The 288,358-nt window shown below is 38.2% G+C and overlaps 9 protein-coding genes, 5 long non-coding RNA genes and 3 pseudogenes across 69 annotated transcripts in view, besides 4 other annotated features; 8 read left to right on the top strand and 9 right to left on the bottom strand.

Moving 5' to 3' along the window:
- Positions 14,175-14,995: an enhancer, noted in NCBI's record as "NANOG-H3K4me1 hESC enhancer chr12:10286337-10287157 (GRCh37/hg19 assembly coordinates)". NCBI's record gives its function as "activates a minimal SCP1, AML or CMV promoter by ChIP-STARR-seq in primed H9 embryonic stem cells {active_cell/tissue: H9 hESC(primed)}" and the evidence as "EXISTENCE:reporter gene assay evidence [ECO:0000049][PMID:30033119]".
- LOC105369655 (uncharacterized) lies at positions 15,119-33,370 on the bottom strand. Of its 2 annotated transcripts, XR_007063208.1 has the most exons (4): positions 33,190-33,370; positions 17,493-17,652; positions 16,941-17,048; positions 15,119-15,447 (listed from the first exon to the last, which is right to left on the bottom strand). It is a non-coding gene; the product is annotated as an uncharacterized LOC105369655 (long non-coding RNA). The 2 variants fall into 2 exon arrangements; XR_931352.3 differs by lacking the exon at positions 16,941-17,048 and having other exon boundaries at positions 33,190-33,338.
- Positions 18,429-31,956, top strand: CLEC7A (C-type lectin domain containing 7A). 12 transcript variants are annotated; one of them, XM_047429359.1, is made up of 7 exons: positions 18,429-18,530; positions 18,636-18,753; positions 20,888-20,986; positions 22,025-22,162; positions 23,285-23,436; positions 25,370-25,488; positions 30,143-31,956. In XM_047429359.1, the coding sequence occupies exons 2-7, from the start codon at positions 18,651-18,653 to the stop codon at positions 30,273-30,275; spliced, it is 744 nt and encodes a 247-aa protein (XP_047285315.1). In that variant the 5' UTR covers positions 18,429-18,530; positions 18,636-18,650; the 3' UTR covers positions 30,276-31,956. The 12 variants fall into 12 exon arrangements, 11 of the variants coding, with proteins under 11 accessions (XP_047285315.1, NP_922938.1, XP_006719198.1 ...); NR_125336.2 differs by lacking the exon at positions 18,429-18,530 and adding an exon at positions 23,560-23,646 and having other exon boundaries at positions 18,534-18,753; NM_197947.3 differs by lacking the exon at positions 18,429-18,530 and having other exon boundaries at positions 18,534-18,753.
- HNRNPABP1 (heterogeneous nuclear ribonucleoprotein A/B pseudogene 1) lies at positions 36,062-36,992 on the bottom strand (annotated as a pseudogene).
- Positions 49,748-79,179, top strand: CLEC1A (C-type lectin domain family 1 member A). 6 transcript variants are annotated; one of them, XM_011520687.3, is made up of 7 exons: positions 49,748-49,925; positions 59,511-59,609; positions 67,320-67,496; positions 69,724-69,804; positions 73,078-73,229; positions 75,322-75,440; positions 77,220-79,179. In XM_011520687.3, the coding sequence occupies exons 1-7, from the start codon at positions 49,811-49,813 to the stop codon at positions 77,398-77,400; spliced, it is 924 nt and encodes a 307-aa protein (XP_011518989.1). In that variant the 5' UTR covers positions 49,748-49,810; the 3' UTR covers positions 77,401-79,179. The 6 variants fall into 6 exon arrangements, with proteins under 6 accessions (XP_011518989.1, NP_001284679.1, NP_057595.2 ...); NM_001297750.2 differs by lacking the exon at positions 69,724-69,804 and adding an exon at positions 56,214-56,311; NM_016511.4 differs by lacking the exon at positions 69,724-69,804.
- On the bottom strand, positions 64,243-64,547 carry RN7SKP161 (RN7SK pseudogene 161; annotated as a pseudogene).
- Positions 79,180-82,701: 3,522 nt separating the features above from the next.
- Positions 82,702-118,051, bottom strand: CLEC9A (C-type lectin domain containing 9A). The gene is made up of 9 exons (NM_207345.4): positions 117,761-118,051; positions 107,113-107,267; positions 96,639-96,742; positions 95,955-96,103; positions 94,382-94,462; positions 87,460-87,606; positions 85,527-85,678; positions 83,880-84,001; positions 82,702-83,233 (listed from the first exon to the last, which is right to left on the bottom strand). Exons 4-9 carry the CDS (start codon positions 96,043-96,045, stop codon positions 83,101-83,103), a joined length of 726 nt encoding a protein of 241 aa, NP_997228.1. The 5' UTR covers positions 96,046-96,103; positions 96,639-96,742; positions 107,113-107,267; positions 117,761-118,051; the 3' UTR covers positions 82,702-83,100.
- On the bottom strand, positions 103,028-107,892 carry LOC100421202 (C-type lectin domain family 1 member B pseudogene; annotated as a pseudogene).
- A 58-nt stretch (positions 118,052-118,109) lies between the features above and the next one.
- Positions 118,110-133,847, top strand: LOC102724020 (uncharacterized). Of its 2 annotated transcripts, NR_169587.1 has the most exons (4): positions 118,110-118,190; positions 120,759-120,934; positions 132,585-132,660; positions 132,960-133,847. It is a non-coding gene; the product is annotated as an uncharacterized LOC102724020 (long non-coding RNA). The 2 variants fall into 2 exon arrangements; NR_120484.1 differs by lacking the exon at positions 132,585-132,660 and having other exon boundaries at positions 118,127-118,190; positions 120,635-120,818; positions 132,960-133,381.
- CLEC12B (C-type lectin domain family 12 member B) lies at positions 129,933-142,524 on the bottom strand. Of its 11 annotated transcripts, none has more exons than XM_047428832.1 (7): positions 142,506-142,524; positions 137,883-137,934; positions 135,850-135,948; positions 133,992-134,210; positions 133,327-133,481; positions 133,006-133,121; positions 129,933-130,402 (listed from the first exon to the last, which is right to left on the bottom strand). In XM_047428832.1, exons 3-7 carry the CDS (start codon positions 135,884-135,886, stop codon positions 130,252-130,254), a joined length of 678 nt encoding a protein of 225 aa, XP_047284788.1. In that variant the 5' UTR covers positions 135,887-135,948; positions 137,883-137,934; positions 142,506-142,524; the 3' UTR covers positions 129,933-130,251. The 11 variants fall into 11 exon arrangements, 10 of the variants coding, with proteins under 10 accessions (XP_047284788.1, XP_011518960.1, NP_001306170.1 ...); XM_011520658.3 differs by lacking the exon at positions 142,506-142,524 and adding an exon at positions 139,547-139,711; NR_135049.1 differs by lacking the exon at positions 142,506-142,524 and having other exon boundaries at positions 132,859-133,121; positions 137,883-138,106.
- Positions 142,583-197,465, bottom strand: CLEC12A (C-type lectin domain family 12 member A). 16 transcript variants are annotated; one of them, XM_011520570.1, is made up of 8 exons: positions 183,354-183,395; positions 179,463-179,503; positions 177,046-177,156; positions 169,669-169,767; positions 169,209-169,397; positions 168,000-168,151; positions 166,604-166,713; positions 163,138-163,863 (listed from the first exon to the last, which is right to left on the bottom strand). In XM_011520570.1, the coding sequence occupies exons 3-8, from the start codon at positions 177,134-177,136 to the stop codon at positions 163,707-163,709; spliced, it is 798 nt and encodes a 265-aa protein (XP_011518872.1). In that variant the 5' UTR covers positions 177,137-177,156; positions 179,463-179,503; positions 183,354-183,395; the 3' UTR covers positions 163,138-163,706. The 16 variants fall into 16 exon arrangements, with proteins under 16 accessions (XP_047284358.1, XP_047284355.1, XP_047284356.1 ...); XM_047428399.1 differs by lacking the exons at positions 163,138-163,863; positions 179,463-179,503; positions 183,354-183,395 and adding exons at positions 153,443-153,715; positions 197,377-197,465; XM_047428400.1 differs by lacking the exons at positions 163,138-163,863; positions 179,463-179,503; positions 183,354-183,395 and adding exons at positions 153,443-153,712; positions 197,377-197,465.
- CLEC1B (C-type lectin domain family 1 member B) lies at positions 146,834-155,658 on the top strand. 5 transcript variants are annotated; one of them, XM_047428938.1, is made up of 8 exons: positions 146,834-146,980; positions 147,987-148,074; positions 149,433-149,696; positions 150,353-150,451; positions 151,454-151,573; positions 151,733-151,887; positions 153,487-153,593; positions 155,446-155,658. In XM_047428938.1, the coding sequence occupies exons 3-8, from the start codon at positions 149,633-149,635 to the stop codon at positions 155,588-155,590; spliced, it is 690 nt and encodes a 229-aa protein (XP_047284894.1). In that variant the 5' UTR covers positions 146,834-146,980; positions 147,987-148,074; positions 149,433-149,632; the 3' UTR covers positions 155,591-155,658. The 5 variants fall into 5 exon arrangements, with proteins under 5 accessions (XP_047284894.1, NP_001380271.1, XP_011518987.1 ...); NM_001393342.1 differs by having other exon boundaries at positions 147,837-148,074; XM_011520685.3 differs by lacking the exon at positions 150,353-150,451 and having other exon boundaries at positions 147,837-148,074.
- Positions 191,736-197,076, bottom strand: LOC124902874 (uncharacterized). Its single transcript, XR_007063207.1, has 2 exons — positions 195,696-197,076; positions 191,736-192,979 (listed from the first exon to the last, which is right to left on the bottom strand). It is a non-coding gene; the product is annotated as an uncharacterized LOC124902874 (long non-coding RNA).
- Positions 195,396-200,596, top strand: CLEC12A-AS1 (CLEC12A antisense RNA 1). The gene is made up of 3 exons (NR_135047.1): positions 195,396-196,183; positions 196,654-197,831; positions 198,606-200,596. It is a non-coding gene; the product is annotated as a CLEC12A antisense RNA 1 (long non-coding RNA).
- LINC02470 (long intergenic non-protein coding RNA 2470) lies at positions 205,238-212,154 on the top strand. The gene is made up of 5 exons (NR_104634.2): positions 205,238-205,603; positions 206,161-206,244; positions 208,640-208,824; positions 209,563-209,670; positions 211,919-212,154. It is a non-coding gene; the product is annotated as a long intergenic non-protein coding RNA 2470 (long non-coding RNA).
- Positions 212,155-216,362: 4,208 nt separating this feature from the next.
- On the top strand, positions 216,363-270,991 carry CLEC2A (C-type lectin domain family 2 member A). 9 transcript variants are annotated; one of them, XR_007063076.1, is made up of 7 exons: positions 216,363-216,458; positions 222,390-222,473; positions 226,501-226,667; positions 231,930-232,033; positions 265,048-267,228; positions 267,746-268,362; positions 270,936-270,991. XR_007063076.1 is itself a non-coding variant. In XM_011520657.3 (5 exons), coding segments are annotated over exons 1-5 (411 nt in total). In that variant the 5' UTR covers positions 216,363-216,403; the 3' UTR covers positions 265,049-270,991. The 9 variants fall into 9 exon arrangements, 6 of the variants coding, with proteins under 6 accessions (XP_011518959.1, XP_011518956.1, NP_997258.1 ...); XR_007063074.1 differs by having other exon boundaries at positions 267,746-270,991; XR_007063075.1 differs by having other exon boundaries at positions 265,048-268,362.
- Positions 237,364-238,563: an enhancer, noted in NCBI's record as "MED14-independent group 3 enhancer chr12:10062769-10063968 (GRCh37/hg19 assembly coordinates)". NCBI's record gives its function as "activates an origin of replication core promoter dependent on BRD2, BRD4, P300/CBP and CDK7 cofactors, and independent of MED14, by STARR-seq in HCT116 cells {active_cell/tissue: HCT116}" and the evidence as "EXISTENCE:reporter gene assay evidence [ECO:0000049][PMID:35650434]".
- Positions 248,036-248,236: a silencer, noted in NCBI's record as "peak1567 fragment used in MPRA reporter construct". NCBI's record gives its function as "represses an SCP1 promoter by STARR-seq MPRAs in K562 erythroleukemia cells {active_cell/tissue: K562}" and the evidence as "EXISTENCE:reporter gene assay evidence [ECO:0000049][PMID:32103011]".
- Positions 249,059-249,613: an enhancer, noted in NCBI's record as "OCT4-NANOG hESC enhancer chr12:10051719-10052273 (GRCh37/hg19 assembly coordinates)". NCBI's record gives its function as "activates a minimal SCP1, AML or CMV promoter by ChIP-STARR-seq in primed H9 embryonic stem cells {active_cell/tissue: H9 hESC(primed)}" and the evidence as "EXISTENCE:reporter gene assay evidence [ECO:0000049][PMID:30033119]".
- Positions 252,900-267,244, bottom strand: KLRF2 (killer cell lectin like receptor F2). Its single transcript, NM_001190765.1, has 6 exons — positions 267,068-267,244; positions 263,701-263,799; positions 259,953-260,000; positions 255,565-255,713; positions 255,192-255,304; positions 252,900-253,044 (listed from the first exon to the last, which is right to left on the bottom strand). Exons 1-6 carry the CDS (start codon positions 267,135-267,137, stop codon positions 252,900-252,902), a joined length of 624 nt encoding a protein of 207 aa, NP_001177694.1. The 5' UTR covers positions 267,138-267,244.
- Positions 270,992-279,378: 8,387 nt separating the features above from the next.
- Positions 279,379-288,358, top strand: part of CLEC2B (C-type lectin domain family 2 member B) — a 16,986-nt gene continuing 8,006 nt past the window's right edge. The window contains exons 1-2 of the mRNA NM_005127.3: positions 279,379-279,528; positions 286,160-286,234. Of these exons, the coding sequence (NP_005118.2) occupies positions 286,162-286,234 (73 nt within the window). The 5' untranslated portion in view covers positions 279,379-279,528; positions 286,160-286,161. The remainder of the gene's footprint in view (positions 279,529-286,159; positions 286,235-288,358) is intronic.

The following is a 288,358-nucleotide window of genomic DNA, read 5'->3' as shown; positions in this document are numbered from 1 at the left end:
CCAGCAATTTGGGAGGCCAAGGTGGGTGGATCACCTGAGGTCAGAAGTTCGAGACCAACCTGGCCAACATGGTGAAACCCCATCTCTACTAAAAATACAAAAGTTAGCCAGGTGTGGTAGCACGCACCTGTAGTCCCAGCTACTCAGGAGGCTGAGGCAGGAGAATCACTTGAACCTGGGAGGTAGAGACTGCAGTGAGCTGAGATTGCACCATTGCACTCCAGCCTGGGCAACAAAAGCGAAACCCCATCTCAAAAAAAAAAAAAAAAAAAAAAAGAAGCAGCAGCAGCAGCTTAAACAAATCAGCAAGCAATAAACAAATAACCCCATTAAAAAGAGGCAAAGGACATGAACAGACACTTCACAGAAGAGGACATACAAGCGGCCTACAAACATATGAAAAAATGATCATCATCACTAATCATTAGAGAAATGCAAATTAAAACCACAATGAGACACCATCTCTCACCAGTCAGAATGGCTATTATTAGTCATAAAACAACAGATGGTGGCAAGGCTGCAGAGAAAAGAGAATGCTTATACCCTGTTGGTGGGAATGTAAATTAGTTCAGCCACTATAAAAAGCAGTTTGGAGATTTCTGAAAGAACTTAAAACAGAACTATGATTCAATCTGAAAATCTCATTTCTGGATATATATCTGAAGGAAAATAAATCACTCTACCAAAAAGCACGTGCACTCGTATGCTCATCACAGCACTATTCACAATAGCAAAGACATGGAATCAACCTAGGTGTCCATTGACAGTGGATTGTATAAGGAAAATGTGGTACATATACACCATGGAATACTACACAGCCATAAAAAAGAATGAAATCATGTTGTTTGCAACAACATGGAGGCAGCTGGTGGCCATTATCCTAAGTGAATTAACATAGGAACAGTGAACCAAATACTGCATGTACTCACTTACAAGTGGGAGCTAAGCATTGAGTACGCATGGACGTAATAATGAGAACAATAGATACTGGGAACTACTAGAAGGGGGAGGGAGGGAGGAAGGGAAATGTCAGCTGAAAAACTACCTATTGGGTACTATGCTCTCTTCCTAGGTGACAGAATGATCTGCACTACAAACCTCAGCATCATGAAATTTACCCATGTAACAAACCTGCATATGTACCCACTGAATCTAGAATAAAAGTTGAAATTGCTGTCTAAAAAAGCTCTTTGTTTCATTGACTTTGTCTATATATTTTTGTTTCCTATTTCATTAATTTCTACTTTGATTGCTATTGTTTCTTTTTTCTACTTAGTTGGGTTTTAATTTCTTCTTTTTCTTGTTTCTTAATATGGAAGCTGAGTTCATTAATTTGAGGCATTTCTTCTTTTTTATATAGTCATGCAGTGCTTTAAACTTTCCTTTAAATATTGCTTTAGTGGTATACAACAGATTCTGGTATGGTAATTTTTCACATTTATTCAGTTCAAAACACTTTCTAATTTCCCTTCAAATTTCCTCTTTGATTCATTGATTATTTAGAATGTGTTAATTTCCAAATACTTGGGAATTTTCCAGAAATCATTATACTATTAGTTTCCATGTGAGAAGAAACATTTTTAATGACTTAAACCCTTAAATTTATTGAGACATTTTATGGCCAAAAATATGATCTATCTTGGCAAATTTTCCATGTACACTTAAAAAGAATATGTAATCTGTTGTCGTTGGATGGAATGTTGTTAAAATGTACATCAAATAAATGCGGACAATAATTTGATTCAAGTCTTTATTTATTTATTTAGTTTTGAGAAGGTGTCTCGGTCTCTGTCGGCCAGGCTGGAGTGCAGTGGCGCGGGTGCAACCTCCGCCTCCCGGGTTCAAGCGATTCTCCTCTCTCAGCCTCCTGCGAAGCTGGGATTACAGTCATGTGCCACCATGCCCGGCTATATATATATATAGTTTTTTGAGACAGAGTTTCGCTTTTGTCCCCCAGGCTGGAGTGCAGTGGCGCGATCTTGGCTCACTGCAACCTCCGCCTCCTGGGTTCAAGAGATTCTCCTGCCTCAGCCTCCCGAGTAGCTGGGATTACAGGCATACACCACCATGCCCCTCTAATTTTTGTATTCTTAGTTTCGTCAAGTTGGCCAGACTGGTCTTGAACTCCAGACCTCAGGTGATCCACCTGACTCGCCTCGCAAAGTGCTGGGATTACAGGCATGAGTCACCATCCCCAGTCTGGTTGAAGTCTGTTATATGCTTGCTGATATTTTTTGTCTATTATCATATCAATTATTGAAAAAGGAGTATCTAACCTTTGATGATAATTATGATTTTGTCTACTTCTCCTGTAGTTCTATCAGGTTTGCTTTGTATATTTTAAAGCTCTGATAATCAAGGCATAAATATTATGGATTTTCATTCTCTCTTGATGAACTGACCTCTAACCAAGTAAACTTTTTTATTCCTGTTAGTAATGTTTGTTCTGAAATCTATTAGTCTGAAATTAGTACAGCCACTCCTGCTTTTCTTTGATTAATATTGGCATGATATATCTTTTTTTATCCTTTTACTTTTAACCTATTTTTTTGTCTTTAAACCGAGTATATTCCTTTTAGCTGACATAACATTTGGGCTCGCTATTTTACATCATTTAACAATTTCTTTTGGGTGTTTAAAACATTTACATTTAATGAAATTCTGATTAATTATACTTAAGTCTGTCATCTTGATATTTGTTTTCAATTTGTCTCCTTTGATCTATTTCCTATTTCTTTTTCCTCCTTTTTTTTTTTTTTTTTTAGACGGAGTCTCGCTCTGTCGCCCAGGCTGGAGTGCAGTGGCCGATCTCTGCTCACTGCAAGCTCCGCCTCCCAGGTTGATGCCATTCTCCTGCCTCAGCCTCCCAAGTAGCTGGGACTACAGGCACCTGCCACCATGCCTGGCTAATTTTTTGTATTTTTTAGTAGAGACAGGGTTTCACCATGTTAGCCAGGATGGTCTCGATCTCTTGACCTTGTGATCTGCCTGCCTTGGCCTCCCAAAGTGCTGGGATTACAGGTGTGAGCCACCGTGCCCGGCCTCCTGAAGAATTTTTTAAATGTTTTCTCTACTGAAATTCTGTTTGTGATTAATTCTGATTTAAGATGTCTGAAAACATTATTATTTCATCTGTACTTTTAAATGATATTTTCACTGGGTGTAGAATGCTAGGCTGACAGATTTTTTTGTATACTTCAAAAATGTTACTCCACAGTCTTCTTACTTGTATTATTTCTTATGACAAATATTCTATCATTCTTTGTTTCTCTGTACATAATTATCTATGCTTTTGTTAGATATTTTATTTTCGTTTTGTCACAGGGTTTATGCATTTTTTATTATGATGTGCCTTGGTGAAGTTTTTTTGTTTGTTTCTTGTATTCAGAGTTCTTTAGCTTTTGGATCTATTGTTTTACATTTTTCATTAGCTTTGAAAATGTTAAGCATTATTTTTTCAAATATGTTTTCTGCTCCAACCTCTACCCCACTCCCACACACTGTTAAGGGATTTAATACACGCGTATTAGGCGCTAGAAATTATCTCCCAGCAACCTAATGCTCTGCTCTGCCCTTTCCCTCCCGTCCCCTCCCCTCTCTTACTTTCCGCTTCTCTTCCCCCTGCCTTCTTTCCTTTCTATTACTTTCTGTTCTTTCTCCTTCTCTTTTCCTTCTTTTTTTTTTTTTTGAGACAGAGTCTCACTCTGTCGCCCAGGCTGGAGTGCAGTGGCACGATCTCGGCTCACTGCAAGCTCCACCTCCCGGGTTCATGCCATTCTCCTGCCTCAGCCTCCCAAGTACTACAGGTGCCCGCCACCACGCCCGGCTAATTTTTTGTATTTATTAGTAGAGATGGGATTTCACCTAGATAGCCAGGATGGTCTCGATCTCCTGACTTCGTGATCCACCCGCCTCGGCCTCCCAAAGTGCTGGGATTACAGGCGTGGGCCACCGCGCCTGGCCTCTTTTCCTTCTTTCTTGCTTGCCTTCCTTCTTTTATTTTACTTTTCTTTCTTCTTCCCTTTCTTTCTTTTCCTTTTAAAATTATATTCTCTCGGGGCTTCATTTTTAATAGTGACTCTTGTTATATCTCCAGGTTCACTAGTCTTTCCTTCTGGGTGTCCAATCTGCCATTAATACCTTACAGTGTATTTTTAATTTTATCTTTTGTCATTTACATTTCTAAAAGTGTACTTTGGTGTTTTTTTTTTGTCTTCTACATCTCTATGTAACTTTTAAAATATATAAATGTGTTTTGAACACATTAATTATCTTAATGTCTACATCTTCTAATTCTAACCTCTGAGTTGGTTTTGATTATTATTCTCCCCATTATGGGTCATATTTTTGTAACTCTTTGCATGCCTGCTGATCTTTGATTGAAAGCCAGACATTGTTCATTTTACCTTGGTCGATACTAAATAGGTTTGTGCTCCTATGAGTTTTATTATGAGATATGTTTAAGTTTCATAGAAACAGTGTGACGTTTCTGTTATTGTTTTTATGATAGGCAATATTAAAGAATTTCTCATTCTGGGGCTTAATTATTTCCCACTATGAAGGCAAGAGTTTCTGAATATCCTACTGAAAGCCTCACTGAACTATGATCTTTTCCAGCCTTGATGTTGGGAAAGGGCACTGTTCCTTGCTGTGTGTGAGCACTGGGAAGTGTTTTCTCTAATCAGTTTGGATGTTTCTTTCCTTGGACCCTCTGGTAGCTCCTCACACTTGTGCTTTGATCTGAACTCTGCTGAGTCCTCAAGCAAGATCCTCTGTAGATCTCTGAGTTCTTTCTTGATGCAGCCTACTCTTCTCTTGTACTCTCCTCTGAACTCTGTTTGCCTTTTTCTTCTCTGGCTTTCAGCTTTATATATCTTTAATCCATGGAGTTTACTAGCCTCATCCTCAGTTCCCCTTCCCTGTGTGTGGCCTGGAAACATTCTAAACTTGGTAAGCTAGGGCGATTATAGAGCTCACCTTGCTTGTTTTCCATCTCTCAGGAATCACTGTCCTTGATTACTTGATAGCCAGTGTTTTAAAAACTATTGCTTTATATATGTATATCCTTTTGTTTGTTTTAATTTGGAAGGTGAATTGAGTCCTTGTTACTCTATTGTGGCTATAAGAAAAAGTTCAAGATAACTATTTTGTAATTAGGTATTTAAGCTTCTCTTTCTGTTAGGGCTACTGATATCATTGAACAAAGATAAGTTGAACTGAGAGTATCCCTGGGGAAAAAAATTGTACTTCAATACTGAAAGATGGATTCTTGACTTTGTGTCTGGTAGTTTCTATTTCAAAGTTGATGACAGAGCTATCTTCTTTAGCCAAGCTGATAGTGCCTGTGAGTCATTGCCCATTCGCCCTTACTATTTCTGTCTTCAATCCTTATAGACACTGGTGCATTATTTTCTTAAACCTTAGATTCAGAGGCAATTGCCATGATCTGATCTATCCTGGGGATAACTCTTTCTATTAGTTCATATACTGCTTTTTGATCCCAACTATATCATTTAAATCAGGGCTACAACTTCAGCTCTTGGCCTGAGGGCTGTTATGTGCATGCTGTGATCTAAGACTAATTTTTACATTTTAAAAGGGTTATTAAAAATATGTGCAGCAAAGACTGAAAGTGGACTGCAAAATCTAAAATGGTTACCCTCTCTCCCTTTTCAGAAGATATTTACTGACTCCTGATGTAAATAAACTATTGTTCATGCATGCATTTCTGTAATGAGAAATAAATATGATAGTTAAGCACAAGGGCTCTGAAGTTGAACTGAGTTCAAATCCCAGTTAATTACTGAACATTTCTGTTGTCTAAGGCAAGCTATGTACCCTCTTAATGCCTTGAAGTTCTCAACTGAAAGAGGAATACCACTAATAGCTACCTCAGAGATATTTGAGGATTTAATGGAATGATGTTTATAAAGTCCTTCACAATGTGCCTAGAATTTGGTAAGAGTTCAAGAAATGTTAGCTACTCATATATTTGTTTAATTTTTTTTATCTTCTTAAGGCCCTATAAATATTCTGGTTTTGATTGTCGATTCTTAAGTTCTTAGAACATATTGGTCAAATAATCTAAAGGACCTGTTAATTAGGTTTAATTGCACTGGTAAACATTGCTTTGGATTCTTTGTTGTTGTTGTTGTTAAAATAGCATGCTGTGGAACATATCCTGACTTGGCCCTTCTTTTACTAACCATAAAAAGTAACATCCAGCATTTCTGCAGTTTTTTTTTTTTTAATTGTGGAGATTTGTCTGAGGTTTATTGGGGCTCTGAAAGAAAACTTGAGTTGGTATGGGAACAGATGGTATATAAGTGAATGTAATTTCAAATATCCAATTACCTTAGAGTATTTCATACAGTAAACTTTGGGCTGTGCTGGCTTAGCAGAATGTGTATACTTTCCTGAATTTATTGTTTAAGGTTTTTTTGTTTGTTTTGTTTTTGGTTTTTTGCTTGTTTATTTATTTATTTATTTTTTTGAGACAGAGTCTCACTTAGCCATCCAGGCTGGAGTGCAGTGGCGTGATCTTGGTTCAATGCAACCACTATCTCCTGGGTTCAAGCGATTCTCCCATCTCAGCCTCCCGAGTAGCTGGGATTACAAGCACCCGCCATCATGCATGGCTAATTTTTGTATTTTAGTAGAGACAGGGTTTCACCATGTTGACCAGGCTGGTCTTGAACTCCTGACCTCAGGTGATCCGTCCGCCTTGGCCTCCCAAAGTGCTAGGATTACAGGCGTGAGTCACCACGCCAGGCCTGTTCAAGTTTTTAAAATGTAACAAGTAAAATGAGCAAATTTAAGACATTCCATCTTTATATTAATATCTTCAAATGTACTTCCTTTGCATCTGTGTTTATCTCCCAGATCCTCTTAATCTCCACTTTTCCATGATCCCCCTCATCCCATGATGGATAACACCTGTAAAAATGTGCCATTTTTACTGATGGAGTACTCGTTTCCTGGAAGTAAATTAAAAATATATGGGTATATTTTTAATATTATTCTTTACATATGCATATATTTTAATTGTTATTCATATATATATAAAAGAATTGAGGAGTTCTAAGCATTGACAGAGTTGGGAAGCACAGAATTAAGTAGGAGTATCATCCATCTGACTTGTATGTGGACCATAAGGAAATCTGAGGGCTTTGATAATTATTAAACTGAACTTTGGTGACAACACAGTTAAATTTAATGGTCCATGTTATATTCCAACAAACAGTCAAATGTCTCAGATCTTCCCTAGTTCTTTTACTCCTTTAACAGCACAGCTGATAGATAATTTGTATCTCAACTCTCAGATAACATACAATCCAATAGCAATATTATAAATAATTCAAATTCAGTAAAGCATCCTATAATACTGATAGCAGAAATCTATCTCAGTATATTCATAAATATCAAATTGTCTGCCTTCGGTAAGCTTATACAACACTGTCTTATTTATTTACAATAAATACCAAACCTTTTACAAATTAAAATAATTACTTATGCCTGTCTTATTACTTTGTTATATTTTGAAAATGCTACAGGATATCTACTATGTACTTTTTTTTTTTTTTGAGACAAGGTCTTGCTCTGTTGCCCAGGCTGGAATGCAGTGGCACGATCTTGGTTCACTGAAACCTCCGCCTCCTGGGTTCCAGCTATTCTTGTGCCTCAGCTTCCCGAGTAGCTGGGACTACAGGCATGTACCACCATGTCAGCTAATTTCTGTATTTTTAGTAGAGATAGGGTTTCACCATGTTGGCCAGGCTGGTCTCGAACTCCTGGCCTCAAGCAATCAACCCACATGGGCCACCCAAAGTGCTGGGATTACAGGTGTTAGGCACTGCACCTGACCAGCTGTGTAATTTTTAAAAGGCTGAATATATACTTCAGTAAGTTAGATAAAAAATAACAACTTCAGATATTTTGATTTCCCCTTCACTCTTATTTTTACAAAGATATATGGATTAGAATTGTTTTTTTCTCATTTTTGGTTTATTCATTAATTAATTCATTTATTTATCAACGCTCTAGTGAATACCTTCTTTCTTTAGTGCTAACAGGGTTGACAGTAATGAATATACTTAGAACCTGTTCTCATGGTGCCTACAGTGTGGTATGGAGGAAGAAAATAAACAAATTAAAAATAGCTAGCTATATGATCTTATTCATCCATTTAATGTAGTCAGTGCATCACTCTAGGCACTGGGAGTTGGTACTGAGCAAGATATGTTCCCTTCTTTCTAGGAACTGATGGTGGCAGAAATTTAAAATTAAAAATAAATGTACATGGTAATTATTGAACTCTAACAGGTGATCTTAATAGAAGCTAACTCCTAATGATGATAATTCCTTAGGAATGAAGAACCATAGATGCCTTTTAGCAGAATGAAAGTGCCATTTTTATTATGAGACAGGTCTAGCCTGCAGAAATTTTTCAGTTTTACTTGCAAATGAATAAAATAGATTAAATTCCTCTAACTTACCTTGAAATTCCTAAAACGAAGCAGCAGATGGCACCGTCACCTCATTCATGCCTGCTGATTTTGCCACATCATTTTGGTTAACTCATGCTGGCTTAGCTGAGCTCAAACACCACAAGGAATCTATTTTTATCAGTTTTTCTGTACTTACCTTATTTGCCATACAAGGATCCCAACAGAGATTTAAGACCCATTATCATTTTACTGGTGAAGAAGCAAGCATAGAAAATTAAACAATATATCTAAAGTCATACAGTCCATCAGTGACAGAGTCAGAAGCAGCAATGCCACATGCTGCATTTACTGGGTAGAACGTAGACTCTGAAATTCCAAGCTCTACAAGTAACTTGAAGTTTTTTCCTTCTTATGTAATTTAATTCACCTATATTGAGCTGTTTCTTTTATTTATTTATTTATTTATTTTGTTTCGAGGTGAGGTCTCGCTCTGTTGCCCAGGCTGGAGTGCAATTGTGCAATCTCTGCCTCCCGTGTTCAAGCAATTCTCTCACCTCAGCCTCCCGAGTAGCTGGGATTACAGGGGCGTGCCACCATTCCTGGCTAATTTTTGTATTTTCAGTAGAGATGGGGTTTTACCATGTTGGCCAGGCTGGTCTCGAACTCCTGACCTCAGGTTATCCACCCACCTAGACTTCCCAAAGTGCTTAGATTATAGGTGTGAGCCACTGTGTCCACCTTTTTTTTTTGTTGTTTGCTTTTTTAGACAGAGTCTTACTCTGTTGCCCAGGCTGGAGTGTAGTGTCAGGATCTCAGCTCACTGCAGCCTCCTCTGCCTCCCGGATTCAAAGGATTCATGCTTCAACCTCCCGAGCAGCTGGGATTACGGGCCTGTACCACCATGCCCTGCTAATTTTTGTATTTTTAGTAGAGATGGGGTTTTGCCATGTTGGCCAGGCTGGTCTTGAACACCTGGCCTCAAGTGATCTGCCCGCCTCGGCCTCCGAAAGTGCTGGGATTACAGGTGTGAGCCACTGTGCCCGGCCTGTTACCCCTCTTTTAAAAAGTGAATGGAATTTGTCAGGTGACTAGCTTCCAAATATTTTCATTGCTCAATTGCTTTTTTTCTAAATGAAATTGTATATAAAATTTCCACCTATCAAAAAAGCAACATCAGAGATGCTCTGGTTGAATCAATATTGGGACAGTCCAGAGACCTTCCTGTTTGGCCTGTCCTGCATCACATTCTGCTGTATTTTTCTACTAAAGATGATGCTGAGTTATAGGATACAGAACTGAAACATGGATGTCCAATAAAGTAACAAAAGTGAATGCAATGGAACACAGAGCCGCTATGGGTAAAATAAAGAGGGATGACCCACAGGTAACCTAAAGCAAACAAATAAACATACACAGCTGAATTTTGCTTCCTATGCCATTTTTTTTCTTGACTCCCACATTTGGAGATGCTTTTTCTTCTCTTCCAAGGTTTCTCCATTTGTACCCACGACAGGAACTGTCTATTTCGAGGGTAGATTTTACCTCCATGCCATTGCTCAAGAGTCTCCTGAAACTATCTCCTGCAGTCAAGATGAAAATGGCCAATTTGGGACTCAGTGTCCTTGGTCAACTGCCTTGTTCTTGCTTCTTCCATTTTATCTCACTGAACCCCAGGACTCCTTTTCCCAGCTACTAGGGAGGCTGACGAAGGAGAATCGCTTGAACCCGGGAGGCAGAGTTTGTGGTGAGCCAAGATGGCGCCACTGCACTCCAGCCTGGGCAGAAGAGTGAGATTCCATCCCTCCGAAAAAAGACAATTCAAAATTCAAGTAAATGATAAGTTTAAAAATACCAAAACTTGGTTTCAGGATTAATTCTAAAATTCATTTAATTGAATTTTTCTCTGATTGTACTCTTGAAAAAGAAGTAAGTGTAATATCGTATTGAAATGGTCAGAAGAAAAGGAGGGAGGAGAAGAAATAACACTTTTTTAAAAAAAGAGGACATAGAAAACTTATAAATAGGCTGTTTATTTATTGTATATGAAATTTACTTATAAACTCATAAATAGCCTATTTATAAGTTTTCTATGTCCACCTTTTCAAGGAAAAGGAGTCCTGGGGTTCAGTGAGTTAAACTGGAAGAAGCAGGAACAAGGCAGTTGACCAAGGACATTGAGTCCCAAACTGACCATTTTCATTTTGACTGCCCGAGATAGTTTCAGGAGACCCTTGAGCAATGGGCATGGGGGTAAAATCCACCCTTGAAATAGACTGTCCCTGTTGTGGGTACAAACGGGATTACAGGCACCTGCCACCACACCCAGCTAATTTTTGTATTTTTAGTAGAGACAGGGTTTCACCATGTTGGCCAGGCTGGTCTCGAACTCCTGACCTCAAGAGATCTGCCTACCTCAGCCTCTCAAACTGCTGAGATTACAGGCGTGAGCCACCACCCCCAGCCTGAATTGCCTTTTTTTCTTCCTATTTCCTTCTCAACATTATTTCTAGGTTCCTTACCTTATCACAAAACCTCCATGTGTATCTTCTACACTGTTCTTTCCATTTTCTCACTACTTAACATACCTGGTTGTACTTCTTTATTTTTTCCTCCTCTCATTGCCATGACTACAATCCCTTCTCCTGAATCTTTTGAATTTTTTGGCTCTGTCAATTTAGATTTTCATTATAATCTGACTTCCTAAGAAAAAAGAAATGTCAAGTTATTTTGTCCTCTACTTAAAACTAATTGCCAGGATGCTCTGCAGCTTGAAGTTAAACTACCAGGGAAGTCTTTTAGGACAATGCCTCATACTCTTCTGTTTGATTTGTCTTGCTCTTTTTTCTTGTTTGTTTGAGACAGCCTGTAGCTCAGGCTGGAGTGCAGTGGTAGGATCTCGGCTCACTGCAGCCTTAATCTCCTGAGCTCAAGCGATCCTCCTGCCTCAACCTCCTGAGTAGCTGGGACTACAGGCACATGCCACCATGCCCGACTAATTTTTTGTTGTGGTGATCGGACCCAACACCAGGTCGTGGGGGTGACGAAGTCCAACAGAGTCAAAGGAATGAGAAAAGACAGTTTGAGAGAGAAAGTGGGTCCAGGGGGCCAACACTAGTTATGGAGGCTGCGAAGGCCCCGAGCTCCGGAAGCCCAGACTGTTTATTGGTGATCAAACAAAGAAACAGGTGGTGAGAACGTGGGGGTCGAAAGGGAGCGTTGCATTAAGCACATGAGTTACAGCTGTGATGGTTTAGCATTTATATGGCCAATTCTGAGACACAATCGATCTAGGAGCCTGGTAGGGCGAGAAGCAAGGAGCCAGCAAGTCTAGACACATTCGAGAGCCATGAGCCCTGGATTCTATCCAAGCCACGAGGGGTTTTATGCCCTGAGCTTAGATTATGGCGCATCAGGGTAGCCTTCCACCCTTAGCACAGAGTTTGGTGTTCCAAAGGCCATGAGAGGTTTCAGACTCTGGACCTGGACATGTTCCAACACTCTTTTATGTTATGTCAGACATGCAAGCCCTGCTTCAGCTTCTCCCAGCACTCATCTTTTCCCAACAATTTTTGTATTTTTTGCGGAGACAGGGTTTTGCCATGTTGCCCAGGCTGGTCATGAACTCCCGAGCTCTAGCTATCCTCCCACCCTGGCTTCCCAAAGTGTTGGGATTAAGGTGTGAACCACCATGTCTGGTTTTTTTTTTTTTTTTGGCTTTTTTAATCAAAATGTCATTAAAGGCCAGGTGAGGTGGCTCATGCCTGTAATCCTAGCACTTTGGGAGGTTGAGGCAGGTGGAGTACCTGAGGTCAGCAGTTCGAGACCAGCCTAACCAACATGGAGAAACCCCGTCTCTACTAAAAATACAAAAAATTAGCTGGGTATGGTGGCACATGCCTGTAATCCCAGCTACTTGGGAGGCTGAGGCAGGAGAATCACTTGAACCCGGGAGGCGGAGGTTGCAGCGAGCTGAGATCGCGCCATTGCACTCCAGCCTGGGAAACAAGAGCGAAACTCCATCTCAAAAATAAATAAATAAATAAAATAAAAAGTTATTAAAGATTAATTTATATGGAATAGTTTACAGTACCCATTCTCAATTTTGCATTTCAGGGACTATTAAAGGGAAGAACAAAGGCCTCTGGAGGGGGGTGCTGGGAAGAGCAGATGCTCTGTGCCCTGGCAGTGAGTCCGGCTCCTTTAAGGAAGTACTAGAGACCTGCCAGGTGTCAGTTTATTTGATGGCAACTAAATGTTAAAAGCAAAGTCACAAAGAAGAAAGGAGGAGCATGGGCTTGGCAATTGGGAGCTGGGGATCCCTGGCAGGGAAGGTGGGAGAGCTATGAATGACTACACCATCTAAAATGAAGCATTTGTAAGTGTTGTGAGTAAAGCTAAGTAAATTTGGTGCTTCAGTCAATCCAAGGGATACCGAAGTAATTTTTTTTACATGTCTTTCTTCCTCAAATATAATGAGAAATCAATTAGGATTGGGATTGAGCCTCAGGTTTGTGAATATAGTAAATATTCAGTAGATATTTAATTGTTAATGGATGAATAGAGAAAACAAGGAAAGGAAGGAGGCAGAGAGTCAGAGAAGAGGAAGAGAGGAAAGAGGCCCAATTTAGCATTCAAATTGGAAGAGAAATTTGATTTTTTTTTAATTGGGAAGGTACTTTGAAATGTTGCTATCTTCTGAGGACTGAACATGTTTTTCTGCAGTGGTTCTTAAGTTTAATGCTTAGTTTGGTTTTAATAATCTTGTTTTCTTTGTTATTTTTATTATTTTTTTGAGACAGAGTCTTGCTCTGTTACCCAGGCTGGAGTGCAGTGGCGCCAGCTTGGCTCACTGCAACCTCTGCCTCCGGGGCTCAAAGAAACCCTCTCACCTCAGCCTCCCAAGTACTTTGAACCACAGGCATGTACCACCATAGCTGGCTAATTTTTTGTATTTTTTTTTTTGTAGAGATGGAGTTTTGCCATGTTGCCAGGCTAGTCTCGAACTCCTGGACTCAAGCCAACCACCTGCCTTGACCTCCCAAAGTTCTGAGATTACAGGCATGAGCCACCGTGCCCAGCCATAATCTTTTCTATTTAATTCATGTATCCATTTATTTCTATATATTCACATGTTTACTTATTTCTCTTCATTTATTTGTATGAATTTTCCAGAAAGTCACATTAGACATATACAAAATAGATATTTGTTTGAAAAGAATGCTATTTTTTGAGGTTTAATTCTGAGAGTAAACACTACTACTTAATGTATATAGCAGTGAGTGAGCAGACTGACTCAGCTATTCTTTTATTTTTTATTTTAACAGGTTTTGGGGAGCAGGTGGTGTTTGGTTACATGGATAAGTTTTTTAGTGGTGATTTCTTATATTTTTGTTGCACCCATCACCTGAGCAGTGTACACTGTACCCAATGTGTAATCTTTTATCTCTCACCCACCTCCCGCCCTTCCCTCCAAGTCCCCAAAATCCATTGTATCATTCCTATGTCTTTGTATTTTCATAGCTTAGCTCTCACTTATAAGTGAGAACATACAATGTTTTGTTTTCCATTCCTGAGACTCAGCTATTATGAATTCGGTTCTTTCAGCTATTTTATTGATGTAATATTCAATCTACCTCTGGGTTTCATTAATTACAATTTTAGTTTATAAAATGTGTTTTCCACTTCTAAGAACTCTTCTCAGATTGCTCATTTTTCTTTTTTCTCTTTCTTTCTTTTCTTTTTTTTTTTTTTTGACAGAGTTTTTGCTCTTGTTGCCCAGGCTGGAGTGCAGTGGCACGATCTTGGCTTACTCTTGGCTCACTGAAGCCTCTGCCTCCTGGGTTCAAGCAATTCTCCTGCCTCAGCCTCCCAAGTGGCTGAGATTACAGGCATGCGCCTCCACGCCTGGCTAATTTTGTATTTTTAGTAGAGACGAGGTTTCTCCATGTTTGTCAGGCTGGTCTCGAACTCCTGACCTCAGGTGATCTGCCTGTCTCTGCCTCCCAAAGTGCTGGGATTACAGGCATGAGCCATTGCACCCGGCCAGATTGCTCATTTTTCTTGGATGACCCACTTGTTTTATAGATGAAAGTTTTCAACAAACTTCACTGAAAATGTAAGTTAGATAACTGGTTTGTTTTTTGTCTTTTCTTTTGTTAGGTTGGTTTGTTTCCACCTGTTTCTTTCCTTTTTTTTTTTTTTTTTTTTTAGATGGAGTTTCACTGTTGTTGCCCAGGTTGGGGTGCAGTGGCACGATCTTGGCTCACTACAACTTCCACCTCCTGGGTTCAAGTGATTCTCCTGTCTCAGCCTCCTAAATAGCTGGGATTAAAGGCACCTGCCACCCCACCCAGCTAATTTTTTATATTTTTAGTAGAGATGGGGTTCCATCATGTTTGCCAGACTGATCTCAAACTGCTGACCTCAGGTGATCCACCTGCCTCAGCCTCCCAAAGTGTAGGAATTACAGGCCTGAGCCACCATGCTCGGCCTTCCACCTGTTTCTTGCATTAACATTTAATGAGGGGTATTTTTCTCTGAATACCCAGCCTATCTCTCCCACTGTCTTGAAATACGAAGGGTATTGTTTTTCTAGTTTGTCAATGATTTGCATAATTAATGTTTAATTGCTTTATTTTAGACAAAGAGACAAAAAAGGAGAATAATGAGAATTAGACTAAAGTTTATGTTTATTGAAAAATTTCTTTGACCACTTAGAGAGTTAACTGTTTTCATAGGATTGTGATTAAACACAGGGTGACAGTCAAAGTCACTATAGGGAAAAACTCTCCCACTGGAGGTCTGATTTGATAGTAAAGACAGCTTCTTATTACTGACTGCAAGGTACTCCCCTCATTATTGTTCTCTAGTTCTCTATTTCTATTTAAGAGGTCGACCCTTTTTCCTGGAGCCAATGTATTCACTGTTTGAGAAATTCCATGGTATCCCTTTGTAGGGGTGAAAGATTCCTTTTCCTCACTCATTGCTAGGTTCACGGCATCTACAATAAAACATAGATCAACAAGAGAATAGCATCCAAATTTATTTAATAGAAGTTACCTGAACAAACAGGCCTTGTTAAGTTCTACTCAGCTTATTACCATTAGATTATACCCTTTTGTTCTCCAGTCATACTTCTGCATAACTGTCCGTAGAAATACTCAGTTTTCCCTGCGTCTTCATTTCAGAAGGCTCTCTTGTCGTATAACATTTACATGCTTTTGTTTTGTTAATCTGTCTTTTGTTATAGGGGTCTCAGTCACGAACCTGGTGATGGGCAAGGAAAAGATACTACTTTTTCTCCCCTACGTTGGACAAGGAGGGTATGATCTAATGCTAATAAACTGGAGGGAGCTTAGCAAGACTAATTTGTTCAGATTCTTCTTGGCATCTCTGTATCTTCAAAGATAAGGAAGTTTCTTTCCTCTAGGAAACAATACTTCTAAAATAAGGGTCTTATGATCTGCTTCAGGGCAGAAAGACGGGGAAAGGTGTGAGAGTGAATTTCCTGATTCTGCTGTTTTCTCAAATGCCAAGAATCCATATTTTGGGGTTGCATGTCCTGAACCTCATACGCTGCTTTCCAAGCACTGCATTATAGGACTGAAACACTGATGAATGTTGAGATTAAGATCCACATTACCACTTTGCAACATGTCTACAAAAACTTAGTAAAACTTTTGTGGCAGCTTAAGTAAGGCGGGAAGCTCATTTATGTACTCTCTTGAGCTCTCTTCCATTTTGATAGGTGTTAGACTGTCAGAACTGCAGAGCCCTCATCATATAACAACTCCTCCCAAATCTCTGCACTAGAGACTTGGCAAACTCTAGCACGCCTTCTAGTAGCCTAAGGCAAGGTCCATAGGATGATTCAGCACTACTTAAAAGGCCAGCCTGAGGAAGCCCAATGCTGCTAGGAGAATTTACTTTTTGTTCCAGTTAAAACTTGTTAACAGGCCAGGTGTGGTGGCTCATGCGTGTAATCCCAGCACCTTGGGAGGCCGAGGCGGGCGGATCACGAGGTCAGGAGATCGAGACCATTCTGGTTAACACGATGAAACCCTGTCTCTACTAAAAATACAAAAAATTAGCCAGGCATGGTGGCGGGCGCCTGTAGTCCCAGCTACTTGGGAGGCTGAGGCAGGAGAATGGCGTGAACCCAGGAGGCAGAGCTTGCAGTGAGCCGAAATCGCGCCACTGCACTCCAGCGTGGGCAACAGAGCGAGACTCTGTCTCAAAACAACAACAACAACAAAAAACTTGGTAACAGATAGGCTCCTGAATTCCTTTTAGAGCAGTTACTTTAGAAATCTTACAGTTAGGCCAGGTGCAGTGGCTCACGCCTGTAATCCCAGCACTTTGGGAGGCCGAGGCAGGCGGATCACCAGAGGTCAGGGGTTCAAGACCAGCCTGACCAACATGGAGAAATGCTGTCTCTACTAAAAATACAAAATTAGCCTGGCGTGGTGGCACATGCCTGTAATCCCAGCTTACTCAGGAGGCTGAGGCAGGAGAATCGCTTGAACCCGGGAGGCGGAGGTTGTGGTGAGCCGAGATCGTGCCATTTGCACACCAGCCTGGGCAACAAGAGCGAAATTTCGTCTAAAAAAAAAAAAAGAAAGAAAAGAAAAATAAATCTTACAGTTAAATTCTTTCTCTGCCCTTTGAGAAGCAAATCTACCACACAGAACTGTTTCTTCAAGGACTTGGGAGCTGTTTCTTTGAAATGCAAACATTCAGGGAGATAAATCTTGCTCTTTCTTTCAGATGCAGCATAAGGACCAACTTAGCTGGGTGCTTCACTTCAACTATCACCATGTCCTTCTGTCATATAGATAGGCAAAGTTTCTCTGTCCTCTGGATAAGGGCCAATTAACAAATCCAGAGAGTCTAGTCACATTAACTTTCCTTAACACCACTCAGTATCTTTTCCTTAGCAAACTCCACTTTAAAATGTCATCAGCTTTACTTTTGGGGAAGTTGAGTTCAGTTAATGCTGCACTGGTTCCTGTTGCAATAGTATTACTGAATAAAACCTGTCCTCACCACATTAACTAGTATCCAGATTTGTTGATCCTTGACAACACTCAGATGTCTCCTGCACTCTACTGGCTTCAAGGTCGGATAAATGAGTTGAACACCTCTTCAGTTTCCAGCAATGTTAGGTGTTTTCTATATTTCTTTGATTTGATCATTACTATGGAAACTGGAAGAGAGGGAAAAAAAATCAAACATCTAACATAATATTTCAGTCCCAACACCTTCCATAAGCTGTTCCTTGCAATATAAGTGTATGGAATGATGAAAGAGGCAGTGTAGCGTAACAGAAAAGACCACGAGTTTTGCAGCAAGAGTCAGCTTTGATTTGATTCCTTGCTCTAAATTTTTAAAATTAGCTTCTTAAACCTGAGAAAGAGGCTAAATTTTCTGTCTCATTTTTTCATTTGAAAATAGAAATAATAATGCCTACTATATAGACTTGGAAAAGTGAGATTGAACAAGAAAATATGTACAACATGTGGTACTTAGCTCATAGTAATTGTTCAATAAATGTTATTTTGTGTTAATATCTGATAATTCCCAAAGAGATTTGTTTTCTCTGTCTGTTGTTACAACAATGCATCTCCTCATGCCATCCCTCATTTACCTATCTATATATTTCCTTTATTAAGCAATGAGTTTCTTCATAGGTATCATTTTTCCTTGTATTGTAAGCTCCTACCAATTGAAAAGGTGGGCATCCAGTACCTGTTTATGTAATTTAAAAAATACATGAATAAATACATGAACAAAGTTATGGTAAACTTGGAGCACCAAAACTGAAATAGTTTGCATCGGTTAAATTAATTAATGTCAGACTTAGTTGTGAGAGTAATGAAGGCAGCATAAGACATTAATGTATGCATTTTTCTTACATTTGGTCTGAAACAAAGACTCATCTGCTATGCTGCCTTTTAGTTTTCCTGAGTCAGCAGTCTCAGAAACAGGATCTAAAGGTACAAATGGAAAATTACCACAGCATAGTTTCATTTCCTGCTCTTGAATATCTGGTTGAACTACTTAAGCTTAATTTGTTAAACTCCGGTAAGTACCTAGCCCACATGATTTGACTCAGAGATTCTCTTTTGTCCACAGACAGTCATCTCAGGAGCAGAAAGAAAAGAGCTCCCAAATGCTATATCTATTCAGGGGCTCTCAAGAACAATGGAATATCATCCTGATTTAGAAAATTTGGATGAAGATGGATATACTCAATTACACTTCGACTCTCAAAGCAATACCAGGATAGCTGTTGTTTCAGAGAAAGGTATATATATGTTTTTTCTAATGTGTGCCTTTAGCTCTCCCGTTTGAAAAGATATAAGGGGAGGCTAGGCATGGTGGCTCACACCTGTAATCCCAGCACTTTGGGAGGCCGAGGCGGGTGGATTGACTGAGGTCAGGAGTTCGAGGCCAGCTTGGCTAACGTGGTGAAACTCTGTCTCTACTAAAAATACAAAAATTAGCCGGGCATGGTGGTGCACGCCTGTAGTTCCAGGTACTTGGGAGGCTGAGGCAGGAGAATCACTTGAACCTGGGAGGTGGAGGTTGCAGTGAGCCAAGATCATGCCAATGCACTCCAGCCTGGGTGGCAGAGCAAGACTCCATCTCTGAAAAAAAATAAAAATAAAAACAAAACAAAAAGATATAAGGGGAGAAAATTTGAGAGCCTCGTGATGTGTATATTTTTATGGATATACTTTTAAAGGCTTCAGATGTCACTGAAGATAAATTGAATGCACCCTAAACCTTTTTTCATGAAAATTATTCAGTGACCAATTATTAGTGTTTAAATTAATTATGTCTGATGGCAGAAAATAGAATTTCTCTTTTCTATAGATATAGACATTTCATCAGTGAGGAATTGGTAATAAGTGGGATAATACACAAAGATAAAGGATTTCTGTATGAGTGACTTGTTGCTTGTTTGATAGAAAGGCTAGATTATCGAATGGAGGCCAGGAAACTTAAAGAAGTATATATATGAACAACATTTTTTTTTTGTGGTAAGAGATTAATTTAAATTGTTTTTAAACAAAAAACAATTATTGGTATACCAGTGATGGAAAATATATGAACATATGGTAGATAAAAACATCCCACCAGCAGGACATGAGTCTTAAACAAAGTGTAAATGAAATGAAATAGAAAGAAGGGCATTGGAGGATCTCTGTATTCATAGAATGGGTGATTTAGCCTACTCTACGATTCTCCTATGTGACAATTCTATGAAATGTCCTGACAGCTTAGTCACAGTGGAAAGCAGAAATACATTCTGGTTATGGCAATGTTCATACAAAATTAGTTCCCTATTATCTTTGAGAGAGAGAGATCATTTGTCGGTTTTGACACCAGAGTTTGCTTTCTTCTGCTTTCTGGTTATTCACACTGCACAAATATTTTCCTCTCAGCACTGATGTAATTCTTTTCTTGGGCAACCTATTGAGGAAGCGTGGAAAAAGTGGATGAGGCAAGAGGTAGGGAGACATGCGCATGTTTATGCATATGTGTAGGCAAACGGTATCCTGCAACAACACACCTATCATGTGCTAGCAGTCTCTAAACAAGGTGCTTTTATATGTGTTAGCTCGTTTAATTCCCGCAATAATCCTTTGAGATATTATTACCCCAGTTTCACAAAGAGGAATAAAAAACAACAAAGGGAGTAATTTGCCCAGGGTCATGCAACAAACATATGAAAAGGGAAAATTACCCTTAGTAATCAGTGCTATCTCCCCAACATTAAGCTATTTCCTCTAAGAATCAGTGGGATTTCAGGGATCCTACTAATGTCAAGACCTGTAGATGTCAATGTGGAACTGAAATTAGGAGCATACAGTTATCAAGCCAATGTGCCGAAATTACAATTCCAGCAATTGAAGAAGAAGGTATCCTTACTGGTGGAGAAGCACAGCAAATCCTAGGTGACCAGGTAACCTAGGCAGTGATTAATAATTCACTTAAAAATTTGCCAGTATTTTTTGTTGTTGTTGTTGGTGGTGTGTGTGTGTGTGTGTGTGTGTGTGTGTGTGTGTGTGTTTTAACAGGGTATCACTTTTTTGCCTATGCTGCTCTGGAATTCCTAGGCTCAAGTGATCCTCCTGCCACAGCCTCCAGAGTAGCTGGGACTACGGGAGCTCACCACAATGCCCAGCTAATTAAATTTTTTTTCTTTCTTTGTTTTTCTTTTTTTTTTTTGGTAGGGACAGGGTCTCCCTGTGTTGCCCAGGCTGGTCTTGAGCTTCTGGCCTCAAGCAATCCTCCTACCTCAGTCTCCCTTCTGGGATTACAGGTGTGAGCCACCGTGCAAGGCCAGATTTTTGATGAACTGTAGAATTAAACTGCCCCACCATCCGTCATTCTCTTTCTTTATTCCATTTCTGCCCCCTCTGGCTCCTCAGGATCGTGTGCTGCATCTCCTCCTTGGCGCCTCATTGCTGTAATTTTGGGAATCCTATGCTTGGTAATACTGGTGATAGCTGTGGTCCTGGGTACCATGGGTGAGTATTTGGTGGAGGAGATTAACAACAGACAATTTAGTAAGCAATTATTATGTGCCAGGCACTCTTTTAAGGGCTTGACATGCATAATCTACTTTAATTTGTATATAATCTGGTTTTATCTGTATTGGGTTGGTGCTGTTAATGCCCATTTCACTTATAAAGGGTGTGAGAGACTGAGAGGTTATTTTACCTTTCCAGGGTTATAAGCTAGTTAGTGGTGGGACCATGATTAGAAATTTGGGTGATCTGTCTAAAAAACTCATACTCTTAACTACATTGCTCTCCTACCTCCCTTACATAGCTGGTTTCAAAGCTGTGGAATTCAAAGGATAAATTAATGAAGAAAACAAGCGGAGCTGAAGAAGAAAGTACAATATGGTGCTGTCTTCCTAATGAAATAAATTCACTAAATGGACATTAAGCTATTTTTATGATTCACATTATTTAAGGAAATTATTTCCGATCTTTAATATAAACACCTTTGAATACACCAGAAATTTCCTGAGGCACTTGGTCTTAAGTCGATATTTTGTAATGGATTAATATTTTTTTTACATTTTATATCACATGCAATCTGTTGTCAGTCACCTTCAGAGAGTCTTCATGACATTCCTTAATTAGTCAAATGTTTATTGAGTGCGTTCTATGTTATAGGTACTGGGCAGTTTCTCAAGGATCTCTCATTTTTAAATAACAGAAGAAAGGTGAAAGATGTTGCTATTTCAAATCTGTCATGGGTCCAATTGACTCTATGACATTTGCCTCTTGCTGCCTCCCTCATTCTATTTCTTCTTCTCCACCTTCTTTTTTCTTTTCTTTTTTTTTTTTTACTATACCTCCTTTATAAAAGTTATGTATTTCTTTTCATCTATTCTATCAATCGTCTTTATCTCTCCACAGCAATATATCATCTATTTATCATTAATCAATAATGTATTCTTTTATTCCAATAACATTTGGGTTTTGGGATTTTAATTTTCAAACACAGCAGAATGACATTTTTTCTGTCACTATTATTATTGTTGGTATGTGAAGCTATTTGGAGATCCAATTCAGGAAGCAACACATTGGAGAATGGCTACTTTCTATCAAGAAATAAAGAGAACCACAGTCAACCCACACAATCATCTTTAGAAGACAGTGTGACTCCTACCAAAGCTGTCAAAACCACAGGCAAGGGCATAGTTAAAGGACGGAATCTTGACTCAAGAGGGTTAATTCTTGGTGCTGAAGCCTGGGGCAGGGGTGTAAAGAAAAACACTTAGATTCAATGATTGTAAATTTAAGGCAAATACACATATTAGTATTACCTTAGTGTAATGTATCCCTGTCATATATACAATAAGGTGAAATTATAAGTACCCTATGCAGTTGGCTGGACAGTTCTAAATTGGACTTTATTAATTTTTAAAATCAGTAACTGATTTATCACTGGCTATGTGCTTAGATCTACAGGAGATCATATAATTTGATACAAATAAAAGAAAAGTGTTCTCTCCCCTTACAGAATTGACATTTTAAATGCGATACAGTTAGAATAGGAAATATGACATTAGAAAGGAAGAATGACAGGGAGAAAGGAAAGAAGGGAAAATGTTGCCAAGAATAAGGAAGCTATATTAAAAATATACAAAAGAGGTAGACCTAATACACATGTCCCTGAAAACTCATCAAATTTGTTTAATCATACAATTTCATTTACTTAATTACAATTCTATACACACTTGACTTTTACTTCTAATTGCATCATAATTGACTATGACTTAATGTTTTCAGTTCAATTTTTCATCTCTGGACCCATACCTTCTCACTATTTTTATTAAGTAGCTAATAATATATAACAGAGATAGTGTATAATATGAATAATTGGCCTATACTTTTCTCACTTGGAAAGTCACATTATGAAGTAGATCTTACATCATAAAATAAGTAGCAATATGAAATTGCTGTGTACCTCAATGACTGATTGTGAGTGGACTTATTTTAAGGAGTTATTAAGGAGAAAGGTAGTTTTGAGCTGAATTAGAAGGAATAGAAGACAAGTGAAGAAAAAAAGGATGGTTGGCTGCCTAAAATACTATTTATAGCTAGTTTGTTTTTAAATTTTAAATGAATAGGAAGATTTTAATGTATTCTCATCTGTAAAATCATATCCCTGTAGTTCGAATTGACAATGAAATATAAAAATGGCAACTAATTGGTTATTTCATAAGTGTCCTTAAGATGAATGGTGTTCACACTAAAAGAGTGAATTGGTATGCTATGAACCTCATGGTACTAATCTTTTATTTCCAGGGGTTCTTTCCAGCCCTTGTCCTCCTAATTGGATTATATATGAGAAGAGCTGTTATCTATTCAGCATGTCACTAAATTCCTGGGATGGAAGTAAAAGACAATGCTGGCAACTGGGCTCTAATCTCCTAAAGATAGACAGCTCAAATGAATTGGTAAGTGTAGACTTCTGTTATGATTATCTGTGGTGTGTATCCTGAAGGAAGATAGAGGGAGATTCCAGGTAATGACAATTTTTCCTAAAATGAAGTCTTTTTTTTTTTTTTTTTTTGAGGCAGAGTCTCACTCTGTTGCCCAAGCTAGAGTGCAGTGAAGCCGCGACATCCCAGGCTCAAGTGATCCTCCCACCTCAGCTTCCTGAGTAGGTAGGACTACAGGGTGCACCACCACACTCGTCTAATGTTTTTTTGTATTTTTCATAGAGACGAGGTTTCTCCATATCATCTGGGCTGGTCTCAAAATCCTGGGCACAAGCGATCTGCCTACCTCGATCTCCCAGTGTTGGGATTACAGGTGTAAGCCACCATACTTGGCCAAAATTCATTTTTAATATCTCTATAATTATAATCATAGCATGCCTTAAGCACATAAAGTGCATAGTATATGCTTTTATTTTTAACTAATTTAAAAAACTGTGTTTCGCCTTAAAACAAATCCTTTCAAACATACTCCATGTATGCATGACTACAATAATCAGGACACTACCCATTTTTGTGAGTTTGTATTTCAATTTTTAAATATGGTGGAAGTAAAGTAGAAAATTCTTCTCCTTGTCATCATAATTATCAAGAAAAATGGCAACAATGATAATATATGTTTAGAAATTATTTACTCTTTGCAAGATACTGGGAAAGGCAAAGAGGGTTAAAACATAACCCTGCTATCACAGGACACATATAATCTTTTAAGTAAAAAAAAAGCAACTCAGCAGCTATTAAAAGTTAAATATCTGGCATTAGCAATAAATTCTATAGGAGTTTAAAGAGATCCCCGTGTTCCTAAGAAGTTTTCAGAAAAAGTGGCACTTATAACACATCATGAATGAAGGGTAGAGCTTCAATGAGGTAAGATAAGGGGTTAATAGGAAAAATTCTATGTTATAAATCTAAACCAGTCTATAACTTCTACACCTACTTTCACTATTCTTATTTTGTTTTTGTTTCTGTAATGTCTTACCCAGTAGTAATAATTTATATTAAAGTTAATGGAACTAGATATATGGCAAAGAAAGAGTACTGGATTACAAGTCTATCTGACTTTTAGGCCAGCCTATAATTGAAAATAAATTGTTATAGATTTGTAAACAATTCAGATATCTTCACTGAACCTCAGATTACATATTCATAAAATATACAGTTGGACTAAATTATTTTTAAGTTGTTACCTAACTCTGAGAAGTACTTCTTAACGAAAGTAGCGTCAATTTATTTCTTCAATTGGAGGAGAAGACAATGGCTAATCATCCATGAAAACTGCCTAGGGGGACTGTCATCTGGGATTTTGTCAGATAGGTTGAATGGAGGCAGTACAGTCCTCACATTACAAATCTATTCTTTTGGAAAATTAAATGATAATTACTTTAAATAAATAAGATAGGCCTTTTGAGACATTCAATGACATTCAAAAATTGGCACTTCTCTCTAGGTTGATGTCAGGTTAGGCATGCATTCTTTTTTTTTTTTTTGAGACGGAGTCTCGCTCTGTCGCCCAGGCCGGACTGCGGACTGCAGTGGCGCAATCTCGGCTCACTGCAAGCTCCGCTTCCCGGGTTCATGCCATTCTCCTGCCTCAGCCTCCCGAGTAGCTGGGACCACAGGCGCCCGCCACCGCGCCCGGCTAATTTTTTGTATTTTTAGTAGAGACGGGGTTTCACCTTGTTAGCCAGGATGGTCTCGATCTCCTGACCTCATGATCTACCCGCCTCGGCCTCCCAAAGTGCTGGGATTACAGGCGTGAGCCACCGCGCCCGGCCTTGCATTCTTTACCAAAGTGATTCAATCAGTTGTCTTTTTCTCAGCGTCCATGATAATAGTTTCTTTCTCTCTCTCTCTCTCTCTTTATTATATATTTGTATATGTTTCATTACAGGGATTTATAGTAAAACAAGTGTCTTCCCAACCTGATAATTCATTTTGGATAGGCCTTTCTCGGCCCCAGACTGAGGTACCATGGCTCTGGGAGGATGGATCAACATTCTCTTCTAACTTGTAAGTGTTTGGAGAGACAATGCTTCATCCTTTTTCTCAGAGAGGTTTCCATCTCATCTATGAAAACCTCTGTCGAGCAGCTAAGAACCTGATTTGCTCACCATATATGAGAAAGAGAGGGAGAAAGATATAGAAGAAGAGAAAGAGTGAACTAGGACAAGAGGAGAAAGATGAGGAGGACCTTAGAGTGAAAAAGAGTGAGGCCATCTAGTAGCATCAACACAGATATTCTTCTGGTTTTCTTACTAGGGAGGCATCGACATGTTTGAAGTTGTCCAGGCAAGGAGCAGTCACTGTCAGTCAGTGTAACTCCCCGGTTAAGAGCATGGGTTTTGAAGCCAGGCCTCAGTTTGGGTTAATGATTACCCCACTCACTGATTGTGTGACACTGGGGATAAGTCACTTTTCCTCTCTGAGTCCCATTTTCCATAAACAAGAATAGAAAGGTGCTCTTGGCCAGGTGTGGTGGCTCACACCCGTAATCCCAGCACTTTGGGAGGCCCAGGTGGGCGGATCACTTGAGGTCAGGAGTTTGAGACCAGCCTGACCAACATGGTGAAACCCCACCTCCACTAAAAATTTAGCCGGGTGTGGTGGCATTGCCTGAAATCCCAGCTACTCAGGAGGCTGAGGCAGGAGAATTGCTTGGACCTGGGAGACAGAGGTTGCAGTGAGCTGAGATTGCACCATTGCACTCCAGCCTGGATGACAGAGTGAGACTCCAGTGAGACTCCAACTCAAAAAAAAAAAAAAAAAAAAAGAAAAAAAGAAAGAGTGCTTTCCTCTTAGAATTGTGAGATGGGTATAAAAGTAAAATAATTTAGCACAGTGTCTTGTACATAGTTAATGTGTGAGACTTATTATTAAGTTAAAAAGCAACCACATTTTCACATTTTGCATTTTAGAAAGATATTTTAAACGTATTTCACATTTGCCTGATGATACATTATTCCTTATTATGTGGTTTCTGTCACTGCTGTTGTCATTCATTTGCTTTTTAATATCTGCAGAATATGAAATATGTCTCTTTTAAGTTCTTATTATTAGTGTGTGTGTGCACACCTGTGTGTGTTTTTTCATCTGTCTCAGTAGGAGTACCGTTCAATTTGGTTTTTCAAAGAAAGTAACTTTTGACTTTGTTGACTCTGTCTTTTTATTATTTCTTTCATTAACTTTTATTCTAATCTGTATTACTTCCTTCCATCTAATTTATTTTTATTTTATTTTGTTTTATTTTTTGAGACAGAGTCTCACTCTGTCACCCAGGCTGGAGTGCAATGGCGATCTCGGCTCACTGCCAGCTCCGCCTCCCGGGTTCACGCCATTCTCCTGCCTCAGCCTCCTGAGTAGCTGGGACTACAGGCGCTCACCACCATGCCCGGCTAATTTTTTGTATATTTAGTAGAGACGGGGTTTCACCGTGTTAGCCAGGATGGTCTCGATCTCCTGACCTAATTTATTTGTTTTAAATTTGCTATTCCATCTCAAACTTCTCGTATTGGGTGCTTGCCTCATGAATTTAAGCCTTCCTTTATCTCAAGTATGTAGACTTAAGGCTATAATTTTAATGTATTTTCATTGTCTTTCAGTTCAAAATACTTTCTGATTTCCACTGTGAGCTGCTCTTTGACCCAGGAGTTATTTAGAAATGCATTTCTTAATTTACAAACATATGTGTTTCTGGTTATCTCTTTGTTTTAGGTTTCAGGCTTAGTTCCACTGTGATCAGAGAACATGCTCCACGTGCTTGTAGTTCTGTGATTTTTACGTGCTTCTTCCTCTTTCCATATGAAAAGAATTGTGTTGAAATCTTCCGCTGCGATTCTACTTACAGTTCTGTAAACATTTTATTCGATGTGTTGAAGCCGTGTTATCAGGCACATAAAGATTTAGAATTGTTACTTTTTTTCCCCTTTCTTTCCTCCTTTTTGGACGATTTAACACTTTTTCTTATTCTGTTTTTTTTTTCTGTTCATTTGGAATGTGCTCTTTCATGTCTTTTACATCTCTTTTACTAATCTTTTAGTAGTTGTTCTAGGAATTACACATGTATACTTCACTCATCAAAGACTAACATTAACTGACATTTTTATGTTCTTCCTGACCAATATAAAAATCATAGAGCATTCCTTTACTCTGTTGACTCTCTCCTCAATTTATATGCTATTATATTAATGTATTTATTTTTATTTATTTATTTTTATTTTATCGCCCAGGCTGGAGTGCAGTGGGGCAATCTTGGCCTACTGCAACCTCTGCCTCCTGGGTTCAAGCGATTCTCCCACCTCAGCCTCCTGAGTAGCTGGGACTACAGCTATGCGTCACCAGCTGGGTGTGGTGGTGGACGCCTGTAATCCCAGCTACTCAGAGGTTGAGGCACCAGAATTGCTTCAACCCGGGAGACGGAGGTTGCAGTGAGCCGAGATCGCACCACTGCACTCCAGCCTGGGTGACTGAGCCAGACTCAGTATTAAAAAAAAAAAAAAAGAAAAAGAAAAAAGAAAAAACTAGCCCTTGGGCCGGGCGCGGGGACTCACGCCTATAATCCCAGCACTTTGGGAGGCCGAGGCAGGCGGATCACTTGATCTCTGGAGTTCGATACCAGCCTGGCCAAAATGGTGAAACCCCATCTCTACAAAAAAAAAAAAAAGATATAAAAATTAGACAGACAAGGTGGCGCACAGATTTATGCAGTTAGTATTCATTTCAATTTGCCCACATATTTATGATTTTAGTTGTTTATTTCTTTCTTCCTTTCCAACTGTACATTACAGGTATTTTTTCTTAAGACTGATATTTCCAGTAAGTATAGAATTAGAGGTTTGTTGTTTTTCCTCTCAGCCACTCAAATATATTATTCCACTGTTTTCTATTTTTTACTGTTGTTTTTGAGAGGTCATCTGTTTGAAGGTAATATATGTTTTAAAACTAATGTGTTTACTCAGCACTGAAAAATTCTCAGCCATACTTGCTTCATATTTTGCTTTTCCCCATCTTTTTTCCCTTCTCCTGGAATCCCAGTTACATTCATTACAGACCCATTGACACCATCCTATATGTTTCTTTTGCTTTTTCCTGTGTTTTCATTCTTTTTTAGCTTTTTGCTCCAATCTATGTAATAACCTTTCACATATCTTCCGGTCATCTATTTTTTCTCATCTGTGGCTAATCTACCATTAAAAGCCTCTATTAAGTCTTTTATTTTGTTTGGTGACATTTTCAGTTTTATAATTTTAGTTTAGTTCTTTCTCAAATCTATTATTTCAACACGTATACTTCTACTTTTTCTTCCAACATTCTTAGTATTGTCTTCTAACTTTCAGAATACACTAACCATAGTTGTTTTAGCTTGTGTCTGATAATTCCAATTTTCTATATGTATCTGTTTCTGTTTGTTTTTTTTTTTACTATTTTTCTTTTGTGTTGATTAGTTTTCTCTTATGTCAGATTGCTTTTTATAGTGTTGTTAACATTTTATCTTAAAATCTTTGTAGAATTAATTTGAAGTGTTTTTTCATTTGCCTCTGTTCTCACCACCAGGTCTGTTCACCCAATAGTGTGAACAGTACAAACTGCTGAGCATAATCACTTAACTGTTTTACTTCTACTAGGCTAAGTACAGTGAATTTATTATCAGCCAAATGTATTTTCTACTTTCTTATAGTACTTGTTTGTCTTGAGTTTTCTCTTGCTATTTTAAATGTATGACTAGAGGACTCTTTCTATAATCACAAGTGGGCCCAAGTTAACATTTTGATATGTTACTACTTTTTTGTTTTCCGGGTGGCATTTATTTAATCTAGCTGTGTCTATGCCCCCAAAACACTTATAGGTCAAGGAAAATTTTTAAGGAATAATGCTGGTCAGAGTTCTCCCTGAGGTCTGAATCTAAGTAGTTAATCTTAGCCTTAGTCATCGCTAAAGCAAAGTTTTCTCAATCTTCCAACCTCAGGGTCAAGAGGGAGAGATACATAACCAGGACAAAGAGTGCCAAGTCATAGCTTTTGCACTGACGGTCAGTGATGCTCTTTGAGCTTGACTCATTAACACTGCTACTTAAGGAGATTGAAGACCAAACTGAACAGGACCATGCCTGCATTTAGCAGTGTTGATTTCCATAACTGTCAAGCATTGTATTGTAATATAATTCTGCTTCCAGGATACATTAAAATATACAGAGTTGTTTGCCCTGCCTTTAAATGGCCTGGGCATCTCTGATTCTCTTTTTAGTTCTAGATCTGTTTTAGCATTAATGCTTCTGCTTGGTCTACTCATTAAGTATATCCAGTAATAATTTAATTAAACTGTTACTTGATTTGATAAAGAAACATTTAAGTAATAGGCTGAAAGATATATAAAGAACTTTTTATAGAATATTAAATGATTTTTCTTCTTTGTCAGGAACTTTTTTTTTAGTTTATGCAGCTAGTAGCAGTTCTTGAAAAAAAATTAAGTCGTTTTTCTGCCTTAATAATGGAGACTATTCATTTAACCACTTGAGATTCACAACAATTTAGATTTAAGCCTCCTTTTCCAATAATAGAAACACTTCAGAACTCTTTTCACCAATATCCTTACTAATTTATTTGTGCGCCATGTAGACAGTATTCCTTAACATTTGTTCTAATTACCTCACTGTATTCTATTTTAACAGATTTCAGATCAGAACCACAGCTACCCAAGAAAACCCATCTCCAAATTGTGTATGGATTCACGTGTCAGTCATTTATGACCAACTGTGTAGTGTGCCCTCATATAGTATTTGTGAGAAGAAGTTTTCAATGTAAGAGGAAGGGTGGAGAAGGAGAGAGAAATATGTGAGGTAGTAAGGAGGACAGAAAACAGAACAGAAAAGAGTAACAGCTGAGGTCAAGATAAATGCAGAAAATGTTTAGAGAGCTTGGCCAACTGTAATCTTAACCAAGAAATTGAAGGGAGAGGCTGTGATTTCTGTATTTGTCGACCTACAGGTAGGCTAGTATTATTTTTCTAGTTAGTAGATCCCTAGACATGGAATCAGGGCAGCCAAGCTTGAGTTTTTATTTTTTATTTATTTATTTTTTTGAGATAGGGTCTCACTTTGTTACCCAGGCTGGAGTGCAGTGGCACAATCTCGACTCACTGCAGCTATCTCTCGCCTCAGCCCCTCAAGTAGCTGGGACTACAGGTGCATGCCACCATGCCAGGCTAATTTTTGGTGTTTTTTGTAGAGACTGGGTTTTGCCATGTTGACCAAGCTGGTCTCTAACTCCTGGGCTTAAGTGATCTGCCCGCCTTGGCCTCCCAAAGTGCTGGGATTACAGATGTGAGCCACCACACCTGGCCCCAAGCTTGAATTTTCATTCTGCCATTGACTTGGCATTTACCTTGGGTAAGCCATAAGCGAATCTTAATTTCTGGCTCTATCAGAGTTGTTTCATGCTCAACAATGCCATTGAAGTGCACGGTGTGTTGCCACGATTTGACCCTCAACTTCTAGCAGTATATCAGTTATGAACTGAGGGTGAAATATATTTCTGAATAGCTAAATGAAGAAATGGGAAAAAATCTTCACCACAGTCAGAGCAATTTTATTATTTTCATCAGTATGATCATAATTATGATTATCATCTTAGTAAAAAGCAGGAACTCCTACTTTTTCTTTATCAATTAAATAGCTCAGAGAGTACATCTGCCATATCTCTAATAGAATCTTTTTTTTTTTTTTTTTTTTTGAGACAGAGTTTCGCTCTTGTTGCCCAGGCTGGAGTGCAACGGCACGATCTCGGCTCACCGCAACCTCCGCCCCCTGGGTTCAAGCAATTCTCCTGCCTCAGCCTCCCAAGTAGCTGGGATTACAGTCAGGCACCACCACACCCGGCTAATTTTGTATTTTTTTAGTAGAGACAGGGTTTCTCCATGTCGGTCAGGGTAGTCCCGAACTCCTGACCTCAAGTGATCTGCCTGCCTCGGCCTCCCAAGTGCTGGGATTACAGGCGTGAGCCACTGCACCCAGCCTAGAATCTTGTATAATATGTAATTGTAGGGAAACTGCTCTCATAGGAAAGTTTTCTGCTTTTTAAATACAAAAATACATAAAAATACATAAAATCTGATGATGAATATAAAAAAGTAACCAACCTCATTGGAACAAGTATTAACATTTTGGAATATGTTTTATTAGTTTTGTGATGTACTGTTTTACAATTTTTACCATTTTTTTCAGTAATTACTGTAAAATGGTATTATTGGAATGAAACTATATTTCCTCATGTGCTGATTTGTCTTATTTTTTTCATACTTTCCCACTGGTGCTATTTTTATTTCCAATGGATATTTCTGTATTACTAGGGAGGCATTTACAGTCCTCTAATGTTGATTAATATGTGAAAAGAAATTGTACCAATTTTACTAAATTATGCAGTTTAAAATGGATGATTTTATGTTATGTGGATTTCATTTCAATAAAAAAAAACTCTTATCAAAAAACCCATGGCCTCTAAATTATGTGCCTGTGTGTCACAATCACTATTACAATTTGCCCTCTCCCCAAAAATGATGATGAATTTGGTATGGGTGGAGTGGATATTTATAGTAGATATTTTGATATTAAAGCATTAATTCGCGATCTTAAAAATTTTAAAAACCTAAGAGAAGATAAAGATCTTTGTGAGGTTTACTATTGTTGTTTAATATGCAAATTTGTTTTCATTACTTAAAAACATGTAGAAAGGGAAGAGATAGATAGGTGCAGCAAACCACCATGGCACATATATACCTATGTAACAAATCTGCACGTTCTGCACGTGTATCCCAGAACTTAAAGTACAATTAAAAATACATACATAAATAAATAAATGATGTAATGTATAATAAACATAAAAAAAGAAAGGGAAGAGATAGATCAGGCTGAGAACATGAGGAGTATGGTTAACTGTTTTAAGTAGTTAAAGCATAGGATGGAGTTTGGAAGAGATATCTAGTATTTTAATTTTGGTTTTGTTTTGATTCATTCCTCCTGGGTCCCCAGGATATAGTGGATGACTCCAAGAAATTATGGTAATCAAGGTAAATAACTGGATGCTGAAGATCCAGCTGTACTAATCTAGTGAACAGACAGGCCAGGCAACCTAACCCATGACGTGGGTATCACGAAAGTGACGGTGTAAAGTAAGATTGCTCTACGTTGTGCAAGACATACAGTACCTGACCTGTTGAGACACGTTTATATCACAGCTTATATGGAAATATACGTTAATAAACAGAAAACATCCACCCTTTTCCAAGAGACAGAAAACATCCACACTTTTCCAAGAGACAGAAAACATCCACACTTTTCCAAGAGACAGAAAAGGTGAAATAGCTGCTAGCCGAACCTCAGTCTGAAAGTTAAATTCGAGATGAGTAATGGTCACACCAGAGGACATGCTCAGGGGCCACCATGTTCACTTGTTTGGCTTATAGCAATAATTTTTGAAGTCGTCTCTGAGCCTTCACCCTCACCCTCTACAGTCTATTTTCAAACAAATCAGAGTGAGACCATTAAATTTAAATAAAATCATGTCGGTTCTCCACTTAAAATTCTCATCAACTTCTCATGTATCTCAGAGTAAAAACAAAGCAACATAAAAAAGAAATACCTTTGTAATTATCTATAAGACGCTACATATTCTGGCCCTCTTAACTTTGAGCTAATCTCCTACTTCCTTCATCTTTACTCACCGCACTCAGGACGCCGGCTTCTCTGTTGTTTCTCAACCATGTCAGGCGTGCTTCCACCTCAAGGTATTGGTGATTCTTATCTGCTTTACCTGAATGATCCTTTTATTTTTTTGAGACGGAGTCTCGCTCTGTGGCCTAGGCTGGAGTGCAGTGGCGCGATCTCTGCTCACCGCAAGCTCCGCCTCCCGGGTTCCCGCCATTCTCCTACCTCAGCCTCCCGAGTAGCTGGGATTACAGGCGCCCGCCATCACGCTTGGCTAATTTTTTTTTGTATTTTTTAGTAGAGACGGAGTTTCACTGTGTTAGCCAGGATGTTCTGGATCTCCTGACCTCATGATCCGCCCGCCTCGGCCTCCCAAAGTGCTGGGATTACAGGCGTGAGCCACCGCGCCCGGCCTGAATGATTCTTACCCGACAAAGCTGCAGGGCCTGGCCTCTCACCTCGTTTCCATCTCTGCACAAACATGACCTTCTTAATGATGCTTACTCACATAACTATTTAAAGTTACCAACCCTTTTTCCCTACATTCTTCATCTCCCTTACCTCTGTTTATTTACCATAGCATTTATTATAGTCTAATATACTCTACTATTTACTTATTAGGTTGGTGCAAAATTGCGGTTTTTGCCATTGAAAGTATATAGGATAAAAGTAATGGCAAAAACCGCAATTACTTTTGCACCAGCATGATACTTATTCTCTTTCTTGTATATTGTCTTCCTCTTTCTTATCTATCTGTTTCTTATATATCGTCTGCCTTTCTCCGTAGAATATAGTCTCTAAAAGGACAGACAGCTTTGCTGTACATGGATGTATCCAACAGTCTGAGAATAGTACTTGCCATACAGTCGATAGTCAAAAATATTTTTTGAAAAAAAAATAAGCTTTTAAGGAAAAGTAGTATAAATGTTAATGTAGGTTTTTTATCAAAAATTATTAGGAATATACTTGAATAACTGAAGCTTGGGAAATAGTTCTAATTGCTATTTTATGAGAATCATAATTACAGGCACCTTCTAAGTGCCTTTTTTTCTGATCCTAGCTGTTGTAATTTTTAACACTGTATCTCTGTTTTATTCAATTATGGGCTTTACATAACTTCATCTTCACAATTTTGACTACCTTCTCTTTTATATGGCTCTCTGATATCCAACCCAATGCAAACAAACAATTTTTGATTTCCTACTTCTTACAAGGCACTGTGCAAGAGGAAGATATTTTTATTTTTATTTATGTATTTTTTATTTCAATAGATTTTGGGGTACAAGACGTTTTTGGTTACATGGATGAATTATATAGTTGTGAATTCTGATTGTAATGCACCTGTCACTCACCTGAGTAGTGTACATTGTACCCAATATGTAGTTTTTTTTATCCCTCCCCCTCCCTTTTCACCTCCTGCTTCTGAGTCATTATATCACTCTGTATGGATTTGCCTACTTACAGCTTAGCTTCCACTTGTAAGTCAGAGCATACAGTTTTGGTTTTCCATTCCTGAGTTACTTAGAATAATAGTCTCCAGCTCTAACCAAGGTGCTGCAAAAGACATTATTTCATTACTTTTTATGGCTGAGTGGTATTCCATGGTGTACATATACCACATTTTCTTTATCCACTCATTGGTTAATGGGCACTTAGGTTGGTCCCATATCTTTGCAATTGTGAATTCTGCTATTATAATCATACACGTGCAAGTGTCTTTTTCATATATAATGACTTATTTTGGGGTAGATACCCAGCAGCAGGATTGCTGGATTGAATGGTAGATCTATTTTTAGTTCTTTAAGGAATCTTCATACTGTTTTTCATAGAGGTTGTACTAATTTACAGTGTATAAGCATTTCCTTTTTACCATATCCATGCCAACATCTGTTGTTTTTTTGACTTTTTAATAATGGCCATTATTGTAGGAGTAAGGTGGTATCTCATTGTGTGGTTTTAATTTGCATTTCCCTGATAATTAGTAATGTTGAGCATTGTTTCATATGTTTGTTGGCTGTTTGTATATCTTCTTTTGAGAAATGTCTATGTATGTCCCTTGCTCACTTTTTCATGGGATTATTATTTTTTTCTTGCTGATTTGTTTGAGATCCTAGTAGATTCTGGATATTAGTCCTTTATTGGATGCATATATGTTTGCAAATATTTTGTCTCATTCTGTGGGTTGTCTATTTACTCTGCTGATTATTTCTTTTGCTGTGCAGAAGCTTTTTAGTTTCATGAAGTTCCATTTATTTATTTTCATTTTTGTTGTATTTGCTTTTGGAGTATTAGTCATAAATTCTTTGCATAGGCTAATGTCCAGAAGAGTTTTTCTGATGTAATCTTCTGTGATTTTTATGGTTTCAGTTCTTAGATTTAAGTCTTTGATCCATCTTGAGTTGATTTTTGTATAAGGTAAGAGATTGGGATCCAGTTTCATTCTTCTGCATGCGGATTGCCAGTCTTTTCAGCACCATTTATTAAATAGGTTTATGTTTTTGTATGCTTCATCAAAGATCAGTTGGATGTTAAGTATTTGGCTTTATTTCTTTTTTGTGGCGGGGGGGGGTTAAATTTTTATTTTAAATGCTTGGATAGCTTCAATATCCAGGTTGTGGCAAAATCAGGACACATGTAAAATACCTTACATTAGATTCCCCAAAGGTACCAAAAAGTACAGTAAAATTAACACTTCCATTACAGGAAATGTATGACATAAATAATATAAAATGAAAAGCTGACACTGGTTTCCTGAGATACAATTTACTCTTTACAACCAGGGTCCACAGGACCAGGCTGCAGAGTGCGGCAGCAGGAAGCAGAGACTGCCATTTTGTTCTGGGGGACCTGGTACTAAAAGTCAGCCCATAATGCCCCTCTGGCCTCTCAGACACCACACGCTGCCTAAATAACTAGAGTTCTGGAAATAGTAAACAAGAGAGTGATTTCCATGGGGGAAATTTTAAGTAAGATGCACATGGGGCAAGCCATAGAAAGTTTGTCAGGTTAAATTTGGTACATAATTGTGTTCACTCCATATCCAAACACAACATGTGTGCGGTCGGTTGGTCTCTCCTGCTGCTGCTTCAGTATGGCTTGTAGGTATTCTGATGGCCACCATGTCACTGGCTCTTGCTGTAGTTTGTACTGCCCTGACCTCCACCTCCACCACCACCTCCGCTGCCTCGGTTCCCTCGGTTGTGGTTTCCACGGTCCCCAGAACCATACCGCTGCTGCCAATAAACTTCTTTGGGCTAGGCCACCGTGATCTCACGCTTACTTCCACTGATAGTATGGAACTTTTTCTCCAGAACTTTCTTCACAGGTTCTTTTTTAAAGGTGATAAACACAAAACCTTGTCTTTTGTTCAACTTTGGATCCACTGGAATTTCAATGGCCTCGATCTCCCCAAACTCGCCAAAGTACTCCCTGATCTTTTCCTCAGTGGCTTCAGGATTCAGACCCTCGGCGAAGATTTTCTTCACCGGGTCCTTCTTCATAGCCATGGCCTTTTTAGGGTCAATGACACGGACATCCAGCCTGTACTCCTTCTGGTCTAGGACCTTCTCCACATTGGTTGCATCTTTGAACAGGATAAACCCAAACCCTCTTGCCCGTCCAATGTTGGGATCCATTTTTATTGTACAGTCAATGACCTCTCCAAATTTAGGGAAATAGTCTTTTAAATCTTTTTTGCTGGTATCCCAGCTCAGGCCACCAACGAGCATTTTTGCTGCGTCCTCCTCGTTCTTGCTGGCGTTGATCTGTTCGTCCTCGGCGATTTTTGATTTTGATTCCCGCTCGAGGGCGCTGCGGTCGCTCCGACGACTCGCCCTCGGGGCGGCCTGGGTTCTCGTTGGCGCCAGGCGTCTGCAAGGACATGATAGGCCGAGTCGCGGCGGCTACTCGCCCACTTGTCCCCACCCACCGGGGAAAGCGCCTTGGGCTCGGCTGTGCTCCAGCTCGCGCTGCTGAGGTCTGGCCTCCGCCAGCTGACTTCAACTGCAACTGCAACTCCTCCTCCTCAGCCGCCGCCTCAGGGAACCCACCGACCCACAAACCAGCTCCCGCAGGGGCGGTGCCGCTGCCTCCTTTTCGTTTTCTGTTTTTGTTTTTGTTGTGTTTTTTGTTTTTGTTTTGTTTTGTTTTTGGAGATGGGATCTCGCTCTGTTGTCCAGGCTGGAGTGCAGTGACACAATCTCAGCTCACTGCTGCCTCCGCCTCCCAGGTTCAAGCGATTCTCCTGCCTCAGCCTCCTGAGTAGCTGGGATTACAGGTGTGCACCACCACATCCAGCTAATTTTTGTATTTTTAGTAGAGAAGGGGTTTTGCCATCTTGGCCCTGCTGGTCTCGAACTCCTGGTTTCAAGCGATCTGCCTGCTTCGGCCTCCCAAAGTGTTGGGATTACAAGTGTGAGCCACCTTGCCTGGACATTCGGCTTCATTTCTGAGTTCTCTTTTCCTATTCCATTGGTTCATGTGTCTACTTTTATAGCAGTACCACGCTGTTTTGGTAACTATAGACTTATAGTAAAATTTGAAGTCTAATTATGTGATGCCTCCAGATTTGTGCTTTGTGCTTAGGATTGCGTTGGCTATCCAAGCTCTTTTTTGGTTCCATATGAATTTTAGGATTGTTTTTTCTAGTTCTGTGAAAAAATGATGATGGTATTTTGATGGAAATTGCAATGAAGCTGCAGATCACTTTGGGCAGTATGGTCATTTTCACAATATTGTTTATTCCAATCCATGAGCATTGGATGTGTTTCAATTTGTGTCATCTATGATTTCTTTCAGCAGTGTTTTGTAGTTCTCCTTGTGGAGCTCTTTCACCTCCTTGGTTAAGTATATTCCTAGGTATTTATTTTTGCAGCTGTTGTGAAAGAGTTGAGTTATTGATTTGACTCTCAGCTTGGTTGTTATTGGTGTATAGCAGTGCTACTGAATTGTGTACATTGATTTTGTAACCTAAGAGTTTACTGAATTTGTTTATCAAGTCTAGGAGTCTTTCAGAGGGGTCTTCAGAGTTTTCTAAGTATACAGTCATATTGTTGGCAAAGAGTGACAGTTTGACGTCCTCTTTACCAATTTGAAGGCCTTTTATTTCTTTCTCAAGCCTGATTGCTCTGGCTAAGACTTCTAGTACCATGCTGAATAGAAATAATGAAAGTGGGTATCCTTGTCTTGTTATAGTTCTCAGGAGGAATGCTTTCAACTTTTCCCCTTCCGTATGATGTTGGCTGTGGCTTTGTCCTATGTGGCTTTTATTATTTTGAGGTAAGTCTTTTCTATGCTTAGTTTGTTGAGGGTTTTTATCATAAAGGAATGCAGGATTTTATTCAATGCTTTTTCTGCATCTATTGAGATGATTGTATGGTTTTTGTTTTTAATTCTAATTATGTGATGTATCACATTTACTGGCTTGCTTATGTTAAACCATCCCTGCATCCCTGGGATGAAACACACTTGATCATGATGTATTATCTTTTCATATATTTCTTTTTTTTTCTTTTTGAGACAGAGTCTCATTCTGTCATCCAGGCTGGAGTGCAGTGACATGATCTCAGCTCACTACAACCTCCACCTCCCGGGTTTGAGTGATTCTCCTGCCTCAGCCTCCCAAGTAGCTGGGACTACAGGCATGTGCCACCACACCTGGCTAATTACTGTATTTTTAGTAGAGATGGGGTTTTGCCGTGTTGGCTGGGCTGGTCTCAAACTCTTGACCTCAAATGATCTGCCTGTCTTGGCCTCACAAAGTGCTGGGATTACAGGCATGAGCCACTGTGCCCAGCATTGTACTATCTTTTTGATTGGCTGTTGGATTCAGTTAGCTAGTATTTTGTTAAGGATTTTTACATCTATGTTCATCAGGAATATTGGTCTGTAGTACTGGTCTTTTTAAAATTATATTCTTTCCTGGTTTGGGTATCAGGGTGATATTGGCTTCATAGAATCATTTAGGGAGGATTCCCTGTTTTTCAGTTTCTGAATAGTTTCAGTAGGATTAGCATCAATTCTTTGAATTAATGATAGAATTCAGCTGTAAATTCATCAGGTCCTAGGCTTTATTTTGTTGGCTTTTTTTTTTTTTTTAAATTACAGATTCAGTTTTGCTGCTTGTTATTGGTCTGTTTAGGGTTTCTATTTCTTCTTGATTTAATCTAGGAGGGTTGTATTTTCTAGGAATTTATCCATTTCCTCTAGGTTTTCTAGTTTGTGTACTTAAAAGTGTTCATAGTAGTCTCAAATGATTTTATGTATTTCTGTGGTATCTATTGTAATGTTTCCAGTCTCATTTCTTTTTTTCCCTGGAGGATAAACTATTTATATTTTGTTTGTTACTATATAACATATTGACTGCTTCAAAAAGCAATCAAACCAAAACCAAACAAAAACCTAGAAATCCAGAATTTGACAGATACAAATGTGTGATGGTTGCCTTGTAACAGTCAGCTTGGGAAGCTATATTTCTATATCAACAATGTCAAGTTTGCAAAAGACACAAAACTAGAAAAAACAGTTAACACTGTTTCCGTAGATTGTATTATTCTCTCTTTTTTAAATTCTTATACTTTAAGTTCTAGGGAACATGTGCACAACGTGCAGGCTCATTACGTAGGTTTACATGTGCCACGCTGGCCTGCTGCACCCATCAACCCATCATTTACATGAGGTATTTCTCCCAATGCTATCCCTTCCCCTGCCCCCCGCCCCACAACAGGACTCGGTGTGTGATGTTCCCCACTCTTTGTCCAAGTGTTCTCATTGTTCAATTCCCACCTACGAGTGAGAACATGTGGTGTTTGGTTTTCTGTCCTTGTGATAGTTTGCTCAGAATGATGGTTTCCAGCTTCATCCATGTCCCTGCAAAGGACATGAACTCATCCATTTTTATGGCTGCCTAGTGTTCCATGGTGTATGTGTGCCACATTTTCTTAATCCAGTCTATCACTGATGGACATTTGGGTTGGTTCCAAGTCTTTGCTATTGTGAATAGTGCCACAATAAACATACGTGCGCATGTGTCTTTATAGTAGCATGATTTATGATCCTTTGGGTATTGTAATGAGAGCGCTGGGTCAAATGGTATTTCTGGCTCTAGATCCTTGAGGAATTGCCACAGTGTCTTCCACAATGGTTGAACGAGTTTACACTCCCACCAACAGTGTAAAAGCGTTTCTATTTCTCCACATTCTCTCCAGCATTTGTTGTTTCCTGACTTTTTAATGATCACCATTCTAAGTGGTGTGAGATGGTATCTCATTGTGGTTTTGATTTGCATTTCACTGATGACCAGTGATGATGAGCATTTTTTCATGTGTCTGTTGGCTGCATAGATGTCTTCTTTTGAGAAGTGTCTGTTCATATCCTTTGCCCACTTTTTGATGGGGTTGTTTTTTTCTTGTAAATTTAAGTTCTTTGTAGATTCTGGATATTAGCCCTTTGTCAGATGGGTAGATTGCAAAAATTTTCTCCCATTCTGTAGGTTGCCTGCTCACTCTGATGGTAGTTTCTTTTGCTGTGCAGAAGCTCTTTAGTTTAATTTGATCCCATTTGTCAATTTTGGCTTTTGTTGCCACTGCTTTTGGTGTTTTAGTCATGAAGTCCTTGCCCATGCCTATGTCCTGAATGGTATTGCCTAGGTTTTCTTCTAGGGTTTCTATGGCTTTAGGTCTAACATTTAAGTCTTTAATCCACCTTGAATTAATTTTTGTATAAGGTATAAGGAAGGGATCCAGTTTCAGCTTTCTATGTATGACTAGCCAGTTTTCCCAGCACCATTTATTAAATAGGGAATCCTTTCCCCATTTCTTGTTTTTGTCAGGTTTGTCAAAGATCAGATGGTTATAGATGTGTGGTGTTATTTCTGAGGGCTCTGTTCTGTTCCATTGGTCCATATCTCTGTTTTGGTACCAGTACCATGCTGTTTTGGTTACTGTAGCCTTGTAGTATAGTTTGAAGTCAGGTAGCATCCACCTTTGTTCTTTTGGCTTAGGATTGACTAGGCAATGCGGGCTCTTTTTTGGTTCCATATGAACTTTAAAATAGTTTTTTTCCAATTCTGTGGAGAAAGTCATTGGTAGCTTAATGGGGATGGCATTGAATCTATAAATTACCTTGGGCAGTATGGCCATTTTCATGATATTGATTCTTCCTATCCATGAGCATGGCATGTTCTTCCATTTGTTTGTGTCCTCTTTTATTTCATTGAGCAGTGGTTTGTAGTTCTCCTTGAAGAGGTCCTTCATATCCCTTGTAAGTTGTATTCCTGGGTATTTTATTCTCTTTGTAGCAATTGTGAATGGGAGTTCACTCATGATTTGGCTTCTGTTTGTCTGTTATTGGTGTATAGGAATGCTTCTGATTTTTGCACATTGATTTTTTATCCTGAGACTTTTCTGAAGTTGCTTATCAGCTTGAGGAGATTTTCGGCTGAGACGATGGGGTTTTCTAAATATACAATCATGTCATCTGCAAAGAGGGACAATTTGACTTCCTCTTTTCCTAATTGAATACCCTTTATTTCTTTCTCCTGCCTGATTGTCCTGGCCAGAACTTCCAACACTATGTTGAATAGGAGTGGTGAGAGAAGGCATCCTTGTCTTGTGCCAGTTTTCAAAGGGAATGCTTCCTGTTGTTGCCCATTCAGTATGATGTTGGCTGTGGGTTTGTCATAAAAAGCTCTTATTATTTTGAGATACGTCCCATCAATATCTAGTTTATTGAGAGTTTTTAGCATGAAGGGCTGTTGAATTTTGTTGAAGGCCTTTTCTGCATCTATTGAGATCATCATATGGCTTTTGTCGATGGTTCTGTTTATGTGATGGATTATATTTATTGATCTGTGTATGTTGAACCAGCCTTGCATCCCAGGGATGAAGCCAACTTAATCGTGGTGGATAAGCTTTTTGATGTGCTGCTGGATTCAGTTTGACAGTATTTTATTGAGGATTTTTGCATCAGTGTTTATCAGGGATATTGGTCTAAAATTCTCTTTTTTTGTTGAGTCTCTGCCAGGCTTTGGCATCAGGATGATGTTGGCCTCATAAAATGAGTTAGGGAGGATTCCCTCTTTTTCTATTGATTGGAATAATTTCAGAAGGAATGGTACCAGCTTCTCTTTGTACGTCTTGTAGAATTCAGCTGTGAATCCGTCTGGTCCTGGACTTTTTTGGTTGGTGGGCTATTAATTATTGCCTCAATTTCAGAGCCTGTTATTGGTCTATTCAGAGATTCAATTTCTTCCTGGTTTAGTCTTGGGAGGGTGTATGTGTCCAGGAATGTATCCCTTTCTTCTAGATTTTCTAGTTTGTTTGCATAGAGGTGTTTATAGTATTCTCTGATGGTAGTTTGTATTTCGGTGGGATCGATGGTGATATCCGCTTTATCATTTTTTATTGCATCTATTTGATTCTTCTCTCTTTTCTTCTTTATTAGTCTTGCTAGCAGTCTATTGATTTTGTTGATCTTTTAAAAAAACCAGCTCCTGGATTCATTGATTTTTTGAAGGGTTTTTTGTGTCTCTGTCACCTTCAGTTCTGCTCTGATCTTAGTTATTTCTTGCCTTCTGCTAGCTTTTGAATGTGTTTACTCTTGCTTCTCTAGTTCTTTTAATTGTGTTGTTAGGGTGTCGATTTTAGATCTTTCCTGCTTTCTCTTGTGGGCATTTAGTGCTATAAATTTCCCTCTACACACTGCTTTGTGTCCCAGAGATTCTGGTACATTGTGTCTTTGTTCTCATTGGTTTCAAAGAACATCTTTATTTCTGCCTTCATTTCGTTATGTACCCAGGAGCCATTCAGGAGCAGGTTGTTGTTCAGTTTCCATGTAGTTGTGAGGTTTTGAGTGAGTTTCTTAATCCTGAGTTCTAATTTGATTGCACTGTGGTCTGACAGACAGTTTATTGTGATTTCTATTCTTTTACATTTGCTGAGGAGTGCTTTACTTCCAACTATGTGGTCAATTTTGGAATAAGTGCGATGTGGTGCTGAGAAGAACGTATATTCTGTTGATTTGGGTTGGAGAGTTCTGTAGATGTCTATTAGGTCTGCTTGGTGCAGAGCTGAGTTCAATTCCTGGATATTCTTGTTAACCTTCGGTCTCGTTGATCTGTCTAATATTGACAGTGGGGTGTGTGTTAAAGTCTCCCATTATTACTGTGTGGGAATCTAAGTCTCTTTGTACATCTCTAAGGACTTGCTTTATGAATCTGGGTGCTCCTGTATTGGGTGCATATATATTTAGGATAGTTAGCTCTACTTGTTGAATTGATCCCTTTACCATTATGTAATGGCCTTCTTTGTCTCTTTTGATCTTTGTTGGTTTAAAGTCTGTTTTATCAGAGACTAGGATTGCAACCCCTGCTTTTTTTTTGCTTTCCATTTCCTTGGTATATCTTCCTCCATGCCTTTATTTTGAGCTACTCCTGCTCACACTTGGTTTTCATTTGCATGAAATATTGTTTTCTACCCCTTTACCTTGAATTTATATGAGTCCTTACATGTTAGATGAGTCTCTTGAAGATGGCAGATATTTGGTTTGTAATTTTTAAAACTGATTCTGCCAATCAGTTTCTTTTAAGTGGAGCATTTAGGCCATTTATGTTCAATGTTAATATTGAGATGTGAGGTACTGTTGTACTCATATTAATTGTTACCTAGATACTTTGTGTTTTTCATTGTGTTGTTGTTTGATAGGCCTTGCGAGTTTTATGCTTTCAAGAGGTTCTATTTTGGTGCATATTGAGCTTTGTTTCAAGATTTAGAACTCCTTTTCACATTTCTTTTTTCTTTTTTTTTTTGAGACGGAGTCTCACTTTGTTGCCCAGGCTGGAGTGCAGTGGTGCGATCTTGGCTCACTGCAACCTCCAGCTCCCTGGTTCAAGCAATTCTCCTGTCTCAGCCTCCCGAGTAGCTGGGACTACAGGTGCCCACCACCATGTCTGGCTAATTTTTTATTTTCTTTTTTCTTTTTTTTGAGATGGACTTTTCCCTCTTGTTGCCCAGGCTGGAGTGCAATGGCATGGTCTTGGCTCACCACAACCTCCACCTCCTGGGTTCAAGTGATCCTCCTGCCTCAGCCTCCCAAGTAGTGGGGATTACAGGCACCCACCACCACGCCCAGCTAATTTTGTATTTTTAGTAGAAATGGGTTTTCACCATGTTGACCAGGTTGGTCTCAAACCCTTGACCTCAGGTGATCCTCCTGCCCTGGCCTCCCAAAGTGCTGGGATTATAGGCATGAGCCACCAGGCCTAGCTTATTTTTGTATTTTTAGTAGAGATGAGGTCTCACCATATTAGCCAGGCTGGTCTCGAACTCCTGACCTTGTGATCCTCCTACCTTGGCCTCCCAAAGTGCTGGGATTACAGGCATCAGCCAAAACACCCAGCCCTTTTCACATTTCTTGTAATGCTGGTTTGGTAGCACTACAAATTCTCTCAGCATTTGTTTGTCTGAAAATGACTTTATCTCTCTTTCATTTCATTTTATCTCTCTTTCATTTAGTTTTGCTGGATACAACATTCTTGACTGACAGTTACTCTGTTTAAGGCAGCTAAAGATAGAGTCCCAATTCCTTTGGGCTTATAAGGTTTCTGTTGAGAAGTCTGCTGTTAGTCTGATAGGTTTTCCTTTATAGGTGACCTGATGCTTTTTGTCTGACTGCTCTTAGATTTCTTTTCTACATGTTGACTTTAGATGGCCTGACGACTATGCCTTCGTGGTGATCTTTTTGCAATGAGTTTCTCAGGAGTTCTTTGAGCTTCCCAGATTTGGGTATCTAAATCTCCAGCAAGGCCAGGGAAGTTTTCCTCAATTATTCCTTCAAATAAGTTTTCCAAACTTTTTGTTTTCTCTTCTTCCCTCAGGAACACCAATTATTCTTAGGTTTGGCTGTTTTACATACTATCATATTTCTTGGAGACTTCATTTACTTGATTCTTTTTTCTTCATTTTTGTCTGATTGGCTTAATTTGAAAGCCTCGTCTTTGAATTCTGAAATTCTTTCTTCTACTTGTTCTAGTCTATCGTTAATACTTTCCACTGCATTTTGTAATTCCCTAAATGTGCCTTTCATTTCCAGACGTTCCTTTTTTATGATATTTAGCTCTCTAGAAAATTTTTCATTTATAATCTGAATTTTTTAAAAAAATTCTTTATGTTGGTTTTCACCTTTCTCTGGTATCTCCTTGAGTAGCTCTTATACAACATTCTGAATTTTTCATTTGGTATTTCTAAGATTTTATCTTAGTTTGGCTTCATTGCTTGAGAGCTAATGTGATCTTTTGGGAGGTGTTATAGAACCCCATTTTATCATATTAACAGAATTACTTTTCCGGTTCTTCCTCATCTGGGTAGACTATTTCTTCTAATTATTCTTAAATTTATTTTTGATTTGACTGTGTGATTTTATTTCTTATTTTCCTTCTTAAGAATTTGACTTTAATGTTTATAGTTTGTTATAGCCTAATTTGGTTCTTGGTGCTTTTAGGGGTGAAAATTCTGTATGATTTCCTTGGTTATAGAGAAACTTTGTATGATGGCTTTCTCAGATGCTAGACATAGTAGTAATGTGCTGAATGTGTGAGCAAACTTACTGTCTCTGGAAGCTTATCTCATTCCAATGTGGTATGCACTTTTAAATTTATTTACTTTGCTCCAGTATTTTATTCACTGGGTTGATGGTTCAGGCTTCAGGCCAGTAGTGGAGGTGTTCCTAGGTAGGAACCAGTTGTGGCTAAAGAAGGTGGGTAAATGCAATACCCAATGGTGGGCAGAGGTCTCAGCCTTGACAAAAGGGGCTGGGGGAGCTGTCAGGGAGACACACTGAAGTCTTATCAGGGGAAGGGTGGTAGCCACCTTAGCTCCCCTGTCAGGTCAGCTGGGAAGCTATCCATCTCCCAGACTCACATCTGTCCCAATATTCTGGCTATTCAGATCAGACAGGCCTCTCTTTTCATCTGCTGGAATGTTAGTGCTCCAAGTAGAGAACTGTGACTCTGCCTCTTATGTAAGCCTGAAACTGGAGGGTTGCTTCCCCTGTGGGGTTGCGGTCACCCTGAAGTGTTCTACAAAGTCTGTCTATGGGTGCACCCATGCTGAGCTCTTGTGGGAGAAGACCCAGCTGTGTCTGCAGTGGTGGACGAGGTTGGTAAGAAGTCCCCTTCTCCAAGATCCTTGATAAGCACCAGGGCTGTCTGACTGTTGGGACAGCTGTAGACATTCCCTGCTGAGCCCAGCACTTCAATTCTGCCTCTATTGAAAGAAACTTCCCACCAGTGGAACAATCTAATCCTTAAGACCTGCCATCTGGATTCTTTATTCACACAGGGTGTTCCCTTGATGTGGCACACTCTCCCTTTCCTTAGGAGTAGAAGTTCCTGAGAGACAGACTACTATGAGTGCTGCTGCTCCTCAGGGTCTAGCCACTCAGTGGCTCCAGACTAGTGCTGGGGGATGTCTGCTAAGGATCCAGTGATATGACCTGTCCTCCAGTTTTCCAGCAGCTGTTATCAGCACCAGGTCTGATGGGGGTGCCAGAGGCGTGACATAGACCTGTGAGATTCCTTGATTATAGATAACTTTAGTGTGTTGTCTTTCTTGAATGCTAGTTCAGGTAGTAATAAACTGGTCATGTGGATAGACTCAGGACCTCCTGGTTAGACAGGGTAGTGCAGGAAGTGGTAATAGCTGAGGTCACACAGTAGTTTTGTCCTTCTTGAGTGCAGTGTTATTCCACCTACAGATGCTGCAATGGACTGTGTTGGTAGGCTTCCAGCTACTGGGTGGCATTTGCAAAAGAGTATCAGGTGTGGTAGTAGCAGTGGGATTTGTGCTTGCCTTATGTTGCCCAGGGTAGGTAGTCTGGCTTCTCAGGTGATGGATGGGGCTATAAATCTCCCCAGGGTTTCTGTCCTTTGTATTAAGCTACCACGGTGGGTGGAGGGGCAAAGCCAGATGAGGGCTGTGTTAGGTGGGTCTGCACTCTGAGTCACCATGTGCATGGCAAGCAGCGGCCCCTTTTGGAGATGTGGTTGCACAGGGAGTGGGGAGTAGTAGGCAGCAGTAAGCCTAACCCAGATGTCACACAGTTGGCAAGGCAGATCTGGCTCCTGCAGTACTCTGCTAGCAGCAGTGAGCTAAGTTCCAGGCAGTCTGCACTCAGAGCTCACAACTGCCTGAGGCCATAAACTTTTCCCGTGGTGATAGCAACTGCTGGCGTTCAGGCCATGCCCCTCTCTGTCCACCCACACAGCTGGCACCCAGATCCTGCACTCACGGCTGCAACACATTTCCCACTCACCTTTCTGGTTCTGGCCAAGGGAGTTCATTTCACTTGAGGTTATATTGTGAATTTCAGTTGGGAGTTTTTACAATGTGCAACCCCTGGCTGAGCTAGTTGGCTGAGTTCCGTGAGGTTGTCTGTGAGGCATAAGGAATAGTTTCCCTTGGCTCATGCTGGAGACTGGGAATGCACACAAGCCTCTTCCTGCTGCTGCTCTTACTTTTATATTCATCACTGCTCTTTTAATTGGTTCCAGTGCTGGGACGGGTTAAGGCCTTCCCCCATGGCATGGACTTTCAGGTTCCCCTGTGGGGGTATGTATCCTGGAGCCAGTCTCTTCACCTCACACACCCTGGGAGCTTACAGTTTTTCACCTAGCTCATGGTGTAGGTATAACCTGCTGCTTCTTTCAAAGAGTCTGTGGATTCTTTCAGTTTTCCTGTTCAGTTCCTGTGTTGCTTCTTGGGAAAAGAGTTCACAGTGAGAAGGTTTTTTTTTTTTTTTTTTTTTTTCAGATGGAGTCTCGCTCTGTTGCCCAGGCTGGAGTGCAGTGGTGTGATCTTGGCTCACTGCAACCTCCGCCTCCCGGATTCAAGTGATTCTCCTACCTCAGCCTCCCCAGTAGCTGGTATTATAGGCACCCGCCACCACGCCCGGCTAATTTTCATATTTTCAGTAGAAACGGGGTTTTGCCATGTTGGTCAGGCTGGTCTCGAACTCCTGACCTCAGGTGATCCACCCACCTCAGCCTCCCAAAGTGCTGGGATTAAAGGCGTGACCACCATGGCTGGCCCACAGTGAGAATTTTTTACTCACTATTTTGTCCTTCCAAGTGGTAGAGTCATGCTAACACTGCCTCCAATCTGCCATCTAAAAAAAAAAAAATTCCAATTTTTAAAAAATTTAGAATAATTTGATGAACAACAAACAGCTTGAAACACATGTGAATCCACAATGTGCACTTCCTCATAGATCTTTTATATGGTCTGGCTACCCCAACTGGAGCATTCTGACACTCCTTTATATTTAGCATGCTTGATTTTGCCCACCTATCACCTAACATCTGGAAAAGTTTTGGTAGAGTAATATAAGTCTATTGTACAGATTCAGGAAGAACTTTTAGACATTATCTAAAACAATCTTCTTGTCTTTCAGTTTAGGAAATGTAGATGCAAATTGTTAATTGTCCTCCCAAAGGCACAAGGTTGTTACTGATACCTGTCTTGTTATGGTTTGAATGTGTTTCCTGCAGAATTCAGGTGTTGCCAGTGTGGTAGTATTGAGAGAGGTGGGGCCTTTAAGAGATGATTAGTCCTTGAAGTCTTCTCTCTTGAGGATGGTATTAAGGCCTTTATAAAAGACGCTACATGTAGCATTTGGCTGGCTTGACCTTCTGCTTTCTGCCACGTGAGAATACCCTTCCTCCTCTACAGAGAGTGCAGCTCTCACCTGACATCCAAACCTGCCAGTGCCTTGATCTTAGATTTCCCACCTTCTGGAATGCTGAGAAATACATTTCTATTGCTTATAATTTATCTGGTCTCAGGTATCCTGTTGTAGGTCAGCACAAACAGACTAAGATGGGAATATAATTCTAATGTACTGATTCAGGAAGAATTTTTTCACATTACCTAAAACATTTTCTTCTCAGTTTAGGAGATTTAGGCACAAATGAACTGGCTTCCCCAAACCACATGGTGGTTAGTAATAGTTTTAAAAGTTTTTACTTCCAGTAAATTGTATAATTCCTCGTGATCATAATGTACCAAATGTGCTATAAAATGTTGAATCAAGTTCAGATACTATAAGAAAGACCACTACTCTGTTCTTGGAGAAAGGAAGGGGCTAGGTCCTATAATCTCTTCTCTTTTCACAAAGACACAGAGAGGTTAAACTAAGTGACTCCCTAAAGGATGGGTAAGAAACAGGGATGTGTGTCCTTCCAAGTTATTATTATTCTGCAGACTCTGAAGGAACCACAGTGCTACACCGTGCTATTGTAAGTTCTTGCCTTCTTTACAGTGAAGTTACATGAGAAATGCAAACAGGTAAACAAAAAAGACCTGAGAAAGGCCAACTTTTTGACAACTGTTTAGACTGAGACGGCCTAAACAGAAAACACATGCTATTTCCCCTCAGCCTGACTGATTTGGCATTCAGAGTACAAGCTCACAGGAGAGGGGCTGGGCCTGTCCAGTCAGGAATTGCAGTCAGAGACTTTCCCTGCCCCTCGCTGGGAAAGAACATTAGGAATGCCTTTTAGTGCCTTGCTTCCTGAACTAGCTCACAGTAGCCCGGCGGCCCAGGGCAATCCGACCACATTTCACTCTCACCGCTGTAGGAATCCAGATGCAGGCCAAGTACAGCAGCACGAGGGACATGCTGGATGATGATGGGGACACCACCATGAGCCTGCATTCTCAAGGCTCTGCCACAACTCGGCATCCAGAGCCCCGGCGCACAGGTACCCTGTCTCCTGGAGTCCAAATAGACCACAGTCCTTGTGAAATGTGTGAGATGATCTATCCCTCCTAGAAATGGAGATATTTAGCTTGCATCTTATAATTTTATTTCCAATTACTCGCCCTGTGACATAGTAGTGATTTTTTTTTTTCAGTTATATTCAGTTCCATAATTCCCACACTTAGAGAAGGATTTTATTTCCTGGGCCACTCAGCCAATCTAAAGCTAAAATATGACTTCAGTTCTAGTGAAAAGGACTCACATGGTAATATACACAGGACTAGGTTCTAGGTCCTAAACCAGGTATGCCACTTTCCTTCTGTGTAACTTTGGATGAGTTGTTTAAGTATCCTGGTAGCATCATATTCTTTATTTATAAAATATTAACGGCCACAAACATGTATAAAGGGCTCATTATGTGCTGGCAGTGTTTTAAATACTTTAAGTATATTAATTCATATTAACTTGACTTAATATTAAATAGAAGTAATAAAACTTCCTTTACAAGGTGGTTGTGAGTACTGAGAATGATAAATTATGTAAAATATTTGAATGTCTGTCTGATCTGATATAGACTGACACAAAATTGCTGAAAGGAACACTTTAGGTTCTTAAGAAATGGAATGTTGAAAGGAATCCCACATTTTAACATTCATTCAGTGCCTGTGTTTTAATATGCCCTTTCCCTTCTGATTATATCATTGTTTTCTTCACCTTTGTAAATCTGGATATACCTTTAAAAAAAAAAAACTATCCTGTTCCTTATTTCTTTATCAAATAACTTTTAGTTTTCCTTCCTTTCTCCTACTAAACCCTCCATTCACTTTCTATTTATTTCTATTTATTAAATGACCCTCCACCTGAAACCTACTAATATGGCTTTTTTTTTTTTTAACTAAACTACCCAGTAAGCTGTTAAGGGACATTGGGGATTTCCAACCTCTTTGAAATGAAGCTAAGTGACAAAAGTAGGGATGTCAGCTTTTGTAGCCACAGGATATGTGTAATAGGATACAAAGCGTTTTCCTCCAAAAAAACTTACGAAGAGTCCATTTTTACGGCTGTGGTTTTGAGTAGCTTGTATATAACTTCATTTTCCACCTTTGACTGGAGCCAGGAACTCTGTCAAGGACTAGAGATCAGCATAATTAAGAACAGCATGTACAAATAAGTTCTGCTGAGGTTGAAGGGTGGAGAGGGAGGTGGAGCAAGATAAAACACTAGCTGCAACATCTGGGAGCTTCTTTGTAAGAAATGGATATTGAAACAGTAGAAGTGGAGATTACAAAGAATTGTCTTGGAAGAAATCATCTGGAAATAGTTATCTTAGGCAACATATATGAGATCTTGTTTTCATCTTTTTATGGTAATACAAACATTTAGGGGAATACCATCATAGAAGTATAATTATTTCTTAGATAAACATATCTGATATACCTTCGCTGATAAAAATAACAGCAGAAATCACTCAGAAATTTTCGGCAATGTGGAGGATTCAGATTCAACATAATGATGTGATACCATTAAGAGCTGGCAACTTTTATTTTTTAGAATTAATAAAAATAAATCACACACACATTCATTTAATTTCTAGACTTTTGTCAATAACAATTGACGTAACAACTATGTTTGTGTTTAAAAATGCCAAACAATTAAGATAGTAAAAATGCCAAACAATTAAGATAGTGAAAATGAAAAACAACAACCTCATACATTTTTCACAAACTTATGTTTGGGGTCATGTTATCCTAGTACTGAGGATATAATGTCCAATGTGATATGGTCCCTGTTCATAAGGAAATTGAAAGTCTAATACAATTCTCAACTAAGGAGTAAGTATAATAAGGTGTTATGGCAGAAGCATGTACAGTACAGCCGAGAGCTTAACCAAGCTCTCGGCTTAATTTTTACCTAATTAAGTAGAGGAGTTCAGGAAAGGCTTAACAGAAGGAGCAACTGTGGAGTTGAGTTAATTTTAACATCTTCCACATAATAAGGAATCGGGAGTGAGGGTGTTTGAGAGGCTGGGGACACTATAGACAGAGAGACGTATGAAGGGAAAGTCATGAAGGTTTTCAGTAGCTTTGTATTTTTAGAGAACTATAAGCAATATGTATGGCGTAGGTGTAGAGTTGGAGGAGGGAAACTTAGCAAAGGGGTAAGTCTGGCAAGTTAAGGAGGGATTTTAGGGCATGCTGATCTAGTTTAATTCTATTCAATAGTTAAAATGAAGTCAATGCAGGATTTAGATAGGGAGAAACAAAATTTTGCATTTTGGAAAGACCTTCCTGGCTGCAATGGAAATGATAAGTTGAAGGTATATGAAACTGCATGTGCTGATACCAAATTTTTCCACTAGTCCAGTACAAGGGTAGAAAAACCTGAACTGAGGCAGTATAGTAAAAATAAGGAAAAAGAATCAGATATGAAAGATGTCGAGGTGTTGGAGTTTAGATAATCGGTGATTGGTTACATGTGAGGAGACAAGGAAAGGGACTTCGGTGGTAGGTTGACTAGGTTCTGTTTGATGTAATGTAGATGGTGCTGATGTTAACTGAGACAGAAACTATAGAAGGGACAGGAAAGATGATGAATTGAGTTTGAGTTTAAGGGGTCTGCAGAAGGAGGGACATGCATTTGGAGCTGTCCAAAGACACCCGTATATGCAGGATGTGGGTTGGGCTACATAGACATGTGGGAATTACTGGCATAGTAATTAAATAAATAAAGTAAATGAGGTACCTAAGTCATTAAGTCAAATAAATGGCTAGTAACTAAAATGTATGAGAGTGAGTGAGATCACTGAGGGAAGGAATGTAAAATGAAAACATGAATGAACAGAAGAGAGTGTCAAGGAGATAATCTGAGGGAATATCAACACCTGAGGAGCAAGAAGAATGAAAGATTCCAAAAGGAGCTACCAGGGATGAATAGCAGAGAGTGGTAGAAGCAGGAGTCTTGGAGAGAGACAACAAGGGCATCAAGAGACAATAAATTCAAGAGTAATGGAAAATTAGAGTAATGGAAGGACAATAAATTCAAGAGTTTTAGAAAAGTCAATGATAATGACTGTGAGTTTTAAAAACAACAAATAACAAATACTGCAGAGAGTTTAAGCGAAAGGAAGACTAAAATGATTATTTAACAATTTATCAATAAGGAGGAAAATATTTAGTTTTGACAGCAGTGGTTTGAAAAGGAACTGATGGTTACATAATAAAATAAACAATTTAAGTCATTTTCTCTTTTTCTTTCTCTCTTTTTTTTTGAAGATAAAATGGGTTATTGCTGAGGTATTACAGCATTGGGTGACAGATTTTAAGAATGATTTTTTAAGATGTGGGAAATTCTAACTCAATTGTAGATTGAAAATAAGTTCAGGGAGAGAACTTCACATTAACAGTACAGTAAGAGGAGAGAGGATGAAATAACTGACAGGCTGAGATTCCTGCCAGAGACTAAATTTTATCCTATCAAAAGAATATGAAAAATTACTTTGGTTAAATAATTTTAAAAAATTTAATAATAAATTCAAGTTCCTCTTTTCCCTTGTTCACATTAATTACAGTACTATTGAATTTCCCAGCGTTTTAGTTTTATTTCCTCAATTACAGCATAAATCCCTCATCACAGTCATGACATAAATCGCTGTTAACTGATTCAACAACTCTTTAAATCAAACCTACTAATGACAAGACATTATGGGATGTACTAGAGGAGCCTCTTTTTCAGGTGCTTAGAGAAGTGGAAGGAATACTCTAAATCAATAGTTGTAGTAAATGTCATTTAGTGCTATTAAATCAATGTTGGAGGCCGCAGAAGCAATATAGGAATGAATGAGTTACTGATTGAGTTTAGTTTTGCGAGTTCCCAGAGGAAGTGACATGATCTGGACCCATGAGGCTAAGAAGTAAAATGGGATCCTATTAGGAGGAGCCTGATACAGTACACTAAGAAACTGACTAAAACAGAAAGAGCCTTGGGAAACTTCTTCCTATGGAAGAGAGGAAGTATGATTAAATTTATGCTTTCAGAATTCATCTTGCTGGCAGAGTGGACATTTCATAATGTAGAAGGGAAAAGTTGCAAGCTGCTGTCATTCTATGATTCCAGATGCACTGCCATGTATAAATATTGATCTGAGATGTGTTGGGAGGATAGGAAGATGATTGAAAATGTCCAGCTCTGGAATCAGTCAGCTTGGGTAGCTCTGTGCAACTTAGTGACTTAGGCAACTTAAGTGACTCCTTGGTAATTCAATTTTTGTAAAGGTTGCTTCCAGTGAAATAATGTGTATCTAGAACACACTTATGGTTACTATTAATAACTATTTCTCTCTCTCTCTTTTTCAATACTCTCCATCCAATCATTCTATATAAAGACATGGAGAAACACAATCCTGGGGAGTTACTAATAGTTCATTAGTAACTATTGCTAATAGTAGCTGTGTGTTCCTGAATAAGCTGTCTAAACCTGCTAGGCCTCAGTTCCCTACCTGTAAAATGAGATAATAATATCTACCTTATAGGGGGTGTTTGTGAGGCTAGATGAGAACATTCATATAAGACATTTTTCTCAGTAACTCAAGAAATTTGAGCAATTATCATTAATGGTAATGTTGTTTTTGAATTATATTTCAGTAAATAATATCTGTTGATGGGGATATAAAATTGAGTCACCTAACTTTTACTGAAGATGAAAAATATAATTAAATTTCTAAATACTGTGAATTAGAACCTCAATGATATTCTAGAAATAGCTCATATGTTTTTAGATGTATACTCTTTTCAAATAATAGGAAGGATAACACAGATTTTCATTTAGAGAGTATGAAAATAGCAATATTTGAAATAGATTCATAAGAGAAAAGAAACCTGCATTTACATGAACACAGAAAAGCAGACTCAACCCGTGAACTCAGATTCCCATGAGGAAGTTTCCTATGTGCCATATGTGAGGATTAAGGAAACAAAGACGTTTACATTTCAAAATACAAAGGGATGAAAAAGTGCTTTCTGAAATATTATGTACATTGCCACCAGTTTTGCCCCCATGTCTCTGTGATTCCTGACTGGCTCATGGAAAAGTGTGCAGAGTATAGCGTTAAACATAATTTAATCCTAGCTCTGCAACTAGTTTGTAACATGCACATTATTTAAACTCTCGGTGTCTTCTCCAGCTTTTAAGACCTTTTGCATTTCATAGGTATACTAATAGACTGTATATGGTAATGTCAGCTTAGTTTCTTGGGTGGAAAACAAAATTTTCCCTCTCTGATGCCTGATGAAGGGTAACTGGTTAAGTCTGACAACTCTCCACCCACAAAGTTTCATATAATTACACAGTAATTGGTATCCAAAATTTGACCCTAGCACTAAGGCCTTTTATAGTATGGTTAATACTAAGAGGATACAGGAAAGGTTTTTTTTTTTTTTCTATATATATCTTATTATTCCTAGGGATGTTTATATCATTCCTTGGCCTGTCCACACCCCTTTCTAAACATGCCTCAGGAGACAGCAAAGGGGTTCTCTTCCAAAAAATAAAACCACAATAAAGCCAAACCAAACTCAAGCGACCTCCTAGGCATCTTATTTTTGTGAAAATCTGTCTCATGTTAGGGTGAGGGTGATCCCTGGAGAGAGACTTCAGTATGATTAGGAGCACTTGGAATAAAACTGAGAAACATTAGACTCACAGTTAGAAGAAAAACATCTAGAAGGAAAAATAGTATCAAAGAAAAAGAAAAAGTGAAACTTTCAGTTTCATGGACTTTCCGTCATGGGAGCTTGGTTTCCTGGAAGATGAACTCCCTAGGATTGTGTTTCTCCATGTCTTTTATATAGAATGATTGGAAGGAGAATTTTGAAAAAGAGAGAGAGAGAAAGCGAGAGAGCAAGAGGGAGATGGGAAGAGAGAAGAAAAATTTCAAAATATGAAAATTTGATCAGAGAAAGAGGATTTCTTAGAAGAGATTTTTAAAAACTTTTTAAAGCCTGTTATACTTCTTTTATTTTTTCTGCCCTAGAGGCAATCTTAGGAAGGATCATGTATTTTTTTTCTTTTCATGAATATAATTATTATTGAAAGATGTTCTGATTTCTAAAGTCCAGGCCCTCACTTCACAGTAGGAATTTAAATTCACTCTTTTTGGTCCTTTGGGCAGAAAACAACAACTCCTATGTCCTCAATATTATGCGAGAGAAAGCAGATTTATTTTATTTTATCTTATTTTATTTCATTTCATTTCATTACTACTTTTGAGAGAAGATCTTGCTCTGTCACCCAGGCTGGAGTAGAGTGGCACGATCACGACTCACTGCAGCCTTGACCTCCCTGGCTCAAGCAATCCTCCCACCTCAGCCTTCTGAGTAGCTGCGACTACAGGTGTGTGCCACCATGGCTGATGAATTTTAAAAATTTTTTATAGAGATGGGGGTCTCACTATGTTGCTATCTTTTGTAGAGATGGGATCTCACTATGTTGCTCAGGCTGGTCTCGAACTCCTGGCCCAAAGCAATCCTCCTGCTTCAGTTGGGAGGATTCCAAAGTGATGAGATTACAGGCCTAAGCCACCGTGCCTGGCGGAAAACAGATTTATAAAGAGATAAATAAGTTGGTTGACTGTCATAGTTCTTCTCCTTTACTTCTTATTTTTAATTTCAGCCAGACAAATATTAATTATAAGAGGTCACAGGATTTAAAAAATTATTATGACTTTGAGATGCATATTAATGTAACTGTGTTTGAGTAAGGGTAGGCAGGCATATAACACAGGTATTTGTATATAATGGACCTATTCATTCATTTATTTAAATTTAATTGAGCTTATTTCAACTACTGCCCTAGGAATTGGGTTGCAATAATGGATAAATAAATATTTTCCAAGAAGGAGCTTAATTTTTCCTGGAGTAAGACACATATAAGCTAAATGAAATAACAAAGATATACAATATATTTAATGGTAATAAGAGGTATGTGGAAAAATAAAATCACCATGGTGGTGGGCTCACATAAGCACTTTTAACTATGGAATCTAGAAACATCCATATGATTAACTTTCTTGGACTGTATGGAAGTTTACAAATATAGGGTTTTGGAGAGGATGATTAACCCAAACTATATATTCTGCCTCTAATCTTTTTTTTTTTTTATGTTCTGCTGATCTGAAATACTTTTACAGTCAATACCACGAGAAAACCATCTTTTTCCAGAAAAACTAAGACTAAATCACATAGCTCAGTTAACTGAAGGAAACAGGAGGAAGCAAATCTCCCTTAGATTTGTTCATGATATAATCTCACAAAAGTCAATGTATAGAAACCAACATGGCTGGGAGATGTATTTAGCTGAGTCTGTTTTCTGCTGACATAGATGTTGCTGAAAATCAATAGCCTACAAAAAAAACAAAAACAAAAACCTGTAAACTTAACTTTGGAGAACCCACTTATCTCTTTAAAACTTAAATAGTTTAAGTCATATTAATTTTTTATTATTTCATTTTTTGATTATTTAAGCTGTCAAAGATTTACTCAGCCCTTATGTCCCAGGCACTACTTTCAGTAGTGGAAATGGACTGGTGGACAAGATAGACAAGATCATTGTTGTAATGGAATGTTAAATGGAGAGAAAGGAGACAGACAAAAAGAAACAAAAGTCATGAAAAGATTACCTAGTACAGGGTGAGTGATCTGCTAGAGATGGACTTACGGACCTCTTCCAAGGATGTGCCATTGAAACTGAAATTAATGCAGAGGCAGAAGTAGGGCTGATACAAGGTGCTTAGGGTCAAGCTTGATCAGATCAAGGACTAAACGGGAGACCGTTGTGAGGAGTACATGTGAGTGAGGGGAAAATAGTTCAGAAAGGCATGAAAGAGCTAAGGAAGGTCTCAATAAGACTAATGCAGGATTTAATTTTAAGTGCAATAAAGCTTTTGAAGTTTTTAAGTAGGGAAGTAGCATAATAAAATTGCCATTTTTTTTAAAAAAAGGAGCAATCTGTGAAAAGTGATTTGTATTTTATTCTAAATGTAATGAAAGCTACTTATGAAGGAGATGATTGCTAAGAAATAAGATTCACATTTAAAAATGTATCAGTATGTCTTCTCCGAGACTTTAACTTATTTTGCCTACTAGATTGTAAGTTCCAGAGGATAGTAATTATACTGTCTATTTCTATATTCTTTACTAGTTATCATTCCCCATTTGGAAATAACGTTTCATATAAATCTCTACCTAGAATTGGCCGGGCGCGGTGGCTCATGCCTGTAATCCCAGCACTTTGGGAGGCGGGGTTAGAGGATCACTTGAGCTCAGGAGTTAGAGAACAGCCTGCAGCCTGGGCAACATGGTGAAACCTCATCTCCAACAAAAATATAGGAAAAAAAAATTAGCCAGGCGTGGTGGCACGTGCCTGTAGTTCCGGCTCCTCAGGAGCTGAGGTGGGAGGATTGCTTGAACCTTGGAGGCGGAGGTTGCAGTGAGCTGAGATCTCGCCACTGCACTCCAGCCTGGAAAATCTCTGTACCTAGAATGTATTATGTATAGGACCTTGCTAGAAGGAAAAGAATTTTCCTTTCAAAAAGCCCCTCCGATCTCTTTAATCTTTCTGTTTCAGAACGTGACTTGAATTCTCAGTGAAGTAGAACTAACGGGCTACAAAGAGATCACAGTTTGTTTGAGGGTTTCACTCTCTCTTTGTTTCATTTTTATCACAGTGCTAGATGCTACCTGCACCTGACTGAGACTCTTCCCTTCAGATATGTTAGGTCATTCAGATTCAGATAGGTGACCTCACTAGGTGAGGGGTCTACTCATGACTTACAGTAAAACCTCTGCAATTACTAGTCAAACTTATGGGAATGGAGGGCGAGGAAACCATGTTTGCCACAGTTTTAAAAATTATTTAACTGTTGCAAAAATAGTTTAGATTCATCTTTCTGAAATTGATTATCATGTTTCTTTATAATCTATTTTTGAAAAAATATAAATCAAATGAATGAATAAACAATATCCTTACAATAGCGGGACTTTCAATTAAGCAATTCCACAGAAAAACAGTAAAATTATTACTTCCCATTACTAACATGCAATTTGCCTTTTAGAAAAAGCATATACGGAACTTGGGGGAAGGGGGATGTTTTTCAAAAGTAACAACAAATTAATTTCATCTTTCCCCTGATTATGTAAAAAGTTGTCCCTTGGTAAGGTTCAGAGATTCTCAGGCTGTGTTTCAGACATTTTCGTGAGAGTCTTTCATAATTAGAATTTTGACAAGCAGAAGGTTGTACAAAGAACCACATAAAGATAATGGTAATGCATAGTGTGATTCAGTGCAAAGTAAGACTTGAGGGGTGGATACAAACGGGTGGGGCTTGTGAGAAAATCTAGCTGTGATAAGTGAGGCTTGCACTGAGCCTTATGATGATGTTTCTGAGGACAGAAAGCAGGTTATCCAGCCCCTGTTACCGTTGTCCAGCCTAATTTGTTCTTGTGCAGAATTAACTCCACTCCCTTACCTGTTATTGACTTAGATGCAAGAGGAAGAAAAAGCCAAACTCTGCTTTCTCTTCTGTTCCCTGCAGAGCACAGGGCTCCCTCTTCAACGTGGCGACCAGTGGCCCTGACCCTGCTGACTTTGTGCTTGGTGCTGCTGATAGGGCTGGCAGCCCTGGGGCTTTTGTGTAAGTCTGCGCTCTGACCTGGGGGAGGATCCTGGTTCCAAGGTTTGTCTAGGATGAGAAACACTTGTTATGGATTTGTTTTTTAAACTTTAATTCCTTAGCCTTTGGAAAATTCAGTGTATCTTTTTTTAAATGGCAACTATTTAAATAGTGAATAATGGAAGAAGAAGTAAAAAAAAAATCAGTTGCCAACTAGAATTAAACATTCTGTTTGAGATAAGAAGGGTTTTGTCTGTTTGTTTGTATGTCAATGTTTAAAAAAAATCATTTATTTTAAATAAATGCATGCTTCAGCCCTCTCCCATTCCACAAAAGACTAGGGTATCAGAGGTTTGGGCTCTGAGAATACAAGGTTCAGTGGGCTAGTGCAGAATATGCTACCCATAGAGCCACGGGTACCATCAATACAAGGAGAGTAGGTAAACTCCTTAATCACCATATTTTTTAAAGGCCAGGAAGTTATACAGTCACTTTACAAAAACTTGTGAAAATCAAATTGGAAAAAAGCATATCTAAAAATATTTAAATTTCAAACTAGTAAAAACAAGTTAAAAAGCTTAAAAAAGAAAGTGGATGAATTTGCCTCAGTAGGTGAAGACCCCACAGCAATGTTTCCTAAACAGCTGAATAACTGTTCTTTGAACAGTTCTTTTAACTGTTCTTTGAACAGTTCTTTTAACTGTTCTTTGAACAGTTATTCAAAGAAAAATGTTATATAGAAGAGCAGATTTTAATGTCAAAAATTGGGTTTTATAGGAATTTTAATACTTCTGTTTGTGTCTTATATTTCAAAATTAAAAATAACTTCTTGTTGCCCTTTTTGATCCCAAAAGTTTTGTTTCATTGTGATAGAACTATTGTTTTGCAATCACCATTATTCTTGGAAATATAGAGGAACTCTTATGATTCATGAGGGATTTCTATACTTAGATGTAGAGACCTGAATTTCAAATCTGAATGTTGAAAATTTCTAGTCAAATGATGTTAGGAATTTACTTGTTCTCAATGATCCTAATTGCAAACTGTAAAATCATGGAAAAAATAATAACACTATTTCAATAACTGAATAAGTAACAATATATGGTATATTGTCAATACTCAATATAATGATCAACATATAAACAGATTGGCGGTTTTATGTTGAGTAACATTTGAGAGTATACATAAAAATATTTATCAAGCAGTAAATATAGGTTAAGAATTTATTCCTGAAGTTAGGAACTAATATTATAACTCCACATTTCTATTTATTTATTTATAAATATACATAGATAAATTATTTAAATTATACATTTTTTTTAGGCCAGGAATGGTGGCTCATGCCTGTAATTCCAGCACTTTGGGAGGCTGAGGCGGGCGAATCGCTTGAGGTCAGGAGTTGGAGACCAGCCTGGCTAACATGGTGAAACCTTGTCTCTACTGAAAATACAAAACTTAGCCAGGCATGGTGGTGGGCATCTGTAATCCCAACTACTCAGGAGGCCAAGGCAGGAGAACCGCTTGAACCCAGGAGGCGGAGATTGCAGTGAGCCAAGATCACACCACTGCACTGCACTCCAGCCTAGGTGACAGAGTGAGACTCTGTCTAAAAAAAAAAAAAACAAATATATATATATATATATATATATATATATATATATATATATATATAACTTTGAGGTATGTCCTTTATATGCCAATTTTGCTGAATGTTTTAATCATAAAGGAATGCTGGATTTTGTCAAATGCTTTTTCTGCATCTATTGAGATGATCATAGGATTTTTGTTTTTAATTCTGTTTATGTAATGTGTCATATTTATTGACTTGTGTATGTTAAACCATCCCTGCATCCCTGGGATAAAACCCACTTTATCATGGGGTATTATCTTTTTGATGTGCTGTTGGATTCAGTTAGCTAGTCTTTTTTTTTTTTTTTTTTGAGATGGAGTCTTACACTGTCGCCCAGGCTGGAGTGCAGTGGCATGATCTCGGCTCACTGCAACCTTCGCCTCCCGGGTTCAAGGGATTTTCCTGCCTCAGCCTCCCGAGTAGCTGAGATTACAGGCACCCACTACCACACCTGGCTAATTTTGTGTTTTTAGTAGAGACGGAGTTTCTCCATGTTGGTCAGGCTGGTCTCGAACTCCCGACCTCAGGTGATCCACCTGCCTCGGTCTTCCAAAGTCCTGAGATTGCAGGCATGAGCCACCGTGCCAGGCCTCAGTTAGCTAGCCTTTTGTTGATGATTTTTGCATCAGTGTTCATCAGGGATATTGGTCTGTAGTTTTCTTTTTGTTCTGTGCTTTCCTGGTTTTGGTATTAGTGTGATACTGGCTTCATAGAATGATTTAGGGAAGATTCTCTTTCTCTATTTTTGGGAACAGTTTCAGTAATATTTGTACCAATTCTTCTTTGAATGTCTGATGGAATTCAGCTGTGAATCCATCTGTGAATGGACTTTAATTTGTTGGCAATGTTTTTATTACTGTTTCAATTTCACTACTTGTTACTGTTCTGTTCAGAGTTTCTATTTATTCCTGGTTTAATCTAGGAGGGTTGTATATTTCCAGGAATTTATCTATCCCCTCTGGACTTTGTGATCTTTCGTATTTGTGTGGCATCAGTTGGAACATCTCCCGTTTCATTTGTAATTGAGGTTATTTGGATCTCCTCTCCTTTTCTTGATTAACCTTGCTAACGTTCTATTGATTTTATTTATCTTTTCAAATAACCAGTTTTTTATTTCATTTATCTTTTGTATTTCTTTTTTTTTTTTCATTTCAATATCATTTAGTTCTTCTCTGATCTTTGATACTTCTTTTCTTCTACTGGATTTGGGTTTGGTTTGTTCATGTTTCTCCAATTTGTTGAGCTGTGACCTGAGATGGTCTATTTGTGGTTTTTCAGACATTTTGATGTAGTCATTTAATGCTATGAACTTTCCTCTTAGCACCGCTTTTGCTGTATGCTAGAGGTTTTCATAAGTTGTGTCACCAATATTATCGTTCTGTTCAAAGTATTTTTTAATCTCTATCTTGATTTCGTTGTTTACCCAAAGATCATTCAAGATCAGATTATTTTATTTCCATGTATTTGTGTAGTTTTCAGGGTGCCTTGTATTGTTAATTTTCAATTTTATTTCACTATGCTTTGAGAGAATACTTGATATAATTTCAGTTTTCTTAAATTTATAGAGACTTTTTTTGTGGCCTATCATATGGCCTTTGTTGGAGAATGTTACATGTGCTCATAAAAAGAATGCATACTCTGCAGTTGTTGGATGGAATGTTTTGTAAATATCTTTTAAGTCAATTTGTCCTAGGATATAGTTTTAAGTCCACTGTTTCTTTCTTTCTTCTTCATTGTTGACTTTCTGTCTTCAAGACCTGTCTAGTGCTGTCAGTGGAGTATTGAAGTCCCCCACTATTATTGTGTTGCTGTCTATCTCATTTTTTTAGGTCTAGTAGTAATTGTTTTATAAATTTGGGATCTCCAATGTTAAGTGCATATATATTTAGGGTTGTGATACTTTCCTGTTGGACTATTCCTTTTATCACTATATAATGTCTATAATGTCCGTCTTTGTCTTTTTTTTTTTTTTTTTTTTACTGTTTTTGCTTTAATGTCTGTTTTGTCTGATAAAAGAATAGCTACTCCGGCTCATTTTTGTTTTCCATTTGCGTGGAATATCTTTTTCCACCTCTTTACCTTAAGTTTATGTGAGTCCTTATGTGTTAGGTGAGTCTTTTGAAGACAGCAGATACTTGATTGGTGAAATCCATTCTGTCATCTTTAGCTTTTAAGTGGAGCATTTAGGCCATTTACATTCAGTGTTAGTATTGAGATGTGCAGTACTGTTCTATTCATTATGCTAGTTCTTGCCTGAATACCTTGTTTTATTGTGTGTGTGTGTGTGTGTGTGTGTGTGTGTGTGTGTGTGTGTGTGTTATTGTCTTATAGGTCCTGTGAGATTTATGCTTTCAGGAGATTCTATTTTGGTGTATTCTGAGATTCTGTTTCAAGATTTAGCACTCCTTTTAGCATTTCTTGTAGCTCTGTCTTGGTAGTGGCAAATTCTTGCAGCATTTGTTTCTCTGAAAAAAACATTATCTCTCTTTCATTTATGAATCTCAGTTTCACTGGATACAAAATTCTTGGCTGACAAAATTTTGTTTGAGGAGGGTAAAAATAGGACCCCAATCCTTTCTGCCTTGTAGGGTTTCTGATGATGTCAGCTATTAATCTGGTAAGTGTTCATTATAGATTACCTGATGTTTCTGTCTTACAACATTTTCTTTTCTTTTTTTTTTTTTTTTTTTTTTGATACAGAGTCTCACTCTGTCGCCTAGGCTGGAGTGCAGTGGCGCGATCTCGGTTCACTGCAAGCTCCGCCTCCCGGGTTCATGCCATTCTCCTGCCCCAGCATTCTGAGTAGCTGGGACTACAGGCGCCTGCCACCACGCCTGGCTAATTTTTTGTATTTTTAGTGGAGACAGGGTTTCACCGTGTTAGCCAGGATGGTCTTAATCTCCTGACCTCGTGATCTTCCCACCTTGGCCTCCCAACGTGCTGGAATTACAGACTTGAGCCACTGCACCTGGCCTGTCTTACAACTTTTAAGATTCTCTCCTTCATCTTGACTTTAGATAACATAATGAATATTTACCTAGGCGATAATCTTTTTCAATGAATTTCTCAGGTGTTTTTTGAGCTTCTAGTATTTGAGAGATTGTTTGGAGGTTCTAGCAGGAGAGTGCAGCTACACATATACCCTTGACCAGACTGGTCCTCCTCTATCGGGTGTGGTCGTCCTCTTCGACCCAGTGCACAGCTTCAGGAGGGATGCACATGGAACAGTGAGGGAGGAAGGGGACACACACCTAGCCAGCCAGATCCGCTGAATCAACACTGGCAATCAGTGGGGTGACAGATATCGCAGCCAGATTGCCCTTACATCCTGAGCTTCTAGTGTTTGGATGTCTAGATCTCTAGGAAGACCATGGGTGTTTTCCTGGTTTATCCCCTCAAATAAGTTTTCCAAACTTCTAGATTTCTCTTCTTCCTCAGAAACAATTATTCTTAGGTTTGGCCATTTACTATAACTCCAACTTACTTGGAGACTTTGTTCATTTTTTTTTTTCTATTATCTTTGTCTTTGTCAGATTGGGGTAATTCAAAAGCCTTGTCTTCAAGCTCTGAAATTCTCTCTTCTCCTTGTTCTAGTCTATTGTTGAAACCTTCTACTGCATTTTCTATTTCTCTAAGTGTGTCTTTCATTTCCAGAAGTTGTGATTGTTTTTTCTTTACGATATTTATTTCTCTGGATAATTTTTTAAATCCATATCCTATATTGTTTTTTAAAATTTGTTTAGGCCGGACATGGTGGCTCATGCCTGTAACCCCAGCACTTTGGGAGGCTGAGGAGGGCAGATCTCCTGAGGTCAGGAGTTTAAGACCAGCCTGGCCAACATGGTGAAACCCCATCTCTACAAAAAATATAAAAATTAGAGAGACATGGTGGTGGGCACCTGTAATCCCAGCCACTTGAGAGGCTGAGGCAGGAGAATCACTTGAACCTGGGAGGTAGATCCAGGTTGCAGTGAGCCAAGATCACACTACTGCGTTCCAGCCTGGGCAACAGAGTGAGATTCTGTCTCAAAAAGAAAGAAAGAAAACCATAAATAAGTTTCTTAAGTTGGTTTTCACTTTTCTCTGGTATCTCCTTGAGTAACTTAATAATCAACCTTCTGAATTCTTTATCTGGCAATTCAAAGATTTCTTCTTGGTTTGAATCCATTGCTGGGGAGCTAGTGTTACCTTTTGGTGGTGCTATAGAATCCTGTTTTGTCATATTACCAGAATTATTTTTCTGTTTCCTTGTCATTTGGGTCTATTGGGTATTTCAGTGAAAAGATCTGGAACACACAGGCTGCTGTTCAGATTCTTTCATCCCATGGGGTGATCCCTTGATGTTGTGCTCTCCCCCTTCCCCTAGGTCTAGGGCTTCCTTAGAGCCAGACTGCAGTGATTGTTATTCTCTTCTGGGTCTAGCCACCCAGTGGTGCTACCAGGCTCCAGGCTGGTGCTGGGGAATGTCTGCAGAGTCCTGTGATATGATCCATCTTCTGGTCTCCCATCTGTGGATACCAGCACCTGCTCTGGTGAAGTTGGCAAGGAGGTGAAGCAGACTGTGTGAGAGTCCTTGGTTGTAGATATGTTTAGTGTGCTGTTTAGTGTGCTGGCTTCCTTGAATGCTGGTTATGCTAGCAGTGAAGTTGTCAGATGGATGCACTCAGGACCTCTGGTTAGCCAGGATGTTGCAGGCAGTGGAATTAGCTGTTGTCTTCTCCCTCCTTGGAGCAGGGTTATTCTGTCTTGAGTTACTCTAATGGTTTGAGTTGTTGGCCTCCAGCCAGGAGGTGGTGCTTTAAAGAGAGCACCAGCTGCAGTAGTAGACACGGGATGTAAGCTTGTTCTAAGTTTGCCAGGATGAGTATTCAGGTTTCTCAGGTGATGGGTGGGGCCATACAGCTCCCAAGTTTATGTCTTTTGTGTTTGGGTACCAGGGTGCATAGAGAAAAAACATCACATGGGATCAGGGTTAGGCAGGTCTGAGCTCCCACTCTCCTTGGACGGGGCTTGTCATGAATCCTGTGGGGGATGGGGGTTGGTTCTCAGGATTTTATGGCTGCCTCTGCTGTGTCATACAGGTCACCAGGGAAGTGGGAGAAAGCTGGCAGTGATAGGCCTTACCCAGCTCCCACATAGCTGGTGATGCAAGTCTTGCTCCCCCCATGCCCCACCAACACCACGAAGTTTATATCCTGGCAGCTCATGCCTGGGGCTCTGAACTTGCCTCAGGCTACAACCCTTCCCACTGAGAAAGCAAGCAGGCTTTCAGGCCACGCCGCTCCCCACCTTCCCACACCATCTGTCACAGTTCCTGTGCTGATATCTGTAGCAGTTCCTCTTTGCCCCCTGGATTCTGCTTAAGAAAATTCATATCCAGTTGAAATTATTACAAAATTCATTTGGAAGCTTCTTTCATCCTGTGTCTCCTCTTTAATTCCACTGGCTGCCTTGTCCAAGGACCCCTGTGAGACAAAGTCAGGGATGGCTTCCCTGGGCTTGAGCTGGAGAATGGGAGTGCCTACAGGACTCTTTCCTCTGCTTCTTCTACTTTTATATTTTGCATCTATTTTATATTTGGCTCCCTACATCCATTTCTGCTCCAGGTGAGGTTAAATCCTTCTCATGTAACCCAGATTTTCAGGTTCCCCATTAGGGATGTGTGTTCAGAGGTGGGTTTTCCCCACTTCACACATTTTTGGCTGTCTTCCAGAATTTTCAGTATTGAGTTGCTTCTTTCAAAGGATCTGTGCATTCTTTCAATTTTCCTGGTATGTTCCTGAGGTGGTTCCTGGAGGAAAAGTTCACAGTGTGAGTCTCCTCACCCTGTTCTGTTGTCCAAATGGGAGCTCTATCTTAGCCCTCTTAGCCGTCATTTTCTCCTCATGACTTCACATTTTTAGACAGACTTAAAGAAATTAATTTGCCCAAGGTGATACAACTTCTCATATATGTACTAGAGTCCAAACTTGAATATAGGCAATATGAGAACTCAGAGCCTGAGATACTAAAAAATATACTGTTTTGTCTTCCCCATAAGCAGAAAATGGAAATAAAACATAGAAATAAGCTGTCCAGTCTGACTTGGTCATTTGGGTTAGTTTTTCAGTACTACCAGCTCTCCAATACTGGTCAAGACACCATTTCTCAAATGGAAGAAAGATTAGGAAATACGTCCCAAGAGTTGCAATCTCTTCAAGTCCAGAATATAAAGCTTGCAGGAAGTCTGCAGCATGTGGCTGAAAAACTCTGTCGTGAGCTGTATAACAAAGCTGGAGGTAAGTGTGTCCTGGTCACTCTGTCCCCATGTTGTCTGGAAACAGAGAGATGGATTTCCCGCCGGTGAAAGTGAGAGTCAAGTATTATTTAACTAGAGGTCTGGCAAACTGAAAAAGGGTTTGGGCTTCAAGATCATGATCAGTTGTTGGGATCATGTGATTCATATGTGTCTGTGATACCATGCATCAAGGGACTCTTCAAATGCAGACATTTTAAAACAATAAAAACAATTAACTAAGAATAACCAAAATAAGACTACGAGTAAAGAAAATACAGGGGTATGTCTCAATTTACCTCGGCAAATGTTCTTACAAATTCTTTCCTAGTAAGAAGTAAGCAAACTCATAACTATAGTTCTCAAATCTTAAACAACATACAGGGACTAGTCTGAAAATGCAGATAACCTGAATCAAATTCAAGTTATTTTAATTCAGGATAACTTGGCTGGGTATCAAAAATATGCAGTTTAATAAGGACCACAGATGATGACAGTGCCAATGGTAGGTGAACCACCGTTGATAAAATTACTGCTGGAGAAGTCTAGGAGCATCGCTTCAGTGTGAGTGCATGTGTATTCCTATTCTCCTATTCTTTTCAGGTTTTGTGATAATCCACTTTATTCAGGTCAGCTCTCTCTTCTGCTCTCTTTATCATGCTTACTTAGGAAATGGCATACATGTTCAGGTTTCCACTTTTTATTTCTTTTTTAGGAACTCTGAAGGAGGGCAAAGTCTCCTCATCTACTATACACACACCACTTCCCACCTGAAACAGACATCCTGATTGCATGGCTATGCAGGAGAAAATATTAATAGGCACAGTTTTACTTCTCTAAGTGATTCTTTCCTACATAACTAATGACCTCAATGGTCATAATGTCCTTATTTACTAATTTTTCTTTTTCCTTTTTTTGGGGGTGGGGGGAGATGGAGTCTCACTCTGTTGCCTAGGCTGGAAGGCAGTGACACGATCTCGGCTTGCTGCAACTTCCTCCTCCCAGGTTTAAGCAATTCTCCTGCCTCAGCCTCCTGAGTAGCTGGGACTACAGGTGTGCACCACTGCACCCAGCTAATTTTTTCTTGTATTTTTAGTAGAGATGGGTTTTCACTGTGTTGGGCAGGCTGGTCTTGAACTCCCAACCTCAGGTGTTCCCCCTGCCCCAGCCTCCCAAAGTGCTAGGATTATAAGCGTAAACTACCGTGCCCAGCATTTATTTACAAATTTTTCTAACAAAGCCCAGTGTGCATACTTTCCTTTGTTGGTTGCCATATCTTCAAAAAGATAATCCACTACTTGACAGGCTGAGGCTAGAAGATTGAGCTGAGGAGATCAAGACCAGCCCAGGCAATATAGTAAGATACTATCTCAAAAATTATTTTTATTTTTATTTTTACTTTTATTTTTAATTTTTTTTTTTAAGACAGAGTCTCGCTCTGTCACCTAGACTGGAGTGCAGTGGCATGATCTCGGCTCCCTGCGGTCTCCATCTCCTGGGTTCAAGTGATTCTCGTATCTCCTCTTGGGTAGCTGGGATTACAGGCATGCACCACCACATCTGGCTAATTTTTGTATATTTTAAGTAGAGACGGGGTTTTTCCATGTTGCCCAGGCTGGTCTTGAACTCTGGCCTCAAGTGATCTGCCCGCCTCAGCCTCCCAACTGCTGGGATTACAGGCATGAGCCATTGCACCTGGCTAAAAAAAATTTTTTTTTAAGGTAACCGAGATTTTCCTAACACAAATGGTCTTTCAAATTTTTATTTAGGTATATAAAAACAAACAAAAAGAGAAGCTATGCAAATAAGTTACATTTAATTTAAATATAAAATCTAAATGCAAATATATTAATGCTGCTTCTCATAAAAAATTCTTACATATTTTTGGTTAGATGTCAGTTCTCAGTTTTAATCTGCTACTTTTTATTTCTTACCCTCATCTTACCCATTATCCATCCATCCATCCACCCACTGAAGTGATATTTATGCATTTAGTTCGTACTGCTACCAGTGTGGTTGGAGTATTTACTGAATGCCTACTGATGCATATCTGACAAAACACACAGGATGTCTACTCTCATGGACCACTTACTCTAGTGGGGTAGTAGAAGTAAGTATATTGAAAAACATAAGATGACTAATGTCTTTGTCTGTTTGTGTTGCTATAAAGGAGTACCTGAGCCTGGGTAATTTATACAGAAAAGAGTTTTATTTGGTTAATGATTCTGCAGGCTATACAAGAAACATGGTGCCAGCATCTGCTTCTTCTGAGAGCCTCAGGCAGCTTCCACACATGGGGGAAAGTGCAGCAGGTAATATGACAAGAGTCCAGGAGGCAAGAGATTGGGGAGAGACATGCCAGGCTCTTTTTAACACTCAGTTCTCCTGGGACTCATAGAGCGAGAACTCACCAAGCTGTTCATAAGGGATCTGCTTCCCTGACCGAGACACTTCCCATTAGGCCCCACCTCCAGCACTGAGGATCAAATTCCAATATGAGATTTGGAGGGGACAAATGTTCAAACTATATCAACCAGCATTTCCAAGTTGGCCCCCAACGTTCCTTATTTTAGTACTAAAAGTCCCACATTCTGGGAAACTCTAGGTCCCAGGTATACAGTAATGATCGGCCAACCTAAATACAATGTATGAGAGATTAATCAATCCTATGAGAAATGAAGGTAAACAAGGCAAGAGGGATAAGGAATTCCAGGGTAGTCTGTTGCTACTTTAAATAGAGCTGTCGTAAATCCTGAATTAAGATGATTATATGGTAGCAAAGACTTGAAAAGTTGAGGGAGTTAGCCATGTAATATAGAGAAATAATAAGCTTTAAGTTAAAACAGGAAACAAAAGAGCCTTAAAACATGAATGTATCTGCATATTCCAGGAATAATGAGGAGCTCATGCGGTTGGAGTGGAAGACTAACAGGAGGCTAGGTAGAGATAATGTACAGCATTAGGTGCCTTTGTGAGAGATTTGGCTACTATTTTGAGCAGATGAGGATTAATTATGGGGTTTTAAGCAGAGGAAATACATGATCTGGCATAAGTTTTTAAAGGCTTAATCTACATTCTGTTAAAATTAGACTGGAAGAGGAAAGAATAGCAACAGAGAAATCAGATAAGAGATGGCTGTTACTAAAATCTAGGAGAAATATGATGGTTCTTCTAACTAGGATATTGTTTGTGGAAATGATGGCATGATGGGATATAAATTGATGTGTGAGAAATGAAAGATTCAAAAACAGCTCCAGAATTTGGGGTCAAAACAACTAGAAGCATAGAGATGTGGTCGAGTGAAAGGAAGAAGAATTCTCTGGCTACAAGGGGAAGATTAGAAACCAGGAATGCTGTTTGGGGAGTTAGATATATGAGGGAAAATTCTGGGCCAGACACATACACAGACTTACATTCCTTTTGCCCAAAACACAGCAAAAATAAAGGAGAAATGGAGAGAGAAAGGACTATAAGAAAAAAAAAGACGATTAGCCTTTTCTTTGGATGACATATTTTCATGTATTTATGAAATGGAATGCCCGTCCTGGGGTTATTGGCCTTGCTAATATGAACATTATTGTTTATTGATCCTAAATATCTATAAACATTTATTGCACTATATAATATAAAAATGGTAATTTATAGGTAAAGAGAGTTCATAGAAAGTGTACATGTTCCGTTTAGAAATTAGTATTTTATTTTTCCTAGGTGTATATGCCATGGACAAAACATTTGAGAACAGTTCATTTTCAGTCCACCCGTTTTTCCGGCCAAAAATATGCATTTTTCTCCTTTAAAAATATATATTTTTGGGGGGAGCAGAGAGGTGGGGAAAACAGGGTCTCACTCTGTTGTCTAGGCTGGAATGGAGGGTATATGTATCTGTATATCTATCTATATCTATGTCTGTACCTATATCTATATGTATATAGAGAGAAATGAATTTCTTCTAATCTGTATTCTATTTTCCTCCTCCAATGGTTTAAGTAATAGTATATCAAATATTAGGTAGTTGAAGTTAAGAAAGTAAAGAAGTTTCTCTATCTCTGTCTCTTTAGTTACATAGTATCACTACCTATTTCACATAAGGCTCTCAGTCCTTTAGTCTCTCACCTTTTGATCTAATTGTCCCTTGCTTCCTCCTAAACATTCATTGAAAATTTCTCTATTAATTCCCCTACAAGTAGGAGACTTGTTTTTACATAGAGCACATAGAGGGTCACTTATCATATCTGAAGACTGAAGGTATTTAAGAAAACATTGTATGTGAGACTGGAATGAGGTATTAATACACTGTACCAAAATTGCAGTTACATAGTTTTTATTTATTGAATCCAGAGCAGAATGAACCAAGATTCTCCTTGCTGAGTCCAGTTGCTGCTTCATAATCTTTTTCAGCACAGCACTCCAAGCATATATCACCCATCTAAGTTCTCACAACAACAGGGACCATAGTTGAAACGGACCTTTATTAAATGCTTTTTATGCATAAGTCTCTGCACAAACTGGACTCTGTTTTTTACGTATTTACTCTTTACAATAATCCTTTTAGGTAAGCATCATTCCCATTCTTGTTCTGTGTTTTAGAACGTCTGAGGCTCCCTGCATTTTTGCTTGAGTCTCTCCAGGTTGTTACATTTCTCCTGGTAGAATTCTGAAGCAAGCCGACCTGTCTGAGAGAGTGCAAAAGCTATTGAGCTCCACAGCAAGTTTTTCATAACATGACAAAGATATCCTTCTAAGTTATTTATTTATTTATTTATATTTTGTTTTACTTCATGAAATATTTCAAATTTACAAGAAGATATAAACAATAATATAACACCTACCTGTGTATTAGCCACTGAGATTTTAACATGTTAACTAGATCGCTTTTAAAATAAAGAAATTGTTATAGATATGACTTGGGTTCTCATCCCACTACAGACCCACAAGAGACTGGATTAGGTTCCTAACTCTAAATGACCCAAGGTCATGTATCCACATAGGGTTAAAACTATAGCTCTCAGGGCTTGGCACCTATATTTGCGATCACTACCCATACTTCTCTGGCCTGGATGCCCAATTTAATTTGTGACACATGGAGATTCAGCATTCTAACTTCAGGCTTGCCTCAGTATTTTTTTCCTTAAAAAGACTCCACATCATATTGGTATATACCGTATTTTTTAAAACTTATTTTACTATTATGTAAGATAATTTTGAGGAGAACATTATAGAAACTTTATTTCCTAAACACAATGCAGTTGGAGTTTCTGTACATTTGAGATGCTTTGTGAAATTGAATATTCTCTTCATGTGCTGAATTTCATAGGCAAGTGGCAAGAAAGTTCTAATCATTTATTACTAGATTCCACATAAGCAATTAGTGTCTGTTTTAATTTCTACAACATACTTAGGACCAGTTATAATTCCTGGCAGTTAGTAGGTATCCAGTAAACATTGTAGTTATCATTGCCTGGGTAATTAATTAAATATTGAGGAAGAGTTAATTCTTTCTTAGGACATCAAATACTATATAATTTCAAGAGAGGAGCAAGACAGACTCATGCAGAAAATAACAATAAAATTGGCTTTTTTCCAAGCACACAGGTGCAGCCCTTGTACAGAACAATGGAAATGGCATGGAGACAATTGCTACCAGTTCTATAAAGACAGCAAAAGTTGGGAGGACTGTAAATATTTCTGCCTTAGTGAAAACTCTACCATGCTGAAGATAAACAAACAAGAAGACCTGGTAAGATTCTGAGGCTTTTCAATGTTTGAAGGATTTCAAAAAGAGGCCTTAAAAGCATTAGGCAAGAAGACTCTAAGGATCAAGAATATCGGTCCACAGGTTTTCGAACCTGTTTCGATCAGGGCCTGAGTCTTATTCCTATTGCTTTGAACGGTCCCCTGAAGTAGATAGAAGGAGTTGTGTTCTCCACAAATACACACACCTTAGGAAGATGAGCAATATCACTTTAAAATCCCCTCTCAGGGAACAAAGTTAGAATGTCTTAACTTCTTTCCTGTTTTGATTTGGGTAGAAAAGGAATAATATTGATGCAATGTCAGAAACATGAAAATAGGGCTGCCTGCTCTTCCATTCTAAAAGTGGCAAAGCTTTTAAGTGGAAAATATTTAACTAAGTTTTTACCATAATCTGCAAATGTATATCTTGCTTTCCAGAAGTTTACAGCCTAGGATAGACTGGTCAAGGCAAATGTGACAATAAAACTACAAATTGACATATATTGAGTTAGTACACGCAATTAAAGTACATCATTAAAATATGATTATTCCCCTTTCTCTCATATTTATTACTGCCTTTGAATTGAAGTTCTCAAATAGTATGGCCGTTGTTTATTTATCAGTTTCTCTAGAATTTAGCAGAGATTTTTCTTGATGAAGAGTAGGTTATCAACAAAGGGTTATTTAATTGAATTAAATGCTCAGCTCACTACACAAATTCTTAACATCATTCTAATTACTTCTTAATTTCTACCTACCTCCTGAAATCTGTGATGAAAGAACCTCTGTAATTTTTCTCGGCTACTAATATTTTATAACCCTTTCTCGATGGCTTAATTTAGGCAGAAAGCGAGGCAATTTCTTTGACTAAGACAGTGTGCCCTAGCATAAACCCTCCTAATTTTTCTTATTCTCTTTGATTCCTCTGCCTCCAGCATACACTGCAAACTCAGGTATAAAACTGAACTATATTATATCACGTGGTAGGAAATTGTCTTGTTGAACCTATGTAGTTATTTTCTATCATGAACTTCATATATTTGTATATATTTAAATCTTTTTCATATGATTTGCTTTCAAAATTTTTAATTTGAAGGCACCCGCCCATTTAATTGGAATAAATATTTTCAACTACAGTTATTTTCACCTGTTCACTCTACGACTATTGCTTGGTAATAGCTTCATTTACATTTTCAATAATCTCTCATTAAATCAGTATATTTTATTAATTATCTGAGGGGTTTTGGATGTAACAATGAAACAAAGTGTACGGCCTTGAGAAACTCATTATTTAAATGGATAATTATAATAAATATTTAGATAATTTCTATGTTAAAATATTAGGAGTGCACTGAGCCTGGGGAGGTTGAGGCTGCAGTGAGCTATGATCGTGCCACTGCACTCCAGCCTGGGCAACAGAGTGAGACCCTGTCGCCACCAATCCTCCAAAAATATCTATTAGGAGTGCAGAGTGAGACTAGATAGAAGTAAGTAAACAACTTTTAAAATGTAAACATATGTTAAATATGGATATTGGGAAAAGGATTACCATGTATAGGACTATACACATGTGTGCACATAAATATTTATAGATAGAAATTTAAAAATTTCTTTCTTCTCTTCCTAGTCTAAGACATAAATCATCCTTGCAAATTTTTCTTTTACTTTTTTTCTTCCTTTCCCAGGTATTTATAACGGTTACTACCTCATTCCTGCACTTTTCCCTCCATATTCTTCCATGTCCCAGAATCATTCTGCATCTCTTTGTTAGTCTTTCCCTCATATTTTTATGTCAACATTAATGTTTAATTCTGTGCCTTAAAAGCCATGGGTCAGGAACAAATCTTGGTTGATGTGATTTCCGCTTTCAGAATATCGACATGTGTTCCATATTTACTAAGACAAAATAAGTTATTAAACCTGGACAAATTTCTGACTGGCCTCAGCATAGATGCTTTTTCTCTTAAGCATATGAGCATCAATGTGAAGCAGGACTTGTGTGTGCTTTGAGAAAAGTGCTGGCTGGCCCATGCATGTCTGTACATGTGAGTAATCATGCCACCAAAGCTAAAGCTTTTCTTATGTGCTTTTCACAGGAATTTGCCGCGTCTCAGAGCTACTCTGAGTTTTTCTACTCTTATTGGACAGGGCTTTTGCGCCCTGACAGTGGCAAGGCCTGGCTGTGGATGGATGGAACCCCTTTCACTTCTGAACTGTAAGCCTTCAGGATATTTTATGGGAAAGGCATTTAACAAAGATATTTTGCTTGAGTGATAGAGCTCAAGAATTTGGTCCATCAAGTATTAATCAAACTTCTGCTTTGTACTGGATACTGTGTTTGCAGGAGGATGCCTGAAGATATTTGAACAATAGTGCATCCTCATTTTGTTTGTGTGTGTGTGTGTGTTTGTTCGTTTGATTGTTTTTTGAGATAGGGTCTTGTTCTGTTGCATGGGCTGGAGTGCAGTGGTGCAAGCTCTGCTCACTGAAACCTCTGCCTCCCAGGCTCAAGCTCTCCTCTCACCTCAGCCTTCTGAGTAGCTCGGACTACAGGCGTGCACCACTACATGCAGCTAATTTTTTGTCTTTTTTGGAAAGACAGGATTATGATGTGTTGCCCAGTCTTGTTTAGAACTCCTGGACTCAAGTGATTTGCCCATCTTGGCCTCCCAAAGTGCTGAGATTACAAGCATGAGCCACCGCACCCGGCCAGTGCCTGCTTTTGAACTGCTTATAAGCCAGTGAGGGAGACAGATACATAGCATTAGTAAAATATCAGGGTAGTTCTCTTGCTGCTTTCAGAAGTTTGTGTCTGGGACATACTGCAGATGAGAGAAGGGAGAGACAGAGAGAGAGAGAGAGAGAGAGAGAGATCTTTCCCTGAGTGAGTAAATTGAAGCCCAGGAGTCCAGGCTGTAATGGTGGTTGCCTAAAGTCACACAACTTGTCAGTACCCAGAGATAGCATAAGAGTTCTTGGCTTTCTGTGCAGCAAAATAGGGAGCACATCTTTTAAAAAACACAATCTCTGAGAAAAGATTTGCTGAAAATGTAAGGGGTAATATAAAACACTAGTCGTACATATGCTGTGAGCATTTAGACAGGAGTACATATGGTATCTGTGTTAGTCCATTTTTGCATCAGCATAAATGAATGCCTGAGGTTGGATAGCTTATAAAGAAAGGAGGTTTAATTGGCTCACAATCCTGCAGGCTGTACAAGCATCTGCTTGGCTTCTGAGGAGGCTTCAGGGAGCTTTACTCATGGCAGAAGGCGAAGCAAGAGCTGGCATGTCCAATGGCAAGAGAGAACACAAAAGAGAAGGGGCTGGGGGGAGGTTCCAGGCCCTTTTAAGCCACCAGATCTTGCATCAACTAACTGAGTGAGAACTCACTCATCACCAAGAAGAGGGCACCAAGCCATTCATGAGGGATCCACCCCGATGACCCGAACACCTCCCACCAGGCCCCATCTCCAACACTGGGGATAACATTTCAACTAAGATTTGGAAAGAACACACATCCAAACCACATCAGTATCCTTTGAAAGAGGAAATTGTAATTTCTCTATCAAAATATATCACATTTAAAGCCATATTTGAACAGACACCATTCTTCCCTATATACAATATATCATTATTCTCCCAGGAGACAGGATATATTTGATGTAATCATTTGTATTTTACAGTTAAGTAAACTGAGTTACAGAGAAGGTAGAGAACTTTTTAAGTGGCAGAAACACTATATAAATTTGGAGGAGAACACGTAGCTTCGCTTTAGTTAGAAATGGTTTTTGCTGTTTGGGGTGACCTGCTGTTTCTAAGAATGAGTATGGAAACTTAGGGGCTGAAGAGAAAGAGGCACATGACCCCAGTTTCCCGGTAAACTTATTCTGGTATCTAGACTATAATTTTATAACTCTAGAAAGAATGGGTATTTAATATTTTATTTTAGAAATAAACCGTGATTGAATTTACTTTTTCTTCCTTTCTTAAGGTTCCATATTATAATAGATGTCACCAGCCCAAGAAGCAGAGACTGTGTGGCCATCCTTAATGGGATGATCTTCTCAAAGGACTGCAAAGAATTGAAGCGTTGTGTCTGTGAGAGAAGGGCAGGAATGGTGAAGCCAGAGAGCCTCCATGTCCCCCCTGAAACATTAGGCGAAGGTGACTGATTCGCCCTCTGCAACTACAAATAGCAGAGTGAGCCAGGCGGTGCCAAAGCAAGGGCTAGTTGAGACATTGGGAAATGGAACATAATCAGGAAAGACTATCTCTCTGACTAGTACAAAATGGGTTCTCGTGTTTCCTGTTCAGGATCACCAGCATTTCTGAGCTTGGGTTTATGCACGTATTTAACAGTCACAAGAAGTCTTATTTACATGCCACCAACCAACCTCAGAAACCCATAATGTCATCTGCCTTCTTGGCTTAGAGATAACTTTTAGCTCTCTTTCTTCTCAATGTCTAATATCACCTCCCTGTTTTCATGTCTTCCTTACACTTGGTGGAATAAGAAACTTTTTGAAGTAGAGGAAATACATTGAGGTAACATCCTTTTCTCTGACAGTCAAGTAGTCCATCAGAAATTGGCAGTCACTTCCCAGATTGTACCAGCAAATACACAAGGAATTCTTTTTGTTTGTTTCAGTTCATACTAGTCCCTTCCCAATCCATCAGTAAAGACCCCATCTGCCTTGTCCATGCCGTTTCCCAACAGGGATGTCACTTGATATGAGAATCTCAAATCTCAATGCCTTATAAGCATTCCTTCCTGTGTCCATTAAGACTCTGATAATTGTCTCCCCTCCATAGGAATTTCTCCCAGGAAAGAAATATATCCCCATCTCCGTTTCATATCAGAACTACCGTCCCCGATATTCCCTTCAGAGAGATTAAAGACCAGAAAAAAGTGAGCCTCTTCATCTGCACCTGTAATAGTTTCAGTTCCTATTTTCTTCCATTGACCCATATTTATACCTTTCAGGTACTGAAGATTTAATAATAATAAATGTAAATACTGTGAAGTGTGTGTGATTTTACAATGGACTTATGGTTGGTGGGAAAATTCAGCATGGAAATGCTTTTCAAAATATGATAGCGGTCATTATTTTGATTGTGCCTTACTGAAAGTTTTTGGGGAATTTACAAGAGTACTGATTACATGATTATCTGGAGAAAATAAGATGTCTTTGAAATACGTGTTGGCTTCAAGAAAACAGTTTTAACGTTTTCCTAAAATGAAATCTTTTGAGGTGAGCTTATGGCATCAACACATGGTTGATGAGGAAGCTGAGTTGCATTAGTGCACATGATTTCCAGTCAGGTCATGGGAAATGAACAGAGACAGTGACATCTTTGTAGCTGCTCCTTTGTGAGGCACTTCTTTCTTGAGACGACTCCATGCACAAATATAACAGGGATCATTGGGAATGACACCATCACAGCCACCAAGTTTATTGGTTTACTGATAAATCAATTTTGAGGGTTTTATGCTAGAAAAGATAACATTATAAATCTTTGTTTTTCAACAGTGGAAACTGAGGTGCTTCAGTTTTGTTTTTCATAAACATCTATCTCATGGTAAAATGACGTATAGTAGCAATCATATGATAGAAAGAACACATTGGTGCTCATTTTCATAAACTTCATTTTGTTAGATTGTCACTTAGCAAAGACTATTGCGGATTCTTCCTTGAGAACTTTCCTTTCAATTTTCTGTTGATTTCCTTAAAATTTTCTTCAGGGTCGAGCAAGTTCTGTTGATATATTGTGTCATGCAAAGAAAACTGTATTTGTGGTTAGAAAATGAAGATTTTAGACCTCTTATTCTGATTTACTTATTAGGCAAGTCACTTTACTTCATGAAACCTATTTCACTGCATATGAAGTAGAAATAATTATAATTTCCTCATAATGTTACTGTTAGCTGAAATAAAGTAAATGTGAAATCAGTTTCATAATGTGAACTGCAATAAAAAATGTAAGGGAAGTCAAGAAAATATTTTTAAAAGGATCTAGTGATTTATTTTTAAATATAGGGGCGCACATACACATGCATAAGCAATGTTAAAAAGAAAAAAACTTCAGCTCAATTAAATTTAAAAGAGTTTAATTGAGCAATGACTCATTCACAAATCAGGCAGCCTCCAGAGCCAGAGTAGACTCAGAGGCTCCAGTGCAGCCATGTGGTGGAAGAAGATTTATGGACAGAAAAAGGAAAACGTAGTAAAGAAAACGGAAGTGAGGTACAGAAAAAGCTGGATTGCTTACAGCTCGGAGTTTGCCTTATTTGAACACAATTCAAACAGTTGGCTACATTTGATTGGCCAAAGCACAGTGATTGGCACAAGTATAGACTAGGGTCTGTTTACCCCTCAACTTGTTATAGTTGACATTATGTACAGAGAATCCTTTAAGCTAAACTTAAAATACGTAAAAAGGCAGCGTTAGGCTAAACTTGATTTATTAATAACAACAAACTTCTTTGGAAATCTGTATTTATGAACAAATTGTAGAAGGGCACCTACTTTGGGGAGCTAAGGATTTTATTACCAAATATTTTTGATGATGAGTGCAGATTTTCGATGAAAGTAGTTCATATAATAGGTACATAACAAGAAATGAGAAGTAAGCCTGCAGTTAAGCAATTGTTATGTAAGCCTTGTTGCTACAGAAAGAAAATATGACTGATAGGAGGAAGTCAAATGATTTTGTGGACTAAGCTGTAAAACAGAGACATGCACTCATTTAAGTTTTGACTCCTAGCATCCTATGTGGCTGCAGTCTAGCTCAGGGATGGATGACAAGCCACTCTTTAAGTGCCATTGATGTGAAGGGTCTAGCTGCCTAGAGTGAGTTTTGAATGGTATGTCATTCCAAGTCTGGGACTAAGGGATAGTGTCACTTTAGATTGTGAGGAGGAAAAAATAGCATACATTTGACATACTTCAGCTCCTTCCCTGAGTTTATTCTTCATGTTTCCCCTTAATCCCTTTGTCTTTATAGCAAAACTCACAATATTGATCACAATGTGAACAAACATTTCAAAACAACAGAAAAAAGTGTATAGCATAGCATTCTCACTACACACTTTAGAAAAATGATATTAAGAATAGGACATAATGATAAAGTGAATTTTAAAATCTGATTTGCTAAGAACAATATCCAGTTGAGAATCAGAGAGGGGCACTGTATGAACTGGTTTTTCTGGATGAGGAGACTTTTTTCTTTCTAGGTTCTTGTTTATGTAATTCTGAAGAAATTGCAGGAACAGTCAAACGAGGAGCCCAGCCTTTCCTGGTAGAGCTGAGATCTCCGGTACACAATAAGCTCTTTCTTTTCCTGAGGATATTGAACCAGCTTTCAGGATTTATCAACAGGAAACAGGTCATGAGCCCTGTAACAGCAGGAAGTGTGAGAAGAGTAACGGGGAGCTTTTATTTTGAGGATACAAACACATTATGAACAAGGAGAAAAGTCTAGTAGGTTAGCAGGTTGTCTCTGGGCCAGCTTTAATATTTGGGAGTCAACTCCTCTGTAGAGAGATTCTTACAGTATTTGAAGATTACAAACAAATCAGGATCCTCTGATTTAAAGTCTGCGTGACTTTTGTACACGCTTCATTATATGAATAGATTTTTAGGCTCGAATAGTATCTACTATTATTCTACCAATATTATTATGTATACTTTTTATACATTTAATGTACTTTAACCAAACATGTAAAAAAACTCTTCACATTTGCAGGATAGTTTTATTTTTAGTTTTCTTTTCGTTTGTTTAAGACTAACTTAGAACTCAATGAAAGAGATCTAAGATGCCCAATTCATTGTTGGTGGGACTAGGATATAAGACTGGCATACTCAGTGTTGTATCTGAAAAGCCTTGGTATCCTGGACCAAAAGCAACCTGCAGAGAAGAATCACCCAACTATAGCATCTGTGTGGAAAGTAGCATCGCTGCTGAGGAGATTTGTAGGAGCTGAAGTCAGCTGCGCTGTAGATAAATTCTAATTTGAAAATACTGCATCATACACTACGGGATGACATCAGCTGAAGGATGTTTGCCTTTTGCTTTATTGTACTTCTTAAAGAATGATTATAAGTGCTTCGTATCCTTCCTCTAAACATAGTTCCATGACAATACTTTGAAGAATCTTTAAGGCAAACAGTCTTTGCTAGTAAATTCCACTATTGTTTCTCCTTTATTCCAGGTTATTACATTCAGCTGCCAGCTGTCAGCTGTAAAAATCAAACACAGGAGACAATATATGCTGTGTTTTCTCTGCTATTCTCCTTTTTCAGGTTCTGCAGAAAATTAGAGAAAAATCTCTTTTACTTAAACTCCCACATTTAAACTCTAGGTCAAGGGTAAATAAACAAAAACATGCTCTTCTCATCCTTACACAACCTTACCCATTGTAAAAGGACATTTAGGTAAGAGGATATTTAGTTTCATTTAAATGATTTCCAGTGACTCAGAGAATTAGGTTTTTTTTTTACTTTATATATTTAAGTGATGCCTTTATGCTTAGGAAGAAAAGATGATAATCTAATGAATCTCAGCTCCTCTTTATGAGAAATGAAGAATTAAATAAAATTATACTGAATTAAGCAAATATTTATTGAGAACCTACTATGTGGTACGGCGTTCTTGCAGGGACGTAAGTGGTAACAAGTAATATAATAATAATTAAAGAATCTGTTCTTTCTGTAGATCACAGGGTTCTTTGCTATTAATGGTCTCTAGGGAATAAGATAGTCCATGCTTCAGGGAGTCTACAGACTTAGGGCAGAGAATGTCTATAGATTTATTTGAGGAGAATCCATTAACTTTAAAGCAGATATTCTCTCCAGAGAGTTGCTGACATTTTACACATAAACTTTAACTTCTGAATATCCCTCCAAGAGGAGCAAAAAAAGGGATCATTTTTGCCTGGGATGCACAAATAAAGGTTGATGTGTATAGATGATTGGTGGTGTAGTCCAGAGAACAAAACCAAGCACTGATAGAGTGTTCAACTCTGTGCAAGACTATTCTCAGCACTGACATATATTTACAGTCTACTCCTCACACAATATTTTGGAGTAAGTTCTGCTGTTATTTTACAATGAGGCAATCGAGGCACTGAAAGACGTAATCAAAAGTGTTGGCGTGTTAACCCTGAGGGACCAGACCATGAGCCCTTTGGTTTGCGAATGCCAGGCATGGTCATTGAGAGGAAAGAGGGAATTCACAGAATTCTCTGGAGAACATTCTGATCCTGGCATCCTGACTATTCCTTCTGCTTATGTCAACTTCTAGTAGTTCATCTTTCTAGAAGAAATCAAATCTTAAAAAGTACATTGTCTTACAGGCTGCAGATAGAAGTCTGCCTTTCTTCCAGTTTGGAAATTCGTATCTCTGTTCTTCTATCAGTCTGATAACATAATGCCTGAAAGCCTAGAAAATGCATAGAAAGATCTCACAGACAGTGAGTTTTAAAGGCCAAATTTATTTATTTATTTTAAAAATATTAGTCAGCTGTAACTACATCACCTCCCCCAAAAACATAGATGCGTACCTTGTGTGAAAGTTACAGTCATTCCGGGCTTTAAACAATAAAAATTATTTCCTTGCGTTTGTTCTTAACTCTTCAGGGTTTTGTCTTCTGTAGCTCTAAATAAGTTTTACTCTTGCAATGTGAACAACATCAAATGAAATCTGGACGGTGTGGAAGAATATTCCCAAGTGTATTATTGAGTCCCAGGTTGCTAATTTCATGGCCCACATTTTGGTTTACTGTTCTGTTTTTTTGAGGGGGGGTGGGGGTGGGTTTTCCAATGGCATGCTCCAAATAACAGTGTAATAGAACACTTTGAACACAATTTCTTTCAGACAGAGGATCTCAACGCATACTTCTCACAGATAAAATACTTCCACGTGCTGCAGTTAGACGAAAGAAGGGAATTGCTTTTCACGTATCCACAGACTTGGTTAGCTGACTGGGATCTCTCTGCTGGCAACCTGGAAAAGCAAGTCAACATTTCTGAGGTTAGACTTGGGAGTTTCAGAAATGCTCCTGAGGGTAACTAATGAGAGGTGTGTAGCTGCTTGTTTTGTTTTGTGTTGACACAGCAACTTCCTGTGGTGGTTTCATCCTCCTTCTTCAGTAACTGCTTCTTTCTCTCAATAAAGAATGTTAATATAATTTGAACAAAAACAGCATGTAAAGAAAAAGAAAACATAGATACCCAAAGACAGTCCCTAAATTAGAATCTCTTTGCTGACTCTTAATTTTCAAAATATGAAGGCACCTGATTCTGCTTCTCCATCTCCCCACTGCCATCTGAAAAGCTTAATGTGGAAATAAATAGTTATTCTCTAAACATTAAGCGATACAAAAGAAACACACTTGATAATTATATTATTCATCAGACACTCAAATTGTGAGGTGAATTTTCTATAAGATAATAGAAGCAGGGCTGGGAAGGAGAGAGACTTAGAAGGCATGAAGCTACTCTTAATTTTGTTAGCTTTAATCCCAATTAGCCGCCTGTAACATTATCATGCTGCTTGTCCCTTGGAGAAAATTCATGGTACAAGGTGAAATAAACTTTTGAATTCCCTCATGTTTCTAACTTTTCTTGTAGCATTTCACTCAGAGACTTACAGGCCAGGAGAAGGAGAGGAGCCATCTTGCCAAAGCCAGCGTCCGCTGTGTCCATCCTGAGACAACCCCACCCAGTAATCATAGCTTCCTTTAATCTTCCTCAAGCTGCCAGTGATAAAATCCTATGAGACAAAAATTGAACTGTGAAATGAGAAAAACAAACAAACAAAACTCTAGTGAAATATAAAGTGTGACATTTTGCCTAGCTAGAAATTAATGGGAACTTGAAATCTGGAAAAGGAGAGAAGGGAGTATTATAAAAAAGTGCCGATACATTTTTTAGACTATTTTCGATTGCTGTATGGATCCATGTGGTGTTAAAAACTATGAAAAAAATAGGCAACTGGGATTTTAAAAGTTTCAACAGATTCAGAGCCTGGCAGGTAGTATACGTCAAAAAAAGAAAGTGTTATACTGAACCTTCGTTATCAAAAATAAAAATATTCTTGACATCATAGACCACATAGAATAGTCTTTCTCAGTATACGTCGATGTAGAAAAATAGTTCATGAGATTCCAGGAGCAACTTAACTATGAGCACGTTCGGTTAGAAGAAGCATTTCTAATTTGTGTCATCAAATTTGCACGTAAAATAACTTTTTGCACCTACAACTGTAATAATTTACTTCAAATGTTCTTGGTTTACTGCATATCCTTAACAAATTATTTTCTCATGATTTTTGTTGAAATGAACTTCATCTAATTACTGAATATAGCAGGTATACATTTTTTATAGGGCCAAAAATGTGCAATTTTGCATTCTATTTCATATATTTGTGGGTAGAATGAATTCAAGGCAACATCTTATTGTTCACTTGTTTTATTTTATTATTATTATTTTTTTGAGATGGAGTTTTGCTTTTGTTGCCCAAGCTGGAGTGCAATGGCTGAATCTCGGCTCATTGCAAACCTCTACCTCCTGGGTTCAAGTAATTCTCCTGCCTCAGCCTCCCACGTAGCTGGAATTACAGGCTCCCACCACCATCCCAGCCTAATTTTTGTATTTTTAGTAGAGACAGGGTTTCACCGTGTTGGCCAGGCTGGCCTTGAACTCAGGTGATCCACCCACCTTGGCCTCCCAAAATGCTGGGATTACAGGTGTGAGCCACCCCGCCCAGCCTATTCACTTGTTAAGATATTGGTAAACTAGGTTTTATGCTAATTAAACATTTCATTTAGCAGATACTTGTATTTTTCAAGACCTATTTATTTCATGGCACCACTTCAGTTTTTATACTTCTGTTTTTTCTTGATAATTACAAGATTATTATAGGTTACTATATTTGCCTACAGCATTGAAAATAATACATTTAAAACATATCTGCAACTATAATATATGTATATCTTGAAGTGGATTATCATGCTACAAAATAGTATTCTCCTTATTCCCTCCTCTTTTTAATTAACCAAGGACATAGAACAAACATATTCTTCTCGATTTCAGAAAACCATCCTGTTTTTATGTTTTCCCATTAAAAAGAAAACAAAAAATACAGATTCCAACTTTGTTTCTTTTAAACCTTTATTTTTACAATTATACTGCTGTTATAGAATATTAAGGAATTTTGTCTTATGAGAATGAGGGATTTCTTTTAATAAGTAAAATGATATTTTCAGAATAACATGAGACCACAAAACAGTGTTTACCATTTCTTCTTTGCTCTCTATTTGTAGCAGCGTGGAACCTTCCTTTAAACAATTCTCTTGACTGGTGTGCCAAATGCTCCAAATTTCAGAGACATAGTAACAACTTTCTCTGTTCTGAATCCAATTGTTTGGACAAGGACTGCTGTTATGGGCTTTGAATATAAACATTTTACTTTAGTATCTTATTGTAAAATATTAACAACATATATCCCTCCAAAAAGCCCCTTGCCTCACCCTCAGTGAGGCTGAATCTCATAACGTAATGGTCCACATGATGTAGCACTTACCAATTTCAGCTTCTCTGAGGCTCAATATAGTAAGATTCATGTAATAATTTCTATCTGCAATGGGCCTTTAACTTAAATATGAAATTAATTTTGGGATATATTTAACTAAATTTTTTCTCTTCTATAATAATCTGATTATTCCAGTTTTATCAATCTTTCCTTTCTTTGAATTCACATCATTTATTGTCTTCACTTGTTTGCTTATTGTTTCATGTCTGTTAGTCTTACTGCCCCAATTTAGCCAGAAATGTACTGGACCATTGGATGGATTGAATAATAAGCCCTGAATTTATGTTTAAATTCTGAGAGCTAAACAAGGAAATATTTTATAGATAATGGAGAGAACAAGTAGTCTGCCTTAAGGAGTGATTTGAAAACATGCAGGTGAGGAAAATTGGAGAAGAACATAAATGAACAATATGCTTAGTTTAGGACTCTGATACAACTAAGAAGTAAGCCTTAATGTTTAATCAGTTTTATGGAACCTGTTTTAAGATGGAATATAGTCACAAAAGAAGGATGGTCAAATGTGTAAAAGGGGAACCAAAGACCAAGAATTTGACCAAGTGTTTCTGGCACAGGTTTATAGAAGGAAAGACACTGAAACTTCCACAACTCTGGTTTCTAGACAGTCCCTGTATTTAGGCCAAGAAATAATTCATCAGTAGCTTCCATGGGCCAGATGTTAAGTTGTTTAAAGCTCTTCAATATCTTTTGTTTGAAATCCCTGCCAACCAATATCCTGAACATTGCTATAGTATAAATAGTGTAGACAATGGTATTGGTGGCGTTGAAGAACATGTTGGACTTGTACGTCTCCAAAATGGATATTGTTATTCTATTCAAGGTTGATGGCTCAGAGGTGGGCCTCACCCGAGTTTGCAATGGCCTGCTGCATAGAGAAACATGGTTGGGCACACAGTGATCCTTCAAACACTCGATTAAATTTTAATCAGAAGGAACTATGGTTGATGTTTGACTTCTCTCATTGGCAATTATGTAAATGGTATCCAGTCTAGGAAAGTTAATTCTCTAAACTATATGTACAAGCATTATGAAATGCCAAGCATAGAATACATGGCAAACTATATGACAGGTAGAAATAGACTCTGCATTAGGTTTAAAATGCTTGTAAAGCATATAAAAGATTAAACTGCAGTAACTTCATAGAATTTTAAAAAAGAGCTAGGTCCTGCATCGTAAAAGAATTTTGTGGTAAATACTCTCATTTTCAAAATGAATTTTTTTGCTCAAAGCTATCTAAACTTGAATCTAAAACAATATCTAAACTAAATATATTGGGAAATTTGGAGCTAGAACTAAAACATCCTTACAAATTTGAATGGCTGGATAAAACGATTTTTTTTTGTGCATGTATTTTTTTAATCTGACCTACTAATTGCACACACACCTCTTTGGCATTTGACTGTACATTTCCTTTAGTTGCATTCTTTTGGATCCCTAGTGTTTCCACGTAGTATTGGATGTTATAAATAAGATTGAACTGAAGAGTGACCAAAATTATGTCACTCTTATTATAAAATCCTAACAGTTTTGCAGAGAACAAAATGTGTGTCACTGTTTCTTTTGAGGTATTGGTGTATATATTTAGATGTATACAGTGGAAACTGATTTTTATCCATTACCTGAACTTAATGAGTTTTGCATGAAGGCTTGGCAATATTTCATCTGAAGGGCACAGCTTCTCTTCCATTCTGTAAAGTTTAGCAGTGCCCTCTCTTGTTGGATGAGTTTTTCTTGCTGCTGCATCGCAATGGTGGACACCTGCAACACTTCACATGATAGCAATCATTCCTAATAAAATCCTGACATTTTATAGCAAAATAATCCTTCAACACAGACTAAAGACAAGTACAAATTACTATTATTTTTGAGACTTGAATTTGTATTATTTTAGGTTTTTGCTTAAAATTTACATTGTACAAGAATCAAACACTACAAAAGACGTGGAACAAAATGTCTCTTTGCACCCATTTTTAATTTGCTTGATTTACTACCCCCAAACAACCAGATTTACCAATTTATATTTTATTATTTGGGAGCTTTTGAATATTACACATAAGATAAAACAAAAAGAAACTTTACAAATGAAGGCAAATGAATATAAAACTCGCTCTCTCCCCTTAACACAAATGGTAACAATATATTTACATGGTTTTGCACCTTTTGTTTTATCATTAACATGCATATTTGAACTCAGTTCCATATCAGTACATAGACATGCAAAATTTAGTTCAATAGCACAACCAGGATATTGACATTGATACAATCAAGATACTCGGCTCCTCCACTACCATCAGGATCTGTCCTTGCCCTTTTATAAGTACACCCACTTCCCTCTTGCCTTCACCCCTTGTTCACTCCTGGCAATCACTAATTTGTGTTCCTTTTCTATTTTATCACATAAATGACATATAAATGCTATCTTACAGTATGTAACCTTTTGCTATTTGCTTTGTTCACTCAGAATAATCCTCTGGAGACTCATGCAGATTGTTGTTTAAATAAATAGTTCACCTATTTTGTATTGTTGAGTAGAATTCCATGATATGAATTACCACTACTAGTTTAACTGTTCATCCACTGAAGGACATCCAGGTAGTTTTCAGGTTTTAGTCATTACAAATAGAGCTACTATAAGCACTCATGTACAGGTTTTTGTGTGAACATAAATTTTCATTTCTATGAGGTATACGCTCAAGAGTGCAATTGTTGTGTTTTAAGGAAGTGTGAAGTTTAGATTTTTAAGAAACTGCTACGCTATTTTCCAGAGTGGCTACAGCATATTACATTTCCACCAGGAATGAGTGAGTGATCCGCTTTCTCTGCAGCTTGACAAGCATTTGATGTTGTCACTTATTGTTATTTTAGCCATGCTGATTATGTATGTAGTAATATCTCACTGTAGTTTTAATTTACATTTCCTTAATGGCTAATGACATTGAACATCTTTTCTTGTGCTTATTTGACATCTGTATATTCTCTCTGGTGAAACGTCTTTTCATGTCTTTTTGCCATTTTCTCGTTGGATGGTCTAGTTTTTTACTAACTAGAGAGTTCTTTGTACATTCTAGGTTCTAATCCTTTGTCAGATATTGATTTACAACTATTTATTCCCAGTCTGTAACTTGGCTTTTATTTACTTATTTATTTTTGTAGAGATGGGGTCTCACCTTCTTGCTCAGGATGGTCTTGAACTCCTGGGCTCAAGGAATCCCAAAGTGCTGGGATTATAGGCATGAGCCACCACACCTGGCCTGTAACAAGTCTTTTTACCCTCTTCCTAGTGTCTTTTGCAGAGTATGTATGTTTTATTTTGATGAGGTCCATCCAACTTACCAGCTTTTCCTTTCATTAACCATTTTTTAATGTAAGTCTAAGAATTATTTGCCTACCTTTAGATTCTGAAGATTTTGTCCTATGTTTTCTGAAAGTTTGACAGTTTTATGCTCTACTTTTAAGACTGTGGTCTATTTTGAGTTAACTTTTAATTTTTGTGTAAGGTTGAAGACTTAGGCTTATTTTCTTTTTCTTTTTTTCTTTCCTATGGATGTCTAATTTCTCCAGCACCATTTGTTGAAAAGGCTATCCTCCTTCTTTCAATTGATTTGCACTGCTGACAAAATCATTTGGGTATATTTGTATGAGTCTGTTTCTGGATTCTTTATTGTATTTTATATCTGTCTTTTTGTCGACTAATACACCTAGCTTTAATTCATACAGGTTTTGAAATCAGGCAAATTGATTCTACTCAGTTATATAATTGGTTTAAAATAAGTTTATGATATGTTAATCATTATTAGATTGTGGTTATTGAATAGACATATTGTATAGAGAGAATGGCATCAAGAAAAATTAATTAGTGAATTAAAAAAAACAAATAAAAACACCTATGCGTGTCAGCCAGACCTTTAGGATTAAAAATCCTCTTTTAGAGAGAAATAGAACAACAAAAGAGGAGAACAAATGGGCAAATCTGTAAAATTATTTTCATATTTTTAACCACAAAACGGAGGTAACCACGATCACACAGAAAAATCATCTGACCAAGACAGGCTGGGCGTGGTGGCTCTCGCCTGTACTCCCAGCACTTTGGGAGGCTGAGGGGGGTGGCTCACTTGAGGTCAGGAGTTCGAGACCACCATGGCCAACATGGCAAAGCCTTGTCTCTACTAAGAATACAAAAATTAGCTGGGTGTGGTGGTGTGCGCATGTAATCCCAGCTACTCAGGAAGCTGAGACAGGAGAGGCACTTGAACCCAGAAGGCAGAGGTTGCAGTGAGGTGAGATCATAACCCTGCACTCTGCACTCCGCACTCCGGCCTGGGCAACAGAGCAAGAAAAGAAAAAGAAAACATTTACATATCTACATATTCTGATCTGTTTTACTTATCAACATTGCTGCTGAGAAGAAAATGCCAGAAATCAAAAGCCATGGACTAGAGAAAGCAGATGTGTATGCCCTGTCCATCGGTGGATAGTTAACAAAAACCCAGGCTGTCAGCTGCTTGGATCTTTTTCTCTCTTTCTAGCAAAATGATGGATCTAACCAGAGTCAAGTGTAGAACAGTGATGCTCTGATTTTTATCCTATTAATAATCTGGCATGTTTAGACTTTGAAAAATAATAATTTTCTTCTTAGATTCAACATATAATTCTAAAATTTTATATTTAGATACCTTTTTAGATTAGCTATATCATAGAAGCTGTTGTTTATTACTGTCTGAACAGCGTATACTATATGAAACTGTAATAAAACTGGAGAAAGGGAAATGAGACTTCTCTTCAGAGTTTTACCCTAAATGGGAAGCAAAATATAGCACCTTTATTGGGGTTGAAGTTGTAATAAATCTGCAATGAGGAATAAAGACAAAACAATATAATTACCTGGGGAAAAAAAACAAAATACTTTTAACGTCCCCCAAATAAAATTATTTGTTATATGATATCATACATTATACCTAATTGATGAATTAAGAAAATGAACAGTAAAAACAAATTAAAAAGCTGATTTGTTAGAAAATATTTTGAACTATAGATTTTTTAATACAAAAATTAATGGCATAAATAATGTGGTAGAAAAATTAGAAAATGTGAAATAGTAGGAAGAAAATTAAAGTTAAGTCTACTTACTTTGAGAACTACCACTCAAATAATGGCCATTAGTATTTGGTTTATATCTATTGAAACTCTTTTCTATGTATGTATATAGAAAAGTATTTTATATACAACCTTTAGAAAACCATATTTTTATATAAATGTCTTTTTAGAAATCTGCTTCTTTCGTGAGAAAATATTGCATAACCATATTCCCAAAACAATAACAATGGTTCTAGAAGAATTCTTTAAATAATGGCATTGTGTTCTTTTATATAAATATGACATAATTAATTTTACCAGTCCTTCTATTGTCAGGTACTGGCCTTTAGTTATATATATGAGCAATTTGTAATTAGCACTTTCATTATGTTCATGTTATGATACTTTTAAATAAAAGGTTATAGTTTTCATTTACTACTTTTTGTCAGACACATGGTCCTATTTAAAAAATATATATGTATATAATTTAAATATGTTTTCATATTTGTCTTGCAATGCAAGTTTTCATAAAGAAAATTGGATGTAACATTTTAATTTAAAATGGAACATAATCAAAATGGAATATTTATTAAAAAATAAACATGACTTTTGTAACTCAAAGCCTACTGGCTATAACATAATCTGTAACTAGCTGGGACAAGTAATTAGTTATTGAACAGAATGTTTCACATGAAGAAGCTGCTTATTGCTTAACACAACAGTTTTATTATGGTAACTGGTTTTATTTTTTTAAAGCCTTAAGTGTTAAAAATGTATAAGAAGACCTAGGCAAATTATAAATTTAAAAACAACAACAATAAAAATTAATAGTCACTAGAACAAAAGCTAAAGGAAAATATACTTTACGCCTGTACAGTGATATTTAAGTTTTGTAAGTATATATTTTTAGCTCGTAAGACAAAATTTAAAAAGCAAAAACTTTTATTTGTAAGAATTTTCTAGAAATTACTGGAAGTCTTAGGCACATGGTTTTCTAGCTATGTTTCTTTTATCCTCATTAAAGTAACATTTTCTTCATACAATTTGTGTTTGGGGAGTTAACATTTTTTAAATATATACTACATTCATAGGATTAAAACATTTAAAAAAATCCGAAAAGTAAACATTGAAATATATTTTTCTCCTCATCGTCACTATTTATCTCACTTCTCTTGCCCTCACTTTTAGTATTTCTTATATAACCTTCCATTGTTTGTTTAAATTCAAGAAAATGTTCATTCTTAATCAAATTGTAACATAGCATATACATTTAAAAAATAATTTCAGCTTTTATTTAGATTCAGGGGGTACATGTGCAGGTTTGTTACTCAGGTACATGATGCTGATGTTTGGGGTACAATTGATCTCATCAGCCAGGTTTTAAATGCTGCTTTTTTGCACTTTACATACAGAAGTGTTTCTTCTTTCTTTTGTTGTTCTTGCTTCAAGGTATTCTATTGTATAGATGATGTACCATTATTTATTAACATGGTCTCTTATCAATGTGGTGGGTATTTGAGGCTTTTCCCCTATTGTTAAATTGCAGGTTTATCTATAGGTACAATTTCCAAAAGTAGTACTGCTGGGTCACAGTTAATACAGTTTAAAATAATTCACTATCTTAGGAACATGATTTATAGGTTTCATATAAGATTTCGTTTACTAGATGGAGAAGACACTTAGGTATACACTGAACAGCAAATCTTTTGACAACATGGAAAATGTAGAGTGTATCTTTTTTTTTTTTTTTTTTTTTTTTTTGAGACAGAGTCTCACTCTGTCACCCAGGCTGGAGTGCAGTGGTACAATCTTGGCTCACTGCAACCTCCACCTCCCTGGTTCAAGCAATTCCCCTTCCTCAGCCTCCGGAGTAGCTAGGATTACAGGCGCACCCCACCACTCCCGGCTAATTTTTTTGCATTTTTAGTAGAGATGATGTTTCACCATGTTGGCCAGACTGGTCTTGAACTCCTGACCTCAGGCAATCCGCCCACCTCGGCCTCCCAAAGTGCTGGGATTACAGGCATGAGCCACCACGCCTGGCCTAAAGTGTACTTTTATAATCATCCTTATTATGTAGTATATGATTTTTGTCTATATAGTAGACAAAATATTTGGCAATTGGAGACTATAGATTTATGTTTATATAAAAACCAAATTATATATCCCATTCACTTGACAACAGTGCTTCAAGATGTTGCATCTTCAGTTAATTTTGTTTGTAATTGGAAATGATTTTATATGTTAAGTTTTAAAATCTTATTACCCCAAATCATTATCATTTGTAAAATAACATTGAAATTCATTATATAGAATTAACATTTAAAGAATATTTTTTGATATTTGCAATGCAAGTTAAATATGGATTCTTCTATTGTAGAGTTACAATGAAGTTTGGCAATGTGTCATTTAAAGTCCTCAATTTTTACAGAAGAAGGTGGATTATTAGATGTTAATTGACTGAACTGGTCTTTTAAATATAAATTGTTTCCACAGGTATTTAATATGTGTGCTTCTTAAAAAGCGAACTCACATTTGTCTAAAATATGTATTTTTTAATAAGACCCAAAGAGAGTAGATAGAGAAAAAGAAAGCTGTCTTGAAGTTCTAACATTTCTGTTAAGCTGTGAAACTTTATTTGAGGAGACAGACGAAGTAACAATTACTGATTAAGCTCTTGGCAATTCTTAAAACGTTCCTCTAAAAACCAGCAGAAAATGAAGCTCATGACATTACCTAAGCAAGGTCAAACTTCCTATACTTTGTGAATGCGAATCTGAACCTTTCCCTTCCTTATTCTCAGAGTTCATAATTCTTCCTCTCCAGCTGATGTCTTTTAGATAGAGATATGATTTGCAAAGGCATATAAGAAAGAAACATCTACATTTTTCTTAGTGGTAGCATGAGTGATGTTAGAGGTTCATTGTTCTTTTTCTGGAATCTGAAGCTCTGTAATTATTATATTTTATAAAAATTTCACTTGCCAAACATAAAAGTATGTCTTCTATTTGGACTAAAAAGCAATGTGGTTAAATGTGGTCGAACGAAGCTCTCAGGTTTGCATTAAACATTTTAAATTGAAACTTGCCTAATATAAATAATCTTTAAAAGTCAAATTTAATTTAAATGTATATTAGAAACAGAAAAGCAGAATGTGAAATCTTTCAAATTGCATGCTTTAGCATGTTAACATGACTCACAAATGGAATCAGAATATGTTATTATTTTCATTGTTTCTCCCAGAGACCTATAGCACATGATTTGAGTTAAAAAACATGCAATAGATCATTGAAAGTTATCAGTGGCATCCAAGTGCTCAGAGAGTTCTATCAAATGATTGAAATTTGAGGCCATTATTTTATATCATTTATGTGCATTCACATATGAATTGATTTTCCATCCATTTATAAATTATGAAGTTTTATATATAACGATATACATATTTTGAAAATATCTTTTAGTACTTACACTTGACGCCCAAGAAAATGGATGCTGTTAATAATCCCATGCAGAAAACACATGAAATCACCATCACAAGACAGCATGCTCCTAACCACAGAATAGGAAAAATGATACCGAGTTAGAGAAAGCAGATAAAAAAGACGGGGCAAGGATAGATTGAGATTGAGTAAAAGAAGGAATTAACATTGGCATTTCTACTGAGAGTTGTTGGGGCCTGGGATGTGTAAAAGAAAAGGAAAAAGAGAACCTTTGCTCAAATGCACTGAAATACAACTCATAACTTGGAATATATGTGATATGGATACTGCCAAATTAAGTAGATTTAATAGTATACTTCTGTTATCCTTATCTTTGATGTCACACCTTAAACAAACTAATTATATGTATTCTTTTCCAACAATCTTTTAGAGATTCCCCCAAGCCAAATGCTGGCTTTATGTTTTGAGATAAAAAATGCTGTCTCACATCTCCCCATCTCTTCAGTGTTACTTGAACATGATTAAAGAAAAGAAAGATACACATTTTAAATATATACTTTTAAATATACATTTTTTGGAAGACGAACAAGTTTTCCAAGGTAACTTTACAACCCTGCAGAGAGGAAAAAAAAAAGGAATATGTGATTTTTTGTATTCAAAACACTAATCAGAGAAAAATAGTTAAAATTTATCTTTGAATATTGTGATAGGCAGAGAAATGCCCCTGCCTAACATGCCAGTGTCATAATTCCTGGGACTTGTGAGTTACCTTATGTGGAAAAGGGACTTTGAAGAAGTCATTAAGTTAAGGATTTGGGATGGGAAGATTAGCCTGAATTATCTGGATCCCTTTTAAATGAGAGGTAGGATATTGGAGGGACAGAGCATGGCATGATAATGGAGGCTGAGAAACATTTAAAGAGGTTATGTTGTTGGCTTTCAAGACAGAAGAAGGGTCCATGAGCCAAGGAAAGCAATAAATCCAGCTCTAGAAACCAGAAAAGACAAGGGATAGAGTCTTCCACTCGATCCCTGCCAACACCTTGGTTTCAGCCCATTGAAATCCATTTCAGCTTGTGACATCTAGAGCCCTAAGATAATAAATTTACGTTCTGTTAATCCCCTAAGTCTGTGTGATTGGTTACACCAGCAGACAGGAATTAACATAGATATTAAACGATACAGACAGAACTAATCACTATAGCCAACAACTCTAGGCCAATGAGATCTTGCCAGTTTTTCAACCTATGTTTTCTCTTTTTTATTTCTTAGTATTTATCAGATAATTTGCAGAATGTTTTAGTAGGAGTTCAATTAATTGAAGTTGTATTTTTTTCACGTATTTCCCAAATCTAGGTATTGCTTTTCTTTTCTAGAGAGGCAGAGGAAAAAATAGTTCCGCACGTTTATCACGTGTATTGCTCTCTTTATTTTTCACCGTTACTTAATCCTTCTCCACTTCATTAGCATTTCACGGACATTACAGTACCCTTAGGTAGATTATCTCGGATTAGAATAAACATCTTGGCCTCATGATAGAGCAGAAAAAAAAAAAAAACATGAACTCTAAAGTCTCACACAAAATAGTTAGAACTGGTTACCTGAACATTTGTTGGAAGACAGACATTTCTGGTAAGTGTCTGGTGCTGGGCTATCCCACTGAAGAGAGGTGTATATTTCTTCCTCGTGCATGTCTAAGGTGCTTTGATAGGAAAGCAGTCCACACAGGAGGCTGGAACAAGTAACTCCTCTTGTGGTTTGGAGCAGGTTGGTGTAAGAACTGAAATTGGTTACATTTTCACAGTAGTGGGAAAATATGTTTGTGTTTAAGGAGTAGAATAGATGCACCTTCATTCAGAAAGTGGAAGTTTATGAAGTCTAAGCCAAAACACAACTTGGTGAAAAAGGAAATGAGAGAGAACTGAATTTAGAATGGCCAATGATAGAACATTTTTTTATCCGGTTTCCAAAATGTAGCAGATGTTGAAGGTGATAGCAGTGAGTTCAGAAGAAAAAGATGTAAGTGCAAAGAACGCACTTGCATTTGGTATAGGAGATGAAGCGTGGGGTGACCTAGATAGTGAAGATATAAAGATAACTCACATTGGGCAAACCACGGTGTAAAGGGTGGGAGATCACTGGGTAGCCTTAAACAACAAAGCTAGGAAGGGATTTCAACCTTAAAATAAATTTACATACTGTATATCTGTTAGTGTAATGCTACTTACTGTGATAAATAAACCTCAAAATATCAGTACTTAACACAATAAAAGTTTGCATCTTACATAATGTTTTAGCTCCAGGAATCCTAGTTAGTGATAGCATTCCTCCAAATGAGACTTGGGATTCTTTCGTCTTGGGAGACATTGGAGCCCTTGACTTCTATCCACTGGAAAAGAAAAGAGAAGGTGATGAATCCACACCTGCTCTTGAAAGCTATAACCTAGAATAGCATGTCTCACATTCACATCCACCAAAGGCATGCCCACTTTTGGACATAAGGTTTGAGCTTGAAAAATGTATTTTTTGCCTGCACAGCAAGCTCTTGATGACCACTTCACTCTAGAAGGAAAGCATGAATTATTTAGCATTTCTGCCACATCTTGCGACTATAGCATCAGAAATTTGAGACTTTAATCATCATTCATCATTTGACCACTTATCTTTATGGCCAAAGGTTATGTCTAAGTAATATAGTCTATGAGTCCCAATAATATGCAAAATTACACTGTTTACTTTTGTTTCAGTATCTCACTGGATTCATCAGTCTTCTCCCTAGCAATCAGGCCCCCAGAAGGAAACAAATGGCATACTCAAGGGGTAATCTAAGGGCATTTAATTAAAGGACTGTATATAAAGTTTCGGGAAGTGTTAAGGGAACCAAAAAGGGGTGTGACATATGCACTGGGAAGCTGTCAGGTCACCTGAAGAATTAAGTTGAAAATGTTTATTGGAACTGCATGACCTGCCTGACAAGAGCCCTGATCACCACTGCCTTCTATTGGCTCAATTAACTAGAAGCCAGGGGCCAAGTTTGTTTGCCCTGATAATGCGTTCATTTGAGCTCAGCCTCTCAAAGCACAGGTTGGAACTGAGAGAATCCCCAGGGGCAACTGAAGAGAATATCCAGCAAATTTTATTTATTTAATTTATTTATTCATTTTTTTTTTTTTTTAGACAGAGTTTCACTCTTGTCGCCCAGGCTGGAGTGCTGTGGCCCTATCTCGGCTCACTGCAACCTCTGCCTCCTGGGTTCGAGCAATTCTCCTGCCTCAGCTTCCCAAGTAGCTGGGATGACAGGCACCCGCCACCACGCCCGGCTAATTTTTGTATTTTTAGTAGAGACAGGGTTTCACTATGTTGGCCAGGCTGGTCTCAAACTCCTGACCTCAGGTGATCCGCCTTCCTCGGCCTCCCAAAGTGCTGGGATTATAAGCGTGAACCACTGTGCCTGGCCCCATTCTTCAATATTTTATATGATGCTCATGTGACCTGAGATTCGAATCTGAAAATTAATGTAACCTAATCCCACATAGCCTTAAAGTAGGATCACTTCTATCTTGAGGAGAAACAGAGGAAGAAATCATAAGCATACCAAATGTACATTGAGACTAATGTTAGGAACACAGTAACAGAAGCTTAAGTTGTCATTAATTTCCAATTGTTCTCAAATTTTATCAGCACTAAAAATCAGGCTCAGAAAGACTCCTTTTCCCCAAATATAGAACATTCCCTGATAAATTTCATTGTATGGAGCCATTGGCTTCTCCCAATGAAGGACTAATATGTTCCTTTTATTACTTTTGATGTTTTTAATCGTACCTTTACTTATTGCTAATTATATTCCGAGTACTATTTTCAAGAACTTATACATGAATTATTTTGATTATTACCAATAGCTCAATGAAATAGGCACTATCATTAGTATAGAGTACAGGCATATCTTGTTTTATTGAGCTTTGCATTATTGCGCTTTGCAGATACTGCATTTTTTAAAAAGTGAAGATTTGCGGCAACTCTGTGTCAAGCAATCCTATCAGTGCCATTTTTTCCAACAACATATGGTTACTTTATGCCTCTGTGTCACATATTGGTAATTCTCATAATATTTCAAAACTTTTCATTATTATTACCTGTTACGGTGATCTTTGATGTTACTGTTATAATTGTTTGGGGGACCCACCATGAACTATATACCCATATAAGATGGTTAACTTAATTGATAAATATCAATAAATACTGTGTATGTTCTGACTGTTCCACCAACTGGCTGTTCCATCATCTCTGTACCTTTTCCTTGAGCCTCCTTATATTCCCTGAGACCTAACAATATTAAAAATAGGTCAATTAATAATGCTACAAAGGCCTGTAAGAGTTGAGGGAAAGAGTTGCATGTCTCTCACTTTAAATCAAAAGTTAAAAATGATTAAGTTTAGTGAGGAAGACATGTCAACAGCAAAGATAAACCAAAAGCTAGGCTTATTATGTAAAACAGCTAGCCAAGTTGTGAATGTAAAGGAAACATTCTAGAAGGAAATTAAAAGTGCTGCTCCAGTGAACATACAAGTAATAAGAAAGCAAGATAGCCTTATTGCTAATATGGAGAAAGCTTAGTGGTCTAGATAGAAGATCAAGCCAATTACAGCATTCTCTTAAGCCAAAGCCTAATTCAGAGCAAAGCCCTAACTCTTTTCAATTCTGTGATGAGTGAGAGAGGTAAGGAAGTTGCAGAAGAAAAATTGGAAGCTAGCAGAGGTTGGTCCATGAGGTTTAAGGAAAGAACCCATCTCTAACAAAAAAACGAAAGATGAAGCGGCAAATACTGATTTAGAAACTGGAGAATGTTATCCAGAAGATAAAGCTAAGATAATTGAAGGTTGCTACATTAAACAACAGATTTTTAGTGTAGATGAAACAGCTTTGTATTGGAAAGATGACATCTAGGACTTTTATAGCTGGAGAGGAAAAGTCAATGGCAGGCTTGAAAGCTTCAAAGGACAAGCTGACTCTATTGTTAGGGGCTAATGCAGCTGGTGATTTAAGTTAAAGCCAATAGTCAATTATCATTTCAAAAGCCCTAGAGACCTTAAGAATTATCCTAAATATACCCTGCCTATTCTCTATAAGTAAAACAACAAAGTCTGGATGACAGCACATTTGTTTATAGCATTGTTTACTGAGCATTTTAAGCTCACTGTTGAGAACTACTGCTCAGAAAAAAAAACCTTTTTTTTTTCTCAAAATATTACTGCTCATTGACAATCCCTCTATTCACTCTAGAGCTCCGATGAAGATGTACCAGGATATTAATGTTTTCATTCCTGCTAACACAGCCTCCATTTCTGCAACCAATGGATCAAGGAGTAATTTTGACTTTCAAGTCTTATTCTTTAAGAAATAAATTTCATAAGGCTATCACTGCCATGGATAGTGATTCTTCTGATATATCAGAGCAAAGTAAATTGAAAACCACCTGGAAAGGATTTACTATTCTAGATGTCACTGAGAAGATTTGTGATTCATGGAAGGAGTCAAAGTATCAACATTAACAGGCGCTTGGAAGAAGTTGACTCCAACCCTCATGGATGACTTTGAGAGATTCAAGACCTCAGTGGCGGAAGTAACTGCAGATGTGCTAGAAATAGCAAGAGAACTAGAATTGGAAGTGGAGGCTGAAGATGTGGCTGAGTTGATGCAATCTCACCAGGAAACTTGAACAGATGAGGAGCTGCTTCCTATGGATGAGCAAATAAAATGGTTTCTTGAGACAAATATTACTCCTGGTGAACACGCTGTGAACATTGTTGAAATAATAACAAAGGATTTCAAATACTGCATAAACTTAGTTTTTAAAGCAGTAGCAGGATTTGAGAGGATTGACTCCAATTTTGAAAGAAGTTTACTATGGGTAAAATGCTATTTCACATGATTTCATGCTACAGATAAAAATTTCATAAAAGGAAGAATGAATTGATGCCACAAACTTCACTGTTGTCTTTTTTTTTTTTTTTTTCGGAATCTCACTCTGTCACCAGGCTGGACTGTAGTGTCGCGATCTCGGCTCACTGCAACCTCCGCCTCCCAAGTAGCTGGGACTACATGCGTGCACCACCACGCCCAGCTAATTTTTTTTTTTTTTTGAGACGGAGTCTCGCTCTGTCGCCCAGGCCGGACTGCGGACTGCAGTGGCGCAATCTCGGCTCACTGCAAGCTCCGCTTCCCGGGTTCACGCCATTCTCCTGCCTCAGCCTCCCGAGTAGCTGGGACTACAGGCGCCCGCCACCGCGCCCGGCTAATTTTTTGTATTTTTAGTAGAGACGGGGTTTCACCTTGTTAGCCAGGATGGTCTCGATCTCCTGACCTCATGATCCACCCGCCTCGGCCTCCCAAAGTGCTGGGATTACAGGGCGTGAGCCACCGCGCCCAGCCCACTGTTGTCTTATTTTAAAAATAGCCGCATCTGCATCTACCCCATCCTTCAGCAACCACCACTCTGATCAGTCAGCATCCATCAACGTCAAGGCACGACCCTCTACCAGCTAAAAGGTTTCCACTCATTAAAGACTCAGGTAATCGTTAGCATTTTTAGCAATACAGTATTGTGTTTTTAAATTAAAGTATGTGCATTTGTAGACATAGTGCTATTGTGTACTCAATAGGCGACAGTTTAGGGCAAATATCACTTGTATATGCATTAGGAAGCCAAATAATTAGTGTGACTTACTTTATTGCAATAATTGCTTTATTGTGGTGGTCTGGAACTGAGTCTACAATACTTCTGAGGTATGCTTGTAACTTAGTTGTAATTTGAAACACAGAGGAGTCGAATTTTGCTAAGTTCACTTAGATAATATGTAGAAGATTAAGTATTTGGAATGAAGTGTTCTGATTTGTGCTACTAACATTTGTGTTATTTTGATTCCATGTGTAAGATGCTTTAGATATGAATACCAGGAAAAAAATCTTTGTAGGCACAGTTTGATTGGCTTACATTTTTAAATTGTATTGTTGCCATGCACTAAAATACTATCCTTCTAAATTTATGTGTGCCATAGTGATGTATGAACATATGCTTTTCCATTTTTGGGAGACGAAACAAAAGCCAAAGTTATGGCTAATTTTTGGATAGTGTTCTGAATTATTAGTTCCTATTTGGTTTCTCTAAATAAACAGTTAAAAATAAGAAAATAATAATACATTCACTCCAAATCCAAGATCTGTAGACATTTGAAGTAGCAAGTAACATTTGAGGTGTTTCTGTTATTTTTCCTAAGCCCTCCAAATCTGCTTGTTTATTGATAGTCTAGAAAAAAGATAAAGATTCAAGTGTCTTTAAGTGTTAGTGCACAAAGCTTTAAGAGTAACACACTTATTGAGTATGTATTACATGCTTGGTATTCTGATCAGTACTTTATATAGTCATATTAAATGAGGTTTACAATTACCTATGAGCAAGGTCAAAATATTAAACCCATTTCATAGATGAGGAAATAGAGTTTTAAAGACACTAAATTACTTATCCAAAGCCATACAGAGAGTAAGTTCTAAAGTAGTGATATTTCTCTAACTGTATTAAAGACTACCTCTACAAGAATTATGTCATGGTGCTTGTAAAAACCCACGTCTCTGTGTGTCCTCAGCCTTCCCACTAACGTCAGCATTTGTGTTTGAACATCTCCATGTTTTAACCAACACCTCAGTTGAGACGCTTGAGAATCATGTTTATAAATTGTATTCACTAGTTAAAGAAGGGAAGCTGTGGGAAAGAAATGCAATTTTTGCCTATTATCCTGTGAAACGGTGCCTTTCCATGTATTCTATAAATACTTGCTGAGTTATTCAGCAAGAAGCAAGCATAGAGCTGTTAGGAAAAGACCTAAATAAAGCATTTTAACATGTCCTTCTGTGTAGTAGCCTCTGGGCCTTGTTGAGAAGCATTTATTCATTTTACAAACCCCATGAGCTTTGTTACAAACTTTCTTTTCCTTCTTTTGCACAAAAAATTACTGCTGTTGAGTCTAACCAGAAATGAACTTGGAATAGTAATTGTATTTGTGTAATGTCTCTCTGTTTCCTGTAAGCCAGGATCTGGGGTTGGCGATGGTAATACAATAGTAAATGCAAAAGTCACAGTGCCTGTTCTTGTAAAGTTTCTGGTATAATTAACACTACAAAGTTTTATTTTAAGTTGTAGAACTGTGAGGTATAAATGGAGGATGTATTATTCCTATTTCAAGTATGAGAAAATGGAAGTTAAAAAATCTATGTGACTTGTTCATGATTGTACTTTAAGTGACATTATCTAAATTATTCTACCAATTCCAAGTTTAGTATTCTTTTTGTTACGTCACGCTATCTTTCAAACTTAGATATTCTGCACACATTTTAAGCTTCGATATTTTGCCCAACTTAATTAAGCACTAATCTATATTGTCCTGATTTTAATCTTATATGTGTATATATGAAGATGCAGTAAATCATATTATATTCAGGTAATTAGAAATTAGACAAGAAGAAAGAAAATTAAGGGAAAGTAGAATGATTGAGAAGCAAGTGATCAATTTACATGTTGGGTTCTGGATATTCAAAGAAGGGAGTAGGTAAGTGATTCTGGTAGTAAAGATAATACTAAAAATGACATCAAAGGAAGAAAGGAAGAAATAACCAATTTATGGCTATTGATTTCTTCATTCAGAACTTTTATTGGGCAATAAAGCCCTTATCTGTGATATCCTGCCCCTTTCCTTGCATTAAGGTAGCTGGTCCACCTTGGCCATGCCAGCTTTCCTCTCACACATTAAATAATGTTTGTTCTCACAGAAGGTAGAGTGCCTTTTCTGATTATGAAAATAGGCACAATTCATATTTCCTTTTCCATCTTCAGAAAGCCCAAACCTGTGAATGGGAAAGGTAGAATAAATTCCTTCAAAAACTAAGGAAACAATCAACAATCAAACTCTGTGTATAGTATTTTGATGCACAAAATGGAGACTCTGGGGAAAACAGTAAAAAAAAAAGTTTCTCATTGTTGAGTAGCTCCCAACCTGCTTGGTAGTACAAGGTATGTATATCTGAAAAGCTCAGTAGCAGTTTCATGTAGCATAAGATTAAGGAGCAAGGGAACACTAGTACAATAGGAGCCCCAAAGAAGAGATTGAGATAGCTCTGAAATAATGGGAAAAGGCTTTATCTACAAGATCAGACTTTAGTTGGTATTGATGGAAGGGCAGGATTTAGATGAACAGGACAAAGAGCTGCAATGGATGGGACAGGAGACAGGAGATGGACAGGACAAGTATCTGCAATGGATGGGAATAGGTTCATGGAAAAGTGAGTTGATTCAATATTTTTGAGCTGAGGATTTATGTTACAGGATAGATGATCTAAGACAGCATGCTGTATTGTAATGGCTGTTAACTTATCTTTATTCTCTTCTAGACCGTTTATCACGAGAGGACAAGGAATATATATTTATTAGTTTATTTGGCATATATCTACATAACTATGTGACAAAGTTGTTCTATGGGCTGAGGATAGACTGGTACAGAAAGGCAAGAAAGCCAAGGGCTTTCCTGTTGGGGAACTTCCATTTCAGTGGGGTGATGCCAGTAAGAAGCCCACAAATAGACAAGAAAATTTCTGACAGTGGTAAAGTTACAAAGAAACAAAACAGTGGTAGACTGTGTGGATGTGGGCTGAAGGGAAGCTAATTTAGTTTGGGTAATTAGACTTAGCCTCATTGAAGAAGTGATGTTTAAATAGAGACTTGATTCACAAGAAGGAAACAGTCATGGAGTTGTGGAGGCAGAGCATTCTAGGAGAAGAAAATAGCAAATGCAAAAGTCTTGAGATAAAAAAACGAGTTTGATTTGTTGGAAGAATAAAAAAAACCCCACTAATTTGTCTGCAATATTGTGAATGAGGCAGCAAGTAATAGGAGATAAAGCCCATGGTCTGTGAAGAGTTGTAGCTGTAGTATCCTGAGATCCTACCTATAGTAAATACTTCCTAAATATTTATTAAATAATTAATGGTGCAAGTAATGATCATATTGTACAAGATTTGGTTATCCATTTACATTTTAATTGGAGAGAGACTGCAGTTTTGATATATAGGATGGACAAAAGATGTTGAGACTGGACATTGGAAAACCACATAGGAAGTGACAAAAGTTCACAACCTGGTGCTAACAGCCTATTTGCCTGCATCATGTGTAGAAGGATAGAGCTTCACTAATGGACATTGGAATTATCTTGTGAACCCCAATGTATCTAATTCTTGGAGACTTGAAGGATAGAAGAGTAGGCAAAATGCCACCGAAAAGTCAAAAGACTCTCAAGTTTACAACTTTCAACTGTAACAAAATAAGGATGAAATTTTGTTTAAAAAATATATGGAGAGGGCCAGGCGCGGTGGCTTATGCCTGTAATGCCAGCACTTTGGGAGGCTGAGGCAGGCGGATCATGAGGTCAGGAGAGGGAGACCATTCTGGCCAAGATGCTGAAACCCGATCTCTACTAAAAATACAAAAATTAGCTGGTGTGGTGGCGCGTGCCTGTAATCCCAGCTGCTCAGGAGGCTGAGGCATGAGACTCACTTGAACCCAGGAGGTGGAGGTTGCATTGAGCCAAGATCGCACCACTGCACTCCAGCCTGGTGATAGAGCGAGACTCCATCTCTCTCTCTGTCTATATATATATATATATATACATATATATGCAGAGAATCAGAGCAATTTAAAGACACACACACACACACACACACACACACTGTTCCATGGTAAAGATTAATATAGAAATGAATGGGAATAATATCAGGTATAAAAATGGGTTGTGGCTTAGATAAAGAGTTTAAGAATGGGAGAGGGGAAGGTAGAATTGTCTTATGACCAGTGCTCTCTTGTTTGAAGTAGGGAGTAAGTGACTCAGCTGCTGATTATATAACCCATAGTAGGTTATAGAGACACATTTCAATTATTAAGTGACTTGGACTGAGATGAGAGCGGATCTCAAGAATAAGTTTCTAGTATTACTTTCTATTCTGAGTGTCGGGGACTTACATATTTTTTTAGAGAACTGAGCCATCTCCCACTTACAGACCTCATTAGAGTTCTGGTGGGATAATCTGACCCAATGAATTAAACCAGTCCTGGCTTTGATGTATTCCTATTGTAAACATAAATAAACACAATGGTCAGAATCCCTCCACAGCTGTTGATAATGACATAAAGACAAAGCTTTATGATAAGACCCTGGACAAAAAAAAAAGTTGGATTACATGTCTATATTAATGTATTTCATTTGATATTTGAATCTGTGCCAATTTCACTTGTCTTAGAACTTAAAAAAGCTTGTAGGATGCAGGTAAAATTGTACACAAAATAGCTGAAATTCTAATGTTCCTATGTGTTTATAACATATATTTATATCTTCAATCAATTGAGGATTATACTTTCAGACTACCAAACATGACTCAAAGGAATAAATGTGAACAGAGAAAGAAAACACAAAGAAATACATTATTGGTGAGCTTTATATTCCTTAGATTTAAAACTCTACATGGTTTGGTTTTATTGCTTAGCTTGCCTATAAAATGTTCCCTATAGAAGTATTAATTTGTTTTAGTTGAGTAAAGGAGTACATAATGTCTTTCTCAAAGGGATTTATTAATAACATACATCTACCTTTCCTGGTTTACTTTTCTCTAGTTAGCAATAATCACTACCTACTATACTGTATAGTATGTTATTTGTTTGGCTTCTTGGCTGTTGCTTCAATTAAAATCTATGCTCCTTGAGCTTAAGGATTATTTTTTCTGTTTTATTAACTGCATAGGTCCAAGTCCTGGAATAGTTTCAGCACATATTTGTTGAATTAATGAAGGAATAGGTAAATCAATCAATATATGAGTAGGAAAATTAAATGGAGGACAAATGTTTATATACTCTCACACCTCCCAAAATAACAAGTGAGAATGCATTGTTGGCAAATAGGAAGTGACTTGAGGTTCTTGACAGATATGAAAGACTCAGAATGGCATTCCACAGGAGCTATTGTGTGACAGTCACATTTGACTGCTTATTTCTAAAAGCTTAAGCCACTAGTAACCTTACTCTTACTCCTCCTAATCTTTTCTTTAGAATATATCAACATTATATACTTCCCTACAGAACCTGACAGATAAATTCTACTTGAAATTCAACTATACCTTTCTATTTTCTCAAAAAAATTGCATGAATACTTTTAGTTATAAATCTTTAAACTGGCACCAGCCTAGAGTAATACAAATTCAGGATATACATATATGTCTTCAATTAATCTTTTTGTAATAGAGCTGAGATTTTAGGAAATTCTCTTATTTTGTTGGAGTGGAAAGAAAAGCTAATTAATTTAACTGGATATCTCCTGTATGAGTCTGAGCCCACAAAAACAGTAAGTGCGCAGTGCAGCAAGTTAGAACAACACAGGACACAAATGATCAAGAACATCACTGGGCTGACTCTTCATGTGTGACCCACTATGTACCTGAGCTGTCAGGAAGGGACAAGTCAATTTGACCAATCAACTCTAGCAATGTTGTAGAATATTATGACTGGATTGAATATTTGGGTTCTGTAATTCTTACTAGGTTTCATAAAGTTCTTAGATTAGTACAAACTGAAAGATGTTAAGAAAAATGTAAAAAACAAAAAAGGTCAAATGTTACATTTGAGAGTTTTCTCCCTTGCCTCCAAAATATTTGACATAAGAATCTTCTTACCAGAATGTTCTGGTTGTCAGTCTTCAGGAGAGTAGCCTTCATGTCAGTGCAGTACTGCTCACTCTCTTTCCATGTCAAGTTGTGTTTGAAGAACCCATAGCAGCTATCTCCATAATATGTCCAGTTGGCATCACAGGGGCTGCGTTTATAGTCACCTGGAGAAACCAAGCACAGGAATGTTGTTGTTGTTTTTAAATTGGAATTACATTTTCCCTACATTCCATGTATTCTGCAGATCCCAAGACTCCCTTCAGTTACCATCAGAGAAATGCTCCAGGGGTTGGAGAAATGAAGACGTTAAAAAAACAATACCTACTAAAAGTGCCCTTCTGTTTTTTTTTGTTTGTTTGTTTTTTGTTTTTGTTGTTGTTGTTTTTGACTGAGTCTCACTCTGTGGCTCTGGCTGGAGTGCAGTGGCACGATCTTGGCTCACTGCAACCTTCACCTCCCGGGTTTAAGTGATTCTCCTGCCTCAGCCTCCCGAGTAGCTGGGATTACAGGCACCCACCACCCTGTCTGGCTAATTTTTTTTGTATTTTTAGTAGAGACAGGGTTTCACCATGTTGTCCTGGCTGGTCTCGAACTCCTAACCTCAGAGGATCCGCCCGTGTCGGCCTCCAAAAATGCTGGGATTACAGGCGTGAGCCACCACACCCAGCCGCCCTTTTGTTCTGATTGTTTTATTACATATTGGCAGAAGTGCTTTGCTAATTGTTGCAGAGTTCCTGAGAGATTTTCATTCTCAACTTGTAGGTAATTTTGCTGCATGACAGCTAGATGTAAAAAATAAATAATAACATTTTGTAATCAGAATTATAGGAATGATGCAAATATTTTTTGTTGAATTTTCATTTCATTAAAATTGCCAATAGGCCGGGTGCGGTGGCTCATGCCTGTAATCCCAGCACTTTGGGAGGCTGAGGCGGGCGGATCACGAGGTAAGGAGATGGAGACCATCCTGGCTAATACGGTGAAACCCCATCTCTACTAAAAATACAAAAAATTAGCCGGGTGTGGTGGCGGGCGCCTGTAGTCCCCGCTACTCGGGAGGCTGAGGCAGGAGAATGGCGTGAACCTGGGAGGCGGAACTTACAGTGAGCCGAGATGGCGCCACCGCACTCCAGCCTGGGCGACAGAGCAAGACTCCATCTCAAAAAAAAAAAAAAAATTGCCAATGTATGAAGAGTTTACTAGATACACGTGATTAAATCAGTGTTGAAAAGAGTGAAGGGGCTATAAAGAACAAATTTAAAAATACACAAAACTGACACCTGAGGGTTAATAAGTGAACTGTTTGAAGGAGACAATCACAAATAAAAAAGATCCCTAGATCAATAACATGCCCAAAGTGGTTGTTGACATTTTCTTGAATACAGGATTCTCAGCTGAGTTCAGAGAGGTGAAGGAACTCATTTTCTGTTCCTTGTGTGATGCCAAACTATTCATTTATTTTAAAATGCATACTAATTTCTTGTTATGGTTAAAGTACTTGTGATAAGATTGGGCAAGGTGACTCATGCCTATAATCCCAGAACTTTGAGAGGCCGAGGCTGGCACATCACTTGAGGCCAGGAGTTCGAGACCAGCCTGGCCAACGTGGCGAAACTTTGTCTCTACTAAAAATACACAACTTAGCCAGCTGTGGTGGTGCACACCTGTAATGCCAGCTACTCGGGAGGCTAAGGCATGAGAATCTCTCAGACCTGGGAGGTAGAGTTTGCAGTGAGCCAAAATAGCACCTCTGCAACTCCAGCCTGGGTGAAAGAGCGGAACTTTGTTTCAAATAAATAAATAAATAAATAAATAAAGTACTTGTGATAATTAGGTAAATAACGAAGAAATAAAAGATGATAAATGAAAGATTCTAAAATATCTCATGAAAAATCAACAAATATACAAACAAGCAACAGCTACGCAGACTACAATGTGCCACTGGAGGACTGTGAGATTTCCTGGAGGAAAAAAGCACAATATTTTAGTAAACAAAGTGGGATGACGCAAATTTTAGGTAGAGAGAATAGAATGAGAAAGATTTCAGACAGGGGAACATAGGATTTACATATGAAATTGAAAAACTCCATTTTGGCTGATTCTTAGGATATGCAAGATAGGAAGAGGGACAAAATAGTTTTTAAAAATAGTTTGGATCCACACTGAGGAGTTCTTAAAAGCCAGTAGTAAATTCTTAAAAATACTTTTAATTAATAAAAAACTTAGCTATTTTGATCACAAGGAAAAGGTCAGTGTTCTCCTTTATTGAGAGTATCTTGGCAGCTATGTATAGGACAATTGGATAGTGACAAACAGACAAATAGTGACCATTGAGAAGCTTAGTGGGATATGCCATGACCCTTCGGTATTGCCTTCCTCCAATCAAATCTTTGGCAGAGTCAACACTTACACCAAATCCCCAGAGCCACCAGCCCGACAACCATCCCCATGCACAGGATCAGCAGAATCAAAGCCATCACACACCACCAGGAGGAGGAAGCAGGGCCAATTGTAGGCATATAATAAAGACATCAAGGAGCAGGCAGTATGGGTTAGCTATGGGGAAGGCTCACCCCTGCCCCTGCCCCTGCCTTCTCAGGGTCCTCCAAGTAATAGAAAGAGCTTTGCTGGCAGATCTCACCTGTGTTCTCCTGATGATCATCAACAATAGGCATGGCCCACCCCCATACCACACATCCATCCTCATCCCCAATGGACTTTACCTCTCCAAGCTGAAATATTACTCTCTGTTAAGGCCTGATGTGTTTGCATTTTTTGTTTTGTTTTGTTTTATGCCCACCCATCCTATAACTACTTTAATAAACAGCAACTGGAGAATCACACACACACATTTAACTTTATGAAATGAGCTTTTAAGTTATTTTAGCTTGCATTGAAAGTAGTTATAAGAACAGCCATACAAAGCTAGCTGATGTGTTTATTGTAGGAATATTGGGGAGGATGCTGTCTATTTTGCCATTAGAGTAGCTCTTATATAGCTTTATGGAAGTATTTTGTTGTTGTTGTTAAACCCCCATGAGCAGTAAAGCTTCCCTTTTTCCAATTAAGTAGTAGTCTTTTACTTTATAAATGACCTGATTTCTTTTTTTTCTCTAATTAGCAGAATGTTAGACTTCTCAATATAGTAACTATGTGGGTTATAGTGGCAGATATTTTGTTTACTAACACGCCTTTTGGCATAGCTTGTACATATTTTTTTTCTCCCTGCTATCTCCTTCACTCTGAATTCTTTGTCAATTCACTTAAAATGGTCTTCCATTCTAAAATTTCTTTCTCTACACTCTTCAAATTATTTTGAGAATGAGGTGAAGAATAAACAAACAAACAAAAAAGACAGTACCTGATTTTGGAAACAAAAACTTAGTATGATTCAAATATTTTTACCAAAAACCAATTCTTAATAATAAAAGCTCATTTCCAAGAAATGCTGAATTATTTAAAAGTACTACAAATTAAAAAAAATTAAAATCCCAAACCCATTTTTGTCACTGAGTTTTTTATCTCAGTTAAAATATTCAGTGGTTCCCAGTCGTAAGCTGGGTAAATCCAGTCACTTACCATTCACCTACCACAGCTTCTGTTCTTGAAACTTTTGTTTTAGCCAAAAGGGACTCTTAACCCTTCCTTCACTAATTCTTAGGCTATGTGAACTTTTTTTTTTAACATTTAAGACATCTTCCCCACTCAACTACACACCAGCCCACGTTCTTGTCCCTCTTCCTTGCTTCACTCTTTTCCATAACGCTGATCACTATCCAACACACATAGAGTTACCTTTGATAATAAAATTTTTGTCCTTTAACCCCAGAAGAAAATGTCCCATGGCTCTAAAATAGTGACTGACATGCAGTTAAAGCAGGTTCTTGAGTAACATCCTTTTATGTAAGATTGTTTTGTTATAACGATGTTGAGAAAAAAAATTGCTTCCCAGCTGGGGCCACTGTGTGGAGTTTGCACGGTCTCCCCGTGTTTGCATGGGTTTTTCCTGGGTCCTCCAGTTTCCTCCCATGTCCCAAAATGTGAACGTTAGGTGAATTGGCGTGTCTACATGGTCCCAGTGTGAGTGAGTGCGGGTGCGTGTGAGTGTGCCCTGCGATGGGATGGTGGCCTCTTCATAGTCGGTGGCCTCTTCATAGTCAGTGCCCTCCTTGGCCCTGAGCTGCCTGAATGGTCTCTGGCCACCTGAGACACGGAGCTGAAATAAGTATGTGGGAAAATGAATGAATGAATGAATACAAATTATTGTAAAATAAGAATTTGTAAAATAGCCAATAATTATACAAATGCAGGTAAATAAGCAATGTAGTTCGAAAGCGCTCAGTGAGCCCGCCCTATTCCTGATTGTGTATTGTTGAACGGCATGGTTTAGAAGGTGCTTCTGTCAATTTTTACTTTGCAAACATCTATTCCTTGATTTTACCTACTACTATGACCACCAACACCCACTGATTTACTAAAAATTGGGTATATAATTATCTTGTTTTCATTCATCTTTTCTGAATGTACGTAATAGGTATAGTTCACATTTGTTTTAATGTTTACTCTTAGAAGTGTTCTGAGTCTTTATTTACAAGGTAGGTGATGTTTTTGTGACCAGAAATATGCTGGTTGGTTTGGTTCTACCTTGTTTCTACGCAGCTTCTAAGAATCTATTGATGATGTTAAGTGAGAATTTCCTGTGTTACCCAATACGTATTTGTTGAATGAATGAATGCATATATGTATGACGGGCATTATCATCCTGATTTTGATCATGGGAAGAGAAGTTTAAGAAATTTGGGGGACTTTTTAAATCATGGTATTTCTTGTAAAAAGTAGTACCTAGTAGCATCTACCCAGTTTGTAAATTCTTTCTACTACACTTTGATGTCTTTCATAGACTCTATTATCTATGTGTATAGCTGAAGAATGAGTAAAAGATACTAAGATAACAATGACAAGGAGTACATGCAGTAAGAATTGAAATTAGTGGAATGTATAACATTGTAGATAAGACTGATTAATATACAGGGATGGCCTGTGGATGTGTAGAAGAGAAGGGCAATAAGATGTTGACTACTGTGGGTGTTATGACTGCAGACAGAAACAAAAGAAGTATTTTGTAATTGGTCATAGCTTTTCACAGACTTCTTACCACCTTTAAGCTAAAGCCTCAGGTGCTTCTATTAGTGATATTCAGTCCTCTCTCTCAGCCCTCTTCATTACAATTGTTGGTTTGCCTTTGACTTACCAGGCTTTCACACAAATACTAAATGCTATTTAATTTGTAAAGGGGTAAGATTTCCTGTCATAGAAAAGTATAGTTAATATTTTCTCCTTCATTTACAGAAAGCTTAAACATGTGGATTTCAAAGTGGAATGAGCTTTATTAAAAGTTAATACACCAAACAACTAATAACTATCAGACCAAAATTATGGCAGAACATTTGTGACAAACAGTAGTGAAAATGAAGGGAAAAATGTGTCAGACTGCAGTCCTATCACAAAGTTTATCAGGCATTTGCATACCAAACATGGAAGTAAAAATTAAATAAGAATGAATGATAATCAGTTGGATTAATTAAGATTTGCATTGGTATTTGAAGGAAAGGTAAATATTGCCTAAGAAGAAAAAGAAGAAGGCAATGTTTATCAGGCAGGGCAAACATCTTAATAAAAACTGGGAGTTTGAATAAGTATACTTCTTGTAAAAAGCAGTACCAGGCACCGGGCATGGTGGCTAACTCCTGTAATCCCAATACTTTTGGAGGCTAAGGTGGGAGGATTGCTTGAGCCCGGGAGCTTGAGATCACCTTGTGCAACATGGTGAAACCCATGGTTTAAAAAATTAGCTGGGTGTGGTGGCGCACGCCTGTAGTTCCATTGCGTGGGAGGCTGAGGTGGCAGGATCACCTGAGCCCAAGAGGCAGAGGTTGCAATGAGCTGAGATCGTGGATCTTGCCACTGCAGTCCAGCCTGGGTGACAGAGCCAGACCCTGTCTCAAAAACAAAACAATAACAACAACAAAAATGTACTATCATCTAATCTACTCAGTGCGATTATGGGAAATAGTGCGATTGATTGAGGGAAAGTGGTCTGATCAAGTATATTTGAATTGAGGATTCATAGTATGTTAAGTATATTTGCCATTGCACTTTCCTTTAAAATTACTACAAAATTTCATGGCAAGGGCAATTAATTAATCATTTATTTGAACATATGTGATACAGAAGTGGGGCAGAGAAGTGCTGGATAGAGAAAGGCGGATCCCTGGCGAGGGCTCCACCCCCGGGCCTTTGCCCACCGACCTGGATGAGGACAGGCACTCCTGCCTTCATGCCCAGATGTTGCATTTCCCAAGACCATCCTGGCCCGCATGTCCCCATCCTGTGCCTATAAAACCCCCAAGACCCTAGCAGGCAGACACATAAGTGGCTGGACATTGAGAGTAGTCATCAATGGAACAAGACATAAGTGGCTGGACGTCAAGAGCATATCGGCAGGCCACCAACTGGTGAAACAAGGCAGAGTTTGGCCGGGACAATCAGAGGAGAGCCTGGGCCACTGAGTGGCCAGACTCCAGGGGAAAACCATCACCCTTTTGGCTCCACCATCCGCTGAGAGCTACTTCCTTTCACTAAAACCTTGCACTCATTCTCCAAGCCCACGTGTGATCTGATTCTTCCAGTACACCAAGGTAAGAACCCTGGGATGCAGAAAGCCTCTGTCCTTGCTATAAGGTAGGGGTCTAATTGAGCTGACTAACACAAGCCACCTATGGACGGCTAAACTAAAAGAGCACCCTGTAACACACGCCCACTGGGGCTTCAGATACAAACATTTACTCCTAGACACTACCGTGGGGCCGGAGCCCCACAGCCTGCCCCTCCCCTAGAGGTCTGAGTAGCGGGGCACTGAAGAAGCGAGCCATACCTCCATTGCACACTCTGCTAGGGGGACAAGAGAACTTTTCCCATTTCATATGTTTATTGATCACTGTGGAAGTCCCAGGCATGTTTCTATTTTCTGGGGACTAATCGTTAATGAATCATACAAGCAATGAGCTTGTATTATAGTAAAGGGTGGGGAGCACAGATAGTAAAGAAACATAGAAAGCAAAGACCAATATAATTTTACATCGAAAGCAAAGATCAACATAATTTTACATCATGAAAAGTGCTACAAATGAAGAAAAGTGATATAATTGAGTTCTTCCAGACAGGCTGGAGGCAGACCCTGGTTGGGCTCATGAGAATTGGTTTGTTTAAGCTTCACTGTCAGTGCTTGGGCAATGTCCCAGCTTTCTTCCTTTTTTTAAGATAATCCAGAATAATCCAAACTTACTTCCACTATGACAGCTGCCATTTATTGCTCTTTCTATATGCTTTTATCAGTTACATTTGTGGTAGGCATTAAACTTATGACAAATTTACTGCTAAGAAAAATAAAGCACAGAGGCTCAGTAACTTGCCAAAAGCCACAGGGCAAGTAAGTGTTGATCCAGGATTTGAATCAATCAGCCTGTCTTCACAGTGCTTCATTTTAATTCAGACATTTTATTATCCTGGTCAGGCATACTCACCTAATTGGGTGACTATATTAATACATTTAAAAATAAATTCCATCCTATATCCATCCTCTGTCTCCTCCTTGTGGCCATTTATTTTTCTTCTGCTTTTAGTTTATTTTTGTTTCCCTTATGCCTTTGATAACTCTGGCTTTCATCTTCATTTTTCCCTATTTCTTTTTTTGTAAATAATTCTGAATTAATTGTCATTCTGGCCATTCTCTGGGTACTATCCAATTTAGGCCCCACTTTAAAAGTGTCCTCTGAAACAGGCATAAGATGTGAGAATGGAAAGACTGTTAAAGAACAGAGTGAGAATGAATCCTCCTATCATGTTAACTCAGCATTTCTTTTAAGGTATTCTCAATCAACAATACTTCCATAATTAATAACTGTGCTTCCATATTTTCCAAGGTGAACAATATTTTCTGACATGTTTAATTCATGTGAGAGCAGCAAGAAAAGTCAAAGGTGATTCCAAGTTTTTGGCAGAGGAACCGTAGGTATGGAATATTCATTTATCGAGATGGAGAAACTCATTGGGAAGAGTCACTCATTTTTTGATGTGTTAAGTTAAAAAATCCTAAAATATATCAAAGTCAATATGCCAAGAATCCAGTCAGATATGTGGTTCTGGAGATCAAGCAATGGTATGGAAATATAATTTTGGACATTATCAATGTATGGCTATTAAGTCATGAGGTTACAAGAGATTAATTCCCATTCTGGCCATTCTATGGGTACTATCCAATTTAGTTCATCCCAGGATAAATTAAAAAAAAAACAAGAGGACCAAGAACTGAATTCTGGGACACAACAACATTTTAAATTAATTTAAGGAGGAATCCAAATCTGAGGGAGGATTGGGTTGTGAATGAAGCAAAAGGAAATTGAAGAGAACGGTGTCCTAGGGAACACTGTATTTTAGAGAAGAATGTATGTTATGAAAAGGGAATAATCTTTTTTTTTTTTGAATGCTTATCTGGTGCGTGAGATGAATTCTGAGAACTAGCCATTAGATGTGTTCATGTGGAGGTTAATGGTGACTTTGACTGGAGTGTTTTCATAGAAATAGTGAAGGAAAAAGCCTAATTAACATAAAGGAAAAGTAGGATGAAACAGTAAGCACAGAGAGATTTTTGAACATTTTTGTTGTCAAGAAAATTAGAGAAATGTTAAGAAGAAATATAAGAAAATTAGAATCGTGTGTATGGGGGCATGGTAAACAAAAGATGGCTTTTGCTTGTTTTTAACATAGGAGATATTATACCATGTTGGGAGGTGAAGGTGAGTGAACAAGTGGAGATGAAAAGAAATTGATAGTGCCAGAGCGAACCAAAGAAAGAAAATTACAAGCTTGAAATCCCTATTGGCCGGGCGCGGTGGCTCACACCTGTAATCCCAGCTCGTTGGGAGGCCGAAGCGGGCGGATCACGAGGTTAGGAGATCGAGACCATCCTGGCTAACACGGTGAAACCCCATCTCTACTAAAAATAAAAAAAAATTAGCCAGGCTTGGTGGCGGGTGCCTTTAGTCCCAGCTACTCGAGAGGCTGAGGCGGAAGAATGGCGTGAACCCGGGAGGCGGAGATTGCAGTGAGCCGAGATTGCGCCACTGCAGTCCAGCCTGGGTGACAAAGCGAGACTCCGTCTCAAAAAAAAAAAAAAAAAAAGAAATCCCTAAGGAGGTAGGTGGATGGATTTTAATATACAGATGGAGATTGAGCATAGATTATGTTACGGGATCTTTGGGATGTTGATTTTCTGTTCAGAAACCTGTGTGGCTGTGGCGTCTTTGCCCGAGTTCTTGTCCTGCGTCTATGGTTGCTAGATTGTATGTTAATATTATACTTAGCTCTGTAAGAAACTGCCACACTGCCTTCCAAAGTGGCTATGCCTTTTTACCTCTCACCAGCGGTGAATGAATGCTCCTGTTGCTCCACATCCTTGCCAGCATTGGATGTTGTGAGTATTTTGGATTTTAGTCATTCAAATAGTATACAGTGGTTTCTCATTGTTGTTTTAATTTGCAATTCCCTCCTAAGGTATGACATTGAGCATCTGCAACACTGAACTTAGCTCTCCAAACAAGGCTCAGCCTTGTCTGCATTCCTTTCCCTACCCTCACTTCCCCTTCTACTTGGAATGTTATTTGTAGCATTTGTTTGTCTCCTGTAACCCTGCCAATCCTTCCCAATCCTCAGAGCCTTCACTGACAGCATCGGGCGGCTCACTCGTTCCTGCTGCCATAGTAATTTGTGCGTAACTTTTCTTGAGATTTATCACATCCTGTTATTATATGCTGTTTCTTCTACCGACATTGGTTGCTACTCCCATTTCTCAACCTCCTGGCTTCAAGCAATCCTCCCACCTTGGCCTTCCAAAATGCTGGGATTACAGGTGTAACTAACTGCACCTGGTCTTGCTACTCCCGTTTCTAAATAAAATTTCAATCTGAGTAAAAACTAAAGCCAATTTCTTCCCAAAATGGTGGGGGGCACTGGACACAATATCGAAGACCATTAGCACAATCAGTAGCACCAGACAATGAGTCAGCAGAGTCACTAAAGCCTCAGGCCACGAGTTAGAAGACACTTCACAGATTAAAGGAAATCAACAGAGGAGTAAGAAATAACCAGGGATGGCCTCCTGGAGATTTCGTGTTTGACTCCCTTTCCCTCTCTATCTCTAAAGAGAAAGTGCAGAGGGCATTTTAGACTGAGGGATCAGTAGGAGCAAGAGTAAGGAAGCTACCTGATTTACAGAGGCTGTCTACTGCCTGCAGTATCAGGCCATTGAAATACACTTAACGTCTTTCCACCAGCGGCTCCAGCCTTCCCCTCCACTTGCATCTTCCCTCATCCATCTCTGCAGATGATACATACTCCCACATATCATTCATTATTTCTTAAATATATCAGCTCACACCTTCATATTATTTTACATTTCTTCAGAATCTTTCCTAACCTAGAATGCCCTTTCCCCTTTCTCCTTTAATCATGCCTTTCTTATAAAGTAGGTTCAGATGACCTTCTCTGTCAGCATCATCTGTAATGACATACCTTCCACCCTACTGCCAGTGGTTCTTACCTCTTCTGCAGAGAGTATCATCAGTTTGAATCATTTAGATCTTGGCTAACATGGGAATCTTTACCATTGTGTGGATCAAATACCCAGATCTTGATAAGAAAAATAAAAATGCTATTGTCACATAAATGGCTGGGTTTAATCATCTGTGGGCCTTAGAGTATGTTTTCTTCAGGACAAGGTAGGCCGTTGTGCTTCACAAGAGCTTGCGAGTTATTTGAGAAGAATCAAAACATGTTGCCAGTCTAGCAGAAAAGCATTTCAACTTCACCACAGATTGCCACAGCCGGGTACAAACGGAAGTCCCGCCCCCTTCCAGGTTGTTGGGGTGGGAGCTGCCGGATGAGCTGCTGCGGCCCTCGGGGCGCAGGACCACACCATCTGCGCAGCCTGCACCCTCGCGGCCCGGTAAACTTGACAGTTTCTTATAGAGGTAAGTATAGTATTAACAGACAATCTAGGAACCATAGAAAGTGGAAAACCTGTACACACTGCTGAGACCAGCTCGGTCTGGGAGACCCTAACCCAGAGGCGCTAGAGGAATTAAAGACACACACAGAAATATAGAGGTGTGAAGTGGGAAATGAGGGGTCTCACAGCCTTCACAGCCGAGAGCCCCGAACAGAGATTTACCCACGTATTTATTAGCAGCAAGCCAGTCATTAGCATGGTTTCTGTAGATATTAGGTTAACTGAAAGTATCCCTTATGGGAAACAAAGGGATGGGCCGAATTAAAGAAATAGGTTGGGCTAGTTAACTGCAGCGGGAACATGCCCTTAAGGCATAAATTGCTCATGCTATTGTTTGTGGCTTAAGAATGTCTTTAAGTGGTTTTCCACCCTGGGCGGGCCAGCTGCTCCTTGCCCTCATTCCCGTAAACCCACCACCTTCCAGCATGGGTGTTAGGGCCATCATGAACATGTCACAGTGCTGCAGAGATTTTGTTTATGGCCAGTTTTGGGGCCAGTTTATGGCCGGATTTTGGGGGGCTTGCTCCCAACACACACAAAAACTGGCACACACATTTTCACAGGAGCTTTATTCATAATTGCCAGACATTAGAAGTAATTATGATGTCTTTCAAAAGATGAGTGGATAAACAAACTGTGGTACATTCATGCAATGGAGTATCATTCGACAACAAAATGAAATGTTGTCAAACTATGAAAAACATGGAGGAATCTTAAATGCATATTACTACGTGAAAGAAGCCGGTTTGAAAAGCTATCATATTATCCTAGCTATATGACATTCGAGAAAAACCAAGACAAAGAAAACAAAGAGATCAGTTGTGACCAATGATTCAGGGGAAGAGGAAGATTGATAGGAAGGGGGAAGATTGCTGAGTAGGTAGGGCACAGGGGATTTTTGTCTGCAAAAATGTACACCCATGTACATAAGCAGGGCTCTGAATTTTTTAAACTTTTCAAATTTTGTGGCAGGGCCTATTGAATGGGTTGAGGGAGACCTTCCTGATTGATACCTACTAATGTATATACAAATTTGAGACAGATATTTTGAGGGAGAGTGGAATTCAGGTACAACATACCTATTACCCCAGAAAGGTGTCAAGTGGAAGTAAAAAAAAAAAAAAAGAGGTGTGTGAGGTAAAAAATTAAATTAAATTCTAAATGAGGACATGGAGGTTCTTGTGGAAAGTTTTTTCTTGTATATATATATATATATATATATATATATATATATATATATATATACACACACACACACACACACACTATGTTTTCTTTATCCACTTGTTCATCAATGAAATGAACATTTAGCTTGTTTTCATATTTTGGCTATTGTGAACATGGGAGGAAATGAGATATTTGTAAGACTAACTCAAACATTGCATTAAATGGTCCATATTTAATATAAAGAAATCAAGATAATTAATATATACGTCTGGCTTTTCAGATAATGGATGTAAGCCCTGTCCTGAAAGGTGGCAATGGAGCAAAAGACCAGTAATATAAAATAATTCAGGAATCCATAACATGGCAAGACAGCAAGGATAAAAATTTTTAGAGGATCTCTAAAATTTCTACCTTACTCAATATAGAGAATAAGGAATTGGTAAATATGCAGGTCTCCTGTCTTTTGTTAAAATTTACAGAGGTGAGGTGAGAAGGTAAGGGTAAGTTAAAAAAATTATTGAGTACCTAATAATAAAATACTATGCTCTCAGGCGAGTCTATAAATGATCACATTTAATTCTTCCTTTGTGTGCAAACAACAGCCTTACAAGTCTGGTAATATCATTCCTAATTTTTAGATATGAAACCTAGGCTTTAGAGGATAAGAAACTTGATTTAGATCACACAGCCTGGTTTTGCATATTGAATAGGATAACAAAAAGAGACAGAGGAAATATATACTTCCTCATTTAAATACTTATTTTTGTCTTTCATTATTGAATTCCAAATCTAACACATCATTCTGGAAAAGAGAATCTAGGGAAATAATAGTGTACAAGAAGAAGAAAATAAAATATAAACCAAAAAAGAGAATAATTTAAAAAATACATCGTATCTTGAATTTATAATTGTTCTAAGGTGGATACATTGTTATTGTATAAAGTTAAGGTTTACACAACAACTCACCTGCCTTCTGACAATTCTGACAATCAAATGCAATACTTTGGAAAGTTTTAGGAGAGCACGTTTCATTAGGGAATCAAATTTTCAGTCTAGGTAAATGAAAAGTATGCTGAAAGAAGAGAATGTACGACTGATCCGGGGAAGAAGCTTTAAAAAGTAAACACTTAATGAGATTTTTATTTATATTGGATTTAATAGAGTTTGGAGGCAGAGGAAAAGGCAGGATAAGAAAACAACTTCCTAACTTGTGCATTTTTTTTCAATGTCCATCCACAGCACAGAAGCCGTGGTGGTGTCATGGAATATTGTCAATTTCGGTTACATTTCATCATGGTCAAGTCAACTCCAGGAGGCAGCATCATGGACGATTTGGCTTATGTTCTGCTTTTGTCTTCTACAGAACCTTGTGTCTCACTGTTGTCTCCTTCCTGGCTGGGGTTATCACATGGCATATCCAACTGTGAGTGTGGGAAGATGGCATAATCCTCTGACTGTGTCAGAGTCTTAGGAAATTGTGACTGTTATAAGATGGCACAATCTCTTCCCTGATGTGTGTCAAGTTCTTAGAAAATTGTGGTGAGCTATTCCTTTTTCTTTTGGCAGGTTTTTGTCTTGGTGTTTACCAAGTGATCCGAGATAGAGAGAGGGAAAGAGGAGAGAGAGAGAGGGAGAGAAGGAGAGAGAGCGGGGGAGAGAGAGAGAGAGAAAGAGAGACAGAGAGAGACAGCGAGATGGGGAAAAAGAGAAAGGGAGAGAGAGGAGACAGGGAGAGAGGGACAGAAAGAAACGGAAGGAAAGAAGGAAGGAGGAAGGGAGGGAGGGAGGGAGGGAAGGCAGGCAGGCAGGCAGGCAGGCAGTTTTATTGCATGATCTGTGCCCTTAACCACAATGATTTGCTTCCATGGAATGAATTTCCTATTTAGCCCTCTGATTACCTAGAGGTAACCTCATACAGATGATCTATAATGAAAGTGATTGGAATACAGTAAGCTTATTTTTTTGCCAGGATTATAATACCTGGTATGATACTAGTTTACATCTCTTACAAACTACCTAAGACTAAATTTATAAGTTCTGGTCTATTATTAAGTGAGGTCTATGCAATTTCAAATACTGGGAAAATGCATGTACTGAAATATGCATTACTAGAAAATTAAAAATTACTCATTTTAAAAAATGAGTTGGAATTCCTGTTAGAATTCTTATAACCAGCATGCCCTTATATCCCTTAGGAGACATTTTTTGGTAATTTCCATTCCTTTTATGATTAAAAATGTAGGTTTTTTTTTTGTCTACTGTATTAGTCTGTTCTCATGCTGCTTAGAAAGACATACCCGAGACTGGATAATTTATAAAGGAAAGAGGTTTAATTGACTCACAGTTCCACATGGCTGGGGAGGCCTCACAATCATGGTGGAAGGCAAAGGAGAAGCAAAGTCATGTCTTGCATGGTGGCAGGGGAACTCTCCTTTGTAAAACCATCAGAACTCATGAGACTTATTCACTATCAGGAGAACAGCACAGAAAAAACTCGCCCCCATGATTCTATTACCTCTCACCAGGTCCTTCCCATGACACGTGGAGATTCTGGGAGCTATAATTCAAGATGAGATTTGGATGGGGACACAGCCAAACCATATCAGCTATGCGAATCTATAATTTTCTCTTTTTAAATTTTTTATTTACTTTAAGTCCTGGGATACATGTGCAGAACCTGCAGGTTTGTTACATAGGTATACATGTGCCATGGTGGTTTGCTGCACCTATCAACCTGTCATCTAGGTTTTAAGCCCCGCATGCATTAGGTATTTGTCCTAATGCTCTCCCTCCCCTTGCCCCTCATCCCCTCAACAGGCCCCAGTGTGTGATGTTCCCCTCCCTGTGTCCATGTATTCTCATTGTTCAACTCCCACTTATGAGTGAGAATATGCAGTGTTTGCTTTTCAGTTCCTGTGTTAGTTTGCTGAGAATGATAGTTTCCAGCTTCGTCCATGTCCCTGCAAAGGACATGAACTTATTCTTTTTTATGGCTGCATAGTATTCCATGGTGTATATGTGCCACATTTTCTTTACCCAGTCTACCATTGGTGGACATTTGGGTTGGTTCCAAAGTTTTGCTATTGTAAATAGTGCTGCAATAATTTTCTCTTAAAGTCTGCTTTCTCTTCTAGCAAAAGAGCCAGAGGAAAAGCTATACTTATACTTCACCAGCCTCCAAAATTCCCAAAGTTAAGACACAGACTTAAGGACTGCCATAAGCTACATTTCTGTCAACTGAATTATAATCCTATTGTCTTCTAACAGGAATATAGGAAAGAAATAAAGATAAATGTTAATTCTGTAACATAGTCATGTAAACATAGCCTGCAACATATACAACTTTCTTTTGCTCCTATGATAAATTCAAATGTGCAATATACCACAAATGGGGGCCTAGATCTGAGGAATCAAGCTTTCATAGAGCAATAAAAGCGTTTATTTTGTTCATTTCTAACTAACAACCTAAAATATAAAGTTCTTAGAAACAAATAGTTTAAATTAATAAAATGAATATGCCACATTTTATTTTTATTCTATTCACATGTCAATGGACATTGAGGTTGCTTTCGTGTGTTGGCTATTGTGTACAGTGCTGCAATAAACATAGGAGTTCAGGCATCTCTTTGAAATTGCAATTTCAATTTCTTTGGATATATACCCAGTCATGGGATTGCTAGGTCATATGGTACATGCCATGGAATATTATTTAGCCTTAAAAAAGAAAGAAATCCTGCCATTGCAGCAACATGAATAAATACGGAGGATGTTATGCTAAGTGAAACAAGCCAGATACAGAAGGACAAATGCTGCATGATACCATTTATATGAGGAACTTCAAATAACCAAACTCATAGAAGCAGATAGTAGAATGGTGGTTGCCAGGGGTTACAGGAGAGGGAAATGAGGAGGTATTAGCCAAAGGGTAGAAAGTTCAGTTACACAAGATGAATAAGTCCTACAGATCTACTGTACAGCGTAGTGCCTATAGACAACAATACTATATTGTATATTTAGAATTTTCTAAGAGTGTAAATCTTACGTTGTGTTTTTATCACACAAAAATATTAACAATAAAGAGGGTGGGAGGACTTTTCAAGATAATGCCTATGTTTATGGTATACATTGTGGTGATGGTTTATTCATGTGTGTATACTTATCTACAAATATTAAGTTGCATATATTACGTATGTACAGCTTTTACATGTCAATTATACCCAATAAAGTGGTTTTTAAAGAAGAAATGTTTATGAATGAGGCAGGCAAGTAGGGATGGCATGCCTAGTGGCTTCAAATCAGTCAACATCAGACCAGCAACAGGGGCTATGGGGGGAGATAGCAATACATAAGGCAAGAAAATTGCTGAGGACGGATTTAATTAGGAAAAGTAATAAAATGTATACTTAAAACAAGATGACACCTGGGGTGGGGTCACCATTTATGGGAAGTGTCATTGCATACCATCTTCTGTGTTCTGATAGCATGCTGAAATCTATTATTTATTATATATAATAAATCTATATTCTGTTGCATTGCATTGTCTCACAGCTATGATTCTGTGAAAAGATAATAGGGCTCTGGCATGTATTGGACCTGGTTCAGAACCTAACTTCACCCTTTCCGGCTGTAAAACCTTAGCCAAGCTTTGTTCTAAATCAAGCTTTAGTTTCCACATGTATGGAATGATCTCAGATGAGATCACATATTGAATTTGTCAAGTTCCTGCCATGTTAGGGCCATCTTAAAAATTGTAGGCCCCTTTGCCCCTAGCTTTGAGCTTATTGTGGTTAAGGGTCCTGTCATGCTGATCTTCATATCTATCCCAAGGGTTTGCATATCGACTAGCACTTGGTTGACACACACACAAAATCTATTGTTAAATAAGTGAATAATTTGCAGCTGCCAGTCGCACCTGTCGAAATATCAGTTGTGCATTTGGTAGACCCAGATAAAGAGAGACCAGAAATCTGGTTTTCAGTCCAATTCACCTTCCTGGGACTCATTTCCCACCCTCCTTGATGCATTTTTTGGCTCTGTAAGTTTTGAGAGGTATTCCTTCCCAACTTGTCCTATTTAGACACAAAAGAGCTTCAAAATAAAGACAGAAACAATCAAATACTGTCTTCTTGCACTGGAAATTGAAGGTCAGTACTTGAAGAACAAGAGAGAATGGAGCCCCCTAGAAATTACTCTACTCAAAATACAACTTACAGATCATATGGGCTGGACAAGATTGGTGAAGCCAACATCAATTCACCCATAGAGAGTAATTTTTCTCAGAAACAAATTCTGTCTAGAAACAAAGAAAGCTGGAGAACTGAAAATAATGGCCTTGGTAACTATAACAGTAACAATTAGTGTTTCCCTACAATTTCCAGTGCTATGCTAAGGAATCAAAAAGGTGAAAGGGTCTGGACCCTATCCTTGTCCACCTCGTTTCTGGCCTCCACATCACAAAGGGCACAGAAGATACAAAAATAGTCCATGGGCAATATAGTGCCTGTCTCAGGTAATTACCTAGGGCTACCTGCCATCTACTATTCACCCTGTTGCTCCCCTCCATGATTTCTCTTCCCTGATGAGCTGATGCTCAGCCGCTGAACCAACTTTCATTATTGTGTTTGTATTTAAAAACTGTTGCCTTTCAGTTACACTGAGATAATTTTCCCAAGGAAAATATCATTGGTGGTGAAAACCAAGCTAAGCACCCAATGCAGGAATGTTCTTGGGACTGGAAGGATCATGCAAATCTGCTCTCTAAGGGGAAGCAGAGGATGGTAAATGTAAGAACAGCTAAACTTAACTGGGTCTTCACTGTACCATGTGGGTTATCTCTCTTTTTGTTTTCTTCACAAAAATCTCAGAGGATGGGCACGAGTTTTGTCACCCTATTATGAAAAGGGTTTACATAATTTAAGAGCCCTGTCTGCTATGGTGTGAATGCTTGTACCCTCCAAAATTCACGTTGTAATTTAATTACCATTATAATAGTTATTAAAGTGTGAAACTTTAAAGAAGTGATTGGCTGGGTGAGGCGGCTCACACCTGTAATCTCAACACTTTGGAAGGCCAAGGCAGGAGGATCACTTGAAGCCAGGAGTTCAAGAGCAGCCTGGTCAACATAGCAAGATCCCATTTCTACAAAAAATTTATTTTTGAAAAATAGTTGAACATGGTGGTGCCCACCTGTGGTACCTACCAGTTCCTCAAAAGACTGAGGCAGGAGGATTAATTGAGCCCAGGAGTTCAAGGTTGCAGTGAACCGTGATCGCACCACTGCAGTCCAGCCTGGGTGACAGAGCAAGACTCTGTCTCTAAATATAAAAACAAACAAAGAGATCATTAAGGGGCACAGCCCTCATGGGTGGAATTAATGCTGTTATAAAAGGATGAGTTCCATCCCCTTTTGCCTCTTGGCCATTCTGCCCTCTGCCACATGAGGATCCCACCTTCCTCCGTTCCCAAGGTTACAGTTGCCTTCTTAAAGAAGAGAATGGCCTCATCAAGCACCAAACCTGCTGGTGCCTTTAACTTACACTTCCCAACTTCTAGAACTGTGAGCCAAGAAATAGATAGAATACTCAGTCTAAGGCATTCTGTTATAGCAGCGCAAAACAGACTGAGACATTGTCTAAAATATACAGCACTTACATTGAGAATAAAAACATAACCCATGGCTGTCTGATTTAAAAAATTTATTGTCTTAAGCACCAAGCTGTACTGCTTCCTAATAAGGGGTTGGGATACTTCCGCCTGCTTGAAAGCTGTGACATATTTTGAAAGAACTGAGAGGAGATGTGTTTTATTATATTTATATTATTATATACCCTCAAAAAGAGAGAGAGAAAGAGAAAGAGAGAGAGAAAGGAAGGAAAGAATGAAGGAAGAAAGGAGGAAGGGAGGGAGGGAGGCAGGGAAAGGAAGGAAGGAAGGAAAGAAAGAAGGAAGGAAGTTTAGGAAGTCAGACAGACAGGTGTATTACTTGTAGTTACTTGTTCAGTAAAACTAATATACCTGTGGAATAAAAAATTATATTTGCTTGAGGACCACATTGTTAATTTTGGCCACCTATTTATAATCTGACTCTTGATTTCAGTCCTCAGCTTCACAGTGGATTCTCATTCCAAAAGTGTATCATTTCCCCTTCTTCCCAATTTGACTCCATCATACCTACCCTGAGGAAAACAATGTTACTAATGTGTCTAAATCCTTCTCCAGGTGCATACAAATGTATACAAGTATGATTATATATGCTTGTATGCAGCCTCGAATATACCATCAATCCTAGTTTCAGGTAATCATCATTATTGTCCCTGTCTCAACCATGTGTAATCATCACCAATGGAGCTAGTTCACCCGTTTTCTTAATATATAATGGAGGGTTGGCTATTTTACTGAAAATAGGGGCCATTGGGCCAACCTCAGTACAAGGATTTTCAACCTTAGCTTCAGATTGGAATCATGTAGGAAATTTAAATTTTTTTAATAGCCCAGCTACACTTCTCATCAATGAAATCAGCATCTTAAGAGGTGGGACAATCTTAGGCATCAGTATTTCCTCAAAGCTCCCCAGTATAATTTCAGTGTGCAGCAAAATTGAGAACTATTTTCAGAGAGCTAAACAGATCAAACTTCATATCACTTGTCCATCCCAACCATGCCAATTAATACCCTCAGTAAGGGCTTGTTGGCTAAGATTACAACAGTGAAATAGTTGAGAACTGTCACTATATCTGTCCCAATTCTGATCTGTCCTGACCTAACGTGGTCTGCACAAACCAAACCAAATTTGCTAACGTTGCAGAAAGAGCCATCCAGTTTGAAGATGGTTCCAGCACCTTCGCCTCTGGGCCTATTTGCTCAGGGAGTTAGTATTGAGGTTATTTATCCAAACATTGCCACTCAGGCTGTGTTAATAAAAATCACCTGTGTAGTTTGAGAAACTTACAGATTCTCCATTTCTGTCTTCCAATCATTCTGATTTTATAGATCTGACGCGTGGCCCAAATATCTGTGCCTTTAAGGGACTATCCATGTAAATCTGATGTGAAGCCATGTTTGGAACCCATGTTAAATTCTCACATTGCTATAAAGAAATACTCAAGACTGGGTAATTTATAAAGAAAAAAGTTTAATTGGCTCACAGTTCTTCAGGCGGTACAGGAAGAATGATGCTGGAAACTGCTGGGCTTCTGGGGAGGCCTCAGGAAACTTACAGTCATGGTGGAAGATGAAGGAGGGGTGGGTACTTCACACGGCTGGAGCAGGAGCAGGAGAGAGGGTGTGGGGTGGGGTTGGTGGGGATGCTACACACTTTTAAACAACCGGATCTTGCGAGAACTCGCTATCATGAGAACAGCACCAAGAAGATGGTGCTAAGTCATTCATGAGAAATCTGCTCCCATAACCCAATCACCTCCCACCAGGCCCCACAACCAGCATTGGGGATTACATCTTGACATGTGATTTGGTAAGGACACAGATCCAAACCATATCAATGGTCTTTCCCCTAAAAATATACCATTTGTATATACCTGTATATATAAATAAAATATCTCAGGGATTTTGACTGGAGAGGGTGTAGGGGCAGTAGGAGAGGAAGAAAGAAAGAAAAAGAAAGAGATGAAAATTTCTGGAATCAAGTCCTGTCTCATAAGCTAAGTTATCAGAATCAAAGGATGAAGTATTCTGACACAAAGGGCTAGTGAATCTTGAGAACTCTGGATTTATGCATCTACTGTAGAGGTCGTCAGGGATAATATGATGATAGCAGGGCAGCAGGGAGGGAGCTCTTAGTAATAGGAGCTGATCAAGATCCAGAGCACTGTAAGGTCAGAAACAGAAATTTTCTTTTAATGAGTATAAAAGAGTTTACATGAAATGAGAATTAAAATATACAAGATACCAGAAAAAAAAACCTGTAACTTCTTAATAGGAACAAAATAACCAACTAAGGTATTTTAATTATTAAAAGTAGATTTTTTTAATTAGAAATAGAGGAATGAAAGAACTTATTTTTCTCATGGGAATAAAACGAAACCCAAATGTGTGAGAGTCAGAGGCACAGATTTTGACCTTTAAGAAATAATTTTATCTTTGTGAGAATGCCAGGGGCAAACTGCTAAAGAGAAATGGAAGAATCAAGTTTCTTCTTTAATCCATGTGTATATAACTTATGTTTGAATCCCGTATAAGAACTAAGAAACACTGTTTACTTGAACTATGATAATTGTCTGTATTTAAAAAGTTGTGCTTAAATATATTGTTTGTAATTTTTACTAAATTTTCACACTTGACATTTTTCCTTTGTTCTAGAGTTTCTGTTGGTGCCTATATAAAACATTGATTAGTTGATAATTTTAAATATTTAGAGAATAAGAAGCTACTAGATGGTATGTATGAAGTGGTAGTTTCAAAGGACTGTCAAAGTATTGAAATGCATCTAACTTTGAATTTAGATTATATCAATTTTCCAGTAAATTCTAGATTTCTGATCTAGCAAAATCAGTATCAAAGGCTAATTTATCATTATTTTCTTCCTATATATAGCTATGGAACTATGTGAAGATAAATGGAAAACTACATCCTTTACCAGTACTCTGAAATCAGCAATTTTGTTCCAGGAAAAATCTTGAACCCTAGATTTACAATATTTAGCATCTAGTGTGCAGGAACACTGACAAACTGTGATTCAGGAAAGGTCTAAATAATTAAAGATAATGGTTCTTCTATTTTGATGTCTTCAAACAGTTTATTAGGACTTTTCTGAGGGAAACAAAATATCAATTGTAAGAGAATATATTTTTATAATAATACCCAGATTACAAAATCAATAACATCAATATTACTAATTTAAATAAATGACAAACACATAAATATTGGCCAGGGGCAGTGGCTCACACCTGTAATCCCAGGATTTTGGGAGGCTGAGGCTGGCAGATAGCTTGAGCCTAGGTGTTTGAGACCAGCCTGGGCAACATGGTGAAACCTCGTCTCTACAAAAAAATACAAAAATTAGCTGAGCATGGTGTTGCATGCCTGTGGTCCCAGGTATTCGGGAGGCTGAGGTGGGAGGGATCGATTGAGCCCAGGAGATTGAGGCTGCAGTGAGCCAATCACATCACAATACTACAGCCTAGGCAACAGAGTGAGACAGTGTCTCAAAAAAAAGTAAATATTAAATTATTATGCCTAGATTATAAATTATCTAAATTTTAAAGATTAATAAGAACGCTTATTTTCATAGGGTTGTTGGAGAAGAAAAGCTATTTTGCAAGTGCAGGGCGACACTTAGCTGGTTCACAGTGGTACAAACATTTGCTAAAATAAAATATTTCCAAATCAGTTGATACAGTGCTGCAGCCCCAGCTACCAGGACCCTTAGCCTGGGATCCCCCAGACCTCCACATGACCCAGCAACTATCACAACAGGCATCTCTTGGACCTTGTTCTAGTGCTGTGGCCTGTGTTTTTAAATATTTAAATATCACCCTAGTTTTTAAATATTTAAATATCACCCTAGTGCACACGTGACAGTATAATAATAATGAAAGAAAGGAGTCTTTATTTGAGAAAGCAAAGAAATTCAGTGAAATGATTCTGAGACAATCATAGGGCCATAGTATGGCTATTCCCCTTTGTCCCCAGGTATAATTTTAAGACCGAATAATAACATCAAATCAGAAGACGTCAGACAAGGAACTGGAGAATGTTCTGTTAAACAAGTTCATTTGTCTGATAATGTAAATACACAGTCATTTTAAAAGCTGGTTTGGCTCTGGTACCGTAGTTTCCTCTTTCCTCATATGAGCTTACTCACAAGTCTCTTACTTCTTGGAGAATTTGGAAGAAGCATACTAATCCAAATCCTCAGTCTTCACTGGGGCAGCTGTCTTCTCGCAAATCCAAAAAATTTCAGCACTACAGCGAGAAATATAAATATTTCCTTTTTGAAAATAAGCACATCCTTTGGATCCATTGATCTGGTCAAGTTCTTTAGTACTAAATCTGAAAATTAATTTAAAATTAATTATAAATTCTGTATTTGAAACGTGATCACTATTTAGTGCCCTCAGTTGCTCTTACAGCCAATGTCATGTATCTGAATATGGAGAGACTTCTGCCTCCACAAAGCTTCAAAATCTGAAGCTGCCTAAAGCTGGCACAAAATCTGCCCAGAGCTGGCACATCTGGGTTCTTTATTTTAAGTTAATCATAATCCCAGGTAGAATTCTTTAAGAGAAATACTTAAATCCTGGACTGAGAATTTGTATTTCCTTCATAAATATGTAATTCCATTAATGAAATCTAATCAGTTCAGCTTATATTAGAAGTACTTGAAGTTCTTTGGGACCTTATGAAGAAAAACATAAAAATAAAATCACATTCTGTTGTAAAAAGTTATCACATTTTATTATGCACAAATATAATTTTTCACATAGTTATACATATGTGGTGGGTAAAAAGAGAACAAGACAGACGTTAAAAGAGGAAATGATTGACTATATAGATATGGTTCTGACAATAGTATTCATTTCCTCTGCTAAGAAATTGATGTTAATCCTGAAATAATGTCTTTAGAAAATTATACTTGTCAGATCTAAATTTTCTTTGTGCCCAACATTGTTTTTTTCTAAATGACCTGCATTACACTGCCATATTCTTTGCTTGCTTCAGGGCTAGGCTTACTAAATCTTAGCCTTGGCCTTTACTCAGTAGTCAAGGAAATGGCTATGCAATCTGGAAGCTCAGTCTCTCTAACCTGTGTTTGACATGCTGGCTTGTCTGACAGCTGCATGTCTCAGGGGCCAGGGTCTGTAGGTTCCAAACCCTGCTGTGGGGGCCACCTCCTCCACACTTTGATTAAGAGTGAGTAGAGAGGCCAAGAATGATTAAAATCCCTTTGGGAGAAGGGACACATCTTAGATTCCAACATGAAAACTGAATGTGTTTACATGATGTCATAGTACTACTCCTGGAAACCCTCAGTCTAGTAGCAACACCTCAGATTAATATTAATCAGTTCATACCCAATATTGCTCTTGTCACAAAAAAGTAACTGTCACTTTTTTTGTTTGTGTATTACTCTGCATGTGCTTTTTGTCATTATTATTAGTGTGAAACCAAACTAATTGACTTGATATGATTAATAATGGTGATTAGAGAATGGGGGATTAGTGTTTGAGTAGAAATAGCCATGACAAAACATTGGGAAATGGATGAAGATAAAGTGTATCCAGGGAGAAAATAATAGACCTACCATTGTTTGTGATTTAAGGAACTGCTGAGTCACAGCTGAAGCATGGCATCTTTGACAGAAGATGAGTGATTATTATTCAGTTTAAGAAAACGTTGACAACATGCTTTAAAGAGTGAAACAGGAGGGAGGGGGGTGGATAATGATTTGTTGGGGGAGGAAGGTAGATAAAAAGCCATTATGAATACAAATATTCTGTTAGATAGAAGAAGTAAGACCTAGTGTTTCATAGATTATTAGGGTGAATACAATTAACAATAATCTACTGTACATTTCACAATAATGAGAAAATAATAATTTGAATGCTCCTAGCATAAAGAAAAGATAAATATTTAAAGTGATCGATATCCCAATTCCACTTATTTGATCTTTACACACTATCTGAATGTATCAAATTATCACATATACCCCAAAACATATACATCTCTTATGTATCAATAAAAAGTTTAAAAATCCATTAAGATGCCAAAGATCTTAAATTTTATCTAATAGAAAAATACTATTATATTTAAAATATTAATACAGTTGTTTCATTTAAATGTAGTTATGATGAGAGGTGTTCCTCAAAATTTTTTGTTTTATAGTCTGTGAAAGAATTTAGCAAACCTAATATCCCCTTACACATTTTTGTTGACGTCTATTTTTTCATAACTTTAAATAGTTAAAAAAATTGAAATTTTCCAAGTGTTATATATTCTATTTGTCCTTTAAATAGTTTCATCCAAACCCTGAAGTGGAAGGTTTAGTTCATTTTAATTCATAAAAGACACTTGCCGTATATTGTAATTGGCAAGTCCTCAACATGACACTAATTGTTGAACTAATCAGTCAATTCAGTCTTACTTTTTGTTAGAAAATGGTTGACAGTTATTTAGTATAAATAAATGTGTTGATATGTGTTCTTATGACCAGCAGCACCCTTTTGGATTGTAGGTGCTGGAGAGTCAGAATAGCTGAGTGACTGAGTGCACAATCCCTAAAGTGCAATTTATGAGCTGAGTGACCTCAGGCAAGTTACTTAATCTCTCTATTATAATATTTCTACCTATAAAATGGGAATATAACTGCTTTCTTCAAGGGTTAGTATTTATAAAATACTTTGAATGTAGTATTAGGTGTGTGTGTGTGTTAAATAAACACATTTCTACCAAAAGATAAAATTCAGTGCCTTGCTATAAATTTGTCACAGAGATGAAATGAACTATACCTCCTTTCAATATTTGTTACTGGAGCTCTTTTCTCAGTATGTTGTACTCCTCTTTTTATGTCTGTATTTATAATTCTCACAATCATTATTAATTTTCCCAGGATTCCATGGAAAGCTTGTGTTTACCCTCAATAGTTAGAGACGTACAAGGATGGAGAGGGAACAGAGCCATCTTCCCAGAACCAACTTCTGCCAGAGGAGTCCCATGATAATCCCAGCCAAAAGAACGAAAACATGAGTAATGGCTGTGACATAAGAAAATCCTAAGAGAGAAAACAGAGAAAAAGTTTTACGTGAGCGCCACATTCCAGTTTGCAGAGTTAAGATAGATGAGGACATTCATTAAATTCATGTATTAATTCTAATTCAAGATGCACTGAATTTCCATCATGTGAATCAGATGTTTTATTTATTTCTCTCTCATTGTATGGATAATGTCTATAACTAGAGAATGAGACTCAATCCTACCTTTTCTTCCAAACTGTCTATCTTCACTAGGGTGGAGTTCTTGTCTATGCAGTCCTTTCTACTGTTAGCCCAGGTTTTCTCCTCATTTGTTGTAAAATAGTAGCAACTATTTTGGTACCATTGCCACATCTTAGGACATGGATTACATCTGTGGTCTGAAAAGGAAATTATACCCAATAATATAAACTGAAGACTCTAGAGTGACTGGAGAAGGCTTTGAAACAAAATCATGTAATTGAACAATAGGGACTGAGAGCCTGCACCCTGAAAGCATACTGCTTTAGAAGCCTCTGAAAAAAAAGTGACCCCTGGTTATGGGTTGGGGCAACAGGGATTCTCTTTTCATGGCTTAGTCTTCTGACCTCAGAATTACCAGCTATGCCTTTAAGCTTTCAGAGCAACATGATCACCTAGAAATAGTTAATAAAATGAGGGGTTGAAGTATCCAGATTGATATCATTCCAAGATACTTCCCAAATTTGCCTGTGGTTTCAAAAATATTAAATGAATTTGTATATTTCCTTGCTGTGTGTAAATTTAGTGCAACATCATTAAGGTTCACTGGATGACATAACTCTCTCAATACTCTTAGGTGGTACATGTGATCAACTTAGACCAGGATAACATATGCCATCTGACTGGTCAGCAGGACTAAGTCTGATTACCTGAAGTATGAATGATTAGCTCTTGGCACAGTTTGATGGCCATTTGTTCCTGCCTCTTCAGTACACTGGAGATCTGTGACTTGAGAAATTCCTCCTCCATGGACAAGTTGTTGGAGTTGCCCAGTTGCTGGGATAAGTTATCCTGCTGCTGTTGGATGGTTTTCTGAAGTTGACTCAATTTCTCTGAATCTGAGTTAATGTCATTAGATATCTGCAAAACTCCAAGACATGACAGGAGACAAGTTCATATATTCTTCTATTCTTATAACTGTAGATAATTCTCGTGACAGAAACATTTCTTAATTGTTCAAGATTTATTAGTAGCTCTTAGTATTTGAGGTATCATGAAAGAAACAAACCAGATGCCTTTCTATTCCAAATTATTTATAGTTCTTTATAATTTTATTTACATTTTTATTATTGCACTATATTAAAATAATGATTTAATAATGATATATTTCTGACATCACATCTAAGGAAGGGCCAGTCATTCTGCCACTCATTTTCATGAAATTGTTTTATTTTTGTTTTATTTTATTTGGAGATAGATGATGTAATTGTTGTTTTAATGAAAACAGCATTCTTTGGGACAATGGATATCTCAAACTCTGCAGATGACCTGAGATGCTTGTTTACCAAAAGAAAAGAAAAAGCAGATCTTAATGGCATATCAGACCATTTCTCGTCATGGGTCCATGAAATATGCCCTTTTCATAAGCATTTAAGGTGCTTCATCAGCACAACAAATTTAAGAACCACTGCACCAAAAGCACTAAATTTTAGAAAAGAAATGTCACCCTTCTATATCGAACCAATGGACGTACGTTATTGCATTTTCACTTAATTTTTAAATATACATTATTGTAGAAGATCGGCTGCTAATCCTCATACTGATTGGCTCCAGAATATCTGTTACTGCTGCTTGAACATCATATTCCTTTTCAAAAGAGCAAGGTACATCATTAGTCTCTTTTTATGTTGGCAAAGATATGTCCAAATCCTAATTAACCATTAAATCCTAAAAAATTATCCATTAAATCATTAAAAAGAAATGAATGTAGCAGAGGAGATGTTAGTATCATTCAGCAAATTAACTTTCTTGACTGTGAGTTCCCTGTAAGCGAATACCATGCCAATTCACTACTCTGTATACCATATACTTAACAACCCTATAAAGTTTGTATTCTCAGGATGTTTTTCTCATTACTCAAGAACTCCCTACCATGTTCATCCCCAACTTCCCGAGGATGGGTCAGAATCAATAGAATGTTCCTTTGTGGCTGTGGTGCTTGAGAGTGGAGCTTCCATTGTCATGTGGAGATGGTTCAACTCTCTTACTTGGTAAGGTGTATCAGGCCACTCTTCCTCTTTGTTTATATGTCTTTCTCATTCATAGAAATCAGGCTGCTGCTGCTACTTGGAAGATTTCTCTCCACTAGAGAAGTTTCATGTAAGCAGACTGAACCTAGTCTAGTGTTAAGTCTTTCAGGTAAATAAAAATAGCAAGCACTTCCTTCAATACATATTTCTTGACTTTATTTCTCAGCATTGGAATGATAAGTGAATGTGTGTCTAGGCAGAAAAGAGGCTCTTTATTCTAATGAATAACTGGAAACAAAGAGTCTTTGTCTAAGTCCAGTTTAGCTTATCAAGATAAAACAATGAATTTAGAACCAAATCCTGATAATGTCTTTTGCCGGTTTTTTGGGAAGATATGACGAATAGGAGAGATATGAGACAGCAGAAAAGTATCAGACGATTCAGGATGCTAGGACCCATCTACAATCCAAGCTGAAAGTACATGGTTTACAATATGTTTTCTAGTTGCCTTTGTTGGGTTTGATGCTGATATACTTACACATCATCCCCAATGTCACCAGCCCAATCAGCAACATCAGGCAAAGAGTTACCAGACCCAGAGCAGCATGACGCCAAATGGGAGATGGAGCTGGATGCCCTGGAGAAAGCCAAAAGAGCAATCAGCACACAGAACTGCTTTGTGCTTGTTTCACTTTGGTTTGTTTATTTCTCCCACTTAGGGAGCTTCCCGATACTAACGTTTCTTTCTTGCTTCTTTAATGCCCTCATTTAGAAAATACCTAATATGAAGTGCAATGAGGGTGCCATCCTTGTTTCCCCTCCATTTCTCCACCGCTCTCCTTCACTTTAAGAGGAAGCTTCGTTGGGGGAGGGGGGAGGCATACCTTTAGGAGATATACCTAATGCTAAATGACGAGTTAATGGGTGCAGCACACCAGCATGGCACATGTATACATATGTAACTAACCTGCACATTGTGCACATGTACCCTAAAACTTAAAGTATAATAATAATAAAATAAAAAGGAAGCTTCTCCTAATTTCAAGGTTTTTGTTTTACATCATTGCCCACTTTTCTTCCTCAAGTTTATTGAATTCATAAATGAGAGATCTAAAAACTGCTTTTCTGGATGATGCTGACAGTAGGAGACACCTCAAGCTTTTGAGCTCAAAAGTCTCTATAAGGCACATGTTCTATCTGCCTTGTAAAAGTGGATTCGACTTTTTAAAGTATCTTTTACCTGTTAACAATAACTTATCTATTATTCATGCTATTTATCACCTAATAAATAATGAATGAATACTGAATGAAAGAAGGAAAGAATGTGCAGTCTAACCTACAAACAGCAGAATAGACCAGAAAGCCGTTAGCATCCTAGTCATTGTTGTTGTTTAAAATATCAATGGTTGTCATGTTTTCCTTAGCTTCATATCCCTTGATTTAGGTCCAAATAACATCTAGCGCAATGTTTTAGATACAGCATGACAGACTCTAGGTACACTGTGATATGCACCATATCCACACCTCCTTTTTCCTCACAGGTTAGAATTAGAATTAAAAAGTAAAACAAAACAAGGCAAAAATGTGTAACCACATTTATTAGACATATGCAAAGTCTATTCCCATCGGCTTTTTGTAAATATCCTTCCCTCAAATGTCATGCACCACACAAAATGTAAAGATAAATCTAGAGGGCAGGAGAAAGTAGTTCAGATGACTGACATGATTCAGGAGAACCTGGATAGTTAACATATCTGAAAATAAGAGATGTGGTCTTATATATTAAATCAGAGTCTTGACCATGGAGACTGCTATTTTTCCAATTAGGCATAAGAGAATGAGCTGAAGACCAGCACTGAGACTGGGCTTCCCCACATAGCAGTTGTGTGAGCTTGCTTAAATTATCTAATTTCTCTCACCCTCAGTTTTTTCATCTATGTAATGGAGAAAATACTAATATTCGAATATTATTGTGGATTTTCATTACAATTATATCTGTATATAATGTACATAAAATACTACCCAGATACTATTATTACTGGTTCAACATTACAAATTATGCTCGGATTTCAACTACCCTAAAATTTGAAAAAATACTGACAAAAGAAAAATTAGCTCTGATCTATTTCTAATCCACTCACTCATCTTCCAGTTTTCTCTTAAGTAACTTACATCATCTAAAAGAAAAACGTCCTCTACCTTCTCTATTTTAGAAGCCTCCAATCTGGTTTCTGAAAGAATATCCTCCTGGCATCTCTAACAAGGTATAAATATCAAGGATTATATTCATAAGAAGAAATCTCTAATTCCCCAAGCTCAATTTCTGGCATGTGCAGTCAGAATTTCTCTGACTGTGTGATATCACACAACTTTAAAGAGGTTCTGAAAGCCACATATTTTCACTTCAACCTTGGGAACACTCACTTTTCTAATACATTCCACAACTATTTGTCCCCATTTTGGAGATTTCACAGCACATGTCTTTAACGCCAGTATTAAAGCTGGCACCTCAAAGCATTTAACACCTGTCCACTCCCCCAAGGACACAGCTGGTCTTCTCTGAACTCCTACCTCTTTTTCTTAGGTTATTTCCATCTCGGTTATTCCTTGCTCCAGCAGAATCCTGAAATGTGAGTGTCGCGTAGGTCACTTCTTCAGACATTGTAGAAGAAAACGCTACTTTAAATTATCTAATTAATGTTTCAATATCTTGAGGCCTGGGAACAGCATGTGTTTTTCAAGGCTGGGAGCTTTGATGTAGTCACTCAGCTGACCCAGACACACTCTACTGCCCCTCTGTAAGAGAAGAATGACAATTTGTTTCTCTACAGAGAAAGTGAGAAAAGCCAAATATTCTCCTTAGAGATATTCTCATTAGAATGTTACAGATCTCAAACTGTCTGCTCTGTCAGAACTGTTTCTTGCTGTGCAGCAAAGAAGGGGTGCTTGAGGCAGAGCAGGAGGAACATGAGGGAATTCCCATGATCCTCGGGGTAGAGGATGCTCTGAATGTTTCAGAAAAGAGTCAGGTTGTCTTCTTTACATCTATCTAAGGCTAGCTAATCTGCCTGGAGACATTGGTTCTAGTTTATTCTCAGCCACATTAGATATTAAGCAGAGAGACACACATTAAGACAGAAAGAGCTGTGCCACACACCTGGCTGCTATTATAGAAAATTCAAGCGTGTGTGTGTGTGTGTGTGTGTGTGTGTGTGTGTGTGAGAGAGAGACAGAGAGAGACAGAGAGAGAGAGACAGAGAGAGAGAGACATGGTGTTGGTAATGGAGCATGGAGAAGAAACTGATAGCTACTTAGCTACTTAACGTGAGTATGAATGGGAGTGCCCTCTTCTGGCATGGTTGGGAAAGTTCCTAACAGAACAACAACCATGGGATAATCCTGCAGACAGCAAGGAATACACAGGACAAGATTTTAAAAAGATAACTACCGGAAGTTAATACATCTGTGGTAATTTGTTACAGCAGCAATATGTAGTTAATACAGAACCCAGGAAAATATGGGGGGGGAGCGCTATATATGAGGGACGAAATTAAGGAATCTCCTCTAAAGCTTTCCTTTGGGGAGAGGCAGAATATTAGATAACTGTACTTAGGGGAAGGATTGGGTATGAGTTTTGTGGTTTCAGATGAGTGGGGAGTGATCTAAAACTTCCAAGGTTCATATCTGTGTGGAGATTATCTTAGTCAAAGGTGTCCAGCGTGAGGTGCACTCACCCCACAGCTGTGAAGCAGATGCAGAAAGGCAATGTAAAAACTTTCTCTTTAGGAACGCTGTGCATGATCTCTAAACACCTAAATATACATATGTTACTTGTTCATGTTTTTTGTTTTTTTTTTTTTCAAATTGATGAAATAATCAAAAAAATGTTTGGAGGCTCTAAGTCATATATCAATAAAACTCCACTATCAAAAATATTGAAACAAATAATAAATCTATGCTTATGTTTACTATTCTAGTTGAATTCAGAAAAGGCAGAGACCATTGACATGAGGACCAGTTTAAATAGATGATTACAAAAATAAGAAATTAAGAATGGTTTTCTATCTCTGTTCTGGTCCGTGTCCGGAGTTGGTTCCTGCCGGTGGGTTCCTGGTCTCGCTGACTTCAAAAATGAAGCCGCGGACCTTTGCGGTGAGGGTTACACCTCTTAAAGATGGCACGGACCCAAAGACTGAGTGGTAGCAAGGTTTATTGTGAAGAGCAGGATGACAAACCTTCCACAGCATGGAAGGGGTCCCAAGCGGGTTGCTGCTGCTGGCTGGGGTGGCTAGCTTTTATTTCCTTACTGTCCCCTCCATGTTCCGTTTCTGTCGTATCAGACTGACCTTTTTTCAATCCTCACCGCAATTGGCTACTTTTAGAATCCTGCTGATTGGTGCGTTTTACAGAGCGCTGATCGGTGCGTTTTACGTGGCACTGATTGGTGCGTTTTACAATCCTCTTGTAAGACAGGAAAGTTCCCTGAGTCCCCACTCGATTCAGGAAGTCTGGCTGGCCTCACGTCTCATGACTTTCACCAGATTTTGCAAAAACTGGGTTTTCATCCTCATTTCCTTAATTCTTTCACATACCTTAAAGCTTCCTAACAAAGTATTAACTTCTCACTATCCATGAAATGATGCTTAGCTTGAACAATGATGAAGAATGTCACCTGATTCCTAATTATTTCTAAGAGAAGATTGATAACACTTCTCACATACTTTCTATTATTATGATCCAAAAAGCTATATCATCTATCATTATTAGTGTATGATCATATTAATTTAGACATTTCTTTATATACTTTTCTCCCTTAAAAACTTACAGCATTTCTGTAGCTTATTTTATCAGTTACACTATTTAAAAACTCACTTTGTTGCAGTCATTTACCAAATTCTCCTTATTTCTTCATTATTTTTTCAACTATCTTAAATCTTATTGATCTCTACTCCTATCATGATTATCATGTGATTTCGACATTCAGGTAGGTGATAATTCCAATACTATGGGCTCTCAGTTCTTGAATTTGCCTCCAATAACCTTACCCACACTCAGAAATCAGTTGCTCACACACAAAAATCAGTCACCCACTAGATGATCCTAGTTTAGAGCTAGGCTATTCACCGTAGTAATCACTAGGCATATAATTGCTATTTAAACTTAAATTAATTAAAATTAAATTAAATTTAAAATTTATTTCCTAGGTCACACTAGTCATACTTCAGGTACTTAACAGCCACAGGTGGCATTGGCTATGCAATTGGACAGTGCAGGTAAATAACATTTCCATTATTAGCAACGTGGCTATTGAACAGCACTGCACTAGAGTGCAGACAATTTCATTTCCAATATGAGAAATTCTTCCATGATCTGTTTCAGATATTTCACTCTCTGACCTCCACCTCCTATGTTTCCAGCCCACTCTCTCTGGGTATTCTACACTCTACAGCATTTCAGTGCCCACTGAGATAGCAACTTCACTGACCATGCCAACTTCTCATTGTTGTCAATCCCTCATGTCTCATTTCCTATTATACCCAGCATGCACCACTTACCAGGGCCAATTATAAAAATCGTTTTCTTACCCACAGCTACAACTTCCTTGCTTACCTCTTCATTCATCATAAGCATCTAGAAAATGCAGCTTGTTTAAATCCAACCCTACCTACTCTGTGCATACATTCAAGTAGCTGAATGTGATCATATTAACTGGTTTTATCTTACGTTTTTGAAATGTAACTTCTCAGCACTCTTACTAATCAATCTGTTCTGCAAATCTCCTAAAAGATTATTCCCAATCTCTTTTTCTTTCTCAGACTCTCAAATTTCTTTCTGTCTTCTCTTTCTACAAACTAAACGGATAACCTGGCTTTTCCATTAACATTATCTTAAGAAAAAAAAGAAATTCAGAAAGAAGTTTTCTCTGTTTCACTAGTCAAATATACCAAAACAGCTACATCAGTATATGAGGTAGTATTCTTTTCAACAGTGGTTGAATTGTACTACTCATCTAAGATCAATCTCCATCTGTATATTAAAATCCATCCACCTATCTCCTTAAAGATTTCAAGCTTGTAATTTTCCTTCTTTTTCTCTTTCTATCAATTTTTCCATTTTTTTCATCTCTACTTGTTCACTTATGTTCACTTCCAAAGATGATATAATATCTCCTATATTAAAACAAGCAGAAGCCATCTTTTGTTCACCGTAACACCATACACATGATCACTCCATTTCTCTAATTTTCTTAACAACAAATGGGTTCAAAAATTTCTCTATGATCTTCCCAAACCTATTCTAATTAGGCTTTTTCCTTCACTATTTCTTTTTTTTCTTTTTTTATTTTTATTCTTTCTTTTTTTTTATTGAGACAGAGTCTAGCTCTGTTGCCCAGGCTGGAGTGCAGTGGCGCGATCTCGGCTCACTGCAAGCTCCGCCTCCCAGGTTCATGCCATTCCCCTGCCTCAGCCTCCAGAGTAACTGGGACTACAGGCGCCTGCCACCCCGCCCGGCTAATTTTTTGTATTTTTAGTAGAGACGGGGTTTCACCGTGTTAGCCAGGATGGTCTCGATCTCCTGACCTCGTGATCTGTCCCCCTCGGCCTCCCAAAGTGCTGAGATTACAGGCGTGAGCCACCACGCCTGGCCCTTCTTTCACTATTTCTAAAAAACACTCCTGCTAAAGTCAACATTACCTCAGTATAAACACATCCAATGGCTAGTTCTCAGGATTCATCTTACACATCGTATAAACAGAATTTTAAATAACTGATTATTCACTTTTCGTGACAAACTTTCTTCTCCAAAATGCTTTGTTCCCTAGGACACCATTCTCTTGGTTTTCCTTTTGCTTCACTCACAACCCAATCCTCCCTCAGATTAACTGATTCCTCTTTAAATTAATTTAAGATGTTGTTGTGTCCTAGAGTTCAATTCTTGGTCTTCTTAAAAAAAAAACAAAAAACTTATCCTGGAATGAACTAAATTGAATAGTACCCAGAGAATGGCCAGAATGGGAATTAATTTCTTATAGATTCGTGCCTTGAGATAACAGCCATACATTGATAATGTCCAAAAATTGTTATCTCCATACCAGCGCTTGATCTACAGGACCACGTATCTGAATGGATTCTTGGCATATTCACTTTGATATATTATAGGATTTTCTAGCTTAACACATCAAAAAATGGGTACCTTTTCCCAATGTGTTTCTTCATCTTAACAAATGTACACTCCATACGTACAGTTTCTCAGCTAAAAACTTGGAATCACCTTTGACAATTCTTGCTGCTCTCACATGAATTAAACTTGTCAGAAAATATTGTTCACCTTGGAAAATATGGAAACACAGTTATTAAATGTGGAAGTATTATTGATTTAGAAGATCTTAAAAGAAATATTGAGTTAACATGACAGAAGGATTCATTCTCACTCTGTTCTTTCTGTTCTCACATTTCATGCCTATTTCAGAGGACACTTTTAAAGTGGGGTTTAAATGGGAAAGTACCCAGAGAATGGCAAGAATGACAATTAATTCCGAATTATTTACAAAAAAGAAATAGGGAAAAGTGAAGATGAAAGCCAGAGGTATCAAAGACTTAAAGGAAACAAAAATAAACTAAAAGCAGAAGGAAAATAAATGGCCACAAGAAGGAGACAGAGGATGAATATAGGATGGAATTTATTTTGAAATGTATTAATATATTTACCCCATCAGGTGAATATACCTGACCAGCATAATAAAATATCCCAATTAAAATGAAGCACTATGAAGACAGACAAATTGATTCAAATCCTGGAGCAACACTTACTTGCCTTGTGGCTTTCGGCAAGTTATTGAACCTCTGTGCTTTATTTTTCTTAATAGTAAATCTGTCATAAATTTAATTCCTGCCACAAATATAACTGATAAAAGCATATAGAAAGAGCAATAAATGGCAGCTGTCATCGTAGAAGCAAGTTTGGATTATTCTGGATCATATTAAAAATGGAAGAAACCTGGGCAATTGTCCAAGCACTGACAGTGAAGCTTAAACAAACCAATCCTCATGAGCACAACGAGGGTCTGCTTGAGCCTGTCCAGAAGAACTCGATTATATCACTTTTCTTCATTCATAACACTTTCCATGATATACAATTATCTTGATCTTTGCTTTCTATGTTTCTTTACTATCTGTGCTGACCACCTTCTACTATAATATAAGCTAAATGCTTGTATAATTCATTAACCATTGGTCCCCAGAAAATAGAATTGTGCCTTGGACATCTGCAGTGATCAGTAAACATATGTTCAAATAAATGATTAATTAATAGTCCCTGCCATGAAGTTTTATAGTAATTTTAATTGGAAAGTACAATAGTAGATATACTTAACATTCTGTGAATCCTTAATTCAAATATACTAGATCATTTCACTTTCTCTTTGATTCAGACAAGAGACAGGGAAATACTGGGTAGAAGAGGGTTGTTCCTACCACACACCGGGGCCTGTCGTGGGGTCGGGGGAGTGGGGAGGGATAGCATTAGGAGATACACCTAATGTAAATGACAAGTTAATGGGTGCAGCATACCAACATGGCACATGTATACATATGTAACAAACCTGCACATTGTGCACATGTACCCTAGAACTTGAAATGTTATATATATATATTTATAAAGAAGAGAGTGGTTCCCTGGCACGTGCCCCACCCTTAAGCTGGGAGACTGGCAGCTCCAAATGGGGACAGACATTCCTGTTTTCATGCCCCAAAAAGTTGCCTTTTGGCCTGCCATGCCCCCTATTCTGTACCCATATAAACCCTGAACTCCAGGCTCCAGATCAGATGAGCAGACGAGGAGATGAGAAGACAAGCAGATGAAAGGTGGAATGACATGACAGAGAAGGAGAGAAGAGGAGGAACTTCTGAACGCCAAGAGGAGTTTGGCTGGGAGTGGTCAGAGAGTAGTTTGGCCGTTGGATGGCCAAACTCCAGAGGAAGATCACCTTCCCATTTCATCCACCTTCCAGCTCCCCATTCATCCCACTAGGAGCCACTTCCACAACTCAGTAAAACCCCCACATTCATCCTTTGAGTTCATGTGTGACCCGTTTCTTCTGGGATGCTGGACAAGAGCTTGGAATACAGAAAGCTGTCACACTGGCCCTCTGCCCTTGAGAAAAGGCCGGGGAGGCACTGAGCTGGTTAACACTTATGTTGTCTGCAGATGGCAGAGCTAAAAGAACTTTGTAACACTGGGGTTCCAGGCACCCACCCCTAGACACTACAGTGGGGCCACAGCCCAAAGTGCTCACCCCAACTCCTGCACCTGCCCGTCTGCATGCTCTCCCTCCCACAAGGGATTTGAGCTCATGACAGTCAAACAGACAGACATGCCCGTCACATACCCTGCTAAGAGGGCCAGACCTCTCCCATTTCACCTTAATCACACTATTTCCCTCAATCACACTGGGTGGATTAGATGAGGTTAGATGGTACTGCTTATTTTTTATTTTTTATTTCTTTTTGAGATGGTCTGGCTCTGTCACCCAGGCTGGACTGCAATGGCACAATTTTGGCTCATTGCAACCTCTGCCTCCTGGGCTCAAGTGAACCTTCCACCTCAGCCTCCCAAGTAGCTGGGACTACAGGCGCACACCACCACTCCCGGCTAAGTTTTGTATTTTTTTGGTAGAGGAAGGGTTTCAGCATGTTGCTCAGGCTGGTCTCAAACTCCTGAGCTCAAGCAGTCTTCCTACCTTGGCCTCCCAACGTGTTGGGATTACAGGAGTGAGCTAGCATGCCTGACGCCTGGCATTGCTTTTTACAAGAGGTACATGTATTCGAACTTCCTGACCTTTATTCAGTTGTTTGCCCTGCCTGAAAAACATTGCCTTCTCCTTTCTCCTCTTAGTCAATATTTACATTTTCTTCAAATATTAATGTAAATCTTAATCCAATTCATTGTTATTTATTGTTTAACATTTTACTTACATATGTTCTGTATACATATGCCTGATCAACTTTGCGGTATGACTGCAGACTGACACATTTTTTCCTTCAGTTTCCCTACTGTTTGTAACAAATGCTCTGCTGTAATTTTGGTCGGATAGTTATTAATTGTTTAGCTTATTAACTTTAAAAAAAAGCTCATTTCACTTTGAAATCCACATGTTTAAGCTTTCTGTAAATGAAGGAGAAAATATTAATTATACTTTTCTATGACAGGAAATCCTACCATTACCAAATTAAACAGTATTTAGTATTTGTGGAAAGCCTGGTAAGTCAAAGGCAAACAGCTTTAGTTTAAAAGTGGTTTATGTTAAAAAGTCTCAGAATAGCTATCACCAGTTGCAAAATACTCACTTCCTTTTGTTTCTGTCTGGAATCATTATAACACCCACAGTGGTCAACATCTTGTTGTCTTTCTCTTTTACACATATTTTACATGTGTAAAATATATACAGGACATCCCTGTATATTGATCAGTCTTAACCACAATGTTACGTATTCCACTAATTTTCATTCTTACTGCATGTACTCCTTGTCATTGTTATTAGTGTCTTTAACTCATTATTCAGCCTTAAACATAGATAATGGAGTCTATGAAAGACTTCATAATGTAGTCGAAAGAATTTAGAAACTGGGTAAATAGTACTACTTTTTACAAGAAGTGTAATGATTAAAAAGTTCCTCAAATTGCCGGGTGCGGTGGCTCACGCCTGTAATCCTAGCACTTGGGGAGGCCGAGGCGGGCGGATCACGAGGTCAGGAGATCGAGATCATCCTGGCTAACACGGTGAAACCCCGTCTCTATTAAAAATACAAAAAATTAGCCGGCCGTGGTGGCGGGCGCCTGTAGTCCCAACTACTTGGGAGGCTGTGGCAGGAGAATGGGGTGAACCCGGGAGGCGGAGCTTGCAGTGAGCCGAGATCGCGCCACTGCACTCCAGCCTGGGCGACAGAGCGAGACTCCGTCTCAAAAAAAAAAAAAAAAAAAACATTACCCAACTTGTAAATTTTTTTAAAGAAGTTCACATAGCTAAAATCTAACACTCTGCTTCATAAAGACTAACCTCATGATTTTTCTCCATGAATACTCAGCACCAATTTCAGTGTCTGAAACATAATTAACATTCATTAAATATTTCCTTTAAAACAGACAATTTAGAGTGTTCTTAATCTGTAAAATATTGAATGAATAAAAGGTTTTATTTTAAATTCAATTTCATCAGGAAATTTGGAATAAAGAATTTTTTTAGGCCAGGCGCGGTAGCTAAAGCCTGTAATCCCAGCACTTTGGGAGGCCGAGGCGGGTGGATCACGAGGTCAGGAGATCAAGACCATCCTGACTAACACGGTGAAACCGCGTCTCTACTAAAAATACAAAAAAAATTAGCCAGGCGTGGTGGTGGGCGCCTGTACTCCCAGCTACTCGGGAGGCTGAGGCAGGAGAACGGCGTGAACCCAGGAGGCGGAGCTTGCAGTGAGCCAAGATGGCGCCACTGCACTCCAGCCTGGACGACAGAGCAAGACTCAGTCTCAAAAAAAAAAAAAAAAGATTTTGTTTAGCTGTATATAGTTTCCTTAGTGAAGAAAAGGAGAAGAGAATAAGATATTCAAGCAAGGTTAAAATATTGAAGCAGAAATAAAATAAGCTAATAACGGGACTTGGAGGGTGATTAAAAGGTAACTAGCAAAGACTCTGGATTTGGGAAAAGGAAAAGAAGCATTTGTGATATCTATCTCTCTTTCCTGCAGTTCTCTGCTTAATTTTTGCTGAGTAACTCAACTTACATTTATAGAATGTGGGGAGGGAGCAAAATTAGAACTCAATGTTATCAAGGGCTAGTTCCTTTGGCCCTGAGAGTCTCTGTCTTCGCTCAGCTTGCTTCTAACACCACAAAGTCATGTGAGGGGGGATACACAGAAAGGCAAACGTATATTTTGTGGAACACAGATAAGATATAAGACTCTCAGACTGTGGCTGGAATGATCAAAGATCCAAAAAGCAAGGTTAAATTACAATGAGAAAGAGGAATGAAGCAATGGAAAGTCCAGAGCCTGAGATATAGGAAAGGAATATCTTCAAAGGCGGAGTGTTAACCTACTTCAGGCATTAAATATGCAGTTCTAAGCATTAAAGGATCAAGAACTAATCCTGGCACATTCCTGGTGGTTTACAAAAATACATGGGACATGTTTTATAATGAAATCAGCTGCTCAAGTCCTAGAGAATGTGGAAACCTCAACAAAGCAATCTAATTGTTCTCTTTAATACCATCTTAAAGTTTTTGTTAATAAACAAAAAATGTTTACAATAATTTAAAAATTGTCTCAATGTCCTTGGATCTTACCTTTACATATCTGATTTAATGTAACAAATTAAGTTTTCATATGTACCTGTTTGGTACCTAAGAGAACAGAGTAAAGCTTTATTGGAAAAGTGTCATTTGTACTATAACCTCCACACATTTTCTTTTCTCTCTGTTACTTTGTCACAGTTATTTATTCGATTATTTTTTAGTGTTTCTGTATATTTTAGGTAACAAAACACTGAAGGAAAGCAGTGACCAAAAGAACGTGAAAGACAGGGGTTACTGTGACAGAATAGCCTCAGGACTTGCTGATGAGTAGATGTAGAAAGGAAGGAAGAGAGGGAGGATCAAACCCCATTCCAACCCCAATCTTCCAGAAAAGCCTGAGGATAAATGATGGGAGAGCGAAGAATCCCTTTTAGCTGAAACAGAAGTTATGAGAACAGAAGCAGTGGTAGATGAATGGTAAGTGACTGAATTTACCCAGCTTATGATTGGGAACCCCTGAATATTTTAACTGAGATAAGAAACACAGCAACAAAAATGGTGTTGGGATTTAATGTTTTTTAAAAATTTTTAGTCTTTTCTTAAAATTTGGCATTTATTTCAAATGTGTTTTTTTTTAATTAAGAATTAGTTTTGGTAAAAATATTTGAATCATACTAAGTTTGGCTTTCCAAAATCAGGGAATGTCTTTTATACGTGTTATGCTTATTCTTCACCTCATTCTCAAAATAATTTGAAGAGTATAGAGAAAGAAATTTAGAATGAAAGATAATTTTAAGTGAATTGACAAGAAATTCAGAGTGAAGGAGATAGCAGGGGAGAAAAAATCTACGGGCTATGCCAAAGGGCATGTTAATAAACAAAATATCTGCTACTGCAGCCCACATAATCACTATATTGAAAAGTCTAACACTCTGCTAAGTAAAGAAAAATAGAATTCAAATTATTTATAAGGTAAATGCCTACTACTTAAAGCTTTGCTAGTCATGGTGATTTAACAAAAATAAAAATCTGCCATAAAACTATGTAAGAGTTACCCTATGGCAAAATAGACAACATCCTCCCCAATATTCCTATAATAAATGCATCAGCTAGCTTTGTATGGCTGTTCTTACAACTACTTTCAGTGCAAGCTAAAATAATGTAAAAGCCCATTTCATAAAGTTAAGTGTGTGCAATACATATTATATTGTGATGAAAAGGTGCTAGGAACCATTCAGTCTCAAATATTCATCTAAGCACAGCTGTACTTGAAATGAAGTGATTTCATCAAATCAAAATTCTTCCATTCCAGGAAACTCACTTTAAAGCACAAACACTACTAAAGAACAATGCAGCAAGTCACCAACTCTGTATTATTTTACTTGATTTGATAGTTTTCCTTCAATACCTAAATCTAAGCAATATCAGGCCTGCCTCATGTGGATCCTTCAAATAAAAAAAAGTATGAAATATGCAAGAAGTTGTGTAAATTCTAGGTCATAATCAGGAATGATCTCTTCCAACACAAGACTATGAAACAGCTAATTTAGCCCCTATCAGATCCAATTATATTACACTTGCTTCTCACAATGAGATAAACTATATATCTGCTGGTGAGCTATATCCATGAATTTTCAGCAGAAATCTCTCATTTGAGCAATGTAATTTAGACTAAGCTAGGGCTAAGATAAAGCATGAACTTTTGTTCTTAGAAAGGATGCACATGATGGAATGTCCCTTTATTTAGTGTTGAAGATAAAAAAAAAGCAGGAAGCAAATACCTTATCTACTCCTTTACCACAAGTTATTATTATTTTTGTGTTTTTGTGTTCAAGGTCCATGTATCTCTGAGCAGCTATGAAGAAGCTTCCTGGAAAACAATAAGCAAAGGAAAACAAATGTGTCCCATCTCACATGGTTCTACCCTACTAAAGACAGGAAGATCATAAACTGACAGATACTGAAATTGTAAAGTTGGAAACTACATTTTGCAAAGTCATTGAACTCTGAGCTCAGTTGCAGTACTCGGGAAGCCATGCAGGATGAAGATGGATACATCACCTTAAATATTAAAACTCGGAAACCAGCTCTCATCTCCGGTAAGAATGCTCAGAGCCAATAATTTGGAAATTAATTTAAAAAATGAGTTGATTCAATTCTTTCTTTTTCTACTATTGATAATATATATAGTTTAATTTCTTTTTCTTGAATGATGTTAATGCTCTAAAGCATTTGAGTAGTGTTTTCATAAGCTCATACAGACCTATTTAGATTACAAACATCCAATATATGTGCAGGGAAAATTGCATTAAGATTCTGAGCGTTTAATACTCGAGGGCATAGAAGTCAAGGGGATAACGGAAAAGAGTGGAAATTTCATTTTCTATATGTGAGCAAATGAGTGTGATTCTTCATTTGCTGTTTATTAAAGCAATTATTTATGGCATGGGTGAGCATAAAACAAAACAAAACAAAACAAAACAAAACAAAAAATACAAACACATCAGGCCTTAACAGCAAGTAATATTTCAGCTTGGAGAGGTAAAGTGCATTGGAGATGAGAATGGATGTATGGTATAGGGGTGGGCCATGCCTATTGTTGATGATCATGAGGAGAACACAGGTGAGATCTGCCAGCAAAGCTCTTTCTATTACTTGGAGGACCCTGAGAAGGCAGGGGCAGGGGCAGGGGTGAGCCTTCCCCATAGCTAACCCATACTGCCTGCTCCTTGATGTCTTTATTATATGCCTACAGTTGGCTCTGCATCCTCCTCCTGGTGGCGTGTGATGGCTTTGATTCTGCTGATCCTGTGCGTGGGGATGGTTGTCGGGCTGGTGGCTCTGGGGATTTGGTGTAAGTGTTGACTCTGCCAGAAATTTGACTGGAGGAAGGTAATACTGAAGGGTCATGGCATATCCCACTAAGCTTCTCAATGGTCGCTATTTGTCTGTTTATCACTTCTACAGTTGTCCTACAGATAGTTGCCAAGAGAATCTCAATAAAGGAGAACACTGACTGTTTCCTTGTGATTAAAATAAGATTTTAAGATTTTAACTAATGAAAAGTTATTTTTAAGAATGTACTACTGGCCTTTAAGACCCTCCTCAGTGTGGATCCAAACTATTTTTAAAAACTTTTTCATCCCTTTTCCTATCTTGCATTCCTAAGAACCAGCCAAACTGGAGTTTTTCAATTTCATATATAAATTCCATGTTCCCTTGTCTGAAATTTTTCTCATTCTATTCTCTCTACCTAAAATTTTCTGTTTCTCATTTTGTTTACTAAGTTACTGTGCATTTCTTCTTTCTGTAATTCTCATGGCCCTCCAATAGCACATTGAAGTCTGTGTAGTTGTTGCTTGTTTGTGTATTTGTTGATTTTTTTAAAAGATGTTAGAATCTAACATTTATCCTCTTGTATTTCTTTATTATTTACCTGAATATCACAAGTACTTTAAGCATAACAAGAAATCAGTATGTATTTTTAAATGAATGAATAGTTTGGCATCACAGAAAGAACAGAAAATAAGAGGTCATTCACCTCTATAACTCAGCTGAGAAGCTTGTATTCAAGCAAATGAATACAGGCTCTGGGGATGTTATCGATGTTGGGATTTTTTATTTGTGATTGTCTCCTTCAAACAGTTCACTTATTAACCCTCAGGCGTCAGTTCTGTGTATTTCTTAATTTGTTCTTTATAGCCCCTCCACACTTTTCAACATTCATTTAATCATGTGTATCTAGTAAACTCCTCATATATTGGCAAAGTTAAGGAAATGAAAATTCAATGACAGACCTTTGCATCATTTCTATGGTTCTAATTACAAATTATTATTATTTACTTTTTAAACCTAGCTGTCATGCAGCGCAATTACCTACAAGGTGAGAATGAAAATCGCACAGGAACTCTGCAACAATTAGCAAAGCGCTTCTGTCAATATGTGGTAAAACAATCAGAACTAAAGGGCACTTTCAGTAAGTATTGTTTTTTTAACCTCTTCATCTCTCCAACCCCTGGAGCATTTCTCTGATGGCAACTGAAGGGAGTTTGAGATCTGCAGAAAACATTGAATGTGAAGAAAATGTAAGCCCAATTTAGAAAAAATACACCATTCCTGTGCTTGGTTTCTCCAGAAGGTCATAAATGCAGCCCCTGTGACACAAACTGGAGATATTATGGAGATAGCTGCTATGGGTTCTTCAGGCACAACTTAACATGGGAAGAGAGTAAGCAGTACTGCACTGACATGAATGCTACTCTCCTGAAGATTGACAACCGGAACATTGTGGTAAGAAGATTCTTATGTCAAATATTTTGGAGGCAAGGAAGAGAAACCTCAAATGTAACACTTGACCTTTTTTTGTTTTTTACATTTTTCTTAACATCTTTCAGTTTGTACTAATCTAAGACCCTTGTGAAACCTAGTAAGAATTACAGAACCCAGATATTCAATCCACTCATAATATTCTACAACACTGATAGAGTTGATCAGTCAAATTGACTTGTCCCTTCCTGACAGCTCAGGTACATAGTGGGTCACACATGAAGAGTCAGCCCAGTGATGTTCATATTTATTTGTGTCCTCTGTTGTTCTAACTTGCTGTGCTGTCCACTTACTGTTTCTGTGGACTCAGACGCATACGGAAGATATCCAGTTACATAAATTAGCTTTTCTTTCCACTCCAGCAAAATAAGATAGTTTTCTAAAATCTCAGCTCTATTATATAGAGATTAATTCGAGACATATATGCATATCCTTAATTTGTATTAGTCTAGGCAGATGCCAGGTTGAAGATTTATAACTAAAAGTAGTCATGCAACTTTTTCAGAAAAAGAAATTGTATAGTTGGATTTCAGGTAGAATTTATCTGTCAGTTCCTATTGGGAAGTATATAATATTGATATATTTTAAAGAAAATATTAGGATATAACAGAAAGGTTCCCGGTGGCTCAAGCTTTAAGAAATAAACAGTCACATGTGACTTTCACACAATATCTCCTGTGGAATGCCATTTTGAGTCTCACATATCTGTCAAGAAGCTCAAGTCATTTTTTATTTACCAAGAATGCATTATCACTTGTTATTCTGGGAGGTCTCAGAATATATAAGCATTTGGCCTTCACATAATTTTGTTACCCATAGATTGATTGATTCACTTATTCCTTCATTAATTCAGCAACTATGTGCTGAAACTATTCCAGAATTTGGACCTATGCAGTTAGTAAGACAGAAAGAAAAATGCTTAACCTCGACAAGAGTATATTCTAGTTAAAGCAACAGCCAAGAAACAAAGCAAATGATATAGTATATAGTTTAGTAGATAGTGATAATTGCTAATTAGAAGAAAGTAAATAGGGAAAGGTAGATGTACGTTATTTATAAATCCTTTTGAGAAAGACATCATAAATGCCTTTATCCAATTAACTACAACAAGTTAATACTTCCATATGTAAGATTTTATAGGCAAGCTGAGCAATAAAACCAAAGCAGGTAGGGCTTTAACTCTAAGGAATATACAGCTCATCAACAATGTATTTCTTTGTATTTCCTTTCTCTGTTTACATTTATTCCTTTGAATCATATTTGGTATTCTATTTGGGAGTATAATCCTCAACTGGTTGAAGATCTAAATACATGTTATAAACACAAAAGAAGATTAGAATATCAGCTATTTTGTGTACAATTTTACCTGTGTCCTATAAGTTTTTTTTAAGTTCTCAGACAAGTCAAATTGGTACAATTTCAAACATCAAATGTAATCCATTAATACTAATATAGACATGTAATCCAACATTTTTTGTCCAACGTCTTATCATGAAGCTTTGTCTATCATACCAAGAGCTGTGGAGGGATTCTGACCATTGTGTTTATTTATGTTTACAATAGGAGTACATCAAAGCCAGGACTCATTTAATTCGTTGGGTCGGATTATCTCGCCAGAAGTCGAATGAGGTCTGGAAGTGGGAGGATGGCTCGGTTATCTCAGAAAATATGTAAGTCACTGGACACTTAGAATAGGAGGGAGTACTGGAAACTCTTATTCTTGAGATTCCCTCTTCTCTCAGTCCAAGTCACTACTATGGGTTATAGAAGCAGCAGCTGGGTCACTTACCTGCTAATTCAAACAAGACAGCGCTGGTCATAAGACAATTCTTTCCCCTCTCTCCCATTACTTTGCTCTTTATCTAAGCCACAATCCACCTTTATCTCTGATATTATTCCCATTCATTTTTACATTCAACCTTACCATGGAACACTGTGTGCATGTATGTGTATGTGTGAGTGTGTGTGTGTGTGTGCGCGCATGCACATGTGTGTGTGTTTTTGTGTTTTGCTTGTTCTGATTATCTTCACATATTTTTAAAACAAAATTTCATATCATTATTTTACAGTTGAAAGTTGTTATCTTGAGAGTCCTTTTGAGTTTTCAATATTGTTTTGCCTATTCCTCTATTCTGGGAGTCTCCAAGAATTCGATACATTGTATTTCACAAGATAATTCCAATGTCCATTAACGAAGCTTTGTCCTTCTACAAACAATCCAGGCAAAGGGACTGATTGCATTGAGTGGAGTTGCTTCCTATATGGCTTTCCAATCTGCAGTCTCAACATCTTTTGTTCATCCTGTATATCAAAACTGCAGTCTCTCTTCAATTAAAATTTAAACTGATAACCAAAACTTATATAATCTGATTATTACTCAAATTATGAATTAAATTTTTAAACAAATATTTATTAAGTATTTACTATAGATAGGATCTTAGGATACTACAACTACAAGCAAGCCTCTTCACAGACCTTGGGCTTTATCTCCTATCTCCTATTGCTTGCTGCCTCATTTACAATATTGCAGGCAACTTAGTGTTCTTTACATTCTTCCAACAAATCAAACTCGTTTTGTTACCTTAAGGCTTTTGTCTTGCTATTTTCTTCTAGAATGCTCTGCCTCCACAACTCCATGACCATCTCTCCACTGAGACTCAAGTCTCTATTTAAACATCACTTCTTCAGTGAACCTAACTCTACCCAAACTAAATTAGCCTCCCTTAAACCCATATCCATACAGTCCACCACTGTTTTGTTTCTTTGTAACTCTTACCACTGTCTCAATTTTTCTTGTCTATTTTTTGTGGGCTTCTTACCGGTATCGCCCCACTTAAATGAAAGTTCCCCAACAAGAAAGACATTAGCTTTCTTGTCTTTCTTTATCAGTGTATCCTCAGCACATAGAACAACTTTGTCACATAGTTCTGCAGGTATTCTCCAAATAAACCAATAAGTATATATTCCTTGTCATCTCATTATAAGCAGTTTAGAAAGAAAGAAATATAACTTAACAGACAATTACAATACAGCCTGCTGTGTTAGATGATTTATCTTGCAACATAAATCCTGATTTCAAAACTACTGAATCAACTCACTTTTCCATGAGCGTATTCCCATCTAGTGCAGCTACTTGTCCTGTAGGGCTCTTCCATCTCCTGTCAGTTCATCTGAGTCCTGACCTTCCATCAATACCGAACTAAAGTCTGATCTTGTAGATAATGCGTTTTCCCATTATTTTGGAGCCATCTCCATCACTTCTTCAGGGCTCCTATTGTACCTACTGTTCCCTTGCTCCTAATTTTATGCTAAATGAAATTGATATTGGGCTTTTTAAATATGCATATCTTGTACTGCCAAGCAGGGTGGAACTTTCTCAACAATGAGAATCGTTTTTTTTTTTGTTTTTTTTTCCTATTTTCCTCAGTCTCTATTTGGTGCATCAAACTACTATACGCAGAGTCTGATTACTGATTGTTTGCTCAGTTTTCAAAGGAATTTATTCTAACTTTCCCTTCACAGGTTTGAGTTTTTGGAAGATGGAAAAGGAAATATGAATTGTGCTTATTTTCATAATGGGAAAATGCACCCTACCTTCTGTGAGAACAAACATTATTTAATGTGTGAGAGGAAGGCTGGCATGACCAAGGTGGACCAACTACCTTAATGCAAAGAGGTGGACAGGATAACACAGATAAGGGCTTTATTGTACAATAAAAGATATGTATGAATGCATCAGTAGCTGAAAATTGCTTATTTCTCCCTTTCTTCTCACTGGAGTTATTTTTAATATTATCTTTCCTATCAGAATTACCTAGTCCCTTCTTTGAATATACAGAAGCCATCACGTGAGTTTATCATTTGCTTCCCAATTGTTCTATTTTCCTTTAATTTTCTTTCTTCTTGTCCTTCATTTCTAATTACCTGAACATGGTATGATTTACTGCATCTTCAGATATACACATATAACATCAAAATCAGGCCAATATAGGTTAGGGCTTAATTAATATAAGTTGTGCAAAATATCTATGTTTGAAATCTGTCCAAAATATCTAAGTTTGAAAGGCGGTGTAAGATAGTAAAAAGAATATTAAACTTAGAATCAGCAAAATAATTTAGATGTCAATTAACTAAATTACAATCATGAACAAGTTTCATAACCTCTTTAACTTCCCTTTTCTCATATTTAAAATAGGAATAATAACAACCATCTTTTATATCTCACAGTTCTACAACCTAAAATAGAACTTTAGAGTGTTAACTGTACCAGAAACTCCATGAAAGCGAACACTATGACTTCCCCATTCACTATTCTCTTACCAGCACCAACCCGAAACCCTGGCTCACAAAACAGAGAGATATTTGTTTCTCTTTGTATAAGATAGTTCATGAGAAAAATAGCTCAATCATTAAAACATTACGCAAATAGAATTACTATTCCAAGTCTACCTCTGGTTAGATTCAACAGTAGTAATTTTCTGCGCTAGAGAAGGAAAAGAAAGTTTGCAAGAAAACTCACTGGGTTTGTAAAATGAATAAATGCTTCTTAAGTTTCAGAGGCTACTAGACAGAAGGACAAGTAAAAATGCTTTAATTAGTATTTTCCTAACAGTTCTGTGCTTTATTTTTGCTGAGTAACTCAGGAAGTATTTACAGAATATGTGGAAAGGCACCCTTTTACAGGATAATAGGAAAAAATTGCATTTCTTTCCCACAGCTTCCCTTTTTTAACTAGTGGCTACCATTTACGAACATGATTCTCAAACATCTCAACGGAGGTTTTGGTTAAAACATAGAGAAACCAAATAGGAAACTCAAATGCTGATGTTACTCAGTGGGAAGACTGAGGAGACACAGAGACCTGGGTTTTTACCAGCATCACGACACAATTCTCATACAAGTAGTCTTTAATACAGTTAGAGAAATATCACTACTTTAGAACTTACTCTCTATCTGGCTTTGGATAAGTAATGTTCTCACCTTGAAATGGGTTTAATATTATTACCTTGCTCATAAGTTAATTGTGAAGCTCATTTAATATGATTATATAAAGTATCGATCAGAATACCAAGTATGTAATACATACTCAATAAATATGTGTTACTCTTAAAGCTTTGTGCGCTAACACTGAAAGACACTTGAATCTTTATCTTTTTTCTAGCCTATCAATAATTAAGCAGATTTGGAGGGCTTAGGAAAAATAATAGAAATACCTCAAATTTTACTTGTTACTTCAAATGTCTGGAGATCTTGGATTTGGGTGATGGTATCAGTATGTTTTTTATTTTGAATTGTCTATTTAGAGAAACTAAATAGGAACCAATAATTCAGAAAACTGTACAAAATTAGCAACTCAACTTTGTTTCATCTCCCTAAAATGGAAAAACATATGTGTATACATCCCTATAGCACACATAAACTTAGAAGAATAATATCTTAGTGCATGGCAACAATACAATTAAAAATGTAGGCCAATCACTGTGATTCTTTTTCTGGTATTCATATCTAAAGTATCTTATACATAAAATCAAAATAGCACAAACGTTAGTAGCACAGATCAGACCACCTCATTTCAAATACTAAATCTTCTACATGTCATCTAAGTGAACTCCAGCAAAATTTGACTTCTGTCTTCTTCAATTTAAAACTAACTTACAGGCATGCCTCGGAAATATTGTGGGTTCAGTTCCAGACCACCACAATAAAGCAATTATTGCAATAAAGTGAGTCACATTAATTATTTGCTTTCCCAATTCGTGTAAAAGTTATGTTTGAGCTACAACGTCTTCTATTAAGTATACAACAGCATTATGTCTGGAAAATGTACATAGTTTTATTAAAAATAGTTTATTGCTAAAAATGCTGATTATTTGAGTCTTTAGTGAGTGAAAATCTTTTTGCTGGTGTAGCGTCTTGCCTTGATGTTGATGGCTGCTGATGGATCACAGCAGTGGTTGCTGAAGGATGGGGTAGATGTGGCTATTTTTAAAATAAGACAATGGTGAAGTTTGTAGCATCAATTTAGTCTTCCTTTTATGAAATTTTTATCTGTAGAATGCGATGCTGTTAAATAGCATTTTACTCATCGTAAACTTCTTTCAAAATTGAAGTCAGTCCTCTCAAATCCTGCTACTGCTTTATCAACTAAGTTTATGCAATATTCAGAATACTTTATTAGCATTTCAACAATGTTCACAGCATGTTCACCAGGAATAATATTTGTCTCAAGAACCATTTTCTTTGCTCATCCATAAAAAGCAACTCCTCATTTGTTAAAGTTTCCTGATAAAATTGCATCAATTCAGCCACATCTTCAGGCTCCACTTCCAGTTCTAGTTCTCTTGCTATTTCCACCACATCTGCAGTTACTTCCACCACTGAAGTCTTGAACGCCTGCAAGTTATCCATGAGGGTTTGATTCAACTTCTTCCAAGTGTCTGTTAATGTTGACACTTTGTCTTCCTTCCATGAATCACAAATCTTTTTAATGGCATCTAGAATGGTAAGTTGTCTCCAGGTGGTTTTCAATTTACTTTGCTCTGATATATAAGAAGAATCAGTATCTGTGGGAGTTATAGCCTTATGATGTGTATTTCTTAAAGAATAAAACTTGAAAGTCAAAATTACTCCTTGATTTGTTGGTTGCAGAAAAGGATGCTGTGTTAGCAGGACTGAAAACATTAACCTCCCGGTACATGTCTATAAGAGCTCTTGGGTGACTAGGTGCATTGTCAATGAGCTGTAATATTTTGAAAAAAAGACCTTTTTTTTTTCTGAGCAGTGTTTCTCAACAATGGGCTTAAAATACTCAGTAAACAATGCTATAAACAAATGTGCTTTCATCTAGACGTCATTGTTTCATTCATAGAGCATTGGCAGGTACATTTAGCATAATTATTAAGGTCCCTAGGACGTTTGAAATGATAAAAGACTACTGGCTTTAACTTAAAGTCATCAGCTGCATTAGTCCCTAACAAGAGAGTCAGCTTGTCCTTTGAAGCTTTCAAGCCAGCCATTGACTTTTCCTCTCTAGGTATAAAAATCCTAGATGACATGTCTTTCCAATACAAAGCTGTTTCATCTAGACACCTTCAGCTATCTTAGCTATATCTTCTGGATAACTTGCTCCAGTTTCTACATCACAACTTGCTGCTTCATCTTTCATTTTTATGTTAGAGAGAAGGCTTCTTTCCTTAAACCTGATGAACCAACCTCTGCTAGCTTCCAACATTTCTTCTGTAGCTTCTTCACCTCTCTCACCCATCACAGAATTGACAAGAGTTAGGGCCTTGCTCTGGATTAGGCTTTGACTTAAGAGAACGTTGTGATTGGTTTCGTCTTGTATCCAGACCACCAAACTTTCTCCATATCAGCAATAAGGCTATCTTGTTTTCTTACTATTTGTGTGTTCATTGGAGCAGCACTTGTAATTTCTTTTTTTTTATTATTATACTTTAAGTTTTAGGGTACATGTGCACAACGTGCAGGTTAGTTACATATTTATACATGTGCCATGTTGGTGTGCTGCACCCATTAACTCGTCATTTAACATTAGGTGTATCTCCTAATGCTATCCCTCCCCCCTCCCCCCATCCCACAACAGGCCCCGGTGTGTGATGTTCCCCTTCCTGTGTCCAGGTGTTCTCATTGTTCAATTCCCACCTATGAGTGAGAACATGCGGTGTTTGGTTTTTTGTCCTTGCAATACTTTGCTGAGAATGATGGTTTCCAGCTTCATCCATGTCCCTACAAAGGACATGAACTCATCCTTTTTTATGGCTGCATAGTATTCCATGGTGTATATGTGCCACATTTTCTTAATCCAGTCTATCACTGTTGGACATTCGGGTTGGTTCCAAGTCTTTGCTATTGTGAATAGTGCTGCAATAAACATACATGTGCATGTGTCTTTATAGCAACATGTTTTATAATCCTTTGGGTATATACCCAGCAATGGGATGGCTGGGTCAAATGGTATTTCTAGTTCTAGATCCCTGAGGAATCGCCACACTGACTTCCATAATGGTTGAACTAGTTTACGTCCCACCAACAGTGTAAAAGTGTTCCTATTTCTCCACATCCTCTCCAGCACCTGTTGTCTCCTGACTTTTTAATGATCACCATTCTAACTGGTGTGGGATGGTATCTCATTGTGGTTTTGATTTGCATTTCTCTGATGGCCAGTGATGATGAGCACTTTTACATGTGTCTTTTGGCTGCATAAATGTCTTCTTTTGAGAAGTGTCTGTTCATATCCTTTGCCCACTTTTTGATGGGGTTGTTTGTTTTTTCTTGTAAATTTGTTTGAGTTCTTCGTAGATTCTGGATATTAGCCCTTTGTCAGATGAGTAGATTGCAAAAACTTTCTCCCATTTTGTAGGTTGCCTGTACACTCTGATGGTAGTTTCTTTTGCTGTGCAGAAGCTCTTGAGTTTAATTAGATCCCATTTGTCAATTTTGGCTTTTGATGCCATTGCTTTTGGTGTTTTAGACATGAAGTCCTTGCCCATGCCTGTGTCCTGAATGGTAATGCCTAGGTTTTCTTCTAGGATTTTTATGGTTTTAGGTCTAACATGAGAACAGTATAGGGGAACCACCCTCATGATTTAATTATCTCCCACCAGGTCCCCTCCTGCATCATGTTGAATTATGGGAGCTACAATTCAAGATTAGATTTGGGTGGAGACACAGCCAAACCATATCACTCCATCCCTGGACCTCCCAAATCTCATGTCCTCACATTTCAAAATCAATCATGTCTTCCCAAAAGTCCCCCAAAGTCTTAACTCATTTTAGCATTAACTCAACAGTCCACAGCCCAAAAAATACAAAAATTAGCCAGGTGTGATGGTGGGCACCTGTAATCCCAGCTAGTTGGTAGGCTGAGGCAGGAGAATCACTTGAACCAAGGAGGCGGAGGTTGCAGTGAGCCAAGATCATGCCACTGCACTCCAGCCTGGGTGACAAGAGCGAGACTCTGTCTCAAAAAAAAATAAATAAATAAAAGAAAGAAAGAAAAGGTAAAATGATCTGGGGCTAAAAACAAAACAAAACAAAAAAACAAACAAAAACATACAGGTTAACAGAATTATAAAATTTAAGATGTTTAAACAAACTTTATGGAAGGTAGTTGTAAGCCCTTTACCTAAATGTCATGTGAAAATGGGTACTATATCTGACTGGGAGATGTTTCCCCTTTCTAGTACTATAAAGCTGAAGGCATAAAAATCTGCTCTTTTAGTAAATGTTAATTGAACATGCTGAATGGGAACTAGTAAAATTGCCTCAGCCCACAAAGTATTGGGTAGAAGCTAGAGCGCTAGTCAGGACAAATCCTCCATTTCATTTGTGGCATTTGTGGCACATTTATTGGGGCTGATGGCAAAAAACTGTAAATATTTCCCAATGACAATATTGAACAGAGAATTTCCACCTGAGAGCCATGTACTGCCTTGCTATGGAATTTTAACTGAAGCCACCCCTATGCTAATAAAAATGATGGTGCCCAAAAGAGTTCCATAAAAAAATAAAAATGATTTACATAGAATCTTGCTACCTGGGGATATTAGGAGAAAATACTGATAAGTAGGGGGCCTCTTTCCTAGATTCTACCATGCCTGATAGACAGCTTTCATGAGCTGTTGGCTTGTAAATGGCATTTCCCAAATAAACATTGTTTGAAAGCTCTGGCTCTGGTTAAAGCAGGGTCAACAAAATCTTTTTCTTTTGAGTTATTTGAGTGAAGTATGTTTTTGTAAGCAAATTTATATTTCTCTTTGAGTTCTAAAATTTGGATTGTGATTTTATGACAGTATAGTCATTTGCATAAATTCAAAAAGCATCTTTTAAAATAAAAGAATTTGAGACACTGGTTATTTTACTAAGACTTTAACTAAAATAGCATATTTTTAGGTAAAGTTCAGTCAAGGTCAACTTAAAGAAGCCTATATGGCCAATCAATTCTTGCTGCATTTTAAATTAATTAATTAATTTTTTTTGGAGATGGAATCTTGCTCTGTCACCCAGGCTGGAGTGCAGTGGTGCAATCTCACCTCACTGGCACCTTTGCCTCCCGGGTTCAAGCGATTCTCCTGCCTCAGCCTCCCGAGTAGCTGGGACTGTAGGCGTGTGTCACCACGCCTGGCTGATTTTTGTATTTTTAGTAGAAATGGGATTTCACCATGTTAGCCAGTCTGGTCTTGAACTCCTGACCTCAGGCAATCCACCTGCCTTGGCCTCCCAACGTGCTGGGATTACAGGCATAAGCCACCATACCCAACCCTTGCTGCCTTTTATGCAAAATTACCAGGCCAAGTATAATAAGCCGAAAACTTATTTTGCACACAAATTGGTCTTGCTATAATTTCTCTTTAATAGAAAAAAAGGGGGGGGGGGATAAAGGAATTGCTTCAAAGGAAAACATTTAATACTCAATTTCAGTCCTAATCTTTTTTTTTTTTTTTTTCAGTGGAGACTGAAACATCATTTTTTGGCTATGGTAATCCACTAGCAAGTACCAGATTATAATTTTTCTTCGTATTTTTAGTTGGTACCCTAATGGAATAGGTTCCTTTTTCTGTTCTGACGCACAAATTGCTCTTTTAATGATCAAACTGTAAATGTTATTTATCTCTTCTTGTTTTACTTCCAGGAAAACCCAAATCATGATATTTTGAAGATCAGAGATGTGGCTCTCCGTCATTTTGGCATCCCACTGGGCCGGGATCTGTATTTCACTGAGAATGCTCTGCTGCACAAACTATACAAGCCCCCTTCCCTCTAGGCCCAGCTACTGTCACAGAAGAGGAGGGGGCAGAAGATTGTAAGGGCTGGTTTTAAAGAAAAAAATTAGGTCAAGGTCAAACCTCCAAATCAAGGAGGGGTTACAAAAATGCCTAAACAGCTGGTAAAACAAGTTTAGTTGCTTTCTAAACGATTATGTGTCACTTTTGCATCTACCCCAACCATGAAAATTTATTTGCTTATTATAGAATTACAGGAAAATATTTACTAACAGGATAAAAAATACCTTGTAACAAAGCCTCTTGGGTATAATACTCCCAGTTATGAGTTATGGAGATAAACATATCTATCTATATATTTTTTTTCAGAACAATGCTTATGTTTGCATAGCTAATTGCTGTATGTCTTTAACAAAAGCCAAGCTTACAGTAGCTCAACACACAGAAGTTAAAAATAAGTCAGTCTCGTAACTTGCCTTTTCGTTTTTGTTTATTGGCTTTTACTTAAAATAATAATTTTAAGAGGTAATAAATGCATGTCCATATCCATTCTTACCTGGCCTAGAACAATCAATTGGCTATAAGTCCTTTGACTCATAAGGCCTTCAGCCATAGGGAGTCCCATGGAAGTATAGGATGGACCCGAGATGGGGAGCCATGCCACCCTAGCAACGCTGTGGGACAAAATTAAAATTTGCTGGTTTTTGATGTTGCCTCTGGCAAATCTTGGCCAGAAGGGGAAGAACGTAAATGAAAATGAAAATTCGAAGGCCCCCCACAACTATCTGAATGGACTTCCTCTTCCTCCAGGGTTCAGGCCATGATGGAAAGTGGGAGGTGGGACATGCTTCATTATACCTCTCTGGCATTAACATTCACAGTCTATTCTCTCTGAAGCTTGCTACCTGGATGTTTCATCTGCATGATAAAATCCCAGGTCTTCAGACAAACTCAACTAATTGTCAACCAGAAAATATTTAAATTTACCTATAGCCTAGAACCCCCACCCCCTACACTCCTTAAATGTATTTGATTGATGCCTCATGCCTCCCTAAAATATGTAGAACCAAGCTGCACTGGATTGGCCATCTTCTCACATATCATTCTTTTTTTATAAGTGCAGTGATAATATTGAACATATAGTCTATTTATATATCCACAATACATGTTATTTAAGTCAGGTGCGTTTCTTATAACCCTGAAAGAGAAAGTAAAGAATTACACTTGGCAAGTCAGATATTTGAAACATATTCACAGAAAAAAAAATTACACTTCCAACATGATATTATTGCCCTAGACTCTGTGTTGTTTAAACTAAATCTAATTTAATGTTCAGAGTATCAAGAATGTCCGAGTTAATTGTTTATGTTAACACATATGCAATGTCAAATACTGCTTCATTTCTCCCTGCTTTTTCCACTTTCTAACATCTGATATTTGCTGTCCTTTGCTTACAGAGTTAGCACCCCAGCCCCTTCATATATAATATAATTTGGAATAATACCATTCCATAAGATTCTCCTAGTCTAACTGGCTAGGAGTAGTAAGACTTGGACCCTTTCTCCCTCAAGTGCTTTTTATAATCATCAAAGTCAGGAATTCACCTGAGATATATGACACCTGAAGTTCAACATCATCTCTAAGTGACACTTGGCAAAAGATTTTACTCTGAAGTTCTAATGACCAGCCCATAAATACTAGATTAGTGATCAGGGACTATGCACTAAAAACAAATTTATAAATTAAAAATATTACCTTTTAGATTAATTTAGCATCAATACTTGGGTAAAAAAATAATGATATCAACCAGTAAATAAGTTCATCAATTAAATGTTTAAGAATGAGATTTATTTGTGGTGACATAGTACAGATGTCATTTATTACAACCCCCTTTCAGAAACAAACCCCAAAACAACACAGAGTTATAAAGTGAAGATATATATACACACACACACACATATATATATCATACATACAATTATTATATACTTTTTCAGTTTTCTTTTTGATAACTGAAAATATCTACAATGTTTTCCATTCCATTATAGATTACCATTCCATTTGCAATAATTACAAACACATACATATTCTACGTTTGCAAAACAAGATTCCATCTGTACTCTCTCCTGACACACACATTACCTTTGTCTCTAGTCTTTCACTACAAATTAGGCCTTTGAAATATATATCCTTCTCCACTCCATTTGTAGATAGCTTATCTCCCATTGTATCCTATCATTGCCAACCATCAGAGGTAGGGCCACCTTTTCTTTCTGACCCACACTCCTACACTTACTATTTCTATGTGAAAGAAAAAGCAAACAAACAAAACAAAACAAAAAATTCTATTTGCCATTATGGCCCAATGTGATGAGTATGCAGGGATCTGAGTGCCTAAACTCGCTGTGGTGGCACCTCAACACAGTTGACTCAGAGCTGTCTCCTGCTAAAAGTATATACTAAAAACGTGTTAAATGATGGACTTCCAATAGTGTCCAGCAGGTTGAGACTCTGGTTTCTTTCTTCGTTTGATATTTTCTGCTTCCCAAATTTCAGAGATTAAAAAATACAAATGGAATTTGCCACTATTTTTATATGTAAAGACTTTTTTTCCCATTATAAGCAGAACAAATACAACGTATAAATCCACTTAAAATAGTATATTTATAACCACATTCCTCATTATACTACACAACAAATTATTTTATCTATACTATATATGTGATATATTAAGCTGAAGTTTATATTCTTTCACCTGAAGTGCTCTTCTAAACCAGTCTTTAAATTTTTCATTCAAAAATGCCCATTTCAGAATGGAAGTTAGTGTAAACTCTATGGCAATTTTTCAAAGAACTAAAAATAGAATTACCATTTGATCCAGCAATTCCACTATTGGGTATCTAACCAAAGGGAAAGGAATTATTATATTAAAAAAAAGACACCTACACTTAAATGTTTGTTGTAGAACTATTTACAATAGCAAAGTCATGGAACTGTCCTAAGTGTCCATCAACGGATTATTGCATAAGAAAACATGAAACCATGCTTTCTTTTAGAGTGTATACACCATGAAATACTACTCAAGTATAAAAAAGAAGGAAATCATGACTTTGCAGCAAAATGGATGGAGCTGGAGACCATTCTCTTAAATGAAATAACTCAGGAACGTAAATTTAAATACTGCATATTCTCACTTAAGTGGGAGCTAAATAATATGTACACATGCACATAAAAAGTGGAATAATAGACATTGGAGACTCCAAAAAGTAGGAGGGTGGGAAGAAAATAAAGAATGAGAAATTACCTGTTGGGTACAGTGTACACTATCCAGGTTATGGTTACACTGAAAACACTGACTTCATCATTATGCAATATATTTATATAACAAAATTGCAATCGTACCCCCTAAATCCATAAACTTTTTAAAATGCCCATTTGAAGTGTCATTTATAACAAAAGTATCATTGCAAAAATTTATGTTTTGTTAGTCTGTGTATTCTTACTGAAGCATTTATCACACTATATTCTCTTTATCTCTAGCATAATTCAATCAGTCTGCACATAAAATTGATGGTTAAGTAACTTTAATGATGAATCAATATTTCATTCATCTTTGAACCCTAGAACTTATCACAATATTAAGTACTTGTTAGTCCAATGACTTTTCTGGGCTTCCACAATTTTTCTTAGATAAAATTATTTACAGAGTTCTCCATAATTTGGCTGCTGTAATTTTGTTAGTTACTTGTCAAAATTATGAGAAGGCATTTATGGTAACTTTATGTATTAGAAAATACATCAAAGAAGCATGATAGAAAAGGGTTCTTTTAGCATGCAATTTCAATTGAAGCTGGTTTTAATTTGAATCTACAGTGCTCCTAAGGAAAATACCTCTACTCAAACCCAGCTATAAAATTCTAACAAGAATAGACACTTACCAGGCAGAGGAGTTGATTATATTATCCACTCTCATACCACGAGTGGAATCTTCTTCAGGAGATAATCCCAGCCAATAGTCATATGATCTACTCTGGGATTTTATAAATTCCTACAGGAAATACAGATAGTCTGTTTAAGAAACAGTCTCCTACTTTTGTATTTTACATTATAATGTAATTTCTTACAAATTGCTGTTTTAAGGTAACATACTGGACATTGCACTACTACTATTAAATGTCATTATAAGAAATTGAAAGAAAGTACTCCTTACTACAAAATTTCAATATTTTTAACAATATCATTGCTGGTCTCACAAGAAGAGAGGCCCTACTAATCCATGTACAACCTTAATTTACAGTCAGTGAAGAGTTCACAATGACAAGTTCAAGATTAAAAAATTTGAGCAGTAAATATTGTGTCCAGGGCCAAAGGAGGTGGGTAATGGCTATAAACAAGAGTTAATAGAAACAGAAAGAGTAGGAAAAAAATGCCACACACTCAGATGTGAGTGGTTACAGAACAGAATTCAGAACCAGTCCAGAATTTTGTAGCCAAATAACAGGTTTTTTTCTTATTCTAGCCTTTAAAAATTTTTTCTAGAGTAAGTAACTGTGAATGGGTCACTTGACAATGATCTGATGAGGAAGAGATTGTGGGTTGATTTATCTCTCTTCTATAAAGGATGATGAAAGTTTCTTATTGTGGGGAAGCAGAGAATTTTAGAAAAGGTAATTTTGCTTAAAAATATATGATTGCTATGTGAGAGACCAAAAATGCTATGTAATAAGTGTAACATGGAAACATTATTTAGACATGGAAAACTAAGAAAATGAATAAATCAATAAAGCTACCAGAAAACACATTTTTCCTGGGATTCAAGGACTCAGTACAATATATCTGACACTTGCCTGTGCCATCTTACTTCAGTTCTTCTTGTTTGTACATATTTTATGCTAACCTACTATAACTTGCCTATTTCTCTTAGTGAATTAAAAAATACAAAATGGTAGAAACAAAACATATTCTCCCATGTAGTTCTTATGGAATTGCTAATCCTGGGGAATAATCTCTGTATCCTCTGTTTTTAGATAAATGTTTATAAATTAAGTTCTGAGATTTGGTTCTAGATTCTAATTTGGAAATGCTTACAGACCTATAGATTCTGGGTGCCCTGTAATACTCATCTACCTGTCAGCTAGTAATATTTCTCTTATGCTAAGGTCCTAAACTTGTATGTTTTACCTTGCCTATGATATCTTGAGATAAGTGTACAAAGTTTCAGTCACTTCACACCCCAACTGAAATAAACCAGAATCATGAGTGGGTTGATTGAAGTCTTCTCCAACATGCCACACCCCTCTCTATCCCATGATGGTAGAAACACCTGGGCTTTACCAATGCATTTTTGTTGTTTATCTTCAACAGGCTGGCATTCTGAGCAGCACAGGCCATTTTACTCTCCTGCCATGTTTGGACATCATCACTTAGGAAATAACAGCTGTCCTTATGCCAAATCCATCTCCTTGGACAAGGCTTACATTTGTGCTCTGGAAGAAGAACATAGTTTTATTTGGGTTTTGTTGATAGTCATAATAATTCTTATTATTTCCTTTCCTCTCTGTGTGACATTGATCACATTTGCTGTTTATTCTTCTTTCTTTTTCTTTCTCTCTTTCCCCCTTTTTTTTTTTTTGACAGAGTCTTGCTCTATTGCCCAAACTGGAGAGCAGTGGCGTGATCTCAGCTCACAGCAGCCTCCACCTCCTGGATTCAAGTGACTCTCCTGCCTCAGCCACCCAAGTAGCTGGGATTACATGCCGTTTCTTTTTTTTTTACATCGAAGGGGAAGTAAGTGAATCCTGTATTCTAGTTCCTTATATACCACCATAATGTGTCAGACACATAACTTGAACAAAAAAATTTCAAATTAAGCACTTGGATTCAAGTGTGTCTTCCTATGTCAATTCCTCTTTGTTATTTTGTATATTCTTTAAAGACAATAAAAACTAATTACTGGAAACATTCTGTATAGTAAGAATTAACCCCACCTATCTATACCAATCTTATCTTCTTTAATTTTTGTTCTCTGAAATGTTGAAACTTTGAGGTTTCTCAGGAGCAAAAGGAATATGTTTTAGCAACTATGACTATAGAAACTTATGGAGACACTAAAAGACCAACTCCCCGATCCCAAAGGTGAAGTCTCAATTTATTTTTTTCTATGGACTTTGTTATCAATCACTGACTGAAATTTAAGAATGAAGTCACCTGTAAAGAGGTGTCACTTCCTCCCTGTCTTCTATTAACCTCAGTGCCCAGAATAATTATAGTAAGTGACAGATTAGAGAAACTGTCTTGTCTAACATTTTATTATGTAACCATTATCTCCTGATAATTTGGGGGCCTATTGTTGTTACTACTTTTTCTGTTTTTCTTCTAACTGCGTGGAAATATCAATGAATTCTCCATCAACCACATGTAATTCTTTCCCCCAAATTATGACTCCCTAGAGAAAGGCTGCTAGCTAATTATAAAATGATTCTTAAGAGACTCAGTGGTTTAGTTTATTGTCCAATAAATAACTCCAAGAGAATACAAGATTACCTTGTTCTTTGCTATATAGCTCACGACATAATTTGGTGGCTATTGTTTGCAGTGTGGTGGAGAGGTTCCTGATCTTGTTGGAGATATTCATGTTACTCATCAGTTGTAGAGAAATATTTCTCTGGAGCTCTTCACTGATGTTTTGTAGTTTGTTCATTTTTTTCATTTCTATCTTCAAAGTTACGTGAACTCCACATTAAAAAAATGACAAAAAATTGTAAATTCTCAATAGAGCCATCATCCTTTATCATTTGCAGAAGTAGTATAAAGATTAAAGGGGTAGGGAAAGCAATTACTCTACAGGAGTGAGGGAAAGAGACTAAGTTCCACATTGTAAGTCCTCCTTGTGGGCCTATCACCTATCATTATTATAAATCTTCCACTGAAGGAATAAACTTTTGTTGCTAAATATTTGAAATTCTAGATACTTCCTCTTGACAAAAACAGGGGCAGTACATACACATGCTTGCCAAGACTCCCAATCCAATGAGCAACAGAAGGCACAGAAGAGTCAGAAACAAGGCTGCTGGACGCCATACATGAGAGGGAGCTGGAGGTGCTGTGGAAAGCAAAATTAACAGAGAGGCCTAAAAATGGTATAACTTTCATTTGGATTATTTACTCATTCATTCATTCATTCATTTTACCTTTATTTCCTAATATGCCTATTGGAAAGAAATGGATTTGCTAGCCATTCAAGAATATTCAAAAAATATTTTTGAAGAATATGTCAAGAATAAATCAAAATCACTTAATTGTTTTGTATGTAAATTGATTCTGGCAGGAGAAGCTGTTAACTGGTAGACTGATTTAAAAAAACAGATAAGCAAAAACAGAATTTATAATAGAGAATGGAGAAAACCAGTCAACCTAGATATAGTGTATTTTGTTTGTACAAATTTGGGAAAAGTGAGTAGCTGGAAATTAACAGAGAAGCCAATAGGAGAAGTCTTTGCTTGAGTAGACAATTGTGGCATGTCAAGAAAAACAGTTTCAGTTGTTTATGTATCCCCCCAGGCAATTATGAGAATTTAGCTGCAGAATGAACAAGATAGGCTGTCTTTTCATAATGTCTTTGGGTGTCCTCCCGTTAGCTTTTGATCTTAATCAGTCCAGATCTACACCATTTTTATTGCAATTTTTCAAAAAAATTTTCATGTGTTTTTGCAAGAAACTTTTATTGAATACTTCCTTTTTAATGAATAGTGAAGCCCAGAATAGATCATTTCTCTATTTAAAAAAAAAACAGGAATTATAAACTTTGTGAGTGAATTATTATTGTGACTATGTTATTTAAATCATCATTATGTATAAAGCTATTATACATTAGGTAAAGACTAGCTAGATATTTCAAGAAAATCCAATTCAGGGATACCATAATAATCTCACTATACTTCTGAGCTATGTCTTACATCTCATAGTTGATGGTGCAATAATATTGTGAAATCCAGAGACAATTACTAATAAATAGTAAAACTTAACTTATATAGACTTTAGAAAATAGTTACTACTGAAAGAACTACATGTTCAAGATTTTATCTAAGATTAGAATTATAAATGCCAGTGCTATCTTTCTTAAAATTATTTTCTTATTTATATGTGTATTCAATTATTCAAGTTTATTTATTCAATGAACTTATTCAATTATTAAAAAGTTCAATTATTCAAAAGTTATCTTTTGAGTGCCTTGTATTTATTAGACATTATCCTGGGTGCTAACAATATCAAAGTGAGCAAGATGTACAAGTTCCTGTTTTCACAGCTATAAATTTTAATTGTAGGAGGAAATAGATAAATAGATATATAAGTGAGACAGGGAGAAAGAAAGAAAGGGAGAAAAGATCTCAAATTTGGCGATGTTGTGCAGAGATTTAAAACTAAGCTGTTATAGAGAGCAGGCAGTTCAAATCTTATGAATAGGAACCAGCATGCAAAATAAGTAGGAAGAACATTACAGGTAGCAATTACATGAAGTTCAAAGACAATAATTTAAGGAAAAGATTTCTATTTGAAAAACAGAATATATTCAGAGGGGCAGAAGAATTGTGGCCAATGTGAAAAATGATGTTAAAGGTTTTATTTGTTTTCTTTTGTTTTGTTTTTAAAATAACAAGGAGGAGACATTATTTACAGCCTTTTCTAGCCAGAATAAGTTAGATTTTTGGGGAAACCACTGGAAGAATTTAATCTAGGAGGGCAAAATAACAGAGTTGTTTTATCAGTAAGAAATCTGTTACAGTATGACATGTGAAAGAGAACAGAAGTTTGACTAGCTAGTACTAGGGAATTTGATGACCCATGGATAAATTAAGTATACATTTCTAAGCTAAAATCTATTGCAAAAATTTCTGAAATTTTTCTTTAGAGAAAGTTGGTAGATATGCACATTTGTAGGCAGTATCTCATAGTGATAAAAAGCAAAACACCATCTTTAGGGTTAGCATGTGTATTAGTCCATTTTCACATTGCTAATAAGACATACCCAAGACTGGGCAATTTATAAGGAAAGAGAGGTTTAATGGATTCACAGTTTCACGCGGCTGGGGAGGCCTCACAATCATGGTGGAAGGTGAAAGGCACACCTCATATGGCAGCAGACAAGAGAAGAAAGAACTTGTGCAGGGAAACTCCCCTTTATAAAACCATCAGATCTCATGACACTTATTCACTATCACAGGAACAGCACGAGAAACACCCCTACCATATGATTCAATTACCTCCCACGAGGTCCCTCCAACAACACGTGGAAATTGTGGGAGCTATAATTCAAGATGAGATTTGGGTGTGGACACAGCCAAACCATATCATTCCACCCTGACCTCTCCCAAATCTCATGTCTCACATTTCAAAACCAATCATGCCTTCCCAACAGTCCCCAAAAGACTTAACTCATTTCATCATTAACTCAAAAGTCCACAGTCCATCTGAGACAAGGCAAGTCCCTTCCACCTATGAGCCAGTAAATTCAAAAGAAAGTTAGTTACTTCCTAGATACAATGAGAGTACAGGCATTGGATAAATACGGTCATTCCAAATGGGAGAAATTGGCCAAAACAAAGGGGCTACAGGCCCCATGCAAGTCCAAAGGGCACCAAATCTTAAAGCTCCAAAATCATCTCCTTTGGCTCTATATCTCACATCCAGGTCATGCTGATGCAAGAGGTAGGCTCCCATGTCTTTGGGCAGCTCTGCTCCTGTGGCTTTGCAAGGTACAGTCTCCCTCATGGCTGCTTTCATGGGCTGATATTGAGTGTCTGCAGCTTTTCCAAGTGGACAGTGCATGCTGTCAGTGGATCTACCATTCTGAGAGCTGGAGGACGGTGGTCCACTTCTCACTGCTCCACTGGACAGTACCCCAGTGGGGACTCTGTGTGGAGCTTCTGACCTCACATTTCCCTTCTGCACTGTCCTAGCAGAGGTTATCCATGAGCACCCCATGCCTGCAGCAAACTTCTGCCTGGACATCCAGGCATTTCCATACATCCTCTGAAATCTAGACAGAGGTTCCCAAAACCCAACTCTTGACTTCTGTGCACTCAAAGGCTCAACACCACATGGAAGCTACCAAGGCTTGGGGTTTGCACCCTCTCCGAAGCCATGACCTGAGCTGTACCTTAGCCTCTTTTAGTCATGGCTGGAGCAGCTGGGATGCAGGGCACCAAGTTCCTAGACTGCACACAGCAGAGGGACCCTGGGCTCAGTCCATAATACCATTTATTCCTCCTAGGCCTCTGGGCATGTGATGGGAGGGGCTGCTGGGAAGACCTCTGATATGCCCTGGAGTCATTTTCCCCATTGCCTTGGCGATTATCATTTGGCTTCCCATGACTTTAGAAATTTCTTCAGCTGGCTTGAATTTCTCCTCAGAAAATGGGATTTTCTTTTATTTATCATTGTCAAGCCACAAATTTTCTGAACTTTTATGCTCTGCTTCCCTTATAAAACTGAATGCTTTTAACAGCACCCGAGTCACGTCTTTAATGCTTTGCTGCTTAGAAATTTCTTCTGCCAGATATCCTAAATCATCCCTCTCAAGTTCAATGTTCCACAAATTTCTAGGGCAGGAGCAAAATGCTACCAGTCACTTTGCTAAAACATAACAAGAGTCACCTTTGCTCCCGTTCCCAACAAATTCCTCATCTCCATCTGAGACCACCTCAGCCTTATCACCATTTTTGTCAAAGCCATTCAAGAAGTCTCTAGGAAGTGCCAAACTGTCCCACATTTTTCTGTCTTCTTCTGAGCCCTCCAAAGTATTCCAACCTCTGCCTGTTGCCCAGTCCCAAAGTCTCTTTCAGATTTTTGGGTATCTTTACAGCAGCGCCCTACTCTATTGGTACCAATTTACTGCATTAGTTCATTTTCACACGACTGATAAAGACATACCCACAACTGGGTAATTTATAAGTAAAAAGAGGTTTAATGGACTCATGGTTCCATGTGGCTGGAGAGGCCTCACACTCATGGTGGAAGGTGAAAGGCACATCTCACATGGCCACAGACAAGAGAGAACTTGTGCAGGAAAACTCCTCTTTATAAAACCATCAGATCTCATGAGACTTATTCACTATCACAAGAACAGCATGGGAAAAACCCGCTCCCATGATTCAATTACCTCCCACCATGTCCCTCCTACAGCATGTGGGACTTATGGGAGCTACAATTCAAGATGAGATTTGGGTGGAGACACAGTCAAACCATATCAGTATGTTTTGGTTTGAATTCTGGTTCTGCTGCTTATTGCTTGTGAAACCTCGGGAAAATTATTTAACACCTTTTAACATCTCTGTGTCTGAGTTTCAATATGGTTAAAGCATGGGAGACAGAAAGACTGCAAAGTATCAGACACTAAATAATTTAATATTTATAATGCAATTAGAACAGAACTGGCACAGAGAAAACACTTGAAAATTGTATTTAAATATATATTTATATGTGTATTTAATGAGATGAGGCTGTCTGGAGAGAGAGACAATTTTAGAAGAAAAATAAATATTACTATTTTTGACATTTTAAGTTTAAAATGAGATTAGAACTCCTTATGGAAATGTGAAAGTGGCACATGTATTTTCTAGTCTTGAGATTCAGGGAAAGGTCATACAGAGATATTGGGGAGTCACTCTATTTAAAGTCAAACAACTGAATGAGGTAGATTAGAAGAGTGTACTGAGTGATGCAATAAAACGGGACCCAGGACAGGGCTTCAGAGTATTCCATCTTGTAGAGTTTCATCTAGGAGGAGGAATCAACAAAGAATGAGGAGAGGCAGGCATGGTGACAGGAGAAGCCATGAGGATGTGTCAGGAGGGATGTGCAAAGAAAGCATTTAGAGGACTGTTCAACTTTTTCAATGCTGCAGGGAAGTGAAGTAATGGAAGAGACATGTGACTATTGGGATGAAACAGGCAGGACATCAGTGACCTAAAGCTCAGTCTCTATGGCACCAAGGGGGCAGAAGCCTAATAGAGTTGGTTGAGAACAGAATGAGAGGTGAAGAACTGAGAGTCAGTGGCCAAAGAAAATGCTTTCAAAAGTTGAGTTGTGAAAGGAAACAAAGAAGTTAAATAATAATGGAAAGGCTTAAGTGGTCAAGCAAGGATTGTGTTTTGTTATAAAAGGAGTAGCAGAGTATATTGGTGAGTAGTAGAGTATGTTGGTGCACCAAAAAGGAAAAGCAGAGAAGGAAGAGAGAATAATGACACAGGAGAGAAAGGAAAAAATTACGGAAGTCTGTCTTTGAAAACGACACATGGACTGAAATTCAGAGCAAAATGAGGAGCCGTCCCTTCATAAGTACATACTTATCGTAAATACTATCTGGAAGGAAAGCAGAGTATCAGTAAGGACATGGTAGGATAGACATTTAAATAACAACAAAAAAAAGTGTAGATGGATGCTTTTTTCTTACCAGAGGAAAGGTGAGAGTAACTGGGGTTGAAAATTTGTGTATTTTTCACCAGCAATATTCAACTCTGGGGCAGACTGGGTGGATATTCGGGTTTAACCAGAACTGGAGTTGTTTTTATTTGTTTGTTTTTGGGGTTTTTGTCTTGTTTTGTTTTGATTTGTTTGAGGCAGGATCTTGCTGTGTCACCCAGACTGGAGTACACTCGCCTGATCTTAGCTTACTAGAGCCTCCAACTCCTGGACTCAAGTAATCCTCTTTCCTCAGCCTCCCAAGCAGCTGAGACTATGGGTGCCCAGTTAATTAAAAAAATTTTTTTTTTATAGACATGGCATATCTCTACTTTCCCCAGGCTGGTCTCAAACTTCTGGCCTCAAATAATCCTCCCATCTTGGCCTCTCAAAGTGCTAGGACTATGGGTATGAGCCACTGCACCTAGCCAGAGCTGGAGTTTTTAAGGAAAAATTAACACACATTGAAGAGGAGAAGTGTAAGAGACTAAGAGTAGACATTACATAATACAATGTTATATTACATAATGTAGATTCTAAGCTCGATAATGAGAAAATTAGATGAGATTAAGAACATGAAGAAGACATGGATTCAATATTTCCGTGAATTCAGGGAATTCTTGTGGTGGGAACTTAAGGTGGATTGGCAGGAAAAGAGGTGGGAAAGGGTGTGAGAGGACAAGTAAAGGGCAATTGTTGGTAATATTAGGCTCATGATATGCCCATTCTCTTTCAGTGTATAAAAGAAGAAATATAAACAAGGAAATAAAGACAGAAAATATTGTAAAATTCTTAAACCCTTCTTCTTTCTAAAAAAAAATTTCAGTATTAAAAAAGAAGCCAACAGAATTAATCTGCTATCCTTTCTCAAGATTTACAATGCTCATCATAAATGGATCCAAGATGTAACAGTGAAATTTCTGTTTATAGCAATGCTAGAATATTAAAGATGTTATATTCTGTGTGGGGAGAGGAGAGAGGACAACAACTTAAATAATATGTGAGAATTTTGGCACTCTTCTCTCCTTATTTTTCTGTTTCTATCACCCTTCTTTGTGTTCTCCACTATCACTGTTTAAGTTATTTTTAACTCAAATACACTGATTTAAACTATGGATTCGCTAGGGCAGATTTCACTCCCAAAAGGCTAGGAGCCAGAAGGCAAGAACCATACATAATAGGAAAACTATAGGATTCTGAGTAAGATGAAGAGTAGTTTTGTTTAAGTGAAAGTCAACACAGATGGACCACTTATTTCATGATTTTAATTTGAATTGAAAAATACAAAGTTACTTGATATAATGTGGTTTTGAATATTATGAATATATTATGTCTTCTGATATTTCTTTACCTCTTTTCTTCCTTTATTCCTTAATGATTCATTTCATTTAACTTAACATGTTTTATTTTTTAGTAAGTTAGTAAAAAATCTCCAAAAGAAGTAGGAGAAATTTTAGGGTGATTTATGCTTAGTTTGGTAGATAGTCAAATGAAATCCTATAAAGGTCTCTCTGTCTGACACAAAGCATTTTCTTATAAAAAAAAAAACACACACACACACACACATATGAAATCATGACTTTCCTGAACATGTTTCTTTTTCCATGGCTTCATCTCATAAAGAAATAAAATCTTCATACAACCCAATCATTTGAAAAATTCTGTCCCAATTATATTGAGTGTGATAATAAAAAATTTCAAAAATGTAAAAGATTGATTATTCAATGCAGAGATAAGTGTTTTTACAAAACCCTTTTTTCTAATCATTTTGTTCATACACTTTTTGTTCCTTTGCTTAAACATAAGAGACTTAATTGAAAATTTAAGTTGAATAGTAACTATATCACTAATATTGAAGATGCAAGTCTATAACCACTTCTATTATACAAACTTACAACACATCCATAACTCAAAATCTTACCTTTTTCCCCAAATTTGCCAATTTCTGGGATTTTTTCCATCTCACTGGAGTTCTGGAATTGAAGATCTGCATAAGTAACTTCTTCAGACATTGATGAATATGTAAAGAAATCTTGACAAAGTGTAAAAACACAAAAAGATGAGTGAGTTAACAGAGCTGAATGTTAAACAGGACCTATAATTTTAAACTTCTGTTTATAAACGGAAGCTTAAGCTTACAAGTTTAAACTTCTGTTTATAAACCTACTGTACCAATCACCCATATGTCTGCAAATGAGCCAAATCTCATCTGTGGCTTCAGTTAAGAACATTGAACTGTTGCAACAGATAACATCTTTCTTCCTCATATTTCTTCCTTTTTCTCAATTTCTATATATTTACCAACTACAGAAAGTAGTTTTTGAAATTGTGTTTGGATAACATCATCAGTGTCATGCAAGAGAACACAAATAACTAGCACCACATGGTGCAGACATAGTGTAGGATTTATTGGTGAAAAACTTTCAAGCAGAAAAATAACAGAAAAGATGCAGTTCTCAGACACTCACTAATCTGCAGCTGTGGCCTGGCATAGATATTCCTTTTGTATGATGATGAAGGTCCTGATAGAAGGGTTCTCTTCACTGGGAGACTGAACATACAGAGAGCACTCCCAAGGAGAATGAGACAGTTAGTGTCATTCCGTTGCCATGTTACATAGCTATAGGTTTGCCTAAGAGAGGTAGGGAATGCCTAGTTTCTCTAAATAACAATATATAGGTTGGTGCTAAAGTAATTCTGGTTTTTGCCATTAAAAGCAAAAGTAATTGTGGTTTTTGCCATTAAAAGTTTACAAAATTACTTTAGCGCCAACCTATATATTAAGGGATCTGATGCCCAGAAACCACACCAGAGAGTATGCATACTGATGGCCAAGGTCTGTATACTGAGGGCTCTGGAAACAGCTTTGCAGGCCAGGAAAACTATAATCAGCCTTGCTATCTCTCTACAGACTGACTCAACCATTTGATCTCCTCCTCAGCTAAGCTATCAAAAGTGGGAGGGAAATGAGTCTCCAAAGTCCAGATTTGTGTCTTATTAGTTTGACTCAATAGTCTTAGTATTTTTTATTTCACTTCTTGATCAAGAATGCAAGTGGAAGTGAGGGGGTGGAGAGGACTGTTTTTGAGCATGTTCTCTAATATTCGTTAGTAAATCTTACTTTAAAATTCTTCTTGACATTGCCACATGTAAATCATAAAATGGTTAGGTATTATTATTATACATATGAAAGAGAATGCATAAATATTTTTAAAAATCAATTAAAAACTAATTGCTTTATTATGTCAGGATAGACAGGAAAAACAAAATGCTCCCTTTATAAGAGCTACTAAAAATAAATAGGAAAATATTACAGATAGAAATTAACTAGATATTTGCATAACCAAAATGAACAAAAAAATTTTAAAACTATTGAAGAAAAGAAAAAAATAGAAAAACATGCTGTGGGATTAGAAGCGTCAATACTGTATAAAAAGAAACTAAATTCTCCTAAATGTATCAAAAATTCAATGTCAATTTAATTAAAACAACTGATTTTCTCCTGATAAAGAAAAAGCTATTGAATACATTTGAAAATATTACCATGAAAATATTGGCAGCCACATTTAAAGGAAAATATATTCAAAACATGATTACTTCATCCTAAGTACTTTACTAATGTTGCTTTTATCTTTACAACTCTCTAAACCAGGTGCTATTATTATCACCCTTATTTTACAGATGCGGAAGTGAGTTGCAAAGTGGTTAAGTTTGTATCCAACATCACACAGTTGGTGAGTGGTAGAGTTGAGACCATCAAAGTCTCTGGTTGCCTTGTTCAAATATGTGCACAGGCTATAAGGCCTCTCCTGGTGGGAAAGAGTAGCCCTCTATTTTTCCTAGGTGGATCAAATATTTGCATATAAATATTTGTTTATAAATATCTCTTTGTTTGTGAAAGGATGGAAACCGGCCACCACACAGGCAGAGTCCTGTTCTGTGTTCTATTGCTCTGCTGTCTCATGTGGAACGTTGTTTCATCAATCAACACTAGAAGATGAAGCGTATATGACGAACTGTAAAGGGAAACAAATGAAAAATCTCAAAGTCCTGTTTGCAAGGTACTCTATTTTGTTGAAAATATTTGAATAAGTATTACTTCATACAAAATCCTTGGTTTAGAGCCAGCTAAAACATTTATATCCACAAGAATAAGCTGAGCTCTGAGATGACTACATGGTTTGCCCTTCACAGCCTATATCAGTTTTTTAAAAATTTTGTTATTGATACAAAATAGTTGTATGTATTTTGGAGGTACATGTGATATTTTGAAACCTGTATACAATGTGTAATGACCAAATCAGGGTAATAAGAATATTCATTCCGTCAAACACTTACCTTTTCCTTCTGTTGGGAATAGTACATTTCTTCTCTTTTAGCTATTTTGAAATATACAATAAATTATTGTCAACTATAGTTTTCCCACTGTACTATCAAATACTAGAATTTGTTCCTTCTATCTAATTTTATTTTTGTACCCAACCAACTTATCTTTATCCCCCACCACCCCTTTCTAAGCCTCTGGTAACCACAATTCTACTCTCTGCTTCCATGAGATTCATTCTTTTAGCTCTCACATATGAGTGGAAACATGTGATATTTGTCTTTCTGTGCCTGGCTTATTTCAGTTAACATAATGACCTTCAGTTCCACTCCTGTTTCTGCAAATGACAGGATTTCATTTCCTTCTATGGCCAAATAATATTCCATTGTGTATATATACTATAGATACCTGCACTCCCATGTTTATTGCAGCACTATTTGCAATAGACAAGATATGAAATCAACCTATATCAATTTTCATTCTAGTTGAATACTAAGAGACAATCTGCAAATATAATTACAGATGTCTTCCAATATTAAACATAAGTGATACATTATCCATTACCTAAATTATATATTTTTTGTGGGTTGTTATTGTCAGGCCTCTGAGCCCAAGCTAAGCCATCATATGCCTGTGTATATGCCTATGACCTGCATGTACACATCCAGATGGCCGGTTCCTGCGTTAACTGATGACATTCCACCACAAAAGAAGTGAAAATGGCCTGTTCCTGCCTTAACTGATGACATTATCTTCTGAAATTCCTTCTCCTGGCTCATCTTGGCTCAAAAGCTCCCCTATTGAGCACCTTGTTACCCCCACTCCTGCCCGCCAGAGAACAACCCCCCTTTGATGTAATTTTCCTTTACCTACCCAAATCTTATAAAACAGCCCCACCCCATCTCCCTTCGCTGACTCTCTTTGCAGACTCAGCCCACCTGCACCCAGGTGAAATAAACAGCCTTGTTGCTCACACAAAGCCTGTTTTGTGGTCTCTTCACACGGATGCGAGTGAAATTTGGTGCTGTGACTCGGATCAGGGGACCTCCCTTGGGAGATCAATCCCCTGTCCTCCTGCTCTTTATTCCATGAGAAAGATCCACCTATGACCTCTGGTCCTCAGACCAACTAGCCCAAGGAACATCTCACCAATTTTAAATCCAGTAAGTGGCCTCTTTTTACTCTCTTCTCCAACCTCTCTCACTATCCCTCAACCTCTTTCTCCTTTCAATCTTGGCATCACCCTTCAATCTCTCTCTTAATTTCAGTTCCTTTCCTTTTCTGACAGAGATGAAGGAGACGCGTTTTATTCATAGACCCAAAACTCCGGCACCAGTCACGGAATTGGGAAGACAGTCTTCCCTTTGGAATCAGGCAGGGATGCCTGCCTGATTATTCACCCATGTTTCAGAGGTGTCTGACCATGTGGGGACACCTGCCTTGGTCCTTCACCCTTAGCGACAAGTACTGCTTTTCTTGGGAGCAAGAACCCCCAACCCCTTCTCTCCGTGTCTCTACTCCTTCTCTGCTTTTCTGGGGGGCAAGAACCCCACCGCTTTTCTCCATGTCTCTACCCCTTCTCCGCTTTTCTGGGGGGCAAGAACCCCCCAACCCCTTCTCCTTCACCCTTAGCGGCAAGTACCGCTCTTCTTGGGGGCAAGAACCCCCAACCCCTTCTCTCCATGTCTCTACTCTCTCTTCTCTCTGGGCTTGCCTCCTTCACTATGGGCAAGCTTCCGCCCTCCATTCCCCCTTCTTCTCCCTTAGCCTGTGCTCTTAAAAACCTAAAACCTCTTCAATTCACAGCTGACCTAAAACCTAAATGCCTTATTTTCTTCTGCAATGCCACTTGACCCCAATACAAACTCGACAGTAGTTCCACATAGCCAGAAAATGTCACTTTCCATTTTTCCATCCTACAAGATCTAAATAATTCTTGTTGTAAAATAGGCAAACGGTCTGAGGTGCCTGACGTCCAGGCATTCTTTTACACATTGGTCCCTCCCTAGTCTCTGTTCCCAATGCAACTCATCCCAAATCTTCCTTCTTTCCCTCCCGCCTGTCCCCTCAGTCCCAACCCCAAGCATCGCTGAGTCTTTCTAATCTTCCTTTTCTACAAACCCATGTGACCTCTCGCCTCCTCACCAGGCCGAGCTAGGTCCCAATTCTTCCTCAGCCTCCACTTCTCCACCCTGTAATCCTTTTATCACCTCCTCTCCTCACACCTGGCCCAGCTTACAGTTTCATTCCATGACTAGCCCTCCCCAACCTGTTCAGCAATTTCCTCTTAAAAAGGTGGCTGGAGCTAAAGGCATAGTCAAGGTTAATGTTCCTTTTTCTTTATCCCAAATCAGATAGCGTTTAGGCTCTTTTTCATCAAATATAATAACCCAGCCCAGTTCATGGCTCGTTTGGCAGCAACCCTGAGACGCTTTACAGCCCTAGATCCTAAAAGGTCAAAAGGCCGTCTTATTCTCAATATACATTTTATTACCCAATCTGCTCCCGACATTAAATAAAACTCCAAAAATTAAATTCCAGTCCTCAAACCCCACAACAGGACTTAATTAACCTCGCCTTCAAAGTGTACAATAATAAAGTAGAGGCAGCAAAGTAGCAACATATTTCTGAGTTGCAATTCCTTGCCTCCACTGTGAGACAAACCCCAGCCACATCTCCAGCACGCAAGAACTTCCAAACGCCTAAACCACAGTGGCCAGGCATTCCTCCAGGCCTGCCTCCCCCAGGAGCTTGCTAAAAGTGCCAGAAATCTGGCCACCTGGCCAGAGAATGCCCGCAGCCCAAGATTCCTCCTAAGCCATGTCCCATCTGTGCAAGACCCCACTGGAAATCAGACTGTCCATCTCACCGGCAGCCACTCCCATAGCCCCTGGAACTCTGCCCCAAGGCTCTCTGACTGACTCCTTCCCAGATCTTCTCGGCTTAACAACTGAAGACTGTCACTGCCCAATCACCTCAGAAGCCTACAGGACCATCACAGACACTCTAGGTAACTCTCACAGTGGAGGGTAAGCCCGTCCCCTTCTTAATCAATACGGAGGCTACCCACTCCACATTACCTTCTTTTCAAAGGCCTGTTTCCCTTGCCTTCATAACTGTTGTAAGTACTGATGGCCAGGCTTCTAAACCTCTTAAAACTCCCCAACTCTTGTGCCAACTTAGACAATACTCTTTTAAGCACTCCTTTTTAGTTATCCCCACCTGCCTAGTTCCCTTATTAGGCTGAGACACTTTAACTAAATTATCTGCTTCCCTAACTATTCCTAGGCTACAGCCACACCTCATTGCCACCTTTTCCCCCAGGTCAAAGCCTCCTTCACATCCTCCCCTTGTATCTCCCCACCTTAACCCACAAGTATAGGACACCTCTACTGCCTCCTTAGCGACTGATCCTGCACCCCTTACCATCCCATTAAAACCTAATCACCTTACCCCGCTCAATGCCAATATCCTATCCCACAGCACGCTTTAAAAGGATTACAGCCTATTATCACTCTCCTGCTACAGCATGGCCTTTTAAAGCCTATAAACTCCCCTTACAATTCCCCCATTTTACCTGTCCTAAAACCAGACAAGGCTTACAGGTTAGTTCAGGATCTGTGCCTTATCAACCAAATTGTTTTGCCTAACCACCCCATGGTGCCAAATCCATATACTCTCCTATCCTCAATATCTCCCTCCACAACCCATTATTCTGTTCTGGGTCTCAAACATGCTTTCTTTACTATTCCTTTGCACCCGTCATCCCAGCCTCTCTTCACTTTCACTTGGACTGACCCTGACACCCATCAGACTCAGCAAATTACCTAGGCTGTATTGCCGCAAGGCTTCACAGACAGCCCCCATTACTTCAGTCAAGCCCAAATTTCTTCCTCATCTCTTACCTATCTCAGCATAATTCTCATAAAAACACATGTGCTCTCCCTGCTGATCATGTCCGGCTAATTTCCCAAACCCCAATCCCTTCTACAAAACAACAACTCCTTTCCTTCCTAGGCATGGTTAGGGCAGTCAGAATTCTTACACAAGAGCTGGGACCGCACCCTGTAGCCTTTCTGTCCAAACAACTTGACCTTACCATTTTAGCCTAGCCCTCATGTCTGCATGCAGTGGCTGCCGCTGCTTTAATACTTTTAGAGGCCCAAAAAATCACAAACTATGCCCAACTCATTCTCTACGGTTCTCATAATTTCCAAAATCTATTTTCTTTCTCCCACCTGACGCATACACTTTCTGCTCCCTGGCTCCTTCAGCTACACTCCCTTTTTGTTAAGTCTCTGACAATTACCATTGTTCCTGGCCCAGACTTCAATCCAGCCTCCCACAGTATTCTGGATACCACACCTGACCCCTATGACTGTATCTCTCTGATTCACCTGACATTCACCCCTTTTCCTCATATTTCCTTCTTTCGTGTTCCTCACCCTGAACACACTTAGTTTATTCATAGTAGTTCCACCAGGCCTAATCGCCACACACCAGCAAAGGCAGGCTATGCTATAGTACAAGTCACCAGCCCACCTCTTAGAACCTCTCATTTCCTTTCCATCGTGGAAATCTATCCTCAAGGAAATAACTTCTGTTCCATCTACTATTCTACTCCTCCTCATAGATTATTCAGGCCCCCTCCTTTCCCTACACATCAAGCTCGAGGATTTGCCCCCACCCAGGACTGGCAACTCTTAACTCCCTCTCAGAGGGGATAGATAATCTTTGCTGGCAGGGGACCCTCCAATACTTTCACCCTGATGAAGTTCTATTCTTTACTTTTATACTCAATCTTATTCTCATTCCCATTCTTATGCCACCCTCTACCTCTCCCCAGCTATCTCCACCACACTATAAACATTACTCATTCTCTCCTAGCTGTTTCTAATCCCTCCTTAGCGAACAAACTCTAGCTTTGCATTTCCCTTTCTTCCAATGCCTACACAGCTGTCCCCACCTTACATGCAGACTAGGCAACATCTCCTGTCTCCTACACCTCCAAACTTCCTTTAACAGCCCTCACCTTTACCCTCCTGATGAACTCATTTACTTTCTAGACAGGTCCAGCTAGACCTCCCCAGACATTTCACGTCAGCAAGCTGCCGCCCTCCTCCACACTTACTTAAAAAACCTTTCTCCTTGTATCAACTCTACTCCCCCCGTATTTACCTCTCACAACACAAACTACTATTCCTGTGGCTGCTCCTTTATGTATCTCTCAGCAAAGACCCACTGGAATTCCCCTGGGTAACCTTTCACTTTGATGTTCCTTTACTCTTCATCTCCAAAGCCCTCTTGTTGTTTACTTATACCCAGCCCCATAAATAACAGTGAAAGGTAGCTCATAGACACTCAACATTTTCTCATACACCATGAAAATCGAACCTCCCCCTCTACGCAGTTACCCCACCAGTCCCCATTACAACCTCTGATGGCTGCTGCCCTAGCTGGATCCCCAGGAGTCTGGGTACAAGACACCCCTTTCAGCACTCCTTCTCATCTTTTTACTTTGCTTCTCCAGTTTTGCCTCGCACAAGGTCTCTTCTTCCTCTGTGGATCCTCTACCTCCATGTGTCTACCTGCTAATTGGACAGGTACATGCACACTAGTTTTCCTTACTCCTAAAATTCAATTTGCAAATAGGACCGAAGAGCTCCCTGTTCCCCTCATGACACCGACACGACAAAAAAGAGTTATTCCACTAATTCCCTTGCTTATCAGTTTAAGACTTTCTGCCTCCACTATTGCTCTCGGTACTGGAATAGGAGGCATTTCAACCTCTGTCACGACCTTCCATAGCCTCTCTAGTGTCTTCTCTGCTAGCATCACAGACATATCACAAACTTTATCAGTCCTCCAGGCCCAAGTTGACTCTTTAGCTGCAGTTGTCCTCCAAAACCGCTGAGGCCTTGACTTAGTCACTGCTGAAAAAGGAGGACTCTGTATATTCTTAAATGAAGAGTGTTGTTTCTACCTAAATCAATCTGGCCTGGTGTATGACAACATAAAAAACTCAAGGATAGAGCCCAAAAACTTGCCAACCAAGTAAGTAATTATGCTGAACCCCCTTGGACACTCTCTAATTAGATGTCCTAGGTCCTCCCAATTCTTAGTCCTTTAATACCTGTTTTTCTCCTTCTCTTATTCTGTTTAGTTTTTCAATTCATACAAAACCGTATCCAGGCCATCACGAATAATTCTAAATGACAAATGTTTCTTCTAGCAACTCCACAATATCACCCCTTAGCATGAAATCTTCCTTCAGCTTAATCTCTCCCACTCTAGGTTCCCACATCGCCCCTAATCCCGCTGGAAGCAGCCCTGAGAAATATCGCCCGTTATCTCTCCATACCAAGCCCCCAAAATTTTTGCCGTCCCAACACTTTACCACTATTTCATTTTTATTTTCTTATTAATATAAGGAGACAGGAATGTCAGGCCTCTGAGCCCAAGCTAAACCATCCTATCCCCTGTGACCTGCACATACACATCCAGATGGCCGGTTCCTGCCTTAACAGATGACATTCCACTACAAAAGAAGTGAAAATGGTCTGTTCCTGCCTTAACTGATGACATTATAAAATTCCTTCTCCTGGCTCATCCTGGCTCAAAAGCTCCCCCACTGAGCACCTTGTGGCCCCCACTCCTGTCCGCCAGAGAACAAGCCCCCTTTGACTGTAATTTCCCACTACCTACCCAAATCTTATAAAACAGCTCCACCCCTATCTCCCTTCGCTGACTCTCTTTTCGGACTCAGCCCACCTGCACCCAGGTGAAATAAACAGCCTTGTTGCTCACACAAAGCCTGTTTGGTGGTCTCTTCACACGGATGTGAGTGAAAGTTATAACGGAAAAAAGGGAAAGAAATGAAGACAGGTGAAGAAAAGTGCACAGGGATAAAAATTTGGAGACACACACCTTCAGAGTCACATAATTTAAAAGTTGAGAGACCACAGTGACAGTGATATACTCAGGTACCAAAAAGAAACACACACTTGGGATCCAAAAAAAAAAAAAAAAAAGAAAAAACCGGTTATACATTAAAAGGAAAATTTAAGAAGATAAAATAACAGGACAATTTACAAGATAGAGATAAGACCAAAGGAAACCATGAGGGATAGTGAAATACCCCAGGGCTAGCTACTGCCGGAAGCCATTACTACATTAGGCCTGAGAGAACATTGCTGGTAGCAATTAACTGAAGCAGCAGAAACTATAGCTGATGAAGGCTGCCTCCCTGGAGGTACACTCAGCGAGAACAACTCCATATCCATTTCCTAGTGCTGTAGGGAAGGATTCTCCCACCTTTAAATCTTTTGCCTATTCTTCCTATTAGCACAAACATACCTAGAGCTTCAGGACAATAGTGTCCAGGGATATTATACATGAGAGTCAGTCACCATCCTAGGGCACTGCAAAGGGATTAGAATGGTGAAGAGTAGATTTATTGAAATCATTTTCTGAACCATATGTAGGCCAGTTTTTATCATTTGGCTTGTCAATTGGTGTTTTGATATTTAATTCTTTTTTTTTAGGTTGTCTCATAATTTTTTATTAAATAACAGGCCTTATGTATTAAAAACAGAAATTTTAAATGATCTTCCTACCAAAAAGTTTTGTTTCTTTTTTTCTGGCAGTCACACAGAATATAAGCGGTAAACCTTGATTAATTGGAGCCCCTCAAATTTTGCCTTCTCAGTTGTTTTATACATTTTATCTAAATTTTATAATTATCTTTTTGTAGGTTTCTTTCATCTGATACAAGTTGCAATGCTATGACTAGGATTGGCTTTATTCTGGCTTTGTTCTCCAACAAACTAAAATTGGGAGGTTATATAGTGAGGAAGGAATGTAGCTATGTGCAGGCAGAAATGTAGCTGTGTGGGGAGTGTAAACCAAAAATGAAATTCTAAGGCCCCTCAACCATCTGAATGGACTCCCTCTTCAACCACAGCTCTTTGAAAATTTAACCTGAGAGATGGGTTCAGGCCATGACAGGAAGTGCGTGTCGAACACGCTTCATTATATCTCTCAGGCATTAATACTTAAGTCTCTCTCAAGTCTGCTGTCTGGAGGCTTCATTTGCATGATAAAACCTTGGTCTCTACAACCTCTTACCACAACCCAGACATTTCTTTTCTATTGATTCCAGACCTTTAGATAAACTCAACCAATTGCCAATCAGTAAATGTTTATAGTTGATTGAAGCCTCGTGTCTCCCTAAAATGTACAAAACCAATGTGTACCTGAACCACCTTGGGTGCATGTTCGCAGGGCCTCCTGAGGGCTGTGTCACGGGCATGGTCACTCATATTTGGCTCAGAATAAATCTCTTCAAATATTTTACAGAGTTTGATGCTACGTGGACAGGGGAAAAATAGAAATTAGGCAGAGGTAGGGAAAAAATCATGCTGGGTGAAGGATCTGCAGTCTCATTGCCTGGGTGTGGTGCTCTGATGAGTTTCAGTTCCTTGCCTGAAAGTCGGTTTTCTAAGCAAGAAACTCAGGAAAACAAACAAGTTTCAAGTTTTAAGACCAGACAGGGTCCATTTCTATGTTCCAAAGCAAAACAAACAAAAACAACTGTAAATATTAGTTCTATAAGATAACGGGGCCGGTTTCAGTCTCTCTTTTCTATTTATCACTTCCTCAATCATGGAGAATCTGGTCATTGATCCTTCTGGCTGCTTCATGCTGAGGACGTGTGAGGTGGAATAATGATAAGGAATGGAAATGTGGCACTATAATCAGAAGTAGTCATTGGAGCACTATGATCTGGGTACTTTTATTTCAGTTTTAGAACAACGTTTTAGGCCACATTGAACAAGGATGATAAATAATATAGATAAACCAATTTTAAAATACCAGAGAATTTGGAGTGGATCCCTTGGGGAATCCAAGAGAACAATCCTAAGCCTACCAAAAAGTATTCCTGATTCATTATATCTTATATGTGAAAAGCTGTGGGTTTAAAGAGAATAATAACTGAAAAATGCATATTCCTTTTACAGTTTCTTATCTAGGATCTTTGGCTGGGCTTTCAATATTAACTTAAGGCCATGTATAGGTTCACAAGAGCATGACTGTTTCCCCTGGAGGGATCCCACAGTGACTAGTTTTACTGAGTATGTTGAATTCATGGTTTAACACTGGCTAACTTGATAGACGAGTGGGTGGTCAGCAGCACCTTAAAAAGACTGACCTATTGTGGTTGCAGCTAGTCTTCAGCCTGATGGGATTTCCAGGTCTTCAGTATGATTCGATTCCCTGGTTTCAAACAGGGAAGAGGCAAGTCCATACAGAAATGAAGTCTGTTGGAGAGACTAGTTAATATATTCCCTAATTGTTTCATGTATGACATAGCTTCTGTTTCAGGGGAGGAAAAAATCCTCAAGCATCAGAGAGTCCAGGAAAACAGTCTCCAAGTAAACATTTTGAAAGGGGCTAAGAGCTAATCCATTTCTGGGAGCTACCAGTACCCTCAGCAGGGCAAGGGGCAAGACCTTTTCCCAGGTAAGATTTATCTCTTGGAAACTGAGGTCTCCTTGGAATATGCCAGAGGGAGCATTGATTGCCAAACTTTATTTTGTTCCATATCATTTCCAAGGTGGTATGACTACCTGCCCCGAGTCCATCCTGTTCGTCAGTGGGACCCCTGTAACCAAGGGACTTAGAGTCAAAAAAGACTTATAGTCAATTAAACATTCTAGGCCACACAAGAATAGAGGTGCCAGGGACTCATTACCATTAAAACTCAAAGCAACGAAAGAGCCAAAAACCAAAAAGTAAGGTTAATATTTCTTTCTTCTTTTTTTTTTTTTTTGAGACAGAGTTTCGCTCTTCTCTCCCAGGCTGGAGTGCAGTGGCACAATCTCTACTCACTGCAACCTCCGCCTCACTGGTTCAAGAGATTCTCCTGCCTCAGCCTCCAGAGTAGCTGGGGTTACAGGTGCCCGCCACCACGCCCAGCTAATTTTTTGTATTTTTAGTAGACATGGGGTTTCATCATGTTGGCCAGGCTGGTCTCAAACTCCTGACCTCATGTGATCCACCCGCCTCAGCCTCCCAAAGTGCAGGGATCACAGGAGTGAGCCACCACGCCCAGCCAAGTTAATATTTCTATCATTGTTCCTGGACCAAACTGAGGGTCAGACTGCTATTTCTTCCAGCCCAGTAACAAGATGCAGATGAACTGGGGAGGAAGAGTTTTTATTTCTTTAACAAGTTATAGGGAGAAGGCCTGGAAAATATTGCCAGACCAACTCAAAATTACAAAGTCTTCCAGAGCTTATTACCTTCTAAGTTATATGTCTGTGTGTAAGTGCATTCATCTAAAAACATGAGTGATTAACTTCTTGTAATCTATAACTGAGATCTGAGTTCTGAAGACCTTCCTCTGGAGGCTTAGTAAATTTACTTAATCTATATGGGTCCAGGTGCTGGGGTGATTACCCTATCTTGTCTCCTGCTAAATCATGGAGGTTTGGGAACTTCCTTGAGATCTCCAATAAACTTGTCTGTGGAAGCCTGGGAAGTTTCTTCAGACTGCCGGTAAAACTTGTTTAATCCTAATCTGGTCCTGTTAAGAATTCCTTCATTATCTTGTCATGGGTCCAAGCCCCAGGAAAGTCCTAGGCAAAACTCGTGGTGGGCTTTTGTTACAATCCAGAGTTTGTATAAGGCCACTGGCTTTTTTACCTTTTAACATTTAACTTAACCACTCAGTCAGTACTGAAACAGTTGTTATGGAGGCCTGCATTAGTGACCTGGCCTGCCACATCATTATAAAGCCAGTCCCCCGTGGCTTACATTTGAAGCATATCTGTTGCTTCATCTGGAGTGCTCCACTTGGCATTTATAGGTGGAGTGGGACAATTCTCCTTCTCAGAGTAAATAGTTCTCACAGTGTTTTATCCAGTCCACCAAGTAGGCTGTTCTTTTGGGAATAACCTCCTGTGTGCCCGGATTATATGTACCCATCTGCAACTGTTCAATTGTGAGCCGTGGGTTCTGTATCAACCGGATCTTCCACTCTGCAGCATTTAAAACCAAAGACATTGTGCCTAAAGTAATTACTCTCACAATTTATTTTAGTAAAGGTTCAGGAAGCTAATGATACTGATTTGCAAAATAGAACAATTCCTTCACATTATACCCTCTAGTTTCAGAAGTCACTTTAATTCACTCCTTCCCCACATTGACTACCTTCCAGGAAACCACAGATCTCAGAGGTACTTTCTGGTTTCCTGGCATAATTTTCTTCTTCATGAGCAGCCTTGAGGCTAGTGATCTGAGTTCAGACAGACCCACATCTAGGCTTGGTTTGGCCTCAAAGCCTGACCCAATATTCTCCTACTTTAATTTTAGCTATTACAGATGTGAAAGGAAAATAAATCTTGGGGTCCCCAAATCACTAAGCCAAAGAGAGAAGTCAAGCTGGGAATTGTGTCAGGCAAACCTGGCTCCCATTTTATTCGATTGAATTTCACCCTGGCAATGTAAATTGATAGCTTATCTTCACAGGTATGGGACAAAGGATAGAACTTGAAGTCAACCCTCTGCTCATCTGAAACAAATGCATATCTGATTGCTTCCTCTGCCCTTTCGTTTGTATAAAAATGCAGATTCACTGATCTAGACTGAGGCATAAGTGACTATTTCTTTACCCCACTCTCACATGTAATTGTGTATTTAGTGAAAGTCTGATCAAAATCTCAAAAGAATACAACCATTTGTCTCTTATCTACCCACACCTTTTTTTTGTTTTTTTGTTTTTTTTTTTTTTGAGATGAAGTCTCACTCTGTCATCACCCAGGCTGGAATGCAGTGGCACGATTTTGGCTCACTGCAACCTCTGTCTCCCGAGTTCAAGTGATTCTCCTGCCTCAGCCTCCTGAGTAGCTGGGATTACAGCCGTGCACCACCACACCCAGCTAATTTTTGTATTTTTAGTAGAGATGGGGTTTGTCCATGTTGGTCAGGCTAGTCTCAAACTCCTGACCTCAGGTGATCTGCCCACCTTGGCCTCCCAAATTACTGGGATTACAGGCATGAGCCACCGCCCTACCCACACCTTTTTAAAATTTCTTCCTCTTTCCCCAATATCTGCCCTTTCCCCTTTAAATATTGAAGCCCTCAAAAGCATCTTTGGAGAAAGGCACAGACTTGTGTTTCAGGCACATATCCCTACCCTTGGCAAAATAAACTTTGAAATTAATTGAGACCTACCTCAGATACATTTTGGTTTATATCGATAACAAAAACCAAGGGATTGAAAATTTTGCTTTTTTAAAAATTAGTTTTTATTTCCTTATGCATCCAGTGAACCAACTTCTGAGGTGATGAATCCATATCTAAATTCCACTGGTAACTTATACTTTTAATAACTGAATGCAGCACAGCACAGATGTATCTCCATACCATGGATGACCAGGTTGCCATAGGTCAAAGATTAATCTAATAACAGGTGTACTGCAGTTTTCTTCCAAAACATAATGTTTCTCTCTCCAGCTCCCCATTTCCATGAAAGGCAAATCACAGTAGGACCAATTTATTTGCAAAATCTGTTTTAATCTTATTATAGTTTGCCTGATTATTTGCATAAACTGAAGCAAGAATTATTGTTCATATAGGCTTTTTTAAATTGGCTTTGCTGGAACTTTTCATAAGGAATCTCAGATTTGATTTTTAAAGGCCTCTCGAGCACAACCAATAATTGATCTGTGCTTGCAGATACCTGTATGAATTGGGTGAATTCCTCTTTTCTTGAGGTCCCAAAACAACTTGAGTTTTCTGGGCCTGAGAACATTCATGTTTCTCATCTATAAAATGTTAATATCTGATAGACAGCCCAGGATTTCTTGCTTCCTAGGTTTCCATTAAAATTTAGGATTACTAAGAATAAGAATTCCAGCAAATTGTATGATTCCATGTACAATGTGCCAAAGAAGATGTGTTCTTATTGATTAAAGAAATAATTTTGTTTAACTCAGAAGTTATCTAAAGGTTAATTCAAATTATAGACTTAGGTTGTTTATGAAACAGGGTAGAAAGGATCCAGTAACTAGGGGAGAGAGATATAGATTAGTCCCCTGGGTTAGAACAAGGTTTTCTTAAAATATTGATTGGATGAGAGGTTTTGATTTTGACTCTATAATCTGTTACTTTTTGAATACTTCTCAGATCTATATCTCCAAAGTGCAGCTTTCTTGTGTTTTGTTGCTGTCAGCTTGTCTCCCCTTGAAGGAACCTGAAATGAAACTATCTCCTTCAACTTTGTCAGTTCTTGTATCTTTTTTTTCCCTCTTGCCTTAACTGCTGTCATGGTCTGATGCTGAAATATTTATTTTAAAATTCTAGAGAAGCAACGTTTTCCTCCAGTATAGCTTGATTCTGTCCTCTTGGCTTTTCTTGATATGTCTACATCATTTATCAGGTTTGATTTTCAGGTTTTCGAGATGGGACTCTGATAGGAGAAGCAATCACACTGCAGGAGGTTTTTCTTTGCCTTTTGGTAACTGACCTGAGAAACAAATTTTACATTTTATCAAAATAATTTCTATGTCATTGTTATTGGGTTTTTGATTGCTTAGGAAAACTGAGATTTAAAGGAATTAAGGTTTTTACATCATTTAACTTTCTGTATTGAAACCCTTTCATAATTGGAAATGACCCACACATCTCATGAGCATCCAAAATAACTTCAAGATATTAAATTACACAAAAAGTTCACTTAGAGCATTTATGCCATTTATATTTCATTCACTTTTTTAGCAATTATCTATATTACTTATGAGAAAAGAGATATCAAAGCTATTCATTATTTCCTTGTTAACCATTTTTATAACTTGTATATATTAGATGTTCACCTAAGTAAGAAACATAAAGTTGGCTGGGCATGATTGCTTACACCTGTAATCCCAGCACTTTGGGAGGCTGAGGCAGGAGGATCATGAGGTCAGGAGATCAAGACCATCCTGGCTAACATGGTGAAACCTCTTCTCTACTAAAAAATACAAAAAATTAGCCGGGCGTGGTGGCGGGCGCCTGTGGTCCCAGCTACTCAGGAGGCTGAGGCAGGAGAATGGCGTGAACCCGGGAGGCAGAGCTTGCAGTGAGCCGAGATCGGGCCACTGCACTCCAGCCTGGGCGACAGAGTGAGACTCCGTTTTTAAAAAAAAGAAACATAAAGTAAAATACATGGATACTTGCACCAATAATGCAAAAGTTTCAGCTATTTTTATTAACCTAACGACATTAAATTAGTCTTATTTATCAAAAAATCACACAAAGATAATTTTGTTCTTGGCTGGGTTTATAGTCTTATAATCTCTTTGTCAAACCCTGACACCTTTAAATATCTAGCAGAGACAAATGTAAAACCCAAACAAAAAAAGTATGCTGACAATTCCAAAGGCATTTCTATTTTTATTTTACAAATGATCTAAAAGCTCTCTTGTTTATTAAAGATTTACTTAAGTCATGTAAACTTGAAAAATGCTTAGACTCATTTACTTAATTTATGAACGCTTTTTAATTTATAAGCCAATTTGCTACCCTCTAAAAACAACACGTAACATCTAGACACATATACCTACATACACACAAAGATCCAATAGCTTTTACCTTTAAATTCCAGCCATGAGATAGCAATGCAAACTCACTGGTTTATGAACATGTTCACATGGTTGAACTTTATTTGTTCTGATAGGTAATCCAATAAAGGTTGTGAAACAAAATTTTGAATAAAGCAGTTTCCATGATAGTTTGATTATTTTTTTTTTTGAGACAGGATCTCCGTCACCCAGGCTGGAAGTGCAGTGGTGTGATCAAGGCTCACTGCAGCCTCAACCTCCCAGGCTCAGGTAATCCTCCCACCTCAGCCTCCTGAGTAGCTGGGACTACAGGTATGCACCATTACACCCAGCTAATATTTGTATTTTTTGTAGAGACAGGGTTTCACCATGTTGCCCAGGCTGGTCTCGAACTCCTGGGCTCAAGTATCTGCCCACCTCAGTTTCTTGCGCCCAGCTGACAGTTTGATTTTTTTTTTTTTTTTTTTTTTTTTTTTATTGATAATTCTTGGGTGTTTCTCACAGAGGGGATTTGGCAGGGTCATGGGACAATAGTGGAGGGAAGGTCAGCAGATAAACAAGTGAACAAAGGTCTCTGGTTTTCCTAGGCAGAGGACCCTGCGGCCTTCCGCAGTGTTTGTGTCCCTGATTACTTGAGATTAGGGATTGGTGATGACTCTTAACGAGCATGCTGCCTTCAAGCATCTGTTTAACAAAGCACATCTTGCACCGCCCTTAATCCATTTAACCCTGAGTGGACACAGCACATGTTTCAGAGAGCACAGGGTTGGGGGTAAGGTCACAGATCAACAGGATCCCAAGGCAGAAGAATCTTTCTTAGTGCAGAACAAAATGAAAAGTCTCCCATGTCTACTTCTTTCTACACAGACACGGCAACCATCCCATTTCTCAATCTTTTCCCCACCTTTCCCGCCTTTCTATTCCACAAAGCCGCCATTGTCATCCTGGCCCGTTCTCAATGAGCTGCTGGGCACACCTCCCAGACGGGGTGGTGGCCGGGCAGAGGGGCTCCTCACTTCCCAGTAGGGGCGGCCGGGCAGAGGCGCCCCTCACCTCCCGGACGGGGCGGCTGGCCGGGCAGGGGGCTGACCCCCCCACCTCCCTCCCGGACGGGGCGGCTGGCCAGGCAGAGGGGCTCCTCACTTCCCAGTAGGGGGCGGCCGGGCAGAGGCGCCCCTCACCTCCCGGACGGGGCGGCTGGCTGGGCGGGGGGGCTGACCCCCCCCACCTCCCTCCCGGACGGGGCGGCTGGCCAGGCGGGGGGCTGACCCCCCCACCTCCCTCCCGGACGGGGCGGCTGGCCAGGCGGGGGGCTGACCCCCCCACCTCCCTCCCGGACGGGGCAGCTGGCTGGGCGGGGGGGCTGACCCCCCATCTCCGTCCCAGACGGGGTGGCTGGCCGGGCTGAGGGGCTCCTCACTTCCCAGTAGGGGGGGGCGGGCAGAGGCGCCCCTCACCTCCTGGACGGGGCGGCTGGCCGGGCAGGGGGCTGACCCCCCCACCTCCCTCCCGGACGGCATGGCTGGCCAGGCGGGGGGCTGACCCCCCACCTCCCTCCCGGATGGGGCGGCTGGCCGGGCGGAGGGCTAACCCCCCCCACCTCCCTCCCGGACGGGGTGGCTGCTGGGCGGAGACGCTCCTCACTTCCCAGATGGGGTGGCTGCCGGGCGGAGAGGCTCCTCACTTCTCAGACGGGGCGGCTGCCGGGCGGAGGGGCTCCTCACTTCTCAGACGGGGTGGTTGCCAGGCAGAGGGTCTCCTCACTTCTCAGACGGGGCGGCCGGGCAGAGACGCTCCTCACCTCCCAGACGGGGTCTCGGCCGGGCAGAGGCGCTCCTCACATCCCAGATGGGGCGGCGGGGCAGAGGCGCTCCCCACATCTCAGACGATGGGCGGCCGGGCAGAGACGCTCCTCACTTCCTAGATGTGATGGCGGCTGGGAAGAGGCGCTCCTCACTTCCTAGATGGGATGGCGGCCGGGCGGAGACGCTCCTCACTTTCCAGACTGGGCAGCCAGGCAGAGGGGCTCCTCACATCCCAGACGATGGGTGGCCAGGCGGAGACACTCCTCACTTCCCAGACGGGGTGGCGGCCGGGCAGAGGCTGCAATCTCGGCACTTTGGGAGGCCAAGGCAGGTTGCTGGGAGGTGTAGGTTGTAGTGAGCCGAGATCACGCCACTGCACTCCAGCCTGGGCACCATTGAGCACTGAGTGAACGAGACTCCGTCTGCAATCCCGGCACCTCGGGAGGCCAAGGCTGGCGGATCACTCGCGGTTAGGGGCTGGAGACCGGCCCGGCCAACACAGCGAAACCCCGTCTCCACCAAAACCAGTCAGGCGTGGTGGTGCGTGCCTGCAATCGCAGGCACTCGGCAGGCTGAGGCAGGAGAATCAGGCAGGGAGGTTGCAGTGAGCCGAGATGGCAGCAGTACAGTCCAGCTTCGGCTCCACATGAGAGGGAGACCGTGGGGAGAGGGAGAGGGAGACGGAGAGGGAGAGGGAGAGGGAGACGGAGAGGGAGAGGGAGAGGGAGACGGAGAGGGAGAGGGAGAGGGAGAGGGAGAGCGCTCACATCCTGTTTTTTTTTTTTTCCTTGAGACAGGGTCTGACAGTTTGATTTTTAAAGGCCAAATCTCTCCAGACTCCAAAGAACTCTGTAGCCAAACAGCAGCACATACTAATCAGGCCTGCCTGTCCTTAGAGCAGCAGCATAGAAGCCTGGAGACATGGACTTCCATCCCATATTCACATTCAACAGCAAAATAAATCCAAATATAAGGCAGTGCTACAATTCAAAGACTGTCTGAGATCAGATGAGATTGGGCATGTTCAGCGTGATACGGGTAGAGATGTTCCCTCACTCCACTGGCCCACAGCCACATGCAGACCAACCCTGAAGAATACACCCAAGCGGTCTGCACTCAGATCAAACCCTGATCTCCCACAACTACATCAACACACAAACAACCACCAGAATACAATCTAACTGCTGCAACAATAAGCAAGTCCCAAGAGAGTCCAAACTGAAACAGTTGAGTTGCTTTCTCCCTGTTTGTTGGGCTAGTTCAATCTGCAAATGGAGATTCCTTCGGAATTTCTCAAATTGAGAAAAGCAGATCCTGCTGTCTGGACCCACAAATGACACTCACTTATCCAGACACATACTCAATTACTAACAAGCCCCAAGAGTGTCTGAACTGGAACAGTCAGGGTGCTTCCTCTCTCCGTCAGTTGGCCTTGCTGAACTTGCCAATGGAAATTCCTTCAGAATTTCTCAAATTGAGAGGAGCCATTCCCACTGTCGGTATCCACAAAAGACACTCACCTATCCACATGCAGAAGTCAAATTTGAAAGGCTGTTCTTCCTAGGCAATCAGAAATGTGGTTGGGGCTGGCAGCAGCAATGCTAAATAGAAAGACTAAAACCCACATCCTGCCTAAAACACATAGGCTGCTGCTTAGGGTTGCGGAAATTCTCCCAACTGGTGACAGCCAAGCCAAGAGCAATGTCTTCCTGATGAGGGAACCAAAATCTGTTACTGAAATGCCAGAGGTTCAGCCTAGGTCCCGTTACTCATTGCACAGAATGCCAATCACTGAGGCAAGTATTTCCAGGGGAGATGACTTTATTCAGTTGCTGCAGCTGAGAAGAACTGCAGATCAGTCTCAAATTCATCTCCCCAAGTGACTGAAATTGGGGGTTTACATAGCAGAGGAGGGATGTAGCTACGTGCAGGAAATAATGTAGCTATGTGTGGGAAAACAGAATTTGAATTTCAGGTAAAAATGACTTATTTTTAATGTAAGTATTGCTCATCAATATTTGTATTTGCTGTCTCTGCAATTATCTGTGGTCGATTGAAATTCAAATTTAACTGGAAATCTTGTGTCTTAATTTGTTAATATGGCCAGCATATCCATAAGCCCATTGGAGTGGATTGGCTGAAAAAGATGAAGACAAATTTGTACAGGCAGCACACATTCTTTTAATGAGAAGAGTGACTTAGTCTCACCACCCACCCTAAAGTACACTCTCCCCACTCTTCTACATACCTTGTCAGTCAACCTATTCACCACCCAATCCCATGTTTTTCACAGCATTTATCAAGTATTTCGGTGCCCGGTTAATATTTTCCAGATGGTTGAGAGGCATCAGGATATTCATTATGTTTCTTTTATGGACTAATTGCCTGCTACTCTAAGTCAAGTCACAGAAAGCTTATGGACTGAAGCAAGATCGCAGCTACTAAGGTTTCTGGAAAGTAACTTTGCTAGTAAAAGAAGCTTCATAATGCCTTCGATGGTTATTTATGTTGTAGCTTGTGTCAGAATGTCCTTCCTTTTTAAGGCTGAATAATATTCCATTGTATGTATATATGACATATTTTTATTCCACCCATTGATGGACTCTAGGGTTGCTGTAACCTGTTGTTAGCACAAAGTTCTAAATTCAGACTGCCGTAACAACAATAACAAAAAAACTGAAATATATGCACTTATACACCAAAATGCTAGGTCTAGTTGTCACTTTCTCTGCCTCTTTAAATTTTTCAGGGCAACAGGAGATTTGATGGGGAATGAACACCCCACAGCTCTGTGCAGGAGTGCCTGGAAGTGAGGCCAGTCAAGGGAATGCTGCCAGACAACCAACTCAGCTTCAGACCATCTTCAGATCGTAACCCACCAGGGACTGTGGGCTTTGCCAGACCACATTTTTGGTTACTGCAACTCAAGTTGGCTTCTAAATCTCAAAAAATGTGACAATGATACAGATTTTTTTATCTACTTTTGTCTAAAACATTTAAATACTCATTCTGAAGTAACTCATCTCAAAATCCAATGCTAGAAAAATGGAAATAATTACAGGCAGATGCAATGATTTAAAGGTTTAAAAGAAGCTGTCCATTCTAAAGAGTCAGAGGAAACCTTTCCTTATGAAATGGTTAATGAAATAAATAGGAAAAAAAAATCCAACACAATCACGAGGTTCCAGAAAACATTGTATATTTATTTAAAAAGTAATTTTGTATGAATGAAATATTTCTTAAGGTTCTGCCTTTCTTTCCTTCCACTCAACAGGAAACAAAATTACTGGATTTATGGTCAAGGAAAATCACTAACCCACAGCCCTCAGATGCACTCATGAAAATGGGAAGAATGCATACACAGGGATCAGAGAACAGAGAAACAGGTGAATCTTGTGGTTGGAAAGAAACGCACTTTTGTATGTACACACAGAATTAACTTTACTTTTCCACTAAGCTCTCTCTGAGACTTAGAAATCCCTACATCTGGGTAGGCTGGAGTCAATCCCAAGGCTTTTATGGTTCCTTGAAGTAAAAAGAGCAGTCTCATGTCAGAAATTAATAGGTCCAGTCTAGCACAGTATTGAAACTCCAAACTTCAATTTAAACTCTACTTGGAAGCCTGCAGAAGAGGAGGCAGGCGGTTTTGCTGCCTCTTTTTTTCCCTAGCATCATCAAATCCTCTATTCATTGGCTGCTGTTTCTTAAACATTTCATGGGAAAGAGAAATAGAAGCACAGATATCTGCTGTTAATGGTTCTTTCTCTTACCAAGTGCTGTTGGGGGTTTTTCAGAAGTCACATCATATGACTGAAACTTATCTCCTGTCTGATTTCTCCTCAACTTTTGGGATTCTACAGATTCTCACCATTAGGATTTCAGTGTCTGGCAGTCCTCTGGGAAACTACTTTTTAAAAATTATGGTAAAATACACATAACAAAATTTTTCATCTTAACCATTTTTAAGTGTAAATTTCAGTAGTAAGTACATTACATTGTTTTGCAATCAATCTCCAGAACTATTTTCATCTTGCAAAGCTAAAACTCTGTATCTGTCAAACAATGACTCCCCATTTCCTCTTTCCCCCATCACTTAGCCACCACCATTCTACTTTCTGTTTCTATCAGCTTAAGTCTTCTAAGTAACTCATGTAAGTGAAATCATACAGTACTTGTCCTTTTGCGACTGGCTTATTCCGCATAGCATAAAGCCTTCAATGTTTATTTATGTTGTAGCTTGTGTCAGAATGTCCTTCCTTTTTAAAGCTGAATAATATTCCATTGTATGTATATACCACATTTTTTTAGTCCACCCATCGATGGACACCAGGGTTGCTTTAACCTGTTGACTTGTGAATAACGCTGCTATGAATATGGCTGTATAAATCTCTTGGAGATAACCTGCTTTAATTATTTTGGCTATATATCCAGAAGCAAAAGTGCCAGGTTATAATTTAATGTTTAATTTGGCGGGGGGAACCACCATATTGTTGTCTGTAGTGGTTGCATTATTTTACATTGCCATGAAAATTTCACTAGGGTTGCAATTTATCCATATCCCTATAGTATTTGTTATTTTCTGGGTTTTTTTTTTTCCACAGGAGCCATCTTAATGGATGTGAGGTGATCTCTTAATATAGTTTTGATTTTAATTTCTCAAATGATTAGTGATATTGAATGTCTTTTCATATGTTTGCTGGACATTTGTTTATGTTTTATGAAGAAGTATCTATTCAAGTCATTTGACCAGTTTTAAATCAAGTTATTTGTTCTTTCATTTGTTTGTTTTCTGCTGCCCTATAGGAATTTGTGATATATTGTGGATTCTAATTCCTTATGAGATATGTGATTTCCAAACATTTTCTCCCACTTTGTAGGTTGTCATTTCACTCTGTGGATTATGCTCTTCGATGCACAGAAGTTTTAAATTTTAATGTAGTCCATTTTGCCTATATGGGTGGTATTGGTACCACTTCCTTTTTTTATATCTTGCAATGAGTAAACAACCTCCACACACACACACACACACACACACACACACTCACTCTCTTAAAAAAATATTTTGGTGGCCAGGCACGGTGGCTCACACCTGTAATCCCAGCACTTTGGGATGCTGAGGCTGGTGGATCATGAGGTCAGGGGTTCGAGACCAGCCTGGACAACATGGTGAAACCCCATCTTTACTAAAAACACAAGAAATTAGCTGGGCGTAGTGGTGGGCGCCTGTTATCCCAGCTACTCAGGAGGCTGAGGCAGGAGAATCGCTTGAATCCATGAGGCCGAGGTTGCAGTGAGCAGAGATCACACCACTGTACTCCAGCCCAGGCAACAGAGTGAGAATCCATCTCAAAAAATATATATATTTTGGCAATAAGACTGTTTTTGGTTATGTATCCAAATCCATTCTCTTCTTCTATATTTCAGGTAGAATCCTAATTTTGTCAGTGGAGAGCGAGTGTGTATGAAATTGTCTATATCTATATAATCTATATCTATATATCTGTCCCTAGTTCCTGTGCAGAGCTTCTAAAAATGGAATTTCCTGAACAGTAGGGGTGCTTAGGGACATCTTTTATTATTTGGTTTTTAACCTTGGTTCCTAACACAGAGTGCCTAACACCTTTGTAATTGCCAGAGTGATAGGAGCATCTGACACAGAGCTCCTAAATCCCTTGGAATGTTCTGGGCAATAGGAATATCTCTGGTTCTAATGAGGTGACTCTTGGTAGGCTCTTAAATGAAGGCTGGTTGCCAGAAAGACCAAGACATGGTTAGAAGCTTAGACATTTCACTCCTACCCCACATTAGTCACAGATGGGAAAGGGGCTGGAAAAAGAGTAATCAATCATGTCTACATGATGAAACCTCCATAAAAGTCCCAAAAATACAGGGTTACAAGAACTCCCAGGTGGACAAACACACTTATGTGCCACGAGGATGATGCACCCCAACTTTATAGGGACAGAAGCTCCTGCACTCTGGACCCTCTCAGACCTCCCCCAACTATCTTTTTATCTGGATGTTCATGTGTACCCTTTATTAATATCATAAACTGGTAAACATTGAGTGTTTCTCCAAGTTCTCTGAGCCTCTCTATCAAATTAATCAAGTGTGATGAGGGGTCGAGGGAACCCTCAATCTGTAGCTGGTTGGTCAGCAGTTCCAGAGGCCCAGACTTGACACTGGCATCTGAAGTGGAGGGCAGTCTTGATGGAGTGAGCCCTTGATCTGTGGAATTTGATGCTAACTCCAGGTGGATACTGTCAGAATTGAATTGAATTATAGGACATACAGTGGGTGTCCCCTAGAGCAGCAGTCCCCAACTGCTGCCCCAATAGGGCACCAGGGACCGATTTCAGGGAAGATAATTTTTCTACAGACCCTGGGGTGGGGGAAGATGGTTTCAAGATGATTCAAGTGCATTACATTTTTTGTTCACTTTATTTCTAGTATTATTACATTGTAATATATAATAAAATACTTACACAACTCACCATAATGTAGAATCAGTGGGAACGCTGAGCTTGTTTTCGTGCAACTAGACGGTCTCATCTGGGGATGATGGGAGACAGTGACAGATCATCAGGCATTAGATTCTCCTAAGGAGCATGCAACTTAGATCCCTTGCATTCACAGTTCACAGTAGGGTTTGCACTCCTATGAGAATCTAATGAGCAGCTGATCTGACAGGAGGTGGAGCTCAGGCAGTAATGCAAGTGATGGGAAGCAGCTGTAAATACAGATGAAGCTGCTCTCTCTTGCCTGCTGCTCACCTCCTGCTGTGCAACCCCATTCCTAACAGGCCATGGACTGTTCCTGAAAGGCCATGGACCGTTCCTGAAAGGCCATGCACCGGTACTGGCCCATGGCCCGAGGGTTGGGGCCCCCTGCCCTAGATAATTTATTGATTTGAGGAGAAACCCCCTCCCTACACATCTGGTGTAGGAGGTGAAATATTAAGAGTATTGTAAGAAGAAAACAATCCCCCCGCCCCCATATATATACTTGCTTCTATGAGGGAGAGGTTGATCTTATCTCTAATGATTTGGTTGAATTTAATCTAAGCCAGTCATACTGTTTCTATTCCTCTTGAAAGTTATCATCTTAAGAAGGAATATATGGTCTGTCAAGGTAAATGAAAAATGAGAGAAATCTTCTAGTTGAATTCTAGGAACTATTTTCCACTCATTAAGAAGATAGAGGCAGAGACTGGCATGGTGCAACTTCATGGTAAGGATCACTAAGGATTGCCAGCAGCCACCAGAAGCTGGAAGAGAGGTGTGAAGCAGGTTCTTCCTCAGAGCCTCTTTATTCCAGACTTCTGGCCTCCAGAACTGTGAGATACCACATTTCTACCATTTATAGCTTTGAAATCTGTGCTAATTAATTACTGAAGTCACAAGAATACATTACATAAATAAGTATAAATAATTCTTATGTATAGAATAAGGTCTATACACATACAATATATGCTTATACATGCATATGTATGTGTTTGTATATGTATTTGTGTGTGTATATATATGAAAATTTATATATATATATGAAAATTTATATATATATATATATCTCCAGGCTGGAGTGCAATGGCGGGACGCCGGCTCACTACAACCTCCGCCTCCTGGGTTCAAGCGATTCTCCTGCCTCAGCCTCCTGAGTAGCTGGGATTACAGGCGTCTGCCACCACACCAGGCTAATTTTTGTATTTTTAGTAGAGACGGGGTTTCACCATGTTGGCCAAACTGGTTTCAAACTCCTTGACTTCAGATGCTCTGCCTGCCTCAGCCTCCCAATGTGCTGGGATTACAGGCGTGAGCCACAGTGCCCGGCCGTATATGTATATTTTAAAGAGAATGTCTGTGGGGAGTAGGGTGTGTGTATAAACTTTACTTTGCGTGGTTCTAATATGCATAAACTTCACTTCTCACAGTTTAATTAAATAACTCCCCAACAGCACAGTTTAATTCTTTCAGCGTACTTATCTGTATTTGTATTATATTTACTGTAAGTAATTGTATAAAGTAGAAACTTCCATGCTAGTTTTTCAGTTCACGAATCACTATATACATGTTTGTATTGTGATTAACGACCAACCATGTCACTTTTTTCCAAGTCTGTCAATGATTGATTGGTCACCATGCATCTTTTATCAGTTAATACAGAATAAGATGGAGAGTTATTCTGTATTATTTTGTAAATGTCACATGGGTTTGTCACTGTATGACAAATTCCAAAGGAAATTTGAAACAGGAAGACAAGAAGAGGAAGGTAATTGAAACAGGAAATTGGTTAGTGACACAAAGTGCAGCAAAAAATGATGGCGCTGAAAGGGGAAATAAAATAGAAGAGAAATGAAGTTAGAGAAGCAATAGCTGTTGATAGGGTTATTAATAATTCACCTTTTGAAGAGTCTCTAGATAATGCAACCAGAGGAATTTAGTAAAGGCACACTTATTGACAAAAATAAGGTAAGTGGTTGTGATGAAAAGAATGAAGAGGTCCCAGAGGAAGTTATACGAGCTAAAGTGTTCACATCAAATGAACTCTCAATGTGTTTCCTAACATTTCAAGTGCAAAGAATAGTATATTGGAAGTCTATCCAAATTTAGGAATAAAAAAGCTTGAGAAGGCATCTAAAAGATGCTGGCTCCATATTGTAAGCGATAGAACAACAACAGCACGTACTCAATTCACACTACTCATTTTCTTTTAAGCAAAACACTTGAAACTCAGTGTTTTTAATGTTTTAATTATAGCATACTTTAAAAATATTAATTTTATTGTTGTTTACATTTCCCTATACGTTTATGAGTGACAGTAAAGTAATTTTCAATCAGGAAAAGAGGATAAAGGAAAAATCATACTTTTCCCTATTATTAAAATAGCTTGGTGTGATATCAGCTTGTGCAGTAATTTTTATTATCACACACTACAGTGCAAAATAAAAACTGCCTGTATATGAAACAAGCTTTCATTAGTTCCTATGAAAACATGTAAAAACAATGGCTTTGTTTTCCCACATTTTACTAAACACTCCACAGGTACACTTAGAACACAGTGGTTAAAAATGTAGAACAGAAAAAAGTTATTAAAAACAAGAAAATGGGGGCAGATCCACTTTGTGGCGTGAGAGAATGTGTACACTTTCCAGTGCAGGCAATTTATGTTATATACCTGTGTCCAATCGGAGATTTTTAGGGAGACAATATAAAGAAGCCGGAAAGGGAGGGTATGGGACTCCCCATTCTCTGCTCTGCGTACCAAGCAGGTGGGAGGTGAGGTGCCCATTAGGTTGAATTCTTATCGCTGTGCCCCAGCCAATCGTGGGCTGCGGAAATCATGGGCTGTAGAGTCATCGCTGCCGGGGCAGAGGCACCGTTGGTGCATGCCCGGCTGCCGTTGCTGCCCCTGCCTCGTACAAACGTCAGAGAAGGCACATGACACGCCCCTGGGGGCCATCTGGCCCAAGTCCACCTGCGCGGCTGAGTGGAGGATGCTAGGTTGCTGTGCTGTTTCTCCTACTGTCTTGCTGCCGCACCACCCCTCAGAAAAACCGGGTCGTCAGTTTCCTGCGGTTTGCACTCACCAAATATACTTAGCAATTTGCAATTCACCCGCAGGATTATTCCAGCCTCTGTGATCACACACAGAAGGATGAGCCTTCCTCGTGAGGGTTGGAGATGGAGGGAGAAGGGATGGAGAGTAAGGATGGGACGGAGGTTGTGGAGCAGCAGACCAACACGCCAGGTGGGTGAGGTTGTGTGATTATTCTAGCATCTTTTCTTGATCCTAGCTTGCACCCTTTTAGCATTGGGAGGGAAGGGCAGGGTAGGGGATAGCGACCATAATATAGATCTTAAGTAAAAGCAGTTTTCATTAATAAAACAAAGACTTCAATAATAATGATAATTGGCGATTCCAGCCTCCTCCATCATATTGGAAAAGACAGTATTTCATTAAAAATACTTGGAATTTTCCCTTGGAAAAGGCAGTATTTTATTAAAAGACGCTGCGAGGAAACTGTTGGTTTTCTGTTCTGGAAGCAGGGCAGAAGAATTAGTAACACAGTTCTGCCAAATAGCACAGGAAAGTGGAGCCAAAGCACCTTCGAGGCTCCTGATGTTCAAACGTTAGGTCTTAGTTCCCTTTCTTATTTTTCTAATACATTAATTGCTGAATTGTGAACAGTAGAACACGCGGAAGATAGAGAAAAGAGATAAACATGATGGGTTTTTTGTTGGTTTGCTTGCTTTTTTTCTCTCTGGAACATAAACAATGACATCTGTTTCTCTTTGGTATAATAGAAAGGAAAATAATGATCATCTCAATTTTTATATGTGGAGGCATTGCTTTTCTTCTTTGGGGGATTTTAAGATTTCCCAGAAAATGTAAGTAAACAATTTCTGCTAAAATTATTAAATTAAATTGTTAAAATTATTGTATTATTGATTCAGTTGGATACCAATAACTAGTCTTTCCTTCCTTAATATAGAACAATTTAGAGATAAAAGCATTTTCCAAGACAGTGCATCTAATTGCTCTTCAAACTTAGTCACCTGCTTCACCTTCTAGAATAATCAGTCTTTCAATAAATATGTATCAAGCTTTAGGCACAGTGCTGCCTGCTGATGATATAACAATGAAAAAAAATGGTATTTCTTGCCTGAAAGTAGTTTATCTTTAACTGAATATGGAAGCATGTAAGCAAACAACTGTAACACAAAAGAAATAATTACTAAATAGAACTATGTTGAATTTGAAGCAGGAGAGGAGATTATAAGTTAGCTGCTTGTAGTCAAGGCTTTAATGAAGGGAGAAATATTTGTGCTGAATCTTAAACTCAAGTAGGCGTTTATCAAAGATCATCTTAGAACACACATGTCAGAGAATCACACCAGGTATAATTATGATGGAGTTACAAAGAAGTAGGGTGAGGGACTGGCAATTGTATTATAGTTCCCTAGTGCATTAACTCTTTCACTGCCATTCATTAGCAATTTATACCTTGTCCTTCATCTCCATTCTCCTCATGCTCATTCTCATGTCTATACCCTTGCTTCCAACTTGTTCTAATTTTAACAATTTGTAGGAAACTTCCAAATGCTCCCATCACCACACCAGCTTACTTACTCCATCTCTGCCCCTACACTCTGCCTAGACTCCTGGAACTGTAGATGCAGTATTCATGTTCTACAATAGATCCTATATTCTTTCACTGGATCAGTAATATCACCCTAGTAATTCTCCACTCTCCTACATTATCCTTTTTTCATCCTCAACTGAAACATCTCCATCAGCAAATATGACATACTGGTATCTATATCAACCTTGAAAAAATAAACAACAAAAACAACAGAATTTATTAGACCCCACTTATCTTTTAGCAACCAATTTATTGTTTTTCTCCTTGGTACAGCAACCTCTTTAAAACGGCTTTTCAAAATAATTTTTTATCTTTCCTTTTTCTGTTAAATCCACTTGGATCAAGCTTCCACTCTGCTTTTTCCACCAAACTTGTCTTTCAAGTTCACCAATAACTTCCATATTGCTAAATCGACTGGTCCATTCTCCCTCCTCACCTTATTATATAACCTATTTGCAGCTTTTGGCACTCCCTTTTTCTAAAAAAAAAAAAAAATTTCATTTGACTTACATGACGCCATATTCTTGTGGTTTGCTTTCTACTCATTTTACCAACAACCGTGATTCCCTGATTCTCCTTCACTCTGATCTATTTTACGACAAACTATATAATTTCAGACGCATAAGTCCCATAAGAGTAGGTATTTCTGTATGTTATGTAGGCTATTCATAGAGTTACAAAAATGTCTGGCGTGTAGCAGGTGCTCAATCGGTAGTTGTTGACTGCGTAAATGAAAGAATGAATTAATTAGTAAATGAATGAGAAAACTGCCTTTCTGGTGACCCAAGTTTTGAATTAAGTATTTGGTTTTTATATTGGTTATTGATTTGAATTTGACATTTTAAAATAATTTTGAACATGACACATTCAAATAACTTTGATAACTTGATTTTTTCACTTCACTCTCAGGTCTCAACTATATAGAACCATATTGCCAGTTGATCCTTCCCATTGAGGATTTTCCCACTCACAGATTTGAAGATGAACCAGTCATTTATTTTAGTTGTGGATAGGAGGTGCTCTCAGAGCTTGTTTCTTTCAGGATTATACCTTAACAAGGAACTTCCTTTATCTAGTGCAGTAACTTAAGGAGTAAAAGTGGAGAGTAAAAAGGGAAATTTTAGCATTCTTTTTTCTGTGTTTCTTGTTTCATAACGGACAAGGAAACAGCGCCACCTTCTAGAGAAATGCTGTCTTTGAAAGACAATATAGTCTCAGTTAAGTTGATGATAGGAACCAGCTCACTGAAGTTATGAATATAGAAAAATTTGTTTATTTACACTGCAACTTGTTCTAGAGAGCATAGTAAATTTTAGGAAAGAAATAGATGAATAAAGAAAATTCATGTAGTCTAAAAATTAGGAGGGAAAATGGCTGGAAGATACTGAATTTCTGGAAGTTTGTTATTGAGTTTTTAAATTTTTCATAGCTCTCATTCTCCAGTGCTTATTCCTTTCATGTTCTCTTCTCGATATTCAATTTTTTTGAATTGATGTTTAAAGTTAAGTCATTCAAATTGAATATGTAAGTAAAACACATTTTATTAGTCTGAGCTATATAATAATATTTTACTCTGAAGCTCACTCTTTCTTTCTTTGATACTTTCTTTATTCTTTTTCTCTATTACCTGTTAATTTCAGTTGGAATTCCAAGGCACCTTAGAAACAAGACATGCCTAGAAAATTTGACTATGTGTCCACAAGGCTGGAACTGAATCAATAATAATTGCTTCTTTCAATCTGAACATGAAACAACGTGGATCAATGGCTGAGAAAACTGCAGAAGTTATGGATCTCTGGCCAGGCTCAACTCTCAGAATGAAATGGTTAGATTTCTTCTTTGCAATATTAAACTCATTTAATAGCTACTAAAAGACAGGCACACTCCTAGGGTGTAATACATTAGCAAACCAAAGAATCAAAGATCTTTGCCCTTGTGGAGTTTACATGCTAGGGGAAGAGATAAGCAATGAAAAATTATCTTATTAAATATGTAATTTATATATTGTGTTAGAAGTTGGAAAGTTTTATGCAAAAAAATGAAAATTAAGGGAGTGGGTTTACTGCAGGTAAGGTTATATCCCAATAAGATGGTGACATTTTAGGAAGGATGTGAAGCAGGTAAGGGACTATCTAGAAGTGAACTTTCCAGGAAAGGAAAATGGCTGGAGCGTGTGTCTTAAGGCCAGTGAATGTCTGGAATATTCAAGGAACAGAAAAGAAGCAGCCAGTCAATCTATCTAAAATGAGGGATTGAGTGAAGAATGCGGATCATTAGGGTCTTGCAGGCTATTGTAAAGAGTTTAGTTTTTGCTCCAAGCAAAATAGGGAGATACTGCCAAATTATGAGGGAAAATGTAATAGGATCTGACTTAAGTTTTAAAAGAATCATAATCTTTGCTGTGATGAGGTTGGCTACTGAGTCTCAAATGTAAACGGAGGGAATCATGTTATACGGCCTTTGCAGTAACTGTGCAAGATAATAATAGACTTAAAGGGCACTGGAGGGAGTGAGAATGAGAAAACTAGAAGAAATCTATGACAGCACTCTGTATTTTGTAAAGGGAATCTTTGATGCATTATCTGGGGCCGTCTTTATATTGGTTTGAACTGAGCAAGCACAATGCAAACAAAACGTGGATGTGGGCAGATGGAGCTACATTCAGCAATTGGTAAGCCTTACTAACATGTATTTACTATTAAATGTGTAAAGCGTGGTAAAGATTCTGAGTCTATAACTGGCTTCCTCCATAGATTCCTCCACATCATCCCCCCAAAAGACCCTCAAAAAATAGATGCCAAAGAGAATATTTAGACAAAGTTACGGTTTTTAGTGAGGGTTTGGCATCACATATCAATATTTATGTATATATATGGAATTGGTATATACCACATGTGAGTCACAAGTGTTCCCTTTATCCTGAACTGGATGCAAGTCTAAGCAGTTTGATCCTTTCCTCTTTGGACCTGGGACCTTGCCTTTTGTTTTTGTTTTTTTTGTTGTTGTTCCTTTGGCCTTTCATTGATGGGAGAGCATTAGAGAGTGTACTGAAGCCTACACTTTCCGCACCCACCAGTGGCCTGACATGCACAAGAGTAAGTTAAGAAGAGAACGTGTTTGCCTCAGTTTACCTTTGTTTAAAATTCAAGAACTTCTTTATATTCCATAGCTTGAAAAAACTCATCATACACTTAGAATCTATTTTGTTCTTAAAACACTTACAAATTTCTCCAACGTCAGGGTGGAGAAGGTCATATAAAGGATATTGAGTTCTCAGTATTCTTTGGTGAACTAAAGGTGACCACTAGCTACCATTTATTGACTGCCCACTTTGTAATAGATACTGGTTCTGTAGCACTCCATGCCAGATATTACATGTTGTATATAATATAATAAAGTTAGTAGCGGAACTTTCTAAAGTTGAGAAAATTCTCTTATGATTATTGTATTTACATTCAATTTGGGGTGAAAATGCACAATGATTTGAGAGGGATAATATACCCAATATTATATTTTATCTTTGAAAAATGTAAAAAAAAAAGACAGATTAAACTTTCTGACTATAAAACATAATATTATATTTTCTTGAAAGAAAATATTAACAGCTTAATGTGGCATTACATATTATATACAGGCCCATCAAAAAATGAGACAGGAGTTAACATTGGTGTATTAATTTGCTAAGTCTGCTGTAATAAATGCCACTGAATGGGTGGCTCAAAGACAGCTCTGGGGGCCGTTAAGTCCAGGATCAAGGTGTTAGTAGGGTTGGTTTCTTTTAAGGCCCTTCTCTTTGGCTTGCAGATGGCTGTCTTCTCACTCTGTGTTCATGTGGCCTTCTGTACACACTCAAGTCTGTGTCTAACTTATTTCTTCTTATAGGGACATCAGTCATATTGGATTAAGGTGCACCCTAAAGACCTTTTCTTACCTCAATCACTTCTTTTTTAAAAAAAACAAATACCTTATCTCCAAATCTGTTACATTCTCAGGTACTGGGAGTTAGGCACTTAATGTATGAAATTTGGGGGCCTATAATTCAGCCCATAACGGTTGTTATTAGTTGGCACTATGGATTGGATAAGCATAAAAATACACATATATTTTGGGAATGGGCAGGATAAAAATTTGAAGTTACCCTAGAAGTTAGGAAAGTGTACACCAGTACTGTGAAGTTCCCCCAAATAATTACAGTATAACCAGAAATGTATCATGATTAACCATCCTGTTTTCCTCCGTTTTGAATTTTGAATTTCACATGTTTATATGTATGGCATAAAATATAAATGTAGGAAATCTTTTCTTTAGATTTTATTTGTTTACTTATGTGTATCGTAATCTATTGAGTAAAGAATACCTGTTTCACTACAGTGATGGTGATAAAGAGTGGCCAAATGTGAACATTTATTTCAGCATTAATAGACCAATTTTGTAATATATGAAAGGTATGTTCAATGAAATGTCAGTTACACTCCCCTTCTTTATAATTTCTAAATGGCTAAACACATTGATATATCAATGTTTATGCTACAGTATAAAGGGAAGAATCCAATCCCTCACAAAATGATTACAATGTTTGCTATAGTATCAACAGCGTAAACTTCCAGGACTGTGTTGTTAGGCACTGAAGTCACATAGTGTCCTTTTCTTCCTGCCATCAGGGTCCTGAGGTAAAATTTGGAGAAAGATAGGAGGAGAGCAACAGCTTGTTTCACTTCCTCTACTCCTTCCACACTGCACGTGTTTTAGAAACCGGGCTAATGAAATTTACGTTCTATTTTCGAGGCTGTGCTCAGTTATTTCTCAGGAGGTCCAGTAAATAAAGAATTAATCTATTTGTTTTGTCTTTAGTCAAGTTATGAAACTAGCGAATTATTTACATTAAGTGGATTTGTTGTTGCTGTCGTTGCTGAAACTAGTGAAAGAATCGAGTTTTGTGCTATGAGTCATGGGAGCAAAACGTGAGTATTTAGAAGTGGAGAGGACCACGAAGAAGGAAGCCCTGGTGACTTGAAGAAATCATGGAGAGTTCTCCGGATTCCCACAAACCTATGGGGTTTAGATTCCAGCTAATACTTACACGGGTCTCAGAAGGACAGAGGGCAAGGGTTAACATCTGGCTGATATTAAAGTCTCTGCACCTCTTAATATTTTACTTTGGCCTAGTTTTCTTTTCTTCGCTTTTACATTTCCTGATATAATGAGTAATTCTCTTTTGAGTATTAACTTGTACCATGAACTATGCTAAATATTTTTACCCCTAAATGATGAAGAATTTTTATCATTTTTTGCTGAAATAAATGAGCAAATGAAAGATTGTTTACCTGGGATTATAGTAAATGGTAGAACCACATTTTAAATTCAGCTGGGTCTCACACACATTACAGACATTCAAACAATGTGGAAAATAATATTGAAAAAATAGATGGTTGGCCGGGTGCGGTGGCTCATGCCTGTAATCCCTGCACTTTGGGAGGCTGAGGTGGGCGGATCACGAGGTCAGGAGATGGAGACCATCCTGGGTAAGATGGTGAAACCCCTTACCCTCTACTAAAAAATAGAAAAAATTAGCCGGGCGGGGTGGCGGGCGCCTGTAGTCCCAGCTACTCGGGAGCCTGAGGCAGGAGAATGGTGTGAACCCGGGAGGCGGAGCTTGCAGTGAGCAGAGATCGCGCCACTGCACTCCAGCCTGGGTGACAGAGCGAGACCCCGTCTCAAAAAAAAAAGAAGAGAAAAAATAGATGGTATGTTCAGCATCATCAGAAGCAAATTTTATCAGCATCTCATCTTCTCATTCTCTATGGGGCCGGGATTTAATAGTGTGTAAACCGTGTTAGCAGGTTAAATGCAGGTGTTGTTAAATTATAATTTACATGCTGTACTGTACAAGAACAAAAATAATTCTAAAATTTTCAGATTATTGTGCTACAAAAAATGACCATCGTTAGCAAAAGGAGGATGGGGAATGAGACTTATGCATTTTTAAGGTCATTAAACATCTCCATTAGCCATCTCTGGAGTGGTGACTATCACATTAGAAGGGGACCGCTTTGCATCTCCTAATGATGACATTTCTATCCAGCTGTACTGAAATAGAAATAATGTTAAAAGGAGTCAGAGCGCCCAGTGGAGAAAATTTGACAGGTAAAGAAGAAAAGAGAAAGGAACAAATAATGGGCTGCGGGTTGAATTTTATGAACATGAGCAGAACTTTGAACATTTTTAAGTATAGTTATTCAGGCTAGGTGAGTGGATTGCATCCCCTTCCAACTTATTCTGAGGACAGTACCCAGAGTGAACATATTAAATGTATGTCAGATCACACCGCTATTCTGCTCAAAAGAATTTTCCATCTTCCCATTTCACTTAGAATATTAGCCACAGGCCTCAGAATGGCAAAAACAGAATTACCCTGTTGGTACTTAGCTGAACTCTTCTCTCACTGTTCTCCTCCAGACACAGCTGGCTTCCTCACTCTTTCCGGAATGTGCCAGGCATACATCTGCCCTAGGATCTTCACACAATTCCACCAGGATGATGGTATCCACATGGCACTTTCCCTCCTCAAAGTTCATTTACATTTCACTTTCTCAGTGATGCTTACCCTGACTACCCTATTAAAATTGCAGCTCACACTCCTCAACCTTGACATTACTAATCAATTTTAACCTGGTCTATCTTTTGTTTTCAGTGGAACTTATTACATACTGGAATATGGAATATTGTACCATTTGTTTACTATCTTTAGTCTTTATGTTTAAACTTCCTGGAATGGAAACCCCATGAGTAAAGGAATCTGTGTCTATTTTGTTCACAGACGTATTTCAAGCACCCTGAAAAATGCCAAGTACTAATTAGGCATTCTGTAAATGTTTGTTGAATAAGACAATGAAGAGGCAAATTAAATTAAATACAAAATAGTTTGTTATCCAGGACATTTCTGACTGTATAGCCAAAGCTTTAAAATGAAGATAAGAATAATTTTATAAAATGAATTAGACACATATCAACCCTAGGGAGAATCTTCAAAGTGGTCTGCTCCTTTGAAAAGCCTTAAACAGGAAAGCTTTTATTTAAAGAATGGGCTGGGCATGGTGGCTCACACCTGTAATCCCAGCACTTTGGGAGGCCGAGGCGGGTGGATAACCTGAGGTCAGGAGTTCGAGACCAGCTGGACCAACATGGAGAAGCCTCGTCTCTACTAAAAATACAAAATTAGGCAGGCATGGTGGTGCATGCCCATAATCCCAGCTACTCAGGAGGCTGAGGCAGGAGAATCACTTGAACCCAGGAGGTGGAAGTTGCGTGAGCCGAGATCACACCATTGCATTCCAGCCTGGGCCACAGGAGAGAAACTCCATCTCAAAAAAAAAAAAAAAATGACACTGTGCTTCTGGAAATAACCTAATTATTACCAGAGGAAGGAATTCATGTCTATGCCATACAAGAGCTTTCACCCTTTAGAAGTGTTTTACGGAAGGTCACACACACACACACACACACACACACTGATCAAATTGCGGAATTCTCTGAAGCATACAGAGAATGGCATTTATTCTGGCAAGAACTGTGCAAATTGTTACAAGAAACATAAGGGATGGCAAGTATGAACAATTATATTTCAACAGATGCAGGAAGCAGTTGAAATATGGCTTCTCAACATCTGGGGCTTGCATACTTGTCATCTGGAAACCAGATTGGGTCAGTTACATGTGGAAAGGAATAAGTTATTGCCAGGCCAAATTTCCATATTAAAAGAAGTCTCCATTACCAGATTCTTTTTTTACAGACACCAAATAGACCAGGGAGTTACTAAAAATGGAAGGAGGTCGTGAGAAAGCAAGTCATACTATGAGTAGGACCTCACCTTATGAATTGCCTCTTTAGCAAAATCAACTGCAGAAAGGAAAGACATTGTCTGTTAAATGAAAGGTAATAAATGGAATTCGCAGGTGGACAAAAATACCTCCTGAAATCCCGTAACCCAGCGGGGTACAGATGAGACACGCCCTCTGCAGATACAGTGTGCAACTACCAGTGTGACTCTGAGTGCCCGTTTTCTGTCTCTGCACCGAAGCACCAAAAGCAAAGATTCCAGGCTGAAGCAAATTTTTTTTTTTTTTTTTTGAGACGGAGTCTTGCTCAGTTGCCCAGGCTGGAGTGCAGTGGCACGATCTCGGCTCACTGCAAGCTCCGCCTCCCGGGTTCACACCATTCTCCTGCCTCAGCCTCTCGAGTAGCTGGGACTACAGGTACCCGCCACCAGGCCCGGCTAATTTTTTGTATTTTTAGTAGAGACGGGGTTTCATTGTGTTAGCCAGGATAGTCTCGATCTCCTGACCTCATGATCCACCCGCCTCGGCCTCCCCAAGTGCTGGGATTACAGGTGACAGACACCGCGCCCAGCCAGTTTTACAGCTTTTTATAAAGATAAACATACTTATATGATGCAGCAATTCAATTTCTGGGAATTTATCCAAGAGAAAACTTGCTCACACAAAAATGCCTGTGTACAGCAGTTTCATACATAACAGTCCCACCCTAGAAACAAAAGTCCATCAACTAGTGATCAAAGAGATAATTTCTGGTATAACATGCAATAGGAATACTACTAAGAAATAAAAGGGAATGAACTACTTACCTGCACAACAACTTGAGTGAATCTCAAAAGTATTATAAATGAAATAAGCAAGAGACAAGACACTACATATTATATGATACCATTTATATAAAATTCTATGAAAGGGGCTGGCCGTGGTGGCTCATGCCTGTAATCCCAGTACTTTGGGTGACTGAAGCCAGAAGATCACTTAAGCCCAGGAGTTCAAGACCAGTCTGGGCAATATAATGAGACCTAGTCTCTACAAAAAATAAAATTAGCAGGGCATGATGGTGCGCGACTGTAGTCCCAGCTACTTGGGTGGGTAGGGCAGGAGGATTGCTTGAGCCAAGGAGGTCAAAGTTGCAATGGGCCAAGTTTTCCCCACTGCACTCCAGCCTGGGCAACACAGTGAGACCCTGCCTCAAAAAAAAAAAATTCCATGAAAGGAAAAACTATGTTGATATAAAGCAAAGTAATGCTTGCCAGGGTCCAGGGTCAGAAAAGATAGTGATTACACAAGGAAAAAAAGAAAGATGATGGAAATGTTCCATAGCACGGTTGTTGTGGTGTTTACATGATTGACTTTACGATCCTTTTGTTATGGATGAGTTAATTTTTAAATTCCTTCCTTAAACTAACAAGTCTGCCTACTTTTATCTTTGATCTAAAATTAGTACTGATGTTTTCCATTTGGATTGGTTAAGTCTCTTTTGACTGAAGCTTGCTCAGTGCCTAAATAAGTGATGTACATGAAAAGCTTTCTAGTCCTCTCCTACTGATCTCCATCGGTTAGCGCCTTGCCATGATTAATCCAGAGCTGCGGGATGGCAGAGCTGATGGCTTCATACATCGGATAGGTAAGTTTTATAGAGTGAATGAGAAGGAAGTAAAGGAAAGATAAAACAAAATACAGGACAGCTTAAAAATATGGACTCTTTACTTACTGTGAAAGTCTACTAAAGTAAGTGAGGGATGGGGAAGCACTTCCGGAGAATTGTGGAAGCCTGTTAGAGCATGTAGAGTTTTATGTCTGCAAGAGAGGGTATAAGCTTGTGTGTAAGAAGGTTTTGGGGCAGAATTTTATGGTACGTGTATTATATCTCAATAAGAATATTTTTAAAATGTACTTTCACAGGGAAAAAATTGCTTAACACTTTTATACAGAATAAAAAGCAAATGCTTCACTCTGGAAGGAGGCTTGATGATTGTGACTTCATAAGACTGAAAAGAACTTTTCAAAAATTTTAAGATTCAGCTAAGGCCAACAATGAAGTTTGTTTTCAGTGGATTGAAACATAAACAAACCAATAAATAAAAACAAGGTACACATACAAACACCCTCCATTCACAATAGTTCTGAGGGTTTATGTTAAAGAAAACGAATGAATTGTATGCCAAATGACTGGAATAGGAAGCCTGCCAAAACTTTAAGATAAAGACAGTGAAGAGATAAAAAGTAAAATCTTGAAATGAGTTAAGGACTCCAGCTGAAACCACTATCAGAGTTTACTGATATGAATTCCCAGGGCAATTGGGATAATTCTTTTAATAATAAGTAAGCCTGATACTCTTAAAGGTTGAAGAGACCTCAGTAGCTACCTAGTAAAACTTTTCATCTACCATACGATTTCTAGCTACAGCATTTCTAGCAGCCTATACTAGAATGTTTTCAGTGATAATATCTCTCTGTCTTAGAAGACTTTCCATTTTAATTTAAGGATGTTCTATTTAGAAGTTTCTTTAGGGTAAGGTTAAATTTACTTCGTTGTATATTCTAACTATTGGTCATAGTTACGAACTCTTGATCTATGAAAACTTCATAAGAAAATTTTTAAAAATTAGTCTACATTTTACACAATTGGACATTAGTATTACAAAAAGAAATAAGATTCCATCCCTTTAGCCAAATAAATTAGTCAGGCTTGTCTGGGTAACAGATTTAAGAGTTTAGAGAGTAAAAAGTGGAAGAAAATTTATCTCATTGCATAACGAGAAGACAAAATATGAAGTACTGTGAAGCATGTACTGGAAGATTATGAGAAAGCCGGGCTGCAGGAATCATTAGAACATCTAGTCTGAGAATTTAATTAAAGCATAATAAAAATGCTCCAAAAGAAAAGATATTAATGAAATGAAGAAGCACCAAGAACACAATAAAAACCAAGTGAAAATAATAATTATAGAAATATAGTGTTTGAAATAAAGAACACTTTGAGGAGTTAATTAATAGAATGGACGCTGATTAAGAATGAATAAGACCTAGGAGATGCTATTAAAAACATGACAGAAAAGAAAACAGTTAGAAAATATAAAATAAAAGCTGAGAGATATGAAAAATAGAAGTAGAAATGCCACCTTCTAGATAACAAGAATCTGAAACAGAGAGAGAGAAAAAAAGAATAGCGGATAGGAAATATTTGAAGAAATAATATTCCAACTTCTAAAACTAATAAAAGCCAAATACCTCAAACTGAAACTTCAAAAGTGTACAAACAAAATAGATAAGAAAAAAACATGCATCTGGCACAATAGAGTGAAAGAAAAATATACAAAATTAAAAAATGAGATAATAGGAGACGTTAGTGAAAAAGAGAAGAAATGAGAGGGATAACAAATCAAATGGTGGCTATTAGAAAAGACGAGAGAACTAGATGTCTAAAAGTTTGCAGAAGACGATACAATAAAGAAAATATCAAAAAAGTACAAATAATCACAAAAACCACAAATATTAAAATTTAATAAAACATTATGGAAATAATTCATCAATTATTATGGGGCAAACTCTGTTCCCTTAAAATTTTATATATTGAGGCTCTAACCCCCTCTACCTCAGAATGTGATCTGGTTTGGAGATAGTGTCTTTACCACGTTAAAATTAGGTCGGTAGGTTGGGACCTAATTTAATATTACTGGTGTTCTCATAAAAAAGGAAAATTTAGAGACGGATCCATATACAGGGAGAATGCCATCTTCAAGCCAAGGAGAATGGCCTGGAACAGATTCTTTCCTTACAGGCCTCACAAGGAACCCATCCGACCAACATCTTAATTTCAGACTTCTTGTCTCCAGAACTGTACGACAATACATTCCTGTTAATTTTAGCCGCCCAGTTTGTGACAACTTGTTACGGCAGGCCTAGCAAACTAAAACACTAATGCGCTTATAAATATTAAAAAAAGAAGGTAGAGGTCTAAAAAATATAAAATGCCAAAATGTAATGAGAAGAAATAAATAATTATAGAATTATAGAAATTAAAAATAAATACATTGAAAAGGCAACTAAAATAGAGTAATCTACTGATCTTTCAAGAAATAGCTAATTTTTGTATTGGACATCTTGCTTCAAAAAACAGCAAAATGAGAAATTTACCCCGATTTAATAGACTTTTTGATTTCCAAACAAAGTCAGAACAAGACAAAAAGAAACAGACTCATCTTCTTATGAAATTAGAAGTAGAAATTCCAAGAAAATATTTATTTACTATATACAACAAAGCAGTTAAAAATTCATATACAAGTGGATTTATGTTAGGAATGCTTAGATATCAGAATATCAGTGCAAAAAATATTAAAATTTTTTGAAAGAAAGTCCACACAATTATTCAGTAAGTGCATTTGATAACAACAAGGAAACATGATAACATTCAATGTCTATCTGAGATAAGTCCCTGTTAAGAAACTAGGAATAGAAAAATTCTTTTTTAAATTGCTAATGTTGTATGTTAAATTTATACAGCATTTTTACAGTGCTTAATAATGAAAATTTAAACATTCCATTTAAGATTAAAAACAAGAAAAAAATGTTCACTGTAACTACTACTGTTTAGCAATAGTGTAGTACAATGCTAAAGGTAACCAGTGATATAAGAAAACAAAAGGAATTATAAAGGACAAGGATTGCAATGGAAGAGTTGTATCTGCAATATTTTCAGATAATTTGATTATATAAAAATAAATACCAATAGAATCAACTAGAAAACTATTAAAAATAATACCAGAGTTCAAGAGGGTTACTTAAAAGAGCACATTTAACAAATCAATACTATTTCTGTATACTAGAAGTGTTGTTTTTATTTAGTTTTCTCAGCTTTTTTTTTGTTGTCACTGTGAGAACAGTAGGGATGACTTCCAATCTATTGCAAATATCACATGCCAGAACAGGAATGAAGGACATATATTTTAATTAAAAATAAAAACTGCTAAAGAATTTTCCAAAACACTTATACATTTTTGTACTTCAACCAGTTGTGTATGTGTTTCGGTTCCCCTATATCCTGCTAACACTTGGTGCTGTCAGTCTTTTTCATTTTAACAGTGCAAGTGGCATGTAGTCATATTCCATTGTGGTTTTATTCTGCATTTTGCTTGTGACTAATAATATGGAACATCTTTTATGTGCTTATTGCTCACTTGCGTGTATTCTTCTGTAAGTATTTGTTCAAGACTTTGGTTCTTTTTTTTATCAAGTTGTTTGTACTATATCTCTAAACTACAGACCTTTTAGTATTTTCGATACCAGTCTTTTTTGCATACACATATTGTGACTATTTTCTCCCAGTCTGTAACTTGCATATTTATATTCACAACAGTGTCTTGTATCTTGAAATGGGCAGAGGTTTCTTTCTTTCTTTCTTTCCTTCTTCTTTCTTTCTTTCTTTTTCTTTTTTAAGACAGAGCCTCACTCTGTCACCCAGGCTGGAGTGCAGTGGCATAATTCTGATCACTGCAGCCTCCGCCTCCTGGGTTCAAGTATTCTCCTGCCTCAACCTCCCGAGTAGCTGGGATTACAGGTGCCTGCCATCATGCACAGCTAATTTTTTGTGTTTTTAGTAGAGAAGGGGTCTCACCATGTTGGCCAGGCTGGTCTCAAATTCCTGACCTCAGGTGATCCACCCTCCTTGGCCTCCCAAAGTGCTGGGATTACAGGCATGAGCCACTGTGCCCAGCCCTTAAATTTCAATTAAATTCAATTTATCATTTTCTTTTAATTTTACACTGTACTTTCTCTTCTTTCTCTAAGACAGCTTTACTAATTCTCATGGTCACAAACTATTTTATGTTTTCTAGAAATTGTATGGTTTCAGGTTTTATGTTCAGGTCAATAATACGTCTTAAATAAATTTTGTAAGCTGATGTTGTCGTATGGTAAAGCCTTTTTTTCTCAATTGTTTCAATACCTTTTGTGTAAGACATGGCTTTGCCCACAAATTACTATTTTGGGTGTCTGAAATTTGTGCAGTGGTTTTTATCTTTTCTTCTTCCTTGTTCTTCATTTCTCCCTAATCTTGAAAAAAAAAACACATTTTATGTTTTCTATCTTTAGCTATTGTTTCTCTAGATGTAAGATAAATTACCAAACTCTTCTTCCTATCAAACATTCTCTTTGTAAACATCTCAGAATCTGGCTTCTCTCAATCCAGTCTTGAAATTACTTTATTGCACATTATCTGTAGTCTGGTGATCATGAAAACTAGTAACTTTTTCAAGTTTTCATTCACTAAGGCTGCTTTAAGTTCTGAAGAAAGAGAGAAAACATGACTTCTTTTTAAATTTTTCTTTCTTCAAGTCCTCTTTTCTGATATTTAAATATATGTATGTATATGTACATGTATATATACATACATATAAAGCATATATATGCATATAGGCATGCATACATATATATAATCTGTGTTTATGCATATATGCACGATATACACATATAGTCATGCACCATAGAACAATGTTTTGGTCAATGACAGATTGCATAACAACAATGGTCCCATAAGATTACAATGAAGCTGCCTTGTAAAGGTGTACCATTTTTGATCTTTTATATGGTATTTTCACTGTACCTTTTCTATGTTTAGACGCAAGCATTTAGCATTGTGTTATAATTGCCTGCAGTAATTAGTACGATAACATGCTATCCAGTTTTGTAGTCTAGGAGCAACAGTCTGTAATATATAGCCTAGGTGTTAGTAGGCTATACTGTCTAAGTTTGTGTAAGTACATTCTATGATGTTCCAACAATGACACAATCACCTAAAGGCACATTTCTCAAAATATCTCCCCATTGCTAAGCTATGCATGACTGTACACACACACACACAGACACACACATACACGCACATTCTTCCTAGATTGTTTCTACATCTACTAATGATATATCAGCTACAATTACTTTATCATTAATAGAATTATTATTTGTTCTTAACCTCATAGCATTTCCACGAGTGTCAAATCCTGAGTTTTCTCTAATTTTGTTTGCTTACCACAAATAAATAAATTACTGCTTTTATCTTGAATATTCTCTGGCTGAAACACATTGTTTATTTCCTCCATGGCTTAAAGAATAAAGAAAAATATATCTCTCATTTAAGGTCTTCTGTCATGACCTTATGACTCCTTTCTTTCCTGTCTTTAATCCTATTGCCTTATATATCTGTTATAAACATTTGCTCTAATCGTGGACCTTTTGATGATCTTTATGCCTTTTTGCTTAAAATCCCCCATTCAAACTATTTCTACCTTTTAAGTAAACTTTCCTTTCCTTTCCTTCCTCATTCCCCCAAAACTCAGTGATTTCTCCACTCACCACTCTCTCGAGCCGAACAGCTATAGCAATCATTTTTTGGTACTTATCTTCCTTGCACTTTTTGATGGTTTGCTATCCTTTGTTATTTTGAGATGTATGTACTTGATTGAGGGTTTCCTGATTAACAATTATAGGAGAGGAATACACCAGTAATAATATCGAGTCAGTGTTTATTCAGAAATTGTAAAATATGTGTTGATTTAATTTGCAGTTCCCAAGTTGATACAAAACTGGAAGATTGGCCTTATGTGCTTCCTGAGTATTATTATTACTACAGTTTGCATTATTATGATAGGTGAGTGGTTTAATTCATACACTTTCTATGGTTCTTCACTCCTGAAGGGTCCATGTATATCTCAAGTTTAACTCCAAATCTCCCACATCTAGAGTGATTAAAGGGTTTTATAGACACTTGTCCTCAAATTTTTACCAGTTCAACAGTTTTTACCATAATCCTTGCCTCTCCCCCAAACACTCTCAGTTTTACAATAGAATTATGTTCTTGACTTTATAGTCCTTGATGCTTAAGAAAAATAATCTTAAATTCTTAGATGACCACCAGATGGCAACAGCAATAGCGATGTTACTGAAATGCCAGGGGTTCAGTCTAGGTCCCATTGCTCAGGGCACAGAAAGCCAATCCCGGAGACAATGACTATTCCCGAATTAGGGAGGGGTAGGGAAGAAGAGTTGGTCAACAGGGAGCAGGTGGTCGGTTAGACAATCATGGCAGTGAGGAGTCCCTTGTCTGGAAGTGGTGATCTGGTGACTTTCGGTTTCCTGTTACTATCTGAGAGGACTAAAGGTCAGATTCCTAAAGAATGAACTCAAATAAGACAAATGTAAGTTTCAAGTTTTAAAACTAGGAGGATCAATTTCTATATTTATAAAAAAAAATCCCACATAAACATCAGTTCTATGGGCTTGTTACAGATAATTTTCTTTTTTAGAGTTTGTGAATTAGTGAGCTAATGTTAAATACACTATGCTCTGCTATTTGTATTTAATCCTCATTAGACTAGGATACAGGTATAAGAAAATCCATTTACAGATAAAAAATATACAGGACAGAATGAGTAAGTTGCCTCTCACAAATAATACATTCCAGACCTAGGATCAAACACCTTGGCTGTATAACTCTAATGCTTGATAAATTTTAAAAACCATGCAGCTTGACCTTCATAATTGTAGCATTCCTTTAATTTCTTTTTAATCAAGAGTAAGTTATGTCACTAATAGTTTGTTCTATAAAACTTTATTTATTTCTATTAGTTGGAATGCAAAATCTTACCTCTACCCGCTCAGGGTTTTTCTGCGGGCCTGAGAATGAAATTGACACAAGACACATCAACTTGAGCAAAGCACATGCGTTTAGTTAATATAAGTTTGACGTGACATGCACGTCTTCCTTATGAAAGCCTAAAGATGCAGGTAGAGTTGAACACTTATATATTGAATTCAACAAAGGGTAATAAATTATGAAAATGTGGCAAGGCAAAGAGGTTTGATCTAGGGTAATTAATTGGGTAGAAAAGTGACCGGAAAGATAAATGTTAAATTAACAAATGTTGTTTGCACACATTTCCTTTGGCCTCAACTACCTATCCTTGACTATAAGAATGTTGCTTTCCTTCTGGTATAGAGAAGATATCTTTCACAAAGGTATTTTATCTCCTGCTTATAAGAAAAATAAGGAAGCTCAGAGTGTTTTCTCTTGCATCTGCTGTTTTAAAAGTGCGTTTAACTCAAAAGAGTCTATATGCCTGAGTGACATATTTCGGGGCATCATGTTCTGAACTCCTTCACTATCATATTAAGTTAAATGAAAAAAAACAAAGAAATAACGGCATATGTGACCTTTTGCAAGACTGTCTCATTGGAATTGCAATATTTGTAAAAATGAAGTTGTTAAATTTCCTCTGGGTTCTATGGGTTTATTTTGTGAAAAAGATCCAAAGGTAGAATTTAATTCCTGAGCCATGGCCAAATAGTCCCCAGCACTTGATTTTCCATATGCATGGTTTGCTTAATTTAGCACTTATATTTGGCTAAGTAGCACTGCTCTTTGTTTTGTTTTGGTTTGATTGGGTTGGGTTGGGTTGGGTTGGGTTGGGTTTCGGTCATTCTCAAGAATACTGATAGTCTTCTTGTTTATAGTCTCTACTGTCAGTGTAGTCTTAGAGCTTAATGTTATTGCTGTCTAAACATCTGGAAGTTAAATATAGACAAGAGTTTCTACAGTAAGTTTTTATGTTCATTTATTCATTGATTAAAAAGAGCAGAAAGACAAAAGAAGACATTTATGTGGCCAGTAAACATATAAAGAAAAGCTCATCATCACTGGTCAGTAGAGAAATGCAAATCAAAACCACATGAGATACCATCTCAGGCCAGTCAGTATGGCGATTATTATTTTTTCTTTTTTTCTTTTTTTTATTATTATACTTTAAGTTCTAGGGTACATGTGCACAATGTGCAGGTTTGTGTTACATATGTATACATGTGCCATGTTGGTGTGCTGCACCCATTAACTCGTCATTTACATTAGATATATCTCCTAATGCTATCCCTCCCCACTCTCCCAACCCCACGACAGGGGGGCTATCCCTCCCCACTCCCCCAACCCCAACATCACCCCAATGTGTGATATTCCCGTCCCTGTGTCCATGTGTTCTCATTGTTCAATTCCCACCTATGAGTGAGAACATGTGGTGTTTGGTTTTCTGTCCTTGCCATAGTTTGCTGAGAATGATGGTTTCCAGCTTCATCCATGTCCCTACAAAGGACATGAACTCATCCTTTTTTAAGGCTGCATAGTATTCCATGGTGTATATGTGCCACATTTTCTTAATCCAGTCTATCATTGATGGGCACTTGGTTTGGTTCCAAGTCTTTGCTATTGTGAATAGTGCCACAATAAACATACGTGTGTATGTGTCTTTATAGCAGCATGATTTATAATCCTTCGGGTATATACCCAGTAATGGAATGGCTGGGTCAAATGGTATTTCTAGTTCTAGATCCCTGAGGAATCGCCACACTGTCTTCCACAATGGTTGAACTAGTTTACAGTCCCACCAACAGTGTAAAAGTATTCCTATTTCTCCACATCCTCTCCAGCACCTGTTGTTTCCTGACTTTTTAATGATCACCATTCTAACTGGTGCGAGATGATATCTCATTGTGGTTTTGATTTGCATTTCTTTGATGGCCAGTGATGATGAGCGTTTTTTCCTGTGTCTGTTGGCTGCGTAAATGTCTTCTTTGAGAAGTGTCTGTTCATATCCTTCACCCACTTTTTGATGGGATTGTTTTTTTCTTGTAAATTTGTTTAAGTTCTTTGTAGATTCTGGATATTAGTCCTTTGTCAAATGGATAGATTGCAAAATACCTAATGCATGCGGGGCTTCAAACCTAGAAGATGGGTTGATAGGTGCAGCAAGCCACCATGGCACATGTATACCAACGTCACAAACCTGCACACTCTGCAGATTTATCCCAGAACTTAAAGTTTAACAAAACAAAACACAACAAAAAGAGCACAGAGACAGAGTTGAAACACATTATATCTTACACCCTGTGTAGTAGCCTGTATCCACTTCTGAGCACTACAAAATAATAATAATAATAATAAATCATGGTGGAGTAGGGGGTGCAGCCTTTGGAGTTTGCCCTACATTTGAGCATATAGTTGGCTCTTTATTACTTGCATTAATTTATTCAAACATGTGGAATGCATGGACTTGTCTTATTCTGAATACTTAGCACCTAAATAAAACCTTGAGACAGTAAATCTCCAAACAATGTGCTTTCATTATTATTCCATATTCTTCAGCACTGGATGTAAATGAAATGAAACAAAGGTTTCACTAATTCTTATGTTTCACTTATGTGTTGTCCTTTATGGCAAGTTTCACTTTCCTAGCTTGGGTGTTTTCATAGGTAAAGGAAAGCCTCCATTTCTTACCCTAACCTCGAAACCTAAATTACATGCAGATCTCCAGCACTCTACCTTGATTGCAGAATTTATAGCTACATTTTATGCATTGTTTTTGGCAGGATATTAATATAGATTATGAGAAGCTAGTGGTTCCATTTCTCAAAATAGAAGCCAGGGAAATAGAAAAAAGTATGCACTGCTTGATCACTAAATGATCTTCCTTACAGACAGGGGAAGTTAATTCATCCTCATTCTGGGGAGGGGGGAAGCTAACTTACGGGCCTCAAACTGTGGAAGCAAAAAGTAAAATTAATACACCTGAATGAGTAGAAACACTTTTTAACATATGCTTTATCTGATCATTTCTTTCTTTTTTTTTCAGCCACATGGTCCAAGCATGCTAAACCTGTGGCATGTTCAGGGGACTGGCTTGGAGTGAGAGATAAGTGTTTCTATTTTTCTGATGATACCAGAAATTGGACAGCCAGTAAAATATTTTGTAGTTTGCAGAAAGCAGAACTTGCTCAGATTGATACACAAGAAGACATGGTAAGAAAACAGAAAAGTCTTCAGTAATTTCAGAGATTGTTTGTATAAAAACATAATAAAACAATAATAGCTAATACTATAATACAATTGATCCTTGAACAACATGGGTTTGAACTGTGTGGGTTCACTTATACCTGGATTATTTTTCCTCTGCCACCCTTGAGACAGCAAGAGCAAACCCTCCTCTTCTTCCCCCTCCTCAGCCTACTCAATATGAAAACAACGAGGATGAAGACTTTTACGATGTCTTCACTTCCACTTAATGAATAGTAAATAGATTTTCTCTTTCTTGTGATTTTCTTAATAACATCTTCTTTTCTCTAGCTTCCTTTATGGTAATAATACAGCATATAATTCAAATAACATGAAAATATATGTTAATTTACTTTTATGTTACCAGTAAGACTTCCAGTCAACAGCAGGCTACTAGTGGCTAAGTTTTCTGTTTTTGTTTTTTGTTTGTTTGTTTGTTTGTTTTTAAGACAGAGTCTCACTCTGGCACCTAGGCTGGAGTGCAGTGGTGCAATCTCAGCTCACTGTAGCCTTGAATTCCTGGGATCAAGCAATCCTCCCACCTTAGCCTCCTGAGTAGCTGGGACTACAGGTGCAGACCACCACTCCTGGCTAATTTTGTTTATTTTTTGTAGAGATGAGGTCTCACTATGTTGTCCAGGCTGGTCTCAAACTGAGATCAAGCAATTCTACTGCCTCAGCCTCCCAAAGTGCTAGAATTAGCATGAGATACCATAAACAGCATGGTTAACTTTTTGAGGAGTCAAAAGTTATATACAGACTTTTGACTGCACAGGCGGTCAGTGCCCCTAACTGCCACATTGTTTGAGTCAACTGTGTATGACAATGTGTGCTCAACAGTGTTCTAAGCACTGAAACTATATAATCTCATGTAATCTTCTACTAACACCCATGAAGGAGTTATATAACTCTCCCTACTTTAAAGATGAGGAAAGTCAGTCACAGAAATGTTATGTAACCCAGCCAATGACACAGCCATAAGTTGTTGGGCTGGGATTTGAACCCAGGCAAGATGACTAGTGATGCCATGTCCTTTACCACAATGCATACTGTTTATGTATCTAAATGTCTTCGTTAAATGTTCTTAGATTATTAAGTAGATTTTTTAAACCCTTTTCAATTTGCATTCTACCAAGCATAGACAGAAAAAATTTTTAAAAATACAGCTCTTAGAATTTAGAGACAAGGAAATGAAGGAAATATGTGCACTTCGAAGACGCGAGTGAATTAATGGAAGTAAAGAGGGCAAAGAAGGAGACACGTGGACTCTAGGGACACAGAGTAAGAAAATAGATTAGTTTTTAAAGAAAAGCTGGGGGTTGGAGAGTGGCCAAGATGGCCGACTAGAAGTAGCTGGAGTGCGCAGCTCTCAAAGAGAGGAACTGAAGGGGTGAGTAAATACAGCACTTTGAACTGAAACATCCAGGGTACACGCAATGGAACTAATCAAGGAAACAACTCAACCCATAGACAATGAAGAAAAGCAAGGCAGGTCGATGGCCAACCTGGGAACGACATGGAGCCAGGGGAACTCCCCTCGCCCAGGGAAGTGGTGAGTGAATGTGCAACCCCTGGAACCCATGCTGCTCCCATGGATCTTTGCAACCCTCGGGTCAGGAGATCCCCTTGTAAACCAACTCCACCGGGGCCTTCAGTCTGACACACAGAGCTAAGTGGAGCTTCAAAAGAGCAGCCTCTCAGGCATGTGCAGTGACCCGGGAGCCTCAGATAGCCAGGAGTTCCAGGCTTCCCAGCAAAAGTAGTTGAAACTCCAGCGAAGAGGGAGGTTAGACCCCCTTACACATCCCTAGTAAAGGGGCTGAATCCAGGAGGCTGAGCAGCGACATTCTGCAGGACCCACTTCCATGGCATCTCACAGGATAGGACCCACTGGCTTGGAGTTCTAGCCAGCCATCAATAACAGCATTGCACCTCCCTGAAACAGCTCCCAGAGGGAGATGTGGGCAGCCATCTTTGCTGTTTGGGTGACTTAGCCATCCAGCCTTCAGGCTTTGGAGAGTCCAAGTTGACCAGGGGTGGAAGTGGTCCCCCAGCACGGCACAGCTGCTCTACAAAAAAGTGGCCAGACTGCCCTTGTAAGTGGGTACCCAATCCCATTCCTCCTCACTGGGCAGGATCTCTAACCAGGGTCTTTAGCTGCCTCCTACAGGTGTTCTTGGGCCGGTAATAGCTATGTACCTCCCTGGCACAGAGCTCACAGAGGGAGGGGCAGGCCACCTTCTTTGCTGTTTTGTAGGCTTCACTGTTGGTACCTACAGGTATCAGAAAATCCGAGGTAAATAGGGACTGGAGATGGCCACCAGCATACCACAGCAGCCCTATGATAAAGTGGCCAGACTGTTACATGAGTGCCCATCTCCTTGTCTCCTCACCAGGAGGGTCCTCCAGGCCTGGGCCTCCAGCCCCCCTCGCAAGCGCTATTGAGCCAGTAGCAGCTCTGGAATGTCTTAGAGAGAGCCTCCAGGGGCAACAGGAAACCTCTCTGCCACTGCCTCTGCACTGGAACTGCCCTTGCTGCCCTCAGACTAATGAAGGAGCAAAGACCCTAAGTCTCTCATCCACACCTCCAACAAGTTGCAGGAGAGGAGGCCAGTCCATCTCCACAGGCTCTGCTCACCCACCTTGCTCATCACCAGACATGGAACCTCCAGCTTGGGCCCACAGCAGAGACCCTCCATCCTGGGCTGATTGCACTGAATGATTGCTTACTTGCATCTCTCTGGAGTGAAGCTCCCAGGAGAAAAGCAAAAGACCATTGGCTTTAACCACTACTAAGGTCTCTTCCATTGCTGCCTCCAAGTTGGGGAAGAAACATAAACACTGAGATCACCCAAGAGCTGCAGTGGGCAGCCTAGAATTGCCAAGTCACAATCTATAGCCAGCACTCAAGTGGGAGAGAAACCCACATTTTCAGAACATTGAGAGAGAACATGGCTGCAACTGTGAGGAAAAGTAAGGGAGTCACACAATGGATCAAGAGTCTCCCAACTGACAAATACGTCCAAGCGCAACCTACTGGATCACACCTCAAATCTTCAACACCAAAAATATCTCACTAACATAACCCCCTCTAAAATTAAAGAAGTCACCTTCAAATAAAGACCCTGCACAAAGCTTCAGCCCTATGAAAACAAACAGAAAAGAGATCTATCGACTGTACTAAATATACACTGCAGTTAAATTGACACCCACTGCAGAGATGAGACAGAATTAATGCAAGAACTCCAGTAACTCAAATAGTCAGAGTGTCATATGTTTTCCAAACAACTGCACCAGTTCTCCAACAAGAGTTCTTAACGAGGCTGAACTGGCTGGAATGGCATTGAACTGACAGAAATTCAATGCTATTCCTGTCAAACTACCAATGATATTCTTCATGAAATTAGAAAGAAAAAACTATTTTAAAATTCATATGGAATCATAAAAGAGCCCAAATTGCCAAGGCAATCCTAAGCAAAAAGAATAAAGCTAGGAGCATCATGTTACCTGACTGCAAACTATACTACAGGGCTACAGTAACCAAAACAGCATGGTACTGGTACAAAAACAGGCACATAGACCAGTGGAACAGAATAGAGAGCCCAGAAATAAGGACACACACCTACGACCATCTGATCTTTGACAAAGCTGACAAAAACAAGCAATAGGAAAAGAACTCCATATTTAATCAATTGTGCTGGAATAACTGGCTAGCCATATGCAAAGGATTGAAGCAAGACTCCTTCCTTATACCATATACAAAAATCAACTCAGGATGGATTAAAGACCTAAATGTAAAACCCCAAACTATAAAAAGACTGGAAGAAAACCTAGGCAATACCATCCTGGACATTGAAACAGGCAAATTTCATGACAAAGACAACAAAAGCAATAGTAAAAAAAAATGCAAAAATTGACAAATATTATCTAATTAAACTTAAGAGTTTCTGCACAGCAAAAGAAACTATTAACACAGTAAACAGACAAACTACAGAATGGGAGAAAACTTTTGCAAGCTATGCATCTGTCAAAGTCTAACATCAGCATCTCTAAGGAACTTAAAACAAATTTACAAGAGAAAAACAACCCTATTAAAATTGGGCAAAGGGCATAAAGAGACCCTTTTTAAAAGAAGACATACATTTCACCAACAAACATGAAAAAAAGCTCAACATCACTGATCATTAGAGAAGTGCACATTAAAACCACAACGAGATATCATCTCACACCAGTCAGAATGGATATTATTAAAAAGTCAAAAAACCACAAATGCTAGCAAGGTTGTAGAGAAAAGAACACTTATACACTATTGGTTGGAGTGAAAATAGTTCCACCATTGTGGAAAGCAGTGTGGCAATTCCTCAAAGAGCTAAAACCAGAACAACAATGGTTGCGGTGGTGTTTACGTGATTGACTTATGATTCTTTTGTTATGGATGAGTTAATTTTTAAATGACTTTTGTGAACTAATGAGTCTGTCTACTTTTATCTTTGATCTAGTACTGACATGTATATTTGGATTGGGTAAGACTCACTTTTAATTAGTTAATTGTTCTGTTTAACACAGAAGTTTGTTCAGTGCCTATGTAAATGATGTACATAAAACACTTTCCAGTCCTCTCCTATTGATCTCAATTAGCATATTGCCATAATTAACCCAGAACTATGTGATGGCAGATATGACAGATATAACTATTGGTTAGTGGGCTTAATACTTGGGTGATGAAATAATCTGTAAAACAAACCTTCATGACACAAGTCTACCTCTGTAACAAACCTTCACATATATCACAGAACCTAAAATAAAAGTTAAAAGAACAAAAAGCTAATGAAAGGTTTGTGGCTTAATAGCAAAAAGCCAATAGAGCAGTGACTAAAGCCATCACATAATAGATTTCATTGCAGTAAATTATATTTATATAGAAGTTAGTTTTATCTCTGATTATATGAAAAAACATACAATATCAGTGACATTCATACTAAAGGGTATCAATGACTTGGTTGTAGCCCAATTATCTGGAGATACTTAAGATGCAAAAAAGCAAAATGAAAATCTTTCTGATAAAACTAACCCAAACATCAACATCTGTGCTGTTTGTTGTTATAGAAGCATCAGGGAAGACAAATTAGAATGTGAATCCTAAAAGATAGAATAATTGGGGTGGGAAGCATGTTCAGCAATGTGCTGTAACATATTAAGTAATCGCTGATTCCCTTTGTTTTGTGAAAGGAATTTTTGAAGAGGTACGCAGGAACTGATATGCACTGGATTGGACTAAGCAGGAAACAAGGAGATTCTTGGAAATGGACAAATGGCACCACATTCAATGGTTGGTGAGTTTCCAATGTATTAGCAATGTTCTTATTCTGGTGTGTCATATGAAAAATTTTAAATCATTTTGAGTTGTATTATTATAAACAAATCTTTCTGTTTTCCATGTGGAATTAACTTTTCAGTCTCCAATCGATGACATATGCCCTTTCACATTGAAGCATATCCTAGAGCAACCCATTTTCTTCTCACCTTGTTAAATGACACATGGTGAAATCTTCCATTTTTATTTTTATTTGTTATTTTATCTTTATTATCAAGCTCTTGCTTGACAATTAGTTCTCTTTTGCTAATTCAAATTTAATCATTCTGCAAATTTTAAGCCAAAACTCACGTATTACTTGTACTTCTTTCCAAGTAAAGTGTATATAAGATTTCTTTGTCTTTAAAGGGTTAAAGACTTTATAGTTGTCTTTAACATTCCAAATGCCCACCACAATGAATACTACTTGTTTTTATTTATTTGTTGCTTATTTTATTTATTTTTATTTCTGTAAGCATTTCCTGGGTGGGTTAAAATTGTTAAAAGTGTTTCTTGGGTTAAAATGGTTGAGGATTGTATAGTTGTCTTTAGCTTTCCAAATGTTCATCATAAGCAATATTATATTTATTTTTTTAATTTTTGTTTATTTTTTATTTAGCTTACTTTTTTATTTATATAATTGTTTCTTGGATACATATGTATCTCTGCCTTATTATTTTAGTAACGTGCTAGATTAAAAAAAGCAACCAATAAAACAAATATTGAAATATGCAAGACAGGACAAATTATACTTATAAATAAGGAAAGATTTGTTTATCAACAAAGAAAATTAATTAAAAAATATATTTTTATTTTACTGTAAGTTCTGGGATACAAATGCAAAATGTGTAGGTTTGTTACATAGGTATGTGTGTGCCATGGTGGATTGTTGCACCTACCAATCCATCATCTAGGTTTGAAGCTCCACATGCATTAGCTGTTTGTCCTAATGCTCTTCCTCCCCTTTCTCCCACCCCCTACTGCCCCCAGTGTGTGTTGTTGCCCTTTCTGTGTCCATGTGTTCTCACTGTTCAACTCTCACTTATGAGTGAGAACATGCAGTGTTTGGTTTTCTGTTCCTGTGTTAGTTTGCTGAGGATGACAGTTTCCAGATTCATCCATGTCCCTGCAAAGAACATGGACTCATTCTTTTTTATGGTTGAACAGTATTCCATGGTGTATATGTACCACATTTTTTTTTAACCAGTCTATCTTTGATAGCCCTTTGGGTTGATTCCATGTTTTTGCTATTGTAAATAGTTCTGCAATAAACATATGTGTGCATATGTCTTTATAATAGAATTACTTATATTCCTTTGGGTATATATCCAGTAATGGGATTGCTGGGTTAAATGGTATTTCTGGTTCTAGATCCTTGAGGAATCACCACACTGTCTTCTACGATGGTTGAACTAATTTACACTCCCACCAGCAGTGTATAAGCATTCCTATCTCGCCACAGCCTCACCAGCATCTTTAGTTTTTTGACTTTTTAATAATTGCCATTCTGATTGGCATGAGATGGTATCTCATTATTGTTTTGATTTGCATTTCTCTAAAGATCAGTGACGTTGAGCTTTTTTTTTCAAATGTTTGTTGGCTGCATAAATGTCTTCTTTTGAGAGTTGTCTGTTCATATCCTTTGCCTACTTTTTGATGTTTTTTTTCTTATAAATTTATTTAAGTTCCTTGTAGATCCTGGATATTAGACCTTTGACAGATGGGTAGATTGCAAAAATTTTATCCCATTCTGTTAGTTGCTTGTTTACTCTGATGATAGTTTCTTTTGCTGTGCAGAAGCTCTTTAGTTTAATTAGATCCCATATGTCAGTTTTGGCTTTTGTTGCTTTTGACGTTTTCATCATGAAGTCTTTGCCCATGCCTATGTCCTGAATGATATTGCCTAGATTTTTTTCTAGGGGTTTTATGGTTTGGGGTTTTACATTTAAGTCTTTAATCCATCTTGAGTTAATTTTTGTATAAGGTGTAAGGAAGGGGTCCAGTTTCAGTTTTCTGTGTATGGATAGCCAGTTTTCCCAGCGCCATTTATTAAATAGAGAATCCTTCCCCCATTGCTTGTTTTTGTCAGGTTTGTCAAAGTTCAGATGGTTGTAGATGTGTGGCATTATTTCTGAGGTCTCTATTCTGTTCCATTGGTCTGTATGTCTGTTTTGGTACCAGTACCATGCTGTTTTGGTTACTGTAGCCTTGTAGCATGGTTTGAAGTCAGGTAGCATGATGCCTCCAGCTTTGCTCTTTTTGTTTAGGATTGTCTTGGCTATATGGGCTCTTTTTTGGTTTCATATGAAATTTAAAGTAGTTTTCTTCTAATTCTGTGGAGAATGTCAAAGGTAGTTTGATGGGTATTGCATTGGATCTTTAAATTACTTTGGGCAATATGGCCATTTTCACAATATTGATTCTTTCTATCCATGAGGATAAAATGTAAAAAAAAGACTATAAGCAGTCTCTTAGGTTTCTATTGCAGTATGCAGTCTCTTAGGTTTCTATTGCAGTATGTTTCAAAAGTACCAAGTAAATATAAATCTTATTTTTACTTTTTGAAAAAGTACATTGCCTAAAATTATGCCAGAAAACTGAATTTTTTTAATTTCAGGAATCTTTGAATTTGGCAAACACTCTCTCTTTGCATATAGATAGAAAGGAAAGAAAGAAGAAAGGAAGGAAAGAACCAAGGAAGGAAGGAAGAATGGAAGGAAAGAAGGGTTTTACCCCGTCTTTGTATACCTATATGTGTCTATCTGCCTATCTACAAGTTGTTCTAAATAGGGTTACAGATTTTAACTCCAACACTTATGTTCAGTCTTATTTTTCCCTTAATATACCAGATATTTTAATGCAGCATATGGTGATGGGTGGGTATATTTTCTGGGAGCTCAGTGTTTGGTATAATATATTTAAAATCACTCTATTATTAATTGTCTTTTTGATTACAGCCGTAAGTGGTTCCCAGACTGATTTAGAGTGTTCTTTTTCAGGTTTGAAATTATAGGGAACGGATCCTTTGCTTTCTTGAGTGCTGATGGAGTCCATAGTTCCAGAGGATTTATTGATATCAAGTGGATTTGCAGCAAACCTAAATATTTTTTATAGAGCAGAAAAAACTTGAAAATGATTATCACACTTCAAGATTGAAAGAAGAGCTAATTATGCAAAAGTGGCTTTCTCACTTATTCTGTTACAGAATACGGAACCTCTGGTGAGGGCCCATTTTCTAGTTTATAGATGGAAACTTCTTGCTGTGCCCTGCCATGGTTAAAGAGACAAGGCCGTTCTCTGGAGCCTTTTATAAGGGCACAATCACATTTACTATGGCTCCATCCTCATGAACTAATCACCTCCTGATGGATGGCTCCATCCCCTAATACCATCACACTGGTGATTAGCTTTCAATTTATGAGTTTTGGGAGGACCCAAATACTCAGAACATAGCATCTACAAATAATAAACACTGATAAATTATGAGTTATACATAAAAATTATAACATACTATATAGACTAGAGTAATAAATATCAAAGTGACCAAATAGTAGGTTCGTGAAAAAAAAAATGCAATCTCCCAAGTAAGAAAAAGGAAAGAAAATTAATTTGGGGCACATATTTGGATGCTTCATAAAATTTAAATTCTATAGGGCATTCAAAGGTTGTATCAAAGCTGCCTTGTTGCATTAGTGCAGTTTTAATTACCTGCCTGGGTAACTGTGATCTTTCAGAACAAGTAGGAATGTGAGTATAAATGGATAGATAGTAAGAAAAACTAGAGAAAAAAAAGTATCTTGATTACAGTGTGAAAATGAGACAGGCAGGTGGGAAGCAGTGCCCGGGAGAAACTCCCACCAGTCTGCCCACTGAGGTGGAGCCTTGGGAAGTTCACAACTTTTGCAGCAAAGAAGAGCGAGCACGGTCCCTCCTCTTCCTGTGTGGAACCTGAGATTAGAATGGTCAGCAGGAAGTGCTCTAGCAGAGCATCCTGTTTTCCTTTTTTTTTTTTTTGCTTTTCACCCAATAAAACCCAGATTTACTCATCCTCTAAAACATCTGTGAGCATAGATTTTTATGGACATGGGCAGGACAAGAACACCATCTTTAGCTGAACTAAGGAAAAGTCCTGCAACAATTTTGGCACATAACATGGGTGCTCGAGAAGAGGCGAATGAAATGAGGACTCGAAACCTCTCACTGTCGCTCCTATTTTCATCCTCCAGCTTCTGAGGGTGGGGGAAACATGCCCCCAAACCCTGTCACTCTAAGGGTCAGGGGAAAGGCCATTTTCTTCCTTTTTCAAGAGGGACAGGCAAGTGGGGTCTCCTCACTCTGCCTCCCCTCCATGCAGGGGTTGGGACTCACGGCCTAAGGGTCCTGCAGAGCCAGCTGGCTGGCTCCCAGCCATAAGCCACCACAGCCTTCCCCTTCCCCACCCAAGGGCTTCAGCTTTATTGGATGAAAATTAAGCTTTTCCCCTGGTGGAGCATCCACTTTCATAAGAATAAGAGGTTCTTCCCCAGGCATTTTAAACTGATTTTTTTATCCCCTTCTTCTACCCCATCAGCAGTTAACCTTTACATTTTTTTTTCCTTTTAGAGGACATTTTTACAAGGCCAGGCCCCCCAACTATCACTGTTTGTACTCTCTAAAGTTTTTGTTGTGAAAAAGGATTTGTGGGGCTAGTCTTGGGCTATAGCCAATCTGGTGTGCTTTGCATGTCTGTATGGTTTGTGTTGCAGGCCTCCATCTTGCTTTACATCCTGGGGGCATGGCCAGTAACTGCATGACAAGGCTTTGTTTAGCAGCCCTGCCTTAGGTGATGAGATATCTAACCCTATCAGGTTAGATATCTACATGTTCTCCTAGCCCTGTCTCTTAAAAAAAATGGGCCCAGGGACTGGGTTTTCTTCTGCCTGTCTGTGTGTATACTGTGTGTGATGTTTACAAAAAGAGCTCTAATTAATTTGTCCTAAAGAAAAGTGCTTGGATCAAGTATTTTTTTAAGGGGAAGATAAAAGCTGTGGTACTTTCAGTTCACATGACTTTAATCTTTGAGAAATAAAAACAGCCTTAAAAATTATTGGTAAAATGCAGGTGTCACTAAAATGTAAATAGGTGAGCTAAATTATGCAGGTTGGAGTCAAGGTTTGCTAAATGTTTTAAGGTTATAAACTACTTTTGGGGTTTTGAGAATTCTTGGACTTGCTGGCTTCACAACTGGTAAGGTCTGGCAACATATGGAACTAATCACACCATTAATTCATGCCAGAGAGGATAAATTCCTCTTCAAAGGGCTTAATTGTGCAATGTCCTTGTTCTTTGCTCAGAGGCTCAACCTTCTTGTACTCTCTTCTTTCTAGCCTGCAAACAGCCCTCCTGCTCTTGCTGTGCCCTGACATGCCTAGACATGTCAGCCTCACTCTACATTCCTTTCCTTATTTGGAAAAAGTTTAGCCTTATTCTCCACAGGTGGCCCTCTTCTCTTCCCTCCTTCTCCCCCATCACTCATCTACCTTACATAGAAGGTTTAAGTGTTTAGCCAATCAGGACTAGTTTAGGTTGTGTGGTCTTGACTCCAGCCAATGGGGAACTACACAGAAGCAGGGACCGTGTTAGGAATAAAAACTCTTACCCTCCTTTGTTCAGTGTGCTGCATGGCTGATGCAGGCAGCACCCTTCTGCAGAAGTAAATTGCCTTGCTGAGAAATCCTTTGTCTCAGTGCTGGTTCTTCTTTGCAGCACAGAGCACTTGTTTCTAACAATCATAGGGGCTCATCAGGGATACCCTTTCTCCTCTGGGGAAGGGTCCCAGATCATCTCCCATGAGGAGATGCGTCACACTCTCTCGTTGCGTTGGCCTCAGAGGGAAAGGGATCAGGACCTCCCCCAGCATGACGAATAAACCCACACTCTCAGCAACGTGGGTGGAAAGGATTCTTACCTACCTACCACGGCAACCAGGTAACTCTATGCACAGGACAAGGTAAGAAATGTTGCAGGGGCAATAAAGTATTTCCTTGGAGGTCGGGATATCTTGGAGGTTGAAAGTGTGTGAATGGTAACGAGCACTACTACTGTGCTGAGTGAGTACAAAACAAAAGGAGAAGATTGCAAGAAACATCCAGTAAAAGGGGAGCTAAGCTTCTAGGAGAAGAAAGGCAAGAAATCTCTAGTAGGAGAGATTGAGACTCACACACAGCTTCTAGAAGAAGGGAGGGCAAGAAATCTCTAGTAGGAGAGGTTGAGCCCCCACACACCCAGAAGCATTAGAAACCTCCAATAGAGGGGAGGTTGAAAACTCCAGGGAAAAAGCCTGCTCCAGTTAGACACCATACCAAACCTCCAAGATGGGAAATGTTTCAAATAAGACAGGGAAAATAAAGAGCCAGGCAGATGATGAAATTCCTCCTGATAGTTGCCTAGGGATTATGCTAAAATATTGGTAAGATAATAAAAGAACCAAACATAAAAGAAAGCAGCAAATGATAAAGTATTTTTGCTTCATTTGGGCTCGAGAGCCAATCCTCAAACCCTCAATTTTCTGGCCAAAATTTGGGTCCAGTGAAGAATGGATTTGTTAACTTTTAATGGAACATATTAATGACAAAAGCCCTGTGTCTCTGGAGGATATAGAGTATGCTCTTTGTTGGAGGCAAGGACCTGTCCTCCTTTACCCTCTAAAAATCAGAGGGAGCAAGCTAGAATCTTACTGCTCTGAAAGAGAAAAGGTCCCTATTCCTAGACAGCCCATCAACACATGGGATCCCCTAGACCATCTTCCTCCACTCAATACCCCCAATTCTCCCCCTCAAGCAGCTGTTGCCACCTCAGACCCCACTCCAGATCCCTCCCCTGCTCACATTGTTCCCCACCCCTTACAACCCCAATTCTTGGGAATTATCATCCCATGAGCCAGCTCCTTACCAGCCTAAATACTCTTCTCTAAAAGGACTCCAACGTGAGGTAGAGCAATGTAAAAAGGATATTCAAAACTTCCCTTTATCCCCTATCCCTGGGGAATCAGCTCTGACTCTCTGCCCCTTAAAAGAGGTGCTGCAGGGAGGGGGTGCCATCAGCTTCATAAATGCTCCTCTAACCAGTTCAGAAGTTCCAGGCTTTAAAAAAGAACTCAAGCCGCTGTGAGATGACCCTCATCGAGTGGCAGATCAGGTCGGTGATCAATTTCTAGGACCCCAGTTATATACTTGGGCTGAGTTAATGCCCATCCTGGGCATCCTGTTTTCAGGGAGAGAAAGGGGCATGATCCTTAGGGCCACTATGGTAGTTTGAGAACATGAACACCCCCCAGTTAAAACGTTTCTACAGCAGACGAGGAATTCCGTGCCCAAGATCCCTGGTGGGACAATAACAACATAGCTCACTGGAAAAACCTGCAAGACCTGAGGGAGATGATGATAAAAAGAACTCAAGAATAAGTACCCTGGACTCAGACTCTGTCTCAGACACTCAGCACACAACAGGGGAAGGATGAAGAGCCTATAGAATTCTTAAACAGATTAAAGGAGCAAATGAAAAAATAAGCAGGCCTAGATTTATAAGATCCCCTAGGACAAGGAATGTTAAAGCTTCATTTTTTTACTAATAGTTGGGCAGACATTTCCAAGAAATTACAAAAGATAGAGGATTGGAAAGATCATCCTCTAAGTGAATTTCTCAGAGAAACTCAAAAGGTATATGTGAGAAGATACGAAGAAAAGCAAAAAGTGAAAGCAAAATTCATGCTATCCACCTATCAACAGGGGGCTCCAAATCAATACATTTCTAAACAAAGCCCCCAGGGGGCCAAAATCTATAAATGACCCAAACCTCCATTTAGAGGCTTCAAGCCCCCTATTAAAGGATCCGGGACCTCATTTGCCAGACCCTATAAAGAACACAGGGGGGCCAAGCCAAAGAATCCCAAAACAGAGAAAAGACAGAATAGATGTTTTAAATGTGGAAGAACAGGTCTCTTTAAGAGGGAATGTCCCGCATGGGAAAAATAAAAAGAAGTCCTTCCACTCATGACTTTTGAGGAAGAATAGGGGGGGCCAGGGGCTCTGTCTCTTTTATCTCAAGTCCCACCAAGAGCCCTTGATAAACTTAGAGGTGGGACCCAAATATGAACTCATAACGTTTTTAGTAGATTCAGGAGCAGCCCGCTCCTCTGTTTCCCTCCATCTGATATCACCTGCTCCTCAGAACTTTCTGTCTCAGGGGTAAAGGGAGAAGGATTTAAAGCTAAAATCTTAGAAGAAACAGAAGTCAGTATAAAAACCGATCAACTCATATGAAGCTTCTATTAATCCTGGAAGCAGAAATTAACCTGTTAGGAAGGGACTTAATGCTAGAACTAAGCATCAGCTTACATGTTGGCCCAGAGGGATTCCTCACCTCACTAAACCTACTTACCAGTGTGGGTGAAAGACACATCCATCCTGATGTCTGGTCAAGAGAAGAAAATCAAGGAAGACCTCAAGTCCTTCCAAAACACATAAAGCTGAAAACTGCTGGGGAGGTAGTAAGAAGAAAACAATATCCCATTCCCCTAGAAGGCAGAATAAGCTTGAGGCCCGTAATTTAAAGCGTCATTCAAGACGGGCTTCTTGAACCCTGCATGTCCTCTTTTAACACCCCAATACTGCCTGTAAAGAAATCAGACAGGTCATACCGACTAGCACAAGACCTCAGAGCTGTCAACCAATTAGTCCAGATGACTTATCCTTTTGTCCCTAACCCTTACACCATCCTCAGCAAAATCCCACGTGACCATCAATGGTTTACAGTAATACACTTAAAAGATACCTTTTGGGCCTGTCCTTTGGCTGAGGACAGTCGGGACATATTTGCTTTCGAATGGGAAGATCCTTATTCTGGACAGAAACAACAGTACTGATGGATAGTTTTGCCCCAAGGGTTCACAGATTCCCCTAGCCTTTTTGGCCAAATTTAGAACAGGTTTCAGAATAAATTCATACCCCAAAACACATATGTCTGCTCCAATATGTGGATGATCTTCTCATATCTGGTGAAAATGTAGAGAAAGTAGCTGCCTTCTCTACACACCTTCTTAACCATTTACAAGGGGAAGGACTATGAGTTTCAAAAGGAAAACTCAAGTTTGTAGAACGTGAAGTTACATATTTAGGGCACTTAATAAGTAAAGGCAAATGAAGGATGGGACCCGAACAAGTAGAAGGAATCAGATCCTTACCTTTGCCTCAAACTAAGCAGAAGCTCCAAAAATGTTTAGGATTAGTTGGATATTGCTGCTTATGGATTCATTCATATGCTCTAAAAACTAAACTTTTATACCAAAAATTTACCCAGTGGAAACCTGACCATCTTCTGTGGACTTCTGAAGAAATTCATCAAATTGAAGAATTAAAACATATGCTTATAACTGCCCCTGTTCTAGCTTTACCCTCCCTAGAAAAACCATTCCACCTTTTTGTTAACATGAATAATGGGGTGGCTTTAGGGGTACTTACCCAGGAACACGGAAGCCACAGGCAGCCTGTAGCCTTCCTGTCAAAGGTTTTAAACCTAGTACAAGTGGGTGGCCTGAATGCATTCAGTCTATCACAGCAACCACATTACTGACTGAAGAAAGCAGGAAGTTAACCTTTGGGGGAAAATTAGTGGTAAGCTTACCCCATCAAGTTAGAACTATCTTAAACCAAAAGGCAGGGAGGTGACTCACTGACTCAAGCATCTTAAAATGCGAAGCTATTCTAATAGAAAGAAATGATTTAACACTAACCACTGATAACTCACTCAACCCAGCAGGTTTCTTAACAGGGTATCCAAACCTAAAAAGAGAACACATATGTTTAGATTTAATGAACTACCACACAAAAGTCAGACCAGATTTAGAAGACACACCTTTCAAAACTGGGTGGTATTTGTTTATAGATGGCTCCTCCCAGGTAATTGAGGGAAAAAGACATAATGGGTATTCAATAATAGATGGAGAAGCTTTAGTAGAAATCGGGTCAGGAAGATTGGCTAATAATTGGTCTGCCCAAACTTGTGAACTGCTTGCATTAAGCCAGGCTTTAAAATGCTTGCAAAACCAGGAAGGGACCATTTATACTGATTCTAAGTACTCCTTTGAGGTAGCTCATACCTTCGGGAAGATTTGGACTGAACGAGGTCTTATTAACCGCAAAGGCCAAGATCTCATCCACAAAGAGTTAATCACCCAAGTACTAAATACTCTCCAGTTACCCAAAGAGATAGCTATTGTCCATGTTCCAGGACAGCAAAAAGGCTTTTCCTTTGAAAGTCAGAAAAATAACCTTGCAGATCAGGTAGCCAAACAGGCTGCTATTTCCTCTGAAGTGCTTGTTTTTCACTTAACCCCTTGTCTTCCTCCCCCTATTGCAGTCCCCATTATCTCTCCCAATGAAAAGGAAAAATTAATCAAAATATGAGCTACAGAAAACCAAGAAGGAAAATGGGTATTACCAGATCAAAGGGAAATATTATCGAAACCCCTCATGAGGGAAATCTTGTCTCAGCTGCATCAAGGGGCCCACTGGGGACCCCAAACTATGTGTGACACAGCAGTTTATGGGTGTATAGGAATTTATACCCTAGCCAAACAAGTTAGAGATAGCTGTCTAATATGTAAAAAAAAAAAAAACAAAACTAATAAGTGGGCTCCAAGAAAATCACCACTTGGGGGAAGAAATCCAGGACTAACACCATTTCAAAGTGTTCAAGTTGATCACACAGAAATGTCTCCAATCGGTTGCCTGAAATACCTATTAGTAATAGTGGATCACCTCATTTACCGGGTAGAAGCTATTCCCTTTTCAAATGTGACTGCTAATAATGTAGTTAAGGCATTAACTGAAAATATTATACCTAAGCTTGGATTAATAGAAAATGTTGAGTCAGATAATGGGACTCATTTCACTGTACATGTTTTGAAAAAGCCCAAGTATTAGAAATAAAATGGGAATACCATACCCCCTGGCACCCATCTTTATCAGGAAGAGTAGAAAGAATGAACCAGACTCCGAAGAACCACCTAACCAAATTAGTCCTAGAGACTTGGTTCCCATGGACTAAATGCCTCCCCATTGCCTTGTTATGAAACTGAACTGCCCATCAAAAATATATTGGCTTATCTCCTTATGAAATACTATATGGGTTGCCTTATTTACACTCCACTGCTGATATTCCTATGTTTGAAACTAAAGACCAATTCCTCAAAAGCTATGTACGTGGACTGTCTTCCACTTTCTCTTGTCTCTGAACTAAAGGCCTATTAGCACAGACGCCACCCTTGGTGTTCCCTGCACATCAGCACCAGCCTAGGGATCACGTTCTCATCAAAAGCTGGAAAGAAGGAAAACTTGAACCAGCTTAGGAAGGACCCTACCTAGTGCTCCTGATTATAGAAAGCACCGCACAGCTGAAAGGAGATGGACACACCACATGTGAGTGAAAGGAGACACTTCCACAATCAGAGAAAAATGGGCCGTTATCCTACGGCCTACCCTCACCAAACTAACTCTAAAAAGGGCTTAATAATCACTTGTTTATTTTCCCTTTTCTTTCCAGCAGAAAGTCACCTCGTCATCAATGTGACTCAAACTAATCATCCCTTAACCCTCGAGTTTGATGCTTGTTCAGTTATCTCATGTGGAGATGAACAAGCTCAAAGGCAGCTATCAAATGTAGATAAGTATTTATGTCCATACCGTATTGAGTCAACCAAGTATAAGTATGGAGCCTTAAAAAGTCCCTGTGGTGACTGGACAGATGTTTGGCAGACCACCCAACATGGACGGTGGACAGCCAGGCCCCCTTTTTCAAAGTAGTTGCAAGGACTAAAACAGAAACTCCAACTTATTCATGGTCCCACCCCACCAAATTGTAAGTCATTGCAGTGTAACCCCTTATTGCTAATTATAGATAATCTCCAAACAATGGCCCAAGAACCCTCCATATTTGAATGGTATTGGTTAGGAGCAAATGTTACAGGACGAGACCCCATAGGAATCTTCTCTCTGAGGTTAGCTAGAGCATCAGCTAAGAACAATAAAGAAATCCAGACCCAGAGTCTGGAGAACATGTGGGACCCAACACTGTGCCCAAACATATCAGGCTCAGCGCTCTCCTCCCATCTCTAGAACCACCCAACTAAGGTAATGGTTGTAGAGGTAAAAGATTTAAGGCAGACCATAGCTCTAGAGATGGGGTACAAAGATGCAAATGCCTGGCTGGAAAGGATTAAATATTCCATCTGCAGTCTAAACAAAAACGATTGTTACACTTGCGTGCACTGCAGGCCAGAGGCCTAAATCATCCCGTTTCCACTCGTATGGTCCTCCAGCCGACCAGGCACAAATTGTAAGGTAGCTCTCTCCCAACACCCCACAGCCTGGGGTCATGAATCATGCGGAGCTCTCTCTCTGCTATTCCCCAAAGTCCAGCACCCTGTGGGTCAGTCCCCGAGGTCCATCCAGCTTCCATCTCCTGATGCCAGTTTTACCTTGTGTCTCTCATGACAGAGAGAAAACTTAGCATTTCTGGGAGACCTAAAGGGATGCAGTGAGCTTAAGTCATTCCAAGAGCTAACCAATCAGTCTGCCCTGATCCATTGCCAAGTGGATGTATGGTAGTATTGTGACGGACCATTGCTGAACACTTTGCCAAGTAGCTGGAGCAGAGCAGCACTTGCACTCTGATCCAACTGGCCATCCCTTTCACCCTGGCATTTCATTAACCAAAAAGGATAAAAACAAAGCATCATAAAACAAGAGATGTCCCTCATGGGTCCTTTGACCCTCATGTTTATATAGATGCCATTGGAGTCCCGAGAGGAGTCCCAGATGAATTTAAGTCCCAAAATCAAATAATTGCTGGGTTTGAGTCCCTACTATTCTGGTGGTTAACTATAAATAAAAATGTAAATTGGATAAATTACATCTATTACAACCAGCAACAATTTGTTAACTATACTAAAGATGCTATTAAATGAACAGCTAAACAGTTAGGACCCACCAGCCAAATGGCTTGGGAAAATAGAATAACATTAGATATGATACTAGCAGATAAGGGTGAGGTCTGTGTCATGATTGGAACTCAATATTCTACTTTTATACCTAATAATACTGCTTCCAGTGGAACCATAACAAAAGCATCACAATGTCTTCCTGTTTTATCCAATGAACTAGCTAAGAATTCAGGAATAAATGATCCCTTCACTAATTTAATGGAAAAATGTTTCAGCAGATGGGAAGGACTTATGTCCTCAATCCTTACTTCTTTTGCTGTTATAATAGGTGTGCTTATTCTTGTAGGATATTATATTGTATTCTGTGCCCGAGGCCTAGTACAAAGGCTTATAGAAACAGCTCTCACAAAAACCTCCCCTACATCTCCTTCTCCATATTCTTATTCCTAGGTGATCAAGAAGAACAGCAAAGCCAAATTATGTTAGAAAAATTTGAAGAGGAGGAATTATTAAAAAAAAAAACAAAGAGGGAAATTGCCAGAGATTATAAATTCCTCTTCAAAGGGTTTAATTGTGTAATGTCCTTGTTCTTTGTTCAGAGGCCAAAACTTCTTGTACTCTCTTGCTTCTATCCTGCAAACAGCCCTCCTGTTCTTGCTGTGCCCTGACACACCCAGACATGTCTCAGCCTCACTCTACATTCCTTTCCTTATTCAGAAAAAGTTTAGCCTTCTCGTGCTCCACAGGCAGACCTCTTCCCTTCCCTCCTTCTCCCCCAACACGTGTCTACCTTATATAGAAAGTTTAAGTGTTTAGCCAACTGGGACTAATTTAGGTTGTGTGGTCTAACTCCAGCCAATGGGGAATGATACAGAAGCAGGGACTGCATTAGGAATAAAAACCCTTACTCTCCTTTGTTCAGTGTGCTCTTGCGATGGTGGCTGATGCAGGCAACACCTTTCTACAGAAGTAAATTGCCTTGCTGAGAAATCCTTTGTCTCAATGCTGGTTCTTCTTTGTGGCACTGAGCACTTGTTTCTTTCTTTTTTTTTTTTTCTTTCAAGATTTATTGCAAAGAGCGAAAGAACAAAGCTTCCACAGTGTGGAAGGGGACCCGAGCGGGTTGCCCGGCACTGAGCACTTGTTTCTAACATTAAAAAGGCAAACCAGCTGGGCGCAGTGGCTCACATCTATAATCCCAGCACTTTGGGAGGCCGAGGTGGGTGGCTCACTTGAGGTTAGGAGTTCAAGACCAGCCTGGCCAACATGATGAAACCTCGTTTCTACTACAAATTCAAAAATTAACCAGGCGCAATGGTGCACACCTGTAATTCCAGCTACTTGGGGGCTGAGGCAGGAGAATTGCTTGAACCCAGGAGGCAGAGGTTGCAGTCAGCCGAGATTGTGTGACTACACTCCAGCCTGGGCGACAGAGTAAGACTAAATCTCAAAAAAAAAAAAAAAAAATGGCAAACCTTGGCTACACTTAGCACTCAATTAAAGTAACTTACCAGGTTTTACCTTAAAGTTAAAAATTGCTAGGCATTAGTGGAAACTACTGAAAATAGATTTACAAGCAAGGTATGTAAGAACAGTAAAATGTGTTTTTGTTTGCAAAAGGTTATAAGAAGGCATGGAAATGTAAACTTTGGCCTCGGGATAAAGGATTGTTTTGAGATAAAATAGGAAAAAGCTGAAGGTTCAAGGAAGTGGTGGAAGAATTGTGAAAATTAATTTTGCAGAAGAGGTTCTCTTTGTGAACATATTGGCCACATTCAAGAAGGATATTATATGATTTTTCTGTAAATTGAGCATTGAAATAAAATCATAACAAGGTTTTCCTATGGTGCTAATCTGCTCTTTGGCAAAATTTGTAAAGGGTTATAAAAGGTTTTTGCTTCTTTAAAATTTCTGAGTCATCATTTTGGCAAAATAAATAATTTATGGTAATCTGGAATTCTATTTCATATTATCAGTGTTTTAAATCTTGAACATATTTGACAGCCTTCCCAAAATCAAAATTCAGTTTCCAAGTAGGCTTCCCTGGCACCTGGCTTTTCTAATACTTCAGAGGGCCCCTACAGTGTCCAGAAAAATGAAGTAAACAGGATTATTTGACATGTTTAGGTACATGGGATTGCCAAAATGTTGTTCAATCTTTTTTAGGTTATATCTTGGTGAATAAAGCTAATGTATGCTCTAAAATTGTATGGGATTTCTATAATTCTAATGTCTGAGTGTATGCTATCACTCATAATTAAAGTTGTTATGTTAGGTTAATGTAAACCACGGAAATAACCAAACTTCTTTGTCAATTGTGTTTCTAAGTGTAACTACCCTGGACATTTTGCTATTCACAGACAATTGTTGTCTTGTTTTAATCCTTTTCAAAGATGGTTTATAATAAGCTATAGAACTTTGACAAGTGCTCTTAAATACAGATCTCTGATAACTTTAGAGATTGTGACATTGGAATAAAGAAAACTGTACAGGGGTCATGAAGAGCTGAAATGTTCACGAATGTCAAGCAAAACATGAGTTAACTAAATAAACTGAACTCAGAAAGCTGAAGCAACCTTTTTAACCTTTGCTTGGAATATTATTGATCCTTGTTTTGTTTTGCAGAGTCAACATTATTTTGAATTATTTACGGCCTTTAATAATTAAATAAGGTGTATACTCCTGTAATCAAGACCTGGAGCATGTTTTTTTTTCTCTCTGCCTGGTTCCTCTAGAATTTGGAAACTATCTGTGAGTGTTCTTAACTTATGGCAATATGGTTGTTTGCATCAGTGCAATAAGAATCCATTTTTCTTTTGCAACAGGACACAATTGGAGAAAGTGTTTATTTTACCAACACTTTGACTGGAAGGGTAAGCTTGCCTTTAAGGAGTCAATCTCGACTTGCAGAGCCAATAAAAGTCCAGTGGGGAAACTGGCCTCATACCCTTGTTTATTCAGTCCCTGTACAGGGTTCCTGACCTGTGGTCAGTAAAGAATGTCACTTTCTAACAGGTCTAGAAGCTCCAAGTTTATCCTGGGACCTTAAGAAGGGAGGATCACCCAACTCACAGGGTTTTGAGGATGCAAACCCATGACTGGGCTGGGCTTTAAAAGGTCTTATCTGAGAGTCCTTGTGGAACAAATTTCCATCAAAGCCAACCCAAAAAGCCTATGTAGAAATAGTTATTCTTGCTGCACTTTATGCAAACAATCAGGCCAAGCATAAAACTAAAGTCTATTTTGGAAAAAACTCAGTCTTAGGATGATTTTTTTTTTAACAAAAATGAGGACTGCAGAGAGAGAACTAGATTTCAAAGCTTATACATTTGTTATTAAATTCTAAGATCACTCGTTGTTTTGAAGTTTTTGCTTACATCTTAGACTAATCCTGCATGTTCTTGTGAAGCAACCAGCAATGTCTGGCTTCAGGTCAGAAAGAACAAGAGGGATGGGTAACGTGAAAATCTGGATCAATGTTATAGTTTTGAGCAATTATCCTGCAAATCCTGCCAAGTGATGGGAATAAATAGGGTGCCCATCAACGGAAGGTTTCTTTTGTGGGAAAGTAAGACAAAGGGAGCTAACCAAAGCCAAGCAGCATGCACCCAAATCCTAGCAACATAACTGTAGCCACCAGTTAGCTGGGTATGTCACAAGACATTCTTTCCTCTCCCTTATTGGAGGAGGACTCAGTTCCACACTTTCACCTTAGCATTTAACTTATGATAAGGAGTCCATGCAACTCCTCTGAGACATGTTTTTGTCCTAGACTCAATTCCAAGCTTCAGGTCAAAGCCCTAGGAAAGAAAACTGGATCTGAGGGATCCAGAGGCAGATGATAGTGGAAGTTAAGAGGCAGAATGCAGGTGAGTGTGGCTGGTTCCTGCTGATTAAGGCAACCCCAAGCTTCCTGGTTCATGGATAAAGGCCACATTGATATCCATGGCATAAATGAGGTCTAGGGAACTCCAAGGCTACTGACAGTAGGTGGGAAAGAGACATAGGTTAGAGTGGACATTTCCTATTCTCTAGCCTCCCCTGCTTCAGGGGTGAAAGCCGCTTTGGCACTCTTGGCAGGACCTGCCAATGTCACCGGGACTCAGGGATGCAAAGATGGAAGAGGGAAAAAGGTTGCTCTTCCCTCTCTCCCTCACATACCCTGGGTATCTGCTAGGAAGAGAAGGGAGTCAGGGACACCTGCTCCCCTCTTTCTCAATGGCAAGCCATTCAACTTCAGTCTGTGCCCCTTTCAAATGCATCCTGGACCCCTGGGACTCCTTTAAAAATGCCTTCTTTTTCCTTTCTTCTCCTCTGTTCTCTCTTCACAGTCAGGTAATTGTGTCTCCATACTACGGGATACTCCTCACAGTTAGGTAATTGTGTCTCCATACTATGAGATACTCCTCTCAGTTAGGTAATTGTATCTCTGTACTATGGGACACTCCCCTCAGATACATCCTTTAAAGTGGAAAAGGTTAATTTCCCAAACGTTAAACTAGTAGTTTTAGGATTGGGCTCAGGGGAAGGGAACCCAGGAGCCCAACATGCCTGCAAAAGGGTAATTTTTTTTTTTTTTTACTAGTAGGGCTTTTCGCCTGCCTCTCCCTGTGCAAACTGATAAAAGGCCTTGGAATTTTCGAGCCATTCTTACTCCTCCCCTTGTTTTGTTTCGTTTTGATATATGTTTTCTAATAATCCGGTTTGTCTGTTCTTGCTTTCAGGCCATCAAACTCCAAATGGTCTTGCAACTGGAGCCTCCGACAATGGCTTCTTCTGCTGGGACCCCTTAGATAGGCCTCTGAGGGAGCTCTGACTGCCGTTTCCCCAAAACAATGTCCCCTGTCAGCAGGAAGCAGTTAAATCTGTCTTCATCCTTATCCTTAATATAACGGCAGTTAGATGTACTTCTTTAGAGGGAGTAAATTTATCAATTCAGAGCAATTCATCCTCCTCTTTCCATCTTTGATTCACAGTTAATAGGCTATAAATTTTGATAATGTAGAATAAACTACAGAAAACTTCTTGAAGGAGTTAATTGCCTCATTTACATAGTGGACATAGCTGTTCCATTTATTATGAAATGTTTTAAATAAATTCTTACCAACATGCCAGGGGTTTGGTCTAGGTCCTGCTGCTCACCACACAGAATGCCAATCACTGAGATGAGTTTTGCCAGGAAAGAAGGCAATTGGGTGCAGTAGTCAAGGAGAGTGGGAGGTAAAGTTTCACACCTGTCTCCTTGACAAACTAAAATTGGGGTTTACATACCAGGGAAGGCAGGAAAAAAATACTAGGAAGAAGTAAGAAAGCAATGGATGAGGGGTCTGGCATATGATTGGATGTGGTGATCTGATGAGTTTCTGTTCCTCACTTGAGGGTCAGTTTCCCGAGGAAGGATCTCAGATAAGACAAATGTGAGTTTCACTTTTGAGGACCAGGAGGGTCAATTTCTATGTTTATTCAAAAAAGTCATGAATATCAGTTCTATGAGGAAATTGGGCTGGTTTCAAAATGAGAGGAAAAGTAAACTTTATATAGAATTTCATTTAGAAAAATAAAGTAGTTGGATTAACTATGTTTGATAAAAAGGGAATGAACTATGGCATCACATGAAAAACAAGCCACATGGCAAATTCCTTCAAATACTCATTTTATGCTTACAGCATTTTAGTACTTTATTGCCAGCTGTAAGTTTGATTTCTTTTTAATGAAAATTGAGAACACTTAATTTGGAGGAAATGCCATGAAAGAAATGCCATAACTATAGCCATGTGCCTGGTCTATTTTCCACCAAATGCTTAGAAAGAGTTAAAATCCAAGGAATAGAAAACGTGTATGATAGATGCAGTAGGCAGATAAGGGCAGATCCCCAGAGAATCTCTGACCCACCCCAAAAGTGTTTACATCAGATGCTTTTGTGCAGATGAGGGAAACTACCCAAGGCCTTGTCTGGTCATGCCCACAATGGACCGGGGGCCTGCTTGCACATTGGGAGAATGGGGTAGAGCCACCGAGAATTCAAAGCTTATGCGGGCAGGAGGAGCCTGGCCTCTTCAGCTTGTGTGTGTGATCGCCTGGTATTCAATCTGTGAGGTGGCACTGTTGGCAGGATGTCTCCCCTGGCTTTTTTTTTTTTTATACTGAGCGTTTTCTTTTGATAAATTCTGCTCTCCTCACTTTTCAATGTGTCCACGTGCCTAATTTTTCCTGGTCGTGTGACAAGAACCTGGATTTCAGCTGAACTAAGGAGCAAAAGATCCTGCATCACATACGCAGAAAAAGAGGCAGAATTAGATTAAATTTAATCTTTAATATACTGAAAAAATAGGGTTTTGTGTTTTTCTGTTAAAAATAAAACCCACAGAAACAGAGAATAGCATGCTAGTTTCCAGGGGGTAGAGGGAAAGGGAAATGGGAAATTGCTGCTGAAAGCACAGAAAGTTTCATTTACGCAAGGTGAATAAGTTCTAGAGATCTCTTCTACAACATAGTACCTACTATTAACAATTTAGTAATGCACACTTTAAAATAATTGAGAGGCTAGACACGGTGGCTCATGCCTGTAATCCCAGCACTTTGGGAGGCTGAGGCGGGTGGATCACTTGAGGTCAGGAGTTCGAGACCAGCCTGGCCAACATGGTGAAACCTCGTCTCTACTAAAAATACAAAAATTAGCTGGGCATGGTGGTGCATGCCTGTAATCCCAGCTACTCAAGAGGCTGAGTCACAAGAATCACTTAAACCTGGGAGGCGGAGGTTGCAGTGAGCCAAGATTGCACCACTGCACTCCAACCTGGGCAACAGAGTGAGACTCCGTCTCAAAAAAAAAAAAAAAAAAATTAAGAGACTGTATCTCGTGTTGTGTTCTGATAAAAATAAAAGCAGATAGACACAAAAGAACATAAGGACATATTTGGAGGTGATGGATACATTTAGTACCTTAGCTGTGGTGATGGCATCTCAAGTGTACACAAACTCACCAGAAAGTAAAAATTAAGTATGTGCAATATTTTGTATATCAGTTTGACCTCAATAAAGCTTTAAAGAATAAAGACATGTATTAAAAATAAAAACAAGTTATTGTAGTTTTTTCATTTAGAAGCATTACATTAAAATTTTATATTTGGATAGGAAAAGAAATAAATTTGTATTTCACTAAAGAAAAAGAATAGGCAGTGTTAACATCCGTACATATTTCTTTCAATTCTTAATTTACATGCACGGATTTGCTTTTTTTTTTTGTTTTGAATATTTGGCCACATGACTTTATTTTATTTTATTTGAATACATTTAAAGGGTACAAGCATAATTTTGTTACATGGATATATCACAAAGTGGAGAAGTCTGAGCTTTTAGTTTATCCATCACCTAAATATTGTACATTATACCCAGTAGGTAATTTCTCATTACCCACTCCCCACCAAACACTTCAGGCTATAATACACAGATGAAAAATTCAGAATTCCATGCTTCAAATATTATATTTGTACATATACTGCTTCTTTCCTTCCAATCTACCACATAGCACATATAGCTAAATAACATTCCTTTAAAGTTGTTTTATTCTATGCTATTTTAAATGCAAAAAAATCAAACTATTAAATAACTATTAAAATAATTACTAATTTTTTATTTAGCTTTTCTTGTCAATGCCATGGAAAAGACAAACCAGAAATCCAAGTATAGAGTAAAAGTTCTGTTCAGAAGTTGTCTTTATAGTCAATTCAGGATAAAATACTTTTCTCCTATTTAGATGATGTCTGTTAGCAGAAACTTTCTGTTAGAAACTTTATCTAAAAATCTTAAGTCTTTAAAATCTAGCTCTGCTTTAACATGCAAAGTATTTCTATGTTTGGTTGTACATTTACACACCACTGGTTCCATTGTGCGTCAAGATCGCATCTCTCTGGCAAATGCCCTTAAATGTGGAGCTACAGTCTTCAGAATACACCCAGTTTCCTGTGATAACGGCACAGCTCCTGTCATCAGTTGGTCCAATCACTGAAAACCTAAGAGACAAAGGACAGATTTTTCAGCATTTATCTTAAAATGATAATAGTATCTTTTAAAGTTTTCTCCAGCCAAACTTTTATAGGTAATTCTTCAGCAGCCAAAGTTTTGCAGAGGTTTTAGAATGGAATTTTCATTGCTAATGCAGCCTCTTCTCCTCTTTCCTATCTTGGTAACAACACCATGCAAGCTTGAGCTACACTAGAAGACATCCCAGCTTCTTCCTTACCTCTCAAACCTCTCATTATCTACGCCTGCAAGACCTGAGTATTCTATTTCCAGATTATCTCTTCTAACCATTCACTTCTCCCAGCTTCTCAATTTAGACTCAAGCTACCATTATCTCTCCCTTATCTCTAGCCATAGCCTTCGAACTGACCTCCATAATTTCAGTTTTGTTTCCTATCTATTAATTCTCCACATAGCAGCATAAATAATTTTTTGTAGGTAAGTAGATGCCAAAATGAACGTTTTCAATAGAAACTACATAGTGATAGGTATGCTATAATGATGTGAGTTGGGAGGCAGTCGCCCAAGATTTTGTTTAAGTCAAAGTAAAACCTATTAGATGACTCTTAAATTCCTCATATAACTTCCACAGTATAAGGTTAGGATGATGCGCAATGTATAAATGGAATGCCTTTGAAGAGAGCTATTTTGTAAACTATTCTTTCTAGTTACTAATGATTATTTAAGAAAATACAGACTGAACACTGTTATAACCACCTGCATGTGTGTTGTTTTCCTTAAATGATAAGATAAAAGCTTTTAAAAGTGATATTTTACCTTTATAGTAATGCTGGTTTCCAAAAAAGTAAAAAATAATATTAATTATAATAAAAATTAGTAATAAATCTTACTTTTTTTCAAATATTGCATTAAAAGCAGGTCCAGGAAATGGATACTACTTCATCCTTTAGTTTTATGCTCATGAAGGATGATAATAAATGTAGAATAGATGTATCCAGGAGTAGATAAATATCTGAACTGAAATGAACTATGACTCCATGGCCTTTGCTCCAGACTTACCACATCTCAAGTGTTTTGGTAGTATGACTAGTAACTGAAAGCACAGAAGAAAATGTCTAAACGTGACCCTTCAGAATTTGAAAGCACTCTTACATGCAACACCTCATGTTGTTCACATAAGAACAATGTGAAGAAAGTATCGTGGATCTTTTTATACAGATAAAGAAGCAGGTATCAGGCTGGGAGTGGTGGCTCACACCTGTAATCTCAGCAGTTTGGGAGGCTGAGGTGGGTGATAGTTTGAGCTCAGGAGTTGGAGACCAGCATGGGCAACATGGCAAAACCCCGTCTCTACAAAGCATACAAAAAATTAGCCAGGTGTGATGGCACCACACCTGTAGTCCTAGCTACTCTGAGGCTGAAGTGGGAGAGTTGCTTGAGCCCAGAAGGTCAAATCTGCAGTAAGCCACGATCATGCCACTGCACTCCAGCCTGAGCCACAGAGCAAGGCTCTGCTGAAAAAAAAAGAAAGAAAGAAAGAAAGAAACAAAGAAGGAAGGGAGGGAGAGAGAGAGAGAGAGAGAGAGAGAGAAAGAAAAGAAAGAAAAAGAAAAAGAGAGAAAGAGAAAGAAGAAGAGAGAAAGAGAAAGAAAAAAGAGAAAGAGAAAGAAAGAAAGAAAAAGAAAGAGAAGAAAAGAAAAAGAAATGGATATCAACAAGTTTAGTTGAATTTCTGAAGGGCAAAGTTTTTAAATTCATGTTTTCTGATTTCAACTCCAGACCTTTCTACACATTCCAGCTTTTATTTATAGGTGAATTTTGTCTTTGCTTTTACCACATGAGAAGTATTTGCATAAAATTATTTCAAATGAGATTTAAATCAGCTTAGAAATTTAAAAATTATTATGAATTTTGGACAATTAAACTGCCAGGTGACAAAATGAATACTTTCCATCCCATTTTTCAAAATTAGTGAATGTTAAAGAAGAGAGGAAGCAAAGAAAAAAAAGGGAGGGAGGAAGGAAAGAAAAGAGAGAGCTAAAAGGGAAAAAGTAGAAAAAAATGTAAAGATAAGGGAAAACAGAGAAAGAAGGAAAAAAGAATGGAAAGTGAAGAAGTTTAATATAAAAATAATTCTATAAACATTAGCACCCCTCCCTTACAAATAACTACTCACAATTCTGGAACTAAAAAGTGTTCATCTATCCACATCCATAGGTTCCCTTGGAATGTAACATATAGTCCAATCCAACCAAAATGTCCAGGTTTTAAACTGTTCTGTATGAACTCCTGCAGAAGAAATAGTGCATTTATTCATTCATTTGTTTAAAAAAATTTTGATGCCTTCTATAGTGTAAGTCTCTGTGCCGGCATTAATAAAATATATTTTTTCATATACATTAGCATTTTTTTCATGAACAATAGTGACTACATTGTGGCTAACACATGTTCAGAAGCAACGACAATAAACCTCCCAAGCTTCTTAGGCAGTGAACTTGCACCTAAGCCATTTTTCCTTGTGCAGTTAGATCCTGTTTTTGATTTCTCACCAGCTCATCCAAATTTTGAATCACCAGTAAATGTGCCTGTAGCTGTGTACAATCACGTTGACTCTCTTTCCACGTTTTAAAAGAAGTTGAAAACCAGTAACATTTCCCTTCGTTCAACAGCCAGTCATTTGGGCACAAGTAATTGTGTCCTAAAGGAAAACATAGGGGAAAATTAATTAAACTTTACAGCCAACAGGGAAGATAGAAATATTATCAAATGTGACTACTTGGAAAATAGATTTTTCCAACTCATTTTTTTTTTTTTGGTCAATAAAAAGGAGTTCAGACCAGGCGCGGTGGCTCACGCCTGTAATCCCAGCACTTTGGGAGGCTGAGGTGGGTGGATCACCTGAGGTCGGGAGTTCAAGACCAGCCTGACCAACATGGAGAAACCCTGTCTCTACTAAAAATACAAAATTAGCCAGGCATGGTGGCCCATGCCTGTAATCCCAGCTACTTGGGAGGCTGAGGCAGGAGAATCGCTTGAACCTGGGAGGTGGAGGTTGCGGTGAGCCGTGATCGAGCCATTACACTCCAGCCTGGGCAACAAGAGCGAAACTCTGTCTCAAAAAAAAAAAAAAAAAAAAAGCAGTTCTGTAAAATGAGAATAATTTACTAACCTGTGTATTTCCAGGAGTCGGGCAGGGTTTTGGATGATGGATTAGGGGAGAACAAAGCCTGTGAATTCTGATCCCCATAATCAGAGGAAGCAAATTATAACATTTTTGACAGTTAATTACCAACTGAAAAAGTAAAAGCTTATTATTTAATTTCCTCCACTATCTGGTTCTAATTCCTTTGACATTTCAAGATTGTCTTTACAACCTGCACTTCATGTCTGTGAGATTACTTACTATTACTGATGCATTGGGTACTTATTCTCCTGTGCTTTTCGTTCATACTGTTCCCTTAGTCTTGAATAGCCTCCTCTTCCTTCTTTACCCGCTAACTTTTTCTTTAATATACAGTTATATTTCCACCTCAAAAAGGAAGCCTTGAACCGTCAATTTCTGCTATCTGTAAGACTCAACACATAGATATCATAATTGATACATTTGCTAAAGCAAAGGACAAATGGTTTACATCCTATTCACTTGTAAAAATCTCCATATCCTCCACCTGATTGGAAGGTTTGTGAGGTGGGACTGTCATATTCATCTTTGACTCTCTTATCATTTAGTATTTTGTATATAATAAATGCTTATTGTTGAATGTTGAATGGCTGGATTAAATATTTTTAAGTTAAAACATGTCATATTTTCATTAATATTTTAGTCTGTCAACTATGACCCTAAAATTTTATTTAAAAATTACTTTTAGAAATTAAACTATATGTCCAGCTAAGATTAAAAAAGTAACCTGAGCAAGTATAATTTGAAGAAGGTTATTATGACCTAAATTTAGATTCATGAAACTTCATATATATTCTTAACTCATTAATACATGCTGTATCCGGGCAAGAGTGGCCAATGCTGAAAAATTGTAATTTAAAAAAAATTGAAAAGATTCAGGATAACTAAATTGTAATTTCAGTTGTACAAATACATAGTTGTTTGCTAAAAGGTATAAAATGACCTCTCATATACCTCCCAAGTTATGATTTGAGAGGGGATATTTATTAACTATTACTAGTGAGAATGTGCCACTTGGATGAAATAATTTTATTATGTAGATATTGACAGACTGGTCAATGAAGTACCACTGGAGTGCTGCCAGACACAATGGAAATACTCCAAATGATGAGTGTAGCATTGTAAAACACCAGAAGATGCAAGATGTGGACACTTACTGTCCAAAAGAGTTATTGTAGGTAACTCAGATTTAAGTCCCATCTTCTAAAAGAAGAAGAAATACAGGATGAAAATTGAGAAAAACATTTATTGAGCAACTCTTTATATCAACTGCTCTATTAGATGCTTTAGATAATAATAACAACATACACATATAGCCATTGTCGTGGGCCAGGCAGGTTTCTAAGCACCTTATATACACTTAGTTTCTAAAATATCTTTGTAGAGTTAAATGACACCAGGAAGATATGAAAAGGAAAATTCAGAATATGAGAAATTGTGCCCAACCATGACCTACCTTTTGACAAATAAAGGGCAAAAAAAAAAAAAATTAAAAGGAGGGGACAAGTGTCTATAAATTAAGACTCAAGAGGCATATTAACCAAATGCAATTAAAGTCTTTGATTATAATTCTAAGAAATCAAATGAAAAGAAAAAAAGACATTTTAATGCTGACTATTAGAGGATATTAAGAAGTTTTTGCTAGCTTTGTTAGGAATTGCGGTAGACAGAATTCCAAAATGACCCCATAGGTCCAGCCTCTGGTGCACATGACCTGTGTAATTTCTTCATAACTATGGGTAAGACCTGTGAATATGACGAAATATCACTTGCATGATTAGGTTATGTTAGACAGCAAGATGACGGGATTTTGAAAACAAAAGAAGAGTCCCCATCTGTTGATTTTGAGTTAATCTAAAGAAAGATTATCCCAAGTAGGTCTGGCTTAATCAGATGTAAGTCCATGAAAGAGGGTTGAGGCCTTTCCTGAAGAGAGAGATAACTCCTGTTGCCTTTAAAGAATTCAGCTTCCATGTTTCGGGAGGGTGTACAAGAGTGACACGTGGTAAATGCATGCAGAGGCCTCCCGAAGCTTAGAGGAGTCATAGCTGAAAGCCAGAAGGAAAGCAGTAACCTGTACCCTACAACCACAAATAATTGTGCCAACACCGTAAGAGAGAGCTTGGAAGAGGAACCTCAGCTCTCGAAAGATGGGTGGTCTGGCCAACATCTACACTGCATTGCCTGTGAGACCCTGAGCAGAGGACTTAATTAAACGTGCCCTGACTCCCAACTCGTGGGAACTGTGAGGTAACAAGTATATGTTGTAAAACTGCCAACTGTGTGGTAATTTGTTATATATCAATCAAAAACAAATGCAGGAGTTATAGTGAGATTGTGATTGTGTTAAGCAAAACGAGCCTTTAGCTATAAGATTCACATATTGAAGTATTTAAATATTCAATGGTATAATATCTAGTCACTACTTTAATATAATCTAGTTTGAGGGAGTGATGATGGTGGAGATACAGATGGAAAATATTGATTATGTATTGATAATTATTGGTGCTGTTTTAAAGGTACAAGAAGATTTATTATACAATTCTCTCTACTTTCATGTATATTTATGTAATAAAAATTTAAGTATATAATAAAAAATAAAATCCTATTGAGTAGGTGTCATTATCACCCCCAATTTACAGATGAAGAAATTGAGGTACATAGGGATTATTTAACTTTATATATTGATATAGCATATAAATATCAGAACTGAAACTCTAACTCTGTTAGCTTAGTTCTATAGCCTATGTTCTTATCCACTGCACTATACTGCCTCCACACTGTATTACCGTATTGGAGTTCTCCATAGCCACAACCAATGGCATTTACATATATGTATATATGTGTGTATATATGTATATATATACATATATATACACACACACACACATATATATACACATATAGAGAGAGATTTAAGGTATTGTCTCATATAATTGTGGGGGCAGGCAAGTCCAAAACGCACAGAATAGGCCAACAGGATGAAAACCCAGGAAAAATTAATATTATATCTTCAGTCTGAAGGAAGTCTGGAGGTCAAAATTCCTCTTCCTTTGGGGACCTCAGCAGTTTTTCTAAGACTTTCAATTGATTGGATAAGATCCACCCACTTTATGGAGGATAATCCATTTCACTCAAAATCTACAAATGCAAAATCCAATTTCATCTAAAAAATATCTTCCCAGTGACATCTAGACTGGTATTTGACAAACTGCCTAGGTATGGTGGCCTAGCCAAGTTGACACAGAAAATTAATCATCACAGTTTGTTTAATCTACATGAAATATTCTGTGACACAGTTATTATTATAATATCCTCATTTGAAAGTTTAAAAAACTATGTTTAATTTGCCTAAATTCATGTGAACAGTTGGCTGAAATCTCTTGATTCAAACATAGGTCTATCTCAAGCCCACACTCTTCGCACTACAGCCTGCAGCCATTACATGTCACACCTATCAGTGGATGCTCGATAAATATTTGGCAAGTTAGGTATGGCAGGAAATCCACTATCATCCTGTTGTTGACTCACTAAAACCCTATTTTTTTTCCTCCTAGAAATCACCACAATTGTCCTGCCTTTCAACCATTTGATACACAGCAATGGCACTGAGGAAGAGGATGTCCTTTTCAGCCCCATACCTTTCTCCACCAGTGCTGTTGGCTTACTGTGTAACATGGGTGAACGCCAGGAAGAGGGAAGCCAAAACTAAATTTACCCCTAAGAGTAGCACATAACAAACAAAAAGAGTATTACCTGATAGACTGCTGACGTTTACATTCTGGGAGAAATCCATTTTTTTATCTGTACTCAGTGCAAAGAAAAGATATGAGAAACATTTAAAAATCAATAGCAATCTAGGTACATGAGAATAAAGTACCAGCAGAAAATGAAGGCATACTAATAAAAATTGTGAGTTTCTCTTCTCCTATGCATCCACTCCTCTTCTTCCCCAGATTTAACTACGTTTCGCCATATCTGTTTTTACTCCTTTAAGTGCAAATCACAATTCTATTTTTTAATTTTTATTATTTTTATTTTTTTTTTGAGACAGAGTCTCACTCTGTTGCCCAGGCTGCAGTGCAGTGGCGCAATCTCGGCTCACTGCAAGCTCCGACTCCCAGGTTCTCGCCATTCTCCTACCTCAGCCTCCCGAGCATATGGGACTACAGGCGCGCACCACCATGCCCAGCTAATTTTTTGTATTTTTAGTAGAGATGGGGTTTCATGATATTAGCCAGGATGGTCTCGATCTCCTGACCTCGTGATCCGCCCGCCTCGGCTTCCGAAAGTGCTGAGATTACAGGTGTGAGCCACCATGCCCGGCCTGCAATTCTAAATATTATGTGAGATCTTAGACTTCATGTATGATGTTACATTTTTGTATATTATTTTTTTCACTGGACTTTTTAATTGACATTCTGTTTTCTTTTTTTTTTTCATTTTTATTACTATTCTTAACTTTTTTTTTTTTTTTTTTTTGACACAGGGTCTGGCTTTGTCACCTAAGCTGAAGTGCAGTGGGCCATCATGGCTCACTGCAACATCTGGCTCCTGAGCTCAAGCCATCCTCTTGCCTCAGCTTCCCAAGTAGTTGGGAGTACAGGCGCACACTTCCACACCCAGCTAATTTTTGTGTATTTTTTTATTAGGGACGGGGTTTCACCATGTTGCCCAAACTGGTCTGGAACTCCTGGGCTCAAGCGCTCCACCTGCCTTGGCCTCCCAAAGTGCTGGGATTACAGGCATGAGCTCCAACGCCTAGTCTTGATCTTATTTTCCCTTGTTGCAGACCAAAAAAAAAAAAAAAAACTCTTTTGACCATATCATCAAGTTCCTTCAGCTTCCTAGTTGCATTATTTATAGTTTGTTTTCATATAGACAGAATTAATTGCTAGCTAGGAAAACAGAACAGTTGTTAATTTGAAAAGTCTTTTAATTATATTCTTGGGCTAGCTTCATTCTATCCAAAGTTAGCCACCCACCTCCCACATTCTTTTTTGCTGTTGTTATTCCAAAACAATGAATGGAAAAAATATTTACTTGATTACTCTTGTTTCAAATCTAAGTTAAAATCAAGATTGCTCATAACTTTGAAGGCATTGCTCCAGTAGAATCTTTTTAGGTGCGTTTAAAAATCTGATGCTAATTTGCTTTGGGGGAAAACTAATTATTTATGTAAACCCTTTAGGATTATATTTTTACTCATGGTGTTCTGAAATTATCTATCTATCTATCTATCTTTATCTATCTAATCTATCATCTCTTTCTATGTATTATCTGTTTTTGTATTCTGTTCCGAACTTAGTGGGTTCTTGTAAGCTGAAAACTCATGTTTTTTGGTTTTGCTTTTACTCTTGAGAAATGGTTTATATTACTTTTTTCATTATTTTATATCTACTTTTTTTCACCTATTTTCTTCTTCTGGAAGCTTGTTAAAAGAGCTATTGACCTTTCTGGATAAATAGGCATTTTTTGATTTTCCATCTCAGATATCCTCTTATATTTATTTATGTTTTTTTTCTGACATTTTGCTCTGTGCTCCGGGATATTTGGTTAGCTACCATGACTTTTCAGAAGAAATGGCACAAGAAATAGCCAAGCTATGTAGTAGACCTACACACTACTCCCCTCTCTCACTCCAAAACCAAAACAAGTGGGTATACACCTTATTGCACCGACCACCAGTCCATAAATCAGGAGCTCTACCTGGCTCTATCTATATATCTCACTGTTTTAGAGAGTTCTTCTCTCTTTTTTTTTTTTTTTTTTTGCATGATATAGGGGCAAAATCCACTGTGTAAATAGACCGACAGATTGACAAGACACCAATCAAAAAGAGCATGGCTTAGAAAGTCTTTCACTTAATTAGTTTGCTTCATATTTTTGGCTTTCAAAAGTTATTTTTAAATTTAATTGGTAATAAGCATTGTATGTATTAAAGAATTACCTTGTTTTAGACCTCCATTTACCCTCTGACTCTCCTCTCTGAAATGGAGCCCTGCCTTAGCTTAACCATGATGAACAGCTTTCATCTACACTGCAGCTGTCTTTTATGCTTTATTTGAACTAAGGTTCTCCCCATTGATTTATCCAATAGCATTATGCTATCCACTTTTCATTTTCTTTAAAATTTTCTCCCCTTTCCATTCTATGTGCTTTGATTAATTTACTCTATTTTGTTATCTTTTCTTCTTCTATGGATAGATTATTGGGAGAGAGGAGATATAAATATTTATGGTCAATACTCCATTTTGACTGGAAGCCATGAAGAATATTTTAAACTGGTCAAAACCCAAGGACAAATTTTATAGAAACACACATATTGTAATTGTTACTAATTTATTAGAATAAAAAATATGGCTAGAAAAAAATATTTTTACTACTAGTAATTCATCAACATGTCAAATTTCATTGATTTCTTCTCAATAGCGTTTTTCTTTAAAAGAATAATTATTGCATTATTTATGTCATTTTACCATTTATATTTTATTTGAAGAGAAAACTGATTTACAAGAGAGCAGAGTGGCCTGTAAAGGTCATACTCAGTGTCTAACAAGAAATTATCTCCTGAATTTTAGGAACATTTTTAAAGCCATAGTAATTACTACAGTGGATTCAACTTCTTAGAATTACTGGTTAACAGAAAGCAATACCTACTTAGATAGATTCATAACGACTAAAAATAGTCGTTTAACATTGAATGTTAAATAAGTGGACATTTTCAGGTAATTAGTAATTGATTTCAATGTTGCATTGAACAATTTTGAGGTATATGATTGATATTTAGAGAAAAAATACATTAAGTAGGATATATCTTTGGTCTGAGAAAAGTCTGATATTTTCCCTTGTTGTATTGGGAAAAACACAAAATTGCCCAATTGCCCAATACAAATATGGATCCTTTATTAAGAAGTAAAGGATCTTCTACGCTACAGAAGTTGCTTTAGGACTCACCTATTTTTAGAAATCTCATCTCAAAAGCCCCCAAAATCTATTTCCTGTCATGTTATATGTAAAACACTACTCATTTGAGCTCACAGCCTTAAAAGCAAGACAGAAAAATCAAAGATAATGAATTTCTTTGGTTGTTCAAATAGAATAGCTACAGTATACACATATAAGTACCACTTCAGGAAGAAAAAAGTCTGGAAGTCTACCTAAAATGGTTTTCAGATGGGTCTTAATATATATATATATATACTTAAATAATGATCTCACAAAGTGATACCAATGAGCACATACTCTTTTAGTAAAGATACATTACTTTTTTAATTATAAGATAATAAAGTCAACCTCTATTGGGGGTTCTTTATAAGAAAAGATGCAGAATAAATACCAAGCTTGCATTTGAGCATTTAATTTTTTAAATTTAATATAATTTTATAATATGACATATGCCAGTTTTGGACTACAGTGTAGAGTTTATCTTGGCATTAAGAGGAATGAAGGATCAACATTTATCTTCTGAAAATGTTCAAATAAATAAAAATTTACTACTCACGCCAGAACTTCAGGTCAATCCCTGTCATAATGAATATAAGGATCACAATGCATCCAAATATGAGCAGAAGACAATAATATTGTGGATATAGGGAGAAATCTGAAATGTTGAATTTTAGAATTCTTGTGATTATTCACTTTATAAATATTTTTCTGTTTCATTTTTATTACAGAGACAACTCATGTTCATTTTAGATATGTCATTAGAATTTATGATTAAATGAAAATCTAAAAATAAAAAGTCTAGAATCCCAAACCAAGGAGATACTACTATTATTAAACGTTTTGGATTGTACTGACATAGACTTGTTAATTATTTGGTGGTGTTTTTGAGGACCTAAAAATGATGTCTTAAATTCCATATAAATTATACATACAAATACATATTATATATGATATAAATATTTGTTATAACATATTATATAAAATATAAATATATACAATGTAAACATATATATTATTCTATACATGTAAATTATATAGAAAGAATAATATATAAAATGTATATATCTATGTCAGGCACAATTACGTGTGTTATTCAATTTAGTGACTCACTGCTAAGAAATAAAAGAGGGAAAGAAATATTTATTAAAATTCTATTATATACCAGTCACTGTACTGGAAATATCCACATTTTATTTCACCTTACACCTGTAATATATTATATTTTTCTGGGTTTGACTCTTTAGACAGGAGTCAGTTTCAGCTTAGGTAGTATTAGATCTCCAATTAATGATGCTTATATGACATCTATGCTATAGTATTTCATCGCATTAGAGTTGGCAAGAATAGCTTCCTTATAAAGGAATAAACAAGTAATCTCTAGAGAGGTTAAACAGGGGCATGTATAATAATCCTCTTTCAATTTTATCTACTTTTTTCCACATATTAGCACTTTTGAATAAATTGGATGTATACACTTTTTTCACAAAACTATGACAGGTTCCTTTTATATGCAGACATCATATAATTAATATCTCAATCTACAATCATTTTAGTCAGTTTGCCAGGCTAGTGGCCAAAGAGAAAGCAAAGTAATTTGAGATACTCTGATAATTATTCCCTATTTTTTATTCTTTTATCTATAAACAAACATTTAATTTCATCACCTTGGTTGTACATTTCACAAATAATTTGTCTTCTAAGTCATAATAAAAGTGCTGTTTCTCAAATCTAATTTCTGTGTGGATGCTTTACTTCAATAGGTTTTATGGATTTACTGCATTTGATTAGATCTATAGTATATACTTAGAGAATTTACTGTATGTAGTGTACCTTTTGAAATTTGCTACTCAATTGTCTGTATTACTAAGTCCAAAATAATTTTCTTTCTTTTTCTTCCCTGTAGATATTTCTGCTGTTCAAGCAAATATGGAAAGACTTCTACTTAATTGAAAATCGTCAAAATACATTTCTGCAATTTTATGAGAAAATATCAATCAAGGGTATATGGATCTGTAGTTAACAAGTGCTCTTTCCATACATGCCAGGGAGGGAGACTTTAAACTTCTTGCCAAATAAGATTTATAAAAAACTGAACAATAGACCAAAAATTAATATTTTCATGTAAGCCATGATTTACATACTATATCAAGCCAGGTGAACAGAGAGCTGAGTACATGAAGTGCAGTATGCTGGCCTATCCTAGCACTGCTTGGCTAGATGCCATTGGCTTACACAGGGCTATATGAAGAAATTGTCTTACAAAATCTGCTGGTGCTACTATTGCAAGAACACTAATTGTATTATTTTATGTGCTTCATGAGAACTCAGGAAAATATTTTTTCTGATTTAGGATCAAGATTAATTATATCAATCTTAAGGAATAGGTGTAACTTTATCTTATACACAATGTGAACTGAACAACTGGTAAGAATTCCCTTAGGTCAGTAATAACAAGGAAGCTTGGAAGCAAATGTATAGCAAGCACAAACATGCCTACAGTAATTTTTCTGGCCCAATTTATTTTCCCAGCCCTATCCTTCCTTCATTCATAATTTAAATGGATATTATCTTATATTTTATGTATCAATACTCAGATTTTAAGTCTCTGTACACATTTGTATATTAAAAAGTAGTTTATAGATTAAAAAATAGTAAATTTAGTTTAACATCCACATAAAAGCATCATCAGGTAGATTTTTCTTATTATATATCAAAGTATTGAGATTTAAGAAGGCTAAAAGCTTCTGCCCAGAGCCATACATTTAGTCTGTGGGCTTTAGGGTCTGAATAATTTTTTTTGTTTTTTTATATATGGAGTCTTGCTCTGTCACTCAGGCTGGAGTGCAGTGGCATGATCTCAGCTGACTGCAACCTCCGTCTCCCGGGTTCAAGCGATTCTCCTGCCTCAGCCTCCCAAGTAGTTGGGATTACAGGCACACGCCACCATACCCAGCTAATTTTTTTTGTATTTTTAGTAGAGACGGGGTTTCACCATGTTGGCCAGGCTGGTCTCGAATTCCTGACCTCAGGTGACCCGCCCACCTCTGCATCCCAAAGTGCTGGGATTACAGGCATGAGCCACCGTGCCTGGTCTGCCTCAGTCAATTTAACACCAATGGTACTAGTTTTTGCTGCATGGAAGTAAGTTACTATTGAAAAAGTAAACATTTGTTTCATGATATTGAAACACAAAAAAGATCTGAGTCTTCAGATAATAACAAAAGTGTCATTTTGTGGGGGCAGGGGGTGCAGGGGAAGTTTGCATTTGCTAGATATAAAATGAGATTGTACACGAGAATGTTCAATACATATGGCAGAACTGCCACTGCGACTGGTAATTCTGAATTTCTGGCCTATGTCATCTTAACTTAGGTCTTGGCTATTTCAACAAGATTGTTTTCAAAATTCCTGAAAAAGCAAACAAAGCCAACCACAGAGCAGCCCTAAGGAGCAAAGATTAATGTTTTTTTGTTTTTTTTTCTCTCTTCTCGCATTCCCAGTAGATTGTTCTACCAATCCTATAGGGCTTTTACGAAGATTAAAAATATTATATATGTATAAGCATAAATATATATATAAGCATATATATACGCTTTAAGTTTATATAAACTTTAAGTTTTGTAGGAGGAAGTTTCTGTAAAAACACAATTTTTCAGCCTTTTCTTCGAAAGTGATGTTCTTATGCTACAACACACAGGATTACACATCGTCATATTCGCATTTCTCTTACCTCATGGCTCTGAAAATGCAGACTTTTTATTGTTGATGCTTTCATGAATCTAAATAATCTAACAGACAATTTATGACCATTTTTATATTCCTTATTATGATCAATGTTAAGATGTTAAAAATATTCTAAGATAATTCTCTTCCTAGAAGAATAATGAAATTTTAAATGCGGTGATGGGGAGCAGTATTCCTACCTTTAGATTTCTGCTTCGATTTACAACGATTCTTGAAACTCAGCGTCATATACCCATCTTCATTCTCCATCTCTTCAAATGTCTAATGTCTTATTATCCAGAAAATAGTACAAAGAAAATGGAAACTAATCTCAACCTTGGATATGTCTCTTTGGCACAAGGTACTAAAAGAAAACTAAAAGGAAGGCCAAAAATAGTCAAAATTTACTCAGACACAGATGTCTAAAACCACACAGGATGTGTTGGTAAATGAAAATGGATATAAGCTTGTTAATATCTGGCTACAATTCTGTGAATTTCAAGGTAAAGGTAGCTAGTGTGTTCCACTGTTTTCAACAAATGGACTTGTGTGTTCCTGCCACTTGTGTGCGGTGTATTAGAAACATAATTCCTTCCTTCATGTCTTTTATAATAAAGTAAGAGAAAAAATAAAATAAAACAAATAATCTCTAAACAAACAGAACAAATGTCTAGGTAAATAAAAATTCAAATTAAAAAAGTTAAAATAGCAATTTTGTTATTTGGGACATATTTGACTAGTAGAGTCCAAATAACGATGGTTAGATGGGACAAAAATAGGAAAATAAAAGATCAGCAAGTCTCAAGTTAGTGAAAATCGGAATCACTTGCAAAGAATTTAACTTTTTAAACTTTTTTGTTTGTTTGTTTGTTTTTCAGAAAACGCCAGGCAGATTTTCCTTCAGTAGGTGTGGCAGTTTATTTTGTGTCAACTTGGCTGAGTCACAGAGAGTCCAGATAGTTGATCAGACATCATTCTGCTTATTTCTGTGAGGGTGTTTTTGGATGGGATTCATATTTAAATAGGTGACCTTTGAGTAAGGCAGATTTGCCTCCTCTGTAATGTGACTGGGCCTTATTGAGTCAGTTGGAGCCTTGAATAGAACAAAAAGACTTGTCTTCCCTGAGTGAGAGAGAATTCTCCAGCAATGGCCTTCAGACTATCTGCAGCATTAGCTCCTCCTGATTCTACAGACGGTGGACTTTGCATTTGAATTGAGCCTTCCTAGGTACCCAGTCTGTCCATGCTCATTTGCAGAATTTTGACTTACCAGCCTCCATAATCACATTCCTTATTTTATATATATTTCACTTAACACGCACACACACACACACACACACACACATGCTAATGGTTCTGTTTCTGCTACGTGGCCACTCAATATCAATCCATTGATTTAACACCGAGTGTCTGGGGAAGGTGGCTGACTGTTTCCCACAGCACATGTTGTGTTCACCTGATTATTGAGTCTCCTCCTCAACACTGGATGTCACTTGTGAGTATTTACATGGGAATGAATATTTACACACGCCGCGTCCATTCTGCATGATCTCTATATGTACCTCTTAGCTTCTCATTCATTTTTCTATTTTGTTCTTTTTGAGTTTCCGACAAGTCATCTCACCTATTAGTTTCTGATAAGATGATTTAGATGTATTTCTCTGAGTGCTTATCCTTCCTGTTAGGTTCACAACCAGACATATTGTCCAAACTTCTGTTCAGTGGGAAGACTTACCTTCACTTCTGTCTTTCACAGTCTTCTCCTGAATGGGACTGTAGTGTGGCATCTATTCCAGCTGCCGTATTTTACATAACCACTGATAAACTTATTTTTTTCAACTACTTCAGTGTAAGATCGTACAGAACCCTCTTTTCCATCCCCAACCCGGGTCATAGGTATGGTTGAGGTGGAGATAGCAAAGGAATGCGAACATGTGCCATCGGAGTCTGAGCCATCTGCTCATGCAGTTTACTGTGCTTCTTTGGAACTGTTCAGGCCTTGCCTCCAAAATGGCACAATTATGTTTGTGATAAAATGCTTCTGTGCACTTCTAAACATAGGGTTCATTGGGTCAAAGTGGTCAAGTTGGATCAAGTTAATGGTGGTGAACATATGTCTTATAAAAATATGTAGTAGGTTTACTGCCTACTTTTCACCAGGAACAGTTGGCATGATAGCATCAATGTAATGAATCTATTGTGTGCAACCAGTTCTGAGGTATAACATATTGGGAGCTATATCAAGATGATTTAGTTCCCTCTGGGCCATCTTATAACAGAGATCAGGAGAGCTGACATACACCTGGGCAAGGCAGCAAAGAAATACTTGTTATTTCTGTTTGTAAATACAAGCCGGAAACCATCACAGGTTCTCAGCTTTTTCCCAGTGTATAGTCATTCAAGAAAATGACTGAAGTTTCCTCCGGTTTAGGTGTTGGGGAATAAATATCATAATTACACCTGTGGCCATGTTACAATGTCCTTCACCAAGAGACCAAACCTACCTCCTCCCCAGTTGAGTGGTTCCTGGTCTGCGAAGAGCTTTGCCTACTAACTATATGGAAGTCTGGGGATTGGGTAAGACACAATGAATCTCCTCTCTGAAAATACGGGCTAAGTTTCTGGGCAACATACATGTAATTTTCCTTAGCATATCAAGCAGCTCCTTAGTGAAATATCCTTTTTTGTTTGTTTTTCTTTTCTTTTCTTTTTTTTTCATTTCCCAAAACTTAAAATCAGCTAATCATTGTCACAGATTTCTGTGGATGAAAACTCTGATTACTAATCATTCCCTCTGGCTTATTGTGGCAACTGCAACCCCTTGACCTCTAGAATCAAATTATTGCCGTTGATATCAGAAAGCCTGATTCCGCTGTAGCATCTCCCAATACATCTATAGTCAACAGTGAACAGTTGCCACAGCAGGTCGTCACCAGGTTCCCTCACAAAAGCATTCTCCATCCCCCCATCCTCCTAAAAAATCGGTTCACAAAACTGACCTTGAAGAGAGGAAATCAAAGCCTGGAGGAGGCTGTAGAAAGGAGAGAGAAGGTGGTCAATGACTGCCTAGCCTCCTCACTGTATAAAAGGTAGCAACTTTAAAACTGTTCCCCCACCCTCCATCCTGGGCGCCAGACCCCTCAGTTCTACCCAAGGGCCATCAAGTACCTTCAGAAACTTCTCTTCCCTTTACCTTCTATGCCTGGGCCAATTCTCTCAGTATGGGTCTAACAGATTTGGTGGGATTGAATGCTGAAATATTTTAGAGTATCAAAACTTGAAGATGTCTAAAATTTGTATCTTAATGTTTTTCCCAAACTATAGATTTATTCAGTGTTCTCTATATAGTTAGTAATTAAGTTCTGTCAGTTTAACCCCCTGCGTATTTCCCTAGTAAATTCATTACTTCCCATTTTAAAAGCCATCATCTTGGCTCAAACTCCGTGTGGGCTGACATTATTCCTTCATGGCATTTAGTCTCCTTTTGCCCTCTCCCCTTGGCCCATATAAAACAAAAGAGTATCTTTAAGGGTTGAGATACTCAATAAATCTGATGCCCCACAAATCCAAAATAGACATAGAAAATGTGCATCTTTTACAAAATTCATATCCTCATGTATGAATTAGTTAATAAAAGGAAGTCTCCATTCTCTCCAGAAACGTTACAACTTCTACGCTTCTGAAATTTAGAATTTCCCACACCCATACCAGATTATCATTTTAATCTTAAATGGGCATTTTTTTTTTCAGACAGGGTCTTGTTCTGTTACCCAGGCTGGATGTAGAGGTGTCATCATAACTCACTGTACCCTCAAACTCCTGAGCTCAAGTGATTATAGACACATTTTTAATCTGATAGGCTGCTGCATTGTTTCACTTTAGATTTCTTGGATTTTCATTGTGTTTAGACAACTTTGGATACACTGACTGTATATGCATTGTTATGGGTTAACTATTTGTGCCTTGTTCATTTTCTGTTACTAATGTATTTATGACTATTCCTCTGTATATATTCATTCGTATATTGATTCATTCAATAAGACTTTTTGAATATATGTTATGCTACAGCCACAGTTCTAACCACTGAGAATACATCAACAAGTAAAACAGATAAACCCCTCTGATTTCATGACTTCGTGGAGCTTTCACTCCAGTGGCAGAGACAGAGACACATGTTACCCATTGCCCAGGAGTTCATATATGTTTTAAATGTGAGTTATTTTTATTGTCTTATGAAGCTCAGTTAGTGGTGCTGTCGTGTAACCATCGTCCAATTAGAGCTTTCATCTACATCCAAAACAGACCTTTCTGAGAACCAACTAAACTTTATTCCTTGTTTATCAGCAGGTAATAGGAAATATCTTAAACAGCCATAGACATGAGCCGAGGGAGAGGTGCCAGTGAAACAGTTGGATAGTATCATTAGTATCATTTCTGAAGCTTGCCTGTGCTCTCTGGTTGGCATAGGGGTCTTCAGCTTGCCTTTTCACTGAGAATCTGCCTGTGCTGATTCTGGATATACCAATCTCATCATATAATGAATTGCTGCTGGGAGTGCCTGAACTTATATTTGGTGAGTCTTACAGGTTTCTCTTTCCTTTTTTTCTTGAGAGGGAGTCTCGCTCTGTCACCCAGGCTGGAGTGCCATGGTGGAATCCTGGCTCACTCAACCTCTGCCTCCCAGGTTCAAGTGATTCTCCTGCCTTAGCTTCCTGAGTAGCTGGGATTACATGCACCCACTACCACGCCAGGCTATTTTTTGTATTTTTAGTAGAGACGGGGTTTCACCATGTTGGCCAGGCTGGCCTTGAACTCCTGACCTCAAGTGATCCACGCGCCTTGGCCTCCCAAAGTGCTGGAATTACAGGCATGAGCCACTGCGCCTGGGTGGGTTTCATTTTATTAATGGCAGTTCAGAACATACGGATGCCTGCTGACTCACATCCAAGTAATCTATTTCTGCAAGGTCCAGTAGCATGCCAGGAGCTATTTCACAAAAGCTCTATAAATGCTTAGCTATAATTGACCTGGTATTGCTCTAGGACTCAAAGGATCAGTAGAAATTATGTTTCACCCGTTAGGACTTGGCCATAAATTCCACAAAATTTTTTCTCACCGTTGATACCTCTGGTATTACACAGTGCGGTAAGTTACATGGCTCCAGTGGTAGAGATGCTTCTGCTGCAGCCAGATTTGCGGAGGAGTCCATGTTTACTCTCTGGGCCACGATGGGAGCCTTGCAGCCTTTTGTGTCCCCTAATGAGAGGTGACAGCGTGCTGGCAGTCCTCACAGCCCTCGTTCGCTCTGGGCACCTCCTCTGCCTGGGCTCCCACTTTGGCGGCACTTGAGGAGCCCTTCAGCCCACCACTGCACTGTGAGAGCCCCTTTCTGGGCTGGCCAAGGCCGGAGCCGGCTCCCTCAGCTTGCGGGGAGGTGTGGAGGGAGCGGCGCGGGTGGGAACCGGGGCTGCGCGCAGTGCTTGCGGGCCAGCGCGAGTTCCCTGTGGGTGTGGGCTTGGCAGGCCCCGCACTCGGAGCAGCCGGCCGGCCCTGCCGGCCCCTGGCAATGAGGGGCTTAGCACCCGGGCTAGCGGCTGCAGAGGGTGTGCTGGGTCCCTGGGTCCCCCAGCAGTGCCGGCCCACCCCCTGCTCCACGGCACCCAGTCCCATCGACCACCCAAGGGCTGAGGAGTGCAGGCGCAGGGCGCGGGACTGGCAGGCAGCTCCACCTGCAGCCCAGGTGCGGGATCCACTGGGTGAAGCCAGCTGGGCTCCTGAGTCTGGTGGGGACAAGGAGAACCTTTATGTCTAGCTTAGGGATTGTAAATACACCAATCGGCACTCTGTATCTAGCTCAAGGTTTGTGAACACACCAATCAGCACCCTGTGTCTAGCTCAGGGTTTGTGAATGCACCAATCGACACTCTGTATCTGGCTACTCTGGTGGGGCCTTGGAGAACCTTTGTGTGGACACTGTGTATCTAGCTAATCTGGTGGGGATGTGGAGAACCTTTGTGTCTAGCTCAGGGATTGTAAACGCACCAATCAGCGCCCTGTCAAAACAGACCACTGGGCTCTACCAATCAGCAGGATGTGGGTGGGGCCAGATAGAGAATAAAAGCAGGCTGCCCTGGCCGGGAGTGGCAACTGGCTGGGGTCCCCTTCCACACTGTGGAAGCTTTGTTCTTTGCTCTTTGCAGTAAATCTTGCTACTGCTCACTCTTTGGGTCCACACTGCCTTTATGAGCTGTAACACTCACAGCGAAGATCTGTAGCTTCACTCCTGAAGCCAGCGAGACCAGGAGCCCACCGAGAGGAAGGAACAACTCCAGACGCGCAGCCTTAAGAGCTGTAACACTCACCGCGAAGGTCTGCAGCTTCACTCCTGAGCCAGCGAGACCACGAACCCACCAGAAAGAAGAAATTCTGAACACATCCGAACATCGGAAGGAACAAACTCCGGACACGCCGCCTTTAAGAACTGTTAACACTCACCACGAGGGTCCGCCGCTTCATTCTTGAAGTCAGTGAGACCAAGAACCCACCAATTCCAGACACACCAATATGTATGTTAGAACTCTATTTCCAAGTACGAACAATGGCCCTTCAGTATCCAATGAAGACTACCAGACATTGTGTCCTCTATTTTTTTAAAGAGATGCCCTGGCGTGCACCAAACCCATGTAAACATAAAAATTTCACTGATGCACTTTGGGAGGCCGAGGCGGGTGGATCACGAGGTCAGGAGATTGAGACCATCCTGGCTAACATGGCGAAACCCCGTCTCTACTAAAAATATAAAAAAATTGGCGGGTGCCTGTAGTCCCAGTTACTCTGGAGGCTGAGGCAGGAGAATGGCATGAACCCGAGAGGCGGAGTTTGCAGTGAGCCGAGACTGCGCCATTGCACTCCAGCCTGGGCGACAGAATGAGACTCTGTCCAAAAAAAAAAAATTCACTGATGTGATGCAGTGGCCATTCAATCTTTGCTGTATTCACAACTCACTGAAGTGTATGCATCTTACCAATGTCTCCAATGTACTTGCTCCTTCTTTCTCATCTAGTTCAATTTGTATACTGTCATTAGCACAGTGAACAAGAGTTAAATTTTGTAGGCTGTCCAAGCAGTCCAGGTCTCTTCACTATATTATGATAGACAGTGGGACAGTTAACAGACCTGGGGCAAGAATGTAAGTGTCTACTCATGTCAGCCCTAAATAACTACCAAATATTTTTGGTACTCATTTGTTAAAAGAGATAAAAAAATAATTCTTTTGCCAAATTAATGGCCATATTTTCTGTACCTGAGCATAGGGTAATTTGCTTTAACAAGTATTCTGTATTTAAATCAGCAGCTACACTTGGAATTATTGTTTGATTGAGCTTGCAATAATCAATTGTCATCATCCAGAATCCATATAGTTTTGTCAGAGCTGCACTGGTGAATAAAATAGAGGTAAATGGATACCAGCATCCTTGTGTCTTTGAGGTATTTATGGGTGGCAATAACCTTTGTCATTCGCTCTATAATGCAGAATTATTTTGGGTTGACTATCATGTCCAGTGGAGAGGAGGGGAGCAGTTTCAGGAGCCTTGGTCTTTCTCACCGCAGTACATACCAAGCTGGCCAAGGAACCAATGTGAACTTTGTACCAATTCTTAAGTATGTGGTGTCCCATTATGTATTCAAAGACCAAAGAATGTCTACTGGGTGAGTCCTTGGGCCTACTGTGAACCAGACATAAGCAAATACTCTATTACTGGGACTCCATAAGCTTCTACTCTAACAGGAGGGTCATGATCCTTTCTTGGGAATCAATGTCAACTTACATCTGCATTCTGTAATCCTAGAAATGTATGTCCTGGATTTTTTCCCAGTTATTCAAATAAATGGCCATGAATCCTGTTGTGAACTGATTTGTGCTCCTATCCAAACACATATGCTGAAGACATAACCCCCAGTGTGACTATATTTTAAGAGAGTGTCTTTAGGAGGAACCTAAGGTTAAATAAGGTCATAAGGGTAAGGCCTTAATCTCATAAGACTGGTATACATATAAAAAGAGGGAAAGATACCCTCTCTGCACATACACAGAGAAAATGTCATGTGAGGACACAGTGAGAAGGCAGTAGTCGGCTCCAGGAAGAGAGACCTCATTGAACACTAACCTGGCTAGCACCTTGATCTTAGGCTTTGAGCCTCCAGAATGATGAAAAATAAATTTCTGTTGTTTAAGCCACCCAGCCTATGTTATTTCATTATGGTAGCTTGAGAAGCCTAATATAAGTCGCACTGGGGATGGACTGGAGAAATACTTACCATTTACTCTAGTCTTGGTGTTGAAGAGGGCTTCTTTTTAAGGATGAGTTCTCCCATTATTGGGTCCTCTGTCAGAAAACTGGCTTGGGCCAAACTAGATTAGGGTAATAGTTTATACGTTTTGAGTACATGGTTGCCCTTAGCCTACTAGTAATCCACCCTTGATTTCTTTCCCGTTGTACATGTCCAGCAAAGTCAGTGGTATACAGCTGACTGTTAAATTTTCAAGGGTTCTCGAGCCAATTGTTAAACATCATTATTTTTAAAAATTATCTAAAGTAACTTTTGCACCAACAGTAAGGTGCATAAATGTGCTTTGGTCAAGAAGTAGGCTGAGGCAGACATCCAGGCCATAGTGACTTAATGAGTTTGGAGTGCAGGCATATAACTCCACTTGTTATATAACCTGTTTGTGTAAGCTCATACTTGGCTCAAATCCACTATTGTTTGGAAAAGGTATAACTGCCCTGCTGATGCTGTACAGGCGCTCTTGGGCTTGCCTTGGCTCAGCATGGCGTGGCATGGCATGACATGGCTCGCACTGGTGCCCAGAAAGAGAGTAGCACTATTGACCCTTGTAAGGGAGAGCCAGTCGCCTTGAAGGCAGGCAGAGGGGAACCAGGAACGAGCTTGTGCCCAGAGGGAAAGAGTTAAGCTGCTAATCCTGACAGAGCTGGCCTTGCAGGCCAGGGCGTGCTGCTGCAGGCGTGGCGGCGGCAGGAGTCCCAGAGCCAGAGCAGACAGCGGAGATAAAGGCAGACAGTGTGAGAGAGTCGCTGTTGGTAAATAAAACTACATTTCACCTGCTTAGGGCCCCCAAGTGTTCTTTCAGCTATCGCCCATCCACCCACTCCCCTCAGACCTCAGCATGGGCTGGAACCTAACCTGGGTCATGACATTTGGAGTCATTGTGGCCCTAATGCCAAGCTAATAAAATAAATACTTAGAACTCATCAATTTGTGATGATTTTTAGAAGATTTTGCTATTATCCATGCATGAAATTATTAACATCTGTTACATCCGTATAGTGAAAATAATACGTAATGCTGTACTACTGCATATTTATTTCCAACTCTGTGTGTTCAGTGATGTCACCTGGGTACCTTGAAATCAGCAATGGTGGGAATAATTACATCACGGAAATCAGCTGGTGTTACAAACCAGAGCTTGTTATGTGTGTGTTTTTCTCTGTTCCACCAGTTGTTAAAGGACAGCACAGAAGTGGAAGCACCCTTTTTGGCTCTCTATATTACTTCTGTGAACATTGAGCTCTATCTGACATTGCTATGGCTCTATATGTCAGTAATCCTGGCTGCTATTGCAATTTGACCCTCATTACTATAATTGGCCCCAGCTTGTTTCAGAGTGGCACTCTGACACTTGGCGTTTCCTACTTCAAACCCTGTCCCAATACTCTCTCTGAATTCAGTTCTGTGGGAACATCTCCCACTGTAATCTTTGGCATGTAGAGAAGAACTATGCTAAGCTTCTCAGTGATGTTTATGTAGGACTTAAGTTCTTCCACCAGCGCCTTCCTTACTGCTTTGGTAAATAAGGTGCCCATTATATCATCCCATAGAACATAGTCAGTTGGTGGGTTTCCTGTCCTTATCTAGTTTATCCACTGTAGCATGCCCACTTCTCTAAGCATTTTTATCTTTTCTTCAGCTACCTGCCATGGGAATTCTGGAATGTTACTCTACTCAGCGTGAGCCATTGCTTTCTCCAATCTTCTTGGAGTTATTTCAGCAGTATGTCAGCACTGTTCACAGTATTTTTCCAAGTTATTAAATTCTGTATTGCAACTGAATGCCCTAATGTTGATAAAATCTCCCTTATCCAGCTTTATGTTTCTCTCATGATCTAGCACCCTCAGAATCCAATCCCATTGTGTACACTCCAAGCTGTTGTTATTATATATTGGTTAGGTCCAAATTCATTCTGAGTATAGCCCTTTCTCTCCCTTATAAGCTTAGCACATAACCTTAGTTATTGGCCTTATGACCAATAACTAAGAAAGGCAAGTAAGGGAGGGATTCCTGTAAGGAGGGTGTGAAGGGCACAATATTTTCTTTAAGGAAAAAGGCATGACCTCGACAAGGGAGAACATGTAACTTTGTTAGGATTAGAGAGTCCAACGTTTAGAAGCTTCTAGATTTTTAAAATTTTTGAGAAAAAAAATTGTGAAAAGTCACTATACAAATGATGGAAAGTATTTTTAATACATTTATCTAAAAATGGAATTTTTCTATATTATGTTGCAACCCATTTTACTTATTTATATACACATTTTTATGTGTATGTTTCTCTACATATATATTTACATATATATAAAATCTTAAAAATCACCATAAGGAAACAAATAAATCCATAAAAATGGGAAAAATATTTAAATAGGTCATTGAAAAAAGATATATGAGTTACCAATACGCACGTGAGTAAATGCTCAATATAACATCAGAGATGTACAAATTAAAATCACATTTAGATTCTACTACACGCCTACTAGAATGGTTAAATTGAAAAAGATTGGGCATATCTAATATTGCTATTTATGTGGAGCAAATAGAACCATCCAATATTCATGTTGGGAATGGCACAACTTTTTGGAAAAAAATACATTTATAAAATAAAACATACATTTTCTATGTAACCTAGCAGTTTCACATCCAGGTATTTCTTCAAAAGATTAAAAAACGTGTCAATAGAAAAACTTTTGCATAAATGTTTATTTTGACCTTATGATATCCAAGAAGTGGAAAAAGCTCAATGTCATAATGGATACATTTTATTATAAAATAGATAAAAATATTTTATGTCTGTACAATGAAATACTACTCAGTAATAAAAAGAAATTAACTGCTGATCTGTGCAAAAACATGGATAAAACTCAAAAACATTATGCTCAGTGAAAGACATCAGACTTACAAGAATTGCCAACTGTATCATTCTGCTTAACAGGAATTTCTAAAACCAGCAAAGCTCATGTTTATTGACAGTAAGTTGGCTGCTGCCTGGCTTCAGGGGTGAGGATGAACTGCAAAGCAACAGCGGGGAACATTTCCCTGTGTTGAAAATGTTTTATATCTTAACTGTTGTATCTTGACTGTTTTCCTTTTTGGAACAAAACTAAATTTCACTCAACCATACTTGAGTAATCTCTATATTTTTCTATACATGCTTTTCTAATAGTTCTTTGGATACAATCTTTTGTTAACAACAAAGGTAGAATATATTCATTTCCTCATGAATTTTCTGTCTTTTTTTTCTGTCCAAAAATGAAAAGAGCAATTTTGTTATCTGTCCTTTCCTTCTGCCCAGAAATGATTAAACCTGTATTTCTTATTCTCTTCATATTTTCTTTGTTTTAATTCCTTTGTACTACAGTTTCTTCTCTATTCTCATTTGCTTTTCCTCTTCAAGTTTCTCTCTCAGAACAAATGCAGTGTTAATCCCGAAGCCGCTTGCGGGACACTGGCTTCTTCTCCTCAGTTTCCTCCCTAATATATTTGTTGAGGGGTAATACAAAATCACTGGGAAACTGATTAGAGCAGATTTGAAGACAAAATTGTGGCCTGGTAACTTAGCAAAAGCATAATGGTGTCATCTTGTATGCTGATGATAACGTTCTGGGCACTTTGTTACTTTCGTTTTCTTTTTTCCCTCTGTGTGTCTTTGTGTGTGTTTGTGTGTGTGCTCACACCCACACGTGTGACTTTGCACGCATTTGTCTTTGAGAGAGAGATAATAGTTTTTGTTTTTCTTTCAGTAGCCAAAGTTTAAACCATTGCTTTTTCTTTGATTCTATCGCTTTTAAGGTGATCTTTCTTAACACAGGATAAGAAAGCAGTAATGTCCTAAAGAATGCTGTTGAATTAATTAGTATCAGCCTCTCCTACAGTTCTGGAAGGATACGTGGTTAAGTACCACTCCTGGATGAATCAGAAAAACAGCCACTTGAGCAATTTCGTGTTCTGTGGTTCAGATGAGAATCCCAGTTGAGAAAGTAAGAAAATATGTGTTTATTCTTCAGCTTTAAATTGTTATATCACAAACTTCCTTCCTCCTTGGCAAGCTTTCTTTTTTGACGAGAAGAAAATTGTAATAAACAACAGTATGACTAATAGATAGTCACATGGTTACTTCCAGTTTGCAAAATGCTATTTATACTTTGAGTTACTCTTCAAAAGTGGTATACCTCTAGTTTGGAGCTGTGCTGTAAAAACAAGAGTAACATTTTTATATTAAAGTTAAATAAAGTTACAACTTTGAAGAGAGTTTCTGCAAGACATGACACAAAGCTGCTAGCAGAAAATCAAAACGCTGATTAAAAGAAGCACGGTAAGAACATTTTTGTTTGTTTAGAATGACCGTTATTTATTGAAATTGTGATGCAGAATGTTAAAGCCTTCGAGAAAAGAATTAAATTTTGTGGTTTCTTTTGTGAAACTAGAAAATTCCTTCTTATAACAAGATTGAGATTTGCATATGACTGTTTTGTCCTAATAAATTCAGACTTACTTTACATTATTTGAATTACAATGGAGAAGGATTAACCATGACTTAAAACTGCTCAAGATTTAGTTTCATTTTTACTAAGTATTTTATAAAACAAATACTTGAGAAGATGATAGATATGATCCAGATACTCATACAGTTCTCAGAATGCATACATAATATGATAAATTTAGCCAATAGTTCTAATATTTTTAAAGATTGCTTTATTGGATGGTGTAAAGATACTCCGGGCTTTAGGAGTACTTAACGGAAAGAATATATCCCTTTCCTACTCTTACTAAGGAATTGCTAGTACTCCGATATCCATGGAGATGTCTTTACCAACCCTAAGAAGGATAAGGAAAGAAAATGTTCTAAAAAATACACTATGAAACAACCTGGTAACATTGGATTTATTAAATAGCAAGTTCGGAATATATAAGATCCAAGCTACATCTTTGAGATTTCAACAGGGTTTATTTATGTCAAAATATTTGAAAGAGAAAAGGCTGAAACTAAATGCATTCAATACAACGATCTATGATTTAGAGATTTAGGGACTGTGATGAGCTTTAAGCATTTCCCGTTTAACTAAATGTCAACCTACCAGCGTATGCTACGGTCAAAAAAATTATTGCTGTGGTACAATAGAATGCACACTTTATCCTTCCTCCCGTATTTTAACCGGTTTTATAATTCTGCCTAAAGTTAGATAAAACAGGTTTGCGGGGAATGAGATCAATATTTGATGGTAGCATAAAATATCATTTTAATCAAAAGTTTTAAGAAGGCCTTCCAGCCACTAGTAAAACCAGTGTTATTTTCTACTTTCAATCAATTGTATAAATTTATACATTTGTATATAAATACATTATATAATACAATATTATATATCATATTACATATGAATATATTTTAAAAGTTACTGAATAATATATTCAGTATAATATTGTATATATTATAGATACATATATATCTGAAATTATGAACATCGTTTTAATAGCGGTAATTTAGGGCAGTGTGATATAATTCAGTCAGTTTTTATATACATTTTAACAAATATTTTATTTGCTCTGCTTATCAGTATTTTATGATTTTTTTCTATAGCTATTAGCCAAGAAAAATAATATTCTGTTTGATTTTAAATGCATTGGTCACTCTGCATCTTTCTTATCTTTCCTTAGAGAGCAGAATCAAACAGAAAACAGTTGAGTCACTGAAACTTTTCTATGGGGAAAACAATTGCAGTCCTTAACTGTTTAGATTATACATTTAAATATAGAACTATTTTAGTTACACTGTTAATTAAATCCATTGTTCTCGAACTGTCTGGGGAAGTGTCCTTTTAAGCATAGCCTCATCAAACGTTAAGAAGGCTCAACAACTTTGAAATTCATGTTTCGATATCAGCTTCATCGTGGGAGATCACAATTTTTTAATTTGTTTGAAAGGCAGCTATGCTAACCACATTCTACCAATGCCACTAATTTTTCTGATAACTCATGTAAATAATTACAGCCTCCTAAATAAGTATTGAGAATTCAGTAACAATGAAAAGATTCTGGGAAATTAAAAACAACTGAAAACAACTTATGCTGAGTGTAAAAAGCTAGATTTCAGGGTTCACGATATAGATTAAGTAGAGAATGAACACATAATAGGTTTAAATTTGTACCTACATATTCAGACATGCAATAAATGTTGAATTCATTAGTTATTTAAATAAAATTAAATGTTACTTCAAGTCTCCATCCCACTGAATGGACAGGACAGTTTACTTACTTTCTGTCATTTGGTGGTATTGAGAGTGAGAGATTTCTTCCAAGGTTATATGAAGTTTCCCAGGTTGTATAAGACACCAAAGTGTTATAATGGTCTCCATTCATCAGTTTCCACTGATTACACCTGAGAAGACCATGTTCCAATATAAATGACCTCTTCGGGTCTAGCTCTGCTATTTTGTGCTGAACTCATAACAAAAGCCACACTGTTTCTTTGCCACATTTAAAGTACGATCATCTTTTTTGAAGCTGGGGTCATCTGTACGTAAAATCTACCAACTCTGTATACACCACCAAGTCCTTATACTCTAATACCTTGCCAACTTTGCAATGGAAAGGGCTCCTATTTTCCGCTGTATCTGCAAATTGTCATTTCTCATATTGTCAGGATGTGCATTGCCCTTCTCTCTACCTGTTAGCTCGAAGTTATTTCCTCTTTTTAAAATCCCTTCACAATTTTCAGAAACATTACTTCAATAAGCTAGATTTTTTTTTAATTGAAAAGGCCATTGATTTAAGCAGCTTAGGGTTTTCTTTTCAACAGTCATTCTGGAAGAAAGAATATCAAAATGGTCTGACTACCTCCTTCAAATAACAGATATGAAATTGACTCAAAAAATACTTCCACTTGCTGCAAATGTAAATAATCTTTACACTCTTAACACACACAAAATAATTAAAATATTTAAAAACAGGACAACTATAACACAAGAAAAAAATAATAGCAAAAGTTACCTTTTATTTACTTCCTGTTGTAACTATACTTTCTAAAAACACAACACACATATGCTCTTTAAAAAAAAATAGAAGTGGTACTAGTTAATGGATGAAGAGTATAGGATCAAATGGGGGTAAGAAAATACAATTACATGCCACAAAGGTTTGATCAAGATTTTGAAATCATGATATCTCTAACATCTATATTTTTACATTATGCCAATTCATGGGGAGAAAAACGGAATGACATACTGACATATTTACTTGATTCATGGCATTGAAAACAGAGAAAAAACTTCCTGTCTTTTCGATACCTGAGGTTTAAAGAAAATTAATAAATAATTCATGATATTAATAAGGTTATATATGAAAGATAAGAAACCTCATCAGAAAGAGCTTGATTTTTTAACACTTCTTTTTTCTACTAATTTGGGGTTTGGTTTGTTCTTGCTCTTACAAATCCTTTAAGTTCATCATTAGGTTATTTATCTGAAGTCTTTTTACCTTTTTTTAAAGGCATTTATTACTATAAACTTCCTTCTTTGTACTGCTTTTCTGCATTCCACAGATTTTAGTTTATTGTGCTTCCATTTTCATTTGTTTCAAGAAATTTTTAAAATTTTCTTAATTTCAACATTGACTCTTTGGTCGTTAAGGAGCACATTATTTAATTTTCATGTTTGTGCAGTTTCTGAGGTTTCTCAAGTTATTGACTTCTAGTTTCATCCCATTGTGGTCAGAAAAGATACTTGATTAGATTTCTACTTTTTTTAATTTATTGAGACTTGTTTTTTGGCCTACAATGTGGTCTGTTCTGGAGAATGCTCCATGTACTGATAAAAATAATGAGTATTCTGCAGCAGTGCTTCTGTACGTGTCAGTTGGATATATTTGGTAAAGTGTGCAGTATAACTCCAATATTCCTTGTTGATTTCCTGTTTAGATTATCTGTCCATTACTCAGGGTGAGGAGTTAAAGTCCCCCAATATTATTGCATTGCAGTCTATCTCTCCCTTTAGATCAATGAATGTTTGCTTTATATACTTGGGAGATCTGGTGTTGGGTCCATAGATTTTTAGAACTGTCATATCCTCTTGCTGAATTGACCTCTTTAGCATTATATAGTAACCTTTGTCTCTTTTTAAAGTAGTCTTTTAAAGTTTTGTAATCTATTTTATCTGATATAAGTATAGCTGCTCCGGCTTTTTTGGTTTCTATTTGCATGGAATATCTTTGTTCATCCCCTTCACTTTCATTCTCTGTGTGTCTTTATAGGTGAAGCAGATTTCCTGTAGGCTGCATACAGTTAGGGTTTTCTCTTTACCAAGTCAGCCACTTTAACTTTATGCTTTTTTTTTTTTTTTTTTTTTGAGAGAGTCTTGCTTTATTGCCCAGGCTGGAGTGGAGTGGCATGATCTCAGATCACTGCAGCCTCCAACTCCTGGATTCAAGCGACTCTCCTGCCTCAGCCTCCTGAGTAGCCAGGATCACAGGCATACACCACCACACCAAGCTAAGTTTTGTATTTTTAGTAGAAATGTGGTTTCGTTATGTTGGACAGGCTAGTCTTGAGCTCCTGACCTCAAATGATCTGCCTGCCTTGGCCTCCCAAAATTCTGGGATTACAGGCGTGAGCCACTGCACCCGGCCTGCACTTTATGTCTTTTAATTGGAGAGTTGAGTTCATTTAAATTCCATGTTATTGTTAAGTAAGGATTTTCTGGGGCTGTTTTGTTGCTTGTTTTATGGTTGTTTTTAAATTTCTCTCTTTTTTCTTTTCTTACTGTCATTCTTTGGGGTTATATAATTTTCTCTGGTGGTATATATTAATTAGTTGCTTTTTATTTTTAATGACTCTACTATAGGTTTTGCATTGTGATTACTATGAGGCTTATAAAAAATCTTATAGATATAACAAGTTATTTTAAAGAGATAACAACTTATATCACAAAGAATAGCAACAAAGGAAAAAAACACTTTTACTCCACCCTCACACATTTTTAATTTAGTTTTCCCAATTCACATATTTTTATTGCTTACCTCTTAACTGGTTTCTGCAGTTATCATTGTTCTTGATAGATTTATCTTCCAGTCTTCATTACTAGGGATATGAGAAGATTGTGCACCACAATTACAGTATTAGAGTATTCTGGGTTTGTGCATACACTTAATTTTATCAGTGTATTTTAGATATTCAGCTGTTTTCTGTTCGTGTGTTTTTTTCTTTTTGGTTGAAGAACTCCCTTTAGCATTTCTTATAAGATATGTCTGGTGGTGGTGAATTCTCTCAGTTTTTGTTTGTCTGGGAAACATTGTCTCTTCTTCATATTTGAAGGTCAGCTTTGCAGGATATGGTATTCTTAGATGGCAGGGTTTTTTTTTTTTTTCAGCACTTAAAAAATGTCATCACTTTTCTCTTGGTCTGTATGGTTTCCACTGAGACGTCTATCATCAGATAAATTGGAGCTCCTTTAAATATTATTTGCTTCTCTTCTCTTGCTGATTTTAGGATCCTCTCTTTTTCCTTGACCTTTGAGAGTTTGATTATTCTATGCCTAGGGGTAGTCTTGTTGGGGTCGGAATCTGTTTGGTGTTCTCTGACCTTTATCTGCCTGAATCTTTATCTCTTTCTCAAGCTTTGTAATACTTTCTGTTATTATTTCTTTGAATAAGCTTTCTACCTCTTGCTCTGGTTTGACTCTCTCTTAAACACCAATAATTCTTAGATATGGTCTTTTGCAGTAATTTTCTACAAGATGTTGGCATTCTTCCTTCCTTTTTATTCTTTTTTTCTCCTTTCCTTGTGTATTTTCAAAAGCCCATCCTCATGCTCACCGATTATTTCTTCTTCTTGATCCATTCTCTTTTGAGAGCCGCTAATAAAATTTTCGGTTCAGCAAATGTATTTTTCAGTTCCAATATCACTTTTTGATTTTTAAAAATTATTTCAATCCCTTTGTTAAATTCCTCTGATATATTTCTGAATTGTTTTTTGTGTTATTTTAGAGACCAGTGAGTTTTCTTAAAACTACTATTTTGAATTCTTGGTACAAGTGCTCACATATTGCCATTTCATTAAGATCTGTCTCTGATTCCGACTTTGTCCATTTAGGGGTATCGCAGTTCCCTGTTTGCTGTTGTTTCTTATGGATATGCATCTATGTCTTTGTGTTGAAGGATTTTATATGGCTTGTTTTGGTTTACATTGAATATGTTTGTTTAAATATTCCTTGTAATTTACCTGTCGATTTTTTTGGGGGTGGGGGGCGGCAGCTAGGTTTCGGCCTCCTTGTTATGACTACATGGTGCCTTAACCCAGGTTTGCCTTGGTTCTAGTAAACAATTAGAGTGCCACTCATACCAAATGAGGGTGCTTCCAAAGGGGATATCCCAGTAGTGTGGGAAGACTGACGAGGTGTTCCAGCCCAGGGGACCTGTGCAACAAACCTCCTATACCATGATGCTGCTCGACAGCCACTCTAAGTTGACATCTCCTTTGGCCAAGTAACAGAGCACAGTTTCTGGTATTGGGGATGGTAGTCCTGCCTCCCCACTTTGTCTCTGCCTGTCCTCGTTCAGGCACCCCGATGCTTCCCAAGTGTTAAGGCAGGGGCAAGTTTCCTGCCAGGAAACTCAAGCTGGTGGGGAAGCTGGTTATCCATCTTGATCTCACTTTTTCCAGTATAGAAATGATGTTTCCATGCCCTTGGGTACCGGAAAGATTGCAGGGAGAGTCCTCATGGATATGGAAGTCTAATTCTCTTATTATCTGTATGGAGTTTTTTGTTGGTTTTTCACTTTCCTGTGGCTCCAGGAATTGTCTTCTTCTCATATTTGAATTCTAGGATATTGCTGGGGATAATCACAGCACTAATATTTTGTTGTTGTTTTCTGTGGGGGACATTAAAGCCAACTTACTTTTATGCCATCATTTTGGAGCCAGAAGTCTCCTAAATGTCTTTATTTTTATTTTTCAGGTATGATGACCAAACATAAAAAGTGTTTTATAATTGTTGGTGTTTTAATAACAACTAATATTATTACTCTGATAGGTAAGTTACATCCTTCATTTTATTTTTCATGGCTTTCTATGTGTGATCCTATTCCTTTCTGTCTCAGTCATGATCTTTTCTCAGTATCTCATTATCTTCCCATTATACATGATAACATTTAATTGGTACAAATGAATAAATTTTATTAATTACATGACCTATGTAAGGCATCAGAGATACCAAAATTATTGTGGTAAAATTATTCACCCTGATAATCTCACTTCTATTCAACACTTTCTTGCCTATGTTAATCACTATCTTGACTTCTATTGCTATAGCTTAGTTTTGCCTACTAAAAAATTTTATATAAATATAATCAAATTTAAATACATATAAAATACAATATACAATTTGCATGTATCATAAATACAGTCATGCAATTTGCATGTATCTTTGTATCTTTTCCCTTTTATTCAACATTATGCTTGTGTGATTTTTCAATGTCATCATAGGTAGCAGAAGTTCATTAACTCACTATTATGGAAAAAGGTTGAAATTTTTTTTATAAAAAGACCCAGATAGTAAATATTTTATGCTTTGTTAGCCATACAGTCTCTGCTGCAACTACTTAATTTTTCATAGAAACACAGTCATAGAAAATGCATAGACATTGACCATGGCTGTGTGTCAATAAAATTGAACATGGAAATGTAAATATTATAAAATTTTATATGTCACAAAATATTGTTCATTTTTAATTATTTTGATTACTTTATTTCTTTTTAAAATGTAAAAATTATTTTTACCTGGTGGTTGTACAAAAACAGAAGGTGAGCTGAGTTGGCCTCAGGCTGTATTAGCGGATGTTTAGTATAGTGCATTCACTGCTATGTATCACTTTTGATGAACATTTGGATCGTGTTACATTTTGACTATTGCAAATTGGGTGGTTGTGAACAACTGTATAATTTTATATTTTTGTCTTTTAATGAATACTGGAAATAACTTGAGATATAAGAAGAATTATTAAGCACAGAATACGCATAGATTAGCTTAAGTGTATTTTACCAAAAATGTAGATAATCTCAGCAGAAGTATATGAGAATTCCAATTGCTCCATGCCATGTCAATACTTTATTGTTGGTTTTATCAATTTTTGCCATTCCAGTGAGTGCATGTTGTTACCCGATTTGGGCTTTAATTGACGTTTTTCTGATGATCAATACTGTTCAGTACCTTCATAATTGTTGTTTATTTAGGTGTAATATTTTGTGATGGGAATGTTTCAATACTTTCCCCATATTTTAGTAAGTTAGCTCTCTTTTTCTGCTTGGTTCATAAGAGTTGTTTAATATTCTAGATGAGACTCTTTGTAGTTTATAGGTATTGCAAATATCTTCTTTAACTATGAAGCTGAAGTTTACCCTCTGTGTCATGTCTTTCAATCGACAGAGCTTCTGAATTTTAAAGTAGTGTAATTGTGTCTTTCTCTATTGTCACTATATTTTTCATTCTAAGAAATTCACTTTACTTCAAAGACATAAAAATATTTTTGTAGGGTTTCTATTTTCCTTTCACTTTCCAAAATATAGTCCTCTTGAAGTTGATTTTTATAAATTTTAGGAGATAGATATTAGGATGCATTATTTCCCATTTAGTTAATCTTTCAACCTGAAATAACTTATTAAAAAGACTATACTTTCCCTACTCAACTGCAGTTGGTCTTTGTCATCAATCAACTGTGTAGGTGAAGGTCATTTTTGCTAAAATTTTATTACATTAATTTACTCTATTTTATCTATCTTTGTATCTATATCATTCTGTCTCAATACTGTTGGTTTATAATTAAGTCTTGATGTCTGGTTGTTTAAATGTTTTAAAAGTTTTATTTTTATTCTTCAAGTTTACCTGGAGCATTTTAGATCCTTTAAGCTGCCATATAAATTATCTGTAATTTTGATTGAGATTGCATTAAACCATAGTCAATTTTCATGGAATCATTATCTTAATATTGAATCATACATTTAAAATATTGATTCGGTGTTCCGTAATTTCTGCCAGCAATTTTTTAGTTTTCAGAATAGATTTCACACACATCCTTTTAAGAATTTTTTAAAGACTCAATGCGCTATAATGCAATTGTAACTAGCATAGAAGTATTTTCATTAACACTATTGTCCTATT

Source organism: Homo sapiens, chromosome 12, assembly GCF_000001405.40.
Source record: "Homo sapiens chromosome 12, GRCh38.p14 Primary Assembly".
Classification (NCBI taxonomy): domain Eukaryota; kingdom Metazoa; phylum Chordata; class Mammalia; order Primates; family Hominidae; genus Homo; species Homo sapiens.
The sequence above is the reverse complement of the archived record's forward strand: the minus strand, read 5'-3'. Positions and strand labels throughout refer to the sequence as shown.

Bases quoted from the DNA above. Each gene is read 5' to 3' on its own strand.
- CLEC1B (XM_047428938.1), top strand. From the start codon at position 149,633: ATGCAGGATGAAGATGGATACATCACCTTAAATATTAAAACTCGGAAA. The intron at 149,697-150,352 runs GTAAGAATGCTC...ATATGCCTACAG, and splicing joins GAAACCAGCTCTCATCTCCG to TTGGCTCTGCATCCTCCTCC. The intron at 151,574-151,732 runs GTAAGTATTGTT...TGGTTTCTCCAG, and splicing joins AGAACTAAAGGGCACTTTCA to AAGGTCATAAATGCAGCCCC.
- CLEC2A (NM_001130711.2), top strand. From the start codon at position 216,404: ATGATTAATCCAGAGCTGCGGGATGGCAGAGCTGATGGCTTCATACAT. The intron at 216,459-222,389 runs GTAAGTTTTATA...TTTAATTTGCAG, and splicing joins TGGCTTCATACATCGGATAG to TTCCCAAGTTGATACAAAAC. The intron at 232,034-235,052 runs GTGAGTTTCCAA...GTTCTTTTTCAG, and splicing joins GGCACCACATTCAATGGTTG to GTTTGAAATTATAGGGAACG.
- CLEC12A (XM_006719033.4), bottom strand. From the start codon at position 183,384: ATGTGTTTTTATGAGAATTATGCTGAGATAG. The intron at 168,152-169,208 runs GTAATCTTGTAT...TTCTTCTTCCAG, and splicing joins GCTATATAGCAAAGAACAAG to AGCACAAATGTAAGCCTTGT. The intron at 163,864-166,603 runs GTAAGTGTCTAT...TTTCTCTTTCAG, and splicing joins ATAATCAACTCCTCTGCCTG to GGTTATAAGAAACGCACCTG.
- CLEC9A (NM_207345.4), bottom strand. From the start codon at position 96,045: ATGCACGAGGAAGAAATATACACCTCTCTTCAGTGGGATAGCCCAGCA. The intron at 94,463-95,954 runs GTAACCAGTTCT...TTCTGTGGTTAG, and splicing joins GTCTTCCAACAAATGTTCAG to GAGCATGCTGTCTTGTGATG. The intron at 84,002-85,526 runs GTAAACACTGTT...TTTGTCTCATAG, and splicing joins TAGAGAGCAAAGAAGAAATG to GATTTTATCACTGGCAGCTT.
- CLEC12B (NM_001129998.3), bottom strand. From the start codon at position 137,973: ATGTCTGAAGAAGTGACCTACGCGACACTCACATTTCAGGATTCTGCT. The intron at 133,122-133,326 runs GTAGGATTGAGT...TTTCTCTCTTAG, and splicing joins TAGACAGTTTGGAAGAAAAG to GATTTTCTTATGTCACAGCC. The intron at 130,403-133,005 runs GTACGTCTCTAA...ATTAATTTTCAG, and splicing joins TCTGTTCCCTCTCCATCCTT to ATTTAGTACTAAAGAACTTG.
- CLEC1A (XM_011520687.3), top strand. From the start codon at position 49,811: ATGCAGGCCAAGTACAGCAGCACGAGGGACATGCTGGATGATGATGGG. The intron at 49,926-59,510 runs GTACCCTGTCTC...TGTTCCCTGCAG, and splicing joins TCCAGAGCCCCGGCGCACAG to AGCACAGGGCTCCCTCTTCA. The intron at 67,497-69,723 runs GTAAGTGTGTCC...ATGATTCTGCAG, and splicing joins GCTGTATAACAAAGCTGGAG to GCTATACAAGAAACATGGTG.
- CLEC7A (XM_047429359.1), top strand. From the start codon at position 18,651: ATGGAATATCATCCTGATTTAGAAAATTTGGATGAAGATGGATATACT. The intron at 23,437-25,369 runs GTAAGTGTAGAC...GTTTCATTACAG, and splicing joins TAGACAGCTCAAATGAATTG to GGATTTATAGTAAAACAAGT. The intron at 25,489-30,142 runs GTAAGTGTTTGG...CTATTTTAACAG, and splicing joins TCAACATTCTCTTCTAACTT to ATTTCAGATCAGAACCACAG.
- KLRF2 (NM_001190765.1), bottom strand. From the start codon at position 267,137: ATGGAGAATGAAGATGGGTATATGACGCTGAGTTTCAAGAATCGTTGT. The intron at 255,305-255,564 runs GTGAGAAATCAA...TTTCTTCTGCAG, and splicing joins TTCAAAATTTGGATGAGCTG to GAGTTCATACAGAACAGTTT. The intron at 253,045-255,191 runs GTGAGTAGTTAT...TTTGTCTCTTAG, and splicing joins CACTTTTTAGTTCCAGAATT to GTTTTCAGTGATTGGACCAA.